Source organism: Pezoporus flaviventris, unplaced genomic scaffold, assembly GCF_033815535.1.
Source record: "Pezoporus flaviventris isolate CSIRO_AGI_PZ_B2104156 unplaced genomic scaffold, CSIRO_AGI_Pfla_v1 ptg000029l, whole genome shotgun sequence".
Taxonomy (NCBI): Eukaryota; Metazoa; Chordata; class Aves; order Psittaciformes; family Psittacidae; genus Pezoporus; species Pezoporus flaviventris.
In genome coordinates this window covers 11526112-11735786 of record NW_026892577.1, presented here as the reverse complement: position 1 = coordinate 11735786, position 209675 = coordinate 11526112, and the positions used below count along the sequence as shown (strand labels likewise).

Genomic DNA, 209675 nt, shown 5'->3' with positions numbered 1-209675 from the left:
TGCATCCAGCTCTTGCTCACGCACATCCAGCTCTGGGAGGATCTCTGGCCCTTGGGATGGGAAGGAGAGGCAGCACAGGGCAACCTCAGCTCTTCACTGGCACCCTGAGCAGCCTTTTCTCTCACAGCCTCTGAGCCTTGAAGCCTCCTCCCAGCACCAGAGAGCCTGTCACCCCCTGCAACCTCCAGGGCTCTGAGGGAGCTGAGAACTTTCTGGCTCAACCCACACATGGGAGTGTCAGAGGCTGCAGGGGTTAGGGTTAGGGCTAATGGCTGCCCCCCACTCCCTGCCAGGCTGTGAGCAGGAGGAGCACTGACAGCCAGGCACAATCCTGGGGCACCCCTGCAGCCACACCAGCCCCCAGCCTTAGGGCCCTCTGGGACTGCACCTTAGGTGCAGAGGAGTCTCTGCTTGCTCTGCTCTGACTGTAAAGCAGGCAGACAACCTGGGGAGGGCAGAGAAATGCCACTGTGGCCTGGGACCCCACTGAGCTGTGGGCACTGGGCATTGCACTGAAATACCAGGCAATAAATGAGCCATGTTCCAGGGCCAAGCATCACCTCAGGTGCCTCACTGCATCCCAGTCCCCAGTCCCAGAGAGCTCAGTGCCACCCCATCCTCATGTGGGCATCCCTCTGATTTATTGCTTCAGAGCAAATGCTTACTGAGTGCTTTTGGCAGAGAAAAGCCCTGGGGAGCTGCAGCAGGCACGCAGAGGCAAGGAGGGAATTGCCCAACTGCTGCAGCGTGTCAGGGGCACCCAGAGCACCCAGAGCCCTGGGTCTCTCCCCTACCCCCGTCCAGGGGACACACTCAGCCCATGGTCTGGGTCTGTGGAGAGCTCAGGGCTAGGATGGATTAGATCTGCTTTGCATTATTGCACCAAACACCTGGGGACTCGGCGCCTCATGACAGTGCTGTATAATGTGGGGAAGCAGCTCGTGGTGCGGGCTGGTGCTGCCGGCGGCTCACAGGCAGGGAGAAGATTGCAGGCTGGTTGTGAAGGGGGAAGCTGAGATCTCTTGCTTCCCGTTTTCCTGCATATCTACAGTGAATAGGCGCAGAAGGCTGCACTTGTGTTCCAGGAATCAATACTGCTCCAGGAATGGCCTGGGTGCTCCTCCCTGCACTCCCTTGGGAGCCTGCCCTTCTCCCTGAGCTACCGCTGTTGCCTCCTTTGAGTTATTGTCTTGAATTCCAGCACTCTCAGCAGGACCATGCAGCAGCGTGGTGTGGCTGGTGACAACCCTGGGACTGGGGATCTTGCTAACCCGAATAGCCTGGCTCCTTCAGGAGATGCAAGGGAATAAGCAAGAGAGACCCTCTGGGTAAGATCCAGGTTTTATCCTGAGTCAAGGTAACGCCGGTTGGCACCGTGTCACAGCCTGCTCCATCGTGACCTATCCTGCCGTGGTCCCTAAGAGGTACCAGGGCACAGTGGCCAGCTCCGGAAAGCGGAGATGCTGCCAGGAGGCTGTTTCTGCCTGGCAGACAGTGCTCAGGGATGCTGCAACTGGAAGCAGCTCCAGATCTTGCCCAGTGCTGGCCATGGCAGTGCCACTGCATCAGGTGACAACTGCTGCTTCATGGGAAGGAATCTGGAAGCTTTCAATAGGCCGTGATTGAATTGATTCATCAATGGGATCTACTTGGAGCTGATCAGTCTTTCATGAGCCCTGGCAGAGGAGGCAGAGCTGGGCAGGCTGGGCATGTCCCTGCCTCCATGAAGTTGCATGGCTCCTCTGAAGCAGCTGGCTGCCCTGAGTGTGTACTGACCCCAAGGGTCCTGACAGCCCCAGATGGCTGCCACCAGTACCCCAGTTGTCCCCATAGCCTGTTTGCTCTTCCCCAGACACGGATACTGCCTGGGATGGCTGCAGCAGAGCCTGCTGTCCCTTCCCTGGTGAGACCCCCTAGCCAGGGAGCAGCAGCAAAGTGCTCCTTTCATTGAGGAACCCCATCGCCCCTGGCTCCATTGCAGTACCGCTGCAGGCACTCCTCAAGCCTCCTGTCCCGGGGCAGGGCAGTACCCTGGATAAGATTGGCACTGGTGCATCTCTGTGTCAGCCACAGCTCCAGGATCACAAGGCAGGACAAGTCCAGCCCAACCCATGGGGTGTGGGGGACTGCCCTCACTCCCCTACCCTGCACCCCAGCAAGGGAAAGCAGGGACAACAGGGACCATGAGGCGGGAGACGAGCACGGGCAGATCCGGTTACAGTCAGCACGGGGCAGAGAGATAGGCAGAGAACAGCAATGCAGCAAAAAGGGCTTTTAGTGATAATAAATAATTAACATTTCTAATGATGTCCCGGCGACAGGAAGAGTCCACGCAGGGACCCGGGGGCACTGCACACGGTGACAGGAGCAGCGGGGGAACTTGCATGGACTGGGGAGGCAGTGCAGAGCCCGGGGCTGTGATGGGAGAGACACGCAGGGCTGGGGGTCCCAGGGCAGGAGCTGGGCACCCCTGAGTGGGCAGCACATAAGGCCCAGCCTTTGCACTCTGCTGCTGCCTATGGTGAGGTAAATGCTGTGATGGGAAATCAAACACGCTTCAGGGTTGACCTGCCCTCTGATCAACTGGAGCCATAAGATAATGCTGCTCCAGGGGTTCTGGTGCCTGGTGAGCACCTGAAATAGACCTAGCTGGCAGGAGGAGGGGACATGGGAAGGGTGCTGGGAGGCAGCAGCTCACTGGGGTCTGCTGGGATGGGTGGCAGTCACCACAGCACTGCCAACCCTGGCACAAAATTCCCCAGACTGGGAGCTTTCCAGGCACAGGGAGCAGTGAGCTGGCCTGGGATGCAGGACCAGGGCAGGCAGGGGTTCATGGGCAAGGCAGGTCAGGCACTGCAGGACAGTGACAGGAAGAGGACAGCAGGGAGAACAGGGACCAAGGAAGGAGGCCTCTGAGTGTGGGAGTCCATCGCTGTGAGCCACCACACCATGGGCATTCAGTCATGGGAGAGGGAAAAGCAGTCGTAGGAGGAACAAGGGGAGGCATTTTTGGCAGCGCTGGCAACTTGCTTGTGGCCCTGCATAGGCACCAGGGAACCTGCCTGTGCTGGAGCCAGTCTGGGAGAGGAGCAGGGACACCACAGGGGATGGCAGGGCCCAAGGAACCCATGATGGGAGGACAGCGGCTCATGCCCAGCACTGCGCAGGCTGCAGGGGAACAGAGCACTCACTATAAATACATCAGCGGGGTAAACGCCAGGGAGGAGGAGAAGAGCTATTTCAGCTAAAAGACAATGTTAGCACAGGAGTGACTGGGGATAAGTTATCCATGAATATATTTAGGGTGGAAATTAGACCCCCAGAGCAGGAAGGTCCCAGCACAATCTCTCCAGAGAAGGAAGCAGGGCCGGGCAGGAGCTGGGGTCGATGACTGAGGGATTCTGTAGCAGTGACAGCACGTGCCCACTTCTAGTGTCAAAAAGCAGCAAGGGTGGCTGGTGCAGCCCGCCTGGCTGTGCTGGTGGGTGCAACGAGCAGCAGCATGTAGAGCAGCATGCGTGGTAGGGTGCATGTGCAGCACTGCATGCATTTGTGAGTGCAGATGTGTGTGTGTGCACGGGCTGTGAGCACATTTTGTCAGTGCACTGCATGCTTACACACGTGTGTGCAGACAGGGCAGGTGCACACAGACTATTGCATGTGTGCATGTAGGTGCATGTGAGCGTGCTGGCAGTGTGTGTGTAGCTGTCTCGGCCTTCACAATGCTCTAGAAAGAGGAACAGCCCCAGTGATGTATTCTGGAAGTTAGTGCTTTGAGTCAGCACTGCTGTGCTTACCTGCGCCCAGTTTGTGTTGCGCCATCTGGAATGTGCTGGAGGAGACAGACTGGGAGCTCCATGAATCCAGCTGATCCTGGGCAGGTTCCTGTCCTGCAGAGAGTCCCCCAGCTCACAGAGCAGTGCTGTCCCTGTGAGGGCCATGGGGGTCACCTGGCATTACCACCCCACAGGCTCACCCTGGCTGGCCAGAGCACTTGGCACTGCCAGCTACCAGCCCTGTGCCACACCTCTGCCCATTGCAATGCAAGGAAAGGTCCCCAGCATCCTGCTCCCTTCTATCTAGAGAGATTCCACCTTGGCCTTGGCAGATGAGTCACCAGGCACAAGGATGCAGTTTCAGGGCTGCTGGCTACAGGAGGGTCCCCTCTCCCAGGGGGCTGTGTCAGCGTGGAGTGGGCAAGCACCCCAAGAGCAAGGGCTAGGGAAAGCCAGGACAGCTCTGCTCTGGGGATGGGAAAGGGGGATCCCAGGTGTGCAAGGAGGTGGCTGGAGCTCAGGCTGGCCCCAGCTCAGCTGAAATGCCTCCGGCATTGCTTGCAGCCCTGAGTGGATCACAGCAGCTCCCTTCCCCCCGCAGCGTGTCTGGCTGACGCTCGCTCTAATTTCCTGTGCATTGTCCCCACCACTGCCACTGTCCCCTGCGCATCCCACCGCTTGCCACACCGCACAGGCAGGCTTCCTAAGCCCTGCCTCTCTGCCCGCCAACATCCCCACATGCATCCCAGCTCATTTCACTGGTGCTCTGTGCTCCCTCCACAGCTCCCTGCAGAGACTCATGTTCCACACCAGGGTGCTTTCCATATCATGCTTCACATGCAGGCAGAGGGGTGGGATGGAGACAGCTGGGCCATCATGGGGCACAAAGACTGATTCAGGGCTGTGGCTTATGGCCATGGCAGTTGTGCATGCTGGTGCTCTGGGTGCCCAGAGAAACATCTTATCCCAGTGAGGTGGCAGCATCCATTGGAAGGCAGTGAAGGCCTCCAACAGTTGGCATTCGTGAGCACCTTGCAGCCCCACAAGTGGAAAATCACCCCGCTGGATGTTGGTAGCATGGGCAGGGGGCTGTAGCATGCAAGGCCCTCTCAGCATGTGTGTCCCACATGCACACAGCCTGCCTGTGTCTGCTGGTGAATGTGCATCCACTCAGCCAGGGCTGAGCAAACCCCATGTGCTGGCACACTGGGTTTGAGGCCCCCAGGGAGCCGATGTGCCCAACACAAGTCGCAGTCTTGGCACGCTCAAGCTGGCTTCCTGCTGGCCTTTGTGTTCTGTACCTGCCAGTCGCAGGGAGAGCACGGGGAGCCGGCTTGCAGAGTTTGTGTTGATAATTACCCAGGAGGTTACTAAATCTGGGATGAGCTGATGAGTGAGCAGAGGGGGTGCTTGCTCTGAGCACACACGTGCGTGCAGGGCTGCAGCCAGGTACTGCAGCTGCGGGCCACAGGCAGGCAGAGTGTACCCACAGCTCCGGGTGGCATGAGAACACATAAGCACAGCACTGCACGTATGTGGTGTTCAGATTGGCCTCTTAGAGAGGGGGTCATTAGAAATGAAGTCAAGTGGTACTTGATGGCCACGTGGAACCACCTTTGCGGGAAATCATCACTGTGACTGGAGAGCTCTTGAATACAGCAGGGAGAAAAGAACTGGGAGCAACAGGCAGAAGCTGTAGCCAGACATGTCTGAATGAGAAATAAGAGTTTTGGTAAGGCAGGTGATTAGCCACTTGAAGAAGCCCAAACAGCATGGGCTCCTGCTGTCTTTCAGCATGTCTCTTGCTGTCTCCTGCTGTTTCTCCTGGTCCACGCCCCAGACTCTGTGCTGGGGCACCCACAGACATGCTTCTTTGAGGTGACCTGGTAGCCTTGTGCCCTGCCAGTGCTGACTCTCCCACAGACAAGTTCTGCATCCAGAGACACACGGAGAGTTCTGTGCCCAGTGCCGCAGCAGCCACACATGTCAGGGAAGGTTGCAGGCTAACTGCTGTCCTGCCTCAGGCACCCACTGACTACAAGATTTTGGCCAAGTCAGTACCATGCATGGCCACTGCATGGCCATGGCCACTGTTCAGACTGGCTGCCAGGGCACAGCCACTCCTGGGGTCCCTGCAGAGGTGGGTGACCTGCACAGTGATGGCACAGGCAGGGTACTGAGCCCTAAGGGTGTAGCTAGGTGCTGCAGTATGGGAGATGTCTCCCTCCATTCCCTTCCATGCCCTCAACTGGACAGCTCTGTAAGGCATACCCTCAGTGTGCCCAGACCAGGGCAGGTCCCTGGCTCTGCTCTCCCCATCTCTCCAGCTGCTTTTTCAGCGGGTGTGAGCCGTGCCCTGAGTGCCACCCACCCCGCAGCACCTCTGGGGGTGCAGCTCCTCTCCTGGGGGCGGCAGCTCCCCACCGCCGCTCGGGCTGCCCGGGGAGCGGTGCCCCGCTCACCCCGGAGCCCCACCGTCACTTCCATCCCGGCGGGCTCAGTGCCCGGAGCGGCACCCCACATGAAGTCCCCCACAGCATCCCGGCTCTATGGGAGCAGTAAATCAGGGCGGCGCGGCCCCACCTCCGCGCTCTCCATTGGCAGCGGCGCCCCTCGCCCCGCTCATTGGCGCTGCCGCCACCGCCTAGCGCTACATAAGGCGCCGCTCGGCCGGGCCGCCCTTGTCGGAAGCCGGGAGCGGCAGAGCCGGCAGCGGGGAGGCAGGCGCGGCGGGATGCGGTCCCGCCGCCGCGGGGGGGGCGGGCAGCCCCCCTGGCCCGTGAGTACGGGGCGGGGGGTGCCCGTCCGTGAAGTTTTCCGGGGCTGTGTTCAACTCTGGCGGGGTCACCGGCCCGCGGAGAAGTTGGTGGCGGGCGGAGCGGCACCGCAGCCTGCCCCGCGGCGTGCAGGGGATGCGGGAGGAAGGGGGATGAAGGGACGGGGATGGAAGGATGCTGGGCTGCGAGAGGCTGGGCTCTGGAGGATGGAGCGGTGGCCAGGGCTGTGGGCTGGGACTGGGGAGCGCTGACAGGGCACCGGGGTGGTGGGAAGCAAGGGACAGCTCTTCTTCATAGGGACAGTTGTGCTCGGTCACGACTGAGCCTGTGCAGGGGCTGGGGATGTGGGAAGAGGGGTCCAGCTGTGCATCTGCCTGTGTGGGAAGGGGCTGTCTGGGTGCTGGTGGGTCTGAGCCTCCCAAGGATCTGATGTCTCTCTGGGCTGAGCTCAGAGGCTAAGGTGACTGCTCATCTCCACACTGCATTAGCTGCTGCTGCCTGAGCCCCAGCATACCAGATCTGGTGCTGAGGAGTCCTGCATGGGATGAGCCAGCCAGCAACTGGGGGCTTTGGGCCCATCCCAAGTGTTCATGATGGAATGCATGAACAGACTAGGGGCTGTGAGAGGGGTGTGTGAGGCAGCAGTGCTGAGCCCATGGTAGCAGCAGGAGCAAAGCTCACGGGCTTTGGCCAGAGCAGGGGCACTGCAGGGGCTGGGCTGCTTGGGGCTGAGACACTGTGGAGGAGTCACTGCTGTGTCCCTGGGCAGCCCGGCTGCTGTGGGAGAGGGGCTGTGTGTCTGCGGGATGTCTCCTGCCTGTTCTCTGCCCTGGCAGGCACAGCTGTGGCAGCCTGGGAATGGTAGGAACAGGAATATGGTGTTACTGGGGCATATGCAGCATGATGTTATGGGGTGCTGTGATGTGGCTCTGTTGCTGCTGCTTTGGGGTGCCTTTGGGGTGTGATGAGGCCCCTGCTGCACGATGTCACGCAATGTCACAGCGGCGCTGGAGGTGGCTGCAGCCTGGGGTGGGATGTCACTGCAGTGGTGGAGCATGGTGTCCCTGGGGTGTGCGGTGTGGTGGGCAGCAGGGACACAGTGGCATGCAGGATGGAGCAGCTGTGCAGAGAACCAGCTCCCACCCACCTCATGATGTAGGCCAAGGGCTGGAGATGTGCATGTAGGTGCATGAGGAGCCCTCTGGACAGCATCCCTCCACCTCTAGTGAGGAGTCTGGGTCTACCTGCCCCACAGCTCCCTTCCCAGTCCCGTCTCACCCTTCCCACAAGGCATTGCCAGCCACAGCCATGTGTGAGGATAGATGAGCCCTACATGCTGCATCCCTGCCGTGGGGCCAGCACCCTGTCCTTGACTGCCTGGCTGTACCCTTCCTGGGTGGCCATGGCACCCCTGCCCTGCTCCCATCCTCCAGCTGCCTCTACCCTTGCCTGGCACCTTGGTTTGGTGTCACCAGGCTTAGACGTGCTGAGCAGGCACCCTGGGCTGACCACAGCCCCTGGGGTGACCTTGCCACCAGATGCCACAACACAAACCAGGACATGCTGGGACAAGAAAGATTGAGCTCTTCTTCCCTGCATAGAAGCAGGACCCTATAGCCTCAAACCTCAGGTGGAGATTCGGTGCCATTAGCAGCATGCTGGGAGCTATGAGGCCTTTCCTGTCTGCCAAATAGCCTGAGCTTCCCTTCCCATTCCCAAAATGTCCTGGCTCTGGGCCGTGCATCCCTTCCTCATGGCACCGAGCTCCGGATCACTGGGAAAAGCCTTTTGTCTCCAATCAGGAACATTGTTTCCTCCTGGAAAGGCTCCACCCAACTTGGAGGGATTTTGGGTGCAGCTGGATGGGCTGTGGGGGGCAACCTGGGGAGCAGGCCAAGCCATGGGGAGTGGGAGCTGGAGAAGGGGGGCAGAGCAGAGAAAGCCTTAATTATGTCCTGTGGACAGGGCCCCATCACCTGGCTGGGGATGAAGGGCACTGCTCTGCATAAGCAGGGGTCTGCATGGCAACCTTGCACCTATTTGTCCTCATGTGGGTGGCTCTTCCCCATGCCTTCTTCAGTGGCAAAGACTCCTCTCCCTCACTGCCTTTCACTGGGGAGTGACAGCCAGGGACTGTCCCATCCCTGTGCAACCCAATGGAACCCTAGCCCCATTGCATGCGCCTTGCATGGGGCACTTACAGTGGGATGCAGGGCTCTGGGTGTGTTGGGCAGTGGGACTCAAGGCTTCTTCTGCAGCTGGAGGACAGTCCCTTCCCACCCAGCCAGGTGGGCCTGGAGGGTATTTGGTTGTGGCAGGGGAATTCTGGCCCCTAAAGACCCTTGGGACCATTTCCATCCCCAGGAGAGGCAGCAGCAGGCTGTTCCCCACAGCCTGGTGGGTCTGCAGGATCTAAGCCTTGGGCACCTTCCTGTCTCCAAGACGGACACATGTGGCACCATGCAGCTGTCGCAGCTCCCTGTGCTCGCTGACAGGGCCCACAGCATGGGACCGTTCACCCCTGTCCCCCTTGCCAGTGCTAGGGGGCAGCCCTGCTTAGGGAATGGAGCAGTGTCCCGACCTTGATGGCCGGGTGCACCAGCCGTTCCTCCAGTCTGTGAGTGGGGCAGGCTGGCTTTGCTCCCAGCTGGAGCTCTGGCACGTGGGGCTACAAAGGTTGGTGCTGGGTTCTTCTCCTCTGGAGGGGATTGCCTGGCCTGTGGTGGGGGCTGCCTGTCCTGAGTGCCACCTTCTTTGTCACCTGTGCTACAGCCAGGTCAGAGCCAGCTCCAAACTCTCTGCAGCCTTGCCAGCAGTGCTGGCAGGCACCGTCCTCCGCAGTCCAGGTTAATTGAGCCTCTCTTCCCAGGCTTCTGTTCCTCCCAGCATCTCCATCCCGCAGCCGCACCCCTGTGCAAAAACCTTCCCTGGCCAGGCTGGGAGGAGCTCACCCTGCAGAGACCCTGGGAGAAACTGTGCCTGCAGGGTGGGAAACTGAGGCATGCAGGAGTCACCCGGCAGAGTATCCCCATGTTCTCCCCATGGCTTTCCCCAGCTCTGGACAGGGGAAAAGCTCCCCAGCCTGGCAACTCCTGGCTTCCTCTGGTCCTGCCACAGGAGCAGTGATTGGCATCGTGACTTGCCAGGATCTTGGGTGCCAGCAGCCCCTTGGGGTAGGGCAAGCTGAGGCTGAGCTCAGCTTCATCAGCACCCTGCAGCCCTCTTGCTGCCTTCTCAGTCCCTCCCATGGGCTGGGTTCCCAAGGTCCCACTCCTGCTCAGCCCTGGCTCCCAGCTCATTGGAGTACAGTCTTATTCCAAAGGAGCCCCAAAGGTGAGTTGAACCCAGCAGGGCCCATGCATGGGGATGCCAGAGGTGTGGCAGTGCCCAAAGATCGGGGGGCTGGTGGCGTGGCATAGGCGGGTGACAAGGAGTGGAAAGATACTGTCTCCTATGCAAGGCTGGTGGAGATGCTTGGGCACCGTGGAGCAGGATCTCCTGGATTTGACGGGCTGCAGGTCTCTCCCAGGTGCCCAGGATGCTGGTGCTGTGCCTGCTGTCCCTGGCCTGGCTCAGCGAGGGCTCCCAGCGCAGTGAGCCCATGTTCACGGCCGTCACTCACCGCCTCCTCCCACCTGACTACGACAGCAACCCCACACAGCTCAACTACGGCGTGGCTGTCACTGACCTGGATGCTGACGGTGACTTTGAGATCGTCGTGGCAGGGTGAGTGATGAACCCAGCACCTCGGTGACAGCAGGACCTGGTGGCCTGGTAGGGCCAAGAGCATCTCACTCTTCCGGAGGCATGTGACTGGTTGAGGGTTGTGCTCAAGCATGGAGAGATGGGGGTCTGCATGCACCCACGAATGTGTGCACCCACGCAGGGCGTAGATACCAACTGGGATGCTGCCTGTGCAGGAGGTGTCCCCATTGTGGCTCCAGGTCCCTCTGGCTCAGTATAGCTGCCCAGTGGCTGGGGTCCATCCTGCAGTGTAGAGCATGTGTGTCCCAGGCTGGCTTTGCCCTGCTGACAGGACTCGGTGCTCTCTGGATATCTGGTTAATTGGCTGGAGGGTTTTTATAGCCCTTTATTGGAGTGGTGGCTCGGAAGGGTTCACAGGAGCTGGGGAGGCAGGGAGCTGTGTGCCGCACTGCCTGCGCCCAAGCGGGGCTGGGCTCAGGGCAGCTACTGCCAACAGGTCTGGCCCTAGCAGGGACCATGGTGCAGGCTCTGTGTGTGTGCTGGCACGGCTGTGAGCTATGTGTCTTTGTACACAACACTGTGAACACCCCGAGGGAGGCTTGCACATGCAGGGAGCCCCTCACTCCTACAGATCACATCCATTGGAGCTGTGGGAGCTGAGGGCACCAGAGTGGCGGGCAGAGTCTGACCCTGCTGCTGCTCTAAGCATCACCCTGGAGCAGCAAACCACAGGCAGCACTGGGGAGCCCAGGGCAGCCTGGGCCACCACTCCCAGTTGGGCTGAGCCAAGCAGCTGGATGGGGTTTTATAAGCACCACAGTGCCTGTTGTATAACTTGTTTACCAGTGCACGGGGCAGGAGCAGGCGGGGAGTCAGTGGGGCGCACCATGCTGGGAGGATTTGCCTTGTGTACTACTTTCCGTGCCTTGGGAAAGGGCTGCAAGCCAGAACCTGCACCTCGTCCTTTCCTGCTTGCTGCCCCAACCCCACCTCTGCCCTGGCATTGCCCTGGGGTACCCAGGCTGGGTAGAGAGAGGATGCTTGACATGAGCTGGAGCAAGTCCAGGCTAAGCCCTCTCCATTGGCAGCCAGAAGCCAGCCTCATGTTTGGGTGCTGAGGGCAGCCCAGGGTCCCTGGCCTCCATGGACCACACGGGTCATCATTGTCCCTGTCATGGGGAAACCTGATGTCACATGCCGTGTCTTCCCCCCTCGAGGGGTGGGATGGGGAGTTTCATCCTGTTCCCAAGTCTTGAGTGGGCATCACCCCTGCTCGCACCCTCAGGTACAATGGCCCCAACCTGGTGCTCAAGTACGATAAGCTTCGGGGACGGCTGGTGAACGTGGCGGAGGACGAGCAGGGCTCCCCATACTACGCACTGCGGGACCGGCAGGGCAATGCCATTGGTGTGACAGCCTGTGACATCGATGGGGATGGCCGTGAGGAGATCTACTTCCTCAACACCAACAATGCCTTCTCCGGTGAGCCCTGCCAGCGGCCATGCCCCGAGGCCTGGCATGGGGGGAGCTCCCAGCACAGCTGCCCATGACCTTCTGCATGTGAGGGATGTGTGTGAGCTGGAGTTAATTTCTCAGTTGAGTGGCTCCATTGATTGATGGCAATGCAGATGGATGCTGAGCCTGGCCAGCCACTGAGTCAGCACTTCCAGCTGCCCACCACCCTCCTGGTGGTACCCTGAGTGGGACAGCAGCTTTCCCACCATCCCTGGGGATGCACATCCCCACTGTGCCCTACAGCATCTGTGCCCCTCTGTGCTATGGCTCTCCAGTGCCTGCTGGGCCAAGCCAGGTCTAATCCTACCCTGCTGGTGCTGTCCCAGCTCCTGGGATGCCTTTTTGGGGGAGGTGGCCTGTGTGGTCCAGCCCAGCACCAGGCATCCAGGAGCTCTCTGGGGCAGTGCTCCAGCCCTGTGTCCCTGTCCCACAGCCCTGACCTCCAGGCAGCAGATCCGTCTTCCTGACGCTCCTAATTACCCATGGCCACTGGCACACCAGTCCCTAAATCAGTGCTGCCGTTGGTGCTGTCATGGCAGCACGGCTCACTGCCTGTGCCTGGCACTCAATCGATTTCTTACCTTCCCAGGGATGATCTACAGGGCTGTGCCCTGCTGGGACACATTTTATCTTAATGAGTTGATTCTTCTGTGTGTCTTGTGGCGACCCTTAAGGGTCATGGGGACTCTTGCAGTGGTAGCTCTGTCCTGTGGTGCTGCTGGGGGCTGCAGAGGACGGAGCAGAGGTTTGGGATGCTGTAAGAAGTGGAAAAAAGGTCCTGCTTCTGCAGCCTTCCCTTGCTGCAGGGCATCCTCTTTGGGAGGAGGTGGAACACTGCAGCCCCCTGACCCATGTCCCCCACCTCCCCAGGCATGGCCACCTACACAGACAAGCTCTTCAAGCTCCGCAATGGGCGCTGGGAGGACCTCCTGAGTGATGAGGTGAACCGGGGCGTGGCCAGCCGCTTTGCCGGGCGCTCCGTCGCCTGTGTGGACCGGATGGTGAGCAAGCAGCGCATGGTGGGCAGGTGGCATCTCCATTCCCTTCCCTTCCCACGGCCGTGCCCCTCCAGCCCTTCCTTGTAGGCTCCCAGGGGATCTTTCCCCTCAGCACCAGCCTCATCCCACCCCAAACCGGGGTCGGGGTGCTCCCCAGAATCCCATGCCTGTCAGGGCTGGCAGCCCCCCCAGCTGTGGAGACTGCAGGCGGCTGTCCACACACTTGCTGCCAGCTGATAAACGTGCCTGTCAAGGTGATTTATGTTCCTGTCACCTGCTCTTTCTTCTTCCTCCTCCTCCAGCGGTTTGTTTCCAAATGATTATCACTAAATCAGGGTCCAGCTGCTGCACGGGACAAGGGGTACAGTGGGGATGGGGAAGAGACCTGGCACATCATAGATGCTGGGGCGGGGGGTCAGGGTGCCCTGTGCCTACACCATGAACCTGGGACCACAGAGCTCCTGGAGGCAGTGGGGCACATCCCCACTCCCGGAGTGCTTTCCAGCATAGGCTTTGCAGAGCACGTTCTCAGCACATGGTTGTGGTGCCTGGTTCCATGGAGCTGTGAGAGCATCCAGCCCCCGGCAGGGAGTGTGGTCCCCGTGGAGGTGGGGTTTGGGTGGGTGAGTGCTGAGGAGGTGCCGCCGGCCGCAGGGCTCCGGCAGGTACTCCATCTACATCGCCAACTACGCCAGCGGCAACGTGGGCCCCCACTCGCTGATCGAGATGGATGTGACTGCCAGTGACCCTGCCCGCGGCGTCGTGGTGCTGGTGGACGTGGCGGCGCAGGCTGGCGTCAGCAAATACACAGGTACCGGCTGCTGCGGGGCACGGTGAGCGCGGGGCCCCGTGGCAGGCCGGGCAGCGGGCAGTGCCATGCGTTAGGCTGCCTGACTGCCCCATCTAGTGGCAGCCCCACGGCCAGCGGGAGGGACCAGGTTCACGGCATGCCCGCCTGGGCTGCCCCGTCGCCTGGGCTGATGCCCGAGGGTCTATGGGCACTGGAGTGGGGCAGTGGAGAGCCTGCGCCCGTGCTGCCTGACCGCCGCGGCGGCCGCTACCGTGCCCAGTCTCCCCAGCGGTAAATTGTCACTAATTAGGAGTGTTGTCACCATGGCGATGGCAGTGCTTAGGGTGGGGATGACACAAGCCGCTGCCAGACTCAATTAGCTCCTGATGAGACCGATTAAAGGTGGGAGGTGGGCAAGGAGGGCACTCTGGGTGGACAGCACCGACGGGGTTTGGGAAGCATGAACTCCCCTGGGGAAGGGCACCCACTGTCCCCTCACTCCCGTGCTCCTGTCCCCAGGGGGCCGTGGTCTGGCCGTGGGCCCCATCCTGAGTGACAGCGCCTCTGACATATTCTGTGGTAATGAGAACAGCCCCAACTTCCTCTTCCACAACCGCGGGGATGGAACGTACCGGGATGTGGCAGCTGCTGTGGGTGAGTAGGGGGAGCCGGGGGGAGCAGCCAGGTTTTAGGGACCTCAGAGCAGGGCTGACTGCCTGTCACCCCCTGCATGGGCTGGTTGAGAGCAGGGTGGAGGGGCAGTGCTGGGGACCCAGAGCCCTGCTGACCACTGGGGTGGCTGGGGTGCACGAGGGCATCCAACAGTGCAGGGATGCAGCCCTGCACAGGGAGGACCCATGTGGGGACCGTGGGGCACATCCTGGGAGGTATCCCCGGGAGACAGAGTCAGGAAGGGAGTCCTGTCTCCCCCCCATCCCCTTGCGGCTCCCCAGGGCTGGATGACCCCTACCAGCATGGACGTGGCGTGGCGCTGGCTGACTTCAACCGCGATGGTCGGGTGGACATTGTCCATGGCAACTGGAACGGGCCACACCGCCTCTACCTGCAGACTGGGGCCCCCGGGCGCGTCCGATTCCGGGTGAGGGCCCCCCACTGCCATTGAGCCTCCCTGGCTGGGATGGCTGTCTTCATCCTGATTTGGCTTTGAGCCCAATTCCCAGCGAGAAGGGCACGCAACATCTCACAAAGCGGGACCCAGCATCTCACTCCCTGTGCCCACCACTCATGCAGGACATCGCCACCCCCAAGTTCTCCATGCCGTCCCCTGTCCGCACTGTCATCGCAGCAGACTTTGACAACGACCAGGAGCTGGAGGTTTTCTTCAACAACATTGCTTACCGCGGCTCCTCTGCCAACCGCCTCTTCAGGTAGGAGCCTGGCAGGTACCAGAGGGCTGGGGCAGCGTGCACCCCGCTCTGGGGGGTGAACAGCCCTGGAGGCACAGCCAGGCTCATGGGGCTCCTCTCCAGCAGTGGCATTGCCTGGGCTCTGCTAATAAAGGGTGCCGTGACTGAGCCTTTCCCAGTATCATTACCAGCCACTGTGATCGTGCCCGCAGCAGCCCCTTGGGTCCCCAGCACTGCTGATTAGCAGTTGCATGGAAACTTGCTCCTGGCTCCTGTTAATCACGGGGGTCAATTCCTTGTTGCCACTGTGTGGGACCTCCTTGCCTGGTGTGTGGGGTGGGGGGAAGCTGGTTGTACACCCAGTGCTGGCACATGTGGGTGGGTGGAGGTCAGTAGTGTGGCAGGTTGACCCGGGGGAAGGGGAGTGTCTCCACTGCTGGTGGGATGCAGCAGTGTTTGAAAATGGCATTTCTGCTCTGCAGAAAAGCCAGGCTCGTACGGCATCCCTGTCGCCCCTCCATGGAGCAGGGATGTGAGGTGCCAACGGGCAGGGACCAGTCCTGTTCCCCGTTCACCCTGCATAGCCACTGGGGCTGTCACCTCTCTACCATGCTGCTGCACAAGACAGGCACTTCTTGGGAAGGTGCTGGGGATCATGTGGTCTGGGACTAACACCCTGTCTGTGCTTGGCAGGCTCATCCGCAGGGAGCACTCGGACCCCATCATGGAAGAGCTGAATCCAGGAGATGCGCTGGAGCCCGAGGGACGAGGCACGGGTGGGTCTCTCCAGCCCTGGCAGTGGGGGCCCATGCTGGGGATATGCCACAGGACCACTTCTATGCTCTATGCCTGGGCATGCCACATGCCTGGCTGAGTCACCTGCCTGCTCCCCACCAGCATCCTGTAGCCCCCATCATCCAGGAGCAGCCCCATGCTTTCTCTGTCTGCTCATGCCCAGCTAACAGTGCCATCTCCAGTTGCTCCCCAGGGCTTCACTCTTGGGGGGCTCCTTCCTGGATGCCCACTGTTCAAAGCCAACCTCTGTGTTTGGGAGGGGGTGAGGCAGTCTCTTGTGTCCTACAGCCCCCCATGCACTGCATGTCCCCTTCACTGCCTGGGGAGCCAATCCACCTGAATGCAGAATGCCACACACATAGGGACCCTTACTCCTGCACTGGGGTCTCCCCATCTTCTCTATTGACCTTGCATTGCTGGGAGTGCATATTAGGAAAAATTTCTTCACCACAAGGGTGATCAGATACCAGAAAAGCTTCCCAGAGAAGTGGTGGAGTCACCATTCCTGGAAGCGTTCAAAAAACATGTAGATGAGGCCCTCAGTGACATGGTTTGGTGGTGGAATTGCAGTCCTTGGACTTGATCTTAAAGGTCTTTTCCAACCTAGTTGATTCTATGAATGCTGCTGTCACCTGTGGAGCCCACACCAGCAGAAGGTTGTAATGCTGGGAGATATGGGGCTTGGTCCCAGACATGACATGATCCTGTCTTTGCAGGGGGTGCAGTGACAGATTTTGATGGCGATGGGATGCTGGACCTCATCCTATCCCATGGAGAGTCCACGGCACAGCCGATCTCCATCTTCAAGGGCACCCAGGTGAGTCAAGCAGGGGGTTTTCACATCATCCCCAACCCTTCCACCTCTCCTTGCTCAATGTCCCTGCTCCCTCCTCCCTTGCAGGGCACCAACAACAACTGGCTGCGCGTGATCCCGCGCACCCGCTTCGGGGCCTTTGCGCGGGGGGCCAAGGTGGTGCTGTTCACACGGCGCAGCGGGGCCCACCTACGCATCATCGACGGCGGGTCTGGGTACCTCTGCGAGATGGAGCCCGTGGCGCACTTCGGACTGGGTGAGCAAGGGGCTGCCACCAGCCCCAGCCTTCCACCCTGCTCAGGGGCCAGGTCTGCCGCTGCAGTGCCCTACAGCACGGTAGTCACCTATGACCATTGGTTCATGTGCACCCCTTGGGCTACAGCCCCGTGCATGGGCTGTCAGCATGGGCACCTGGGGCAAGGGCAGGCTTTGTCCCTCCATCCCTACCACCCCCTGGCCTCCTTTCAGCCCCTGCCCGCCCTGGAGACCCCCCCTCTGACGGGCTGCCCGCCTGCAGGGCACGACAAGCCCAGCAGCCTGGAGGTGACCTGGCCGGATGGCCGCGTTGTGTCACGACCAGTGGCCAGCAGTGAAACCAACTCTGTCCTGGAGGTCCCCTACCCCCTGGACACGGAGAAGCCGCTTGTGCCTGCCCCACTCGAGGTGAGGGCCAGCCATGTGTGCAGGGTGGGAGGCGCTGGGGGTAGGAATGAGGGGCTGGGTTCTGCTGGCTCTGTGGCTGCCCAGGGCTGATTCCTCCCCATCCTGGCGGTTTCCACTTCTCCCCAAATGCAGTGCGGGCAGGGATTCTCCCAGCACGAGAATGGACGCTGTGTAGGTGAGTGGCTGCCAGGGGCATAGGCTATAGAGGGGAACTGTGGTGTCACAGGGAGGGGGGAGAGCATGGTGCCGGGAGCATGGCTGGCATGCAGCAGGCATTGTGCTAGAGCATCAAGCAATGGAGGGCAGCAGGGATGTGGCAGGGAGGCAGTGCTATGAGCCTCCTAGGCAGATGCATGGCCTGTGTGACTACATCTAGGGAGGCATCCAGCATGTGCAGGGGGAACTGGAAGGGCCATGGCTGGCAGCCCCAGGCTCCCAGCCCAGCCATCTCACACCAAGGCCCCTCTGCTTGCAGACACAAATGAATGCACCGAGTTTCCCTTTGTTTGCCCCCGGGACAAGCCTGTCTGCATTAACACCTACGGCGCGTACCGCTGCCGCAGCAACAAGCGCTGCGGACGGGGCTTCGAGCCCAATGAGGATGGCACAGCTTGTGTGGGTGAGTGATGGCTGGGACCCTGAATCCCATGCCACTGCAGCCTGGCAAAGTCCATAGGCACCCCTTGGGATGCTGCTGCACCCTTGCCAAAGGCTTGGCTGCACCCTGCAAGCTGCTGGTGGTTGCACAGCCACATCCACCCTGGCTCCCTATCTGTTTGCCCTGTGCCTCCTGCTGAGCTGCCACTGACTCCCCTTCCCTCTTTCTCTCTTGCTCCTTCTCTCCTTCTCTGTGCAGCTCAAGTGGCCTTTTTTGGGGGATACCCCTCCACTGGGAGCTGGCCCAGGCTCCCCCAGAGCGCTCTCCTCCCTCTGGTCCTTGGACTCTGCCTTTGCCTCTATGCACTTTAAGCCCTTCCTGTAACACGCCAGAGCAGCCTTGGCAGAAGGACTGGCCAGCCTCTGCCTGTCTCTCCTTTTCTCTCTCCATGTCGAGCTGCCCTGGAAGTGCCGGCTGTGCCCTACAGGGGTGGCCTGTGGTGGGAGGGGGATGGAGCCCAGCTGTCCCTTTGCACCTTGTTTGGGGATGGAAGCTCCCTTGCCCAGCACTGCCCCTGCCCTGCCGGCACTTCTCGGGCTGGTCGCTTGCTCCGTCGCCTCGATACTGTACCATGTGCCTGCTGGTTTGGCCTGCGACGTGTGTGCTTCGCCTACCCCCTTCTCGGTGATGGGGACCACCTCCCCAGCCCTGGCAGAGGAGGGTCCCCCCGGCCCTGCAGGGGAAGGACCCTTCTGGTCTGTTTTTTAACGTATTGACCCCGCTGTTTGGAGTCTGACCCTGCTCAGTCTTCCAGCCCCTCTCCCAGAGAACCCCCTCAATAAACTATATCCAGTCTATCAACCCTAGCTGCTGAGCTGTGCGGTGCAGGGTTGTGCCCAAGCTTCTGACCATCCTGCTCTGGGGCTTTATGGGGACAGTGCCCTCCCTGTCCTGGTGCCAGGAGCTAGCTCTGCACAGTAGCCCTGGGCAGCTCTGCCCCTGCCCATCCTTGCTTCCAGCCATGGGACTATGGGCACATGTGCAGCACTGGAGGGACCGGGTGCTCACACCCCAACAACAGGACATGCTGCTTTCCCCCTGCATGCTGTAACCCCCTTCTCTTCCCCACCACCAGACATTGACGAGTGTGCCCAGGGCTTGCACAACTGCAGCCAGCTCTGCACCAACACCCCTGGGGCATTTGCCTGCCACTGCCACCTGGGCTTCCACCCCCTTGATCCTGCTGCCAGCCAGTGCCTGGGTGAGTACCTGCAGGCAGCAGGGCCAGCAGCACCCCATGCTGCTACAGGGCACAGCCGTGCTGCTGTAGGAGCAGGGATGCTATTTCTTGGGTGCCCTGTTGTGCTCATAGCCCTCGTCCCAGCCAACCCAAGACACGTGGGACAGAATGGACAGACTGTCCTTACCACAGTAAGGAGGTATCTGCCTCCCAGCAGCCTTGGGGACAAAGGGTGTCAGGACAAGAGCTGCACTGCTGTAGGCACTGGAGAGGCTTTCATGTCCCAGCCTCACCCTGCCCCAGGGCATCCCCTCCATGTCCCCTTGACGAGCCCTGTACCCTTGGCAAACTCTGACCCTCTCCCCTTCTTTCCCAGATGTAGATGAGTGCCAGGCACAGCCTGGCCCCTGCGAACACATCTGCCACAACAGCCACGGCTCCTTCCACTGCCACTGCCGCCATGGCTTCTCCCTGGGTGCGGGTGGGCGCTGCCGGCACAACTAGCCCACCCAGCACAGCCAAGTGCCCCCTGCTCGCCCCCTGCACCATGCCGGCTGCACCCAGTGCCAGCTGAATAAACCCCTTCCTGCACTGGTTTTCCTGCGGGTCACTGGAGCCCACAAATGCTACATGGGTCTCTCCCCACTCCCCCTGTGGACTGCTCCGTCCCTCCTCCTTATTTCCCCCATGCTCACTCTCCTTATGAGGCTCTGTGCACCTTGGTGTGCTGGGGGATGCCCAGCCTGCCTCTGTGCCCCCCAGCATTGCCCCACTCCCCACTCTGACAGGACATGGGGCAGGCACAGTGAGGGATGAAGCCAGGGTTTATTGAGGAAGGTCTCCATGCAGCAGAGCCCCTGTGGGAATGCTAGGGCTAGGGCCACCCCACACATGCTCCATGACAGAGCCAAAGGGAGTCCCGGGGGGGCAGGGTTTTCCCTCCAGGGTCTCAGGAGAGCAGTGCTGCCTCAGTTCATCCCTGCACCCAGGCAGGGACTCTTCTCCTCAGGGTGCTGGATATCACAGGGACCCTCCTATTCCCCACCATCTGACCTTGGCTAATGAATCCCCCCACCTTGCAGCCAACCCCAGGTGCCCCTTGGGGTCCTCACTGCAGGCCAGGCTGAGAACTGGGGTGCTGCAGGTGCATGCAGGATTTGTGGGCAAGGGAAGGCTCAGCAGCAGGAGAGGAAGGGTTCTGGTGGAGCTGTGCTATGCATGAGCCTGGGGCATAATACACAAGGGAAAGGGCCTGCTCAGCACTGTGCATCCCTGCCCTGGGCATGTGGCTTGGAGCTGGGAAGCTTTCTGGGTGCAGCTGGGGATGGCAGTGGGTCAGGCAGGGAGCAGAAGCAAATGCCCAGTGTCATGGGTAGTGCTGAAGGACAGTGCTGGCAAGGACACTGCTACCAGATGGGTGAGGGCCCCCAGCCAGGGCTGGGAGCAGCAATGGGCAGTGTGTGGGGCAGGGCTGGGGTGAATGCATGGCACCCTCATGCAGACAAAGCAGCACCAGGGCTCTGCCAGGCACACGGCATACAGCAGCTGAGCCTCCCCACAGCTCCAAGAGCAGGACACCCCAGGGAGGGGTGCAGCAAGGGCTGACAGTGCCCATGGGCTTAGGGAAAAGTGTGTGTGTCCCCCTTAGCCCTGCCTGGGGTTTTACCAGCCCTGCTGCTCCCTGATGCATGATGCACAGGGCGCTCTTTACGCAGCTGGGCTATCTCCTTCACTTGGGGCAGAGGAAGCAACAGCGAGCACCCGGGGGGCTGCAGCAGCCCTTTGGCACCAGTTTCTCTCAGTGGGAAGCACCTGGGATGCGCCAGCACCAGCCCCTGCCCGCAGTGGGTCTGAGCAGGGGCAGAGCAGCTGTGGGGGACACAGAGCAGACAGGGGTAGGAGCCCCCAGCCTCCCCCTCCCACTTTCCCTGGCTCAGAAGCGGGTGCTCTGGTAGTGCAGCCTGCGGAGCTCGGACAGACCACTGTCCTGGCAGTACGAGTCCCTGCAGGGACCCCCTGCCAGTCACCGGCCCCCTGCCCCACCACCCCCCCCACTGCTGCTGCTGCTGGAGCTGCCACTGCTGGAACTGCCGCTGCTGCACCGGTCCTCGTAGATGGAGATCTCAATCTGGGCCCTGCTAAGGATCATTGGTGAGATAGGCAAGACCGATGGCCCAGCACACACTGCAGTGTCCCCCACCCCTCGCCCTTGTCATCCCCCAGCATCCCGCTGCCCAGAGGATACGACCCTCATGCCACGCTCCAGGGGGTCAGTGAGCAGCAGCCCCCGTGGTGCATAGATCTTCTCGTTCTGGTCCTGGATGTACTTGGAGATCTTCTTCAGGACCTGTCAGCACACGAAGGGACACTCAGGGCCTGCCAGCACCTCTGTCTGCTCTACCCTCCAGCCCCCCAGCTCCCTGTGCCCACCGCCACGCCTGCAGCCGTGCCCGTCCCTGGGACCTCCCCTGGACCTCAGCACCTTCTCGTAGTGCGTCTCCATGCAGAGGAAGATGAAATAGGCAGTGGCACAGGCCAGGCACCCCTCCAGGTAGGAGCTGCCCCCAATCTTCTCTGCCTCAGCATAGAAGCCATTAAGGGTTTTCACTGTTTCCTCAAAGAGTTGCCGCTCGATCTAGAGCACAAACCAGGGTGAAGAGGAGTCTGGTCAGAGGCTGACCCCAGCACTGCCCTGTCCCCATCCCCAAGGGGAATTGGGGAGCTTAAAACACCACCCAGCTGATGCCTCAGCTCCCTGGCCTCTACCCGCCTTCCGCCCTTCACCAGAGCCTCCTGGTTCCCAGCAGCACCCAAGCCCTTGCAGACGGGACAAGACGGCTCTGATTGCATGCACCTAGCAGCATCAGCTGGCCCAGGGCCATACAACAAACATCCTGTGGAGACCCCATGCCCTCAGACCACTCTCCCCACCAAGTCCCAGTAGGGCACCAGCATAGGGCACCCTGCACCCTGTTAGCCTGCCTTGCTCCCTACCCGGCTCTCCAGCTCAGGGGGGAACTTTGTCTGGAACTGGCAGGTGGTCCCATCGCTGTAATCCCTCTGCACAAAGACCTTGGTGGCCAGAGATGCACTGCGCCGCAGCTCCTGCAGGCTGTGAACCTGGGGAGGTCATCAGGGTGAGGCTGGGGGCTGCAGCCATGGGGTGCTAGGCATCCCTGCTGAGGGGCAGCGCCATTCCCCCAGTGTCAGGGGCTGCAGGCTCACACAACCCCAGGCAGGGAGCCTGCAGCACGGGCTGCGTCACGCTGTGAGCACAGCTCAGTCCTGGAGGTGCGAGGCCAGGGGTGAGGGCAGGATGGTGGCAAAGGGAGGATGCCATGGCGGCCCCTCACTTGGAGCATGGGCAAGCACACGTGCTCCCTGCTGGTGCCTGGCCTCGCCTGCACCGGCTGCTGCACGCATGGGTGTGTGTCCTCTGGTGGGCCACGGCCCGGGGAGGGGGCAGCCCCCTGTCCCCAGCACACAGCCCCGCAGCAGCTCCCAGGCAGGAGTGGGAGCGAGCCGGGCAGGAGCAGGGACCGGCAGCGGGGCTGCAGCAACAGCAGCAGCGCGGCGGGCGGCAGGCTGCAGCGGGGCCGCCGCGCAAAAGGGATCGGCAGCCCCGGCGGCAGGCGCTCAGCCCAGCCCCTGCACCCCACGGGGTACTGAGGACCCACGCCGGCCCCCGGGGCAGTTTTGAGCAGCTGGAGGCGGGGAAGCAGGGGCCAGGTTGTGCCAAGGGCGCGTCTCAGACCCCACCCTGTGCTTCCCTTTATCTGACATGGGGCCACCCCCTCCTGTGTGCTCCACACACACTCTGTCCCTGTCAAGAGTCCTACCCACGGCACATGAGAGAGGGACCCTCAACCCCACAGTCCCCCCTTTTCCCGGGATACCCCCCCCAGACCCATCTGCTCCCTCCAGCAAGGGCACCCTTCACACCCTTCACCCACACCGCACCCCCATCCCTCCGGACACCCCACATACACACTGGCCTTCCTGTGCGCACAGACCACGCACCCTCCCAGCCCCACACCACCCCCCAGCGCAGCCCACTCCAACCCCAGCCCCGGCGCTGCGCCCCAGCCCAAGCGCATCCCATGTTGCCCTCTTTCCCCAGTGGCTGCGGGCACGGCAGGGCAGAGCGGTGAGGCTCCGCCGCAGCCCAGCACCGGGAGCGCCCGCTGCCGGGGTGGTCCCCGCCCGCTTGCGGCCGCGCACCCACCTCCGTGGCCATGGCGCGGGGGGGCCCGGGCCGGGCTGGGCTGCGCCGGGGGAACCGGCGCTGTCACCGGGGCCGTGCCGGGCTGCGCGGCGGCACTGGCGCTGTCCGCGGTGCTGCCGTGCCGAGCGGCGGAGGCGGGCCCTGCCGCCCCGTGTGCGCAGCCGCCCGGCCCGCCACGTCCCGCCCCGAGGCGCCGGGGATGGGCGCTCGCCGCTACCGGCACGGAGCGCCTGGAGTACGCGGCCCAGCTGCTTGGGACAGCGGTACCGGGGTCCGGCTCCCCTAGCTGGGAGCTCGAGGAGGGGAACTGCTGCTCTATGTCCCGGGGGTCCGGCCGGCACTGCGGCGACTGAGGCCCGGCTGCCGAGAGGATGCGGCTGTAGGTCCCTTGGGGGAAGTGCTGGGGTAATGGGGGCCCTGGGCGGCCGGGGAGCTGGCCCGGTGGAGACTCGGGAGGCCCGCAGTGGGGCTGTCAGCCAGCCGTGCCAAGAAGCCTCGTCTGAAGCTGTTTGTTTGCAAAGGATTTGCAGCTGGCACTGAGCTCTGGAGCGGGAGCTGCGATTGCAGCGCGGACAGACATCAAAGAGCAGAGCTAACGAATTCCCTGTTATCTCTGCCTATTGACAGCTCAATTAGAGCCAGAGAAATGCCAAACAGGGGGAACAGAGGCTCTCCTGAGAGGGGAAGAAGGGGGGGGTGCTCACAGCTGGGTCCGTGGTGAAGCGGGAGGGATGCAGTGGCTGGGCACAGGGCCCTCATCGTGCGGGAGAGCAGCCAGCCCTTCCCTCAACACCTGGGCTCTGCTGGAGGCAGTGTGGGGCCTGCCAGCATGTCTGCCCAGGATGCTAACACAGCACACAGGGACCCTGATGAACAGCGTTGTCTGACTCCTGCTCCCTGCCCTGAGCACCAGCACAGGCTTCGGGCAGAGCAAACAAAGGCAGAGCCCTGGGGAGGCTGGTGGGCAGCCCCAGTACACTGGAGTGTAGCAGGGTTTGTGACCAAGGGACAAAAGCACACATTCAGGCAGGGATCCAAGTCAGAGGGCTCATCTTCCCACAGATAAAGCTACGGATCCCATCGCTTTCAGAGGAACCTGCTGCTCCCGTGGTTCAGAGCAGCCCTGCCAGCACACAGCACGCAGCAGTGGGGTACACCCTGCCCAGAGAGTGCCACAGGAGCCAAAGGAGTCCCCTTGGGGCAGGGGTGAACTCTCCCGTGTGTACACACGTGCATGCGCACAGATGAAGGTATTGGTGCATACACTGCCTGCCCACACCTGCCTGCACCCCCCACGTGCACCCAGGCACACATCCATGTGCTCACACTCTCGAGCGTGTCCCCGCATGCCCCCAAGCCCAGGCCCTTCATTCCACCTCCTTCCCATGTTGTGTGTCACCAGCACGTCAGGACTCCCTGCCCGCCTGGCAAGGCCCTGCCAGTTGCCATGGCAATGCTGTGCCTAACAGGAGATGAAGTTTGCTCTCCACTCTGCAGCAAGGGGCCAAGAGCAGCCGGGGGTACACTGACATCCTGGCTCTGCCCAGCTGCCCTGCCCTGCTGCCCAAGGCACGGCTCTTCTGTGGCTGCACCAGCTCAGCCCAAGATCCAGACCCTCAGTTCTGGGCTCCTGCTGCCTCACAAGCCATGGACCTGCTGTCTGCATCCCCAGAGCATGTGTCCTTTGGTGGGACATCTTCACCCCACCATGGGCAGCCACCTTCTGCCAGCCACGTGACCCAGGAGCAAGCCTTGCCCAGTGTCAGGAAGGACTTGGACAGCCTGGACCTGGTTCACAACACTCATCACTGCACAGCCCCTGGCCCTTCCTGTGGTGCCTGCAGCATCTCCAGAGCCCACCAGGACCTGACAGCCCCTCCATGCAGTATACACCTTCATGGGCTTTCCAGTTTTAACCAGAGCAGGGACAGACCCTGTTGGTTTCCATGCAGAGTGGACAGGTTGCTGTCTGTGCCACAACATGCCATGCCCATGGACCCACAGAACAGGCATGGGGCATACTTGGGGCCCCTATGGCCAGCCCCACAGAACCAGTGTGCCTGTATCCCTCACACTGAGTCATCCATCCCCAGCAGTGCCCCTGGTCCAGCCCCTGCGCCTGGCTCCCAGGTCAGGACCAGAGGACATCCCCCAAATGTCCCCAGGAGCATAGTGCTGTACCCCATCCCAGCACCCCAACCATCCCTGGAGTCCCAGCATGGTGCCTGAGAGCTATGGAGCCCTGCAACCAGCCCTGGACCGACCCCTGGGGTCCCATCCTCCACCCACTGCATGTCAAGCCCCCTCCCAAGCTTTTCAGTGGCTCTGGCTCCACTTCAAAGGGGCCATGGCAGGGCCAGGTCCTGGCAGCTACTTCACAGGGCATGAGGGGAGCTTTCATTAATGAGAGGGAGCATGAGCTCACCATCCCGGCGAGGACAGCAGTGACATTTGGGAGGCACACAGACAAAGCAGGGCAGGGTGATCAGCTGATAACCTTTCCTGGGAGAAGCCAGGTGTGTACACCAGTATGGGGGGGGCACATCTCCCACACAGGGGGCCTCTGAAAACAGCACTAAGTGCCCCAGCCTGCTCCTTCAACAGGGCAAGGAGAGTGCCCCAAGGTGATTCTGCAGCCTGGGCACCCTGAAGTGCTGAGTGGCACCTGCAGCACTGTCACATCCATCTGTGTCCTTCCCAATTGGTGGTGACAGGACCCCATTGCACCGGGATCCCCATAGGGCAGACCCCAGCAGCCCCCACAGGAATGCGTGGGGGGACACAGCATCCCACAAGCAAAGGGGGATGAGGTTTCAGAGCACAGTGCCAAGGTCCAGCTTTGGCAAAGATGCCAGGTGGGAGCCGAGGCTCTGCAGGGACTGCCCCCACCCGGGAGGGAGCTGTGCTGGGAGCAGACACGGGTGGCTTTTCCCACCGTCCTGGTGGAGGACAGGGGTGAGAGGCGACCCCAAGCGGGATGTGCCCCTTTCCTGCCCCGCTGGGGGCCAGTCCGGGGGGTGCCGGCAGCGAACAGGGGGTCTGTGTGCGGGAGGGGCCGGGACTGTGCCGGGGCTGCCATTCCCCGCAGCTGGGCCGGGAGCGCTGCCAGCCGCATTCCTGGGGCTGCCTCGCCAGCGGGAGCCTGTGTGGGTGCAGGGTGAGTGCACGGACACCGCCGCCCTGCCCGCCCCACAGCCACCACGGACCCGGCAGAGCTCGACCCCATCGAGCCCCTCCCAGTCGTGCCCCAGCTTCCCCCAAGGCTGGGGGCACATCCCTGAGGTCTGTGTCCCTGCATAGCTGGCCCTGGCATGCTGTCCCGTCTCCTCACCGAGGGTCCCTGCTCTGCAGTGGGGGCATACTAAGCCCAGCAGTGATGCAGCCTAGGAGTCCCAGGAGCATGGAATGGGGTTGGAACAGGGAGAACGAAAGGATGGGAGAGACAAGAGGAGGGGGAGGACTGGAGAATGGAAGTCCACCCAGCCCACCCGGGCCCTTGGGATGCATCTCTGCCCGCAGAAACAAGGTTGGCAGTGCACAAAGCTGCAGTGGGAGAGGGAACTGGGACATGATGGAAACAGCCAGCTAGGGCTCTGCTCAACGCCTCATTTCCCAGGAGCCTCCATCTCCCCTGGCTGCCGGGGCAGCACAGATCTGCCCTGGGCTACAGCCAGGCACAGATCCCTGGGGAGGGCCCAAAGTGGCGAGGGGGCACCCCCTGCGGATGTCCTTACCATGCCACCCTGGCTGGCCGTCCCCGAGGTCCACACTGCAGAGGGTGCAGCCCCCATGGTCCTGCTTCCGGCCTCGCTGCTGTGAAAGGTGACACAGGCGGTGACACAGCCAGCTCCCCGGAGTGACAGGCACAAGTGTCAGTCTCCCAGCCGACTGCGCGGATGCAGGATGGGGATGCGGGCACTGGAGCAGCCTGCACAGAAAGGACACAGGGAAAGGTGCCAGCTCCAGCTACCCTCTGACCATCCCCACCCTAAGCATGCACCTCAGACCTACCTCCCCTGGGCCATCCTCGGTGGCAAAGGGTTAAGGAAGCAGTGGGGGTGCAGCAGAAACCCCTCAGAGCAGAGGCACAGTCTCAGCCTGGGGACAAGTATGCCAGGACACATGGCAGGGTGGGAGCAGAGGGTGAACATCCCTCTCCTGGGGCCAGCCCTGCTCCCCCCAGCACGGCCATGCTGCCAGGAGGTGACTCTGGCTCTACTGAAAACATCGTTACAGATGGGGGCGCCAGGCAATCTGGCAGGGAACCCCTCACTCCCCCTCAGACCCCTCACCTTCATCCCTTCATCTGGTGGGGTGCCAGCTGGCACAGGGTGCTCAGCACCCCAGCACCTTCCTGGGACAGACTGTAGCTGCTGGGGGCTGCACAGGGTGGCTGGGGTAGGCTAAGAGCCAGGACCTGGTCCATGGCCAAAAGCATGACAGCAGCAGTGCTGGCAATGCTGTGGGGACAGTGCGGGGACAGAGCAAGGTGTGTTTGGCATCCTGCACACCGGCAGCTCCATCCCACACACGCAGGCTCCCTCTGCCTCCCCCTCTCAGCCTCGCCAGCCCCTTCCCAGCCCAGCTCCCATGGCAATTACACCCTGCCCAAGCCCATCCATCACAGATTAGCTATTTTCTATCGGCATTTATCTCCAGGCAATCTCACTCCTGCCGTGACAGCCTGATGCTTCCAGCACCCTCCTTCCTGCTACCGGGCAGCCCTGATAAAGGGCAGCTCTATCTTATCGTGCTCCCCAGCAGTTACACATTAATGGTGCCATCTCCGGGGCTTGGCTGGGGTGGGATGAGCTCAGCCCACTCCCGGGCTGGCAGCAAGCATCACTGAGCAATGCAGTAATAGGCACTGTGCCCAGCACGGAGGGCATGGGCAAGCTGCAGGCAAGCGCAGGTTGTGTGGGTGAGGTTCCCAGCGCAGTCCCAGTGCAGATGGATCCCACCAGGGTTGGGGGGAGTGCCCCTGCCCCCAGCCCGGGGCAAAGGGCAGCTGCTATCACTGTCTTCACCGGGCTGTTTGCTCTGTCGCCCATTAACAGAGCTGCCTTATCCAGCAGGCAGGGGCCAGAGGTGGCCCAGAGCTCGTTGCCCAGGCAGGGGCATCGATCGCGGGAAGGGGAAGGGGTGCCCCAGATAACCCCTGCAGACAAATGAGTTTCTAATGGGGTCTCAAGCCTTGCACCCCCCGGCCCAGCCCATCTCCAAGGAGATGGGGGAATGCAGCCCCGGCAGGACCCTCACCCCACTCAGGGTCCAGCTCTGTCTGTGCCTGGGGCACCAGCAGAGGCTGGGTGCAAGCCCTTTGCTGGGAGGTGTAACCCCTGCTACACCTGTGCCCAGCAGACCATGGTAATAACCAAGGAATAAGGACCCCCTGCCCATGGCATCTCTTTGTCAGTGATGCCTCACATGGCACCTGGCACATGGGTACCCCAGCTGCTCCCAGTGCTGCAACATGAAGCCTCCAGGGTGACCTGCTTCTCCAGCCCCTGCATCCCAAGCATCCCCAGACCCATACCCCATAGGGTCCAAGAGACAATGGGTGGGGCACAGAGAAGGAACAGGGTCCCTTGCCCTATGCCAGGGCATGCCTCTGGGGTGCCAGGCGGGACAGGGGCAGAGGGGTTGTGGATAACAGGGACACCTTGCACCCACAGCACATCCCCATGAGGCACGCGAGCCCTTCCAGAGGACATCACCCCAGGGGCACACAGAGTCGGGGTGAGCTGAGGGGTTGACTGCAGGGGGTCCCGCGGGGGGGGGGGAATGTGAGGGACACGCAGCGCCTCCTGCCCGAGGAGGGAGGGCTAGGGCCGCTGGGCGGGAGGGCAAGCAGCGGCAGCGGGGTGGCCGTCGGGCAGGCTGGCGTGGGGCCGGGGGGCCAGCCCCGGGGGAGCCCGGCAGCCGGAGCAGATTGGCTGCCGGTGAGGCCTCCCCGGGTTCCTTAGAAAGGGCGGCGAGTGTGGGAGGCGCTAAGGGAGCCGGCAACCACCGACCGCGCTCCCGTCCCGTCCCGGTCCCGCGCGGCAGGCACCGGCGATGCCGCGGGCAGGCGGCCCCCCGGGGGTACCGGGCTCGGCGCTGCTGGCGCTGGCCCTGTGGCTGGCAGGGTCTCCGGGCGGCGGGCAGCACTACGACTACTACGGCTGGCAGCCAGAGAGCCTGCCCCACGGGCGCTTCTACGGGCGGGAGCCGCAGTGCCTCGATATCCCTCCCGACATGCAGCTCTGCCGCGACGTGGGTTACAAGCGCATGCGGCTGCCCAACCTGCTGGAGCATGAGACCATGGCTGAGGTCAAGCAGCAGGCCAGCAGCTGGGTGCCCCTTCTCGCCAAACAGTGCCACACCGACACCCAGCTCTTCCTCTGCTCCCTCTTCGCCCCCGTCTGCCTCGACCGGCCCGTCTACCCCTGCCGCTCCCTCTGCGAGGTGGTGCGTGACTCTTGTGCCCCTGTCATGGAGTCCTATGGCTTCCCCTGGCCCGAGATGCTGCACTGCGGCAAGTTCCCCTCCGACCATGAGCTCTGCATTGCCGTCCAGTTTGGGAACAGCAAGGCCACCCCACCGCCAGGTAAGCAGGAAGGGCACTGTGATGGGATGGGGATGCGTGCAGGGCACCTGCCATGAGCGTGTTCCCATGCAACTGGGGACTCACATGCACCCCCATCCCTGCACCTCTTGAAACAGAGCACTGGGCACAGCAGGGCACACATGGGCACAGTACCACCAGCATTATCTGCTTTAGCTGGGTACCACTTGCTGCACAGGGGATGAAGGCACACAACTGCCTGCACAGAGCTGCACCAGGGTAGGGGAGAGCAGGGTGGCCATGGGAGCAGCTCTGGGGGTGAACAAGGGATGAGGTGGAAGCCACTGGAGGACCCACCACAAAACTGCATCCCTCTCCTCCCGCTCCGTCCCATCCCAGCAGCAATGAGCATCTGCATCCTGCACCTGCAGGTCTCAGCCCCGCGCTGCTGTCAGAGGGTGGCTGTGTCCTCAGGCAGGGGACGGAATATCACCCAAGGACAGCCCAGGGTCATATCAGCCTGAATCAGCCCAATATCACCCAAGGACAGCCCAGGGTCAGGATAAGGGCTGTGACACCCTTCAGGCTGGGGCTCCCCACACTGCTGCTGTGCCCCAAAGTGTCAGCACCAGGATGGTGTCCCTATGCCCTGTTCCCTCCTGGGGGGGGGGGGGGGGGGGTGCTGGGACACTGGCCAGTGAAAGCTCTGTGACCTCTGCATCAGCCCAGCACAGCTGCCTGGGGAGCAGAGGAGCTGCTGGGGCTCCCCAAAATGTCCCTGTGGAGCTGGTCCAGGTGACCGGCTTCAGCAGCAGGGAGCTGTGACAGTGGCTGGTTTCTCACCACAGTGTCCAAGATCTGCACCCAGTGTGAGATGGAGCACAAGGCAGATGGCATGATGGAGCAGATGTGCTCCAGTGACTTTGGTGAGTGCTGGGATCCCCTTCCTCCCCCCCCTACCATAGACAAAGGGCTGGGCTGCCTCCCCCAGTTCTGACAGCCCAGGAAGGGGTTGGCTGGAGGGTGCTGTTGTACAGGGACAGCCTCATGGGAGACCCCCTTGGACCATGTGCGCATGGGATGGGTGCAACACAGAGGACAGCGGGGGGGGGGGGGGGGGGGGAGGATGGTCTTTGGGGTCCTATGCTCAACACCCCCAACAGCCCCTTCCCCTCACTGCACAGTAACTTCCCCAGAGACCCTTCTCCTGGGTCCCACCCCAGGGGCAGGCTGCACCCAGTCCTGCACAGACGCCTGGCCTGGACCCCCCCAGGCAGCATCCTAGTGCCCCGCAGTCTCCCCCCCCCAACCATGCCCCACTGGTGCCACACACAGTGCTAAAGATGCGCATTAAGGAGATGACAGAGGAGAACGGGGAGCGGCGGCTGGTGGCTGCTCAGAAGAAGAAGGTGCTGAAGCTGGGCCCGCTCAAGCGCAAGGACACCAAGAAGATGGTGCTGCACATGAGGAACGCGGGCACCTGCCCCTGCCCGCAGCTCGACAGCCTCAGCGGCAGCTTCCTGGTGATGGGCCGCAAGGTGGGCAGCCGCCTGCTCCTCCTTGCCGTCTACCCCTGGCAGAAGCACAACAAGGAGATGAAATTCGCCGTCAAGTTCATGTTCTCCTACCCGTGCCCCCTCTATCATCCCCTGCTCTATGGGGCTGGGCAGCATTAGGGCTCTGCCCACCCTGCCTTGTCCTAGGACTTCTGCACTGGCCCCATGCTGCACCCCTGGTTGTACCCAAGGGCCCCTGCTCTGCTCCCCTCAGCCCCTTGGCTGTGCCCCGGGACCCTGCTCCATGCCGCAAGGATTCCTACTTGCATATGTGGGAGCCTCAATCCACAGCCAGGAACCCTGCTCCCTCCTGAGGCCCCTGTTCTGCTCCCAGGACCCCTGCCCACAGGCAGGAGCTGAGACTGCACCCAGGGCCCTTGCTCTGCACGCTTGTGAGCCCTGGTTTGCACCACAGACACTTGGCTACTTCCAAACCCCCTGCCAGGAACCCCAGGGGCTCTTGCCTGCACTCAAGATACCTGCTTGGCCCTCTTGGCTGCTCCTGTGGCCCCTGCCCAGCTCCCTGATGACATGCCCCAAAACTCCAGCCCACCAAAGCATCCCATGCCCTCATACTGAGCCCACACCCCAGCCCTGGATTATCCCACCTTCACAGGGACACACTCCAGCTGAGACAGGTCCCTCCTGCTCCACTGTCCCCAGAGACCAAGTGCCTGGAACAGCAGGGCTCCTACCTGGGCTCCCCCACCCTGTCCATCCCACATGGCTCATTGAGCATGTGAGGGGGTCCACTTCCAAGCCCCCCAGACCCCTCCTGCTGCATCCCTCACCCACATCCCTACCAAAACCCAGCCCAGGCACCCCTTGCCCATCCACACCACAGTAAATTATTCCACGTCAGAAAAGCTTGTGTCCTGTGGTTCATGGGCAATCACCTCCTGGGGCTCCCTCGAGGACCCCAGAAAGGATGGGAGGGAGCTCCAGATGCTGCCCACTGAGTGGGGCAGGAGGGTACCCTGGGCACCAGTGCTAGCCCATAGCCCAAGGCTGGGCAGCTCAGCCAAGCCAAGGAATGAGGTTTCCAGTAGTCACAGGCGTTGCTGGGGACTCAGGCATCCTGCCACGTCAGGGAGCCTGGGAGGGTGGCAAGGTGAGAAGGGTGGCGGGGAACACAGATGACAGGGGCATCACTGCTGATGGAGCCCCACAGCCGGATCTGAGGGTTTTCACAGAAGAGTTTTATCCCTCTGTCACCCTAGGGGATAGATCTGTGGGCTGGGAGCTGGAGGTACATGTGAGAAGCCTGGCACTGAACACAGGTGGAGGCAGACCCCAGCCTGGGCAGTCCCTCCCTGGACATCCCACCTGGGTACCACCTGAGAGCCCTGTCTGCTGCCAGACCTCCCACCCACAGCTCCAGCATCCTCCCAAAGGGCTCCCTGGGGCCACAGCCTGCACCAGCAGCACAGGAACCAGGGCATTGCTCACCCTGACCCCTCTGATGGCAGACAGATGCTGTCCCTCAGCTCAGCTCCCTGAGCCCGAGAACAGGGGCTGCCTCTGCCCCTCACCCCAGTCCCACTGCAGCCCTGTTTACCCAGTGCGTTCTCGCATCCAGGGAGTGAGGGAGGCACGAAGGTGGCCACAGGATATTTACCCAAACCTGGCTGCCTCACACTGCGGCTTCACACCAGAACTGGCCCCACTGCAGGGGAGCCTCCAGGGACAAGAGGGGAACTGAGGCTATGGGATGTCTGTGCCCACCCTGACAAGGCCACTGAGCACCTACCCCATGCCAGGGTAATCCCAGCTCCTTCTGTACCCCTTGGGTATGGCCTTGGCCCTACTGGCCACTCCCTCCAGCAGCAAAGGGCACTCACATTCTGCTCCAGGCAGGGGGACATGCCCCTGACCTGCACAGAGCAAGGGACAGAGGACAGCCAGCCCCGACACAGCCTCACACAGAGGCAGGCGGTCATTTTTCCCAATGTGGAAAATAAACAGGGAAAAGCCCAGATGTTGCTAGAAGGTATGTTTAGAGCGAGGCTGCCACAGGGGTAAACATCCTCAATTACGTCATTTTACTGCATAACTTAGAGTGCACAAACAAACCCCATCTCCCACAGCTCAGCTTTATCTGTAGCCCTCTGTATTCCTGTCATTAGCATCTTTCCAGGGAGTGTTCAGACACACACAGATCATCGTGCTCCTCACTCTGTTTTCTCTAGGACAAGTAACTTCTCTCTGCCTTCTACCATCGGCTGTCTGAGCTCTACAGCTCACCACCACCACCCCCTCCACCCCCCACGGACCAGTACTCACCCCACTGCATATAAACCCGCACTGACAAACACAACCCCACAGCTCTCGGGCGCTTCACAGCCCCCTCCACACCATTACAGCTGTTCCACTGCTGCCCCAGTAACTGCTGGGCTCTCTACATGCCAGCTCCCCTGCACACCCTGGCCTTGGAGCATTCCCAGCAGAACTCTGACACCCTCATCATCACTGCCAAGTCCAGCTTTTCCCCATATTTCCATAGGGCACAGCTTGAGGAAGAGGTTTATGAGCCCACGCCTGAGGGGACAGCTCAGGCTGCCCCATGTGAGCTCCCACACTGGCAGGGAGCTGGTGACTGTCACAGCCTGGTGGGCACTGGCCACTGCCAGCCCAAGAGCTCCGGCCACCCCAGACCCCCCAGCTGGGGGGAGCTGCAGCTGGCTGGCAGGGACCCAGGCCATGGCCATTCCCAGCTGCACAGCAGCCAGGGTCACATTCCTGGGATAGCTGGGAGCGTTGCTGTTCACGCAGGGAAAGGTCACCCTTGTGTGTGCAGGCAGCTGCCCGGACCACCGCCTGGGTAGGGCAGGGGAAGGAGCAGCTGTGGGAGGCAGAGAGGAAACACAACAGCTCCGGCCAGAGCCGAGCTGCTCCCTGGCACAGCCACAGAGGGGCAGCTGCACACAGCACAGAGCAGGGGCAAACAAGGCCACAGCCTGACAGGAGATGGAAACCCCTGTAAGCAATGGGAGCTAGTGGCAGAGACACATTTCTTCTCCATGACCATCTTCCAAGGGCACAGTTGCCAGGGTGACCAAGACAAGAGCCAGCTGAGGGCAAGAGATTTATTGGTCACTGTCTATATACACCTATATATTAATCTGTAGTAGAAAGCAGCAGTCAGTACGTGCACAGAGCAGCAACTTGTGCTTCTTCTGATGCTGCACCTGGAGACGGGGCCACAGTGCCCAGCCAAAACTTACCTTCTTGCCTCCTCTACTCTACAGCCAAACATTGGGGGAGAAAAGATTAAACCTGCAGGCAGTGAGGCCAAGCAGCACAGGAGTAACTAGCAGGAGCTGAGCAGAGCCAGGACCAAAGACCACATCCTAAATGAATGCAGAAATCCAACTTGATCCCTAAAATACAGTCACCTAGCACCGTGCTGGGAAAGGTAGGGACAGAGCCCTGAGGTTATTCTGCCCCACTTAGGACCAAAAGTGGGAAGGATGGCTCCTCCATCACTGAGCCAGGCCACAGGGCCTGACAAGCACGTGGAAGGGCACAGCAAGTGCCAGGGCCTGGAGCAGCTGCCATGGGTCAGTCATGGGGATGGGGCACAGCCTCTCTGCCACAGAGAGGCAGCTGGTGCAGCACATGCTGCGTGGCAAGGAGGTCTGGTCTGCCCCCAGATGGTACAGGCAGGAGTGGACACAGGCAGCCTCTGGCAGGGTGATGCCACGCTGGGAACCAAGTAGCCCGGCATCAGGCAGCGCAGGACTCAGGAGCTGGCTGGCGTTGGTGCAGTCACTTGATGAGCACCTGGTTGCACAGAGCACACACAAACACCGTCTCCCTCTGAGCCTCTGGAGCTGCAAAGGAAAGGAGGTGTCAGAGATGCTCCCCTTCCCCCTCAGGCTTCCCCACTCCCAAGCAACTCTCAGAGCTGCTCCAAGAGCTGGCAAACCATTCACCACTCTGTCCTGAGCCAAGCAGCACTGAACAGGTCCTGTCCCACCAGAGCTGGGGCAAACCCCTGCAGCAGAGAGAGCTCTGCCCTCCTCCACTGTCCACTCACCTGTGGCTCCCATCACAGCCTTGGGAACTTTGAAGGAACAACACCTGGAGCAGAAGCTGTTCCCACAGTTACTGCAGCTCCGCTGTGGAGAGAGATGGGGGTGAGACACTATTCTAAGCCCATTCCCAGCCCTCCTTGGCAAACTTCAGTGCTGGAGCACTGCTAAACAGCATTCCCTGCTGAAGGGGAGTGGGTGCAAGCCCTGAGCCTCAACAGCAACAGCAGAGGAGTCATCTGCCAACACCACCTGTACAAACCACCCAGACCTCATGTGCTGGATCTGCATTCAAGTGTGCTCTAACATCACAGGCAGCCTGTGTCCATCCTGAGAGAGCACAGGCTCCAGGAGGTTTAAGGACACTACATCACTTCCTATGCTGTAATCCTGGAGGGATGCAAGCTCCAGAGTGCCAGCCATTTCAGACCCAGGAGTAAGGGGAGGCAGCAGGAAGACATCAGTGCCAGTCTAGAGGGGACAAGAGATACCCCCTCCCCAGAACTGCCCAGGGGACTGTGTGCCAAGCATCACACCTAGGATTAAGATAAAAGGGGTGGGCTTTGCTCCTCTAATTCCCACAAACAGACCCATGCTCTGCTTCATTGGGAAGCTCTCAAGCCAGAGGAAACAGGTTAAACAGGAGGACAGAGCAAGTGCCTTCTACTACAGTACACACAGGTTTAGCCCGAGGCAGCTTCCAAAGGAACAAATGGATAAAAGACTCCACAGCACAAGGGATCCCTGTCACCCTTAGGCATGCAACAACACCCAGCATTTAGCTGAGGTCATCTGCTGCTGAGCTGTGATTGAGGTCAACCACCTGAGCTGCCAGAGAAAGCCAGGGTGAGCCAGGCACACACAACACCTCTACCCCAGAGGCAGGCAGCAAGCTGGCAGACTCACCCTCTTCTTGAGCACAGAGAAGGTGGCTCCACAGCCAGTGCAGCTCCCTGGAAGAAATGAAGCGGAGATCAGACAGGGCTCTGCTGCCTAGGACCATGAGAGCTACAGGAACACCCATGGCTGTTGTAAAGCCTCAGCTTAGAGGTAATATTGCTGCACCTTCCCATCTTTGCCCCTCCTAGGAAGCCTGGAAATATCCTCCCCATGGAGAAGGGAGGTCACTGAAGGTGTCAACACAGCCTTAGCAGGTACATCCCCACTCTGTCCATTCCCAATGCAGTGGTCACCACTGCAGCATAACCCCTGCAATGCTGAGCTCCCCTGAGCCTTACCAAAGTTGTTGCTGGGGTAGCGCTTGCGCAGGCGCTCGGTAAGGCGCGACACTTTGCTGCGGATCACCTCGTTTTTGCTCATAAAACCGTTGTCTGGGAGGCTGAGGTCAAAATCTGCTGAGCACTGAGAGCTCTCATCATCCTCCTGCAGAGAACAGAACCAGCTGAGAGTGGAGGGGTGGCTGTGAGCATGCTTGTGGGCTGCAGGGTGGCCCAGCCCAGAGATGGGCACCCAACAGGCAGGATGCTCCATATGGCATCCCCACAAGCCACCAGCAAACCAGGCAAAGGCTGCCAGCTGCTCCAGCATGACTTGGCATGGCAGTACTCACCATGACCAGTAGCTGGTTCTCCTTTTCCCGCAGCATGGGATAGAGGAGAGGCAGTACAGACTGAGTCAGAGGCATCCAGCCCCACAGCCACCCTCCTCGAGCACCCAGCTTGCCCACCAAGGCTCTCATCCCTTCCCACCCCAGTGGCCCTACAGGCAGAGCCCAATCCCACCAGCCTCAAACCTCGATAGCATCTTTGAACTCTTCATCAGGCTCTGCCTCCTCCGCCTCCTCCACACTGCCAGGGGTAAGGTCCTGCAAGAGATTCACAGAGTTCATCCTGCTGTACCCCCACCCCTTTCCAAAGGAGGACTCAGACTTCTGCAGTGGGTTCCAGGACAAAGGACCAGCCCCTCATGAGCCCCATGAGAAGAAATGAGTCCCAGAAGGTGAAGTGAGCCCCTGCCTCCCCAGACAGCATCCTCACATGCAGCAAAACAACTGAGCCAAGCCCCCAGTGCAGTTGCCCCAGCAACTCAGGAGGAGCTCACAGGCTTCCATCACCAAAGCTGGCAGCTGGAAGCAGTTTGAGGGTATAGGGACACAGGCACAGTCAGACCAAAAGGTGACCTTCAACTCCCACTCCACAGGGGACAGCCCTGCCCCTAACTCACCTCTGTGCTGGTGGGTGTGGGGGTCTGGTCCAGGGGGGCAGCAGCAGGCAGGGGCTCAGCAGGCTCTGGAATGCTCTCAAGGGGTTTGGCTCCCACACACTGCTCAATCGAGGCCCTGACCTCCAGTATCACTGGTAAGAGGGGAATGCAGCTGGATTGGGGTGGCACTTCCCATCTTCCAGCCCCACTGCACAAAAGCCAGCTGCAAGAGCCAATCTCCAGGGCTCAGTATGGGACAGTGGCATACACAGCCTTCACTTATCAGGTATCCTGAGCCCTCCTCTGCTCACACATCAAAGTTCGGGCAGCAAGAAACTGCCACACTATCTGCCCCAGCTCAGGATAAGGAACAGCAGGGGCCTTAGTCAGAGATCTCACTCCAGCATGTGCTACAGAACAGGGAGCACCTTCAGCTCTCCTCCGCTCTGACAGCGCATTTTCAGGACAGTGTCATACTCTCAGTGCCTATGGCAGTGTATTTCGTGTCCTGCAGAGCAGGGTCAGGATCAAGAGGGATGCCAATGCTCACGTACAAGTTGTGTTGTCAGCCCTAGTTTGCCACAGCATAGAGAAGAGCAGAAAACAGCACCCAGGCCAGGACACACACCAGGAGAGGCTCTCACCTGGCTTCAGAGGGCCTTTCTCCAACCCATCCCACACAGGCCAGCTCCAGGGAAGTCTCTTACCTTGGTAGAACTGGGTGTTGCCCAGGAAAAGGGTGCTGTTGAGGATGGCCAGGACCCAGCAGAGGGGCAGCAGGTAAAGGACACAGACAGTGCCCAGCAGTGCCCCATAAAATCTGAGAAGGAGCAGGAGAACACTGCAGTCAAGACAAGGCAAATCACAGCACAGCACAGGCCCCCCTTCCTTCATCTGGATCTCCACAGCCTCTGTCCAAGTACCAAACACATCAAATGCAGTTCCACAGGCCTGGCTGTGCCTCTCTCCCCACTGACCTCACCACAGGATGCCTGACCCACAGTACTCACTGGGAAGAGACAGTGGGGTTCTCCCAATACAGTACACGGTACACTGCCTCGCAGCTGCAGCACATCCCGCTCAGGAACCCCTCCAGCTGGATCAGGCTGCAAATGAGACCTCAGTCACAAAAAAGCCCCACAAACACACACCCTGGCTCCCCCACACCTCACAGTGGCCAGGCTGGTGTGAACCCAGACCCTCAGAAGCCTTCCTGGCTGCAGGGGCCCCAGAGACTCACAAGCTCTTGACCTGGGCGATGGCCTCCTGCTTTGAGAGCTGCACCTTGCGCAGGTCCTCTCGTCGCACGCTGTGGTACCTCCTGCGCACCAGCTCCGGCTCCGAGGGCTGGGCCCGGCACGTCTCCTGCAGGTAGCCCAGCAGCGCCGGCACAACCACCAGCAGCGCCAGCACCGAGTACCAGGCGGCTGGAAGAGGAGGGACAGCGTCAGCCCGGGGACTCCGGGCAGGGAACCGGCCCTGTCCCCGCACACGCACCTTTGCCGAGGGTCAGCAGGAGGAAGTTGAGGCCGAGGCAGACGAGGAGGGAGCACAGGGGCCGCTGCCACCTGCGGGGAAGACGGAGAGTGAGGGACCTGAGGCCACGGCGACGGTCTCGGTCTCGGCCCAACCCGCACCTACCGGAGGAGGGAGCGCACGCCCTCGGCGGCGTCCCGCAGCGGCTCCAGGTAGAGCTCCAACCGCCGGTAGCTCCGCACCAGCTCCAGCAGGTCGAAAGCAGAGGCTGCGGCCTTGGGCGGCGGTGACGGCAGCTCCAGGGGGGCATCCCCGCCCGCCGCCGCCGCCCCCTCGGGGCTGCCCGCCGCCCCGTCCCGCTCCCCCGCCTGCATGCCGGGATCGCCCTACGCTACCCGCCGCTTCCGCGAGAAGGCCAGATGCGCCATGACGTCAGCCGCGGCGCTCGCACACCGCCAACCAGAAGAGCCGGGATAGAACGCGCGGACAGAAACCCCGCCCCGGCGCGAGAGCAGCGACGGAAGAGGCTCCGGTCCCGGAAGCGGCGGGAGGGGAGGAGAGGGGAGGGGAGGGGAGAGGGAGAGGGAGAGGGAGAGGGAGAGGGAGAGGAGTGCGGCCCGAGCGGGCGCCGGCTTTGGCGGGGACGGTCCCGCGGCTGATCGAGGCCCCAGCCTGGCGCCGATCCGGGGCTGTTCCGGTCCCAGTCTAGGGCTGAGCGCTGCTCCCTGTCTGGGGCTCAGGCCTCGTCCTGATGGGGGTCAGCTCCCGGTCCAGGGCTCAGTCCCAGGCTGGGTCTCGGCATGGCCTGCCCTCAGCCGTGCAGGGAGCTGTGGTTTTGTCCCCGTGGGCTCCATTGCTGGGAACCTCTCTACGGGGAGAGACCAGAGATTGCCCCCACACTGGCACTTGGGAGGGAATGGGAGGTTACCCCCAGGCCCATAAGCGTGGCTGGCAGCTCATCTACTGCCCTTACATGACCCCAGAGTGGCCCAGCCCTGGCTACCCTGGCACTGTTCTGCAGAGCAAGGCATAGCCGCAGGTCCTGCTCCCACCACCGCAGGCACCACAGGCATCCTGCCGGGTGCTTGCAGGAGGGCAGGGCTGCTGACTCCCAGGGGTGCTCTGGGGACCCTGAGCTGCATACTGTGCAAAAGGGGGGAAGCCGTCCCATAATAATCCATGCAACCTTGTTAACCCTATGCCAGTTGTTGGGCTATGAGTACAGCACAGGACATGTTACCTGTGCCGGTGACACCCCATCTGCAGGTAGAGGTACACGGCTCGTCCCCATCGCAAAAGTGCAGCCCAGGGCTGGAGACAGCCCCAGGAGCTGCCCCCCAGCCCACCCCCAGCTCTCCAGGGCCCCAGCAGTGTGGGCACGACTGCCCAGCAGTGCCCCAGCCCTGGAACAGAGAGCCCTTTTAGTCTGGAGTGACAAAGCCCATAGGAACGCAGCTCCATCCTGCCCCCACTGTGTCCCTGCAGCCACACTCAGCGCCTGCACTCAGCACCCATGTGAGGACCAAGCTGTGCCCTGTCTCTGGAGGGGGCAGGGAACAGCCCCTGTCTTCAAGGGGGAAGTTTAAGCTCTCTATCTGGAGGAGTGGCTCAGCACCAGGGATCTTGCCAGTGACCCCAGCGTACACCAGGATGTGTTGACCACGTCCTGGGTTCAGCTGTAACAGTTCTTTTTCTCCTCCTCAGTAGCTGGTGCAGTGCTGTGGTTTGGTTTTAGTCAGAGAACAGCTCTGATAACACCTGTGTTTTAGTTGTTGCTAAGTAATGCTTACCCCAGTTAAGGACTTTCTCAGTCTCATGCTCTGCCAGGGAGGAGGGGCACGGAAAGCCAGGAGGAAGCAGAGACAGAACACCTGACCCAAACTAACCAAAGAGGTATTCCATACCACAGCATGTCATGCCCAGTATATAAACTGGGGGCAGTTACCCTGAAGGCCAGGATCACTGCTGGGGTCGGGTTGGCATTGGTGAGCAACGGTATTGGGCACCACTTGCGTTTGTTGTGTTTTTTCCTTTCCATTTTTAGTTTTATATTTTCTCCCGTTATCGTTTCCCTTATCATTATTATTATTTCCCTTCTCATTAGTAGTAGTAGTTTTGTATTATGCTTTTGTTACTGGACTGTTCTTATCTCAACCCATGGGGTTTACATTCTTTTGATGCTCCTCCCCATCCTGCCTGGAGTGGGGGGAAAAAGGGAAGTGAGCTAGTGGCTGTGTGATGCTGAGTTACCGGCTGGGCTTAAACCAGAGGCTCCAGACAGGAGGCCCTACGGTACAGGGCTACAGAACCAGGGATAATCTCAGCTCAGACCCTGTCCCCAGCAGATCCCAACCCCAGCACAAAGACCCAGACACCTGGTGAGCGCCAGTGATGCTTTATTTGGAAGGTGAATCCATAGGCACTGCGGAGGGGGCTGGAGTGGGGACAGAGCTGGCGTGACAGGCAGGGAAAGGCACTTGTGGTGGCAGAAGCCCTGCTGGACACCTTGGGCAGCATGAGCCAGGGGCTGCACCAGAGCAGACAAGAGGCAGGAGGTGTCAGGGACCGGCCCTGACACAGGGAGGCGACAGAACATTCTGCCCAGGAAAGGGGCAGATGGCCTGGGGGCTGGCAGAGCCCACAGCATGAGCGTGGATCAGCTGGGACAGCCCCTCATGATGGAAGTGGTGACCCAGCACCAACCCCAGACCCTCCCAAGCCCCAGGAGGATCACAGCTGCTGCTCTCCACTCCAGAAAAGGCACCAGGGAGCCCCAGACAACACCCAGAGTGTGGCCAGGGAACCGACTGTAAGGAACACCCATCCCACCGATCTCAACCTATGAAGAGACTGGGGCAGATCATCCCTCACACCAGGAGCAACAGAGAGGACCTGCCCCCAGGCAGGGTGAGGAGGGCTTATGGCAGGGCAGCCTCAGTGTGCTGGTCCTCCAGAAGTTCCCAGTCTCTGGCTGCCCATCACTCCAGCCAACCCCACAGGGCCTCCTCAGGGCTTGGCACCCAGTGGGCTGCGGAGACTGATCCAGGGCTGGGCTGGCCTGCTGCTGGCATCCTCTTCTGTTGCCCAGGGCAGGCCGTGCCCCCACAGTGCCCAGCCCCAGCTCACCCGCAGCCACAGTGCCGGCGGCAGTCCAGTGCTGCCATGCTGCTGTGCTCACCCTGCTCCTCTTCCTCGCCATGGTCTCCAGGCAGTTCAGGGCCCAAAATGGAGCCAGATTGTCCCAAGAGGAGTTTTCTGGAATGATAAACCAAGTGGGGAGCCTGGCAGGGCTGCAGGCCAGTCTTGAGTGCCGCTGGTGAGGCTGTGCCTGTCCTGTTTGGAGCAGCTGGGCCCTGGTGGCTCAGAGCCATGAACCTCACTGCAGGAGGGCAGGGGGAGAGAACGACCCTCTGCCCTGCTCCCTTCAACCCCAGGGGCATCCATCCCCATCCTGGGGCAGTATGAACCCCAGGGCTGGACCAGGCAATGGCCTTGCTCACCCTTCCCCTCACCCCGCAGTGATGGAGGCCGTGCTGTCCTGTGCGGGCTCAGCCCCAAGCAGGACAGTGTGTCGAGGCTCTGGGGTGACAGTGGGTCAGGCTGTGCAGGACCTGGGTGTCTCCACACCCCCCGAGTGCAGAGCAGGATGGGCTGAACCCCGCGGGGCTCTAGGAAGACGGGAGACATGTCCAGGCCAGACAGGAGGAGGGGCCCGGGCTGGGGAAGCCGAGATCAGAGCCTCCATTGGAGAATTGCAGAGGCGCCGTGCAGTTGGGAATGGTGAGAAGGGGCTGCTGGAAGGCTGTATAGGAGGCAGGTCTACCTACCCAATCCCACTACACACCACTGCCCCCTGCCCAGCGCCCCCAGGCCAGTCCCTTCTGCCCCAGGGATAGGTCAGCACCCACCTGAGCATGCAGCATCTGTAAGGCTGGGGGCAGGGGAGTTGGGCAGGGGCCCTGGAGTGCTCCCAGAAACTGGTGTCCTTCTGAAGGACTCTCCACTTGGGTCGTTCCACTTGCAATAGCCAACATCTGTCCAGGGCTGGGAGAGGGGCCTGTGCAGTGGCTGGAGCTCCACATTGTCTTGGTGTGATGCAGGAGAAGCCATGCTTGGGGAAGGCCTCTGTCTGTCCACCCGTCTGTGCAGGAATCTCCGGAGGAAGCACGGTGCAGTCAGCTAGGAGGGGATGGGGCATCAGGGTCACTTTGTCCCAGAGGGGTGCTGCGCTCCATCCGCAGGCGAGGAGAAGGAGAGTGCTGTGGGGTCTCAGATGATGTCGCGCTCATCCCGGCAGCGTCGTGACAGGCAGTAGAGCCCAGAGAAGAGGTACAGGCAGGCGGCGATGCCCCCGCAGACAGAGGCACTCAGGTAGGCACCGTAGAGGCAATGCTGGCTGTAGCCCGGCAGGTTGCAGTAGCTTTTCCGCCCAGCCTTGTAGCCCATTATGCCGGTGGCAGCCGCGTAGAGCCCCACTCCCAGCGCCAGGTCGTGCACCAGGTTGGTGAGGAGCCAGCGGGAGCCCAGCCAGGGCACCAGGGTCCAGCGCCCCAGCAGGCTCAGCCCGAAGAGGGCCAGGGTGAGGAGCCAGACCAGGACGGCGGCGAAGAGTGCGAAGTGGGCCGCCCCCTCGTACTTGTGAGCCGCCACCGTCACCCAGAAGGCAGCGCCCAGCGCCAGCTGCCCGAGACGCAGCAGGCCCAGCGGGCTCCGCAGGTAGGCGCGGTGGAGGCTGAGCGAGCCTCGGGCCAGCGGCCCCGGAGGCGGCGGTACTGCCGGGGGAGCCGGGCGGGCCATGGCGCGGCCCTGCCTGCTCCGGGGCTGCTCGGGCTGGACTCAGGGCTCCGGCAGCGACTTCCTCCGCGGCCGCTGCCAAACATCTGGCGTTTAACGGTCCTCCCCGCGCGGGGCCTCTTTCCTCTCCCCTCCGCTCCTCTCCGCCCCGCCTCCCGCCTGCGGATTCCTCTGCTGCTGCCGTCGGGCGGGAGCTGCCGCGCACCTCCCGTCCCGTCCCGTCCCGTCCCGTCCCGTTGCCGGGGAGGCGGCGGGAAGCGGCGGCCGGGCCGTGGGGAGCGGCACAGGGACCCCGCGCCGCGGCCGGCTCAGGGGCGCGCGCCAGGGCTCCCCTGTACGTCACCCGGGATTCCCTGTCGGTGTGACGTACGCTGGGGCTCCGCCCGGGGGCGGGGCCGCGCCCGCCGTTCCCCCACCCATTGACGTCACTCACGCCACGTGGCCTCGCTCGACGGAGGGGCGGTGCTGCCACGCCCCTCGGTGCCGATTGGCCCTGGCAGCGGGAGGCGGGCGCGGATTGGCGGCGCGGCGGGTGAATGAGTGAAGAGGGGCAGCGGCGGGACCCCGGTAGAGCGGCGCGAAGCGACAACCCCGCGGAGTGGTGTCCGGCCGCCGCCAGGCCTGTGCGAGCGAGGGAAAAGGGGTCACGGCGGGGCACAGAGCCCCGGGCACCGGCGGGGCGGGACCGGACCTGCGTGCGCCGGCCCGAGCCGGGCGCCTCCCGCGTCCCGGAGCGGCCCCGCCCGCGCGGCTGGCCTCCTGCCCGGCGCCGCCGCGCCGCGTCCTTCCTCACCGGGCAGCCGCGTCAGACCCCGGGGGACGCCGGCCGGGAGCGGAGCCTGACGCCGATCCCGCGGCGCCCGCAGCTGCCTCGGCCATGGGCACGCCGGCCTCGGTGGTGAGCGACCCTCCGGGGGGGGCAGCGCCCGCAGCCCGCGGCCGCAAGCGGGCCTCGGCCAACATCTTCCAGGGCGTGGGGCTGCCGGAGCTGCGGAGCCTGTTCCAGAACGGCGGGGCCGAGCGGCCCGAGGAGCGCGCCCGCCTCGTATGGCGGTACGGGGGCCAGCGGCGCATGGCGCGAGCCCTGCGGCGGCTCCGGCGGCGGCAACCGGCACAACCCGGCGGCGGGATGGCGCGGGCCCTGCGGCGCTTCGGCCACCTGCGGTAGGTGCGCACCGGGGCGGCGGGGAACAGGGGCGAGCACAGCGGGGCCGCGCCATTAACAGACGCCCCTTCCCCACAGGATCGCAGAGAAGGAGCCGGAGGTTCCGTGTAGCAGCACCGAGCTGGTGTACTGAGAAGGTGCAGGGCTGCTGGACAACGGGTGCCAGGACCTGTGAGGACACTAAGTGTACGGACAGGCTGCAATGGTTAATAAAAGGTGGACAGTGGTGGCTGCGTGAAGCTGGGCTGGGTCCCACAGTCCCCTCGCCTTTCCCCAGGGTGGCAGGGCCTTGGGCCAGGCTGTTGTACCAGTCCTGATGCAAGGAGACCAGCCCCGACCTGCTCTAGGGTGCTGCAGAGACACACAAGCATCCAGCTGAACGGCAGCTCTGTTATTCAGACGGTTGCATGGTTTAAATACATTACATACATTTCTACAGTGCATTAGAACAATACATTTTGGGTCAGTTGGAGATGCAGCTGGGCCTAGCCAGGAAGCTGGGGTCTTGCTGCTGCCCACCCTGTGCTTGCACAGCTATTGCTGAGCGCCCTCCCTGCACAGGAGCCAAGGGAGCTCTCCCCTCCCAGGCTCAAGCAGCAGATCCCCAACCTGCCTTCATTCTCCCCCAACACTCAAAGATGAGCTAGCAGGACACTGAGCCCCAACCCCAGCTTCCCCTGGCAGCAGGAGAAGCTGCAGCTCAAGGCAAGCAAATGCAGGCAGCAGCCCTGGTACTGTTCATACAACACGAGCTCAGCAGCTTCTGGGGAGTGAGGGGCACAGGGCGTCACCCCCACAGCAGGCCTGTGGGATTGTCAGCACCAGGACAACCAGGAGCACACCTTTTCCCCCTCCCCCATGCTCCCATCACACCTCCCTCCCATGTAGCAGAAAAGCCACGCTGGCCCTTCCCCAGAAGTCCCCTGCCCCTCGAGGGGGCCCTAGGCACAGACAAGGCTGGCACCATGCTGGCTGCACAGCAGCCAGAGAGCTTGCTGGGAGCAGGGGCAAAAGCCAAGCAAGAGCAGCTGTGGAGACCTGGCAGGAGGGATGGACCAGGGCAGCAAAAGGGGAGAAAGTGCTTGCACCCACCCTCAGCCCTCTCCAGCTGTGGAGGGTGGCTCAAAGCTACAGCCCCTCCCAGGACCACATGTTTCTCACAAGGACAAGTCAACACCTCTTTCCCCATAGTTTCTAACTGAACCCAAGCCAGCCCTGTGAGTTGTCCCTCATCCCTTCCCTCCTCGAGCCCCCAGCCAGAGAACAGCCGTTCGTTGTGGTCCCTACTGCGCCAGTGGGCAGCAGGAACTCCCCCTGAGGAAAGCAGCGTGCACAGGGTTGGGGCAGAGGAGGGACAGTGAAGTACAAGCACACCCTCAGGCCAAGGGAGGGGTGGACAACCTGCTACAGGCCTTCCAAGCCCAGCAGCCAGCACGGTGTGAAAGGGGCCAGTGGCTGGTGTGAAGGCCTGGATGGATACTGGTCCAGGCAGCCTGCTCATCCCAGCCCCAAGCAGGGGTGCTCAGAACAGCATGCAGGCCGAGGGAGGGGCAGGGTCCCAGCCACACCACAGCTCCCAGAGGATTCCCACTCCTTCCCCTGGGCTCTGCCCCAGACAGGGCACTGAGCTCCAAACGGAGCTGAGGAGGGACCATGCCCGACCTGCCTGGCTCCTCCAGTTCAGCTGCAGGTTCCTCCAGCCACACTCGACCCAGAAGGTCGAGTCCCAGCCACGGGAGCCAGCAGTGGCTCAGCTCCTCTCGCAATGCCAGTCCGAGGCAGCCAAGCCCTGTCTGTAGCTCCCATGGCTACCACCAGGAGAAGAAAGGCTTCCGACTTTGGAAGCTCTGCGTGTAGGACTCGCTGGCGGTGCGCTGGTGGGAACGCGCCGTTTCCACAATCACAGGCGGCATCTGAACCAGGTGCAGGGGGCTCTTCCCATCCTTCAGCGCTTGAGTCAGGTTCAGGATCTGTGCGGCACAACAGAGCAATGCCTGAGCTGCCCTGATGCAGCAACAGAGAGCATCCACCCCATCACCCTACCTGCCACACCGGCAGGACGAGGCTCTGTGCCTCACCCATCTGCATTCCCTACACACAGCTTACCTGGCCCCTCATGACTGCAATCTGCTTGTGAAACTGTCCCCTGTCAAAGCCAGGGTCTTTCTGCAAGAGAGAGCAGAGAACACAGTGAGATCCACCTGCTGCCTCAAGCCACGCAGGAGATGCCTATTTCCCAAGCAAGCCTCTCCTCTTGTCCCATGGGTTTTCTGCTTCTCCTCACACTGAACCCTCAGCTCCTGGCAGAGGGATAACCTGGCTATACCTCAGCTTATGAACAGTCAGGAGCCTGGCCACATTTCTGTCCTCTGCAGCCTTGACAGGGAGCTTCCCCATACCACCTCAGTTTTTCTTCCTTCCAAGCCATCTTCACCCACTCCCCAAGCTCACCTTGAAGAGCTCATACAGATCTTCCTCCAGGTCCTTGACAAAGTTGGGGTCTGAGATCTTGGGAAGAATCAGGTCCTTGATCTCCTGTGAAAAGGGGATTTTGGCCTGGGGCAACCATGCCCAGTAGAATGGATCTGTGGGAGTAAGCAGGAGACATTAGACCTGGAGAAAGGCAAAGGATGGTGCCACATGCCCCTAGGTGACAGATCACCTGCATCTGGGACACAGGGTCCAGTACCCGCTTTCTACAGCCCCTGCTGAGGCAGAGTCACCTGTGAACCCAGAAGGTTTGCAGAGAGACAGCCCTTCCCCTCTCCTCTCCAGCCCTTAAAGAAGATTCCTGAGCATGGAGTTCCATGGCTCACCAGGGTGCCCTGGCACAGCGTGAGGAACTCACATGCTCTCCAGGAGTCTGGGTGTTTCAAGGGAAAGGCCAAACCGTTGTCTATAGCAGCCAGCTTGATGATGGGCTCCTTCACCACCACCCAGTCACTGTCCTGAAAGGAAAAGGAGCAGGTCACAAGGACCACCCCGCAGCATGAACAGTCCCTCTCCCACTCAGAAACCCAAGCCAGCTGGAAATTCCCATCGCTCCTGCCCAGTAAGAGCCGCTCACCCGCACGCCTGCGCTGTCCAGGGGACAGTCGTACTTGATGAGCCAGTTGTCATTGCCCCGATCTGCAGGGAGATAGAACCAGCTGTGTCAGTGTCAGGGCCTATCTGCACCACACCAGGCAGAAAGTTACTCCTAACCCAGAAGTGAGACACACCAGTTTTAGGCCCAAACTGTACCTCAGAGCCCTGGAGCCTGCTGAAAGCCTGGGAAGCCACATGAACCCCCACACAACCAGTCCTGGAGACTGGAGAGGTCGATGTATCCCCAGCTCACAAAAGAGAGGTCAGCCTGCAAGCCCCAGGGTGCTCCCTCAACCTCTTCCAGCCTGCAGGAACTTGTAAACCCAGCATGAGATGGGATGCAAGGACACAGTCAGGTGCTGGATCTCCAGATGCCCCTGGATCCTCACAGCTGGCAAACTTCCACCCCAGTACAGTGGTGGCTCCAGATCTCCCAGAACACAGGCCAGCAGCCAAAGCATTTCCCAGGAAGGCAGTCACAGCAGCCACATTCTACCCAGAGGCTGCTGCCTGGAGGCAACTGCCAAGTGATGTCAAGAGGAAGTTTGGGTGCTGGGAGGAGATGCCAAGCCCCTGCCTCCATCCCCTTTCTCCACCTGGCAGGACATGAAGGAGCAGTGTCCCAGGCCAGGCAGCATCCCTACCTGTGTTCCTGATGATATAGTCCAGTACCACAAGCCGCTCAAACTGCAGCAGCAGCTGCCGGTTGGTGTTCTCCGGGAGTGGCTCAGCTTCGAACCGCCGCAGCCAGTAGTCAGCATCCTTGTAGCCTTCCACAAAGAGCTGAAAGGAGCCCACCTGAAGAAAGGAGAGGCTGTGTTACAGGAGGCCACAGGGCATGGAGAAGCAGTGACAGACGGGCATGGAGGCCAGTGCCATACCTTGGGTGGCAAACCAATGCGGTTGAAGCGCTGGCCGACTTTCGGCACCTTCTCCAGGGCCAGCCTCTTACCCCGGGACTTCACCCTGTCGATGGCACTGTAGTTAAAGGTCTCGCTGGCCAGATACACCACCTGGGGGGAGAGGAGTCCAGATGTCAGCAAGGGCAATTGTCACTGGTCTGGCTGATAAAGCCAAGACACAGCATTTCCCACTGCTCTGCCCAGAACAAGGATCCCACAGCTTGGCAGTCCCAGTCCAGAGCTCCCAACACACCTGCGAGATCAGCAGTGCCACAAGCCAAGGTGCAAGCAGAACTGTGCAGAAGCACACGAAAGCCTCCCCGAGACAAGAGTTTCATATCCCCTCACCTTTGTGCGGGGAACAATGTTGAGTTCCAGTTTCTGGTCCACCAGGCTGGCACCCGCCTCCGACAGGTAACCCTGGTTGAGGACGAGGCAATCTCTCCCAAAGCAGCATGGGCAGCACAACTTCTGCAGCCACTTGGTCCACTTGGGGTTCAGCTGCCCATAGGGTTCCTCATTCTTGGGCTTGAAGACACCAATGATTTTCTGTGAGGAGGAGAGGGGAGAGCTGACTCAAGGTAGTTGGCAGAGGCAGGACATTCCCCCCATCAAGCCAGCCAACAGTGGGGACACTCAGACTGTGCATTCACCAGGGAAATGACCAGCTCCTGGGACCAGGCAGACCCCCACAGCTCCAACGAGGGACCCTTCCTCAGGCAGTGCCCCATCCGATGAGAGCAGGGTGCTGCCCAAAGACCTTCATACCTGGCTCATGTATCTGGAAAAACCCTCCTTTGTCCCAGAAGATATCAGTGATAATGCTGTTCCCTGGTAAACATCCCAGTGACCTTTGGATGGCTGGGGAGACCTACTGCTCACTCCTGCTCATTATGTCCATGCAGGAGAAGGAGGGGGATATTGGTCCCTGCTCTGTCTCCAAAATCCACTGAACAGAGCTGATCCCAAACTGACTGGAGCAAAAGGGACCAGAACACCTCAGCAAGAGACCTCAGTGCAATCCCAGTCTACCAAGCACCAGAAGCCAGGCAATGGCAGGCAGGAACATTTTGTCCACCAGGAAGAGGAAGGGTTTGAAGGAAGAGGGCCACTTCAGACATCCCCTGATCACATGGAGAAGCCACTTTCCCTGAGCAGGCAGGAAAGCAACCCCCTCATCAGCTACATGTGAAGGCACACAACTGCCAACATGTCCTTGGATATGAGCCTGCAAAAAGCTTGTTGGGAGCTCTGGCAGCACCGGAGCCCTGTGCTCCATAGAGCCAAGTCCAGTAGAGCAAGGCCCAGCCAGCCATGGACAGTATAAAGGTGGAGGCCAGAGGCCTAGCAGCACAGCATCCCCTTCCAGACAGTCCTGTGCCAAGAGCAGCACTGGCAGGCAAAACAGGTCTGCCCTGGCACCAGCAGCAAGGCAGAGGGAGCCAGACCAGCCCAGAGGTAACCACATGCATCAGGGCTGGGGAGGAACATCGTAGCTGGTACAGCTCAGAAGCTGAGAGGAAAGCATACACAAGAGAGAAGTTCTCACCCCACCAGTGGCCTCACCCCTGCCCACAACAACAGCGCACTGCACTCTCTCATGCCAGCAGCAGGGAAGCTCTGGTGACTCTGGGCAGCAGCCACAGAAACCAGCTACGCATCACGTTCACTGACAGCAGGGCAGCCCAGGGACCTGCCAGGTGATATGGCCAGGAGGACAGAGACTTTGGCTCCCCACACACTCCCTCCACCAGCCCTCACCAAGTTCATGTCTCCTATAGCTAGGCAAGCCCCTGTGCTGCTCATCCAGCCCCCACCCCAGAGATGTCACATCTCATATTGGGCAACGGGAAGGAGTAGGAGGGTGGTGGGAGGAAGTGTGCATTGCCCTGGCTCAGCTGGGGCTGCCTGCCACTGCTCTGAGGAGCCAGGCTCCACCCAGAGCAGAAAAACTGGGGCACACCAGAGACCGGGGAGCCCAATCCTGCTCCCCAGGAAGCATCCCAGCACACATGCAGCCAGGAAGTCACAGGAAGCAGCAACAGCTCAAGTAATTGTGTTGGGTGCTGCAGGTCACAAGACAAGCCATCCCGTGCTGCACACACATCCAGTGGGTGGCATGGAGACGGTTGCCATGTAGCTGCCAAGACCTACAGGGGACCAGCTATAATTTGAGGACTTTGCCTTGATTATATCAACCACACAGCCCTAGGGCTGGAGTCACCACGGTCATGAGATGCTGATGCACGGGCCTGGGGCAGCGGGTCACCCTCCTTGGGTACAAGAGCCACAGAAGAGGCTGAAGCAGCGCTCGAGCCCAGCTGCCCCCACTCCTGCTGCTGGTCCCACCACGCTTCTCCCCTGGGCAGCTCCAGCCGCTCCTAGGAGCCCGGCCACGCCGGGGCCGGCACCCGCATCTCCCCTGGGGGCGCCCCTCTCCCAGCCAGCACCGCTCCTCAGCCCGCTGGCCTCGGGGGCCGGCTCACCCCCTGCGGGTCCTTGACGAAGTAGCTGCCACTGGAGCCCTGCGAGATGCGCTCGGGGAAGATGCCGCGCTCGCTGGCCAGCTCGGCGCACCGCACCACCTCCGCGAACTCGGGGTCCTCGGGGAAATCATTGCGCTCCCGCTGCGCCGCCGCCGCCGCCGCCTGGGCCTGAGCCTGCGCTGCCGCTTGGGCCTGCGCCTGGGCCTGCGCCGCCGCCGGGCCCCGCGCCCCTCGCTCCAGCAGCGGCTGCCGCTCTCGGTCGCGGCCTCCGGGGGAGCCGGGAGGGGAAGGCGGCGGTGGGGGAGCGGCGGGCGGGAGGGTGCGCACGGCCGCCCCCGGCAGCCCGTAGTCGGGGGCCTGAGCCCGCTCCGGAGACACCAGCGGGCTCGTCTCGTCCATCGCACCCGCCCGGCCCGGCCTCGCCGCGACACCCGCGCCTGCAGCTTCCGCTCACGTCACCGCGCCCCAGGGGCTGCTCCGCCCCCCGCCACGCCCACACCGGGCGTCACCGTGCTAGCCGCGCCCGCCGCGGGGCCGGCTGCGGCAACGGTACCGGATGGGGCGGGCAGGGAGCCCCCCGCGCTTGGCTCTTGGGGTATGCTGGCCCCACGGCCCCACCGCAGGGGGCCGGCTCCCGTGCCCCACACAAAGATGGCCGCCCGGAGCGACAACGCCCTCCACTGCCCTTCACAAAGATGACGGCAGGGCAGGGCGCTGCCCCTCTGCTGACACGCCCAGAGAGGAGACCGCTTTGCCCCACACAAAGATGGCTGCCGGCAAGGGCGTGCTGCGAAGATGGCCAATGAGCAGCCGCGTTGCTAGAGGTTGCCGTGGAGACAGCCAACGGCGGGCGGGGATGGACGCCGGTGGCGTGGCAACGTCCTGCGGGGCAGGGAGCTGGCAGGGGAGGTGGTCGTGCCACCGCCCCTCGGCGGGACCCCGGTGGGCAGCGGTGCGGGCGGCGAGCGTGTAGCCAGGTGAGCGCGGGTCCCTGCGCGACCGGCCCGTCCGCACCGCCCCTCGGCACTCAGCAGGGCACGGCTGGTCCCGGTGGGGCGTGCGTGCACCGCCCGTGGGTGCACCAGCCCTGGGTGCATGGACACAGCGGGGTGTGGGTGCATCAGCCCTGGGTGCATGGACACAGCGGGGTGTGGGTGCATCAGCCCTGGGTGCATGGACACGGCGGGGTGTGGGTGCATCAGCCCTGGGTGCATGGACAGAGCGGGGTGTGGGTGCATCAGCCCTGGGTGCATGGGGTGTGGGTGCATCAGCTCTGGGTGCATGGACAGAGCGGGGTGTGAGTGCATCAGCTCTGGGTGCATGGGGTGTGGGTGCACCAGCCCTGGGTGGCAATGTGGGCACATGCAGCTGAGCAGCCTGGGTTGCCTAGGGGCAGATTCTGCCCATGCCCTGGATGAAGTCGCCGGTCCAGGCACAGGCCATGCTGGTGGTGGGAGCCCTCCCTTGCCGCAGACATTAACAGCCCCCAGCACCCCCAACCTCTCCTGCTCCTGTCCCCCGTTGGAGGCACCCCCGGAGGCGCTGGGCAGGCTGGGGAGCTGGCGCTGAGCTCCTGATCTCTGCCATCAGCAGGGAGCACTGTTCAGTCGCTGCTCGCCTTGGCTGGGGGCCATTTCTGCTCCGGGCGCAAAGCACTTGCCAGCTCCCTGCTGTGCTCCCAGGTGCCGTGTCCAGCTGGTTAGCGTGGCTCATCACCCATCTCCAGAGACGTGCAGCCGCATGTGAGCAGGGATACCCCCTTTGGAAGTGGTGAGCCCCTTCCCGTCACAGGAGCCGCCGGAGAGGCAGCTCCCAGCCCACCTGCGGGGCTGTCTCCTTGCTGGTGCATTCCCTGTGCACTGGGCAGAGCTGTGCTGTGTGACAGCAGCTCCGGGGGTGTGCAGACCTTCGGGGGCTGCTTGCTGCCAGCAGGGAGGTTTGCAAACCCTGTGGTAGCCAAACAAGTCCCTGGAACCTCTGAGTCCTCTCTCTGCCATCCCTCGTAGGAGGAGTAGCTGCTCCATCCCAGAGGGTGAGCCAGATCTGGATTTAAGCTGCAAGAGAGTAGATTTGGATTAGGTATTAGGTAAAATTCTTTACTGTGAGGGTGCTGAGGCACTGGCACAGGGTGCCCAGAGAAGCTGTGGATTCCCCATCCCTGGCAGTGTTCAAGGCCAAGTTGGATGAGGCTTTGGGCAACCTGGTCTGGTGGAAGGTGTCCCTGCCCATGGCAGGGGGTTGGAACTGGATGAGCTTTAAGGTCCCTTCCAACCCAAACCATTCTATGATCTGCCCATCTTTGACACTGGAGCTGGAAACTGCACAAGCTCTCTGCTCTCTCCCTTGAAGAGCCAGTACCAAGCATAATCTGACAAGCACCAAAATGCCTGTTTCTCCCTGGGACTGTCCCAGCAGAGCTGAGAGCAGCCACTGGCCTGAGCCTGCTGCAGTACAGGACCCTTGGGTCCTGCCAGGGAGCTGTGCTGGATGCATCCAACTCCTGCCACGCTCCTCTGCTGCCACTCGCTCACATTTCACTGGGCTGTGACCCCCATGGGTTCACATCGCCCTGAGCCCTGCCATGGGGCAGACAGCAACCTGAACCCGGCAGCTGGGGTTTCAGAGGCAGGGCAGGGCGGCTGTGTCCTGGGGTCACCTCCTCATCTGTGGTCTGCCCTGCGGCACAAACGCACCTCTCTGCGAGCCGAGGGGATGCAGGGGCTCTGTGTAAGCCGGCGTTCTCCCCCTGCCCAGCTGCCACCCTCCGCACCTCTCCCTGCCAGCTCTTGCCCTGCGCTGCTGGAGGCTGTCACCATGACCCTCACCAAAGGCTCCTTCACCTACTCCAACGGGGAGGAGTACCGCGGCGAGTGGAAGGAAGGTGAGACGGGGCAGGAGGGGATGGTGCTGCCTGGGCTGGGGGCCAAGCAGCCCCTATGTCCTTGCCCAGCACCACACTGGGGCAGGTCCTGCTTCCATCCATCCTGCACTGCCCATTTCTGCCCTCGCCCCAGGTCGCAGGCACGGTGTTGGGCAGCTGACATTTGCTGATGGCACCGCTTACGTGGGGCATTTTGAGAACGGGCTGTTCCACGGCTGCGGCGTGCTCACCTTCTCTGACGGCTCCAGGTAAGCCCTGCGTACACCCCTGTGGGCATCCGCCCTTGCCACGGGGAGCTGCTGCCTCAGGGGCAACTCTCACACAGGTACGAGGGGGAGTTCGTGCAGGGCAAGTTCAACGGCGTCGGCGTCTTCACCCGCTGCGACAACATGACTTTTGAGGGCGAGTTCAAAGGCGGGCGGGTGTATGGCTTCGGTGAGTGCCCAGCTCAGCATGGCCCCATCCAGCATCTCCCATTCTGTCCCTCTGGCCCCAGTGGGTGCTCTCTGCCCCTTCACTCCCAGCCCTTCCTTCCCTTCCCCAGGTCTCCTGACCTTCCCCGATGGCTCCCACGGCGTGCCCCGCAATGAGGGCTTCTTTGAGAACAACAAGCTGCTGCGGCGGGAGAAGTGCCCGGCTGTCATCCAGAGGGCCCAGGGTGCCTCCAAGTCTGCCCACAACCTGACAGCATGACGGTGCCCCCCATCCCCTCCCACTGCAGAGGGACCCCCAGACTGGGCATCGGCTGGCCCTGCCGTCCCCAGAGCAGGGATGTGGCACTGCTGGGTGCCCCCTTGCCCTCTGTCTCTACCAAGCCCCCCTGCCGAACCCCCGTGGCTAGAGGGAGACCCCTCCACCCAAGTGCCCCAGGGCAGCCATGGTGCCTTCTCTCTCTGGCTATAGCCCTGGCACCTGCTGGAGCAGCACGGGACAGGGTGGCTAGGGCTCGGCTCCTCTGCCCCCAGGAAGACTGTGGAGCATGGGGCTGCTGGCCTGCTGCAGAGGATGGAGCAGGGGTGTAGGGCTGAGCCCTGACCCCACTGCCAGGGTGCCTTGGCTGGGAGCTGCTGGCTGGACCACGTGCTCACAGAGAGGCAGCTCCTGGTCCACTTCACTACCCTGGTTTTGAGGCAGGGTGGGCACCATGTGGCCTGTGCCTGTTCTAGGTGGCCACTTGCCTGGGCAGGGTGACATGGTGCCCCAAAGGACCCGGGGGTCCTGCTCTTGGGGCCAGGCGACGGGCTGTCCCCCATTCATCCCTGTGCCTTGGGTACATCTGCAGCAGTATCCCCAAGAGGGAGGATCGGGGAACACCCAGCCTGGCCATGTCTGCTGCACACTGGGTGTGAGGAAGGAGCAGGGTCCAACAGAGCCTGGGTTGAGGGGCATGAACAGGCCTGGTGTAGGGTGCCAGGGCTGGAGCAGGGCTGGGCAGGGCGGGTGGAGATAGGGGCATGGCGAAGGGGCAGGCAGGGTGGGCAGGGAGCATGCAGCTCCCCATCTTGCTGCCTGCATGCATCCTCCATCTCCCCCTGCATGCTCACCCTTGCCCCAGTGTGGTCTGGCCATGGTGCAGGGGTCCCGGCAGCCCTCGTAGCCCGCTGCTGGGCTGCAGGGGCCCTGCCTTCCCTGCCAGTCTCTGCCCACATCGGTCCCGTGCCTTGCCGTGACCCTGCCTTGTGCTGCTGCCTGCTCAGGCCTCAGCTGAGTAAACCATGTTGCCAAACGCGCAGGCTGCGTCCTCTTTGCTGGGAGCAGGGGCTGGGGTGGGGGGCTGCTTGCATGGGCAGGACAGCACACACAGATACGGGGCAGCAGGTTTATTCCTGGCTCATGGTGCAAGGATCCATCCCTTCCCAGGTGGGGATGGTGGGACCCTGAGGACTGGCAGGTGTGCAAGGGTGGCCAGAGGGTGCTGGGTGTCCCCCCTCTACCCACCCTGCCCAGCAGGAAGGAGTGACATGGGTGGCTTTCTCTTGGCCATGTCCCAGTGTCCCCACCACATCCCCAGCTCCTGGGGTCCCTGGCTCGTGCGCCTTCTCAGCGCAGGAAGGGGCAGGGGTTACCCCTCACAACCAGCCATTTGCACTGAAGGTACCCCTCAGCTCCTCAACCTGAGGGGGGCTCAGCGGAGCCAGGGGTGCGCGGCAGGGACCCCCGTAGTAGCCAAACCACTCCATGGCCTTCTTCAGCCCTGGGATCCCAAATCGCCGGGTGACCTGCGGGAGGGAGGGTGCAGGGGCTGGCTGGCACTCTTGGGACAGGGCAACGTGCTCATGGGTCCTGCTCCTGCTGACCCTGCTCCTTGCTCGCTATCACTCCTGCTCTCCCCATGGGGGTCTGCAAGGCTGGGGAGCATCCCTGTGGCACGGGCAGGCTCTTTGCAGCAGGCATGGGCCACATGTAGTGGGGTGGAGGACCTTGGGAGGAGTAGCTTTTCTCATCATTTTCTATAAATAGCCAACAAGACTCCCACAGGGGTCAGGTAGGTGCCTGCTGCCAGTGGACATGCTGTTCCTGGCATGGCAGGGCTGGCATTTCCCACCACGCCACATCCAGCATGCCTTGGCATGCCAACTGGGTGCTGTCCCCCCAGACCCCAGCCCCAGGGACCTCCATCATTTTCTGCCCCCGGGCTATGCCATATCCTGGCACTCCTCAGCATCCTGACTGCTCACCGCTGTGTTGGGCTCAATGAGCCTGTGTTGCAGCTCACGGGCCTCCTGCCAGTGGCCCTCGCGGCACAGGCGGTCAAGCTGGCACAGCGGGGCCCCCAGGACATTGGCGAGGGCGCAGACCCCCCCAGAGGCACCTGGGGACATCAGGGTACATTAGCAGTCAGCTTGGCATGCCATGCCAGCCAGCACTGACCTGCCATAGCTGCCCACGGCCTGCCTCCCCCTTCCTGCCCGGCTGCCAGACCCCACCAGTGTCCCCGTTGCAGCCCCCTGTGCCCCACACTGGGCAGGGGCAGCAGCACCTACCCAGGGCATAGCTGGCCAGCAGGAAGCCAGCTGATCCTGCCAGCACCTGGAAATCCTCCTGCCGTGTCTTGTGGACCATCAGCCCGATGCGGGTGATCTGGGGAGAGACACGCTGTGCCCTGGGCCAGCATCACCCTCACCCATCACTGCAGGGCTCCTGCTGGCACCCTCAGCTCCCTGTTCCCAGCTTGGGGCCAGGTTTGGTGGCAGCCAGCCCCAGGACAGCCCTGCCCCACTCACATCCCCACCGCTGTCCTTGATCCCAAGGATGTTGGGGTGCTGAGCCAGAGTGACCACAGCCTCCAGGGGTAGGTCCAGGCCGGTGTTGGCAGGGACACTGTAGAGCACCACGGGGATGGGGGATGCGTCGGCAACCTGCAGGCAGCCAGGCCATGCTCAGCGCCTGGGGTGGGCTGGAGATGTGCAGGATACGCTCCCAATCCTGATGCTCCAGCTCATGCTGCTGGCAGGTCCTGGCTCACCTCCGTGTAGTGCTGGACCAGGGCAGCACTGGTCATGGCTCCCCGGTAGTAGCAAGGTGTCACGACCAGCGCCACATCAGCCCCTGCCTCTGCCATGCTGAGGGTCAGCTGGACAGTGGCCTGGGTGGCTGGGGAGGAGGCAGAGAGGTTAGGGCTGCCCTGGGAGGCACACACAGCCCCGCACAGCCCACAGCAGCACTCACATTCGCAGCCCGAACCGGCCAGCAGCAGGCGGTCCCTGGGCAGAGCCCGGCGCGCGCAGCTCACCACCTCCAGCCGCTCCTGGGGTGCCAGGTAGGGGTACTCCCCGTTGGAGCCCAGCACCACCAGCCCTGAGACACAGGTATAGGGAGGGCAGAGCATGCTGTGTGTGCACTCTGTTGAGCACGCTGCCTGCCTGCCTCCATCCCCAGCCACTGCCACATACAGCACTGCTAGCAAGACATTTATTGGTGCCCACAGCCACACTGTGCTGCTCTGCTCCAGGTTGTGGCACACAGACCCCTTCCTTGGGACCCTGCCAGCGCCATGGACACATGAAGGCTTCAAGGGAGCTGGGAATGACGGGTGCTCCTATCACCCTCCCTCCCCTCCTCACTGCTGTGCACCCAGGCAAGGCTCTGCAACCCACAGTGTGCCCTCTCCTGTGTCCGTTCCCACAGCACTGGGCTCACAACCTGATCAGAAGAGGGGAGAACCCCGGGGTACATGCCTGCGACGCCCAGACTGTTACTGCAGCCCCCCTTATCTACCCATCCTCACCAATCAACAGATACGCATCCCATGGCACAGAATCAGCATGGGTGTGCACAGGTGTGCAAGCACACCTATGGGGCAGAGGGTAGATGCAAGCCTACAGCTATGTGTGGAGGGTGTGTGCAAGCATGCACTGGTGCGTGGTAGTGTGCAAGGACACACACGTGTGCCTGGGCATGTGCCATGCAAAGGACCCTAGGTGGGTACCCGAGGAGCTGCCCACTCCAGAGCGAAGTCCAGCTGGAGGCTGAGCATCCTCTGGAAGCCGGCGGGCTGCCCGCACGCTGCCACACAGCCCCTGCCACATGAGCCTGCACAGAGAGGGGCAGCGCTTACCTCGGAAGGGCATGCTGGCGTAGCGGCGCAGGTTCCCCTCCAGCCGGGCATAGTCCACCTCCTGCATGGGTGAGAACGGGGTGGCGAGGGGCGGGAAGATGCCGCCAAGGTCCAGCGTGCGCCCCGGTCCCTGCTGGGTGCTGTGCTGCCGGTGCTGCCCCGGGGCTGTCCAGCGCAGAGCTGCCAGCACAGGACGGAGGGGAGAGGCGAGGCGGGTGCTGAGCGCCATGGTGGCTGGTGCTGCTGCCGGCCCTGCTGAGGGGCTGTTAATGTTTGATTGGGCACGTGAGGGACCCGTAACCCGGATGGGCAGATGACATGGGGGGCGGTACAGGGTGAGCTCAAGATGCTCTCACCCACTCCAGGGGCTGGCCACAGGAGCTCAGCACCCTGCCGGGTGAGCCCTGGCTACCCCAGCTCTGCTTTCCCTTCTGCTTGCCAGTCCCGGCAGCCATCCCTCTGCAACCTATGGGGCTGGGCTGCAGAGCCGGGGGGGAATCAGACACTGCAGGAGTCCAGGGGCTGTGGGCAGGGTTTCCCTGCCCTGGGTGTTGGTGTGGGGCCTCCTGTAAATGAGAGAGCAGGAGTGTTTCTACATTGGGAGCCCTGAGCACCGCACTTGGCATGAGTGACCCAGCCTGCAAAGGGATCACTGTGTCCACCTGGAGATGGTGCCAGCAGAGAAGGCAGGAGATCAGGCAGTCATCCAGCCTCATGGAGTGGCTGCCCGGCAGGGGGTATGACTGCTGCTCTCTGGTGCAGTGCCAGCCTCCATCACAGTGTAGACCCATCCTGTGCTTCCCAGGATGTAGCGCTCCTCGCTGAGCTTGCCCAAGTGAGACTTTGAACCACTGTGAGCAAGCAGGGCTTCCTGCAGCAAGGAATCGCACCATTGAACCAATTGTGTCCTGGCCCCATGTTGTCCTTGTCCTAGGAGACAGGGCACTTACATGCTGCTGGATAAGCAGCTCCCCAGTAACCCAGCTTCCCCAGCCCCATGGAGACAAACGCTGCTCTTTGCTGGCTTTTATTGACACGGACAAGTCTCGGCTGGATCCTGCTCCTTGGAGCCCAGCCCGGTCCCTGGTCCCTGCCTGGCGCTGTCAGGCAGGAACCTCCATCCCATCCTGTGGCTGCTCCTTGGTCTCTAGTGCCTGGCGTGTGTCCACCTGCCACTGCTGCACCAGGTCCGTTGGGGTCTTGCCAGCCTGCGGAGCAGGCAGAGAGACGCTGGAGTCAGGGTGGTGTGACATGGTGGGGCAGCAAACAGCCCTGGTGCTGGTTCCCTGCTCACCTGGTTCTTAGCCATCATGTCAGCCCCGTGCAGGAGCAGCATTTTGATGATCTTGTAGCGGCTGAGCCGTGTGGCGTCGTGCAGCGCCGTGTCGCCTTCCTGAGAGAGATGTAGCCTGGCTGGGGATCGTGGTCCAGCACCAGGGACACCCTGCCTAGTCCCAGCCCCAGCACACCCACCTCCCCATGAGGACAGGGAGGAGGATGGTGCTAGCCCTGGCTGCGGCTGCCAGCACCCCAGGGGGAGGATGTGTGTGTCCAGACGTGCCCCACTGGTGCTGGCAGCTCCTGGAGGGGTCAGCCAAGGGAGGAGGGATCAGTGTTGCCCCCTTAGTGCTGGCTGCATGGCTGCAGCACTTACCCTGTCTGGGGAATTGATGTCTACCCCACAGTGGATGAGGTGCTCCACGATGTCAGGGTGCCCGGTCCGGGTGGCCACGTGGAGGGGGGTGCTGAGCAGCTTGAGAAGGGAAGAAGATGGACACCAGAGAGGATCAGCACCCACCCCTGCTAACCCAACACTTCATTCCCCAGAGCATGCCCGTACCCCTGGCACAGCCCTGCGCACCTTGTCCTTCAAGTTGAGGTCTGCCCCGCGGTCCTGCAGCAGCTTCACAGCGTCCAGGTGCCCACCCCGGCAGGCCCAGTGCACAGCGGTGCAGTCCAGCTGGGTGCACAGAGCCATGGTGAGGGATACCCCCACCCTGTGCCTGTGCCCCCCACCCAGCCGGTCCCTGTGTCAGGGCTGAGTCCTGTGAGACCCCTGCCGACCACCACTTCGGGACAGAGGACCCCACCCCTGCCGTTTCTCTGGCTGTGCCAAGTCCGGAGGCTTAAACCATCCCAGAGCCAGGGGCAGGATCCCCCTCACCCGGTCCCTGAAGTCAACAGTGGCCCCGCTGTCCAGCAGCTTCTGCAGGATGTCCGTGTGTCCCTCCAGCGAGGAGCGGTGCAGGGCCGTGCGGTGGAACTGCGGGGACGAGGCACCGCGTTGGTGATGGATCCATCCTCCCCGGCCCACCCCAGCCATGCCCCAAAAGCCCCATCCCACCCTGCCACAGGGGGGCACAGTGTGGGGTGGCCGGTGGCCCATAGGGAATACTACCTCATCACACGTGTTGGGGGAGCCACCGTCTGCCAGGAACTTCTCGATGATGTGCATCTTGCCCTGGACTGCGGCTCGCAGGAAGGTCTCTGGCTCCACGGGACCCTCCTGGCAAAGGGACAGGCTCAGGGCTGGGGCACCGTGCGGGCACAGGAGAGGGGACACCTCGGGGGAGGTGGCCATCTGGCAGGGTGACCCGGGAGCTGGCCCTTGGGCGCTCCAGCCCCGAACCCCGTAGCCACCCTCCCATCCCCCGGGACCCCCTGACCTACGATCTCTAAGGACTCCGGCGGCGGGGGGGGCTCGGGTGTGGCCGCCCGCTCCTCCCGGCGCTGCCGGCGCTGCTTGCGGAGCTCGATGAGGCGCTGGATGCTGCCCACATCAATGATCTCCCGCCGCAGGTCCACTGAGCTCTTCCGCACCCGCTCCTGGCCCTGCAGAGGACCCACAGTTTGCCTTCATTGTGCCCAGGCATCCACACCCCCCCCCCCCCGGGCCCAAACCCTGCCCCCCTCACCTTTATGGCCTCGAGGCCCCGGTTCCTGGGGCCATGGCGTTTCTCCTCCTCCAGCTCAGGGGTGTTCATCCGCTCCACAGCTGGTAGCTCCCGCGCGCCATCGCATTTGTGCTGCTGCATGGGCATGGAGGTGCTGCATGGTCCTGGCTGTGCACGGGGCAGCCCCACCACCTCTGTCCTCAGCCCACCAGTGGAGGTGGCTCTGGGCACAGCTACTGCTTGCTACTGAGGTCTAAAGGATGCCCAGAAGCCTTTGGGTTTGTGCTACTTGGCAAGCTGGGCACCTGCCTGGTTCTCAGCTCTGCCCCACAGGCAAGAGCTCTTGGGATGGGAACCTGCAGCCCCTGAGAGCCCTTGCCCACTTTGCTGCACCCCACAGGATGGCAGGGTCAGTGCCAGCCTCCTCACCTCTGAGTCCCTAAGGATGGACACAGCAAAAGGTGGGTCTCTGCCACAGCCCAGGCAGGTCCCCCTGCCCTATGGACCCACCTTCTCCTTCTCCTCTTCCTCCTCCTCTGCCAGCTTCTGCTCGATGAGCTCCTTGGCCCGTTGCACTTCCAGCTCCATGTCTGCCAGCAGTGCACAGCCCTGTGTGGGATGCAGCCTCTGCTCCTCACCCCCACAGGCAGAGAACCCCCAGCCCTGGTTCCCAGCAGCTCCGCTGGCCACGACGCTTTATGCCTCCGGCCCCTCCGTTCCACAGCCCAAGATCACCAACAGCTGTGGCTGCTCCACATGACTGGGGCAGCTTTGCCATGAGCTCACCCTCCTGCTTTCTGGTGGCCCTGGCTCACCTCCACAGCCCTGAACCCTCTTAAAGAGACCCAGTGCACCCCCATCCCACTGCCAGGGACCCCCGTGGTGGCTGCAGGGAGCTGGGGTGCACACAGCCCACAGCAGGCAGACAGAGATACTCAGTGGAGCAGGGACACAGTATGCGGTTGCAACATGGGTCCTGTGTCTGGGCAGCCAGGATGCTCCCCATGGCTCCCATCACCACACAACCTGATGCTGCAGCACCCACCTGCATCACTTGAGGCTCCCTGGCATCTGGGCAGGGAGTTGCTGCCCACCCCAGAGGGAGGCAAAGGGGCCCCCTCAAACATCCCAGCCAGCAGACAGCACATGTGCCAGGAGCCACAGCCGCTCTGCTGTGCAGGTTTGGAGGATGACCTCAGGTGTGGAACGTTCCGAGCAGCCCTGCCAGGGTCCTGGTGCTTGCCCAGCCTCCCTTGCCACACAAGGGCAGCCTGGCAGCAGGACCAGCCTCACGTGGGGCCGGCAGGCAGAGCCGGCAGCTATTCCCGGCAGTGAGGACATTGTTCAGCTCCCCTGGGCTTTGCTCTCCTCTGTAAGATGAGGCCGGTGCTGCCCTGTGCAGGAACAGTTAATGCGCTGGGCACAGCCCCCAGCACAAGACCTGCATGAATGACAAATGGGGACACATCACTGTCACCCTTCTGGGTAGTTCCCAGGGCCACCCTTGGGAGCCCTGACCCATTGGTGCCACAGCCTCCAGCTGCAGAAAGGCACCGTTTTCATCAGGACAGGCAATGGTGGCCACAAAGGTGGTCTTGGGACCATCCCCCTTCATGGACTGGCCCCAGGGCAGACACAGGCTGAAACCTCCAGAGGGGAAGCACTGAGAGGAAGGGGATGGTCCCACACCAGCAACCAGCCAGGATGGCAAAGGGATAAGGCTGGCAGTACTGGGAAAGGGCCCAGGCAGGCAAAGAGCTGGGGCTGGCAGGATGGGGTGAGGGTGGCCCAGGGAGATGGGGTGCCTGGGCTCTCCTTGTGCCCATCCTGACATGCAAGCAGATGCAGATGAGGCACAGGGACCTCCCACGGCTGCAGGTGACAGCCCCCCACACCTGCCCCGGGGGCCAGAGGAAGGATGAAAAGGCTTTATTGATAAATACAGACTATGTACAGAGGGGAGACATCTCCACACAGCCCAGCACCCCGGGGCCTCCTGGCCAGGGTAAGCTGAAGCCCAGCAGGTCACAGCCTCTCCCCACCAGCACAGCACAGCACAGCCCAGCCCAGTAGTAGGGCCCTGGCCGTGCTGACCACCCCAGACACATTTGGTCTCAAACCTCCTGCAGCAAACACAGTGCATGCCCATACCCCCAGCCAAGAGGGACCACCATGGTGGCACAGCCCCATGGAGACCTTCCTGGGGAGGGGGGTCACCCGAGTGGGGGGCGGTCACCCGAGTGGGGGGCAGGGTCTGCCCCAGCTCGGGCAGGGCTGAGACATGGCCTGGGGCATCCCCAGTGGTGCCGCTGCCCCCAGCTCCCTGCCCTCGCCCCACAACCAGTGTGGGGTAGCTCAGTTCCTGGGTGGCAGGGGCTGGTTGACGATCACTTGCACAACAAAATCCTTCTGGATCTTGGTCTCCTGCAGCCGTGTGCGGTCGGTGAGCAGCTTGCCTGAGAAGAACCAGCGCTGCCAGGCCATGTCGATGCCCTCCTGTGCCTGCAGCTGCTTCTTCAGCTGCCCGATGGTGTCGCCCATGCTGGCACTGAGCCGCAGGTCCTTGCCCGTGGACAGCCGCACCTTGAGGGCGAACTCCCGCCGGGCATTGGGCTGGGGCTCAGCCGGCTCTGATGCCTCCTCCTCGCTCCGCTCCAGGATCAGGTTGACAGGAGGTGACAGGCAGTAGACAGGCAGCTGGTATCGGTTGCCCAGCTCATCGTAGCACTCCGTCAGGGACCCTGTGGATGGCAGGGGACATGCTGTGGGTTGGCATCCCCATGGACCACCCCAGCGGGGACAGGGCCACCCCAGGGAGTGGGGCAGAGCTCCCCTTGGCTGAGCTGAGCTGCATGGATGGCTGTTGGGAACCCCTCTCCTCCCCCATGTGGGACCCCCATGTGCCCAGATATAGGGCACTCAGGAAACACACCCCACCCCACTGGTGTCATCCCTCACCGTGGGGCAGGGTGATGCTGGCTCCATCGAGGATGGCCTGAGCCAGGCTGTGGTCGTTGGCCTCCACGGCGTAGGCAGCTGCCTTCAGAGCATCCCAGATCTCCTTGCGGCCCTCGAAGGCAGGTGCCGTGTCCCAGAACTCGTCCCGTTTGCTGCGCAGCTGCCCATCCGTCATGGGGTAGTCGCTTTTCCACTTGGGACACTCCTTCTTCAGGGGCTCATTGCGGCCTGGAGAGGGGAGGATACTCAGCCAAGGGATGAAGCTCCCCACTTGGGCCCTGAGCCCCCACCTCCCCATTCCTACAGGTTCCTGGGGACCCCTTGCACCATGCACAGCAGTGTCCAAGGGGGTGCCCTGCCCAGCACAGCTAGGGGGACTCAGCTAGAGCTAGCTCTAGCCCTGCCCAATGTCCTACTGACCCCATAGCAGCTGCCCCCCAAAGTGACATCACTTGTCCCCAGGAGGGACAAGGGCTCTTGCCCATATGCCTGGAGGAGCAGCACCTGCCCTGTGGGGTGGCCACAAGGCCTCAGGGCCCTCTGAGGCAGAGCAGTATTTATAGCTTGGGGAATTAGCCAGGGAATAAGCTGGCGAGTCAGAATGGGAAGGGGATTACGGGGGCTGAGCTGCAGCCCTGGCAGGATGGGGAGGGCAGGACTCCACCATCCTCTCTGACCATCCTGGGATGGCAGGGACAAGCTGAGGGCAAGAGGACAGGCACACAGTGTCCAGGACACTGTGGGGCAGAGAGCTGCCAGCCCACAGCAGCCACAGCAATGGGTCAGACTGAGCTGGCGCCCCATGAAACAGCCCCCAACCATGTCCTCAGTGACCTGCAGCAGGCAGCACCACCTGGGACACCACCAGGTCTGGGACACCCCCATGCCAGTCCCACCACTCCCTGCTCTCCTACACCAGGCTGCAGCTTGGGAACAGCCCCATCCCATTGGCCCCACGGCTGGGCCGGAAGCATGGGGGAGGAAGGAGCTGTTGTCACTCCCAGCTGAGCTGGGGACAATGAGTGGCAACAGCTCCTTCCTGCCACCCCTCTCCCTGGGGCAGCCAGGCAGCCTGCTGGGACAGGACACAGGGAATGCAGAGCCCCAGCTGGGCAGGAAGGATGCCTGTGCCCGCACTGTGACCTGCCAGGCAAGACAATGCTGGGGACAGCCACGACTGCCAGCTGCAGCCTCAGCCATGTTCCCCAAACAGCTTTTCTTGGGCAAGTGTGTGGTGACACAAGGCACTACATGACCTTTGTTTTGTACCAGCCCTGTCCCACCCCATCCAAGGCCACTGGAGCCAGCACAACACCTGCTTTCCCACTGAGCCATTCTAGAGCTGGACACAACATGTAGCATCTACACCAGGGATCCGCATGGGAACTCAGCTATTCCTGGGCTGGATGCTGAGCATCCCTGACAGGCAGCATCCTGCCCGCATCCTGGAGGATGGCAGGTCTCAAACAAGGTCTCAGAGAGGGCATCCGGCTGCAGCCTGCGCTGCCGATTCAGCAGTCACGGTGCCGGGCAGGAAGGATTTGCAGCACTGCAGGACAGAGCAAGGTCGGAAGCAGCACCTGCCCTGGAAGGGCAGGGGAGCAGCCATGGACAGCCTCAAGGACACAGCCAGGACCACATCTCATGCTGCTGTGGCCACTGGGCTGGTGCACACATCCCTGCAGCCAGGACTGTTATACACAGCAGGACTCATGACCAGCACCATGTCCCCGGCTCCATCATCAGCAAAGGGAAGAGGCTGGCCCAGGGCTTGGCCACAGGAGGACACAGGGAGGGGTTGCGGCTGCCCTACGTAGGCAGGTGTGCCAGGCAGCCGTGCCCAGGTAGGCAGGGACTTAAGCCTCGTCTATTTATTGCTGCCACCCAGTTGGGCCCTGCAGCCTCTAATCACCTCCTGTTGCTCTATTCCTGGCCCCTTGTGCAACTCTCCACAGCAGCAACACTGGACAGGTCTGGCCGCTCGCTGCACCTGGACTCAAGCCAACAGGATCTGGCTGGCAGCCTGCCTGCCTCCTGCCTGCAGCACCCTGCCTGAGGCTCAGCCCCTCCATGGGGACCCCAAGGCAGGATGATGTGCCCTGGAACTTGCTCCCTGCCTGGATGGAGCCCAGGGGAGAGCTGGGCAGTCTCAGCCAGCGGGTGCTGGAGGCTAGCTCAGCCCCAAGGGAGGCATGAGCCAGATAGCACATGACAGCGCTTCCAGCAGTGCTGACTAGTCCCCTCCTGGGCCAGACAAGGCTGGGATGCTGCATGCCACAGGCATCCCCTGCTCCTCCCGCTTTGGCAAGCTGGCCATCCTGGGGACAAGCAGCAAGACCCCCCTGTCTGGGGCCACAGCAAGCCCCAGCCAGGCACACAGGCTACTTCAGCAGGGTCCCCGCAGCAGCAGAGGCTTCCCACCAACAGCTGGTCCTTGCATGCTGGTTCTTGCCAGTCCTGGGCAGTGTCCCTGTACTGTGGGAGAGGGCAGCTGCAGCCTTGCTTCATCCTCCACCACCCACTGACCGGCTCCTGTGGGCTGGGGGCATCATGCAAGCAAGGGCAGGAGCCAGCCTGGACACCCTGGCACCAGGGAAGGGACATGCTGCAAGAAAGCTGCCGGGAGCACAGGGGCACCAGGAGGGCACCGTGATCCATCCCAGGAGAGCCTGGCAGGGAGTGAGTACTGGCGATTGAGACACAGGCTCTTTAGCCAGCTGTCACCTGGCACAGGAGGGGAGCACACAGATCCAGACGCTGGGATCTGATATCCCCAGCCACAGCAGCCCCAAGTTACAAGGCAATGGCCCCCAACTCCCCACTGACCTGAGTGAACAGTCTGCTATGGATCCCAGGACTGACTGACACCCACAGGACAGCACCTGCGTCCCTGGGGACCAGGGCATGCTGGGATGGAGGGCTGCAGCTCCACAGAAAGCCATCAACCTGACTCGGGGCAGCAGGGCATCCCCGGGATGGACTGGCACACACGGAGCCCCGCACGGTGGGGATGGCTGTCCACGGGCAGCGGGCATAGGCAGACCCGGCAACCACCGCACCTCGGACGTGTTAAGGGAGCTTCGGGCTCCATCCCACGGGAAAACCTCCCCCCCTCCCGCCTGCGTCTCAGCTGCGGGCGAGGGCCGGGGCGCCCCGTCCCCGGGCACACGCTTCCTGCTCCTCCTCTCCCACCGCCTACCACCGCTTTGCCATAAACACGGTAATTACCAGCTGTGATTGCACCGGACGGGGAGGCGGGCGAGGGGAAGAAAGGTATGATTCACCCCGCCAGCCCACGTCCCCTCCGCCGGCAGGTAGCCGTGCCCGCCCCCCAACCCCCGTGGCCTCCGGGGACCCTCCATGGCAGCGTTACCGGGGAGGTGCCTCATGGCACCCGGGTATTCGGCTGACCGGTAAGCGTGGGGAGCCGCGGGGCTGGTGCCTCTCCATACCTCCGCTCCCTGCCCGCCCCACGGGACCCAGTACCTCCCGAAACCCCAGGGCAGCATGAACGGCGGTGTGCCCGCCGGCAACAGCCCGGTGTACGGGCGGCACCGGCCCCGGGCAGGCTGGGACCCAGCAGTCCGCGGGACTCGGCGTACCGGAGGACACCACCTAGCCCAAACCGGGGGCACCCACCCCCCACCCCCCGGGACACGCCCTCCCGGAGAGGAGCCGGGGACCGGCAAGGCTGGGCAGGACGCGCTGTGCACCCCAGCCGTGACCCTGCAAACCCCCGGGGAACCAGGACGGAAGCCGGGACGGGACCTGAGGTGCCTGCCCGCTCCCGGGGCCGCGAACCAGACCGGAACCCCCGGTGCCGGGGGTCCCCCCGGGGGCACAGAACGGCTCCCAGGGTTGTACACTGGGCAGCCCTCAGCGCACCCACAGACTGCACCCCTCCGGTGACACAGTACCCCCCCCCCCCCCCCGCACCCACCACGCAGACGGTTATTTACCCGGGACCCTTGTGACCCCACGAGTGCGCCGGCTAGCCGGGCCCCGCTCACCTGCTCGCTTGCGGGTGTTGCCAGCGGCGGGCCGCTCCCGGCGCTGCCGCCCCACGCAGCCGCCCATGGCTGGGGCTGGACGGCGGCGGCGCTCGGCATGGGGCCGGGCCGACTCCGCGCTGCAGCCCCGACAGCGGGGCCCGGCTCTGAGCGCCGGGGCCGCCCCGCCCCGCGCCGCCAGGTGCGCATGTGACCGCCCGCGCCGGCACCGCCCACGGGCGTGCTCCTGCTCCCGCCGCACTTTTCTGTCCCCTGCGGCTCGCCGTACCGCCTCTCCGCGTGCCTGTGCCCGTTCCCCCCGGACCAGGGCCTGGCGCATGCGCACAGGGCGGAGCCGGCTCCGCTGCTTGAGGCGTGCGGTGTCATGGCGGCGGCCGAGGCCCAGGCGGGGGCTACGGCGCTCGCAGCCTCTGTGCAGGACTTCGTGACCGGGCAGCAGGACGGCCGCGCCGCTGAGGTGGCGGCAGGTACCGGGGCGGAGCCGGGCTTGGGCGCGGCGGGGGTGCGGCGGGGCGGGTCCTGCGAGCGTGGGGTTGGACTGTGGGGCAGGGCTTAGGGAGCGCAACGGGCCTGGCTGTGGGTGTGGGATGGAGCGCGGTGGTAGCTGTGGGGCTGGAGCGTGCGGTTGTGAGCCAGGTCATGGGGAAGGGGTGGGGCCTGCAGCGGTGAGCTGGGCATTGAGAGGATACGGACTATGGGGCAAGCGTGGGGCAGCAGCCAGGGTGAGGGCTGTAGGGAACGAGGATGAGGAGGTGAAGGCAGAGTTAAGGGGTCTGTGAGGTGGATCAGGGTTTTAGATGGCTGGTCTAGAGCATGGGGTGGGATTGAAGGTGTTGGGTCAACTGGTGGTGTCAGGGTCTGGAATCCCCTGGAACAGGGAATTGAGGTGCTAGGGAGGGGGATGTGGTGTGAGATGTGTGAGTTGAGAGAAGCACAAGGCTGCAGGCCCAGCACTGAGGGTTTGGGGTGCAGTGGAAGCCACTGGCTGTGGCTGTCTGGGGGGTGGGTGTGTATCAGTGAAGGCACCACTGGGAAGGGAGCTCCTGTCCTTGCTGAGATGCTGTGGGGGGTGATTGGTTTCACTGGTCCCTGTTTCTGGGACCCAGGTCTCTGACTGCCCCCGCTGTGGTTTCTTCTTTCTTGTCAAGGCTTGAGGCAGTTACTTTCCTTGGGTAATTTGTGTTTCTGCTTTGGGGTGGTGGTTTGGTGACTTTGTTACATTAGGGAATTTGCAGTTTCAGGAATGTGACCTTCCAAGGATAAGGTGCTGTGTTTGTGTTTCTAGGCAGTAGCTTCAGTGTGTTTGGAAAGGACTTGAGAGAGCAGAGAAGGAGTATATAGTTTGCGTTACTGAAAGAGGTAGCTTATAGACATTTCCCAAGGCTGATGGATTGTGAACTGATCCATGGTAGCTTGGTGAGGAGATGAGCTGGCAGAACAGCTGGCAGAACAGGAGGGTAACCCAGTGGCCCATGTGAAGAAAATGCCAAGGAAATGTGGAGGAATTCACTAAACCTGGTGACATTCAGGATCTTGCAAGAGTCGCACAAAGCTTCCAACATATTTGGAATAGACAGGGGAATGGTAACCTTACAACTGCTGTTGTCATCTGTGGTCATGTTATAGAAGTGCCCAGAGAAAGCTTTGTCTTCAGAGACTCAAAGGGAAAAGTTGCTGCTGTTGCCCCCAGCTCAGCTCTCATCAGCTGCTGGTGCTTATGACAAACCCACCTTGACAAGGGAGGAGCCAGCGAGTCTCCTTCGCCGCTCTGACCCTGCACAGAATCACACATCACAAAGTATTAAATTACATCACGTAGCCCTGAGCGAAAGGGGAGGTTTCTAACCTTGTGGCCGTTGTGCAATTGTTGGAAGAAACACACTGAGCTGCTCCCATGTGTTGCTGAGCGCTAAATTGAGAGTGACTTGGCAAGGGGAAGAAAGGGCTCGGTGCTGTCACAGGCAGCTGGGCTGCACGGGTCAGTGGGTGGCAGGAGGAGGCTGAACTCAGTTTTGTCATAAGATGAGGAGAAGATAGTGCTGGTACAGAAATCCATCACACGCTCCCTGTATTTTGAGGGTGTGGGGGAGACAGGAATGGAAAGCTTACAAAAGTGATTAATGTCTAGAAGAACACCGTGTGAAACGGGGACAGACGTGTGGGGAAAGGGAGCAGATTGATTTGAGTAATAATGCAGCAGCGGGTAAATGGCTTGTTTCTGTTTAGCCTCTGGGGTTGCAGGAACACCAGAACAGGAAGGCAGCTCCTCTTGCTGAAGGAGTGCTGGGATTCAAGGTGTGTAATTAACCTTGGGGATGTGCTGCTGCTGCCAGATGTGGAGGCAGAAGTTTCACGGGCTCACTGCTGTGCTGATGAAGCAGTTCCAATTACACTGTGCTGGCGCTTTAGCGGTGGCCAGCAGGGCTCTGCCTCTGAGCAGGAGGCAGAGCTCACAGGTCCTGCTTCAGGGCTGGTGTGGTCACCCCATGTGAGGTGAAGGGGCCTCCAACCACAGGGAGCATCAGTAGCTGATTGTGGTCTGATCACTGCACTTCAGCTCTTTCCTGTTGATTAGGAAACCAGCAGCTCTGCATAGATGCTGCTTTCAGTCTCTGAAACCCAGAGGCAGAGTGCTTGGCTGCAGGGACATTGCTTTTCTCGGACCTGCTCCACAGTGGTTCAGAGGCACAAGGGCTTCTCATGAGCTTGCAGATGTCGGGAGGCTGAGTGTGAAGGGGCTGTATGAGCTCCCCTGGCAGCACTCTCTGCCTTGTGTCAGTGCACAGCATCCACTCGCTGTTGCACTGCTCTGCAAGAGATTTTTCCAGCAGGTTACAGCTATCGCTCAAGGCAGTACCTGGTGACTCTGCAGCTTCCTGGGCTCCTCTGCTTCCTCACTGCTCCCCTTATCTGTTCTGTCCCACAGTCCAGGCTCCCTCTCCCTGCTGTGCCAAGCGGGATTGGAAGCTCTATCTCTGGAGTTACGGCTGCCTGCTGTCAGAAAACACTCTCATCTCTTCTCCCATCCCTAGAGACCGCGCTCTGATGAGCAGCACGACTTAATCCTGGAATTAGCTGCTTAGGAAGAGCCAGTAAATGCTTGCAACAGCAGGAGACACCAGCTGAGACAAGGCCTGGGAAAGCCCCAAATGAAACCTTTAGGCTTCTGAGGGAGTGGATGCTCTTGTCAGTCATGTAGGCAAGACTTCAGCAGGGCAGAGGGATGAACAGGGCTATTCAGAGTGTCCAGAAGTGCTCCTGGGCAAAGACAGTGCATCTCAGTGACTGGAAAGTGCTGGGTTTTGTGGAGGACAGCTGTTTTGTTCAGGCAAAGAATGAGGGGTGCTGCTTGTTTCCAGTAATGTTACTTGCTACCTGAGCTGCAGGTTAGGGATCCGAACCTAAAGGCAGGCCTGTGCCTTCCACCCCCATGTCTGACCACACACAGAGCTGTCATACTGGGAAGGTATCATATTGGTGGTGGGTGGCAGGAACGGGGACCCTTCTGCCGAGGCTCTTGCAGGATGCAGCAGGTCCTTACCAAACCTCCTGAGGAGTGACTCTTCCCCCAGTTAAGCTGCAAGATTCTTGAGGCAGGAGGTGAGTGAGGCAACCTGGTGAGGTGTCTGAGTCAGAGCTGGAAATAGACTCCTCGTCTTTCTCTGACCACAGAGCTGCCTTTCTCCCATTCTTCCATATTGGAGGGAGTTTGTGCAGGTCTTGCTCAGCATAGCAGGGAGGTGGTGGAGCCAACCTGGGAAACTGGGTGATCCTGACTGTTTGTTCGCGCAGTTCTCCCTCAGGAAGCACCTGGGCAGCAGCTCTCTGTCTCCTCCTGGCTTGCTCATGTTAGGGTATTTGCACGTGTTGGTCATGGATGCAGCCAGGCTGTGTGGAGCTGGTAGAGGCTCTCAGCTCTGATCTAGCTGAGGTAGATCTTGGTCCCTCATGTGTTTGCAGGCAGGGCTGGAGGCAGCTGCACCAGCCAAGTGCTCAGTGAGGTGCTGGACAGCCTTTCCCACTGTGGTGCTGCTGGGAATCTTCCTGGAATGGTCTCCAGCGCTGTGCCTGAATGAGGGTCTGGGAGTCTCTTTGGTTCACTCTCTCTACCTCTTTTCTTCAGGGTTGAAAGATGGAAGCTGGACTGTGCTGCAGCTTATAGAAGCCCTGGGGTAAGAAAAGCCTTTTACACGTTGTACATCGCATAAGGGCCTTGCAAGGGAAGATTCCTTGCAAGGAAGGTCAGTGAGAAGGGAAAGCATACTAGTCCAGGATGAGCTAGTTTCAGTGCTGGCAGACACGCTGCAGCATGCAGGCCTGCAAGGATGTTGTCTGCTCACAGCATGGGGTCTAAGCAGTGCTTTGCCTCCCAGGGCTTGGGAGCTATTTGGGAAAGAACAAGGCTGGAGCAGCTCTCCCAGAACCAAGGTGTTGTGGCAGCAGCAAGCTGTCGGGCACTTCTTAGCTGGGACTGTCCCTGAGCACACAGCTGCACATCACCGTGTCACCAGTTGGCTGGCGCTCAGCTTTTTGCTTCTGTCTGTGCACTGTGGTGGCCTGGGACTTGGGGAGGCTTGTTTCTCCCAAGCTGGGGGCTGGCTTTGCCTCATTGTAAGAGGCTTTGCCCTTTTTTCGCCCTTGTGATCTCAGGAGCCTGAATTTCAGGTGCAGAGCATGGTGCGAGAGCAATTTCTTTGGTCTGACTTGAAAGCTTGGAGTTATTGCTGCATGGCTCTGGGTGCATGTGTGCAGCAGAATCAGGGGCAGAGGAGTCTGCTCCCACCCTGCTGGCAGGTCAGGCAGGACTGGGCCACCACCCCCTGTCCAGAGAGCAGTACCTCTTTGTTTTTATAATGTGTCTGCTCAGGATGTGCTTCCTGCTTGAATATTCCTGCTCACAACAGACCTCTTGTGCTTTCTCCCCATGGGCTAGGTTTTGCCTGGAGAACACAGATCCTCGGATGCGAGGCCGAGGCATGCAGCTGCTGTCGCAAGTCCTGCTCCAGTGTTACTCCCTGCTCCAGGAGAAGGAAGGTAAGGGCTGCTCTGGGCCCTCGAGTCTCTGCTGGCAGGTTGAGGCAAAGCCTGTGCTGCTCAGGTGGCTGTCCTGCAGTTGGCAAAGGGATTGATCTAGCCCAATGACAACTTCATGCATGTCTCTCGAGTCAAAGTTCAGGGAGGGCACGGGGCCTCACACTGCAGCCCTTTTTCCACTCTCCTCACACAATTCAGGTCTGTCCCTGCAGACACCAAAGCCCTAGGTATGGCTCTGTGGGTACTGCATACCCAGGCATGCTCAGCACCATGTGGGACACCTTGAGGATGCATCTGTATGTCAAAATCCTTCGGTGGTGGTGATTGAATGAAGGAAAACCATTGTTCACAAAGCTAGTCATGTTGCAGCCCTGAGGCCTGCCCAAGTTAAATCTGAAGGAACCCTGGGGCCTGAGAAGGAGAAGAGATCAGTGTAAAGGTGAGAGTGGAGTAGAGGATTGGTGTGCATAGTGGAAGGTGCCCTGCTAATGGAAGCAAAAAGAAGGTTTGGCTGTGTTAAGTGCCCCATAGCAACTGGCTGGCAGTAGGGGAAGCCAGTGGGAGCCTTGCTGATGGGTAGCTGAACCTGTGCTGATGGGTAGCTGAACCAGGCTGCCAAGGCAGGGGGGCTCAGCTAATAAGAGGTGGAGAAAGAGAAGGATGGAAGTGCTTATCCCTTGGGATTTGGTGCTCTGTAAGTCTCAGACTGGTACTAGGCAAGAGCAGCTGTGCAGAGGACAGACTCTGCTGGTGTAGCTGGAGTCAGATGTGATGGCTGTGTGGGGACTGAGGTGCTCTGGAGGTGGGGAGGTTCAGTGGGGATACCTGGCAGAGTCAGGGCACCTGAGCACTCGCAGCAAACTGGATTTAGAGCCAAGTCACCAGGAGCTCTGGAGGAAGGTGAGCAGAACCAGCTCCTCGGAGGGCAAGGGTAGCTGCTATAACACCCACATCTGGCCCCATCTCCCTTCGTGTTCTTGCTCACGCAGCTCATTTCCCAAGCACTGCGTCAGGTTGCCTCCTGGGGGTGTGAGTTTCTGCACAGCTGTGGGCACAGGATGCTGCCAGCTGGCTCTTCCAGTCTGCTTCCTGCTGCCGCTCCCGAGGGCTGGGGCGTGCAGGCGCCCATGGCCGTGACTCAGGGTCCGAGAACGTGCTGTGGAGCCGGAGCTGCTGCTCCAGCCCTGTGCCGCACCCCATGACATCCTCTAGCTTCCGCTAAGCCCATGTCTGCCCTGTTGCTGCTGTTGTCTGCACCTGCATGTTGGGACAGGCCAAGGCAAATGCCTTGGGTAGCTCCAGCACCTCTGCAGTTGCCAGAGGCAGGTGCTGCCCTGTTGCGGTCAGACATGGGTTGCTCTCGAGGGGAGGGTGAAGGTGTTGGAGCCAGGTGGGTGCACCCACAGTGGCATTTCTCCTCATTCACCAGTGCAGGATGTGCTCGCTCTTATTCTGGCAGCTGCTTTTGGCAGAGCTGGGCCTGGAGCCCAGCAGCTATATTTCCTGGGACTGACACATGTTGATGTCGCTTTCTGACAGTGCTGCATCTGGTCCTGTTCTATGAGAACCGGCTGCAAGATCATCACCTTGTGATTCCCTCGGTGCTCCAGGGACTCCGAGCACTGGTGAGCTCCCTCCCTCAGCCCACAGTGCTGGGATGTGTTGCAGGATGGTGCCAGAGAGGTGCAACACATGGATACAGGTTGAGCAGTGCCTGGCTAGGCTGTTAGCTCCTGTCTGGTGGCATTGCCCTGTCTCCTCCATGCTCCTGCTGTGCCCTTTGCAGTGGGGCAGCAGAGGGAAGACTTGATTTCCTGCCCCATGCTGATATTGGGGCAAGGATTTCTTAGCTACCCTGGGGAGCAGCAGAAATAATAAGCCCCTTGTCCTGACCTGTCTGTGGGGGTAGTGAGCTCTCCCTGTAAGAGAAGATCCTGTAGGTACTTAGAATACAGAGGCAGGAGCTCTGTTACATGGTTACCATCATGGCTTTCTACTCCTGCTCTTCTTTTCCTGTCCCCAGAGCATGTGTGAGGTGCTGTCCCCAGGGCTAGCGGTGTCTGTGCTCAAAGCCATCTTCCAGGAGGTACATGTGCAGGTGAGCAATGTGATTTCCTGTCCTTCTATCCCTGCTCCCTGGGTGTCTGGGTATGGCCTGCCAGCCTTGGGGACTGTGCACACTCAGTAGCAGTGCAGTGTAGTGCATCATTCAGTGCAGTGCTTCTGCAGAGCTTAGAGACAGCATGGCTCACTGCAGAGCAAGAGGCAGACAGCAGCTAAGCATCCTGTTTGGCCCTTGTTCTCTCTTCTCTCAGCCTTGAGGGAATTATTTCCTTTGCTCTATTCTACAGGCTGTATTTAAGAGCCTTCAGGCCCTAGATTCTCCTCCAGTTTGTTTACACTGGCAGGGCCTTGGGCAACGTGTGTGGCTCTGATGTTATTGTGGTGGTGCATTCATGCAGTGATGGACACAGTCATGCTCACATGCCATTGAATAGGCATGTGCACACTTTGCATGGGATAAATGGGATTTGCATGCCAGGAAGCAGCAGCTGGGCTACTGGAGGTCCTGCCCTCTTCTCAAGGGCATGTGCTGCCCTGGGGTGGTGGGTGGTGCTGTTGCTTTGTGCAGCAGTGTTCTGATTGCTCTGCTCTTCCCTGCAGTCCCTGCTGCAGCTGGACCGCCACACAGTCTACAGCATCATCACCAACTTCATGGGCACCAGGGAGGAAGGTGAGGGGCAGGTGACAGTGCCACTCTGGGGCTGTCCAAGCTGGGAGAAGGGTTTGCTTTTGCCTTCTCTGAGGGCTCTGTGGCCTGGCTGGAGTAAACTGGAGGGGCAGGGGAAACTGGGCTGATTTCATGCCATGTTGGTGGGGTCTGGTATCCTGCACCTGCTTATGCTCCTTCTTTCTACAGAGCTGAAGGGCCTTGGTGCTGACTTCACCTTCGGCTTCATCCAGGTGATGGATGGGGAGAAGGATCCCCGCAATCTGCTGGTGGCTTTCCAGATTGTGCGTGATCTCATTGCCAAGAACTATGCCCTGGGTGAGCCTGTGCCAGCTGTGCAGAGCTGACTGGGACACATGTCACTTTTCAGTGAGCTGTTGGGTGGCTCTTGGTTCTGACCAGGCCTGGGGTGGTCCCTAACATACTTCAGGAACTGCAGAGCCTGCCTATGGTGGGTGCTGGGCATAGCTGCTGTGCATATTTAGCCCAACATCTCTGCTTACTCAGTCTCTTCTCCCTGCAGGTCCCTTTGTGGAGGAGCTGTTTGAAGTTACATCCTGTTACTTCCCCATTGATTTTACTCCAGTGAGTGAGTCTGCCCTGTGCCACAGCCTGTTCCTTCTGGTGTTTTCTCAGGGGCCTGTGTCCCTGAGGATGGGCAAGAGTCTTGACTGGGCAGTATTGGCTGCTAGCTGTGGTACCCAGGCTGACAGGCTGGTGCCAAGCTGGCTGCAGTGACTTCCACTGCCCCTGCTTTGCTGAAGACGAGGTGATGCGGCCTCAGCTGATGGTGGGGTTGGGAGGTTTCCTGACCTTCTGTCTGCTTCCTTTCCAGCCTCCTAATGATCCACACGGCATCCAGAGGGAAGACCTGATCCTGAGCCTTCGGGCTGTGCTGGCCTCCACACCCCAATTTGCTGAGGTAGAAAGCTCCCAGGGGGTTCTTGGCCACCCCATTGCTCCCTGAGCACAGGCTGCATTTCCTAGAGCTGCAGCTCCTGCTGTGGCTCTGTGGGATGGGAACAGTTGGGACCAGGAGCATGCAATAGTACAGCCTTGTCTCCTGCTGGGCTGGGCATGGGGAGGGTGCAGGAGCTGCCTCTTGTTGGGTATGCTTCCACCTCTGCTCTCCTGGCAGAGGCTGAGCTTGCAGCCCTGCAGGGCCATGGACAATGTGGTGCAAAGGGTGGGCTGAGTCAAAGTGCCTCTCTCTGCAGTTCCTTCTCCCTCTGCTCATTGAGAAGATGGACTCAGACCTGCAAAGTGCCAAGCTTGATGCCCTGCAGACTCTGGTAAGGAGAAATCCTTTACCTTCAGCCCACAGTTGGCCTGTGGCAGCTGCAGCAGCTGCCAGCCACCTCTGAGCCCTTGGCCCTGCCAGAGACTCTCCCTTGCAGAGCTACAATTTCCAGTTTGGCCTGCGTCACCTTTCCCTCTTTTTCTGTCACTTAAGTAGTTTGTGCAGTTCAGCATGAGCTTGCCAGGCTGGGCAGTGTCTCTGCTCTGTGTCCTCCCTGTACTGGCTTCTCTTTGATGCCTTCTCCTGACTCCCTCTTGCAGACTGCCTGCTGTGCCATCTACGGGCAGAAGGAGCTGCAGGAATTCCTCCCCAGCCTTTGGTCATCCCTGCGCAGGGAGGTGAGTAGTGCAGGGCCCTAGCAAGTCTCCACCAGAACTGGGCTCCTGCTGAGCAGTTCACAGCCAGACCAGGCAGGCCCCATGTTTCCCAGCAGCCCCAACCTGTGGCCTTGGACAGCCCCACCTGAAAAGTTGGGGGGACAGGCCAGTCCCCTCAGCATGTCCCTGGGGCTTGGATATGCTACACTGTCCAAGTGAGGCAAGAGCCTGGGCCCTTCAGCCTGCATCGGGAGCATGAAGCCTGTGGTTGGGGTCAGTGTGGAGCTCATCCTGTGGCCTCTCTGCAGGTGTTCCAGACAGCGAGTGAGAAGGTGGAGGCTGAGAGCCTGACTGCCCTGCATGCCCTCGCTGCCTGCCTGTCCCGCTCCGTGCTCAGCTCTGATACTGAGGATCTGCTGGATTCCTTCCTCAGCAGCATCCTGCAAGGTAAGCTAGCAGAGACATCTACCCTGCTCCTAACAGCCAGGCCTGCAAGCATCCTCCTAGCTAGAGGTCTGCGCTCTTTTTCTATTTGAAGCCTCTTTCTTCTTTTTATAGCACTTACAGCTATTGTTAGCTTCTCCAAGGTGATTTGCTGCAGGAAGGGAGGAGAAGGGGGCACAGTAGGAAATGCCTGTTGGATTGAGTTGCTTCCCTCTCTACTGGGACTGGGGCATCTAGGGCTGTGCTGTTCACTGCTGGGGAAAGCAGCTCTGTTGGGGAGGCTGTGCTGCAGCTGAGAGCTGCGCCCTGGCAGCACGTCCCAGCTATCGGTTGTGTCCCTGCACACGAGTCAGAGGAGCTGTGCTGGTGCAGCTCACACCCAGCCTATCTCAGATTGCAGGCACCATCTGTGTGAGCCTGACATGAAGCTTGTGTGGCCAAGTGCCAAGCTCCTGCAGGCAGCAGCAGGCGCCTCCCTGCGCGCCTGCCACCACGTCACCCGCAGCGTTCTGCCCCTGCTGCTGGAGCAGTACACCAAGCACCCACAGGTGAGGGGCACCCCAGCTCACAGAGCAGGGCCCAGTGCAGGGCTTGGTGAGAGCAGGGTGTCAGATGGGCACCCTTCCACGGCTGCCGGTGGGGATCCCCTGGGAGCCTGCTGGCCTTTCAAGCACCAGACTGAGGCATGGCTCTGTCCCAGCAGTGACTGTGATCTGGGTTACACCTTTGTCTCCCTGCAGAGCAGCCAGAGGAGGACAATCCTGGAAATGCTGCTGGGCTTCTTGGAGCTGCAGCAGAAATGGGGACATGTGGAAGAAGGTGAGGCTGGCTGGTCCGTTTGGGGGCATCTGTGTCCCTGGGGGCTGCTGGCTCTGACCTCACCTTCCCAGATGCTGGTAGAGAAGGAAGGGTCACCGACCTGACTGCATGTGCAACCTCTGCCATGTCCCGGGGACCCTGCATGGTTGGGTGTCAGCTGGCAGGTCCCCAGAAAGGGTCTGTCAGGTGCTGTGGTGGTGGCTGTGCAGTGGCAGCCAGGTGCAGGCAGTGACTCCATATCTCTCCTTCTCTCTCTAGAGGAGAGCACTCTGCTGTCACTCCAGGCCCCTGTTTGCTCTGTGGTGTTCTCAGCACTGACGGACCCCAGTGTGCAGCTGCAGCTGGTTGGGATCAGGGCACTGACTGTCCTGGGCTCTCTGCAAGGTTGGTGCCTTGTTTCCCTTGCGGAGGCAGAGGGAGGTGTCACCCTGTGCTGGGACACGTGGTGCTGCGTGGCTGCTGGGATGTCCTTGCCTGCTGTACAAGAGCAGTGGCAGCACTTTCTACCCAGGCCATGAGCTCCAGGGTCACTTGGTCTCTCTCTTGCCTGTTTGTGCTGGGCACCTTGTACCTCTGAAACCTGGCATATTGCTGCTAACCTGGCCAAGGGGCAGTGATGCTGGTCAGAACACAAGCATCTTTTCCTTTGGCTGAAGGCAGGATTCCTCTTGTTCCAGGCTTCCTGTCTCCCTCCGACCTGGAGCTGGTTGTGGATCACCTCATTCGTCTTGCTCTGTGTGAGGAGGATTCCCAGAGCAGGTGAGGGGTGGGCTGGCACCACGGCAGTCACCCATGCTCTGGGGAGAGGAACAAAGCCTGGGGAAGGCACAGGAACTGTCTGAACTAAAAAAACATGTTGGGTGTAAGAGCAAAGGGATAAACCAGGTGATTTATGGGCTGGAAATTAAAAAGTCTGAGCCTGTCAAAGCAAGGAGTTCTGTTCTACCTGCCAGTAGGGCAGGAAAAGGCAGATTGCTGAGAAATGGGTTTCTGGATGCACCTTCTGGCCCAGATCTGTGCAGCTGGTGTACAAGCAGTACTCACATCACCCCTCTTAACTCCCTTCCCCCTGGCAGTGAAGCAGCAATGGAGGCAATAGGATCTCTGGCCCCCATCTACCCAAAGGTTTTCTCTGGACGCATGGTACCCAGGCTTGAAGAGGAGCTGCAGTCAGGTAGGGCTTGGGAAGGAAACCTGTCCCATCCCAATTCAGCTCCTGCCAGGCAGTGGGGCTGTGCTGTATGGCATAGGTTGGTGGCTCTCCTTGGGGGATTCTCAGCACAGGGACTGTGGTGCCTGGTGCTGACAACCAGCCTGTGCAGGTGGGATCACCCTTGTGGGGAGGAGCTGCCCAGCCCCAGAGCAGGCAGAGTGCCTTGACTAGCTCTGTGTGCTGCTTCACCCCGTACACACTTGCAGGGTCTGGGCCTTGGGTGAGGGGGTCTGGCGTCACCCCCCTGACTGTGTTTCCTCTTCAGAGTGCGAGGAGGAGAGCTCCCGTGACCGTTGCTCTGTGCGGCAGCGCTGCCTGCAGGCCCTGGCTGCTGTGTCCACACACACCAGCATCGTGAGGGAGACTGTCCCTGTCCTGCTGCAGCACCTCCGGAAGGTGCAGAGAGGTAACACAGGCGCAGTGGACAGCTCCAGAGCTGCCTCTGTTACTGGTGATGGCTGGGAGAGGGGGAATGGCAGCGGTGCTGGGTGTGAATCCCATTGGAGGAGGGAGGGCTGCATTGCCACGGCATCCCGGCGCGGAGCAGGGCTGTTTGATGGGACAGTGCCTGTGTCCCGCAGGGAGCGAGGCCGGGAGCGCACAAGACATCATCTCCGTGTGCCAGAGCCTGCACCGCGTGGCAGTGCAGTGCCAGCAGGACGCCGGGAGCTGCTGGTTCTACCACCAGACGGTGGTGCCCTGCCTGCTGGCCATGGCCGTGCAGGCTGCCATGCAAGGTAGGAGCGGGCCGGGAGCAGGCGGCTGCTGCTGCCGCCCTCCGGCAGCTGCGGGCACTGCGGGCTGCGGTTGGGAGCTGTTCCTGGCGCTGTTCCTGACCCTGCTTTCTGACCGCTGCCTGCAGAGAGCACCCACCCGCCGCTGGGCAAGGTACTGCTGCAGGAAGAGGTGCTGGCTGCCATGGTCCCAGTCATCAGCGCTGCCACCACTCACCTGAGCCCTGAGTGAGTGACGCTGGGTGGGAAGCTGGATACTCCATCGTGGGGAGGAGGCAGGCTGTGTCCCCTTCTGTCTGTGCAGGGAGACCCTGTGCCTCCTAGGAGGTACATGGGAACTCTGGAAACCCTCCCAGAGCAGCACACTGCAATGTCTCCTTTCTCCTAGGCTGGCTGCCCAGAGCGTGTCTCACGTGGTGCCCCTCTTCTTGAATGGAGAGGTCTCTTTCCTGCCCCAGAACAGTTTTCCCTGCTCCTTCCAGCCCTTCCAGGTGTGTCGGGTGCTTGTGGCTGGAGTGCTGGAACAGGGGCAGGGAATGAAGATACCAGCACAGGTTGGCAGCAGGGACCCTGATGACATGGGCATTGCTCTTCCCTTGCAGGATGGAGAGTGCTTGGAGGCACAGAGACGCCTGGTCGCCCTCCTCATGGCCTTTGTCTGCTCCTTGCCCCGCAATGTAAGTTGGCAGGAACAGGGTGAAGAGGGACTTGGCCGAGTGTCCTCCTGCCTTGGGACCACAGCAAGCTCTACAGGCAGAAGAAGGGAAGAGCTGCAGCTCCAGGCTGTAACACACTCCGTTTCATTTCCAGGTGGCAATTCCTCAGCAGGAATGGCTGCTCCGGGAACTGCTGGCGCTGAGCTGCTCCTGCAACTGCCCCTTCACTGCCACCACAGCTGCCAAGTGCTTTGCGGGGCTAGTGAACAAGCACCCTGCAGGTAAGGAGCTAGGGAGGATGCCATGGGTCCCTGCCCACCACTGGTAGTATAGTAGCTCAGCCTGTCCCTTCCGTGTCCCCAGGGCAGCAGCTGGATGAGATCCTGCAGCTTGCAGTGAACAGGATAGAGCCTGGCCTGGTGGAGGGGCTGCACCGGACGCAGGCTCTCACCCTGCTGCTGTGGGTAAGGCCTGCCCTGTGTGAAGAGGGGCAGAGATGTGGGATGGGGGAATGAGGGGCCGGCCTGGTGCTGAATCTGCTCTGCCTGCATAGGTGACCAAAGCCCTGGTGCTGCGCTACCACCCCCTGAGCTCCCACCTGACAGATAAGGTAGGCAGCGGTGGGGCTGGGTGCTGCCCAGGAGTCTGCCTGCTCCCCATGGGGCTGGCTGGGACCCCCAGCAGCAGGACCACCTCTCAGGGCTCTCTCCCTCGCAGTTGCTGGGCCTGCTGAGCGACACAGAGCTGGGCCCTGCTGCAGCCGATGGCTTCTCCCTGCTGATGGCCGAGTCCCCGGATGTGCTGCACAAGGGCTGCCACGCAGACGTGCGCATCATGTTCCGACAGCGCTTCTTCACTGACAACGTCCCCAAGCTGGTGCAGGGCTTCCACGGGGCTGGCCCCGGTGAGCGGCCACCCCCAGCCCGGCCTGTGACCCCAGGGGACTGGAGCTGGCGTCCCCTTCTTCCCCTGGCTGCCTGTAACCGTCTCTGCTCTCCACAGACGTGAAGGCCAATTACCTGAAGGGCCTGTCCCATGTGCTCAACCATCTCCCTAAGCCTGTGCTGGTGACAGAGCTGCCCATGGTGAGAGGTAGCAGCAGGTACTGTGGCAGCACACAGTGCATGGCTGGGAGTCACTCATCTCTTCTGTGTTCTCTCCCCCTGCAGCTGCTTTCCCTCCTCCTCGAGGCCTTATCCTGCTCAGACCGTGTGGTGCAGCTTTCTACACTGAGCTGCCTCCAGCCACTGCTGCTTGAAGCTCCCCAGATCATGAGCCTGCATGTTGACACACTGGTCACTAAATTCCTCAGCCTCACCTCCAGCCCCACCATGGTATGTGGTCCTTCTCCTTCCCCCTGATGCCCCTCTCCTCTGCCCCTTTCACTGCCCTCACCCCTGTTTGTTCTAGGCTGTCCGCATCGCCGCCCTGCGCTGTGCCCATGCGCTTACCAGCCTGCCCACAATAGTGGTAAGTGCTCCTGCAGCAGTGTGGTGCCTGCTCCTGAATGTAGAGGGGCAAGGGGGTCCCAAATCTCTGCCCAGAGGGCAGCCAGCACCTAGCTCTCTCATTAAGAGCCCTTTCTGTCCTACAGCTGCTCCCATACAAGGCTCGAGTTATCCGGGCACTGGCCAAGCCTTTGGATGACAAGAAGAGGCTGGTGCGGAAGGAGGCAGTGGCAGCACGGGGGGAATGGTGAGTGCATGTGGCTGGAGCTGCTGGGACACTGGCATGTTTGAGACATGGCTGATGGCACTGTCTCTGTCCCTGCAGGTTCCTGCTGGGCAGCCCAGGCAGGTGAATGCCCTGAATCCCCTCCCTGTGCTGATCGACGATCTGACCAGCCCCCTGATACCCCACCATACCATGGACCCTTGGAGCCCAGTTACTGCCCCATGGGCCAGGGCTGGAGCCTGGAAGCCGGCAGGCAGGACCCTCACTGCGACACCTTCTCAGCACGCCCAGCGGGCAAGGAGCTGTGCCACTTGTGACTTACCCACCTTCTGCTGCAGCATGGACAGTGACAGACAGACTGGCCATGTGTGAGTGGAGAGGGCAGGCCTGTGCACACGTGTGCGGTGTGTGGCAGCCCACACACCAGAGGAATAAATATCTCCATTTTGGTAATGCTGTGGGGGGTTCCCATGCAGCCTAGGCTGGCACCTCAGTGCTCTTCTATGGGGTAAAGGTGCTGCTTTTTCCACACTGGGGAACTGGAGGGAGGAGGGGTCCTTCTCTTCCCTTATCCCCAGAATTCTGTGCCTCCCACCAGGGAAGAGAGCCAGGCTTCCTTTAAAAATCCAGTATTTATTGAATGGTCTTAAAAAGACTCCTGGGGAGTGCTCAGGACCAGGGGTGCATCCTCCATGCCCAGCCCTGCCAGAGAGCTGAGCTCTGTCGTGTGCTGGCCTGTACCTGTGCTCTGAGGGCAGCTCCCTCAGCTGGAGCAGGCAGCAGCAGCCCTGCCGCCTTTCCCGGGCTGCCTGCAGCCTCCAGGGAGGCCCGAGAGCAGCGTCTTTGCACCAGCATTGTCCAGTGTTTGCTGTGGCTCCTTTGAGCAATGTGTGCTAGCACCCACCTTCCACCTGGTGCTCGGATCCAAGGGAGCTGCAGTGGCTGAGCGGGTCCCCTGTATGCTCCCCTGCCTGCGGGGAGGGACATCCACAGCACCCAGGCCTCAGATGGACAGGAGCGGAGCACGCTGCTTGGCCACACAGGGAGGCAGGTCCCAGCTCAGGCCTGTCCCGTGGGGCAGGTGAGGAGAGGGCAGCAGGACACGGGTGAGCCAGTGCCTGTCAGGAGAAGAGACCAAAACAAGTGTTGGTGCTTCTCAGCTCTGCAAAGCCAAGCCAGGGCTGTGAGCCCTGGCCCTGAGTTGCAGTGCTGACTGAGCTCCTCAGCCACAACTCCCTGGGCAAAATGGTGCTGGGTACACCAGAGCTTGCCAAGGGGCAGGAGTGAGGAGCCATAGGGCAGCTGATGCCCAGGTCCTCCATGCTTTGCACAGCCCAGAGCAGCACACAGCATGGGATGTTCACTGTCCTGCTCTGCCCAAGCAGAGCCCTGGTGTCCCGGTACCCCCACATGATGCTGAGCCACCACCCTCCCAGGCAGGGACTTCCCTGTATCTTTACCTTGGCACGTCCACACCCAGAAACACCTTCCAGTTATCCCAGCTGCCATAACTGTAGGGGTTCCTGAAGAGCTGCAGGCCAAGGAGTCACACATCAGGTCTGGCTGCGGCCTGGCCACCCCCCTGCTCTGCAGGCTGTGCTCACCTTGCCCTTTTTCTGCAGCCTCTGCCTCTCCTTCTTGTTGATGTGCCGCTCGATGCTGGTTTCCCCACGGGTGATGAGAGCAGCGTGCCACAGCGTCAGGGCACCCAAGGCCAACGCCACTGAGCTGGGGATGGCAAGGGACAGCGGGCTGCACACAAGCTTCCCCTCCCTGGTGCCACAGGGCTGAGGCTGCCTCCCTGCACCCACAACTGCATAAGTGGGTCAGCACATCTACACCCCTGTGGGAGAGCCAAAATCCCTCCTTCTCAGTGGCCCAAGAGCTGGCAGGGCAAGGAGGTTGGTGCAAGAGCTCCAGGGAGGCAGAGGGTGAGCAGTGTCATGGGGCAGGGGGCTGCACGCTGCTTCCCCCCACACTTTGCCCAGGGGCCCCTTACCTGCATAGGACCCAGACATAGACCACGCTCTTGTGGAAAGCTCGCTGGCGGAAGGAGAAGGTGGGTGGTGGGGTCTGGTAGTATGTCTGAAAAAGGATCAGAGAGAGAGGAGCTACCCAGACTGCTTTGCAGCTTGAAGCCAGATGGGAACTGCACCACCCCTCCCGGACACAGAGCTTGGCCAGCTGGAACCAAACACAACAGCCAGGGTGATGGGGAGGCAGCCCGAGACAGGCATGAGACACATGAAAGCTGGCACACCAGTGAGAAGCAGGGGGCTGGAGGTAAAGGGCAGGGACACCACACCAGATGCTCAGGGTGAGATGTATGCACTACTGCAGCTTCCCCAGGGCAGCAGGGCCTGAGCAGTGCATGCCAAGCAGCTGCCACCAGTCAAAGCCCCCGGGAGCTGGGTGCACAGGGAAGCAGAGCTCAAGCTGCTGGAGGCAGTGCCTGTAGCAGAGCTGCCCGACCAGCCCCAGCTCTCTGACACACGAGGTAAGCTCAGGGGCTGGTTCTGGCTGCAGGGTGCTCACTCAGAGCAGGGCCCCAAGCAGGACCCAACCAGCAGGGCAGCTCTGCTCCATGCTGTTTGCAGCATCTGTGGGGCTGGGATGTCCCACCTGGTTGACAGCCACCTGCAGTCTCTCCTTCTCAAGCAGTTTCATTCTCTAGGGGGTGGAAAACAGGACACCCGTTACGTGTCTCAGAGGAGGGGCCTTTCCCCCTCACCCGCCACAGGACCAGGGCAGCTGGGGGCCTCACAGGAGGAAGGAGAGAGGAAACAACACGGCCAGGCCTGGCCAGCCCTGTGCTGCAAGCTCAGCCTGGGCAGCCCCGGTGCATGGCAGGGTGAGGGCTGGGGGCTGCTGGCTCACCTCAATGGCTGCATAGGCATCCCGGAACATCCCCCAGCCACTGATGCTGCAGTAGATGCAGCCCATGGTCATGAACAGGCAAAAGGAGAAGAAGTAGCGGTGGTTGTAGTGTCCCACACAGTTGTTCAGCCAGGCTGCCTCTGGCATTAAGGGTATGTAACTGTGACATGGGTCCAAATCCACCCCAGGGACCAGGGTCGTTCTGGGCCCAGCCCCCAGCATCCTTCCCTGTGCTGGCTGACTCAGGAGAGGTGCAGGACAGGGAGAGAAGGGGGAAGCAGGGTCAGCTCCCCTAGGAGAGTGCCATGGGTTAGTACTGTGAAAGGATACGGCAGTGGTGGTCCATCTTCAGCACACACCTGGGAGGGAGGAGAGTAGCACCAGTGTCAGCACAAGCACTGTGTTTGGGAAGGGCCAGGCAGCACCCAGCCCTGCAGGCTGTGTGAGAGATGAGGCAAGAAGCCAGCAGAGCAGAGGGGAGGGGGCCCCCATCTCTCAGTGTGGCAGGGGGAAGGAGAGGGGTCCCAGAGGCTGCCCTGAGTGCTGTGTTGGGCCCTACCTGTTGCAGATGCTGCAGTGGTGGGTGCGAGCAGGCTTGGGAGCAATGCATTTCCTGCAGATGGAGACGCCGGTGAGATCATCCTTGGCCTGTGCACAGGTCAGAAGAGATTTGTGCACCCAAGCCCTGCAACCATCCCATTTTCCCTGCTCTTCACCTCCCCTGTGACCGCACCACCACCTCCTCACCCAGCCTGGCTGCTCCTATCCGTATGCAGCCTGCAACAACACCAGGCTGGTTTAGCTGTTCCCAGTGAATGTCTGTAGCTGTGCCCAACCAGGAGAGGCTGCACTGCTGGCTGGTGTCTCACCTGCGGTGGATGCCCAGGTGAGGTGGTGATGGCCATGTAGTAGTGGAAGATGATCATGATGAGGTTCCAGTGTCCATAGGCGAGGTGCCAGCAGATCCAGGCAGGGGTGTAGGTCTGCAGGATGAGGGGCAGGAGGCAGATGTACACGATGGCCACGACGGAGCTCGTCAGCCCGATCACCAGTGCCACAAACACCTGTGTGAATGGGGCCTGTTGTCACCACAGTGTGCAGTGTCTGTTCCCTGCTGCCATGGGGAGAGGCACCGGCAGGATGCAGCCACAGGAAACCAATCAAAACAACACACTGAGGTCCCACTTCCTTCCTGCCTAGGGCACAGGCAGCCCTGAGGCCCAGATGCCCCAGCATCACGCTCATCCCAGTCCCCAGAGCCCGGTGAGGGTACTCACCACGCCGAACCACCGGGTGACATGGTCCACCAGCCAGTAGATGGGCTCAAAGAGGGAGTCAAGCACCACATCGCCATTGGTGAAGGAGTTGTAGAGCAGGGAGCGGAGGCAGAGGTGCCCGTAGCGCCAGAGCTGCTCCGCCTGCCGCACCAGCGTGCACCGCCGCCGCCGGCCCAGCCGCAGGCACCGGAGCAGGAGGCGCATTGCCGCTGCAAACACGCGCTGCCGGCTCCTCATCCCTGCCGCACCACACCTGCGGGGACAGCTCAGCGTGAGCAGGCCCTCCTGCCCCTCCAGGATGTGCTGGTGGCAGCCACACAGCACAGCAGGGGCCTGTCCTTCACTCGGCACAAGGATGCAGAGCAGGGGGAGCTGAGCCCGGGCTCCTGGAGACTGTGAGGCTGCTGCGGCTGGGACACCTCTGCTCTGTGCACGGAGCAGGGGGCACAGGCCCCTCGGTGTCTGGGCTCAGGTGTTCTCTGGTCTCATCTCATGTTTCCCAGCGGGGAGGGGGCCGGGGCAGCGACACGGAGAGTCTGACTCAGGGGAAACCAGAGAAGGCACCAGAGCATCCATGATGCTGGGCCAGTTCCAGGGATGATCCCAGACCCAGCCCTTCCCAACAGGTCAGGAATGGGGGAACCCGAACAAGATGCATGTGGAAAAGCTGGACCAATATTACTCTATCTCTCCCAGTCCCCCTCCTCATCACCAAAAAGCAAGGCCAGTATGCTGTTCCACAACCTCTGGATCAACCTGCAGAGGCCACCCTGCCCCACTGAGAGTCCCAGTGCCTTCTCCTTCCTCATCCACCTTGGACCATGTACCAGCAAAGGGCAGCTCCAGGCCAAGGCGATGCTCTGCAGTGCTCCCCTGTCTGTAGAGCCCCTCGTCCCACCCAAGAGCTGCACTGGGAATGAGGAAGAACCTGATCCAGCCCATAAGCAGGGAAAGTGATCCGCAGGGCCGGGGCCCCCAGGCCTCCGGGCAGGCACTGCCCATCAATATTAAGCAGTGAGGCTGCCCCGGGGTCCTGCCAAGGCACGTTCTGAACCTGGGCCAAGTGTTCACCTCGGCACAGTGCCAGGCAGTGCTGCCACACCACGGAGTCCTCTCAGCGGGGATCAGCTCCCTGTGCTGCCATATCCACTGCACAGGGAGCAGCAGCAAGGGTCAAGGCAAGAGCTGCAACATCCCGATGGGCTGTCCAAAGGAGCGAAGGGCTCCTCTCTGCCCTGCCAGACACACGTGGGGCTGACCCAAGGCTGGGAGCAGCCGGACACAAGGGCACCAGACCCAGCAGCCCACCCCAGGTCACAGAAATGGCTCCTGCCCAGGTTTCCTGTGCCCTGGTAAGGGAGAGGTGGGATATGCAAACCCCAGTGCCACCCCGTTCCCCACGTTTCCCCTTGACTCTGGAACACATCAGGTGAAAAGCAGAGCAACAACTTCCTGCTGTGCCGCCTTTGGGTGGCACATGTCCCTGTGCTGTCAGTGTGACAGCAGAAAGTGCTGCAGCAGCAGCAGATCCCTCCAAACAGAGCAGCTCCCTGCCCCTCGGACAGCTTCCTCCCCTACAACAGCTGCTGAGCAGAGAGCCCACAGAGGAGGAAACCAGCCCCAGGGCAGGACCCGGCTCTGTTCCCAGGCACCTGCCTGCAGACAGCAGCACAGCCGCAGGTGTGAGGCTCCAGCAGAGCCAGACACCCTCCCTAGCCCAGTGAGCCCTGGGGGCTCCAGCCCTCGGCCCTCCCCACATCCCAGTGGGGCACTGAGCAACCACCAGCATAACCAAGACCACAGCCCGGGAGGGAGGGAAACCTCAGATTCGGCCCTACCGCAGGCACTGCTCCTGCCAGAGCCACGCAACCCAGTGGCACCCTCCTGTGGCACCCTCCTGCGGCACCCAGCATCCGCAGCACAGAGGTAAAGCCGCTCTGTGGCACCCAACCCCATCACGCAAAGGCTGCCTACACCAACAGCACAAACCCTCAGCCACACTGCATCCAGCCCCACAACACCCGGATCCAGTGCCCCGCAGCACTCCGGCCCTTCCAGACCTACAGCATCCCCGGGGCGACAGATCCCACCCCTGCGGTGCCTGCCGGCCCGCCCAGCCCCCTGCAGGCCCGGTCCCCGCCCGGTCCCACCGCCCCGGAGCAGACCTGCCGCCCGCCGCCCGCCGCCCGCCGCCTCCATGCCCGCCGCCCGCCGCTCCACGGCCCCACGGGCAGCGCCCGCTGACCCGCGCACTGCGCCTGCGCGCCGAGCATGCCGGAACGCGGCAGCAGCCGGCGCTGGCATACAACTCCCAGCGGGCAGCGCGGTCACGGGTAGGGAAGGACCAATAGCTGCGCCGCTTAGATCGCAGTATTGACTCCGAGGACCAATAGGGTGAGGGTTTTCTCCAGGTGCGCTCCCGGACGCGAATATGGATACTCCGGAGCGGCTCTGTGTCCCCGGTGAGTGCGGGTGAGGAGACGGGGGCCTGGAGCTGCGGGGTGCCCAGGCCGGGGTGGCCCGGGGGAGGAGTATGGAGAGGCCGAGGCTGTGGGGAGGGGGTTGCCCCCCCCGGGGCAGCGCTGCCCCGCCGCGTTGGGCTGGCCGGGAGCGGGCATGGGCGGTGCGGGGCCTGGGCCGCCGGCGCGGGAGGTTCCCTGGCAGTGTGGGCTCGCCCCTTAGGCGAGCGGCTGTGCAGCGCGGAGGAGGCCACGGCTGGCAGCGGGACCTACACCCGGCACGGATTCATCTTCTCCTCGCTGGCTGGGTGTGTGGAGAAGACGAGCGAGGAGAACGGGGTGAGCACGGAGCGGCGCATGGAGCTCGGCCCCGGAGCCGGCTGCTGGGCACTGAGACCGCGCGGCCCCTTCCCATTGGGCTCCGATGGGATTTGGCCCGTGCCTGCCGTTATCCTGTGCCCCAAGCTAACCCTTGTGTCCACTGCCCTGCAGCTGCCCGTTGTGTCTGTGGTGAGAGACAGTGACCCCCAGCTCCTGCCCGACGTAGGAGTCGTGGTGACATGCAAGGTAGGGTGACAGAGTGCACTGTGGTGGCAAACTGCAGTCTTTGTTCACACGTTTGGGGTGAGATGAGGAGCCCCTCACCTCGTCAGAACCCTTTGCAGGAACCCCAGCAGGGCAGAGGGAGCCTGCTGGCACCATTGGGTCCCTTACTGTCAAAGGAGCCAGATATTGGCATGGGGGGGACACCTCCCTCGCAATGGTGCCTGCCTGAGGTGGGCTGAAGGGAAGTTTTCCTTTGCTCTCCCTTCCACAGCTTTCTGTATGGAGGGCAGTGCCTGGGACAGCTTGGAGAAAGGGTGGCACTGACCAGGCATTAGTTTGCCTATGGTGGGAGAGGGACTGGGATCACAGTAGGTCTCTGCCTTATTCACGTGTCTTGAGTTGAACAAGTATCGTCTTCCTCACTGGGCATCCTACCTCCACTGCTTGTTTGGTCACGAGGAGGAGGCAGAGTGAGACATGCGCTCCCCACATACAGGCCTGTCCTGCCTGCACCCTGCCCTTTCCCTGTTCCCCTGCTCTCCAGGGTGAGAGCAGGCTTTTGCTGGCACTGATTCCCATTTTCCTCCTGGCAGGTTTGCAGCATTAACTCTCGCTTTGCCAAGGTGCACATCCTGTACATCGGCTCCACACCACTGAAATCCATCTTCCGGGGGACCATACGGTAGGGAGAGGGATGGTTCCTCATGAGATGGGGTCCAAGTGTCCCATCCTTAGGGAGGGGGAAGGCTTTTCTGGGCAGTGCAGCAGCTGCCCTGGCAGGATCTTTGCCCTGAGCACTGGGCAGGAATCCAAGGTGTCCTGGGAGCACCCAGGGAGGCCTGGGCAGCTCCTGCTGCAGGCTGCAGAGTTGTCTTCACTTGCTGCCACTCAGATCCCTCTGTTTCCTTTTTCAGGAAAGAAGATATTCGAGCCACAGAGAAAGATAAGGTCAGTGAGGTGCTGCCTGTGGCTGTGCTGCTGCGGCTGCCCTGCTTTCTGCTGGTGGGGGGCACCTGTCCTGCTGCTGACAAGCACCCTGACACACTGAGCCTTTCTGCCTGCTCTCTCCCGTGCAGGTGGAAGTGTACAAGAGTTTCCGCCCTGGTGACATAGTCCTGGCCAAAGTCGTATCCTTTCCTCTTACTGCCAGGGACAGGGGGTTTGGAATCTCCTCTGGGGGGCCTTTCCCTTAACCCGTGTCTGACCAGATCTCGCTGGGGGACTCACAGTCCAACTACCTCCTGACCACAGCAGAGAATGAGCTGGGTGTGGTGGCAGCACGCAGCGATGCAGGTAGGGATATGGCAGTGCTGCTTCCTGTCTGCCTTTCCTTTCCTCCTCCCTTTCCACGTGGAGGAGCATGATTTCAGGAAGCGGAACCCTGACATGTGGCATCTCAGGGATGCAGATGGTGCCCATCAGCTGGTGTGAGATGCAGTGCCCACGGACACACACCAAGGAATTCCGTAAGGTGGCCCGCGTGCAGCCTGAGTTCCTGCAGACCTAGCAGCCGCGAGGGGACCTGCGGGATGAGGGGCTGTAGGGCCAGAGCAGCCCCGGCCCAGGGAGGTGCACCAGCCAGGCCCTTGCTGGCAGAATCAATTTTCAGATAATAAATATTTTTTGAGAGCTCTGTGCTCTGACCCCTTACAGCCCAGAGGTGTGGCTGGGGCTGCCAGAGGCTGCTCCGGCACTCATAGGGGAGCTGCTATGGGACAGCTTTCACAGTACCATGCCATGAAGATGCACGTGTTCCCAGCCCAGTGGTGCTGCTGCAGTGATGTGAACAACCCAGAGCTCTGGGCATTCACTTCACCAGGTTTCCACACACAGGGAGCAGCTCTCCTCCCTGCCCTACCCCAATAACTGGTGCGGGGCAGCTGTGCTCAGCCCAGGGCCCTGCGTATCCTCCTGCCCGTTGCCTCTGGGTGTGGCCTAAAACCACAGCATGAGGGCTGGGTGTCACCCTCGGGCGGGATTGCGGAGCTGAGCTTGGCTCCCAGCTGCTGCCTCACACACACGTGGTGCTGGACAGGGAGGGAGCCGCACCCACCCGGGCACAGCAATGCTCAGACTCCCCGTTATTGCGCATTACTCCTTTATTGAAGTGGAACAAGACAGCTGTTAACGTTGGACAGTTACAGCCCCCCCCCCCCCCGCCCCGTGGCCCCAGGCTTGTGGCATGGGCAGAGGGGGAGGCCACAGCAACAGGGCCACGTACACGCAGGTGAGGTGGGGACAGTGACATCTGCTTCACTAGCAGGACTGGGATGGGCTTCAGCTGGGGGAAGTATGTGGTGGGCACGAACCTCCGGGCGACAGGCTCCCTTGCCCTTGTCCAGAGGCAATAAGTTAAAGCAGGGGCTGGCAGGGCTACGTCCAGGGTCACAAGTACCACTTGCACCAAAACACAATCCCTTCAGCATCCACACATCCCAGTCCCAAACCCACAAGGGGATGGGGTCCCCACTTTGGTTGCTGCCTGCGCTGTGCTCACCCCACTGCTCCCAGGATGACTAAACCAAGCAACAGTAACCAGGGGACAAGAGCTGCCAGGAAGCAAAGCAGAGGAGCCTGGCACAGCAAGGGATCGCTCAGCACGTCCCCCTGCAGACAGGGCCCGAGGGCTGGGATCTTGGCAAGGAAAGATGTGTGGCTGCTGCCTGATAGAGCCAGCACTCCCTTTCACACAGCCCTCCACACACAGCCCCTCACCCCGAGCTGTCTGCAGAGGGGAGCCTGGTCCCGAGGGAATAGGGCTAATCCTGGGGAGCTGCTCCAGTTCTGCAGCTCCAAGTTCCTACAGCTGTGGGGGGTGTGCACAGAGGGGAGGAGGGGGCGGGGGCCTCTACTACTTAATAGCCTGCTGCCTGCTCTCACTTCTTGACCTTGCCCTGAGCAGCAACGGCCTCCATGGCCTTGCGCACTGTCTCCTCATCCCCCAGGAACTGCATGGGCTTGACAGGTTTCAGGTTCTTGTCCAGCTCATAGACAATGGGGATGCCAGTGGGCAGGTTCAGCTCCATGATGGCCTCTTCTGACATACCTGCAAACACAGATGGGCTGTTACTTGTGGCCCTGCTCGCACCAGGGGAGACCCTCGTGATACCCCTGCAGGGCTGATGTACCTTCCAGGTGCTTGACAATCCCACGCAGGCTGTTGCCATGGGCAGCAATAAGGACTCGCTTGCCCTCTTTGATCTGCGGGACGATTTCCTCATTCCAGAAAGGCAGAGCCCGGGCAATGGTGTCCTTCAAGCTCTCACATGTTGGCAGCTGGTCCTCTGTCAGGTCAGCATAGCGACGGTCCTGGGGAAAAAGCCACGATCATGCAGCAGCCCAGTGCACCCAAGCAGTGTGGGAAGGCAGTGGCAAGGCCTTTGTCCCTCCCCTAAATTCTCCACCTGAGCACCCACTAGACAGGCTTGGAAGCAAAGAAGCATGTTAGCAGCCTGAGGCTGCAATCAGGGCTGAGCCCCTCCCAGGGAAAGCCACATGTCGCTTGCTCTGGGCAAAGACACCAGAATAAACCTCCATGCACAGGTCATGGGAATAATCATTAACAGAGATATCATCCTTTCTGGTTTGAATCTGTCTGTGCAATGCCCAGGGGTTCAACTCCCCTGGGAAGGAGTGGGACGAACAGCCCAAAGCCAATGAGCATCATGCACAACCACCTGGCTGCTGCAACAGAGACAGAGGAGACTTTGTGGAGGAAGCCACATCACCCTGCAGGGGCCTAATGTGGCTTTTAGGAGCTTCCAGCAAGGCGGACTAAGAGCAGTGGGTCTTACCTTGGAGATGGTGCTGTAGAAGGGGTGATCGGACTGCATGGGAGGTGGAGGGATGTCATACGAGCGCCTCCAGATCTTCACCTGTGCCTCACCGTGCTTCGCCGCCGTCTCAGCCTTGTTCAATCCCGTGAGAGCCCCGTAGTGCCTCTCATTCAGGCGCCAGGTTCGGATAACGGGTAACCACATCTGATCGATGGCATCCAGGACGGTCCAGAGAGTGCGGATGGCCCGTTTCTGCACCGAGGTGAAGCAGATGTCGAACTCATAGCCGGCATCTGGAACAAGAAGGAACGGGGCGGGGGGGGGCGACACCGGGGAGGTTAGAGCCGGGCCTTACGCAACCAGCGAGGTGCCGAGCATGGCAGCCGCACCGCGCGGCTACCGGGCACGGGTGGCAGGGACGTGACCGGTAACGGAGAACCGCCCCCCCCGCCCCGTTACCTGATACTCCCCCTTCGGTACTAAAGTCCCGCCCCAGCACCAGAGAACACCCCCCCGGCATCGGAGGACCCCAAACCCTCCTCACGAGGCCCGAGGCGGCCGCACATCCCCACCCCTTAATCCACACATCACCCCCCCACACCCTCCCTCTTCCCCCGGTCACCGGTACCTCGGAGGGCCTCGCCGCCGCGCCGCGCCTCTTGCTGCCCGGCGGGGCTGAGATCGGCATCGTACCAGCCGCTGAAGCGGTTCTCCAGGTTCCACGCGCTCTCCCCGTGGCGGACGAGGACGAGGCGATAGGCGGCCATGGCGGAGCAGCGGCGAGGCGGGAGACAGGGGCGGGCTGATCGGTGTGCGCGCGCTCTCGCTCCCTCTCTCCTCACGCCGCTGCAGCGCGCGACCGACGCAGCCGGCCCAGCCCCGCCTCCTCCCCGAGCGGCGCATGCGCGAAGCTGGCGGTCAGGGGGAATCGCACGTAGCGTATGGCGGGGCCGCGAAGGGCGGTGCGACCTTCAGGGCGTGACGTCACCGCGCCATAGGGCGTACCCGGGAGCTCTCCGCGGCAGCTCCGGCAGGCTGCGGTACCCGGTGCGAAACGGTGTCACACCGGGGCACGTATCCGAGCCCTGACCCGCCTGACCGAGCTTCGCTTTCCTGGTCCCCCGCCTCAGTGGGAGGTGCCTGGTGCTGAGGGCAGCCGTGCCCTTACTCAAGATGGCGGCGGGCGCCGGAAGCGGAAGGGGATGTGTGCGTGGCGCGGCCGCACGTGGAGCCGGGTGCAGCATGGCGCGGGGTGGGCGTCTCCGGTCGGGTGCCGCCGCCAAGCTGAAGCGGTGGCGGAAGGGCCACAGCAGCGACAGCAACCCCGAAACGCGCCAGCACCGCCTGGCCGCCCGCAGTCGCTTCTGCAGCCGGCCCGCGGGTGAGCGCAGGCGCCGGGCGGGGAGCGGGGGCCCGCCTTCCCGGCGGGAGTGCAGGGACGCCTGGGGGGTGCGGGACGAGCCTTTAAGTCCGTGGTTCCCCATATCTGGGGTTGGGGTAGGAGGGACCAGGGCTGATCCCCGAGCTACAGCCTCAGGAGGCGGAGGCAGCAGACCGGGGAGGGGAACCGAGCCCACGGCGTTAACGAGCATGGCCTTGTTGCCTTCACCCCGACACCGGGCCGTGGAGTGAAACGGCACGGCATGCAGCGGTGCCTGTCGTTCTGCCAGGGCCCAGTGAGGGTCCTGCTCGCAGCTGGGATATGTGCTGTCCTGGCAGTGTGACCCTCCTCATGGCGGGAGCGATTCAGCTTCCAAAAACATTCTGCTGATACAGAAATGTGTCTTGTGGCATGCGCTGTCCTCTTGCAGCTGGTTGCAAGCTGGTGTGTGGGTCCCAGAGGGATGTGAAGTATATGCTATGGCTGTTTGGTTGCCAGGGTTCCAGGTAGAAGAAGATGAATGGGGCAGAATACAAGAGGCACCTCAGTGTTAAAGCCTTGGTATGGCAGGGCATGTTTGTGCAGACATAATGCTCTCCTTCATCAGAGAAGGTGGCTGGACTGTGCCCTGGCTTGTTTATATAGGAATGAGGAGCTCTCTCTAGTTATTGTGCTTTCTGCCATCAGGAGGAAGCAGCATCAGTGTCCCATACCCTGGAGATGAGCTCCAGCCAAGTGGGTCTGGCTGATGGGGGTTTTGGGGTGAACAGTGGAACAAGACAGCTTTGTTTTTCTGAATGCACCTCTTCCCCCGGCAGAGAAAAGTAACCTGACAGTGGATGCGGTGAAGCTGCACAATGAGCTGCAGTCGGGGTCCCTGCGTTTGGAGAGGACAAGTGGCAGTGCCCAGCTCCGTATGGAGGAGGATGGTGCTGCAGAAGCTGCGACAGAGAAGTCCTCTGGCACCTTCCTGAGCGGGTTGAGCGACTGCACCAACGCCACCTTCAGCAAGGTGCAGCGCTTCTGGGAATCTAACTCTGCTGCTCACAAAGAGGTATGGGCAGGAGCAGGGCTGGGGCAGGGGGGTCTGGTGGAGATGGCCCCCCAGGTGTGAGGCTGTGGGCACTAACTTGCTCTCTTTGCTGCTTGTAGATCTGCGCTGTGCTGGCAGCAGTGACAGAGGTGATCCGCTCGCGGGGAGGGAAGGAGACTGAGACAGAGTACTTTGCTGCACTGGTGAGTGGTGGCTGTGAGGAGGTGTGAGCAGAGCTGCTGTTGGCAGCGTGCGTGGGCTCTCAGTAGGGTTAGTGGAGGAAGGTGCTGTGCTCCTAGTTGAGGTCCTCCAGCAGAGATGCTTTTGGGCTGCTCCTGGGTTTTATTCCCCACTCCACAAGAGTTGGGGAAAGGCTGGCCTGGTATGAAGTCCTGCTCCCCCCTCACTCACCCGTTCCCTGTTCCCAGATGACCACGCTGGAGGTGGTGGAGTCCCCTGAGTCAATGGCTGCTGTTGCATACCTGCTTAACCTTGTCCTGAAGCGGTGAGTGGCTGACAAAGGAGTGGTGAGAGCTGCCTGGCCCCAGCATGGCAGAGGGCCTTGCGCAGTCCCTCCTCCCCAGGCTGGGGAAGGCACCCAACAGGGGCTGGCTGGGGATGCAATTCCCCGTGACTGCCACCAGCTGTCCCGCTCCACCCCACTCGTGCTCCTTTCTTCCGGCAGGGTCCCAAGCCCTGTGCTTATAAAAAAGTTCTCAGATGCCTCAAAAACCTTCATGGGTATCATGTCCTCGCAGGCCTGCAGCAGCTCCACCTCTGCCCTGCGATGGGTGAGTAGCCAAGCGGCAGCCAGCTGTGCCAGCTCTGCCCAGAGCTGTGGTTGAGGCTGCTGCTGTGGGGTGGTGCTGATGCTCGGCTTGAAGCTGTTGCAATGACAAGAAGGGTCTCTCTGGGATGTTGCTAATGCCTCTGCTGCTCCCTTGTCACAGGTCCTCTCTTGCCTGGCCACACTGCTGCGGAAGCAGGACTTGGCAGCCTGGAGCTACCCTGTCACCCTCCAGGTCTATCACGGCTTGCTGAGCTTCTGTGTTCACACCAAGCCCAAGGTGAGTGCGCAGTGCCTCTGGCAAGGGGTGACACTGCCTTTGGGACTCATTTCTGAGGCTGGCTGTGCCCCTGTGTTCTGTGGCTTCTACCCCCATGGGCTCTCCTTCCCCAGGTGCGGAAAGCAGCGCAGTATGGCGTGTGCTCTGTTCTGAGGGGCAGCGAGTTTATGTTTGGGGACGTAGCTCCTGAGCATCACCCTGCAGCACCATCCACCGCCAAGTTCTGCGTGCAGGAGATTGAAAAATCTGGAGGTGTGGGGTGCTGGGGCAAGGGGTCTGCAGCTGAAGGGGGGGGGGGTGTGGCTGTGGGAAAATAAGGACTTGAAGGGAAGAGATATGGGTGCAGTACCCTGGGATTACTGGGGAGGGTATGAGATGCCTCTGGGGCACCTAATATAATCTGGGGGGTCCCCAGCCATTTGTGTGTTGCTCTGCTCTTCCCAGAAGTTGGGGAGTGTTCATCACAGCTCTCTGGGTCACAGGCAGGGCTTTGCCATGGGGTGGTGCCACAGGCTCAGACATTGCTCTGCTCCCACAGGCACCAAGGAGGCGACCACCACACTGCATGTCCTCGCCCTCCTGCGGGACCTGCTACCCTGCTTCCCTGCAGCCGTGGTGAAGACCTGCTGTGAGACCTTGCTCCGAGTCATGACCCTCAGCCACGTGGTGAGTGTCCCCATGACAGGGATGGCAAGGGGACAGCCCCTTTACCTCTCAGCTGCACCCTGGAAGGGCTCAAACCTGTTTGGGTGCTGGCTGGGAGCCTGGAAATGCAGGATGCAAGACATGGAGGAGCCTGGGGTAACTGGTGCTTGCTGGTTTGCCTGCTGTGGAAGAGAGAGGCTGACAGGGTTTGAACTAGATGATATTAGGGTCTTTTCCAGCCTTAACCCTATGAGGGAGCACAGTCACAGCAGTGTTTGGCATCCCGGAACAGAGCCTGCTCTGGGGTCGGGGGCGTAAAGCAGAGCTCCCCCCTTCCTGACACCGTGTCCTTTGCAGCTGGTGACGGCGTGTGCCATGCAAGCCTTCCACAGCCTCTTCAGTGCCCAGGCCAGCGTGGCCTGCCTGCCGGCTGAGCTCAACGCCCAGATCATCACTGTGAGTGGGGGCTGGCAGTGCGGGCAGGGATGGCCATGGCAGTGCTGTGACACCCACCTGCCCTCCCTCTGCTTTCCCAGGCCCTCTATGACTACGTGCCCAGCACAAGTGACCTGCAGCCGCTGCTGACCTGGCTGTCCACCATGGAGCGGGGACACGTCAACCTGGGCAGGTGGGTGCAGGGGCACGGCAGGGCAGGGAAGGGGCAGCTGTTTGGTGTCTCACCTGCCTGGTCTCTCCTCTGCAGGCTGCAGAAGGACCTGTGCTGGGCTCACCTGCCTCGGCTCTTCTCTGCCGCCATGAACTGCTTCCTCTCCCCACACTCCCAGGTGGTGGCGGCAGCAGCGCGGACCCTGGAGGTACCACACACGGGTTCCTCTCTGTCTGGCTGCTCTGGGCCTTGTGGAGGCTCTCCCCAGCGGTTTGGGGTTTTTGGGGGAGTTCTGTGCTCCTCTGTGCCTGCCAGGCTGGGGAATCTGTGGCCCACTGCTGCCCCATTTTCCCTGTTTGCCTTTGCAGACCCTTCTGAGTGAGTGTGTTGCTCCACACATGGAGGACCTGGGCACTGTTTCTGCATCTGCTCCAGCCCCTGCTGCCTACCTGTGCAAGATGTTCAAGTGAGGAGTGGTGGCATGGGAGAGGCTGTCCCCATGAGTCTTTCTGAGCTCTGAGTCACCCTGCCTGGTCTCTGATGGGGGCTGGCAAGCATGGTGGGCACCCTGGTCATGCAGTGTCAGTCTCTGCCAGTGTGATCATCTCCTCTCTCCTCAGATCAGTGGAGGAAGGCCTGACATACCGCTTCCATGCAGCATGGGCTGAGGTGCTGCGGGTGCTGGAGATCTTCTTTGGGACATGTGGGAAGCAGTGCCACCCCATCATGAAGAAGGTGAGGCAGGCTGGGAGGTCACAGACTCACCCATGGAGGCAGGGTGGGTGGCTGCATTGTCCTCTCCAGCTGTGGAGCAGGGCCATCCCAGGGCCCACTGTGCAGCTCTGGGACCAGCACAGGAACAGGCAGGGAAGCTGGCATCCCTGGGCGGGCATAGTGAGAAACACGTGCCAGAGCTGCCTCTGTGGCTCATCTGTGACCGTCCTGCCCTGTCCCCACAGTGTCTCCAGTCTCTGTGTGACCTGCGTCTCTCCCCACACTTCCCCTACACTGCCGAAGTGGACCAGGCAGTGGGGGCTGCTGTGAGCACCATGGGCCCTGAGGTAGTGCTGGAAGCTGTGCCCCTGGACATCGATGGCAAAGAGTGAGTACAGCGATTTTGCTGTAATGTGGTCATGAGGCAGTGATTTTGCAGCCTGTTGTAACCAGCCTGTTGCAGCCTGAATGTAACCATTCCCATTCAGTCCCCATGCAGTGCTGGAGGTGTTTGGCTGTGCCGAGCCTACCTGTGCCCAGCCTTGAGGCTGGGTAGAGGTGCCCTGTGCTCAGGGACTCATGCCAGCAGTGTCCTTCACTCCCCTGACCTGCCCTTCTCTCCCCAGGTTGACGCTGGATTTCCCCCGCAGCTGGCTCCTGCCAGTGCTGCGAGACTATGTGCAGGGTGCACGGCTCGGCTTCTTCACCAGCTACTTCTTGCCCTTGGCAGCTGCACTGAAAAGCAGAGGTGAGACGGGTGGCATAGTGGGGGTCCCAGCGGGTGCAGTCCTGCAGCCCCAGGGTTTTCCATGGGACCTCCCTTCCATACCCTGAGATGGAGTGGGGCTTTGCCACCTCTGCTGCTCTAGCCATCTCCCCCTTCTCTTCTGCAGCCCTGGAGTTTACCCAGGCTGGGAAGAGCATGGAGGCTAAGATCTACGACACGCTGCAGTGGCAGGTAACAAGAAGCACCCAGGAGCCCTGCTGTAGTGTACCCATGGTGCCAAGCTTGGGAATGGGTGACTTGGGCAGAGGGTGCCACCCTCCCCTCTTTTCCCTTGCCTTCCAGGTCTGGACCCTGCTGCCCGGCTTCTGCACCCACCCCACGGATGTGCTGGAGGCCTTCAAGGGTCTGGCCCGCACCCTGGGCATGGCCATCAGCGAGCGCCCGGACCTCCGCCCCACTGTGTGCCAGGCCTTGCGCACCCTCATCCACAAAGGCTGCGGGACAGGTCGGGGAGACAGACCCTTGTGATGGGTCCTTATCCCCTGCGGTGACCTGGAGAGGGGAGATGCTGATCCATCCCGTCCCCCGTCATCCTCTCTCTAGATGCAGAGCGGGCAGAAGTGGGTCGCTTTGCCAAAAATTTCCTGCCCATCCTGTTCAATGTGTACAGCCAGCCCGAGGAGGATGGGGGCAGCAATGCTCAGCACCGCTCTGTGCTGGACACTGTCCGTGCTTACCTGACCATCACTGACCCCCAGGTGAGGGGGCAGCAGGGCAGGCTGTGCCGGCTCGGGCCAGCATCTCCTACCCAGACGGAGTCTGATGGGGCTATGGTGGGTGCCTGACTGGAGAGGACAAAAGGAGGTTGAGCAGAGAGCAGCCCATTCTGCCCTTGTGGGGAGGGAGCCCTTCCCAGCCAGAAATTCTTTACTGTGAGAGTGGGTGAGGAACTGGAACAGGCTGCTTAAGGAAGGTGTGAATGCTCTATCCCTGGCAGTGTTCAAGGACAGGTTGGACGCAGCCTGGTCTAGCAGAAAGTATCCCTGCCCATGGCATGGGGTTGGAGCTAGATGATCTTAAGATCCTTCCCAACCCAAACCACTGATTCTATGATTTCCCAATCCTGCAGCCGTATCTGGTGCATCATGCACGAGCCCTTTGTGAATTTGTTCCAACTCTTTTTTGGACCTGCTGGTGCTTCTGGTTTCTAGAAAGTCCTGTGGCAAGGCATTTGGATTGCAAACTCTTGTAAAAGCACTCCCTTTGGCTAACTCTGATCCTGCTGTGTGCCTGCCCTGCAGATGGTGTGTGGGTTCCTGCAGAAAGCCAGCCTGAAGCTGACCAGTCCTGAGAGCTCTGAGTTTGCCAGGTAACACCCAGGTGCTGGTGCTAATGGTAAAGCTGCCTGGTGAGCAGCACTAGGGCACTTGTGCTGTCTGTCCTGTGTGGGATCTGCCACTCCTGTGCATCCGATGAGACCTGCAGCCATTGTCCCACCTTGGTCAGGCAGTGTCAGTGATGCTGCAGTTACCCACTTGTGTGTCCTTCTCTATTGCAGACTCTCCATCCTGGACCTGGTGGTAGCAATGGCACCCTATACTGATGAACAGTCCCTGGACTCCCTGTACCACACCATCCAGCCTTCCCTCCAGGTAAGTCAGCCCCAGGGGGTGCAGAGGGGTACTTCCAGCTTGCTGCCAGCTTGGACCCCCGCTCTGCAGGGCTGAGCAGGTGCTATAAGGGATGGGTTTCTGCTGTGTGGCCTGGGCTGCTTTGGGTAGCCAGACACTATGGTGAGGGGCTGCCGTAACATATTGGCTGTCCCTGCAGAGCAAAGAGCGCAGCGTGCAGAAGAAGGCATACCGCGTGCTGGAGGAGGTGTGTGCTGCTCCCCATGATCCCTGCCAGGCCTTCGTCCGCTCCCACCTGCAGGAGCTGCAGGCCGCGCTGCTGGACTCACTCAAGAGTGCGGTGTCCCCGGCCAAGAGGGTGAGAGCAGTGGTGGAGCTCAGCCGCAAGGGGGGGGATTGGGCTGCAGAGTGTGTGACCCTGCGGGTACCAGTGCTGGGCTGTTTCTTTCCCCAGCCCCGCCTGAAGTGCCTGTTGCACATCGTGAAGCAGCTCTCTGCAGAGCATGAGCCCTTCATCACAGCCCTGGTCCCAGAGGTGAGCGTGGTCCCTGGGTTCTGCCTGTTGATTGTAGCCACAGGAGTGGCAGCAGTGATGCGATGTGCCTGTGTGCCTCCAGGTCATCCTGTGCACCAAGGAGGTGTCAGTGGGGGCACGTAAGAACGCCTTTGTGCTGCTTGTGGAGATGGGGCATGCCTTCATCCGCTTTGGGCCCACCCCCCAAGGTGAGCTCCTGCTCTGCTTGCTCAGCCACATGGCTGGGGGGGGATCAGACCCACTGAATTTCAGCCCCGCACCCTGCTGAAACAGGCCAGGGATGCTGCTGGTTAGGGGGTGAACAAGGGCCTGAGTCGTTCTTCTCTTGCAGAGGGCTTGGAGCGGTTCCTGCTCCTGGTGTACGTGGGGCTCACAGGCTCAGTCACTATGATCAGCTGCACGGTGCTGGCGCTGACCCGCTTGTTCTTCGAGTTCAAAGGTGAGCAGGAGCTGGAGGGCTGGAGGACAGGGACAGCACGGGTGAGGCAAAGCCCTCCAGCAAAGGGCTGGAGATGCTAGGATAAGGCTGTGGTTGATCCCTGCTGTGGTTGCAGATCACCTGGAGCTGAGGGTGGTGGAGCAGCTCCTGCAGAACATCTGCCTGCTGCTGGCCTCCCGCACGCGGGACGTGGTGAAGGCAGCCCTGGGCTTCCTCAAGGTCACACTGCTGCTGGTGGACAGCAAGCTGCTGGCCAAGCATGTCCAGGGAATGGTGAGATCCCGTGCGGGGTACCCCAGGGAGGGTGGTGGGGCAGAGCTGCATCTGCCTTGGGCAGCCAGGAGCATCTCCAGCTGCACCTTGATCTCTGGGGCTGAGACAACAAAGGGGAGGTTCCTCTGCTAATGCTGGTATGGACCTGCCAGAGAACCTTCATGAACCAGCCGGCCAGGCAGGGAGACCTCCCTATGGCCCTGCCTGGGGTAGGCATGGGGAGGAGACAGCAGGGTATGCAAGGTGGTCATGCAGGGGAAGGGTCAGAGACTGGGTGCCCAGGGCAGGGGTGCTGTGGTCATGAGGGTCTCTGTGCTGGCAGCTGGAGGCCGTGGGGAACCTTTCTGATGACATGAGACGCCACTTCCGAATGAAGCTGCGGAACCTCCTCACCAAGTTCATCCGCAAATTTGGGTGAGCCGGGGGTTGCTGGGACAGCAGGGGAGCAGCCTGGGAAGTGGTGCAGGAGAAGGTGAGCACTGACTACTCTCTGTGCACTCCTCAGCTTTGAGCTGGTGAAGGGGCTGCTGCCGGCTGAGTTCCATAAGGTTCTGGTGAACCTCCGCAAGGCAGAAGCCCGGAACCGCAAGCAGCGTGCACTGAGGCGGGCGGCTGCAAGTACAGATGAAGAGGAGGCACCACTAGCACAGCCCAGAGGAGAGAGGTGAATATGAGCATGGGGTGAAGAAGGAGCAGCCCCCCCGCAGGGCTTTGTGCTGGATCTCCTCAGCTGGTGCCTCTAGCTAGGGATGCTGGAGACATCTCCAGGGCTGCTGTGCGTTGTGGAGCAGGCTAGGGTCTGCAACCCTGGGCTTGCTATGTTTCCATCATCCTTCCTGTCTTTTGACCAGCATGGAGGAGATCCTGGCTGACTCGGAGGACGAGGAGGAGGAGCTAGAGGAAGGGAAGTGGGGCAAGGAGGGGAGGAAGCAAGTACGGCAGAAGGGCCAGGCCTGGCTGAAGGAAGGGGAAGAGGATGAGCCCCTCAACTTCCTGGATCCCAATGTGTCCCAGCGGGTGCTGGGTGAGGATCGGAGCTTAGGATGTGGCTGGGGTGGGGGGGATGGTGGGGACTGCTGGGGTGCACAGAGGCAATGGGGGTATGATTGCCCTGGGGGTGGGTCCTTCCCCAGGCCCTGACCCATTTCTCTGTGAGCAGCCACCAAGCCAGGCCTCAAGCAGGCCAGAGGAGTGAGCCACGACTTCCAAGTGTCTAAGGACGGGCGCCTGATCATCCATGACGAGGAGGAGGAGATGGATGATGAAGCCAAAGGTACTGCCTGGGCTGGCAGGGGTCATGTAAGGCTTGCTCTGGTACTCCAGGTGGTTTTCTTCTTGCCATCTCTATGTGTGTGGAAGGGGCGGGAGCTGGTATAGCCCTATGTCACTCCCAGTGGCTCTCCTCTGAGCCACTGCCACCCAGGGAGGCACCTCCATCACCAGCAGGGTGTAGGAGGGGACACGGCCACCAAATGCTAGTTTGGCAGGAGCACCCTGCTCTTGCAGCCTGATCCAGGGACTGGCACAGCACTGGGGCTGTCCTGAACCCGCATCCTGCATTGACCCTCTTGTCCTGTACCGTAGGAGCAGACGAGGAGATGGCAGATGTGCTGCAAGACGTGGGTCTGCGCAGTGTGAGTATGGGGCTTGAGGTCCTGAGGTGATGTTGGGGAACTTGGCCGTGACAAGCCCTTGCATGTGCCATGGCAGCTGCAGCTCTGTCCGAGGCTAGTGGGGACACTGGGCAAGCATCAGCTGCCTGGAGGGGTGTGGGAGACTGGCTGGGGACAGGGACATGCACAGGCAGCCTGGAAGGTCTCTGGGCCCCCATGGGAGGTCAAGGGCCCATGGGAGGTCAGAACTGTGAGGGCAAATGAGCTGCAGGGTCCTGCTGCCACCTTCTGCAGAAGAAAAGCCAGAAGCGTCGGTTCAGAGAGGAGCCAGATGATGAGCCTGAGGCTGGGTCCTACCCTCAGTACAAAGGTAGGTACAAAGCCTGTGTCTTCTCTGGGTCTCCCAGGGGCCAGAACCTCATCCCCATTGTGCTGGGCTGCTCCAGGACAGCTGGAGCAGAGACCTTTGGTGTGGAAAATGACTGCCCTTCTCTGCTGTCCTCACACGCAAGAGCTGGAGGCAGCTGCGCTGCTCCCGCAGCCTGGGACTGGGAAGGGGAAGCCCTGGGACCCCCTTCCAACACGCATTCCCTGTTTTCCAGCTGGAGGCTCTGGGATCCACCGGCAGCTGAACAAGGAGCCAGCCTTCGGTGCAGAGTACAGATCCAAGGTGAGAGGTGCTGGGGACTACAGGGTTGCAGAGGGAAGGAGGTTGCTGGGACAGGAAGCACTGTTTGTTGCTGGGGACCTGGTCCAGTAGCACCAAGGCTGGAGAGGATCTCTGCTGCAAGAGGAGTTGCCAAACACTCAGTGCCTGTGAATGTTCCCAGCCCCTCTTGGAGTCCCTGTCCTGCCCTTGCCTTGGCCAGTTTATGTTCACTGCTCAAAGCAGGTGTCTGTAGCATCATGTGTGTGGGAAACTGGCTTCCAGAGCCATGTGCTCATCTGGCACCCCACTACAGCATAGTCTTTGGGATGGCTGGGTGACAGGGTTGCACCAGAAAGGGTCACATGCATCTCGCCTCATGCTGCATCTTCTCCCATATCACTGTCTCCCACAGAAAGGTAAAGGAGACGTGAAGAAGAAAGGACAGCTCGACCCCTATGCCTACATCCCCCTCAACAGATCTAAACTCAACAGAAGGTGAGGCTAGCAGGAAAGATGCAGGGTCAGGAATGAGGCCAAAACCTGGGTTTGATCCTGCTTTCTGTTGTCATGGGGGGTGGTTTTGTGGGTCTGGGAGCTCCCTGCCAGCCTCTGCACTGCTCGTTGTGGGACTTGGAGCATCCCTGTGCATTAGATGTGCCCAGTGCCTGCACTAACCCAGCCTCCCACCCCTTCCTCCCTCCAGGAAGCGTGCGAAGATGCAGGGCCAGTTCAAGGGCCTGATGAAGGGAGCACAGCGCGGGGCCAAAGCCGGCCGCAGGAGCCGTCTGAGGGCACAGCGCTCCTGAGGAGACTCCGGTGCTCAGCCTGCACTACCCTAGGTTGGACAATGCCCTGTGGCCTCTGGGCACTGGAGGATGGGGGCTTCCTGAGTGGAGCAGTGAGGACTCCTCTGCGGAAGGTGGCCTGCGGCTGAGACTGCCTGAGAAGCCAGCCCGGTTGTGTTACGAACTCATGTCCCAGGCCCTGCCCTCCCGTGCCTGGAGGAAGGCGTGTGTGTGTGTGTGAAGGCAAGTGATGTGTAACAGCCTATATTGATAAATACGTACTGTTCCTATCCAGCCCGGATTCCTGCTCTCCTCTTGAAAGCCGCGCGTACTTCGCACATCTGTGCTGTGCTGCTGCCCCAGTGCAGCAGGGCTGGAGCCCTCTCCCCTGCGTGGGGCTTGCCTGGGAGCTGCCAGGAACAACGCTGTGGCACAGTGAGGCAGTGCCTGTGTCCCGTGCACCCCTGGCACACATGCAGTTGGGTTGAGTTGTGGAGTTGTCCAAAGAAAAAAGCTGGAGATGGTGAAGTCCTTTGCTTACAACCAGCTTTCTTATACAAACTCCCTCTTGGCAGGATTTTCTGGCCTGCACCATGGGCCAGGGGATCTGTGCCATGGGGGGGGAGTGCCTGCTATTTGGCTCCCACTGGTTTCTGTCTTGTCTCAGCTTTTCGTGTATCAGCCATGCCTGGTTGTGGGGCAGGAACAGCTCACTGTAATGTTCTTCAAATTGGCCAGAAAACTGCTACTGTAAACCTCTGTGTCGTGCCCTTTACCTTACCTGTGAGAGCTGGGAGAAGCCCTTTCATGTGTTCTGACCACCACCTGCCAGGTAGACGTGAGCAGTGCAAATAATCCTGAACCTTTTTAGGTTCAGGGTAGCCTGAGCATCTGGTTTTGCCCAGATACTACAATGAGCCCAAAAGGTGGTGTTTGGCCAAAGTATGCTGGAGAGAATGGAGCAGGAAAGGTAGTGGATATGGGTCCCATTGCTCACCCTGCAAAGAACATGTATTTGTGAATGTAGCTGGCTTTCCCTTCTGTGCTAAAAAGCCTTAAGTCTTTTGTTAGCTACTGTGGTAGCTTACATGCTGGAATTGCAACGCTTCTCAGTCTCCTAATAAGCTAAAGGGATTGTGGTTGTTCGCTTCTTACTGTAGGCTTCTTCCTGAAAGCTGTAGATCCAGTTTTGTGGCTCTTTTATGAGCTTTCTGTTTCGTTTTTTTTTTTTTTTTCCAAGATCCTTTTAAAAGCTTTGAGGTGGAGGAGGAGCTCTTGTACTGGTATTGGTCCTGCCTTGGCAGGAGCACTGTCACTTTCCTGCCTCCCTGCCTGAGGCTCTCACTTGGACCCTTAACCCTGTGGCCATGTTGAGGTGCTGCTGCTCTAGTCCTGCCCACAGCCTGGCTTACGGGACAGGCACCTCCAGCAGCACCATGTTCAGTCAGCAGGAGCTACATCCATCTTCCTCTGCTGCCTGCAGCCTTGGCATGATGCCCTCCCTCTGCTGAGCGCAGGACAGAGGGAGAAGGCAGCAGTCACCTTTGAGCCCCCAACACCTGTAGCATGTGGCTCCAGGCCCACCAGAGCTATGTCTTCCTGCCTTCTCTTCTTTCTTTGGAGACAGCGCCTGGAATGCTGTAGCTGATTCATTTAAAAGCTGCAGATTACTCACTGTATTCTTTGTTTGCATGTTGTTGCATGCCTGTGTGCAACAGAAGAGTTTCATTAGCACAGAGGATGCTGATTGCTTGAGCTGGTGGCCAGAGCACAGATTCTTCTGCAGCAACAACTTGTTAATCAGCTAATTAACAATGTAACGCAATAGGAACCCTTGGAGAGGAGACATTATCCTGCCCAGGAGGCTGGCTGCAAGTCAAGCTTGCTCCCCGCTGGCAGCTGCCTGTGACAGGGGTTAGACCTGCATCTCTGGGGGCTCTGCTGTGGGGCAGGGTGAGGGGTGATGTGGGTCCTGCCTCCTGCAGATGCCAGCTACAAATAGCAGTTACCCATAGAGGAGCACAGGATGGGGGCATGGAGCGAAGCTTGGCTTTTGCTGCTCACTGTGGGAGGTGGCTGGGGGTTATTTCTTCACTCGGCATGCTGTTAAGGCATGCACCTCCTGCCTGCAGGCTGTAGCGGGGTTGAGTGCACCACTGTTCAATTATCTTGGGCAGGAAATGGTCACTAAGTGCTCTTTCTCATACAGATACCACTTGCCGAAGGGGGTATCTCCACATTGTGGGCTGGAGGTGCACCAGGCACGCTGGAGGGGAGGCTGCCAGGACCAACCGGCTGTGCCTGGCACCGGCTGGGTGCCCCCTGGAATGTCGGGGACAGCTGCAAATGCCCACCTGGAGCCTTAGGGCTTAAGAGCAGGAGGAAAAGGAAAACATTATCCTTCCCTTACCCAGGTTGTGTCCACTGTGGCGTGACCCTGAGAGGGACATTCACAGCCCATGGGGCTATGCCCATACAGCATCCAGAGGACCATTGCCTACTTGGAGCACCTTGCAGTGCCTTTGGTGCTCCCCAAAGGAAGTCAATCAAGGACATGCCAGGTTCCCCTCAGCATGTTGATCTACAGTTTCACTTCATTCTAAAGGGTTTCCTGTGTTGTCTTGGTGGCCACCTGGACACGGTGTGAGGCAAGTGTGCAGGGCCCCAGGGCCCTGGCTGGGGCAAGGCTGCTGCTTCCACCCACAAAGAGAAAACAAGGACATAAACCTGTGTTGCAGGTGTCTCTGCTCCGCTAATTTCTCCCTGATGATGAGTGAAGATCATTCACAGGGAGATGGGAGCTGGGCTTCATGGCATAACTCATGTTTCCTGGAGCACCTCGGTTTCTGCGGGCTCAGGCAGCCCTTGCTGCATCAGTTACGTGTGAGCTGCATTTCTGAAGTTTCCTTGAAACAAAAACATTGCAATTTGTGGTTTTATGCTGAATACTGAGGCCTGGGCAGTGAGGTGTGCACAGCACTGATAATAGTGCCATAAGAACTTCCACTGCTCTGGGCTGGAGCTGTTCACAGGACCACTGCTCATGTGTGTTGGTCATCCCGGTTGTCCCCTCTCCCCGGGCACAGTCCCTCAGCTCTCAGGGCCCGCCGCCGCACCGGGCCCGGCTGAGTCCGCCCGGCCTACAACTCCCAGCAGGCCGCGCGCGGGGGTGGGCGGCTGTTTTCCCCCCGCTGCGCTCGCGGATCGGCAGTTGCGCATTCAAACCAGCCAATGGCGAAGCGCCGGCACCGGCTGTAGCTAATGGCGATGCGCCTCCCGGGCGGGGCGGGGCCGAGGGGGTGGTGCGGAGGGCCAATGGGGAGGCGGAGCGGCAGGTATGAGATGGCGGCGGGAGCACCGGCGACTGGCGGGCGGTGCGGCGGCAGGTAGGTAGCGGGCACCGTGGGACCGGCCAAGGCCTCGCACCCTCCCGGGGCGGCGGGGCTTCTTCTCTGATCCCTCGTTGTGTTGTGTTGTGTTCTGTTCTGTTGTGTTGTGGGTGGCGGCTCGACCCGCTGCGGGCACCCGCACCGCCCGTCACCAGCATTCCGCTGGCGGGCAGGGGCCGGCCGGTGCCCCTCGGCCCGCCCATTGCGGTGCTTTTCCGGCCTGCCACCTCTGCTGCTGTGCGGCTGCCGCTCCGCCGGCCCCGACCTCGACCCCTTATGGGGTCTGTCTCTGCCCGGCAGTCCGGGCGGCCCCCAGCGCTCTGCCGTGCACCGGGCAGCGCCTTGGGACCGAGACTGCTCGGTGTGGGAGCCCGTAGACACCCCCGTGCTGTTTTGCCGCATCTCGGTGCTGCGGTTCCGTTGTCCCCGTGGGTCCCGCGGCCGGGGCGCGCTCCCTGCAGTGTCCCGGTGCTGCATTGCAGGGGAAATGCCGCCCGCTCCTCCTGCGACGGGAGAGACCCTGCTCCAAACCAGCCGCCCTCGGGTTCCCCTTAACCCTGCGCCCGAGCTGGCGAGATGAGGAGCCGCATTTCCCCTCTGCACCGGCCGCTGCTGCCTGCAGAGGTACGGGCTGTGCTGTGCGGGGCTGGCTTCTCTCGCTGCAGCCGCAAAGCGAGTCCTAGCGCTGAGCTCTTGGCAGTTGCGAGGTTTGGTAGGGTGATGGCACTATATAGACTTGCTTCGCATCTAGCCCTCGTTCTCCCTCGCTTTGTCCACTCTACACGCGTTATTCTTGCTTTCTAAATACACATGTGATGTCAGCTTCACATAAGTCATCTTTAGCATATACTCTTGCATGCATACCCATTCTGTAACTGTTGCCAGTGAAATAGTGAAGACTATGAGCACCTCACTGCTTCAATGTTGTCAAATGACTGCTAGAAGGCTGTAATGTCTCTTTACCTTTCCTCTCCCTGCATATCTAGTGTGGAGCTGCAAAGTGAGCATCCTGTAGACTCGAAAAATGAATACAGCTGAGTGCTGATGCTACATATCTGTCCTGGTTCACAGTGGTGCTGTCCTGTCCTCTGCTGAGGAGGAGCCGTCTTGATGGCACTTGCTGTGCTTATCCAGAGGCACTGCTGTGGTCCCTGGGCTGGGGCAGAGCATTGCTCAGGATGGAGGGATGAAGAGATGGTGCTCAGTGTGGCATGTTTGACTAGGGAGTACCTAAAATGCTGGACCTGGTAAAGGGATAATTATGCTTTGTGCAGCTGATACAACACTTGTAGAAAGTATTTTAAATGTGACCTGGATCAGTCCAATTTATTTATTATATGCTGACAATTGTCCTCAGGATGTAATCCTGCAGCTCTTTATGTCCCCCCACAAATTACTGTGTTAAAGTTAAGCCTTAAGTACAAGCTTTAGTCCAATGCTACCTGTCACCCATAGGTAGCACTAGCAAGTCGATGTCTTGCTTTGCAGGTCTGTCACCACAAAGATATTTTTTTTTTTTAAATACATGCAGTTATATTTTTAAGTATGCTTCATGACTGTGCATTTGCCCCTGTTTCTTCTCGTCTGGAGAGAAGTGCAAGTTAGCTAGTAAAGCTTGCATGCTGCACGTGTGGTCTTACAGCGTGTTGGCTTAAAGACTGGAAATCAAAGCTGGTTGTCTTAACCTCCCTACCAAATGTTACTGAACATGATAAAAGATGATTTGTGTGGGTCTCTCTCCTGTTTTTGGTCTCTCTAACCTCTGCCTCGCTCTCCATAACTGAGAATGATTGCAGTGTGTCTGAGTGCTCAATTGCAAAAGAGAAACATCTGTCTGGTTAATGAATGCATTTAACATTCAATTTGAGCAGTGCCTAAATGCCTTGCCCGGCACTCAGTGCTCGTGTCAGCCATTTGATATGGCAGGGGTGGACTGAGTGGAAGGGAAAAAGCTATGGGCCTAGAAGGAAGGATGAACTGGAAAAAGGCATGAGGCATTTTGCTAAAGTGGCTTGCTTTAGTAAGTGATGGAGTGTCACTGCATAACTGGACATCAAGGGCTCACATCATAAACAGGCGATCAAAGGAGCACAACTGCCACCTGTGTTTTACTGGAAATAGGAAATATTTGCTGTAAACATGACTTAATGGCAAAAAGCGACTTGCTGAGGGTCATGCAGGAAATATGGTTGATTTCAGAGTTAAAGGCAAGCCTGAACACACGGCTACTTTTCTCTGAAGATAGCCTGGAGCCCACAACAATCTTATTCAAGCATTCCCTTTTTCATAGCCCTCACTAAAATCTTTGAGACCTGGACTTGCCTTTAACCCCCTGCTTAGTCCAAGCCCTGTCAGGCACACATCCAGATCCAAACTCAAGGCTGTGTTGCATTTGCAGTATTTTTGTATGTTTGCATGTAACACTCTGTCCCGTTCTCATCCAGTGCCTGGGATGGGCTTGGACAACAGGATCCTTGTTCTGCTACACTTCAGTTTATTGTCTGTTTGCATGCAGGGGGAGCACTGCTTGCCCACATAGCCCAGAGCAGTGTCTGGGACTCCCTGCCAGGCTAGTCATTGACTTGCTGCTGTGTGCACATTTATATGGACATGAAAATGTCACTGGGCTTCGTTAATGCCCCTTTAAGGATGCCTGGGCACTCAGTTCAGCCTGAAACTGAGCGCAGAGTGCTGGACACTGCGCTAGGAGATTGAATTCCTCGTCTTAAAGGTTAACAGTCTCCAGTGCGTGGTAGTTAAATAAATGGCATGAACAGATGGGAAGGAGATAGGGCAGCATGGAAATGTTGGCTAGCATCTAATGGTTGCACTGAAGTCACGCTCCTCTTGGAAATACTGTTCCACTGTATGCTGGGTTAGGCTCTTGGTCACAGCTGGGTCCTTGTATTTTCCACTTGTTTCAGAGTTAGCTTTTTCTGTAGGATCTCCTTTTCACTTTTCTTTAGCTGAAGCCTTTCCCTTGGCCTGTGTTCTGCTGGGTTCAGGCATGGACCTGCTGTGCTGCTTTTGTGCAGGCTTTCACCAAACCTGTGCTGTGATCTGGGGAATGACACCATAAGTTCCTGTGTTCCCAAGTTGCAGGGGTCTTGGAGCCAGCATGGGTAGAGAAATGGGAGGAACCATGGCTCCATGGTGTGCTAAATCTGTCCGACCCTTTGTTTCAGAGCTTCACAGGTCTGGTGAGTTCCTGGCCTCTCATCTGGGTAATGCATTACACTCACTGTTGTGTCTGACAAGCAGTGGGGCCTCTTCTCCGAGGGCCTGCTCCCTGGCTCTTGGCCTTTCTCACCTCTACACACGGTAATTGCAATTGAACTATCTCGAGTTTCCTCATAATTTTTGTCAGGAGCTGTAGATAGCAGGGAATGTGATAAGCTGCTTAAATAATTGCCTGCCAGCTGGCTGACGAGAACTTCTAATGTGTTTGCTTTTGGCCTATAAAGCTCTAATAATTTGGACTCTGGCCAAAATATCCTTTCTTCTTGAGTGGTAATGTGGCAGCTCTGATTTTCAGAGGCAGGAAGTTCTCAGGGGAGCCAGCATTAGTTTCCCTTTTTGTTTTTTCTAGAGCTCAGACTCAAGGTTGAAACGTAGCTTTATGGTTTGGGAGTTCCATATGGGCATTCCTACAGCCCTGCTCGCGAGCTGTCAGATAGCAGGAGACAAGCGTGTGACGGCTGCCTGTGCCTTGGAGAGTGGGAAGCCTTTTAGGAAACGTCCTTCACAAGGTCTCAGGGGTGCCTGCAGCTCCCCTCTCGTACAGAGGCCACTCGGCACCCTCCTGCGCAGCGGTCGGAGCAGCACATCAATGCATCCCTGCTCACCAGGCTCTGCAGTGAAACTGGGTGAATCCAGACAGAGGTGACCTGTCAAGTGGGATGGGAAGTGAAGCTGCTTCTGATCAGTATGGGAGAGTTGCACAAAGTGACAGTATAGGTTACTGTCATAGGAATTTTGTTATCTGTGTGCAATGTTCCAGTTTTTGACATGCTAGCCTGCCCAAATCCCCTTCAAAAGCACTAAGCCCCCATTCTGCTTGCTTTGGTGAGTTAATTGTGCTGCTTTGTACGTCCCTGTCTGTCTGGTGCTGCATGCTGTGCTGCTCTGCGGCTGGCCCAGCCTGTTTATCTGTGTGCTTCAGCAGCCCTGACCAGATGTCACCAGCTTATTTCAATGCTGGCATGCATCCAGGTGTGCCTCATTGCAATTCCAGCTTGTGAGAGTTTACACATCTGGAACATGGGATGTGGCCTCTGACATACTCGGTGGTGTCTGCAGAGGATTGCTGATGAGAAAGGATTTGATGTGCTCTCATCCTTTGTAAACACTACCATGCTACAAAATACAGATGCAGGCATGCAGCTTGCCCACTGCACCTCCAGAGCCAAGGAGCGCTGTGGAATTACAGGAGTGTAATGAACAAAAACAAGAGCTGTGGCTTCCTGAGTCCTTTGTCTGTATTTGCCAGGCTGCGACCACAGAACCTTACTCAACTGTAGTTGGGAGCTGGCTGTGGGTCTTGACCCAGGTCTTGGCATCACCTTGGTCCACTAAAATCAGCAGCAGTCAAGTGACCCTGTGAGTGTTGCAGCACTGGCGTTGTGATGCTTTGTTCAAGTACTGACAGTTGATGGTGGGATGGGATTCCCAAATGCATTCTAGACGCCAGTTGGTGCTACCAATTTTGGGTGATTACCATCCTGTGGGAGGGCTGGAGGAAAACATCCTTTCTGCCTTGCTGGATTGCTCAGAGTTCCCGCAGTAGTTACTGCAATAGGTTGCTAATTTTGCTGTGCTAATGTTGCGATTGCTCAGTTTTTCATGCTAGAAGTAAACTTGATTGCTGTGAGGCTCCTCTTTATAGATGGTAATTCTGCTCTGACCTGAGCACTGGCTTGGAGCCACAAGATTGAGAAGCATCTACACGATGTACCTTTGCTAGTGTCTAAAATGCATTTTTGCTGCCTCTGGCCTCGTATCTTCAAGTGTAAGGGTGACAATCAGAGGTGGATGCAGCAATTTCTGAATTCTAGAGGCCAAGGAGGTAAAGGTAGGCCTGGGCCATGCCTCTTATTGGCTTCCAGGGCACTCAAAATGGGGAAGTAAAGAGGTTAAAGACATTTTAATATGAGAGTAAACGAATACTTTCATTGTTGGCAACTGGAAAGTACCCATTGGCACACTTTGGGGATACAACAGACGTGCATGGACCTTGCAGTCCTTCCAGGTAAGGAACAAAAGTGGGAGGAAACTTCCTACCTAGGATAGGAATAAAGTCGAAGAGTGGTCAGTTGGTGAGAGTCCATGGACAGATGTTCAATAAAGAATTTTAGATTACACAAGACAGATGTTAGGGTCCATGGGAAGAAGAGGTGTCTTTGTAGTTTGTTATACTTGTAGCCAAAGGTCCTGGTGGATAATTCTCTAGTGCATGGGGAGAAAAGGCCTAAAATACTTGTCCTAGACATGGGACATAGTATTCAGCTACCACCTGGCCCCACAGAGTACCTCAAATCTATGGTACGTTATTCACAATGGCTTAAATTAGTAAAATAAAGCAAAGCCAAATTCATTGTTTTGTCATGATTAGAACTATATGACTAGGGGAGGGAAAACACATAAATTGTTTCTGTACAGACAAGCTCAAGGCCCTGGTGACCTCCCAGAGGAGAGGCAGCATTCCTGCCCAGCGTGTTCTGGGTGGTGGGAAGCGACTACAGAGTTTCCTCAGGCTGCGACCCTCCCACCCTGCTGCAGGGGTCCGGATGCAGCCACATGGTGCCCTGTGGTGCTGCCTGGCTCCTCCAGCACTGCTGGACTGTTGTCTCTGCCTCGCCAGTGCCTGGAGCTCAGCTCTTACATCCTCAGCCCCATGTCCCAGCTGTCCCTGCCTGATAGCTTTCAAACCATCTCCTTTGTGCTCAGTCCCATGTTGCCCCTCGTGCAGAAGCTGGATTTCTTCTAAATGTCTGCAGTGTGACCTGATTATTTTACCCGGCCTTCCTCTCCCTCCTTTTTAATAGTGTCTACAGAAAAGCTGGCAGAGGTTGGTTATATCAGTCATGCTGACTGATAGTGCTGGCTCTTCTCTTGGGATTCCTCCTTTTCTGTCCCTCCAGCATTCATTTCAGATTTAGCTATCAGCCCTCTAAAGACCGGGGTATTGCCTTTGTTCTGTGTTTGTACAGCATGGAGCACAGTGGAGTCCCCAGCTGTGACCAAGGTTCCCAATGCCACAGTGATAAAAGTGAATAGATCAGCAACGAGAAGAGGCAGCTGCTGCCATTTAAAAAGATTCAGTTTTGGTGCTGATTTCAGTGAAATTGGATCTAAGGCTCCTCTTCTATTGCTGTTCCCAGTAGGGATTTATATTAAAATAAAGACACAAACTTTAGACTGCATTGAAAGTCATGAAAATTGGAGTAGCACTGCTGTTTAATACTGTTAGACTGTGTTAACCTGATGCTAAGGCATATATATGAGCTTGCTAGATCCTTAATGTAAAATTGGTGGGTTTCTGGCAGTAGCTGTGTTCCTGCATTTTTACAGAGCCTTGGGTAGGAGGCTGAGCCCGCCGCACAGCGTGGGATCGTCCAAAGCTGTGCTGCTGGTGCTGGGAAGAAGACTTGGTGAGGAGCACCGCAGTGAACATACGGTTCCTCTCTGAGGTGCCTCTTAGCACTAGAACGCATCTGGATGCTCGGATGTTGTGGGGATGGCTGATTGAAGTACTGCTTTGATGACTTTAAAATATTCCAGTGGCTATTATGAAAGAGATTGCAAAAGAATTCACTGAGGTCAAAGCTGAGAAATTTCATGCTGAAATGGAAATTTCTTGATGCTTCACATATATCAGGCTGTCTTGCTACTGCATTTCCCTCTGACACTGGCAATATCTTGCATTTTCTTCCAAAGCACACTTCCTACCTGACCCCTCCAACCCTTTTATCTTCCCAGATAGGTCCGTCTCCAGGTTCACACCGCAGATGTGTAGCTGGTGTTGCCGCGGTCTGCTTTGAGTCCTTTACTGAGACAGAATTTGAATTCGTAGGTTGCAGCAGTGACTGGGATATCCAATTTACCCGCTGTCTAAAAGACGGCCTGGTGTTACATTAGTTCCAGATTGTCCAGCACAGGCTGCCATCGCATAATAGCAGCTTTCTTCCCCAGCTCCTTGCTGTTTAAATTGCATATTATTATCTGTTTCCCATAGCCAAAAGGCTGAATCACTCCATGTCAGCTTTTAAATGGGAAGAAAGCAAAGCAAAATTTAAAAAGGCAGTGTTATGTAGTATGTTGTACTTGTATGAAGTCTAGAGACAGTAGGCAGGGATCAGCATCCACTGTGCTGTGTGCTGTGTACTCATCACAAAAGGACTCTGCCCCTAAAGACCTTATGAGTATAACCCTAGGCAAAAATTGCTGCATGTTTTTCTTAACATTTTTCAGAGGCAAATCAGTCATCTTATGAAGAGCTGCTATGCCAAATCTGAGGCCTGAATGTGATCTTTGTTACGCTACCTTACAAGAATGTCAGTCTGAAGTACAGTCCTCAAAGCAACCTCAGCTGTGGAGTCGCTTCTAATGTCTCTGCAGTCCATTCCCATTAGACTTCTTTAAAACATATTATTTTTTTAATCTGGGAAATAATTTGTCTTCTAGTCCTTTTTAGTTAAAATGATTCCACATAATTCCACTATGGTTCTTTCATCTCTTTGCAAAATCTGGGATGGCTCCTATCTGGCTCTGGAAATATTGTCTTCAGACATCCTTATTAATTGATTCCTTACTCTGGCACGAGATAGGAAATGATGCTACTTCTCTCTCTCTGGGGAAATAGGAGCCTGCTCACATCTGTCCCATCTCTCTTTGTGCTTAGCCAGGCAAAGAATTGCTCATGTTTTGTGTTCTTTAGCACTGCCCGCTTATCTCCCTGCTCTCAGTATTTGGTAGCAGCCTGGCTTTTTCTTGTAGACTAAAGATTGGTTATTACAGAGGGAGATTTTCTTCTATTATCTGCCTTATTTTCAAAAGCTCTTTAATCCTTTCGTGAGTTTTACAGCAAAACTAGTCTACTGTGGTGTGTCTGAAGTGTTAGCTCCTCAGCGATGACATACAAGTGTGCAAAATTGCACCGGAGATGGATCTTGCCCACTGAATTAGATACATCAGGTTCATCTGAAATCTGCAGTTTCCAGTTTTTCCACTTTCTCAGCTAAACAAACACAGCCCCCTTTTCCTTTTTGACTGATTATGTTCTCCTTAGGCTGTATTTCATGTTGCTTGAACCTGTTTCTGCCTTCACGTGGGTGGAGTTAGAACAATACAAAATCTGTAAAAGCCACTAAAACAGTTAGGTCTCACCTATCTGAATGCAAGCTTGCTGCCACGTGAGCTAATCTGCCTGTTTGCACAGCTCTTGCACCACAGGGTCAATCACCAGGTTTTGCCAGTTAAAGTCTTATTTTTGTCCTAGTTTCCAAGGCATTTCCCTGGCCTGGATCTAGTTACTTTAGGGATTAATTGATTCATCATGATTTTGACCTCCTGCACCATCCACTCCCCATGAAATGATGGGGCTGTCATGCCTGAAGCAAGAACGTTGTGTGTGACAGACAGCTTTCTTTGTGACTTGGCTGGGATCACAGGCTTCGCCTTCTGAAAGATACCAGAATGGCAGGAATCTCAGCACAATATAGGACCCGTTTTTTTTTTAATCTGCTGTCTTAATCACAACCCTCTTAGTACAAGATTTCATTATTCTTTGGGATTTGATTTTATTCATGGGATCAGAGAGGAAGCCATTTATTCCTTTATTTTATCGTCTTTTTGACATGTCATAAAGCAGTCTGAGATCGCAGCATATAGAAAAATATAACTGTGTAATTGCACGCAAAACCAAAAAAAACCAACAAGAAATCCCTCAATACACCATTGTCTCCCCTTTGCTGCTGATATATAAACTGTGAGTGTAGGTAGAGTACATCCATCTTCCTTTTTTTAACATGAAAACAGCAGATGGGGCACATGGCTTTTTCTGAAGGTTGTAGTGTGTGCAGCAGTGAGGATTGGCAGGGTTATTGTGTGTTAAGCCAGTGGGAGCTTTATCTTTGCTCAGAAATAGTGGTTTGCTTCACATTTCCATTTTGATTAGCAATAATGATACAAAGGCAAATTTTCTATGCGAGGAAGAGCTGCTAATAAAGTGACCTTTCAAAATTAAGTAGCTCATTGAAGTGCCATACCACAATAAGTGTATACAAGGCTGGTCCCAGCTGCGGCAGGCAGGGAAACTGGATGGGAATCTAGAGAAACGTGGAACGGGAAGCCTGAAGTGGATGAACAGCACATGGTGGCACAGTAATGGTAGCAAAGAGCAATGGTGCTGTTCCCAGCTGTGGAGGGGGTGATCTACACGCTTTGTCTTTGAAAGGATCTAAAAGAATGCAAGGCAGGGGCAGAGAGTGTTTCTAGGAAGGTTTCTGGCCATGGGGTTGTGCAGTTAAGGGACTCCGCTATCGTCCTGACAGTGCCGTAACATCAGTTGTGCTTGGGTGCTGTTGGGAATGTGTTTGTGTGGCTTTACTCATGGTAAACACAGTGTAGCTTTGGAGCTATTTTGTGGATTCCTCTTGGATACAGGTGGAGAGCACGTAATACCACACTGCTCCTAATTCAGAACCCTGGTTTCTATGTAGGAATTATTTGCCGTTAAACTCCAGCTACGCAGCCTTTGGCAAGGGACATGAATCAATTTGTCCAGCTTTTCTTTTCTGTTTTGTCTCTGTGTGAAGGCTGATGCCCAGTGTGTGCCAAGGGGGCCTTTCAGACCCAATAATGCGCCCTTGTGTCTCGTAGCATGCGTGGAATTTGCATAGGCTGTGCTGGGACAGGCAGGTTTCTTTTGTTGCTGGAAACAAGGAGCAAGTTCTTTTCCCTGTCTCTGCTTCCTAATGCCTCTCCAAAAGCTCTCAGCACTCATGTAAGAAATTTACTTTTTATCTATTTATTTCTGAATTAAATGTTGTTAAACTTTCTGTGGCTCATACCAGGGGCTGTGCAGAGGAGTCATGTCAGTCTGTTCTAGTTGATGAAATTGCTTCATTTCTGTTCTCTGAATCTAGATATCTAATTGTCATAGAGAGCAGATAATCTGTAATGCTTGATGTAACTGCTGCAAAGTATTTGCATATCTTCTCTGTGGGGAAACAAAACTGCTAGTGAGTGAATAACAGTGCACGGATCATTGCAGGCAGGGTCACTGGGCCTATACACTTGCTATTAACCCTTCTCAGGATCTGTATTGCCACAGGATGAGTTGTCATGGGTTTCAGGACGAGGGCTTGCTCCGCATTATGGGCAGAGCCGGCACTTGTTTGTGCATTGTAGCCCTGTGCAATGAAACACAAATACTATCAGATCGATTGGCAGTTGCTTTTTTGGCAGCCGATACCGAGCTGTTGCTTTCGGTCTTGATTTATTGCAGGTAACGAACTGCCGAAAACCAGGCTGGGAGGTGCTCAGGAAAACGTGGCCCCCATTTGGAGCCAGCAGCACGCTTGCTGGGCTGCTCTGCGCCACGCAGATGGGAGCCTTTAAGAGCTCCCCATAATTTCAGATGACCTGGCAGGCTGCCTTGCAATCTGCCTCCCAGACCTCCCTCCTCACTGTCCTCTTGAAGGAGCCTTTGACATCATGGGGAGCAGTGGCAAGAGGAGAGGGTTTTTGTATGGATCCTCACAATGCAAGCATTGCTGAGAGCTGGGTTTCCTCTGATTTCAGCAAATCTGAAATCTCCTTGTGGAGACCGAGTCACAGCTTTCATTCTCTTACTCTGATCACGCGTTCGGGAAGTCACACCAAGAAGTTCTTCAGGTCAAAGAGGTACAGCAGTAGCTCAGATAACTGTTGGGCTCACAGATATGGCGTGGAGGCAGGCTGGAGTTCAGGTGACCTGTCAGTACATGCTTTGATGTCCTCCCATTCATCAGTTACTTTTGATTTACATCAGAACAATAAGTTACTGAGATCTCTGAACTAGTGGCTGAAGTGCTCTGTTGCTTGAACCAAAGAATGTAAGGTCCAGTGGGTTGCAAATGCTTTTGGTGTCAGATGTGCTGAGCAGTGAGTACAGATGCCCAGTGTGGTCTGAATACAGTGATGTGGCCTCCACCCCTCAGCAGACGAGAGGCAGGTCAAGGTGCTCTGGTGTTATGTGGGAAAGCTTTGGAAGGAAAGCCTTTGGCAGGTAATCAGCAGAGCATGTTCTTTCTTTTCACTCCTAAGGGACTTATGTGGTCGGGGGGGCATTTCTGTTACCTATATTCAGTTAAAGCTCATAGCTAAGGAGGGATGTTGGAATGGTGGAAAGCAAATGATTAAAGGGCTGGGGAATGTCACACAGTGAAAGCATGCAGCGTGTGTAAGCTGGGTGGGTAGGCAGCCTCCACCCAGAGCCCTGGAAGAACTGGCATACAGTACTTTATAGTATGGCACCAGGGCAGTAGCTTGTGACTGGAGAATAATGACACTAATCCTCACATTTAAGTAAAAGAGGGACAGGAGAAGCAAGCTGGGCAACTCTAGCCTGTAAGCTAGGCTTCAGAAGTGTGCAAGTGTTTGAAACAGTGGTGGGAAAATGGTGAGGGAAGACCTAGAGGTAGATGAAAATTGGGATAAGCTTCAAGTGTGAGCATTAAAAGTGCTGATCAACCTGAGATATCTCTTTGATAATCTCTTTATTTTGATTCTAGACATGATAAATACAGCTTACCTAACCTCTGGTAAGGCTAAGTATCTGTTACAGATAACACTCAGTAGAGCGGTGTCTCAGACACATCCTTTTTCCCATGCCACATGAGAAATGGAAAAAGCAAGCACCAGTAGAGAATGCCTGCTTCAGGACAGCCTGAAGAAGAGACAAGAACCGGCTGAGCCAGAAAGAGATGTTTTAGGAAAAGGGCTACTAGGGGTTCTCAAAGACTGTGTAGCTTGTGCTAATACTGATGAGTCCATGCTCATTCTGCGGTTGGGAGTGCATAGCTGGGCAGTTATTGTAGGTGGCTGGAAGCAGTAACCAAACTGTAGGCAGTTTGTCACCTGGGAGGGCTTGACCACATCCCTAGAAGAACTGTGGGTCAGCGTTATTGCATGTATGATCTTAAAGTTCCAGGGCATGTGAACTACCTCTGTGTTGATAGGAAGGTAGGGATAATGGAATGGCAATGGGAACTGAGGAGTATAAACTGTCCATGAAAAAATTTAAATTGGGATTTAGGCTTTTAGGACACTGGGAGTGAATTTCTGGGGAGGAAGGAAGAAAGAGCCAAACTTATTTATGACTGGGAGTGGTAAGTTAATGTAAAGTATTGGGTGTCATCAGCCTGAGCTGGCAGGATACAGATGCAGTGAAAGTTCTACTTGGGCATTGCCATGTGTTGCGTATGGTACCATCACACTACGGAGTGCTAGTCTTGGGCTGTGTTGTACAGGCAGGCCAGAAATGTTTTTGCTCCAAAGGGAAATGTAAGTGCACTGCACTGAACTCTCACTAAAGACAGACAGTACTGTTGGTGTTGACTGGTGGCTCCTGTGTCAGCAGATGTCTCCTTCAGGGCAGACCAGCTGGCTGTAAAAATCAATGTAATGAGGAGTTACTGTGGGTTTTTTTCTCCTTCCCTCTTTTCCAGTGATGCCATCTGCAGTTTTGTCATCTGCAATGATTCCTCCCTCCGCAGCCAGCCCATCATCTTCAACCCTGACTTCTTTGTGGAAAAGCTGCGCCATGAAAAACCAGAGGTGTTCACAGAGCTTGTTGTCAGCAATATTACCAGGCTCATTGACTTGCCTGGGGCAGAGCTTGCCCAGCTAATGGGAGAGGAAGACCCAAAGCTGCCTGGGGCAAACAGCACAGCCTCTGGATTTTTTCGTTCTCTGATGTCTCTGAAGCGAAAGGGTGAGTATGGCATGATGCCTGGTGCCCACATTTAGGGTGATGCTGGCTGTCATCATCTGTTACACGTAGTTTACAAAACTTCCAGTGTAGGCCTGTTGTTCTGTGTTTGTGTTGAATGCTAAATACTATAGGGCTTTAATCTCTGGGAATGGTACCTCTGGAAAGGAGCAAATGGCCAGGAAGTTCACCCTGGAAATGTCCTGCCACTTCTAGAGTACCCTCCTCCTGGGGGTTATTGCTGTGGTTTCTGACAGGCTGGCCTTGATGGTGTGCTCAGTGCACTGCATGCCACCAAGATACAGCTTTGATCCCTGAGTGTTTCTGGTCTGGCTTGGATAGCACTGAGCTGGAGAGGGGTGCCTAAACAAGTTGCAGGTTCTTCCAACACACACCAAGATGTCCTTATCTTTCTGCTTGTCTATGGGAGTCCATACTCTGTTTTCCTTAGATCATCAGCTTTCTTTGTGACAGAATATCAGTAAAGGCTGAGAGCATCAGGTTCTATGAAGAACAATAACACCCTGGTTTTCCAGGCCACTGACTTCGCTCAATGCCCGATGTTTCCTTCAGTTGCTGTCCCAGATCTCTGGAAGGTCTTGTCTGAGCAGCTCAAAAATCTGTAAGCATCTCCCATTCAAATGCCAGTGCCACTCTGATCCACATCCCAATCCAGTGAGTCAGTATCAAAGCTCTGCAGATTGACACTGTTCAAGCCCAGAGTCAGCCCTGAAAGATGACATATTTCTCTTTCACTCTGAGGCAAAATTCAGCTGGAGTTTTCTTCTGGTAAACAGACTATTCGTATCTTCTCTTTCAAGTTCAGCTCTCTTGGTTATGAAACATTAGCCCTAGGCCTCTTCTCAGAAGTCTGAGATTTGCTTTTTAGCACAGTTGTGTTCAGATCTTCTCTTCAATGGCTGGCATTTGTCACTGGTTTGCTGTATATAAAAGGCTGTTATAGGTGTCTGCATGCCTTCTTCCACCTCTGTCCACACTCAAGGGGAGCCTGGTTCTCCTGGTAATTTCAGTTAAACCTTCTCACTCATCTAGACAGAAACTGCCTCCATCTGGGCACCTCTCACATCCCTCATCAGCTCTGGTTTCCTAGCTAGACTGGCTGTCTGCTGGCAGAGAAGCTGTGGGTAGCTGCCTTCAGATGTTGGCAGCCTGAGGTTGAACACTTCTAATTAGTCTTCCCCTTCCTTTGAGCAATTTTGCTGTTGTGAGTACCTCTGAGAAGGGAGCTATCACTATGCCCCTAGTATGGCTTTTTTTTTTATTCAACTTTTATATAGTTTCTCTTAAGTGTTTCTCATTCAACCAAACCTATTCCTCCACTGTGTTTCATAAGGACAAGCTCTGCAGCCCCACTGCTCAGGCTGAATTTTCTGGTGATAACTTCAGCCCCCCACTCCTGGCTCAACCAGTAGGAACCTGGTAGATACACTCACCCTGGGCTGGACAGCACTGCAGGGGAAAATACAGTACAGCAGGTGAAGTCCTTTAACACCCTTAGGCGAGAATTATTCAGTATTGCCTTGCTGCTCCATAATAACAGGTCTTTATGCTGCCCTCAAACTGAAGATAGGCTGTGCTCATACCTGGTAGTGCCTTCTGCCTCTGTTCTCAGAGAGTAGCAGGACACTTTTCACTTGACAAACAGAAATGAACCAAGTTGAAAGTGTTCTCCTGGTGTGTATGGAAACTTCCATGTGTTTATCAAAACTCTTCTAGCAGAGGCCTGTGAGCCTTCTCTAGCTCGTGTTTTTAAATTATCTGTACTTTCCTGGAGCACTGCTCTTATCAGACCTGACATCTCCTGCTAACTCTCTTCCCCAAGAGCTCCGCTTTTCCCCATTCAGCTGTCTCCATGGCCATGTGTCTCACTACAGCTAGGGTGAGCAGATGTTTCCAAGTCTGCTGGCTGCGCTCCCGGGCTGCAATGGCAGTGTCTCCCTGCATTGACAGGCACTGTCTGTGAACTCCTTGGCTGAACTCTGAGAAAAAGAAGTTTGTGCCTGCAGAGAAAATCAGTTTCATGTACTGTGTGTTTTATCTTGGAGCCATCATTTGTTTTCCTTCGTGTTAGAGACCAGCTAGAACAAACAGGTTTTATTTCTTCAAAGCCAGAGGCCGAGGACCATAGAGCTCAGAACTGATCAAACTGCAAATACTTACAACTTCTTTGAGCATCAGGAAACTCAATCTCATGCTGCTTCTTAGTTTCAGAAGCAATCATACAATAACATCTAAGCCTTCCATAACTCAACATCCATTCTCCAAACACAGCTTTCAAGTTTCTTTGAGAATCTAATTCTCATTCAGATATCAACTTCTGACTTCAAAGGTAAATATAATTTGCCAGGCCCTGCATGTCTCAAGATGTTGTATTTTTCCTCTTCTCTTCCTGGCCACTATTGATTCTACCTATTGAATGTCTAATGAGTTCAGTTTTCTTCAAGGATGAGAATCTTTTGCCAGCTGTTCTACCTCTTCCCACTCAGGCCTTTCAATCTTATGTGTGTGTGGATCAAGAGGTCACATCACCCTCCTTTCTCCTGCAAGACTGAAGCATGCTTGTTATCAGAGGGAGGTCAGAACGTTCTTGATTTAACAGAATGCTGAAGTTCCTGGTGGCTTCCCATGTATTTCAGAAGTCCTAGAAGAAAGCAGAACATTCTTCAGGTGGAATAAATTTAGTTGCACAGGAAGGCTGCTGAAGAAGTGCGCAGGGTTAACCAGGTCTTTCCACATGCTGTGAGCATCAGCACCACAGAACAGTATCGTCTGTAGTACAACAGACCAAAAGCTAGTAAAATCAAAACATACTATGGGGGGGAAAGGCAAGAGGAAGCTTGTGCGGGACATAATTTTTATCAGACCAGCCAATGCACTGTTTGGGTTGATGGACTATCAGTTGTAACAGTAAGAAGGGAAATATTCAGCCACAGAAAGCTGGGGTGCAGATGCCCAACTTGCCCACAGAAGTGGCCCATGCTCCTGTCAGCCTCATCATGGAAGAAGGGAGGAATAGTCTCTTCTTAAATCTGTTGGCTCTTTGAAGCTTTAGTGCAAGGGCAGGACAAAGCAGCTCTGTGCCTGGTTCCAGTCCTCAGTCCCAGTCAGCATGGTGTGTTATCATCTATCTTGTTATTATTAACAGCATCTTGTCTCTAGCTGCAGTTGAAATCTACATGCATCTGAGGGAAAAAGACGTGCTCAGGGCTCTGGTTGCTGCCAGTGAAGCCCTTGGGAGTTGCCTCAGTGTTCTGAGGGACAGAGTGTGCTGGCTGTGTGTATGTGATGGAAAAAGCCATTCACCAGCAAGACTGCATTTATTAGCAATATTGATAACCACTGTCTTCCTGGGAAGCCCCCTCTCTGATCAGGAATGTTTTTCTGCATTGGTTCAATGAGTGCCTTTCAATTAGATGGGCTTCTCACCTAATGTTTCCTCCTATGCAAGGATCTCCTTCCTTTCAGCTCAGTTGCTTCCATCTTCTTTTGGGGCTGTACCCTCTGTTATTCACTGGAGTTCTGGAGCTGGCAGCTCCTGCCCATCTGTAACAGCCACATGAGATGAAAGCAAACTCCAGGAGTGAGAGGAGCTGTCAGTGTTCCATATGGAGAAGGGCCCAGCTCATTGTTTTGCTACTGTCCTTTCTTTTTTTTTTTTTTTTAAATAGTTCTCCCTTGTTCAGCCCTTGTACTTTACCGTACTCAGGCCAGGGCAGCTGACATGCAAGAGAGATTCACTGGGATCGGGGAATTCCAGGGATTAGCCATCCCTGAAAAGAAGGTCAGTGTGAGCCAGTCAGATCATGTCTGCTTTCTCCAGTAGTGTTTGTTCTGCTCTCCCATAGACTCATAGCTGCACCTCTTCTTTTTGCTTCACTCCATGTCAAGCCAGTGAGGATTAATCTGGACTTGGCTTCCCAGCTGCAGAATGTGACAATGCAGTAGACACCCAGGCAGTCCAGGCTGTCACATCTGCCCTTCCCACTTCGGTCTTTCCATAAGGTTCAGGCTTGCAGATGATTAGCCCTTTAAAACTGAAGCATTTGTTCTGGTGTTGTTTTCTTTTCAGGGGCTATACAATGTTTGCTTTAGCTGATAAAAAAACTGTAATTAAGCTGAGGTAAGAAGCACAATGATGAAGTCCTTGTAAGTACAGCATGGTGAGATTGACTTATTTTGGAGTGCTTGTGATATCTCACATCTGTCGGAGTCCTTGTGACCACCACCCTTGGCGTTTCGGGCACTGGCCTTTGCATGCTGAGATCCTGTTCTTTGGGGACCACTCACCTCTGTGGCTGTTGGGTTCTGAGTTGCTGAATACATTTGTTATCTTCTGTTCTGCAGAGAAAGGGGTGGTGTTTGGCTCACCGCTGACAGAAGAAGGCATTGCACAGGTTTCCCAGCTAATTGAGTATCTGCACAAAAGTAAGTGACTCTGTCTTGCTGTCTCCCTATCCCAAGGGGTATTTGTCCTGCCCACCTCAGGTGTCTGATGCAGAGAGACTGAAAAGCTCTGAGCTCTCCAGCAGCAGGAGTCTGAGGCTGTGTGTGACTGCTCCCCAGAGTTGCCGAGCAAATATGTTAATATCTTTCCCTCTGTGCATGGACTTTTTCTACTGATGGAGCCAGCTTGAAGTCATGTCTCTGAATGCAGGTCATTGAGGTTTGTTTGTCAAGCTCTGGAAAGGGGATGGAGCTGCTTTGGTGAGAAGATGGGAATCAGCCTCTTGTTAATCAGTGGCCTTTTTTCTCCTCTATGCCAAGCAGATCTAAGAGCAGAAGGCTTGTTTCGGGTGCCAGGCAACAGCATCAGGCAACAGATCCTAAAGGATGCTCTGAACAGTGGTACAGATATTGACCTGGATTCTGGGGAGTTTCATTCCAATGATGTCGCCACCCTGCTCAAGGTGTTCCTGGGTGAATTACCAGAGCCACTGCTCACACACAAGCACTTCCATGCCCACCTCAAAATTGCAGGTGAGCGATCAGCAAGAGGCAGACATGAGCAGAGGGAATTGAACTAACCTCCTCAAAAGCTGGTAATGCTACAGAGCTGCACAGTAGGTTGTGAAGTGTAATCCTTAAAGGCAGAGTAAGAATGAATCTTCCTGCCACCTCAGCCTAATGGTGAAAAGACTGGAGCTGAAAATCCTAAGAAATCAGACAGATTGTCTAGCCCAGTCTTCCCCCGCCAGCAGTAAACAGACACCTACAGGAGTGGAGCCCACATTGGTAACCTGGATCTTCATCTGTTTTAAGCCTGAGGTGTCTCCTGAGCAAGGTGTGGTTTCTGTGTACATAATAGCTGTTACTGAACTACCTTATCTGAACTTCTCCATTTTGCCTTTAACCCATCACAGCTCTTAGCAACTGTGTTGTCCTCTGGAAGGAGTACCACATATTAACACATCAGCTTAGGAACTGGGGGGGGAGAGAACTGTTGTCATGGGTTCAGGACAGCAGTGAAGGTGTTTGTAGATGTGAATATGAAGAGGGAAGGGTAAACATTGCAGTAGGCTTGCTGTTAGGGAATGTAATGTGTGTCCATGTTCTGCCTTGTGATTTGGCAGACCTGACGCTGTTTGATGAGAAGGGCAATAAGACCAGCACTCCAGACAAAGAGCGCCAAATTGAAGCCCTCCAGCTGCTGTTTCTGATCCTTCCTGCACCCAACCGCAGTCTGCTCAAACTGCTGTTGGACTTGCTCTACCAGACCGCCAAGAAGCAGGACAAGAACAAGATGTCTGCTCACAATCTTGCCCTCATGTTTGCACCCCACATCCTTTGGCCCAGAAATGTGAGCAATGCCACAGTGTGTGTGGGTAGGATGTTGCAAAGTAGAAGGCAGAGTCTTGGCAGGCTTATAGGGGAAGAACCAAGATGGGAAGATTAAGTACTGATACAGTGGTGTGAGGGTTGGGGAGGGTGCGATGGTGAGCTGGAGCTTCCTGGCAGGACTCAGTCCCAGCATTCAGTCCAGACCTGCTGTATGTTTTGTTTGCAACTGATGCTTCATCTTTTTCAGTACAATTGAAAGCACAGCACAGTCCTACTTCTTTTAAGTCTAACTCCAGAGAAACCTTGCAGATCTCTCTTGTGCTGCTTGTGAACTGTTTGGCCTCAGAGCAGTCTAGTTCTCCTCCTTCCAGAGCAGCTTTGGCTCTGTGAGCTCTGGTTATTGATGTGCTCTGAGTCCTGCCTGCCTACCTCCTCCAGAGCAGGCCTTCTGCTGAGGCACTGTGTGTCTATGTCCCAGAAGCAGCAAGGGCAGCAGAGACCCTTCCTCCTCCCCTTCTAACTGCTGTGCCTTTGGCTGTCTCCCCTTGCCAGGTGACAGCAAATGACCTTCAGGAGAATATTACCAAGCTAAACAATGGAGTGACCTTCATGATCAAACACTCTCAAAAGCTCTTCAAGGTAAGTGTGCCTCTGGGGTCTCGCTTTCCCTGGCCCTTCAGCAGGAAACTGAATGCCCCCTGTCCAGACAGATCCCAGGTGTCAAGTGTATCTTCTGGGTGTTGTCTTCTACAATAGGAGGAGGAGGACTTCTACAAGAAACTGCTCCTTTAGTTTGCAGGGAGGAGGTCTTTGCTGGGTAGGCAGCCCAGGAGATGGACGACATCCCAGGGGTGGCTTTGCCTGGCAGGTCAGCAGCACGGTGTAGTGTAACACCCCCCTCTGCTGGACACCCAGCACGTGCTGCCCGCCTGGGAAATGGGGCTCCTGGGGGCACGGAGCCACTCAGGTCCCCTCGGGATCAGGCAGGATAAGGAAACTGAAGGGACTTCTCCTGGGTCAGTGCTGCCAAGAGCTGAATGCTTCATGCAGTAGGTCATTTTGTTGTGGCCTCCTCAACCTACTGCTGTTACAGGGACCCCTGCAGTCTTGGGCCCCTGTCTAGCTCAGAGCAGGGGGCTGTGGCTGCACAGTCAGAAGCGTGAGGCTTTCTGCAGGTTCTCCCAAGGAAGTGTTTCTGCAACAGGCAGTGTCATGACTTCTCGGGACCTTCCTTGTACTGTAGGCATCTGCATTTTGCAGAGTCCTCCCATAGGAAGTTCCTTTCTGCCCTCTTTCTCAGGCTCCTCTTTGGCTAGCTCAGAGCTGGGAGAATTGCTTGGAGAAAGTTCCTGTGAAACCCTGCTCTTACTCTGTGTTGCGCTTGTGCTGGTTGCCTGCATCAAGGGAACTGTGAACAGGGACTGCACTGAGCACATGAAATGCCATTGCTTTGTCTGCCCTGAATGGCTGAGTCCTAATGGAAATGGTGTGTGTGTATGGTTGAAGTGCTGCTCTTGCTGGAGCCAACACATACTAAACATACTTCTCTCATCATCACAGGCCCCAGCATACATCAGGGAGTGTGCCAGGCTGCACTATCTGGGATCCAGAGCCCACACATCAAAGGTAAGGCCAGCAAATGCAGCACCTGCCCTCCATGAAGGCAGAGGCTGTAGTACTATGAATGGATTCTTGCGAGTGAAAGAAGCTGAAAACAAACCAAGTCATTAAAGATTCTCAGAGAGCAGGAGCGAGGGAACCATATGGTGCGGTAGTGCAGGTGGCTGCATTAGGGAAATTGGGCAGAGTTGAAGCATCTGTTAATCAAAAGCACAGGGAAAGCAAGCTACCAGCCCCTGTTTAGCAGCAAACCTGCTCTCTGTGCCCAGTACATGCAGCACCTGCTCCTTCATGGGGTTATGCCTTCCAAACAGACCTGCTGCAGTGGCCAGGCTGCTTGGAAGTGGGGCTGGGATAAAGGCTTCTTGCTGCCACTGGGACCAATTTGCCTGCGCTGCCAGCAAATGCTTCCTTGCCTCATATAGCTCCAGAAGAGGGAAGATGAATTGCAAGGAGCTGCACTGACCCTTCTCAAGCCTGGAAGGGCTTCTGCAGCTGGCATCTGTGAGGGGAGGAAAGAAACAATGGGGTCACCTTTGCATTGCTGTCACCTCTCCCTGGCACAGGGCCTGCTGGTGCAGTGCTGCTGCAGAGGGGTAGGGAAAACACAGCTCTGTGCATTCACTGGGGTTGAGTCAGCTCATGAGACTCTTCCCAGCCTGGCTCAGATGGGTGGCTCACTTGGATTAAAGCATGGCAAACAACTGCTGTCTCCGCTTTCCCAGGACGACCTGGATTTGCTGACATCTCCTGGCTCCAAGGAGCTGCAGCCCCTCAAGTCTCAGAAGCGAAGCCGGCTGGACACTTGCCATCAGGAGGAGACCCAGCAGCGCACGGAGGAGGCACTGAAGGAGCTCTTCCGTCATGTCAACAATATGCCTGACTCTGCAAAGAAGAAGAAGCTTATCCGGCAGGTAGTGTGGGGATGAAAGATGTCTTTGGGGCGTGCTTGTCAGCACAATCCTGGGCACAAAGCTAAAGGCAGGGCCTTGATAGCTGCTCCTGATCCTGGGCAGGCTGGGAAGGTGGCTCTGTGCTGTGTAGGGGGCAAAGCTGTAAGAAAGCAGGGGAGGAGGCTGCGTGTCCTGGATGTGGCTCACCATGGAGCTTGCTGCATCAAGCTGTGCTTTGAGCAATCTGTTTTCCAAGCCAGGGACTTTCCAGTCAGCAGCTCTGCAGTCCTGATTGTGGCCTTGTTGAGCATCTTCCCTCAGAAAAGTCTTGTCCCTTCTTGCCTGTAGCAGGTGGGCAGACTTGTCTCCTCTCAGTCCCATGAGCATTTCCAACCAACCTGCTGCTCCAGAGACTGGTTGATATGGTCAGCACCAGCTCTGGTTGACAGTCTCCAGCTGCTGCCCACCCCCCTTTCTGCTCCAATACCTGCTGCTTTTGGCTAATCTGGTAGCCAGCATAACGCATCCTCACACCCAAGCTCCCTGTAACCCTGGGTTGGAGATGTTGCCTTCCTCCGCTTTCTTCTCCCTGCAGCAGTGAACTGCTTCTCCCTTTTGGAGTGCCAAAGAGGCAAACTGAGTTCTAGGCAGAGGGCAACAGGTAGAGCAACTGTATAACTGTGCTAACATACTGCCCTCATGTTTCTTCCTAGTTTAATAAGCATCCTACAGCTCTGACTCCTGGCTCTGAAGTACCTACATCCCCAGCACCACGACGTACCCGCTCGCGCTCCTTCAGCGGCCTCATTAAGGTAAAGGCATCCTCTGACCTGTGCTCTCTTCTGTGAGTTTCTGATATTGCTCTCTGCTTCTGCCTTCCCCTGGCTTGAATGAGATTCTCAAAGTGTAGGGACTGTTCAGAGTATTGGCTGCCAAGGAACACAGATCCACTGGGGACAGAAAAGGCAGCACAGTGACAATAAACCCTTGTTAGTATAAAGCATAATCATGTATGAAACACATGGCTGTAGGATCTATGCATCTTTTTGAAGGACTGGTTGCTTCCCAAGATGAGATGAGGACTGGTGGGAAGCTGGTCATGTAGTCTAGCATGTTAGTACACTGTAGGCTGCCCCACAAGCAGCATGTACCTGGTTATCACAGACTGGGCTCCTGGCCAGGCCTCAGGTCGGCTCCCAAACCCTTTACAATTAGCTGGCTCAGCAGAGTGGCACAGTGTTTCAGATGGTTCTGCTCCATGGTTTTTGTCCCAGCTTGGCTTCCTTTTTTCTTTCCCAGCATCCAACTGCTTACCAGCAATGCATCCTGCTCCTTCCCTTTGCTTTTCACTTTGCACTCTAAGCACTAGCCAACAGCCCTCTCTTCTTATGGCAGCGAAAAGTTTTGGGAACCCCGGTTATCCTGGAGAGGAAGAGCAGGGATACCACACCAGAGCCTGAGCGAGTCAGCAAAGAGAATGTGCATCTGGTAAGAGCTGCCCCCAGCACTGTTAAAGCTGCTGGCGGGGAAGTGTGTGAGGGGTGTTTGAGTGCAGTTTGGGCACTCATTTCAGTGATCCCTGGGGACCTGCTTGCTGTTCTCTGCCCAAGAGAAGGTTTCCAAGTTTATGCTGTGCAATCTTGGTTTTGGGAAACTGCTGTGAAAGCAGAGCAGATGGCAAGAGCAGCATCGGGACAGGGGTGGCAGCCCTGGGCCTCCACTCCAGTGTTGCCCCTGTGTTTGTGCTCCTGCCCTGGGGACCAACAGTGGATTTAAGTGATAGCTGCTCTCTGGTGGTACAGGCTGTGGATGCCACTTCATTCCCCAGCTCTTTACTCTTGTTCCCTTCTCTTGTTCAGTTACAGAAATGTGGATCTCCTGCTCACATGTCCCAAGCAAAGCTGAAAACTTTGGAGGGCAGAAGAGAGGTGAGACTTATTTCTTCCTGTAGGGAGCTTGGCCTGATGGGCTCCGATGCCTGCAGAGATGACAGAGCGCATGTAAGGCTCTGTAATAACTGCTGTCCCCTGATTTGTAGCAGTCTGCTCCATGCCGAGCTGCAGGCAGCTGGCAATGCTGGAAGCCAAGGCTTGACGGGTTTCACCTAAGCAGGTGTGTACAGCCCTCCTACCTATGAGCTAGCATGGTGGCTGTCACAGGAAGCAGAGGGAAGCTGGCAATACAGTGCAGTGCTATAACAGCCTGTCAGGGTGGCAGCAGGACAAGAATTTGGTGCAGCCCAAGACCACCTGCTTTATTGGTCCCTGTCTGCTCACTGTTTCTTGTCTAGTGTCCTGATTTGGTAAAAGGTGTGGGATGGACTCCAGGGAGGGAATCCTTGCAGGGAGAGGACAGCATGTTAACCTGTTCTTGTGCAGTATTGTATGTCTCGAGCATTCCATTGCTCTAATTCTTTGCTCTAGGAATCCTGCAGACGCATGCGAACCCGCCTGCTTTCCAAGGATTCATCATCCCTCTGACTCGCCTCCTGCCAAGGCATGGGTGGGGAATGCCCAGCCTCACAAGCTGTGAATCATGTGCTGCATGGAGAGGGGAGTGCTGCAGGCTCATGGCAACCTTCCCCAGCATGGCAGCGCTCTTGAAACTGGACCTTTGCAAAGACTGCAGAGACTTGTTTCTTCGTGTATATAAATTGTATTTCATCCTACTATGGGGCAAACCACTATCTAACCAAAACTTGTGCAGCATGTCTGACCTGCTGGCTCTGGGAGGAGCGGGAGTGCTTGCTTACAAGGAGAGCTTTCCGCATTGCGGGGCCCTGTGTGCACTCCCAGCTTTCTCTGCAATGTTGCTAGGCTGTGATTTTCTTGCTTTTCTGCTGAGTTTTCAATGCATTGGCTTGTTTTTGCTTCTCGCCCTGCTCTGTTAGCAGTGAGAATGATGGACTCCAAACTTCATCCACATCCTGACACCTTACCCCCAGGCCTCCTCTGGAGCCGTGCCCTCCTCTGCTCCCTCTGGGCTCTCTCTGCCCTGCGGTCCCTGTAGGGCTGGAGTGCACAAACGGTACAGAGCACAGGATGGGCATGGGAGGAGAGGCTTTGGGTGCCATCATTTCAGTTGGGGTCAGGGGAAAACAACTGCCCCAATAAACTTATCCCTCTGATTTAGCTTGAGCTGGAGGCAGCTCTTGCTCACTGCCTGCATGTTTCCATGGCACAGCTGTGCCTGATGAGCAAGGACTGTCTCTGCTTTGTGTTTGCTCTGGGAGGCTAAGCTGAGCGGGGCAGGAGGCTGGCAAAGGCTGTCTGGGGCAGATCAGTTCAGCCACTGGAAGCTGGGATGTCTGGGGCAGGCAGTCTTGTGCTGTGTCTAGCATAGGAACAACATGAGCAGTATGAGAGGCAAGACAGGACTCCAGCCACTTGTGATCAGCTGCTGCAAATGGTGCCAAAGGCTTTGGCTTAAGATATCTGAATGACTGGTCAGGCAACTAGATGATTAGCTAGTCATTAAACTGGGGGAAGGGCTGGGTCTGGATTCAGCTCTTTGGGCTGAGTTACAGAAATGAGATGAAACCATCTAGATACAGGATAAACCCTCATCACAGCTGGCTGGTGTCAGCGGTCTTGTTAAGCTAAAGTGCTCCAATAAGCCAATCTTGCCAAGTACCTGTCTGCAAGCACTCTTGGGTAGGAAACACAGAGGGTCACTACTGTGAAATAAAGATTTAATCAGCTGGGGAACCATCTAAACACTTCTCAGCCCTTCTCAATGAAGCAAATAATCTCTGGAATCCAATTATAATTGTCTTCTAATCTTTAAGAACCAGCAGGAGTTAGAGCTCTGTCCTTGACAGCTTTCAGAGACAACTGGTGGCAGGAGGTGTGAAGACTGTGATGTGAGCAGGGAGTTCAGTCCGACAGGCTAGAGCTGTCAAAACAGGGCATTAGAACCCTGTGCAGCTTCGCTGGAATTTGTCACATTTTTACCATGATTTTAGGGGTTTTGAGCTACAAAGCATGTTCCTCATGCTGCTCTGTCCAAAGGGATGTTCCTGGTACTTTACCAGGGGTGACTGTCCCCAGCCTGACCCCAAATTGGAGGAGCTGCCTCGAAAATGTAGAGGGTAGTGGGACTGTAGATGTGTGAGATGGGAGTAGCTGGTGTTAGGAGCCTCTGTGGCAGCAAAGAGTGAGCTGGTTCTTCAGGAACTGGGCAGGCAAGGATGCTGTGAGGAAGGGCAGAGGCTGTTTGCTGTGGTAGTAGTATGTGCTTTTTGGATGTGTCTGTAATCATTCCCTCAGGAGGCTGAAGCTGTCTATGTGCTCCTCAAAGGGCACCATGTGTGTTGCTGACTGCACTTCTACCCTGCCCCTGCAGTCCATTGTTGGTGGAGACCTGGGGATCTCTGCTTTGCCTCTGAACAAAGATGAAGCAGAACTGAAGGTTGAGCAGCAGCACAGGGGGAGCTGAGTCTGGTCTTGCCACCTCTGCTCTTACTTGCATCAGGGGTAGCTGCTGGGGGAAGTATTTGCTCATCCTATCCCTCCTCTCCCCATTTCCCCTAGCTTACTTGAGCATGTACCTCTTTATGGGTGTCTGCTTGCAAGGCAGTCTTGCTGTTAAGACTAAATACACTGCTCCATATGGATAAGAGGAGCATCGCTCTTCTATCCCCATACTGGCTGTAGCTCAGGGACTCTGGCTTTTGGCACAGCTGAAATCTGAAGAAGAAAAATTATCTATGGGGCATCAGCCTGGTGTTCTGCATGTCTCAGATGCCTCCCCTGCTAAAGGGGTGCATGCAGTGTCCAGACAGCTGTCCCAGGAGGGGTTTGGTACCCTGGGCTTCAGCCCATGGTGGTGTGCGCCTAATGCTGAGGCGGGGGGGGTGGCTAACAGATTTGGCCTCCAGGACCCTTGGCTGTTGCAGCCCCAATGTGCTCACGCTGTCTCAGGCACAGAGAAGTTTTAGTCATGCCTGAATGTGTCTCATTTGTCTGCCCTGTGCAGTGACTCACAAGGATGTTTCCTCCCAGAGCAGCCACTAACTGTTCCCAGAGCCTGTCATTTCCAAAGGTTTTTTAATCTTTGTCCTTATTTATGTATGCTATGTATGTACTGTTTCAGACTGCTGCCTTTCTGTGTGTTCATGTGAAAACCCCATATTAAATGCTTTTATTTTTAGTGGGTTTGTTCAGTGGCTTAAGCAGTTTCAATGAGACAACAAGAACTTTGTAGTGCATCCACCTTGAAAAGGAAGGAAATGCCTGCTTAGAACCCCAGAGCTCCTACCTTTAGGTGCAGGGGTGTTTGGTGATCTGTTGCCCACCTGCTGGGATGGCACTGGCTGGGATGGCACTCGCCTCCCATGGTACTAGAGCTTGTTCCCTCTGAGACCTTAAGGATGTCCAGACAGGCTGTCTTTCCCTCGGAGGTATGAAGTTGGACCTCTTCTTTTCCTGTCTTCCCCCTGCTGTCATCCAGGGTGACAGGAAATCAGATTTACAAAGAACACTTTATATAAATAATGGATCAAATGAATACATCTTTCTCTGTAGAACCATTCTTCTCTCGCCCCTCTCGGCTGCTGAGGGAGGATGATTTCTGCTTGCATTTTCTTCTCCTTCTTAATAATGGCATCTCAGATTTTATGCAGATTATTTCTCTGTGAAGTTCTTCCACGTTTGAAATGCCCTGGGCTTGCCTGCCATGGCTCAGACAGTCATTAACATCCTCCCCATGCAATTGAAAAACAAGCAGGAGAAGCAAGCGGCACGATACGTTTGAAACCAGCGCTGCCTTCCTGCAGGGTGAGCTTCACGCGGGCCCTGTTTTCCTCCAGGGCTGCAGTTAGGTGTCATGGGATTGCTGCAACTCATCTCCCAGAGCCTTCGGAGCAGGAGGGGATGTGCCTTTGTGCACTTAAAAGTGGGCATGGAGTCTAGAGGGACATTTCTGTTCTTGAAGATGTTGAACAAAGGAATGCAAAAACTCACAATAGCTATTTTGAATACTGCAAACCCAAATATCACCTCTGTGATGAGCTGTGAATCAAAGTGACAGCTTTATATGGCTTACATAATTTAAAAAATGAATAGTTTTCAGACCCTGGAGCCCCAATCCAAGCACTTACACTTGGCTGCAAGAGAAAGGGCAGCAGTCACTGGGACCAAACACTGGGTGAAGGTACTTGGAGTGGGATCGCTCAGCTTTCAGTGTTTGCTTTGGCCTGCTGGTATTCCTGCACAGCAGTGGCGTTGCAAAGCAAACAAGCAGTGCTCATCCTTCATTTCATTAAACAGTTTTTATCTCAAATTGCACAGCACAGGCTTGCAAATAAGTTCTGCAGAGTGTCACTGCTCTCTCTACAGCAATTTTTGCAAGTTGTCTTGATTTTTTTTTTTTTAACTGTTCTGCTCTGGTTCCGAGTTGAAATAAGATGTGTTTTCTCTCTTGAATTACCATGTGTGGCTGGGAGCTGTCATGCTGCTGCTGCATCTCACTGCCTAGGGCAACAGTGGAGACAAAAAACACAAGTGCTGCTAGCGCTAGATGTTGGCATCAGCCAGGCCAGTTATCAGGCTTTACAATCTCATTGGCTTGGATTAACTAATATTTTTTCATGGAGTGAATAAATTACCATGTTTAGTTCTGTTTGCTCATCCCCCCACGGAGGGTTTTGTGCTGAAGCTCATCAGTTGTGCAGGCACGTAGATGCCAAGATCTCCGTGCTGGGTCCCGCACTGACCTTCCTCTTCTGCTGTGGACCAGGGTGTGATCTCTGCTGGCAGCAGCTCTCCAGCCCTGTCCTGCTTCAGCCCAGCTTTGTTCCTGGGACATGCCCATGCCTGAAGAATGCGATGGGGTTGTTTCTGGGCTCCTGTGTCTTGATGCAAGGAGAAGCTGTCCCCAGCCATACACGATAGGGTGAGATTCAGATACTTCCCAGCACTGGCCTTTGAGGTGCTGATTTCAGTCTGGGTTGGGGGGAACAGAGCTTTCCTTTCCTTGCTGAGCCCCAGCTGGAGCAGGCATTACTGATCATCCTTCCCCAGTCCCACCTCTCCTTGATTAAGCAGGGCTCCCCTCCCAAGCTAAACCAGGGTCCCCTGCCTTGCAGCAAACAAACCCACCACCCAGCCCTCCCATGGCATGCCTTATATGACATTTTAAACCCACCTTCTTTTGCACCGAAGAGGAGAACTGGGTCCCACTCTGCTTCTGGCTGAAGCTGCTGGGTCTGAGAACTGGAATGGATGGAGGTGCAAACCTGCCTCGGTCACCATGGCTGTGTATAACTGGGTGCATGCACAGGTCTATGAAGGGTGGGGGGGAGGGTGTCTCCGTTGGCCTGAGGTTTGTTTCTTCCAACCTTTTTGCCTACAAAGCCTGAGCCTCACCCCCCGAGGGAGCAGGGTGTCAGCGACCTCTTGCACAAAAGCCTCTGGCTCCATTGTGCCTCGCCAAGGCCGTTCTGCAGCAACAGCGCAAGAGGGGGCTGGCAGCACACGCTGCGGGATGGGACCCCGTGCCCACCCTGCAGCACTGGGGGCCCCCGGGCCAGATGTGCCTGCGGGATGCCTGGCTCTTCCTTCCTGCCTGCATGGGGATGTGCATGGGGGATGAAGCGCAGTAGGAGGCTGGGTCTTTAGGTAAGGTAACAAGAGCATAAAACACAGAGAAGGGTGAGGGAAGAGGCTGGGGTGGGATTTTCTCTTACAATGGACAAAAATCAGCTCTGCAGGTGGCCCCTAGCATGGCTGTCTAGCTCTAGTGAGAGTGTCTGCCCACATCTGGTGCTGAGCAGAGCTGTCATAAGGCAAGCTAAACCCTTTCCTTCTCCTCTTCAAGTTATTTTTGTTGCTGGTATCCTGCCATCCTTCAGAGCCAGACCCTGGTAGCCAGTCACTTGGTCTCATGCCTTTGGAGCTGCTGCTCCTTCTTGCAGTATGAGCACCCTGAAAGTACCTCCTTTACAATGTGGGAATTGGGTGATGGAGGCAAAGTGTGGCTGGCACCAGCTCTCCCATCCCACATTGCACAGAATCTGACTTTCTTCCAGCCCGTAGTAGCTTGTAAGGCTGGAGGAGGAGGAGTGAGGATGTGGAGACACACGCTCACAACTGTGGGACTGGCAAGGCGCAGACAGGCCGCCCGCGCCTGCGGAAGCACAGTGAGCCTAAGCGGGCACACAGCTCATTGATTGCATCCCAGCGTGGGACTGGCTGCCAGCTAGCTCCGTAAATATAGAGCAGAGGCAAGCCTGTCTGCTCCCAGCGCATCTTCATTAACAAAATCAGGACGGAGCTGCTGCCTCACACATCCACCAGGCTGAGGCACTTCTCATTTCTCAGGTTAGATGTCTTCCCAGCTCAGGGATGTCAGTGCAGTGGGGACTGCAATAAGTGGAAGGGGTTGGTGGGAGCAAGCCCTGTTCCTCTAACAACAAAGCCCGGTGTCTCTAGCTTACCCCATAGCCAAGGTCATCAGCTGAATCCTGAAAGCCCACCTGCTCCTGTTGGGAGGCATGGTTTTATGTTGGAGGAGCTGCAGTTTACAGCACCGCAGAGAAATACGTTGGATGTGCTTGGCAACAGCAAATGGGAAGTTAGTCTATTAAACAGTAAATTATCCCTCCAATGCATCTTCATTGAGGAGGGTTAATGAGCGGCTCCAGGCAGAGCGAGCAGGGAAGAGCGCGTGTGTACACACAGCACGGATGTGGAACAATCGCTACATCTGGGGACCCTGAGTCCCTGATCCCACGCTGCACCAACAATTGCTGGTTCCCATGTTCCCATGTGTTCCCATGTGTGAGGCGCTTTGCAAACACCTCCTCGCCTGTGGTTTATTCAAACCAGCTTGTGCTGCGCTGCAGAGCTCCCCGGTGGTTGGTGTGTCCAGCCGGGAACAGCATCTCCCCATCTGCGTCCAGGCTGCTCGGCACAAATGTTTTCTCTGTGGCGTAGAGCCGGTTTTGGGAACTGAGGGTGCTTGGCCCCTCTACTGAGCTGCACCATGAAGGAGGGATCTGGTGCCTTGCGGGCTGTTCCCCTCCTGCTGTTCTGCAAGTGTTCAAGGCAGCAGGACAAGGTAGGCTTTCCCTGCTTGGATGGTCCCTGCTGCATGAAGCATGGGAGCATCTGCATCCCCCACATCATCCTGGAGGACCTGATGGGTGCTGTTCCCTTCACTTGGTCCCAGTGGTGAGGTCCCAGGCAGTGGAGCTGCCTGCTCTCCTGCAGTCAGTGGGGCCATGTTCACAGGGTGATGCTGGCATAGGATGATGCTGGCCAGGTTCACAGGGTGATGCTGGCAGTTCTTAAGGGTGATGCTGGCAGTGCTCACAGGGTGATGCTGGCCACATTCACAGGGTGATGCTGCCAGCGTTTGCAGGGTGATGCTGGCAGTGTCTGCAGGGCAATGTTGGTGGTGTCTAGAGGGTGATGCTAGCGGTGTTCACAGGACAACACCGGCAGCGTTCGCAGGGTGATGCTGGCCATGTTTGCAGGGTGATGTGTTTGCTGTTTGCCAGCAAGGTAGGGCTTTGTCCCTGAAGAGATGCCAAAAAGAGTGCATCGCAGCCCTGCCTGCTGCTGCTGCTGCTAACCAGGTGAGATTTACTGTGATCCCAGCGCCCTGGCTGCCTGCAGCTGTCCATAATAGACCCATCAAGGGCATTGTCACGCTGCACAAGCGCAACAGGTGCCCTGACAGGGCCGACACGCTGGCCCGCTCTCACACAATGCCTCGCTCTCCAAAGCCAAGCGTGTCCGGCGGAACAAAGGCAGCCTGGCCTCCCAGCATGGGCCATGTGTGACAGATGTGGCCCCGGCCAGCACAGGGGCAGCTGTGCTCAGGGGGACACTGGGCAGCCAGAGGTCACAGCCACTGTGCTCTGGGCACATCCCCACATGGGTCTTGTGGCTACTGCTCCCAAACCACGTGTGTTTCAGTGATGCTGCTGGTGGGAGGAAGGGTTTGAAGAACTGCCAGGTGCAAGGAGAGCCAGATCCTGCAGTGCTCCTCAGCAGGGAAGCTGGAGCAGGCACCGTGCAAGCATGCTTGTATTGGGTTTGTGTGGCAAGGTTTTGGTGGTGTGAGGGCTGCAGGAGTGGCTTCTGTGAGATGCTGGAAGTGTCCTTTGTGTTTGATGGAGACAATGCCAGCTGGCTGAACCTACCACTGGCCAAGCCCAAGACCATCAGAAATGGTAGTAGCATCTCTGGGATAACATATTTAAGTGGGGAATACTGCACCATGGCAGCCAAAGAGAAGAGTGGGAATATGTGAGAGAAGCAGCCCTGCAGACCCCAAGGTCAGTGCAGAAGGAGGGGAGGAGGTGCTCCAGGAGCCAGAGCAGAGGTTCTTCTGCAGCCCATGGTTTAGCCCATGGTGAGGCAGCTGTGCACCTGCAGCCCAGGGAGGTCCATGGTGCAGCAGATTCCAGCTGCAGCCCAGGGAGAACCCCATGCCAGGGCAGGGGGATGCCCGAAGGAGGCTGTGACCCTGTGGGAAGCCCAAGCTGGAGCAGCTCCTGGCAGGACCTGTGGCCCCATGGAGAGAGGAGCCTGTGCTGGAGCAGGTTTGCTGCAGGACTTGTGACCCCATGGGGGACCCACACTGGAGCAGTCTGTTCCTGAAGGATGCACCCCGTGGAAGGGACCCACACTGGAGCAGTCTGTTCCTGAAGGATGCACCCCGTGGAAGGGACCCACACTGGAGCAGGAATGCTGGAAGGTGCTGTCAGTGTGATTTTCTAGTGTGAGATGTCCCTTCCCATTGCAGGGGTTGGAACTAGATGATCGTAACTTCCTTTCGAACCCAGTTTCTTCTATGACTCTACGATGAGCCACTGCCAGCTCTGATAGGGACCCAGCACCAGCCTAGAGAGGTAATAGGAATGGGCTGTGGCTCATCCTGGATTGGGGGAAATGCCTGGATGCTGCCCAGGGGCCTTGGCTTCAAACTGGCAGCATTTTTTGTTTGAAGTTTTGTAGCTGCTTCGCATCTCTTTGCACGACAGGTCTGGCACGTACCCTGGAATCCTTCCCCGGATCTTCCCATGAAAAATCCTCTCCTACAAGAAAAGCTTCTGCTTCATTTTAACCAAACCCAGAGCCCATCAGACGATCCAGATGGTCTCTCTCTATATCAAACAGTTTGGCCCAAATCCCGGTGGCAGACGGCAGGACCAGGCCTCCCCTGATATAGGAAAGTTTGGGGGTATTTTTCTCCCTGCTCCTCATCCATATTCAGAGGCACCCTGGGCCTTTCCAGGGCAGCTGTTGCTCTCTGGAGCCCACACTATCCCGTAGTTGACTTGGGATGACTCAGATGAGCCAGGGCAGAGGTATGGGAGCAGGGTCTCAGCGCACAACCTGCCACCCCATGCTGCTGTCCTGCCCCACTGGGCTCACTCAGCCCTCGCTGTGTTGACAGCCCTGGAAGGGGGTTGCTTGTGCAACCAGAGCAGTGGTAGAGGGCTTGGCTGTGGCCAACAGCCGAGCCCTGCGCGATGCTCCATGGAGCTGGCTGCATGGCACATGATGGCAAGAAGCTCCCATAGGAGAGCAGGAGTTGAGGTTCCTGAAGGACAAATTGTGGATGTTGGCCTGAAATGGGGTTTTCAGCCCTTCACTCCTGCTGGAACTGGGACAGGCAATGGTGGCCTCCAGGCAGGCCCCCGCTGGCCACTCGCTTTGCCAAGCCCCCAGCCCTGGCTGTAAGGTGACAGGGTGTTGCTGCAGCTGGACACAGAGAGGGAGGGAGCATGTTTATTCTGCAGATCACAAGAACTTGCCCGGGGCAAATGCCTGCAAAGGAAAGAAACAAGATCACTCCTTCTGCTCCTGCCTTCCTGCCAGCACCAGAGGTAAAGGGCAGGTTAGGAAGACCCAGCTCTGCTCTGCTGGCCAAGGGGTAATGGGGAGCATGAGAGGGAAGAGAATCACATCACAGTCATAGCATTCAGCTTTGTGGAACACCAAGCCAGTAGAAAACAATCTTCACACCCCCGAAATTCAGCCATGGTCTGTCACAGGGCCCCTTTGGGTGCTATTGCCACCAGGGTCCCTGGGAGCCCCAGGGATAGCTGCAGGGCCACCTCTGCTGAAGCTGTGCCAGGGAGCAGTCGGCTCCCAGAGTCCTGGGAAGCAGCTCATCTTCCTCGCTGTCAGGACTGCTGGGTAGCAACGAGGAACAAACCCCTTTCATCCATCTCAGGCACAGCTTCCTCCCGGGACAGGGGCCAGAGGAAGGAGATGTCACAAAAATGCAGACAGATGATGGGAGCCTGCATTGGGGATGGGAAAGGGCTGCTGATCCAGGCCAAGCTGGTGCAGTCCTGTGTGTGTGTCTGTGTGTGAGGTGTCCCTCACCGGAGCAGCACCCCATGCAGTCACCTCCCTCTCACCCTGGTTTAGGAGCCTGTGGAGCTCCATAGGCTGATGGCATTGATTTAGGAGGCACTCCTGTCCCTGGGACCTTCCACTGTTCCTGCAAGTACCCCTCTGGCTGGGGAAATGAGAGTGCAGTGGGGTGTCTGTGCTCACACACCTCCTCCAGCTGCCAGAGCGATGTGGCAGGCTCCCACCTCCCCTCCTTCCATAGGAAGGATGTCCTCCAAGGAGGACATCTGCAGCAATTGCTGCCAGCAGTCGGGGCTCTGCTGGGCATCCTGAAATGCTGTTGCTTTCCTTAAAGACTCAGCTCTTGGAGGCATGGGGTTACAAGTGTTTCAGGCGCCATAATAAAGCAGGTGACCAGCCCTTCTGGTTACACCACCCTGCTTTGCATTTGCAGACCTCAGGGAAGAAAATGGAAGGTAATACAATGAATGCAATGCTCACGTTTCTGAGATGTCAACCGTTTGAAGCCAAGCTCACGAGGTTTCTTGGCTTTCCTTTTTTTTGCACTGAAATAGGTGTATTTTGCCTTTCTTCCTGGCGGATTGGCCACAAAGATACTTGAGTTACTTTATTTCTGAAGACATTCCTTGGAGCGGGAAAGGACACAGCTTGTGCACAGCCAGGGCTTTAAGATTTGCTGTCTGCGCAGGGGGCGAAGAGCAGAGTGGAGATGTGTGCACAAGTTCCCCCTGCGTGCTGGGGTCATGGCCACAAGTACCACCCTGGCTGACAAGTGCCAGCCTGCCGTGTGGTCCCCACACCTCTCCTGCGCTCTGGACGATGGGGAAGGGGCTCTGAACTGCCGGGTGGAGACAGACCACGGGCGCCTGGGGCACCCCGGCGGATGCAAAAGCTTTTGGCACCTCAGAGGAGAGGTGGGAATGCTCTGTCTGCCGCCGCACGGTTCCCAGGCTGTTTCTCTGGTCTCTGCAAGTCCCTCTGCCCGCACGCTACCCGCTACCCGCTGCACCCTGCAGCCACCTCACAGGGGGATCGGCTGCCCCCGGGCCAACCGCGCTGTCCTGGGAGGGGGAACACCGAGCCGGAGCCCACCTCGCTGCACGGCCGGGGCGGTGCTGAGCCCCGACGGCTCCGGGGGTGCCGCTGCGCTGCCCGGCCAGCACCGCTCCTACCGCCGGCGTCGGGGGTGCGGGGAGGGGCGGTGGCGGCGGCGGGGGGGCCCGTCGGGGCGGGCAGGGCGGAGGGAGGAGCCAGCGCGGAGGCTGTGCCTGGGCTGCGGGATGGGGCGGCAGTGAGAGCGGGCGGGTGTGCGCCGACGGGGCTCTCCCCCCGCAGCCGAGCTGAGCCGTGCCGAGCCGCGCTAAGCCGTGCCGTGCCCAGCCCCGCTCCGCTCTCCGGTGATGCGCTGCGGCCCCTCCGCCTAACCCGCTGCCCGCTGCCATGGCGGCCCCGGCCCCCGGGGTCCCGGCGGGGGTCCCGGCGGGGCTGCGGGCCGCTGCCTGGCTGCTGGCGTGCGCCGCGCTGTGCCGGGGCCGTGTCGCCGCTTGCCCGCCGCTCTGCGCCTGCAGCGGCACCACGGTGGACTGCCACGGTACGGCCCTGCGCGCCGTGCCCAAGAGCATCCCCCGCGGCACCGAGCGCCTGTGAGTACCGCGGCGCTTTGTCCGGCCCGGCGGAGCGGGAGCGGCCGCGGCGGGGGGGGGGGGGGGGGTGTGTGTGCGGGAGACCGGCGGGGCGCTAGGGCCGGGGGCTTGTCTTGGGGGTGCCTGCAAGTGCCCAACGCGGGGATGCGTGTGTAAGAGCCCGTCGGGAGCGTGTGCAGGAGCCCGTCAATGGGGTGCATGTGCTAAGAGTCCGTCCGTGGGGTGTGTGTGCAACAGACTGCCCGGAGGGGGTTGTGCAAATGCCCGTGGGGCCAAGTGTGAACCCGTGCCCAAAAGCGGCATGTGCAAGAATGTGGTGGGGTGAGTACATGTGTGACGTCCCGTTGAGTGGGGGGACTGTGTGTATGTAAAAGTGCTTGTCCAGGGGATGGGTGTGTAAGAGCCGGTTGGGTAAGGGTATGAGCATCATCCCCTCCATGAGGAGAGTGCAATAGCCCGTCGAGGTGGGGAGCAGTGTGTGCGTGCAAGAGCCCACTGGGCAGGATATGTGTGCAGCCCTTCATCTGTGGGAGGGGTGTGCAAGGGGTCCGGCATGTGCAAGAGCCTGATGTGCTAGTGTGTGTGCGAGCATGTGGAGTGGGGTTGGAATTAGACTTGTGTTCGAGGGGCTGCCTGGAATGGGTTGCAGTGTGCAGCTGCATGTCCCATGGTGGGTGTGTGGCTGTGACTGGTCATGGGGTACATACAGTGCCAGAGAGATTTCCTAAGGGTTCCAGCCACCCCAAGCCCCTGCCAATGCTGGGCACCCCTTTGTTCCCGGGAAGCCTTCCTGGGAGTGCTGCACATGGTGCTAGGATCAGGCCCCATTCCTCCATGCTCCCCTTGGGATCCCCCCAGTGTGAGCAGCCTCCAGCCGTGCACGCAACTCACTCAGCCCTGCCCGTCCCCTGTGCTGGCACCTCACTGCTCATCAAAGCCGCTGCCCCATTCCCCCTGTGCTGGGGGTCTCCCTGGGTTCCTTGGTTGGACCCCATAAGGACAGCTTCTCCCATAGTCGTGGTTCAGCCATCTGCAGGGGTCCTGTGGCTCCTACTGGGCTCCCCAAGCAGGGGGATACCCCTTTGATGATGCGCCCTGCTGAGCAGGTCCCCACGCTCGGGGACTGCAGCGGGTCCTGTTCTGGGGAGAGGGGCATGAGCTGGATGTGTCCAAGCTGCTGCTGGCAGCAGGTTCCCAGTGTGTGGGTGCCCCCAGTCCTGGCAGGAGAGCAAGGATGTCCCCAGCCTCTCCCCTCTGCTTGCAGCTGGAGCCTGGTGGCACAGTAACCCCCAGCTCCAGCTGTGGGGCCAGGCTAGCCTGAAATCCCCCTTGCAGGACAGGGAAGCATTGGGATGCCTCCTTCTTGGGCAGCAGAGCTGCAGGATGCATCCCGGGACAGCCACACACACAGTGCTGTGCTGCCTCCTGTTACTATAGCGTGATGTGCCCTTTGCCTGCAGCTGGGGAGAGACCCCGCAGGCAGGGACTGCAGGCAGCCTGGCAGCACCCAACCTGGCATGCTGGGAGCTCTGTGGGACACCGCTTCAGTGGAGTTTTTTCTTCTCCCACCATGATTATCCTCATACAAATGATTATCACACAGCCCAGCAACCTGCCTGATGCAAGCTGCAGTCCCATAGAGCTGGTTTATGAGCTCTGAGAGGGGATCCCCGTTTCCTCTGTTCCCAGGGCAGGACATAGCCTGCACGAGTCCTTTCTGCCCCTCGGGGAGCTCGGTGGGCTCTGCAGCAACGCCTTTCCATGCTCCATGGGGGATCATGGGCAGTGAGCTCCATCCTCTGTCCACCGGGCTGGTGCTCAGCACCGCTCAGACAAGATGATGCTGGAGTAGGCTGATGGAGGACACTCTTGGGTGGGCACCTTGCTCCTGCCCTACAGGGCATTTCTCCCCTTCTGGCAGCGAGTCCTGCTTGCTGCCGCCTGTTCTGCCTCCACTGACCTGGCCCTCCATGTCCGTCACTGCTCAGAGACGTGGGGTTTTCTGTATTCATGCAGCTGCCGATGCCGGATCTGCTGGCTGGGTTGGGCCAGACGTGCTGCTCTCTCGTGGGTGTTGTCTGCTGGATAACTACTTCCCGCTGTGTTGCACGCCCTTGCAGGTGCTTGAGGGTGTCTGTGCAGAGCAGGTCTATCTCCAAGCAGTGAATTCCTGCTGTAACAGCTCGTAAGCGAGTTCACATTCCCTGTAAAGAGGCTGCAACCTCGCAGGCTCCAGCTTCTCACCGCTTGATGGAGCAGGGTCAGCTAGCAACCACAGGGGAGCCTGCAGCAGGCTCTGTGCTCCAGACTCGCTGTCTCCGAGGACTGGCTTGCTTTGGGAAGCCAGAAACCTCTCGGTGGTGCTCTCCGCTACCTGTCTCTTTTCCCAAGCCCTGGGTTGTGCAGTGTGAGCAATGCCGACCTCACCATGTGCCGATGAGCAGTGCTGTCCTTCCTGTCACCTTTCCTGCCTGTTGCATGCCAGCAGCCTTGAGGGGCACCCAGCATGGTGTTTGGAGGCTCCAGGCTTTCTCCAGCCTATCTGCGCCCCATGGTAGCATGGGTTGAACCCCTGGTCAGGGCACTGCTGCTGCCTCAGGCACACGTGCTGGCACTGCCAAAGTCACCACGGGGACTCAGCAGCATTCTGTGACAAGGTCTGAGCTCCATCACTTTTGAAATACACCCTTTTCCTTGGAAGAAGAGGAATTATTTGCCTTGCAGAGTCACTGCAACTTTGGGGAATCATGGGCTGGGGGGAAAATGTCTTTTCTTCTGCTTGAAGGTTTCCCCTGTGATGCCTCCCCAGTGCCATGCTGTTGGTGGGGAGAGACATGGCTGGAGTTATGTCTGGGATGGAGCATGGGTGGTGGCTGCATGGGGGGACACTAGACCCTCTTTCCTTGCACCAGGGCACAGCACATTGCTCTCTAAGTGCCTTCTAATCTGCAACCCCACCTCTGCCTGGATCAGGCACTGAGTGGAGAGGCTTATGCTACAGCAAGGCAGGAAGCAGCAAAATCTCTGGGAGCTTTGAAGGGCTGCCTGTGCTCCTGCCTACATCGCTGGCAAGCGCGATAGAGCAGGTCCTGGAGGCATCGTAGGCAGGACGGGATGATAATCCTCCAGCATTACAGTGTTATCTGCTCCCTGGAGCCCCTTTGGTCTCAGCCGCTGGAGGAGAGCTGTGGGAGAGGGACATGGTTCCGTTCCCTGTTTGCTGGCTTTTCTGTCGTTCTTTCTTTGAAAGCGCCTCTGAAGAGCAGACTGCCCTGTCAGGGGGTTCCTCTCCCCTACCAGCAGGATCAGTGCAAATTTGCTGCTGCCAAATGGCTGCTTCCAGCCCAGGTCTTTGCTCATGGGGGATGAATAGAGCCTGATGGTGTTGCACTTGCTCCTGCTTTTGAAGTTTTCAGCTGGTAGCTGAGAATTGCCCCACTCACCCCTTTTGTCCCCTCTCTGATGGGTTGAACATCCCTCCATCTCACTGTTGACTGTGCCCCTCTCCCCCATGTGGGGGGCAGTGGAGCTGGGTTTTGGGGGTCCCCACCGCCGCATCCCCCTTTGCTCTCTCTTCTCCCTCCCAAGGTCTCTGGCCTCAGCATTGCGTGGGGCTCCCATTTGCCTTGTTCCACCAACTTGGGGGTTGCTTGTGCTGAGAAGGGCCCTGTCCAGACTGCAGCCAGCTCTGCCAGCTCTGCTGTCTCTGCCATCTGCATTGGCACAGAGAAGGGATGCTGAGCTCCAGCCTTTGAGTAGAGGAGTGCGATGCTGTGGCAGCCGCACTTCGAAGCATGCTTGTGTGCTGCCCAACCATCCCCTGCCCAAAGCGAGCTCCTGGTTAGAGTGTGTCTAATTCACGCACCCACATCTCCCTCCAGCCGGTTAATCACAGTGTCTGGCAGCAGCAAGGAGGGTGCATCGCAGCAGCACTCGTGTGTTTGACACCAGTTGTTGGGCTGTGTCTCCTTGGGGACTTCTGGGAATGTTAATTCTTAGGAAGCACCTTGAAGGGGGTCAACCTCTCCCTTTTCTGGGTGCCTGGGCAAGTTTCTGGTGTTGCAGATGAAGGAGCTGGTTGCAGAGGCAGCAAGGGAGAGCGCAGGCTCTGCAGAGCTCTGAGGCAGGATGCAGGGTGCAGGACCAATGTCCATCCAGGGTAGCACCTGGCTTGTCCTGCTGACCTTGGCTCTCAGGAGAGCCAGTGCAGGGCACGGGCAGGATGCAGGCTGGATGGGAAAGGCAGCCCTCTCGTAGCCCACTGCGGTGGCTTCCTTGGGAGCCTTCCTGGACAGAGGAAATTTGCAATTCTATTCCAATTTCTCCCTTCAGCTACGTCCAAGGCAGATGCTGTCTATATATCACCATGGTAACGCTGCGTTCTTGCTCTCCATGGAATTGCATGCTGGAAAAATATTAGTTTAAAAAACTATGTCGTGTTTGTATTGACTGGAGCTGAAGCTGATAACGGAGGATCTATTGTCCCCTGGTTGGGAAAAGTCACCAGTAACAGGCAATAAAGCCCGTTGGATTGGCCTCTGGTGACCACTTCTCACCCCGCGCAGCAATTGCTTCCCTATAAACCCTTCCCTGGCTCTGTTTTATTGAGCCCTTTAAAATAGATATTTTTGCCTTAAATGTGCTGCCACTTTGCTCCTCTGGGGTGATGCATCATGCTGTCGGCAATTCCTTGCTGCTGAGGTGAGAGCGAGGAGGGGGATTTGTTCCTGGCTGTAACTGTGGGTCTCTGGTGTGCACCTTCAAGTGTAGTCACTGCTATGCCCAGAGCCTGCAGCCACAGGGTGAGCTGGACACAGCAGCAGTGGTGCTGGTTCAGGGTAGCACCCTGGTACACACGGGCACAGAAACCATCTAGCTGAATCCTTACAGGATATACATTTGCTTTGAGTTTCATGCTTCCCTACTTCATTGTTTCCTACTGAACCTCCAGCCAGCAGAAGAGACAAGGCAGCTACAAAATGCAAAGGATGCTCGAGAGACCAGCACAAGGAACCAGAGCCTGCAGCATGGGGAACAGAAGGGATTTGGGTGCCACCAAGGCCATGTGGTCATGAAAAGGGTGTTTAGTGCAGGGAAAGGTTTATGAACCCATGACCCCACACTGAGAGGGGCTTCTCCTTCATCCTTGGTCCAGCTTGCTCTCCTGGGTGGGTGAGATGAGCTCTGGAGCAGGACATGTGCATGTATAGGAGGGTGAGGTGGGCAACTAAGGAGCCTGTCTTTGTCTCGCATCCGAGTCCTTCATGGTTCCCTGCCCACTTCCGAGGTACTTAGTGCTGTGGATGCATCCTCTTTATCTTTATTGCTACCAAAATAACCTTCCATAAAACCTGACAGACAGGGAGAGATTTTTGTGCATGTTTAGTGGAAGGCAATAAAAACCAGTTGTGTGTTAGCAAATGGCCCTGTCCCAGGGGATGTCAGACCCAGAACCCTGGCAAGCTTCCAGTGTGAGCAGCTCCAAGGCTGGCCCCTGTCCCCACACAGGGGACAGCCAGGGAGGGCTGCAGTGGTGGGAGCAGTGAGCAGAAGTTTTCCTGCTGTACAGACAGGCTCCAGTTAGCAATGTGGACAGTGAGAGGTGATGCTTTGCAGCCTGGTCACTAGGATTGTGGCACTGTTGGAAGCAGGAAGGGAACGAGGTGGGATGAAGGGACCTCTCTATGGTGATTAGTGCAGGGTCTGTCCTCTCGGGACCATCTCAGGCTTTCCTGCCACATAGAAGCTCTGAAGCTGTGTTGAGTATCTGCTTTCCTGGCATGCATTTTGGATGCACTTGCTGCTCAAAATAGCAGAGCGAGTGTCCTATGGGGGAGAGAGGCTGCTAGGAGGAGGAAGATCAGAAAAAAGGGAAGATTAATTTTTCAAGCAATGGAGCCAAGGAGCAGCTCTGGGCACCAGGAGTGGGAGAGATGCAAGTTCCTGGCCCTGGATAATTCTCAGCAGGAAGAAGCCTCAGCTCCAAAATGGGATGCTTCAGTGGTCTGGGGTTGAGCAGGCACCTGTAACCAAGCAGTTTGGGTGCGCTTGTCCTCCTATCCCTGCTCTGAGCTTCTCCAGGAGGGATGAGCAGAGGGAGTTTGCTGAGCAAGGTGCAGGTGAATTGGAGCTCGATCTGCCCAGTGGCAGGGTGAAGCCACTGGGAAGCAGAGGAGCCACGGGAGCAGAAATACTTCTCACCAGGCTACCAGCACAACACAAAAAGCCAAATGTGGGGGGTATCAGGCAAATCTGTTCCTTTGTCTGAGCCTCAGTTTCCCCTTTTATGAAACAGAACCAACTGCTGCCTCTCCTCAGTCACACCGCAGCTCAGGGAGTGTATTATTTTTAACCTGAAGGTGACACACCGCGATGCTGTGTGCATGTAAAGCATTCCCTGACTGTGAGTGGCTGATGACTGTGGTATCAAAACCCCAGAGAGAAGTTAGGAAGAGCAGAAAGCCTTACGGACCCACACCGTCAATGCTGTGCTTTGTGGTCTCCCCTTTGGCTAAGAGCAGTTATTCTGAGATAAGCCCAAACAGCTGCTTTTGGAGCTCTCCCCTTTTGGGCACACCACCCTGCAGGCATTTAGTAGGGGGGTGCTGGCAAGGTGTTCACTCTGGGGTGCAAGGCACGCTTAAAGGGACTTTGCTGAATCCTCTGGGCACCTTTGCTCTTCCTTGAGGGGTCTGATCAGGGCAGGGATGGGAAGGAAAAGGAGAAGGTGCTGAGCCCCTTGTGCAGCAGTGTCAGCCCAGTGTGGGTACTCAGTGCCCCTTCCCTGAGCAGCAGCACCCCTGTACCCCCCCTTGGAGGGGATGGAATTAGCACCCAGATGTGCCCCCAGGGGCTGCAGGGATGCAGTGGGCATCGCCGATACTGGTACTGGAGGGGACCAGCTTTCCTGGGGAGGGGCAGAGCTCTGCCCTGCCTTTCACTGCTCGGGCAGCTCTGTGAGCCCGTGCTGGGGCTTGGTTACATTCAAGCAGCCGTGTGGAATCTTGAGAAGACTTGAAAAATGCAATAAAAGCATAGGATGAGAGGTTGCAGCTGTTCTGTCCCCCAAGTGCTGAGCACAGGGGTCAGTCCGGGCTCTGAGCCTGGTCCATGTTTCCATTAGCAGTCTGTGTGACGGGACATGAGCTGCTCATGACATTTGCAGATGCAAGCCAGGCTGGGATAGATGCAGAAGGGCTGGGGGACAGCTGTGATTTCAAATTGGGTTTGGCAAAGAGGGGGAATGGGCTGACAAAAAGGATGCTGTTGCCTGGGAACTCAAGGGAGGTCTTTGGTAGGAGGGGATCACCAACAGCACAGATGTGAGATGGGAGCACAAACTGAGCAGGTCCTGCCCCTGAGAAGCCCCTCAGAAGAGTTCTGCCCTGGGAGATGGGGCTTGCTGGGGGGAACAGGGGTGGAAGAGGGACCTGTGTGGGCAAGGGAGCAGCCTGGTCTATGCAACATGGTGTCTTGGGCAGGCAGGGATGGGGTTCATTTGCAGCAAGAGGGGTTCAGGACAGAGTTCTGGAAATGGTCTTGAGGCAGGAGCAGTGACATGCTGGAATAAGGCATGGGAAGCATCAGGCCCTGTCCCTGAAGGAGCCATGTATGCATCTGTCAGGATTGATGGAGGGCTGCAGAGATACTGCTGTGGGGTGTGTGACCTTGCAACCTTCATTTCTTCGCTTCTCTGATCATTATCTGGCACTGCTGGCTCCAGCTGGGGTCAGGCCTCTGGGATGTAAGATACAGAGCCACTGGGAGGGGAGATGTGCCCCTAGGGACCCCTGCTCTGAGCCAAGGGCAGGAACAGCAAAGCAGTGGGGACTGTGGAGGGAGGGACACGTCACATCAACGATGCAACTGCCAGCCTCAGCAGGGACAAGGACTGTAGCAGTCCTTGACTTGGGGTCTGCAGGAGCATGGCTGGCTGCAGGCATTATGGGCACAGACCTCCTCTTTACCTCTGCAGTCACCACCACTCTGTGCTGGTAGGGCTGGGACAAGTGGACATTTCTCCACGTGGGGGTACAAATGCAGGGTTTCACTCTGCCTTCTTAAAAGTGGGACTCCGGGGAGCACAGCAGTTGGGATTTCTGCCTCAATGGGAGAGCAGAGCTGAGCTGAGCACAAGGCCAGGAGTCACGTGTGTGCCAGATAGCTGATGCTTTTGCAACAGAGTGTGGATAGTGGGATTGCGCTGTCTGCTCCTTCCCGTTCCTGCTCCTGATAAATCAGTGCCCAGGGAAACACCACACATGTTGGCTGTATTTAATAAATTACTTCTCAGCATTTGCACTCTCTGAGGTTGTTACTGAGTTAGCGTAGCTCCAAACCCTGCAAAGGGAAAAGGCGCATCAGGCCCCCCCTCCGGAATGGAATAAGCCATTCAAAGCTAGAAACCAAATATAAACCCAGACTATGCAAATCCAGTCTAACGAACTCCGCTGCAGCACAGACATCCCATCTGGGAGTGGGATGATTCACAAGCAACGTAGCAAAGGGACTGCTTGTTTTAATGACTTTCCTCTTCCCAGGAAGAAGTGGGAGGGGGGCTGAAAAACCTGAAAACTTGAAGGTTGCAAATGAAAATCCTCTGCCTCTCCAGCACAGGATGAGGTTTGGATGAACATGAAGATGCTTTCTGGTATTAAATCCCATGGATTAACGGCGAAAGAGCATCCCCTGCATCTCTGCTTTCAAATCACAGTCCAGAAATGCAACCAATCTGCCAGGCAGCTCCCCAGACACATCAGTCCTTATCAAAGCTCTGCTGCGTGGGGCAGGGCAGGGTGTTTCGCTTCACTAGGAAAGGGCACAGAGGAAGCGAGTGAGCAGCTGAGCAATGGGGGTCTGGCTTTCTGGGCACAGCAGACTGTAATTTATCACCATGAGGAACTGAGCGGGTTTAGAGGGGAAAAAACGGCACGAAGTTAAATAGCAGTGTTGCCTCGGCATCCTTACAAATAAGCTTTACCTGCTGTTCATTCCCATCTTGGTTGCAAAGGCCATCATTTACCCGAACAAAGGCAAGGGGGGATGCTGAGAGCGGTTGTCAGGGAGCATGCAGGGCTGGTTCCTGAGCGAGCAGGGCTGTGAAGGGGCCCTGGAAGACTGCCCTGCTCAGGGATAGCCATCAGCCCCAGAGCTGGAGCACCATGAGGCTGCTCAGTGAGCATGCAGGGAGCAGAGGTTGTGGTGGGTTCTCATGTCCCTTTTCAGCACATTCTGCTTGTGCCTCCTTGTGCTGGAAAGGCTTTATAAAATGCTTTATCCCAGAAGGTGCCTGGGAGGTGTGGAGGGACTGTCTGTGTCCAGTCCGTGGCTCTCAGGTGTTTCTGCAGATCTCCACGCTGCTCTGCCTGTGCTCTGCCTCTGGCAGGAGCTCTGGGATGCTGGTGCTCCAAGCACCCCAGGGGTGTCCGAGCCCGCCTTGGGCTTTGCAGGCTGAAGTGTAAATATTGGCTTTCATATGGAGCAGTTTTTAAATCAAGCCTCTCTGCTGTCTCCAGTATTCGAGGTTTCCTAACTCCTAATTTTCACTTACGTGTTGCAGCCAAGCTGGTGTTAGATACGTCTAAAAGAAGGTGACATGGGAGTCCTGCCGGGGACCTTCCCTTACCAGGAGCTCTCAGATGGGTGCCATTACCTCCAGCATGGCCTAGGGAGCTTCCAGGCAATCTGCTTTGGCAGGGACCCCTTAGGACATTTGAAGAAAACCACTCCTGAAGCTGGGGTTTCTCCCTGCCCTTAGCTGACCCCAGGGCTGTGGTCCATCAGGACACATCTGTATGTGTCGAGCCACCCCTCCTGCAGTGACAGATGTCCCTACAATGCCCCAGTGCCTCGTGCCTGGAACTTACAGCCTGGTTGTGGGTTTTGCTCTCCAGGAGAGGGGCAGGACTGAGCCCCACGGGGTGCAACCTTGCGGGATGGAGCCCCAGTTCTGAGAGCCAGATGTGCATGCTGTGCGCTGCTGTATGGGAGCTGGGCGAGCTGTGGGGCTGCAGAGCCCGAGTGTGCGTTTCAGTTTAATCGGCGGGGCTGGGGAACCTCTATTCATTCCCCGCTTGCATTCATCTGTGTCCTAGTAACGTGCTCTCCCAACCTCCTTCCCAACACAGGCACACACGGCTGGATAATGGCAGGAGCCCGGCAATCTCAGGCGCTGAATAGCGGTGTAATTACGAGGCTATAATGGCGAGCTGGAACTCATTAGCCATTATCAGCCATTTCAGCAGGACAATGGCAGCACCCTGGGGTGCACGGCTGCGCTGGCTGTACCCGGCACGCTGCTCAGTGGCTCTGAGGCCAGCCCAATGCTGACCCTGACCCCTTGCTTGGCCGCAGAGCCCGGTGGAGGGAGGCTGGCTCTGGATGGGAACGATGGATTTTGTATTCAGTCCCTCGTGTGAGTCGGGCATTCCTGCTCCCCTGACCCGCTGGGAGGTTAAAGAGCCCTTGGTGCTGGGGTCCTGCCCAGGCACCACAATCTGCTCTGGGCTAACACTGCCTGCCTCTCCCCTTCCCTGGCTCCAGCACCTTGTTCTTCCCTTGATTGCCTCCTCCTCCTCTTTAGTTTATTTGGTTTCCTCTTTATTTCTGTGTCCGCATTCAGTGCAGTCTGCAGCGTGGGAGCCCTCCCCAGGCTGTGCATTCGTGTGGGCATCCTCCATCCCCAGCACATGCCGTGGGCAGATCAGCCTCATGGCAAGGAGCAAACACTGCCGAGGAGGAAGGTTCTCTCCTGCTGTAGGGTGCTGCGCAGGAACTGCAAGTCTGCAGACTGTGGGTCCCGGGGCTCAGTCCCACTGTTCATACAGTGCTCACAGCCCAAATGTAGAAAGGCACTGCAGAGCCAAGACTGTAAAGTGCAAATCTCTGCAGCTCCCACTCAATGTATTTTAAAGCAGGATAATCCCAGCAGGGGCATTTTTGAGACTGTGATGTGGAGAGACAGGGAGATGCAGCCTGCAGGCTGGGAGCAGAGCCCCTGCCACATGTGGGTCCAGCAGTGGGGCACTCCTTGCCATGGGTAGGTGTAGGCACCCCAGGTGCTGCTTTTTTCCCTATTTTCACCAGTGAGGTGAGCAAGCTAGGGCAGCATCTCCCGTATGGCTGGAGTACCTGTGCCCCCTGTGCTAACCCAGTGCTTCTGCGTGAAAGAGATGCCAGGAGGAGCAGCTTGTCCTGTGCAAGTGTCTCTTGGAAGGTGAAACTGGAAGTGTGGCTTATTCTCCAGGCAGAAGGTGTGAGATGACTGCACACTGAACCAGGCATAATTGTGGGTGACTTGCAGCTGGGTGTTTGCAGGGACCTTGCTTTTCTCTGGGACAGTGGTTTGCTTTCTTATTACCCCTGCCCTCTCTGAGCCACTCTGCATTTTGGATGGCCCTAATGGGTGTTTGCTGCATTTCCAGAGTGCAGTGAAGTGCATCCAGCCAGACGGCTGCTGGCGTCACTGGGCTGCTTATTGCATTGCGAAGAGTTCTGGGGCTTCTGTCCCAAGGGAGGCATCGAGCACGGGGACAGGGAGATGGGGGATCTGGGCAGTCCCTGTGCCTTGCTGCTTTGTGGTCCATGAAAGATGCCAGCTGACGCACTTCTGGTCAGCCAGACTTCTGTGTGCCCAGTAAGAATGAGGGTCCCCTCCAGAGGTAGGAGGCAGCCTTGCCATCCTGGTGAGGGGCACAGAAATGCACCAGTTGCTGCTGTTGTTTGTCCCTGTCTGCCCTTTCTGTGGGACAGGCTCTTACTGGGGAGCCCCAGTGCCTGGACACCTCCTGAGCTCTTCCTTGCTGATCTCTGCCTCTTCTCTCCGCAGGGAGCTCAATGGCAACAACATCACACGGATCAACAAGAACGACTTTGCTGGGCTGAAGCAGCTCCGCGTCCTGTGAGTTCCTGGCAAGGGGATGTCTGCTGTGACCCAGGCGGGGACTGTGCTCACCTTGTGGCCTCTCCTGGGGCTGGTAGAGATAATGCTGAGCCCTTTGCTGGGCATTTGCCAGCAGGGCTGGAAGGCATCCGCATTGGGCTGAGCATGGTGGGATTCCACACAGGAGGGAGTGGGGAGAGAGGGGCTGGGTTGTGTTGAGGAGAAGGTGGGAGCGAAGCGGCCCTGGGTGCAGAGGGGCGCTGGGGATACTGCCAGTGAGATGGAGTTGCTGAGATTCACCTTCTGTAAAGCTGACCCCTCTTTTCCACAGGCAGCTGATGGAAAACCAGATCAGCACGGTGGAGCGTGGGGCATTTGATGACATGAAGGAGCTGGAGCGGCTGTGAGTGCAGGGCATGGAGGCGGGTTGGTGAGGGGCCACCAGGCTTAGCTGCAGAGAGCATCCTTTCCTTAAGCCATAAAGTATTGGTGCTGTCTGACTTCAAACAGCTCCTCTGCTGCGTTACAGTGGTATTTTAGTGTGGGAAGCAAACCCATTTCTGTGGGTCTTAAAAGTCCTTTCTGATGTTTTTGAGGTGAGGGGCAGGTTAAACACAAATCACTCTTGCTGTTACCAGCTGTGTCCTGTGTGTTACTGAGGGAGCCATAAGTTCCAGTCCAGTACTCAGTAAAACAGCTCAGCAGTTTAAAAACCCTGAGCAAATATGAGGAGCTGAGTGAGCAGCAGGTTAACAGCGCAGTTAAGCAGAAATCAGCAGTTAACAGCTTGGAGTCCTGTCTTCATGTAATTACAACATTGTGAGGAAGTCTATTAATGCCCCATTGGTTGCCCCAGTGCTGTGAGCAGGACAGGGGTGTCCTTGCCAGGTGGGATGCTCTGCTCTAATGGTCCCTCTGGCTGAGCCAAAGGTCCCAGCTGTGCCCGGAGCTGCTGGCTGGGTTGCAGACAGGGTGACTGCCTTGCCCCCAGAACCCTGACCTCTTCTTCCTTCTCTGCAGACGGCTGAACCGCAATCAGCTGCACACCCTGCCTGAGCTCCTCTTCCAGAACAACCAGGCACTGTCAAGGCTGTGAGTACCCCCTGTGCCGGTGGGGCTCCCCTGCGGGCTTTCTTGCGGGGCTGCTGTGGGGTTTGGAGGGGCACTGACATCCCTGCTTCCAGGGATGGTGGTTACTGGTGTCTTGTCCCAGTGAGCGCCTGGTGTGTGGCAGGGGAATGCATCCTGTTTCTGAGCAACATGCAGCATAGTAGGGCATCAGCTTGCCTTGTGGAAGACCTGAGATGGGTGCTGTTACAGGCCGTGTTGAATGTCTTTGCAGTGTGTAGAGATGCGGAAGATGGTGGGCGCAGTTTGGGCTGGGGCGAGCATCACCAAGCTGGGCTGTGCCTGCACAGTGCCAGTTGCAGAGGTGCTGCGAGCCCTGCAGCCTCCTCTCTGCATGCAGATCACAGGCTGTGGAGCGGGGTGCCCTTACACCCTAGATTGGGTTTTCCTGAAAGGAGGGTGAAGGAGGATGTCCCCAGGGGGTCACATCCTGCCCAAAAAACTCCTCAGGGCACACAGAGCCCCAAAGCCCTGCTCAAGAGTTGCCCTTCTACTGGTGTCTGGGGCAGCCTGGGGAAGGAGGGGGAAGCCCTGCCCAAGGCTGATCCAGCACCTCGTGTCTGCTACTCCCTCCCTAGCTGTCCCCATCGCTGCCTGTCCCTCTGCACCCATAAAAACATGCCCAGGGACTGTCTTTTGTTGTGCAAGCAGCAGCTCTGCAGACTCCTCTGCTCCTCCTCCCTCCATGAAGCAGCAAGCTGCCTGGGGTGGGCTGCAGGGGTTTTGATAAATACTCTTTTCTGTGTTGGCTTTCCCTTTCCTGGGGCTGCTTCACATGGGCAGCAGTGCCATTGGCAGTGCCAGCATTGTTCAAACTGCAGGACCTCCTCCTAACAAAGCATTTACTGGCTCTCAGCTATGTCAGGCACCATGCACGGTGGGAATGGGGCTGTGAGTAAGAAAGGTGCATTTAAATGGGTGAGAGAACTGGGGCTGTTTAGTCTGAGGAAGAGAAGGGTCATGGGGGACCTTATGACTCTCTACAACTACCTGCAAGGAGGTTGTAGTGAGGTGGGGTTCGTCTCTTCTGCCATGTAACAAGTGGTAGGACAAGAGGTAACGGGCTCGAGCTGCACCAGGGGAGATTAGGTTGGATGTTAGGAACAATTTCTTCACCAAAAGGGTGATCAGGTACTGACACAGGCTGCCCAGGGCAGTGGTGGCATCACCATCCCTGGAAGTGTTCAAAAACCATGTACATGAGGCCCTTAGTGACATGGTTTAGTGATAGACTTGGCAGTGCTGGGATAAGGGTTGGACTTTGTGGTCTTAAGTGTCTTTTCCAACCTAGTTGATTCTGTGATTCTATGAAATTTGGGCTGGATGCTCCCCATTGCTCTGAGAAGACGCTTGCACCCTGTGGCTGATTCACAGTGCATAGGAGCAGGGCAGCTGTGGCTGAGATATTAGCTCTCCGCTTACAGCATCTTGTATCTCCATGTCTCAGCTGTGAGATGAGGATGCCAGATCCCTGCTGGGGCAGGGTATGAGTGGGTGAAATAACTGAATGGGCTGAGACATTGCCAGGACAGGCATGGCCATGTTGGGGCCAGTCAGCCCTGCTTGCACCTGCAGGCTGTGGCTGAGCTATTTTGCTCAGCAGCAATTCTGTTTAATTCCAGCAGTGCCAGGGAGTTGGTCCTGGCGTCCGGCTGGAGGTGATGTAATGAAGGGTTAAAACACAGCGGGTTTGCCAGCATGGGATGTGTGAAATGGTGGACCTCTGCCAGAGATGGGCCTAGGTAATGGCAGCTGATAGCGCAGGCGTTCAATTAATTATCAAACGGCATTTGTTGAGCTCAGCTGTGCTGCATCCTGGCGCCAGCAAGGGCCCATCCTCCTCCAGCGCCCGCTGCAGAACAAAAACACGGTGGGGAGAATTATTTCACAAACATTAATGTTTCCCTTTCAATCTTCTCTAGGTTTGAATACCAGGCTCTTTCTAAAAGCAAACCCCACGGTTCACTGGGGAGATGCAGGCGGGCAGCCCCCCAGGCGGGCTGTGTGGTGTGCCCCTCCACGGGCTGTGAAAAGGTGTGCAGGGCACCATATGTACTGCTGTGGGTGAGGAGGGGTGTGCAAGATGCTCCTTGTAGCCACCCCATATTCAGGTGTGGTTTAGCCTCTGCCTGTTGTTTTGCTGTTGCTTCTCGCATCATGGTGGTTGTTTTGAGCCTATTTCCTCCTGACCTGCCTTGAAGCTGTTTTCTGCCCATCTCTGCTGTGGCAAACTCCACTTGGACACCAGCACCAGGGTTTTTTCTTGTGCAGTGTGGGGCTGTGTCTGTGGTGCCATGTAGTGCGAGATTTGGTGGGCACTCAGAGTAGAGAGTCCCTGCAATGAGCCGTGGGAAGCTGTGGGACTGGGGACACACTGAGACACTCACCATCTTTCCCTGCAGCACGTTACCCACATGGCACCTGTGGTATTGAGGGCAGAGGCGGGTGCTGCATTTGGGCAGCAGTCTTATATGTTGGAGGACTTGCAGCTCCCTCTCCTCACAGCTGCCTGTTGCTGAGGTGTTTGAGGATGGTTTTGGGGGACAATGGGGCAGGGGGTGCCCAGGGCAGAGCTTGTCTAGACACACTGTCATGCTGGCTTAGCAGGAAGGTGCGATTTGGACCGGTGCTAGTCCAGATAGTGTAGGAGGTCATAAGGACACTCTTAAATTGCTGCAAACCTGGCTCAGGCTACAGTGATACGAGTCAGTGGGGAGTAGGTTTAAGCTAAGTTGAAATCAGCTTGCCTTGAACTGAAACCAGAGCCTCTCCACCAGGCTTTGCACTTATTTAACTGCTGAAATGGATCTGGGGTGGCCCCATCGCTTGGCTCCCCTTCCCTGCCCCAGAGGCAGGCTGGGACCTGTGCTGGTCATGAAGAGTGCTCTTAGCAGCACTGTGCCCTTGCAAATCCTGGTCTCCAGACTGTTTCCAGCAAGCGGTGCCTGTGCATGCTTCCCCTTGCCCTGCCTGCTGTGGCCACCCGCAGGATGCTCCTCTTGCTCCCAGGGTATGTCCTAGGTCCTTGTCCTCACACCCTGGTACTGGGAGATCTCAAATCAACAGAAACTGGCTGAACAAGTCAGGCTGAGATCTGTGTAGCTGGGAAATGAGGCTGGCAGATGGGTGGCAGCTGAAGGAGAAAGCCAGGGGTGGATGCAGGAACCAGTGGGGGTTGCTTAGATGGGTACCCGGGTTCTGCCTTCTTCTAGGCTTAGTCTTGATGCATCTTTAGCAACACAGCAGCAGTATGACAGCAGGTTAAGGCAGGTCTATTGAATGTGGGGTATGGGATACCAATAGAGCTGTTTTCCACTGTACCTTGAGCCTCATAGAAATACCTTGGAAGCATCAGACCTTGGGCTTGGGTAGGGATGGAGAGCTTTTTGTCCGCCGCCCGGGTCTGAGTGTCAAAGCCTAATCCACAGTGGTGGTGCTTTGTGGTCTCCCAGCCTGACTGCAATTAGTTACTCGGATCTTGGCTATAAAGAGCATTTGTGCATCAGTATAATGGAAAGGGCTGGAGTTAAACCTGATCCGTCAGGGCTTAAATAAACTGGGAAATGTCAGGAAAGGGCCAATGGAAAGCAAACCTCAAATGAGAGGGCATGGGGGAGGTGAGACGCCTTGAGAGGAATGTTTTCCCCTTGTTATTTGGGAATATTGACCTGACGCCTGCCCGGAGACCATCTCAGGCTGAGGTGGGGGGTGTGTGTGTGTGTGGAGGGGTGGTGTGTGTGTGCCAGTGCCTCAGCAATCAGGCAGAGGGACTCTCCACATGGTCTCCTTTATTTATATCCACGGATAACTCATTAAGCAGCCCCGGTGGCTGGAAATGGTGCTGATCTGAGGTTTCACTGCAGAGCGCCTGACCCCAGTGACCCCATCTCAAAATGGGCTTAATTAAACTGTCAGCACTGGACAGAAGAACAAAGCGCCATGGGCCAGGAGGGGCCAGGGTCCCCCAGCAGCTCGCTGGGGAAGAGCACATCTCCTGTGAGGTGGAGAGCTGGTACAAAATGGATCTTTCCTTCATCGAGAATTACCCAGGCAAGAAGGTGACTTCTGCTATTGCACTGCCCAGCGCTGGTCCCTGGTGCCCCACAGCCGTGCGCATCTCAGCTCTGCACAGGGTTCCCAGTGCAGCCCTGCAACACGCTGGGAGCCAACGGGGTGCTGGCAGACCTTGCTTCAGCATCTCTCCCAGGCTGGCAGGAGTTGTCTTTTCCCTTGGGAGCGGGGCATCCAAACCTTTGAGTTTCTCTCTGCTCCCTTGGAAGGGACAAGGAAGGATGGGAGAGGACTTTTGTAGCCCTGTCTCACTTCTCTCCCTCAAAAACCTCCCCCTGAAGCTGTTTCTAAGCCCTTTTGGGTGTCCTGGGTGGGGAATGCGAGGAGGAGAGAGGGGGCTGAGGTGGCCATAGCAGCAGGGTGAGAACAGAAATGCTGCGGGTGCATCATCGGGGAGGCAAAGACGTGGGTTTCGGAAATGTGCTAAAGGGAGCCAGGATGACTATAAATAAATGGTTTGCTTCAAGGGAAGCGGAGCTGGTGTGAGGGGAGAGAGGAGTGGTGGGTGCTTGGCTGCGGGGAGCTCTGGGGAGGTGTTCCCACAGGGGAGCAGCGATCCTGGCTGGATGTATCCCCCCGGGAGTAGCCACACAGGTTTCCCTCATTGCTGCAGCTGCTCCACGCTCGGTGGAGTGGGAAGCTGAGAGAGGATGAGCAGAGAGTGGGGAAAAAAGGTCTTGTCTCCAGAAACAGAAAGATTTAGGACATAGGCCACGGTCTGTTGATTCCTGTCGGACCTACGCCAGCAAAAATTGTGGAGGAGACAGTTCTGCACCAGAGCTGGCGGCCAGGCCCGGGGGAAGGGCCGGCGGTGCTGCTCTCCTGCCTGTAAGGGCAGGGGCTCCCTGGAAACAGCATTAACATCTCAATCAGGACCGGTGGCTTTCTGAGCCCGGGACATGTGAAATGCTGTAGGAGCAGGGGGGATTGTCACGCTCCTGCGAGGTGGCCGGAGCCTGCAGAGGGGTAGCAATGCTCTACACTTCCTTCTGTCTGGGAGCTGAGACTGAGACCAGGGGCTGATACACCCCACTCCGGACCAGGGGTATTTAAAGATCTGGTGATGAGGGAGTTCAGAGCTGAGCTGCAGAGAGCACTGCAGCTGCCTGGGCGGGGAAGGTTGCCTTATGATGAGCTCTGGGACTGGTTCCTCTCACCATCCCTGCATCTGGCTAAACCGAGCCCTAATTGCCTTTGGAAAAGCAGGCAGAGAAAAATGGAGCGCTGCTAAATAACTTGAGAAAATGCAAATGACATCCTTCAAGAAGGAGCAGGCCACAACCACGCAGGAGGAAGCTGTGAGCTGAGTAGTAGCAAAACAGGGTGACAAGTGAAAAAGGAGCTGTCAGAGAAAGGAATAACAAAACAGGCCCTGCTTGGATGGGGCTGGCTGCGTGTGGGAGGTGTTACTTGCGAGACTGTACCAGTGACCGTTCCTTTTGGCACTGCACTGGGAAAAACCCCAGATAGGAAAGGGAGAGATGGAGAAATGTCAGGACAAAACCCGTGTGCTCGGTGGTGGCTGGGTATAGCAGTGGAGCAGCCCATGGTGGCGGGTGGCTGTGCTGGTGTCAGGTGGGGAGGTGTGGGTGCGGGGGGGATGCTGCAGGGGGATGCGGGTACTGCAGCTCTGCTTCCCTCCCATCAGAGTGACTTGCCAGCCTGAGCCCTGGTTTTGATCAGCAAGGGGTTTTGGTGTCTTCCTGCGTGTTGGCTCCCTGGGAATGCTGCCGCAGTGGTGGGCTGGCTCTGGCTGCGCGCCGGCTCTCCTGTGCCAGGCACCCTCCCCGTCCTCCCACGGCAATAGCTCCTGTTGGGGCTTTGGCTGAGGTTTGCTACCTCCAGCGAGGTTCTGCAGCCGGCACCTGCAGCCGCTGCGTGGGAAAGGACCTGCTGGCACCGCGTTGTGTTTTCATCTTTCCGTGCTGGAGCAGGGTCACTCCGGATCCCCAGGCGTGCGGCCCTTTGCTCTCTGCACAGATGTGTATATGCTGGTGGCCCTGTGCAGAGCTCCATGGTCCAAGAGTTGGAGCAGAGAGCAGCTCCCCCAGAAGCTAACTTCCCTGCTTCCACTTCCCCAGCATCCCACGTTTCTGTCCCAGCTGCCCCCTCTGGCAGAGTCCCACTCCCCTTGCTGGGCAAGGGCCAAGTGTCCCTGCTGTCACAGTGCCCACATTTTGGCCGTTGTCCCCTTGACTCCTGGTGCTGTACCCCCTCGCGCTCCCCAACAAAGCTCCTTCTGTTAGGGACAGAGCAGGGCTAGGGGGGCCAGGCTGGGACATGTCCCCCCGAATACCAATCAGGAGGGGGAGCATGGTAGCTGAGGGGGGGACCTGTGGGGTCTGCATGCTGCAGGACACCCCCCACCAGCCAGGGGGATGGAGAGGGGGAAGAGAGGCCTCGCCACAGCCCCCAGGAACAAAGAGTCAGTGTGGCTCGTGACAGCTCTACGGAAACACAGGGAAACAAATGTGCCACTAATAGGTGGGGAGGTTACCTAGGAAAAGATGCTGCCAGGCAGGCGGGCAGCCAGCCCCCTTCCCAGCGGGCTGGCAGGAGGCAAGGGGCTGAGGCTGGCACCCCCAAACTCAGAGGGGACATAGAGAGCTGCAATGGGGCCAAGGTGAGGCAGGTTTGCATGCCCATGTCTGTGGGGACAGCATCCTTATGAGCACAGCAAGGACATCTCTGGGTTTTTGTGTGGTGTGTCCCTGCTGGGAAGCAGCAGTGCTGTGCAGGGAGCTGCTGGCTGGCTGCATGCTCTCCCCCTTCTTCCTCTACAGCTAATGTGCCACAGACCTCAGCTTTCTTTGGGGGGGCCAAGAAGACTCCGTGGGGGATCCTGATTGCAGCCAAACCTCAAAGCCTCACGAATTAAACACTTGTTTAAGATCTTTTTATATTTAAGTGCTTCCATAAGCTTTTGGGGACCTGACTCGCAGTCTCTGGAGGCACAGGAGTGCCAGGGCGAGGGTTGCTGCCATGCCTCAACTTGCTGCTGAGCATCCCCCCTTTTGCTTCCCATCAGCCTGGGCCCCCTCCCACCGGGGTGATGAAGCAGACACTGCACAGGGGTGCCCCAGCCCCTAGCTCCATCCTGTGCCATTGTCCCGCCGGTGAGCTGCCAGGACCAGGCATTGCCAGCCGGCTGCCTGGAGATAATCTGTCCCCTCCCTCCATGCACCCTGTTGTGCTCCTGACCCGAGGCTGGCTCTGGCTTTCTGGGTGTTGAGCTGCATCCAAGGTTTCCGTGGCAATGAGTGGGGTCGATCCCCACTCCCGGGGTTCTCTCCTTGCGCCACCAGCTCTGCTGGGTGCACCCTCAGTCTTGGGTTGAGTGCAGGCTTGGATTTGGCTTTTGTAATGTTATTAAAGCAAAGGGGTCTGGGTCTGCAGTGAGATGCAGCTCCCAGCCCCCTGCCCCCTCTAGCAAAGTGGCCCCCCTCCACGTGGCATCGTGCGGAGCTTCCCTGCCCAAGTGATCCCTGCCACACTGGCAAACGGGAATCTACAACTGACAGGAAAGAGTGATGGAAAATCATGTTGTCCTAATGCTGGGCAGCAGTACTAATTACACAGCTATTAAAACACAGGAGAATTACTTATTCCCTCCCCGCCTCACAGCTCATTGCCTGCATTGTGCCACATTCACCCCTTGGTTACCTCTGGTCCCCTGAAAGAGTTAAAAGAGCACTCAGAAAAGCCGATCCCTTTGTCCTTATATTTTGAGAGCAGAATAAAGGCATTTTCTCCCTCCTGTTTTCACAGCTCAGATGGCAGAATGGTTCAAAGTACTATTAAAGAATAGTGAGCAGAATTAGCCTTTGATAATTTGACTTTCAGGATGTGGAAGACAGAAGTCTTATGCCGTGGTTTTAGGGTGAGTTGTAACTTGGTACTCCAGCATGTAAATCCCACAGGCGTGTTAATGTACACAGCCAGGTAATTAACCTGTGTTTTCTGCTTGATTCTCCTGCGGGTGGATGCTGGATCCCCTCTTCCATGCTGCTGGGACTGCCATGAAAACGAGCGGTCAGCAGTTTCCAGCACTGCTTCCAACAGCTGCCTGCAAGGGTTTCTGTCCGTGTCTGCTCTCTGCTGCTCCGGAGGGGCCTGTGGTGCTGTCAGCATCACTGCTGGACCATGCAGCCCTATGCTAGCAGCTCTGCTTGGTGGGCACTGGCATCTTGCCCAAGCAGGCTGCCTGGGGCAGTGGGATGCTTTACCCCCTGCAGGTCATTTTCCCTGTGCTAAGGTGCTGTAAAGACCAAAGGTGTGAGTGTGAGTGGGGAAGATGCCCGTGGGGGGTTCCTGGTGGGGCAGGGCTTGTAGGCATTTCCAAGGGGAAGCTGTCCCCTGCCCACAGTGATAGGCTGGGAGCATCCTGCTTTGAAGAGCCCACTTCCCCATGTGCGCCAATCGGTGTCCGTGTGCAAAGAAACCCGGACAGCAGTGTGAGGGGGGTGGGTGTGGGGATGTGGGGATTCATTTCGCAGATTCTCATCTATGTTAAATTAATTATCATCTCAGCTTATCCTCACTTAACCAGTGAGACACAGACGTCTGTGGTTGGGACCCCCACTGCCCTGCAGAGCTAAGCAGCATATGGATTAGGGGGTCTTACCAGCTGCCCCTCCTGACCCCTCCATGGTTGTTGCACCCCCCTTTGCCCCCAGAGGCTTTGGTCCCTATTTGTGTCTGTATTTCTCTTCAGGACAGGAAAAGCTGGATTAATTTTTACTGCTCCCAAGGGAGCTGTTGGTAATCGAAGACATCTTGCTGTCTTGTTTTCTGTAAACTAGGAGGCAGGAAAAGACAGGGATGGTTTAAAATGGTTTCCTTGCCTCCCTCCTGTCTGGTCCTCACCTCCCCTCTGATGGGAGATGGCATTTGGAGCAAAACTGCTTGGAGAGAAAATCACTCAGACTTTTTCCAGGCCTTAGGGCTGGAAGAGAGAGATTTCTCTGGGAAGTGCAGGTGGGAAGAGTTTGACCGTCCTCTTGAGTGTTTGGGAAACAGTAATTTTGGGATCCTATGAGGAGGAGAGTATTAAACATGGAAAGCACAGGAACAGCACCCCAAAGTGCCTATCACCCCAGAGCTGAGAAGTCCTCCATCCCCAGACCCCCCTCCTACAACAAAACTATGGACCCAGGAGCCCTATTCCTGTATCGCCCCAGCTTTCCCATCCCCATATAGCGCTCAAAGGAGCTTTTGTCTGCCTCCAAGCCCCACAGGTGGGGGGGCTCTTCATCCCCCCTCCCTTACCCCTGAGCTGGGATGCTTTTTCCCAGGGGCCACTGTTAGCCCATGACTATGCGATGCAGGCTTGTGGGTCGCCTTGGCAACGGGGGCCTGGGGATGCAGGTTGGGGGTTGGTCCCATAGTGGGACCCTTATGGGATGTTTGCTCAGGGGCTGGTCCACGGCAAACACAGTGGAGATGCAGGATCTGTCCATGCATGGTACCTGGCATCATGATTTCATCCCAGGGATGCTCCACTGTGGCTCCTCTCCACTGCACAGAAACACTATTACTGCCCAGCAAGTACCCCCAGTTCTGTTAACTACTAATCATAGGGATGAAGTGTAGAGGGGCTGGGAATCTGTGCTTGTGGGGTGAACAGGAGTAAGCAAGCAAGGAGCAAGCAGGGGACCTGGCTGCATTCCCGGGACTCAGCGGCATTTCCAGCTCTTGCTGTCTGACCGGAGGCATTTCCACCTCCTGGCGTTGCCATCCCGCTCTGGCTCGCTTGTTCTCTTCCCCATGGACACAGCGGGTTGCTCATTCCTGCATCCTACGATTTCACAGCATCCCCGCAGCCGGGTGCTAATGAGATTAGACCCAAGCTTTAAGATGTCTCTCTCTATCCTTTGCCATCCAATTACACAGCCCGCATGGTATCTGATTGCCTGCGAGAGGGGAGGACTGGGGCTGGCTGGGATGGGAGAATGCAGCTGGTCTTTCTGGGTATCAGCCCCGCCGTGCCGAGTGGTTTTCTTTCTTTTCTTTTCTTTCTTCCTTCCTTTTCTCTCTTTTTTTCTACTCCCCCCTTGGCTTTGAGCTGCTTCGTTTGGCTTTTTCATTGCTTCTCGACGTGGCGGCTGGGCAGAATTTGTTTAAATTAACTGCTTGAATGGCAGTGTTTGTGTGTGTTGGTGGGGGGGAGCTCAGACAGCACCAGAATGGATGAGGGGGGATTAAAGGAGCCTAATGGGTTCCAGATGGGCATCCCGGACTGGGAAACACCCCCACAACCCCAGCTCAAGACGGGGGCCACTGGCAAGGAGCTCAGGGCTGGGAATCGGGATGCTACAGTGGGCAGCTCCCTGGTCTACTGCAGCAGAGCGGCTGCTGCTGCCACAGGAGGCACCTTCCCTGGCTGGCTTGGAGCTCTGGGGTGCAGCAAGCTCCGCTGTCCCCACTGTGGTCTCTGGGGACAACCACTGTGTTTGAGTCCAGCTTTTGGAGGTGCCTCAGCTGCATCGTTAGCTGACATTGCAGACACAGCCTGCCACAGTAGCACCACCAGAGTGGCAGTTTCTCCTCAGCAGTCTTGGTTGCAGTGTGAGGAATGATAATAGTCAGTCTCTGATGCCCTCCCCCTGGGCTCTAGGGTAGCTTGGGGTGCTCGCTCAGTCCAGTGTCCCCACTGCTGCAGACATCAGGGTCTCTTTTCTTACTTACAGATGGAAAACTGAGTCCCAGAGTCAGGAGCTTTTCCCGGTTGCATTTTCCAGTTCTGTAGGGATTAAAGACATGGGGACAGCCCTCCCTGGCTCTCCAAGGGCTGTGCCCCCATTGATGGTCAGATTTCTCCCCCAGACCTTCTGTATGGCGCTAAAGCTACATGTTTGCAGCCTCTCCTGTGGCAGTGCCTAGCTTGGAAGCATGTCAGCCCCAGGCGAGATGAAGCGTGCAGGAGTGAAGGGCTGCTGGGGAGTGGCGCTGCTGGCAGGGACCACAGGGTCATTGCTTTTGAGTTTTATTGGTGGCAGAGAGCAGGAGAGGGAATGAGCTGTGAGCTGGCCAGCTGCTGGGAATATCACCCATGCTGGATAGGATGGTTCATCATTTCACAGGGGATTTACACTTAGGGGAGTGGGCTGCGGAAAAGCCGATCAGGTTTAATGTGAGTGAGCATCGAGTAGTACGCTTTGCTACTAAAGCTTGAAAAGCCCTGTTCCCAGCGGGAGCAAGCCCTCTTGCCCTGCAATGGCTTTTTGCGAAGGCAGCTGTTTGCTCCAGCTTGTCTGGCTTCATCCAAGCGGATGGCCAAGCTGCAGGATGAGGACAGACCAGGACAGGAGACCCACAGCAGTGCTCCCAACCCAGGGCACTCCAGGCAGGGTGGCAGGGGTGTGTGTCTGGTGGTTGGGAAGCACTGGCCAGCCTCCCTCACCCACTGACCCTTGGCTGACGCTGCCACACACCCCACCCCCCCCCCGGCCCATCCTTGGCCTCGCATCCCCCTGCCCCAGCTCTCGTTTCCTTCCACAAATATTGAGAAAATAAACAAAGCAGCTGCAAGGGGATGTCCCTGCGTCCCTCTGCACGCAGCCGCCTCCCCGGGGAGCCGCGCAGGTGCTGACCCTGCATTCCTCAGCCCGAGGGTTAACCGGAGAGAAAGCAAATATTGGCTTCCCTGGGGGCTGCCCCAGGCTGTGGCCAGGGAAGCCTCTTGGCTGAGGAAAAGGGCTCGTGGGGCAGGCAGGTCTCCATCCCTGGCAGGGGCTGTTGCACATCTGGCTCTTCACCCTGGTAGCACAAGGTCCCCACCATGGTCTGAGCCTGCTCCTTGGGGCCAGAAGTGTCCTTGCATGGCAGGGACAGGAGAAGCCATGTGGGTGACAAGCTGGAGGGTCAGCCTGTGCCAGGCAGTGGCTGTGGTGGGCTGGGGGCATGGAGGTGTGCTGCCAAGGCTCCCCCTCTACCTGTCGCTGCATCTATACCAGGGGTGCATTTCTGTGCCTTGAGGAAATGAGGGCATGTGGCTGGAAAGGACTCATGGCCACCGCACCCATGTACAGTGCAGTGCCGATGGCAAGAGCCAGTGCTGCCACCTCCTGCTGTCACTGCCTGCCCCTCTTGGCTGGGCTCCTCACTGTGTGTGTGGTTTTGTGGCCCAGGAGCTGCTCCATGAAGTGTGGGACCTGTGTTGATGCAGGAGCCTTTTCAGGCATCCTTCTCCCTGGGGCAGAGTCTGACCTCAGCAGGGTCCAGCAAAGCGCAGCCTCCCTCTCCCCCATCCTTTAACTCCCTCCATCCTGGTCTTGTCTCTTAGCAACTGCCCCCAGCCAGGACCTGGGCTCTGTAGGGAGGGATGTGACACTTTCTATGCATCAGTCACTTTGCCACCTCTGGAGTGACACGAGGCCGTTAACCCCTGTGGCACTGGTTGGGCTCAGGCACAGTGAGCGATGGCAGAGCATCCCTGCGACGCCTTCGCTTGGGTAGCAGCCGGCTGCTCTGCCTCCAGCTTGACACCGATCCGCACTACAACAACGATCTGGGCTGCAATCAGGGAGGAATTAAAGGATAATTAATGCCAATCCACATGGAAAATTGCTCTCGTCAAACAAACCTGATATCATTTTTTTTGATGAGCTGACAAATTGGGTTGATAAGTAGCGACTGCGCTGACATGATATACTGAGACTTCTGCAAGTCATTTTACTCTTGCCTGGAGGATATTGCGATGAAAGCATTAATATTCCGCAAAAATCAGTGTAGCATTTCCGACAGTGTGCTTCATTGGTAGACTTCCTGGGGGAATTGGCAGCAGTCACCTTTCTGTCAGGGTGCAGTGGGGGTCTGATGATGGTGAACTGATGCTCACCATCTCTGCAGAGTTACGGTGGTCTTGAGATCTCTGGTGGCAATACCTTTTGCCAACCATCCCATGAGTCTCCTGGGATCTCATTGCCTCCTCCTTCTGCCCCATGCCAGCTGAGGGTGTGTGGTGTGCTGGGCAATGAAGGTGGTGTAGCCAGGGAAGAAACTAACTGCACCATCATAGAGCTTGGTCTGGGAGGAAACATGAGCTGATTGGTGAAAGGGGCAGGGCTGGTGCTGCTGGCAGGATACTGGTCCAGTGGGATGCTCTTCCTGGAGCACCTGTGCTGGAAAACATCCTCGTGCAAGGTCATGCAGCTGGGGAAAATTAATGTAGGTCACAGCTACAAGATGGGGAGCAGTGCCTGGGGATGCGGTTACACTGTAAAGGACTTAGCAGCCGTCGTGGCAGCCTGCTCTTGGATGCGGGCTTCCAGCGCTGCAGCTAGGGAGTGATGGATGAGCAGAGCACCTCTGGGCTTTGGGGAAGGGTTGCTCTTTTGGGGGGCAGCGGGGAAGTTTCCACTGAGCATCATTTCTGCTTTGGGGCTCATGGTTTAGAGAGATACTGGGAAATTAAAAAGTGCTCAGAGAGGAAGTGTGGGATAATTGGAGGTCTGGAAAACCTACCTCCCAGTGAAAAGAATTAAAAAGCTCGGCCTATTTAGTATATGCAAGAGGAAGTTAGGAGGGGTTTGTATCCCCATCTCTGCACACCTGTGTGGGGAGAAGTCTGATTGCAGGCACCTTGTTAATTTTGTCAAAAAAGAAGTAAAAGAGAAGCATCAGAAAATCATTCAGTATCTGGAGGCTGAGACCAGAGAAATCCAGACTAGAATGAAATTTGGCTTTTTCTCCACGAAGAGCAATTAACCATTGAACACTCAGATGGGAAGAGGTGAACTGGATGTCCTTTACAGATGCAGAGGGGACCGTGTTTCTTTTCCCAATGGTGAAAATGGGAAGGGACGGGGATAGAGAGGAATCCCAGGGAGAGCTGTATCTGGGCTGGGTGTGCAGAGGTGTCCCAATGATAAAGTGTCTTCTAGGTGATGGATGGCACCTCATCTGCTGCCCTCTCTGGGCACTGGGGACATCAATCCAGCAACTCCATCCCAGGCCAGAACCTTAATGGCTCACAAAGCCCCTAAGCATCCCTGCTCTGCAGGGCTGGCTGAGCAAAGGCTCTTCTCTCTCTGGGTTGATGCAAGGTGATGCCTGAGCAGGCATGTCTGCTGTTGGGGACAGGGCTGCTGGGGAGGTGGGGGGCTCCCAGGCTGCCCCCGGTGCTCTCAGCTGGGCTGGGGGAGATGGAGATCTGCTGGCGCCAGTCTTCCCACGCTCTCCCATGGGGAATGCTCAGGCGTGGCCTTCCCGACCCCTGCGCTGCAATCAAGTCTGAGCATCTTTAGTGGAGCTATATTTTACTGGTGCAGTAAAAGGGAAAGACAGCTTTGCTTTAATTTTATAAGCTAGAGTACCTTGCCTGGTTAGGAACTGGCTGAGCTTTGCAAGGGCTCTGGCTTGGAGTTCATTGGGCAAATAGTGGTGGGGGTTGAAGTTGCTATCTCTCCCCTGTGCTGCTCCCTTGCTCATCACAATTGCTCTTCTTCCAGTACCGCCATCTCTCAAAGCCAGGCAGGATTTGCTCCTCTCCTGTTCCCATCCTTTGCCGGGAGACATCAGCAGTGACCATAACAGGAAGGCCAAAAGGGAGTGCTCCCTGGTTGTCCAGCCACAGAGTTTTCCTGGCTGCTGGTCTCCCAAGATCGTGCCTGGGACAGTGAAAAGGCAAAAGCTGGCTGCAGCTGGGGATGTGGCTCTGAGCAAGTCCCACCCTGGCTGCACATTTGGATTCAGCTCCTGCAGAGTGGCAGGATGCTGTGGGGAGCCATTGGTGTCCCTTGAGCAGGGCAGAGTGTGCAGATGCCCCTGTCCCGTTGCAGGCTGCTGACCCCTGATCCCCAGGTTGTAGGAATGTCTTTACAAGCTCTGGGAATCATTGTGCTCCTGTCCTTGCAGCCTGCCGCTGCTCGGCCTGGGTTTTGTGCTCTTGCTTCTTGTTTTTCTCCAGCCCCTTTCACAAAGACACCTATTCTCCCCCTGCGCCCCGGGGATTTACACAGAAAGCTCACCCTCAACACGGCAAAAGAAAGGCGCGGGCGGCCCGGGAGAGGAAGCTCACACAAAATGCGGTGTGTGGTTCTTTGTGTCCCCTTTGTAATTCCTATGCACAATGAACTGCCCCGGCCACCCACCAGCCTTGGGGTACCCCCAGGTGCCCCGTCCTTCCCTGCCACACCAGGTGGCAGCAGGCAGAGCTGGGGATGCTCCTCACTGGGCAGCCAAGAGCGCAGCCTTTGTGCTTGGGAAAGGGGAAATTTGGGCAGGAGGGAGATCACCACGTTCCAGCAGCAGCAGAAAGCCCCCTCGCAGAGCACTGAGGAGGTCCCTCCGGCTGAGCACTTCCATCAGCCCCGCTCTGACGGCTTTTAACATGCTAATGACCCTCTCAAGAGCAGGAGCAGCTCTGTGTAAAACCCATGTTCAGGCCTCGGTCATGGACATTTGCTCGGAGACAGAGTGTTAAATATTTATCCTCCCCCCTTCCCCCCCCAGCTCCACAGGCATTAACAATAGCGATCCCAACCAGCCCCTTCCCCCTCGCCGGGAACATGTGGCTCCTGGACCATGACAGCGAACGTTATCGTTTGTACCTGTGAATTATTGATAAGGTATAAGATAGTTCTTGCAGTGAAAAAATAATGAGGGGGAGAGGCTGTTTGCAGCCTGGTGGGGTGGGTGCTGCTGCTAACCCTCTTCTGCGGGGGCAATATGGGCAGTGGGACCCCATTCCTGCTGGGCCACATCCACCATCTGACCGTGCTGGCCCTTAGCAGCATGCAGCCGGCACCGTGCTGCCTTGGTGCATAGTGGCTCTGCCCTTGGCATGAGTCTGGCTGGTGCCTGCCTTCCCAGGGGAGGTGGGGAGCTGCTGTCCCTCCTCAGCCCCATGCTGCGGCAGCCACCCCTTCACTGGGGGATGCTCGCTCGGGCAGCTGCCTGCAGGTCATGGAGGTGACAGGGATGTCCCATCTCTGTGGGTCGGCTGCCCACCCTGCGGTGCCTTGGTGGGGAAGGGGCAGGTACGGATGAGCCCTGCAGACACCATGGCTCCAGTGAGCAGATGGGGTTTTGCCTGGAGAGCCTCTCAGCTGGGAGGGCTGGGGGCTCGGGATGTCTCCAGGGGCTGGAGGAGGGAGAGTGCTCCTCAGTCCTTGGGTTTATGGCCACTGATGCGCGCTGTCCCAGTGCCCTAATCTGTCCCTGGAAAAAGGGAGATGAGGCTGTGGAGTGCCTGGAAAGCAGGTGGTGTTCCTGGAATGGTGTCTGTTCTCTGGCTTAGAGCTGAATTCAGTGCATCCGTCCCCTGAGTTATGGAGGTGAGAGCCTGCGTCAGAGATCCCCTTGGTCTCTGGTGGGTCTTGCTCTAGCAAGGCTCTGGAGTCTAACCTTCTGCTGGCACTGGGATGACCACACACACTAGCCAGGTCAGCCGGGACCTGGTCAAGACAAGCCTTGAAATCCTCTGAGGACAGAGGGTAGATTTAGCTTAGACATTAGGAAGAAGTTCTTCCCTGTGGGGGTGCTGAGGTGCTGGCAGAGGGTGCCCAGAGAAGCTGTGGTTGCCCCATCCCTGTCAGTATTAAAGGCCAGGTTGGATGTGTCTTTGAGCAACTTGGTCTGGTGGAAGGTGCCCCTGCTCATGACAGGGGGGTTGGAACTGGATGGTCTCTAAGATCCCTTGCAACCCAGATCAGGCTGTGATTCTATGCCATACAGGAGGGTGCAGATGGCTCGGGGAGATCTTGTCATCAGTGGAATGGGCAGTCTGATTAAAATCAGGGTACTTCCTTAAAGCCAGTTCAAAGCCTGGCTTTGATGTACTTAGACTCTCAATCCTGCTCTTCCTCACTGCTAATGATGTGGGAAGAGCATTAGTAGGAGAGAGGGCATTAGTGTGCAGAGCTTGGCCTGATCTGGAGCTACACATCTGTGTCCCTGGGCTGGGTGATGGGGCACCAGCGCACTGAATCCAGCCATGGGACAGTGAAGGCCTGGGGGGAGCATGGCTGGGATGAGGCTCCCTCCTCCCTTGCACAGAGCCCTTGCTGCACCCCACAGCACCAATCCTGCCCAGGAAAGGGCTGCCCAGACCTGCCATGCTCCAACATCAGGTGTTGCTTTCCCAGGTTGTGTCTGAATGCAGTGTTCTGGACTCCAGGGATGCAGGACGTGCTGTTATTACTGACAATGCAGGAATGCCTGGGAGGCACAACAGCCCCTGCCCATCACTTGCTGCAGGCTGGGCCATGGCAGGGAGCCACCCAGGCAACACTGCTCCCTGCATCCTGCCCTATTAGTGGCTCCCTATGGAGCCTGGAGGGACTGTGTGTCCCCCTCTGCTGCTCCCCAGGGTGTTGCATTTCCAAGTATACTGGTGTAAGGGTGGGTGAGAAAGGATACTGCTGGGTCAAAGGCTTGAAAGTGAGAATTGAGTGATTAAGAGAGCCCTTGGTCTGCTGGTGCTCCAGCATCAGGAAGTGTTATTCCGAAGTACAAGCTACAGCATGGGAGCCATAGTGAGGAAGGAGCTGCTTACAGCTCCTTGCTCCTGGTGCAGCAGAGCATCCCTGAGCTGGTGATTGATCCCTCATCTCCCTGCTCACCCTCCCACTCCCTGACTTGTCTCCAGTTGTGCAGCAAATACAGGGCAGACCACTTGGATGTCAACTTTGAAGTGTGAATTTCAAACACTCCCTCTATCCTCATCCCCTCTGCAGTGTCTGACAGGAGGCAGAGGCAGTGGCAGGAGCACCAGGCACATGAAACAGCCCTGTTCAAAGCCCAGTTCCCACTTGCAAGCTGAGTTAAGTTTGCAGGCAATTACCCAGTGGTGTTCCCTGCCTTCCCTCCCAGCCTTTTCCTTTGCAAACTGCCTGCTCTCTGGCTTTGCTTTTAGAAGAGCCTGGCACCAGAGCAGATACAGCTGCATCAGGCTGGGCTCACGCCTGCAGGTTACAGTGGGGATGCTGCAGCCCTCCTGTGCCCCATCCTGTGGTCCCCATGTGCCTGTGTTGAGGATCAAGGCACAGAAGCTTTCTGTGCAGGGGCAAAGCATGGCAGCAGTTTGGCCTCATTCAGAGCTGACACAGGAGGATAAGGCCAAACCCAAGCCCTTTTCTTTCCAGCTACCTTGTGACCAGTGATTCGGAGGAAACTCCCTTGCCTCACCAGAGGGGTGCAATGAGGAGGGCTCACCCCGTGCTGGATCCCATGGTCCTGCAGGATGCTCATGTGCTCAGCTGGGGCTGTCTGTGTGCAGGGGGAATGCGGCTCCCTTCCCCTTGTGAGGCAGAGGCAAGACAGTGTGTGTGAACTTGACTTCACAAGACATCAAATGCGCTGCAGTCGGATGGAAATTGGTTCTCGGAGCTCCTTTCTTCTGGCACTGAGCAGCTCCCCGCTCCCGCTCCCCCCTTGGCGGGTGGATGGGCTGATGATAGGAGGAAGCGCCTGCTCCCCTCCGAGCCATGATGCCTGGGATCTCATCTCCAGGCTCGCTGACAATTTGCATTAATGTTTACTTAACTAACCAGGAGCCCTCTTACATCCCACCCGCCTCGGCGGGGGAAGTTGCACAGCTTGTGGGGGCAGCAGGACCATCAGAGGCATTTCTGGGCTGCCTCCCTTGTGCTCCAGGAATCTTCAGCCCTCAGAAACAAACCCTTGTTGCCAGAAGAATGGGCCCTTCTCCCAGCTCACTCAAAAAGATGTCCCAGATTCTTGCCCAGCCAGGGCCCTGCGTTGTCCCTGGGCAGGATTTCAGTGGGCGAGTGGGCTAATTTGCAGCATTTTACATATGTAATATGTTGACATGAATGCTTTTAAATCCCTATGATATTTAATTAGGAGGCAGCTTTTGGTGTATTAGGCGGGAATGAGACTCTCTAATTAGTTATTGGTGATTTCATAGCCGTGAAGGTAATTAAGTTAAGTAAAAGCTGGAGGCAAGCTCCCATGCACGCATCCGCCCCATGTTGGAGCTGCTCTGGGATGCAGCGGGGTCAATGCCAGTTGTCTGGCCTCAGAGCAGTGTTTACCCGTCCCGGGCTGCTGTGAGGGACAGCCATTCCCCATGACAGGGACCGTGCCCAACCTGCAGTCCTGTCTGGAGCAGAGCATCTCCCACCGTGGTCAGGACATGTTCTCCAGCCACCTCCCTTGGGGCTGACATGTTCTTGAGCCTGTGATGTGTTTGTCTCCTGAACCTGGTATTTTTAAACTCAAACTGGAGCTGGGATCTGGCAAAATATGAATCATTCAAGAGATGCAAGAGTGGGCAGAGTCCTGGGCAGACTGGGGTGTATTTATAGCCCACAAGTGTTGGAATTTGACTGTTTCTTAGGGAAAAAAAAAGAGGTTTTCAGATCTGGCCATGCTGAGAGCCCTGCTACCAGCTCTGCAGGGCCTTAAAGATACAGGTTTATGGTAGCATGGAATGGAGGACAAGGGCCAGGCTGTGCTACACAGCCCCTGCTCGCCTCTCCCATTGCAGAGGACCACGCTTGGGGCCCGACCCCTGCCCTGTGCCCACGCTGTTTGCTCAAGGGCACTGACATGGGCACATGCATTCGACTGGGGGTTGTGGAAGCAGCTGTGGCTTGGGGTAGCAATGCCTGGAGCTGGCCATTGCAGGACACTCCATGCCACTATCATTGCTACCACTGGGGGTAGCAACACCAGCAACATGGGTGGCTCTGGGGGCACCAGCACCCAAAGCTGCTCCTGTACCCTAGCCATGCTGCCATGTCCTTGCACCAATGCCAGCGACAGATGGCACATATCCCTCCCCAGGCTGCTCTGTGTTCTGCTGCATCCCATGTTGGGTTCCAGCCCCAGTGAGAGATGGGGCTTACAGGCCACCCACCTCCCTCCGAGAGGGCTCATATCTGCCTGGCTGTGCTGGCATGGGTCTCTCCCCCTTTGTGGGGTTTGCAGGCAGAACCCCACTGTTCAGGAGATTTCATTCCCCCTTTAATCTTGGCAGTTGGAAGCCAGGGAGCCGATAATGATGCAGGAGTGTAAATGTCAGCAGGAAACCAGCTTCAATCAGAACTGTTAAAAATAAACCTGCCAGGCCTGCTCTGGCAGGGGCAATCAGCCTCCGCAGCTCCTCTCTCCGGGTCCTAGAGCACGAGCTGCAGCCATGCCGAGCCGCACCAGGCCGCTGGAGCAGCTGTGCTGGATGCTGGCTGCAGTGCTGGCAGACCCAGCCCCAGCCAGCAGCTCCACTGGGGCTGGGAAGAACAAGCCCTGAGCCAGGCAGGGTGCAGGGCTCTTCCCTTAGCAGGAATCCCCACCGCAATCCCATCTGGGCTTGGGCTAAGTTTGAATTGGAAGAGTGTAGCATGGGAGAGGGGCATGGATGAGAGCTGCTTCTGCTTCCATAGGGATCGCTGTGAGCTGTGTGCTCTGGTGTAGCATGGGTGATGGTGGTGAGATGCTCAGCCTTCTGTGAAAAGCCTGTGGCTGTAGCTACCTCTTGGGACATGCACAGCTTACCCCTTCCCTGCTCTGCCGGGCTGTGGCAGGAGATGCAGACATGCAGATAACACAGCCCCTGGGTATTCAGGCACATCCACAGGCTCTTGGGGTCTCAAAGCTGGTGTCCCCACCTCAAATGAGATGCACTTGTAGCAGAGACAGGAGCTATGTTGTTAACCTCAAAGACAATTATGCTCGGGGCAGCTTGCAAAAGGATGTGGGGCTGCTCCACCCCTTTGAGCCTTAACATAGTCTGAAGGACTGTGTGAGACCAGGTGCCCATAGCTCAGGACTGGGTCTCCCTGACCTATGCCTTGTGGTCAGGCACTGGTGCCAGGCTCACTGCTCCTCTGAGGCTCCACTGGGGAGAGGCAGGAGGAGCACCCAGATGTGCCTCTGACAACTCGTTTCTGCCTCCCCGAAACAAGGAGGAGCTGTAGATCCCCATCACAGTCAGTGGGCAGCAGTGCTGTATGGCCGGGGGCTGCAGCCACACTAACTGCCTGCAGGCAGAGGCTTCCCCATGATGTGGTTTTGTATTAGGGATTCTTCACAGAACCTGTCTGTGCAGAGCAGCCCTGCGGGCTGGTGCAGCTCCCTGTCCCCTATGGCATGGCCATAGATGGGTACTGCTCCCCCAGACCCTCTCGAGATCAATGCCACTGGGGCAGGGATAGCCACAGCCTGAGCCAAGGCTAGTGGCAGGGCTTTGCTGCTCTGCCAGCAGCTTTTATCCTGGCTTTGATGTGTGCCACATGGGATGGAGTCTCTTTATCTGCCTGTTGGGCTTTTCCTGCTCTGTGCCCCTGTGCTCAGTTCCCATGCTCGGGCACTCTCACAACCTCACGATTGCTCTGCCCTGTTTCCCACCCTCGTTTCCCATTGGACCCTCTTCCTATCAGGGCTGTTTCCTCCCAGCCCTGTGTAAAATCACATCTCTTTCCAGATGCTGGGCTGGATTTGAGCTGTTCCCCTGGCTCCACCTTGGTTGCCAATGGGGGCTGATGTTTTTCACCCCACAATGCGTCTCTCACCTCGCACCCCAACCCCAGCTCTGTGGTCGCTCCCAGGTGCTTTCAGGAAGCCAGGCTATCAGATGAGTTTTGCCCCTCTTAGTGCTGGGTCTGTGAGGAGCCTGAAGGACCCTTTGCTATACCAGGGCATCTCGCCAAGTAATTCCAGCTGGGTCTTACAAGGTTCAGCATCAGTTTCAAAGCATCCTCCAGGCCAGAAGGAGTTTGCTTTAGCCCTTTCCAAAGCTTGGACCAGGGTTTAGAGTTGTTATCCCAGGAGGTGCAAAGCTGAGGATCAGATTCACAGATCTGCTGCATCCCAGATCTGCAGCATCGCTCCTTGGCTTGCCAGCCTGTGCCAGATCTGGGACAGCCGGGACGCAATTCTCAGCTTGGCTCAGCCTCATTCACACCTCGGAGGAATCCAGGAGGGCCGGCAGGGCTGGCTTCACACTTATTAGCAATTAAAAGCCTCAGAGCCTGGGAGTCCATTGGCTCTGAGCTCACCAGTGCCGCAGACCCAGGGGCTGAGCCTGCTAACAAGAGCTGCAGCCAGCTCCCCACAGGGCTCAGGGCTGGCCCAACAGAAGTGCTATTTGCTTTTTCATTTACACCTTGGATGGGTGTTGCAGCCTGGAGTTCAGGGTGTCTTCTTGGGCGTGAACTGCCAGGCAGGGAGCACACGCTGTGTGCTGGAGGGTGCGAGGCTTCATGGCATTCAGAGTTGGAGCCTGGCACCTCTCCTGGCATGGCACAGCATCTCACCCAGCAGTGCTTTCTGTGCATAGGATTGTGTGGGGTGAAGGAGGACTGACCCTGTCCTAAACTTCCTGGGGCTGTGTATGAGGATCTCATTGTGGCACACTGCTGTCTGCTGGAGGTAGAGCCATGCGTGGTCCAGCAAATCCCCACCACCACTCCCTAGCTCTCTCTGTCCCAAGACCTGGAGCTGCTAGGCTGTGGTACCCTGATTTGCTGGGTGGCCTGGGATGTGCTTTGTCCTTGAGCACTGGGATGCTCTGCTGTGGGTAGTGGTTGCCCTCTGCAATCAGAAAGCAGTGGGGCAGTGAACCATGGGGGAGGCTGGTGGGGCTGGGGAGCCTGCCATGCAGCCCTGGGGAAAGGGACGGCACTGCGCCTTTGTTTTGCAGCACATCAGGAACATGCAGGGAATGAGCTGGGGGATGCAAATGTGAAGCAGGTAGGTACGCAGGCTGGAGGGTAGCATGGGAGCTGGAGAGGTGGTTTGGTGAAGGGTTTTGTGGGGATTTGCCTTTACTAGACAGTGAGACATAAAAGGAGGGAGGAGAACAAGCAGCTGAACACCAGAGTGGAGGGGGCTTGGAGATGGTAAACATGGATGGAGAGAAACAGTGATGGGGACACCGGCTGGGTGCCTCCCGGAGGCTGTGAGCCAGGCAGGTGCTTCTTGTAAAACCCAGTGTCCAGCCAGACACTTGCTGGGACAAGTGTCCATCCTTGTCCCAGGAGGGGACAAGGCCTCATCCAGAGGTCGGTGGAAGCTGGGGAACACACATCAGCAGCACAGGAGGAACCTTGGCAGGTTGTGTTCTCCCGGCTGTGCTGCAGGGCACTCTCCTGCCCACCCCAGCCTCTGCCAGACCACGGAGCACCAGGCACAGAGGGTGTTGCGGCTCTCCTGCAGAGCTTCAGGATGCTGGGGAGCCGGTGGCCATGCCTTAGCCTCCCGTTCCCGCAGATAATGAGGTTGCAGGAACAAAGGGACAGTGTGGGGAGGGGGCGGTGACAGGCACACAAGGTTTGCAGCTTGTTATTTCACTTGTGTTTCCATTAAAGCTGCTGCTTTTAACTTGTTTCAATCTCTGAAGAGGCTCCAGAGTGGGTGGCAGATGCTTTACTCCCCCTCCCTCCTCTCTTTTCCTTGGCTATCTCCCCTTGTTCCCATAGCATCACCTTCCCACTGAGTCCCGCGGCTCTGGCTGTGCAGCGCAGCCCACGCTGAAGCCGCTCCTTGTCGGAGCTGGATGGGATCCATGGGATCCACCACACAGGCGCTGCCCTGCGCAGGGCTGCTCGGCAAAGCCTGGCTTGCAATGCCTTCCCTGCGCTCATCATCCTGCTTGTGATGGATGTTGCATGTCCCCAGCTCTCCTCATGCCCAAAGATGAGGGGCTGGTGTCACCCACCATGCAGGCATACATGTGCCCCGGCATCCCTAGTGCACCCATTCAGCATATGGAAGCACTGTGGTGATACAAGCCACTAGCGCTCGGGTAAGGACAGTGGCCCAGGTCATGGTGTGGGGCAGCAATGTCCCTTTGAAGCTGCTGAGATTTATGTGTGCCCTGAAATGTTCTGCTAAATCAGCATCACCGCCCTGGGGCTGGGATTCTTCTCACTAACTGTTGCCATGAGCATATGTTGCATTTTACACATGCTCTGCTCGGCTGTCCAAGCAACAAAATCCTCCAGCTTTAATGTTTTGGGAAGCATCTGCATCTCCCAGGAGGGAAGGGACCGGGGCCAGAGCCTGGGGTCAGCACAGCACTTTGGGAAGCCTTTCCTGGCAGGGGAGCAGTGTGAAACATTGCTCCTTGATCTGGCAGTGCTCAGCTTCACTCTTCTCTGTTTGTACATGGTGGCAGAATTTGATTTGGCTCGTGTCACCGAGGTTTGCGGTCTGAGATGCTCAGCACAACATGATGTCTAGCAGCGTGTTGCCTTGCTCCCATAAAGCATTGTTTTGTATGTATGTATGGGCCTGGCAAGGATGAGCTCTGATCCATCGGTTTCACAGGTGCTGTGATAACAAGATTTGATTATTTATTGCTGCTTGGACAACAATATTGGGTCTTGGTGGATGTGACCTGGTGTGTCATCCTGCCCACCAAGACGTCCTGAGGACTCTGGTCTCTTTGGAAGGACTGTCCGAGGGCCAGGAGTCTCATCACCCCACCAAGGGTTGTGTGTGAGCAGGTGATGGACATGACGCGGCTCTTGCACAGGGTTAGGGACCCCCAGGGCCAGGCAGCCTGTGTGACTCAGAGCACAGACCCTGCAACATGCAGGTGGAGACATGAGCTCTGCTTTCCAGCTGGACGGGGGTAGAGGCACTCATGAAAGTGCATATAAAGGACAAACTCCCCATGCCACTCAGCAGCAACCAGACCTGCAAGGGGCAGGAGGGGCCAGCGGTGGCTTTCAGGCTGCTGTGGTGGCTAGAAGAAGGATACCTGGATCTCTTCATCTCCAGGACTCCCTGCCTTTGCACAGCCCTTCACTGTGCCACAGAGATGTCTCCTGTGCTGAATACAGATTGCTGCCACCATCCTTGCCCCCTCTGGCTATTCCATCCCTGCTCTGTGCACCCTTGTCCTCAGTACCCATCAAGGCTGCCTGTGTCGGGAGGCAATTTCTGTGGCTGCAGGTTGCGGTCTCCCACAGCACGCTGCAGGCTGCAGCACCCGGAGCCAGGAGGATAATGAGATCTTAATAGTCCAATTATACCCCATCGATTTACTCAGCACGTAATTGTTGGCGGCTGGGGCTGCCTGATGAAGCGCTCGCTCGGCTGCCAGTGGGGAGGGCTGCGCCGCACCGCCCAGCCTCGGATGCTCCTTGCATCAACCAGCTGCTCCTCCTTGAACGGGGGGCTACAGGAGCAGCCCCCCTCCTCGACTCGCTGGCCTCACAGCCCAGAAGGGGCAGGGACAAGAGTGGCAGGCAGGGATTGGAGTGGGACCCCTGGCACCCTGCCCTGGTGGGGGGCTGACCGCGGGTTGACATCCCCCCTGCTGCTCTGGGAGCAGAAGGATTGCGCGTCTCTGCCTGCCACTAAAACAGGCTGACAGGAGAAGTGACTCCCGGTGGGTGACCGTTCCTGCTGGCTGAGCAGGGCTGAGCCATCAGCCGTGTCTGGCAGCCTGCACCAGGCAGTGTGGTGGCTACCAGAGGTGTGCTCAGCTGGGCTCCTGGCAGCAGAAGCCAGCTCTCAAGCATCCACCTGCAGGTGTTCCTTGCTGCAGCATGGCACTGCAGGTGCATCTCTGTGCTTTTCTTCTACTAATTTCCATTTTGAGCTTGTTGTGGCTGGGAGTCCCGTGGACTAACAATGCCTCATTTGGAGGAGTCTCTCTTAGCTGTGATTTTAAGCCTCCTGTTGTGATATTGCTGGTCATCCCTTGTTCTGGTGTGAAAAGCAGTTAATAATGTTCCCTTTCCCCATCACTGCACTTCTTTGGACTCTGTCCCATCTTGTCCCATTCCCTTTCTGGCCCTTATGAAGTGCCATTTTCACGATCTCACAATCTCTTTCCTGAGTGGCAGTGGCTCACACTGAGCCTGCCATGCTACACCCTGGCTTGTTTGCACCATCAGGTTCTGATGATGCACCTTGTCCTGCACAAACACCATCAGCCCCAGGGGCTGGGGTCACAATAAGTAGCAGACAGCAGCAGGCAGAGCGCAGGCTTCCCATGACATTGGGGATGGGGTGGGAGGTCTGTCCATCCCCCTTGGCCAGGATGGAGCTGTGCTGGCAGCTGGGCCAGTGGAGCCCATTAAAAATCAAACAGCCTGATGTAACGCTGGGTGCATGCTGTGGGAGCCTGAACCTGACACAGGGCCCTCTCACACTAGGGCTGGGGACCAGAGCAGGTGACACAGTGGATAAAACCCTGCCACGTTACCTTTGGCTTCCTGCTAATGCTGCAGCAGGGAAGCTATCCCCAACTTCCAGCAAGCAGCTGCCCTCCAGGACACTTCTCCTTGGGAGCTGAGTCCTTGCAGCATTAGGGACTTGTGTTCATCACCTCGAGTGGCTTCTGCGGCTGGAACACATGGGTGACTTGTTTCCCCCGCTGTGGGTGCTGAAGTAAATAGGTGCAGCTGCTCCTTCTCTCTGGTGACAGACAGGAGTGCAAAACCCCCATGGGGGCTCTGGGCTGTTGGCTACTAATGTGAGTGCTGATTAGTTCTATTGATCTGCATAATGCAAGAGTCTTTCTGTCCCTTCACACCCACCCTTGACAACTGTCAGGTGGTGGTATGAGCAGCCGTGCTGGGGCTGCCCCATCTCTGCCCGTCTGTCTGCCCTGGGCAGGCTGTGCTGGGACAAACAGCATGCGTGGGGCCACCTGAGGGACACCAGGCTGCTTAAGAGCTGATGGTGCCATTCTCCTTGCTGGCTAGTCCTTGGCAGGCCCTTTGGCTTGGGGAACTAATGGCTGCACCCTGACGTAGCCTCCTCTGGCACAGCACCAGTGAGGTGAGGCTGACATCTGGGAAGCACCTACCCCAGCCCAAAACACTGGCGCTGGGCTGAGTGGCTTTGGTTGTGAGGGCAGCTACCTTGACTGCTCGAGAGCTGGTGGATGGTTTCTGTGGCTGAGCTGGTGTCTGAATGACTGGTGCTGGTGGAGCAGAGCTGGGCCATAAGCAGGGGCCTGTCATACAGTTTCATCACATCAGCTGGCAGCAGCTGAAGGGTTAATGCCTTTGACCTGATACAGAGTCTGGGAGACCCCTGGATGCTGTAATGAGATTCCAGCATGGAAGCTGGAGAGGAATCGGAAGAGGCGAGCAGCCTGCTGCGGGTCACCCCCCTGGAGCCAGCAGCCAGTCCTGGGCATGCGGGTCCCTACGGAGTTGTCTCCACAACCCTCACCGGCGCTCTGGGACAGGACACGGGCGGCAGCTTTGGCCTGGATGTGGCCGCCGCGGTAGCCGCTGCCAAGCCGTGCTTCCCGGCGAGGGGAACGCCGTGCCGGAGGGCTGCCAGGCCGCCCCAGCGCTCTTGGCAGCCGGCGGGGGGCTCGGAGGATGCGGGGCCAGCGCCGCTGGGAAGCAATTACCTCCCCGCTGCGTCCGGCCCTAATCCCCTCGCACGGCGCGAGGAGCCTGCTCGCCAAACAAGGCTCAATCAGGTTAAAGTGTGAAGTCAGGATTAGCCGAAAGAATGAGAGCGTGGTAATAGCCCCGGCGTCCCCGCCTGGCCGCCGCAGCCCCGCTGCGGCCCCCTCCTTCCCGCCCGCCCTCCGGCCCGCCGGGCTCTTGCCGGGGAGATTAAGGCTGCCGGGGTTTGTTTGCCTGAGTGGGCTCCCCACTGGGAAGCGATGTCGAACAGTTTTGCTCGGGTGCCCCGCTAAGTGCCGGGCAGGGCGGCGCAGTGGGGGGTTGGCTCCCGCTGCAGAGCCCCTGCCAGCCCCGGGGAAGCCGTGTCCGTGCGCCTGGCTCCTAGCCGAGGCTCCCCGGGTACCGGGGCGGGGGGCAGGAGAGCCAGCACCGGGGGTATCTCCTGACCCGCTGCAGGTCGTGCATCAGCAAACATCATGCTTGCAGCGGGAGACGAGATCTGAGCAGGGAAGTCTCCAAAACCCCAACGCTTGACTACTGCTGCCCAGCTAGGGAGGGAATTGTGTGGACATAGCCTGGCCATAAGGCTTTTGGGGGACATGGAAGGAAAAGTGGGCACCATCCTCCCCATTGCACAGCCATGGGCTAGAGCTGGACTGCTAATTAGCAAGCACATGCTGGGTCAGAAACCCCTGTGGGAGGTGAGCCTGGGGATAGCAGTGTCCCCTATCACCTCTTCATCCCTTATCATCCTCCCCTCTTTGCAAGCCCAGGAGTATCAGAGCTGTCTGCACCCTGTCTTGTGGGGGGAGAAACTCCAGCTGCATAGCTGCATGGTCCCTGTTGCAGAGGGATAGGGCAGTGGATATGTGGATACACTGGCTGCTTGAATGTCTCCTGGATTCAATAGCCAGAAACTGTTAAACTTGGAGCTTTAGGAAAATTCCTGGAAGAGAATCAAGAAAAGGCGGAAAGGGCGGCTGTGACAACAGGACAAGGGCTGCTTTCCTTTCCCCTCCTCTGTCTGTGCCCATCCGTTGACTGGTCCTCAGCAGAGCTGTTGGACCTGTTAGTACTTGTGGTCACTGCTGCAAGCTGGCACTCTGCATGCGATGGCAGTGACTCGCTTGTACTTGGCAGGGTGTGAGGTGGCACCGGCGCAGCAGCCGAGGGTGCTACAAGCTGCATGTGGAGCGAGGAGAAGCCGTGCCATCTGCTGTTTCTTCCGTGCCAAAGTGTAAAGCAAACATAGCTGGGAGCTATGAAACACCAGGAGGGAAGGGGCCGTGCCTTCTTCCAACGCCGGGGCAAGGATCCTGCAGGCAAAGCATGTGTTTTGTCCTGGTATTGTCAGCTGTGTAACCATGCCGGTGATGTAAGCCCAGTGCCAGGCCCTCTCTGAAACCCTCACATCCAGCGTCTGTCCCTCTTGGCGTCGGTACCCCCAATGGCAGCACTTCATCAGTGGCTGTCACAAAAAGCTGTGAAGGGGAGAAGCCTCGCAAAGTCAGTTGCAACCTCCTAGCAGCGTTTGCCTCGCGAGCTGTAAGTGAGCAGCTTGCAGACAGACGCCTGGGTTTACTCCCCGGGCGCAATGGGACTCCCATGTGCTGCGAGTGGAGAAACACGAGCGACGTTTCCATGAGGGAACCAAACAAGCTGCAGGCAGGGGCTGCCTGGGCAGGCAACAGTGGAGCTGAGAGGGGGGTGCAGAGCGCCAAAGTCTGGTGGGTGCTCCCATACTTAGCTCCATTGAGACTGGTTTAATGTTGGAGAGCAGGCAGCTAAGAGGGAGTGCAATGCATTGCTAGGAAGAGTGGTGAAATTCATCTGGAGTTTTCCAAAGGGTTTTCTAGGGGCTTCCTTCTACTAGGACCCAAAAGGGAAAAGGAGTTTTGGGGCAATGCTACGTTTTTCTGGAAGGTCAGTGCAATTCCTGGGGGTCCCTGGGCTCATTGCGACTCCAGCAGAGGATGAGAAGGTGTTTGCTGGTGTTTTCCTCTGGAGAGTGCAAGGCGACCTCAATCCCTTTGGGCAGAGCAGGCAGAGCGGTCAGAGCAGGCAGCGCAAGCAGAGTGGGTAGTGCAGGCAGAGCGGTCAGAGCAGGCAGCGCAAGCAGAGTGGGTAGTGCAGGCAGAGCGGTCAGAGCAGGCAGCGCAAGCAGAGTGGGTAGTGCAGGCAGAGCGGTCAGAGCAGGCAGCGCAAGCAGGACTGGCAGCGTGGTCCGAGCAGCGCGGTCAATGCTGGCAGCGCAGGCAGCGCGGTCCGGGCAGCCTGGCAGTGCCGCCGCGCGGGTAGCGGGGAAACTGCGGCTGCTGCGCTCCCGGGAGCGCGGTCCCCTCCAGGGGCGGCATCTCCCTTCCTCTGCCCCAGCAATGGTGCTTTAGCGGCCGGGTTTGGGTACCCAGGAACGACGCAGAGCCATGCACCAGCCCCTGCCCGCTGCATACGGCGCTGGAGCGATGGGAGCTATGTGGGAGCTCCTTGGTGACTGGGCAAGCCCACTGTCCTTGGGTTTTCCTTCTCATGCATCTGTGCATGCAATGCTGGTGCTTCCCTCTGGGAACATTACCCCGTTGTGGCAGTGAAGCTTTTGGCTGGGGTGAAGTCCTGATTTGGAGACCTTTAGGTCATTTGCAAGCAGCTTGTTGGATATACTGAGACCGTTTTCTGGAGCAAATGAGGGCATGGAGGGTAGATGCTGTGCCTCCATCCTGACCCAGCACAACTGCCCAGGGATATCAATAGTGTACAGGCTTTGTGGTGAAGCAGAGCTGGTGAGCACTGAGTGTGAAATGCTGGCATCTGGTGATACCCCAAGCCACCTCTCAGGCTGAGATGATTGCTATCTGTGCTTAGTCTTTGTGGGATGCCCTTGTCCTGCTCCTCACTCACCCATGGATTTGCTGCATTGGACAAAATGCTGTTTCATGCCTCAGTTTCCCTGTGCCCGGGGGGAGCTGTGGGCTGTGCTGGCATGGGGCAGTGGGCATGCAATGCAAGTACCCCCTGAGCTTGGAGGAGCTCTTGGCCCTTGGACTGGGAGAAAAAATGGTTGCATGGGAGACATGGGGCACAAATCGGGGCACCCCAAGGATGAGGTGACTTAAGCCAGTCTATCCAGACCTTACTTGAAATAAGATTATTGATCTTCATGGTCATTAAAAGCCAGCCCAAGCATGGTGGAGGATCTGACCCACTGCCAGCCCTGCAGCACAGAGCCTGTGTTGGCCCGGCGTGCCCCGGCATTGCAGAGCAGGTAATTACACAGACAGTGCCGTGTAGTGATGAAGTAATTAATGACCCTATTATTTGTGCCCTCTGAAGTGCAGGGCAGGCTCCATGGGAATGCCTGCTGGAGCCGCTAAGTGTAATTACCAGTTAATCAGCAGGGCCCTGTAATTACAGCAGTCAGAGGGTATTTAAGTACAGAGGGTTCTCCCGGATCTGTGCCCTGCTGCTCTGCTTCTCAGAGCTGGGGACAGCAGTTCCTGGGGACCCCTGGCCACTTGAGGCCACCATGGATGGAGTCGGCCTTGCCTCAGGCCAGCCAGCAGGGCAATGGGCAACCAAGGACCTGAGGCCAAATTACAGTTTCCCAGAGCCCCAGGGGGATCACTGAGTGCTGGGGCATGCCGCTGCCTGTGGACACCCTGGTCCCGAGGGGCATCGTGCTTTGCAGGCGCTGATCATATTCGTCTCTGTGTCCTTTTTCTGCAGGGACCTGAGTGAGAACTTCATCCAGGCCATCCCCAGGAAAGCTTTCCGCGGGGCCACCGACCTCAAGAACCTGTGAGTCCTGACAGGGATGGGCACAAGGGAGTTTGGGATCAGGTCCAGTGGCAGGAAGCATCAGGAGCCACTGGTCACTCTCTGCCTGGGCTGTCACAGTAATGCTCCCTCTGTCTTCCTCCTTCAGGCAACTGGACAAGAACCAGATCAGCTGCATTGAGGATGGGGCTTTCCGTGCCCTGCGGGGTCTGGAGGTCCTGTAAGTGGCCAAGAGCTGGCTGGAGCCTCCAGCATGCAAGCCCCATGTGGGGTGAGGGTGTCCCTGGGTGCTCCCCACTCACAAGACACTGCAGGCACGCTCCCATTTATGGCCTGGCCACCCTGACCTGTCCCCCTTTGCTTTCCTGCAGGACCCTGAATAACAACAATATCACTTCCATCCCTGTGTCCAGCTTCAACCACATGCCCAAGCTGCGGACATTGTGAGTGATAGGGCCGTGGGGGTAGCAGGAACCCCCTGGGCTGGAGTAGGATGTCCCCAGCTCTGCTACTAGTGCTGGCAGCATCCATGGGGAGGGGGTGGAGATGACGCTCCTGCAGTGTATCCCCAAGCACTACCAATCTAGGTGGCCTTGGGAACTGGCACAGATGCTCTCAGGCTCCTCTGTGTCCTCAGTGTACCTTTGTGCTGAGCCAGGCTGGGGCAGCTGGAGGGCAGTGGGGTGTTCAGGAGCTCTCCTGGTTTCACTGACTGCCCTGTCCACCCGCAGTCGCCTGCACTCCAACCACCTCTTCTGTGACTGCCACCTGGCCTGGCTCTCACAGTGGCTGCGCCAGCGCCCCACCATCGGGCTCTTTACCCAATGTGCTGCTCCAGCCCAGCTCCGTGGTCTCAACGTGGCCGAGATACAGAAGAACGAGTTCAGCTGCTCCGGTGAGGGGGACGGGAGGCAGTGGGTACCAGGGCAGGGACACGGACTGGGGGGACAAAGCCAATCCCATTGCTGCAGCCCACCTCCACTCTGCCGCATGCCCCAGCTCAGAGCCTGAATGTATGCTTTGGGCTTGGCTCGGGTCAGCACTGTTGCTGGTGTGGGGACACCATGGGGACACCACGGGGACACCACGGGGACACCACCACCCTACCAGTGTGACAAAAGGTGCATCAGCCAGTGCCTTTCACATGGGGTTGGGGTGCACCAGGACTGTGCACCCATTCAAAGGTGCTATGAGCTGTCCCAGCACTTCGAGCTGTTACCAGGCTTCATTCCTTGGGGTGCTGCCACCCATCCACCTGTCCCAGCTCTTTTCAATTCCCATGCTGGTTGCTTTCCCAAAGGACAAACAGACTCTGCACGTGCCCAGCTCTGCAGCTTGTCCTCTGGCTCCTGCCCGGCCATGTGCACCTGCAGCAACGGCATCGTGGATTGTCGGGGCAAGGGGCTGACAGCCATCCCTGCCAACCTGCCTGAGACCATGACAGAGATGTGAGTATGTCACCACACCATCATTACTGGCTATGGGTGGCTGAAGGCAGTGGGGACACGGGGGCAAACCCCACACTCAGCCACCCTGCGGGGCAGCAGGCCTTTCCTGCCCTTCTCCCATGCTGCCCAGGTTTAGCCCTGGATTTAACTGCATTAAAAATGTAAATAGAGAAATAATCTCCTTAGGGGAATCCAATTATGGTGCAAAGCCCCTGCTGGGATGGCATGCAGGGCACTTGCAGGGTATCAGGTGCCCCCAGACCCAGGGTGCTGGGAGGGAGGAGGTGCTCCCCACACCCCAGCCACCACAGTCCCCCCATCCATGGCACCCCTCTCTGATGGAGAAAGCCCAGATCACAGGCTGTAAGTTGTCCCTGGGGTGAATGGTAACACCCTGGTAGGGTAACTTACTGCAGGCTTGTGGCTCTTGCAGCTCTCCAGCTCTGTCAGTGGGGTGCTGTGATTCAACCAGCCCTACAGCCCTCATCTGTCCCCCTTCTCTTTGCAGACGCCTGGAGCTCAATGGAATCAAGTCCATTCCCCCAGGTGCCTTCTCCCCCTACAAGAAGCTGAGGAGGATGTAAGTGTGCAGCCCTTGCCAATTCACCCTGAACCCCAACACCCTTCACGCCCCTGCCGTGAGCCCACAGGCCCTCACTATAATGGGCTTGCGGCACTTGGTGCGACATGAGTGCCCCACGTGGCAGCACTGGGATGGGGCCTTGGATGCCCTCAGCTCTCTATATTGGGTGCAAGGGGTGGATCCCTGGGCCCAGCAGGACGGTGGGGGCATGGGACAAAGAAGAGGGGACCAGGCCACATTCTCCTTTTGGTTTTCAGAGACCTGAGCAACAATCAGATCTCAGAGATCGCCCCTGATGCCTTCCAAGGACTGCGCTCGCTGAACTCCCTGTAAGTGCTCCGAACCAGGGTGTGTTGGGTGGTGTGGGGTGGATGTGACATGCCCTGAATCATGCCCCACACCACTCCCCCTCATGTCTCTCACACCAGTCTCTCTCTCCCAGGGTGCTGTATGGCAACAAGATCACAGACCTCCCCAAGGGTGTCTTCGGGGGACTTTTTGCCCTGCAGCTGCTGTAAGGCGCTGGTGGCTGGGTGGGATGCTCTTTGGGGACACCAGAAAGCAAGTGAGGTCTCCAGAGCCCATGGTGCAGTGAAGAGGGTCCTCAGGATCACCTTTCTCCGTGCCAGGCTCCTCAATGCCAACAAGATCAACTGTGTGCGAGCAGATGCCTTCCAGGACCTGCAGAACCTCTCACTGCTCTCACTCTATGACAACAAGATCCAGAGCCTGGCCAAGGGCACTTTCACCTCCCTGCGGGCCATCCAGACCCTGTGAGTACCCACACCAGCTCTAATGCCTGGGCAGGCGGGAGCATGGAGGGAAGCATCTCTCTTGGGTAGCCAGAGCTGGAGCTGGTGGTCACCCACTGTCTGTGGTGCAGGCACCTGGCCCAGAACCCCTTCATCTGTGACTGCAACCTGAAGTGGCTGGCAGACTTCCTCCGTGCCAACCCCGTTGAGACCAGTGGTGCCCGCTGTGCCAGCCCCCGGCGCCTGGCCAACAAGCGCATCGGCCAGATCAAGAGCAAGAAGTTTCGCTGCTCGGGTGAGGGCCATCCCTGTGCTGTGCTCAGCCCTGCCCCAGCCCCATGTCCATGTGCTCAGGGTGATGATGTGCTTTTCATTCCACAGCCAAAGAGCAGTATTTCATCCCAGGTAAGAGGAGGGTATGCATGGGTGTGTGCATGGTGCCCTTTCGGCCAGGCTGCCTGGGGGATGGTTGTGCCGGAGCCCCACAGTCTGGCCCGGCGCTGCATTTCCCATCATTTTTGGCTGCTGAGTTCCCAGGTGCTGCAGTAACAAAACTGCTGGGTAGCAGGACATGTTCCACCATCAGCCCTTGTGCTGTTATCCAGGTGGGCACAGAGGTGTCCGTGCGGTCCAGCTCTGATTGCAGGAGAGGAGAGGGTGGTGGATAACACAGCACCCTGTGTACCCGGGACAAATGCCCCTGCAGATAAGGTGTTTGGGGCATGGAGAGGAGTAATTTGTGCATAGCCCTGGGATGAGGGCAGCTGGGGAGGAGCTCGAGACCAGCTGGCGTGTGGCAGGAGCAGGGAGGGGGGGGCAGGCACAGCCCTGCTGCCTCTGCTCTTGGGACCACACGCTGCCCTCCCCGGTGCGCAGGGACGGAGGATTACCAGCTGAACAGTGAGTGCAACAGCGATGTGATCTGCCCCCCGAAGTGCCGCTGCGAATCCAGCGTGGTCGAGTGCTCCAACCTGAAGCTCACCAAGATCCCAGAGCGCATCCCACAGTCCACAGCTGAGCTGTAAGAGCCTCCTCCCTTCCACCCTGCTTTCCCTCCTGCAGCCAGAACATCACCAGTGCTGGGGTTTGGTTCAGGGTTGGTCGGTGCCATGCCCTTTGCAGCAACCTCCTGAGCTCTTTTCCCTGCTGCCCACCCCAGGCGCCTGAACAACAATGAAATCTCTGTCCTGGAGGCCACTGGCATCTTCAAGAAACTCCCACATCTGAAGAAAATGTGAGTATCAGGCAGGCACAGCTCCGTCAGGAGTGCCTGGGGGCTGGGAGGGCACATGGGGTCCTGACACCAGGGCAGCCTCAAGAGTGAACCTGGGGGCATGTACCAACCCAAGGGTCACCTGAGGAATTTGCCATCATGGGGTGCTCAGTGGGACCTGGGGGAGGCAGGTTTCAGGTTGAGGTTGGGGCAGAGCCCCCTGTCCCAGCCTGCTTTCCCCTGTCCACAGCAACCTCAGCAACAACAAGGTGTCGGAAATTGAGGATGGGGCGTTTGAGGGGGCATCCTCCGTCAGTGAGCTGCACCTCACCGTCAACCAGCTGGAGTCTGTGCGGAGCGGCATGTTCAGGGGCCTGGATGGGCTGAGGACCCTGTGAGTGCCCCTTTCTGCATGGGGACAGGGGTGGGGACATCCCTGCTCCTTCCTCCTCTGCCCTGCCTGTGATCCTGGGCTGGTGCTGTCTGCATCACTGCTGGGCCAGCTCGGGAGTGCCTTACCCATCCACTGGCTGTATCCAGAGCTGGGGGGGAGGTTTCTGCTATTCAGGGCCTGGCTCAGCAGCAAGGTGGGCACAGCCCAGGCACTGCTGAGGTGGGTTCCCCCATGGTGTCTGCGTGGGTCATTAGGTGCCTTTGTCCCCTTCCCTCCTCAGGATGCTGAGGAACAACCGCATCAGCTGCATCCACAATGACAGCTTCACAGGGCTGCGCAACGTCCGCCTGCTCTCCCTGTACGACAACCAGATCAGCACCATCACACCGGGCGCCTTCGACACGCTGCAGTCTCTGTCCACGCTGTAAGTCTCAGGCCTCAGCAGGGATGCTCCCAGGCTGTCCCCATCACATTGGGGGTGGCGGCAGGGGGAACCCTTGCCCAGTGGCTGCTCAGGTGATGCCCTCACGCTCCCTCTTGTGCAGGAACCTGCTCGCCAACCCCTTCAACTGCAACTGCCAGCTGGCCTGGCTGGGGGACTGGCTGCGCAAGAGGAAGATCGTGACGGGGAACCCGCGGTGCCAAAACCCTGACTTCCTCCGGCAGATCCCACTCCAGGACGTGGCTTTCCCCGACTTCAGGTGTGAGGAAGGTAACTCACGGGCCCCGCGGCGCCGGGGGTGAGAGGGGATCAGGCTGCTTGCCCCAGGCTGGCACTATGGTCTGCTTGTCCCAGCATCATCCTTGCTTCTGGGATGTTCAGCAGTGTCCTGTAACAAGCCAGTAGCTCAGAGGGAACCATCAGCTCATTAATGCTTTCCCCTGATGATGCACGTATTTCCCTTCCTGGTACCCAGCCCTTAGGGCTGCATTCAAATCCCCACAAGCTGCTCTCAAGCTGGGAGAGGAGTTTGCACCCACTGCACCTTATGGCCCTTGTACGTAGGCAGGTCTGTGCTGGCAAATGCTGTGCCCTGGATGCTGGCAGGAGCAGGTGTATAGGCAAAGCCCACCAAAATTCCTCCCGCTTCTTCCCTTCCCAGCTCCACATGATGGAGCTGGGCAGATGGAGCAGGCGGGGAATGTGCCTGTTGAGAGAAAAGACTTCTTTTAAAAGTTTTTTTAATTTAGAACAGCTTTTGAGCCCTCTGTAAAATATTTACAAACACATCATCGTTTCTTCTGCTTTCCCTCCTCCACCACGTCAAACACTGAAGGGTGCATCCTGCGCCTTTCCCAACAGTGCGAGATAGCATACGGCTGTTCTGGGGATGCCTCTCCCTTGGGAAGGGCGAGCAATTCTGGCTCCTCCGGCTGCTCCGTGCAACCCCTGCTGCCTCTGGGAGAAGGGGGAAGGAGGTTATTTCAGGAGGACTGGCAGGGCTGAGCCGCTTCTCGTGCGCCCTCCTCTCTGCTACCCCTGGGACTGTGTTTTTGCTTGAAAATGGTGAAAATCAGAGCAGCCTGGAGCTGTCTGATTGCATCCATCTGAGTGGGGCGGGCAGTTTCTGGGAACAGGAGCGATTCATGAGCTGCTGACTCTCAGCTGGCCTGAGGCTGTTGCCCACAGCACCCTGCTTTGGGGGCAAGGGGATATGGTTGGCATGGGAGAGGAGCAGTCTTAGATGAGGACAAGGCATCGAGTCCAGCCTCATGTGATGCCCAAGGTGACTTTGTGGCTCTCTGTGCCCGGTGCAGGTCAGGAGGAGACGAGCTGCATCCCCCGTCCGCAGTGCCCGCAGGAGTGCACGTGCCTCGACACCGTTGTCCGCTGCAGCAACAAGCACCTCAAGGCCCTGCCCAAGGGGATCCCCAAGAACGTCACGGAGCTGTAAGTGGTGGCCGAGTGCCCAGGCTCTGCCTCAGACTTTGCAGCTCTGGGTGAGGGGGGCTCTGCTGAGGGGTTGTGCAGGTGTTGGGGCAAAGATGCCCCACAGCTCTCTCCCACAGCACCATCCCAGCCTGGCAGTGACCCCCACCCAGCCAAGGGACCCTCTCCAGCCCCAACCCCAGCAAGGGGCTCAGTGAGAGCCTCTGCTGACTCAGGGATACTAATGGTGATATGCAAGGGGTTGTCACAGCAGCTGGGTCCCTGCTCTTTGGCATCTTTGGGAGGGGGCAGCTGTGGTCCCCATGCAGCCCTGCAGTCCCAATCAGCCTGCCATCAGCAACAGGGACAGGGCCACCCTGCCTCTGCCAGCTCCCCAGCCCTGCTGTGCCATCACCTCTCACCAAGGCTGCAGGGATACTCCCGGCTGGTCCAGCTCCGAGCACACAGGCAATGGAATGTGGCTTACCTGGGTGTCAGGGAGATACCCAAACAGCCATGCCAGCTCTGGATTAGCAGTAATGCCCATTGCTGTGAAAGGGGCTCTGCTCCTCTCTGGAATGGGGGACAGCAGCAAGTCCTGTGTGCAGGTAGTGCAGGCACTGGTTGTGCACACGCATGTGTATAGCAGCGCCTCACACTCCTGCGCTGTCTCACACACCCCTCCTCTCTCTGCATCCTCCGCTGTCTCACACGTGCCTTGGGACTGGTTTCTGCTGCCCACACTCACACTGGATGTGTAAGCACAGCACATGGCTGGCTGTGCTCACACACGTGGGCTGCTTGGAGGCTGTCCTGGGGATCAGTACACAGAGCTCTCAAGTGTGCCTGTGTGCTCTCACACTACCTGCCCTGCAGCCCAGGGGTCTCCTGAGAGCCCCAGGCCATGCATGCTGGGAGAGAAATGATGCTGGAGATGCTCTTTGCAGCCCATAAGAAGGTGCACAGGAGAATCGGGGGCAGAGGGAGGGACCTCTGGCTTCTCGGCCACCTTGAGGTGCTTTTGTTCTCTCTTGCAGCTACCTGGATGGAAATCAGTTTACTCAGGTCCCGGGGCAGCTCTCTACCTTCAAGTACCTGCAGCTTGTGTAAGTAGGCAGGAGCAGGAGGCCAGGCAGGCAGCTGGTCCCACTGCTAGCAGTGGTGGGCAAGGACAGAGGCTGTCCCCATGATGCGTGATCCTGGGGAAGGACCTGGCAGTGTGCAGGGACCCCTGACATCCCTCTGCATCCCTGCTGTGCACTGAGAAACAGTTGACTGCAGCGATGCTCAGCCCCTGGGTGCTCACAGCTTCTGGTGGCAGTGGGCAGGGGGACAGTGGCATTCCTGCCATCACCCTGTGTGACAGCCCTGCTGCTCTCTTGGAGGCTGTGCTGCTGTTTGCATCCCATCGCAGCTGGGAGCACAGGGGAGCACCGAGGGGGGAGACAGGGCTCAGCTTCCTCCAAGCCCTGAAGTTTCTGTTTTACAGTGACCTGAGCAACAACAAGATCAGCTCCCTGAGCAACTCCTCCTTCACCAACATGAGCCAGCTCACCACCCTGTAAGTGCAGTCCCTGTGGTGTGCCACAGAACTGAGCTGGGGGGGGCTGTTCCTAGGGGACCCCAAAGACTGCGGGGTGCTGGGGACTCCAGGGTCTCCCCTCTCCATGTGGGTGAAGCTATAGTTTGAGCTGACGCAAAGGGAACATGCAACCAAGGGTGGGCTTCTTACAGCACACACGGAGGTGCCCCCAGCACTGTGCTGCCTCCTTCTTGCCTTCTACAGGATCCTCAGCTACAACTCCCTGCAGTGCATCCCTCCGCTGGCCTTTGAGGGCCTCCGCTCCCTCCGGCTGCTGTAAGTACCTGCCCGTAGCCCTGCTCGCAGCCCCTGCTGCTGCCTGTGTCCACGTGCCCCCTGTGCTTGCTCAGAGCTGAGTGCAGGCAGGCAGGGTACAGGCTGCAGGAGGAGCAAGGGGAGAAGACTCAGCCTCTCAGATCACTTGATGCCTTTGCAGCAGTGACAGAGTGGTGGGGTCCAGCTCTGCCACCCATGCCTGGACCCACGGGGTGGTGGCAGCCCTGCTGGTCACAGTCCTTGCTGCCCACCCTGGAACTATGGGCATTACAGGACCCTCTGTTCTCTGCAGGTCTCTCCATGGCAATGACATCTCCAGCCTCCCCGAGGGCATCTTTGCAGATGTCACCTCCCTGTCCCACCTGTGAGTATCTCCTGCTCTCCAGGTGCAGGGCTGGATGCATGTTCAGGAGACCTTTAAAAATCATGGGGCTATGCCCAGATTCTCTGGGGGCTGAGCTGCCTCCTCTGCTCTTCTCTGGGCTGGTAGCTGGGACAGTGTTGGTGGGGCACTGATGTGCTCTGGCCCCAGGTCCAGGTGTGCAGCTGAGCCTCCCAGTGCTGCTGGTCTTTGATGGAAGTGGTGTGGGGTCCCACCAGGTCCCCAGGGTCCCTTAACATGCAGGTGAAGCCATGCAAGATGCTGGCACAACCATGGGTTGGCAAGGGCTGCTCTGACCTGGGCCAGCATGTTGCTAACCTCCTGCCAGGGTCCTTCCCTGCAGCAGCCCCAAATCTCTCACCAAGCACCCTCCTCCCTCCTCTTTGAGGGAACCTGTACCGCAGGAGCACAGCCCCATACCCATCACCCAGAGCAGGGATTTCACTTTGTTCAGGATGACTTTTCAGTCCCTTCCCTGTTCCTGCTAAGTGGTTCCTACCCACCCTCCGGTGGCTGGTCCTGCTCCTGGCATCCTGGGGCTTTCAGGCTGTTCCTCCAGCCTGCAGAGAGCATCTTGATTTCCAGTCCTGGCCTCCCTGTTTTTTGGGAGCAGCCCTGCTTCTTCTGGTCTCCCCTGGCTCTTCACTGGTGTTCTTGCTGCAGTGCAGTGCTGCGGGTTCCCACAGAACTGAGCTGTGTCACCAGCCGGCGCTGTTGGTGCTGTAGGAACAGGCTTGTAAGCCCCAGCAGAGCTGCTGTCCCTACTGCCTGCCTCCCTGCCTGCCGTGTCCTTCCTTCATCACACATATCAGTCTAATGGTCCTCCACCGCTGCTGGCCTTTGCAGAGAAGGAGTGTGCAAAATGGCATTGAACCCCTCAGCCTCACACAGCACCTGCTGCTCCCTGCCCTGCTCTGCTGTGGAACAGGGCAACCCTGCTCTCTTGGAGCAAATCCTTGCTCTCCCCTAATGCTGTCCCCATGAGCTCTGGCTCTGACTTTGCTGCTTGTCCCCAGCAGCCTGCCCCGGTGCCCCTGCCCTGCACTGCGCAGCAGAGCCGAGGCTGTCCTCAGCTCCCGTGCAATGGGTCGACGTTTCTGCACAGCCTCAAGCCCAGGCAGCTTTGCCCAAGTGCTGGAGAGGGACTCATGAGGATTTCTATGTGGGCAGTGGAGGAGAGCTCCAGCACAGAGCATTGGGGCCCCCATCACATGGCAGCCCAGCCAAGTGACGGAGTTGTGCCCAGTCCCAAGGTCTCCAAGCCTCATTCCCTCTGCGGGGCAGCGGATGCAGTTTTGTCCTTCCTCCCCCCGCAGAGCCATTGGAGCCAACCCCCTGTACTGCAGCTGCAACCTGCGCTGGCTCTCCAGCTGGGTCAAGACGGGGTACAAGGAGCCAGGCATCGCCCGCTGCGCAGGGCCCCCTGAAATGGAAGGCAAGCTGCTGCTCACCACCCCTGCCAAGAAGTTTGAGTGCCAAGGTGCGAGGTGTCTGTGTTGTCCATCTGTCCATCCTCAGGCAGGGCAGCAGGTGCCATGGGGAGCCGGGCTATCTCCTGCTTGGTGCCTGATGTTCTGTGAGTGTGGGGGACTCCAGCATTTAACCTGTTGAGCTGCCTTGAGGAGGGGGCAGACCAAGAGGCTTGTCCCCTTACCTGGCCAGTGGCACACCCCTGGGTGACTGAACACGTGGCTGTCCCCAGGTCCTTGGTGGGGCAGGCTCTGCTCCCAGCTGTGCCTGGAGCTCTGACCCTGTGTTGGTACCCACAAACGGGCACCCCTCCATCACTCTCTCTACTATATCCCTGGCTATCCCTGTGCCTCCTGTCCCACAGGCCCACCTGCCCTGAGCATCCAGGCCAAGTGCAACCCCTGCCTCTCCAGCCCCTGTCAGAACCAGGGCACCTGCCACAATGACCCCCTTGGTTTCTACCGCTGCGCCTGCCCCAGCGGCTACAAGGTACCATGGTCCCTGGGGGTCCCCAGTGCAGAGGAACATGTCCCTGCAGAGGGGAAAGGAGCAGTGAGGGCTGCCCCTGGGGCTCACTGCCTGCAGGACTGTCCACCCTCCCTGCACACCACAGTGTGACACTGAGTGTGATGGGGCAGGGAGAGCTGGGCACGGTGCTGTGCCACTCTCCTCGCTCCCACCTCTCCATCCCTCCCCAGGGCAGGGACTGCGAGGTGGCACTGAGCGTCTGCTCCTCCAACCCCTGCCTCAATGGGGGGACCTGCCAGCCTCAGGACGGGGAAGGAGCCGGCTTCAGGTGAGTGCTGAATGGGAACCCAGGAAAGACGGGTGTTTGGGCAGCAGCTGGGATCCCCAGCATCCCTCAGAGATGATGTTTAGTGCTTCCCTCGCCTTCTATGTGCTCCCTTAGGCATATAGCTGGGCTATTGCATTCATGTGGTAGCTCCAGCCCAGGCTCCTGCTCTCTGCAGCCCTGCCTATGCCTCCTGCCAGCACAGCACTAACAAGGCTGAGCACTGGCTCTGCTTCCCTATGTCCCCCAGCCCTGCAGTGCTGAGGGCATGGGGGAGAGAGCAGGTCCTACCACCACAGAAGGCATGAGGAGGGATAGCACAGTGGGATTTGGGGCTGGGATGTGGCAGCTGCAGCAGGGTTAACTGTTGGATGGGGCAGGACGTGGCCCGGGGTCACTGCTGTTCCCTGCAGGGCTGCCATGCCCTTGCACAACCCTCGCTACCCTGAACTCTTCAGGCCATTCCAGGAACCAGGACACAATTAGTAGCTGAAAATAGCTGTCAGGATAGGGTGAGGAGGTGGGCTGCGCAGCCACTACCCTCCCCAGCGCTGAGTGTCCTCTCAGCCTGTTGTCGTGGCAACTCAGCATCCTCGCAGCCCGCTGCGGCTGCCACCCTCCCTGCTCCCGCTGTGCTGCTTGTTTCACAGGAACCATCCCAAAATGCTCCATTTCCCACCCCATGACACCTCCCTGTGCCCCATGCAGGTGCCTGTGCCCAGCGGGCTTTGAGGGTCCGAACTGCCATGCCACCAGCGACCCCTGCAAGGAGCACATCTGTGAGAATGGGGGCTCCTGCGTGCCCACTGCCACCAACTACACCTGCCTGTGCCCTGCCCACTACACAGGTACCTGGAATGAGGGCTAAGCATCCCCAAACCTCGCAGGCCTGGCAGGGGTATGTGCCCACTGCTTCTCCCTTCCCACCAACGAGGGCTAATAGCTCCTCTGCCTGCTGTCCCGGTGCCCATCACCATGGCCTCTAGGCCCAGTTTTCATACATCCAACTGAGCCCCCACACCCTGGGATGCCCTTGGTGCCTGACTCAGGCAGGAGCTGCCTGTGGCCACAGGCCACAGCCATAGAGCCCCACGACCATGAACAACTCGGGCAAGTGCCTGTGGTAATGTGAGCTCCTGAGCATCCTTGGTGTCCCTATTTCTACCCTGCAGGGGATTTCTGTGAGCATTCACTGGATTTCTGCTCAGCTGAGCTCAGTCCGTGCCAGCACGGCTCTACCTGTGTCTCCACAAGCCAGGGGCCTAGGTGAGCTCCCCCTCCCCAGACTGCTTTGTCCCAGCTGCCTGGTGGGGGAGATTTGGTTTTGGGGGGCTGCAGCTCACAGGCTGGGAAGGGGTTATGGGGAGGGGGATGCCAGGAGGAGCAGGTACCCACCAGCATGGGGGAGAAGGAAGGGGCAGCAGTGAGCCCCCCTCCTGCCCCAGGTGTGAATGTGTGCCTGGCTACGTGGGGAGCAACTGCAGCGAGGACTTCGATGACTGCCAGGACCACCGGTGCCAGAACAACGCCCAGTGCCTGGACGAGGTTAACGGCTACTCCTGCCTCTGCACCGAGGGCTACAGGTACCACTGGGAAGATGTGGGACACTGGGGATAGCGGGGATGGTTACATGGCACTATGCAGGAGGAACCAACCCTGGCTACCATGTCCGTCCATCCATCCATCCATCCATCCATCCATCCATCCATCCATCCATCCATCCATCCATCCAGTGCAAGAGGAAGGATTGGGTCTGGAGGTGTGGGTCTTCAGGGATGAAGGCTGGGGGAAACCAGCATCCCTGGGGAGGGACCCAAGGGCAGCACTCAGCATCCCAGCATCCCTCAGATGCCACTGGCTGGAGAGCCTCCCTGAGGACCCAAATCAAGGGAGTGCTGTTAGAGCCCCATAGGGCGCTCTCCAAGCCCCATGCTTAGCAGCACCCTTGGCCCCACAGCGGCCAGCTCTGCGAGATGCCGCCCCATGCTGCCAGCCAGCCCAGCCTCTGTGAGCGAGCCGAGTGCCAGAATGGGGCTCTGTGCGTGGAGCGGGGTACCCGTGCCCTCTGCCAGTGCCTGCCCGGCTTCGGTGGCCCCAAGTGTGAGAAACTGCTGAGCGTCAACTTTGTGGACCGCGACACGTACCTGCAGTTCACTGACCTGCAGGACTGGCCCCGGGCCAATATCACCCTGCAGGTGAGGGCTGAGGGGGCATGGGGACACCGGGGGGGGGGGGGGGGGGGTGGCAATGGGGGTGCTGCCCCAGGGATGTGGGCTCCCACCTCTCCCCTGACAGGTCTCCACGGCTGAAGGCAACGGCATCCTGCTGTACAATGGCGACAGCGACCACATGGCTGTGGAGCTGTACCAGGGACACGTCAGGGTCAGCTATGACCCCGGCACCCACCCCAGCTCAGCCATCTACAGGTACCTGCCACTCCTTCCCCACCCACGGGGGATCACCACCCCCACTGCACAGGCTTGGGGCGTGTCCCCAGTGACCCAGCTGTCTCCACCAGTGCTGAGACTATCAACGACGGGCAGTTCCACACCGTGGAGCTGGTGACCTTCGACCAGATGGTGAACCTCTCCATCGATGGTGGCAGCCCCATGACCATGGACAACTCGGGCAAGCACTACACACTGAACAGCGAGGCTCCCCTCTATGTGGGAGGTAGGACAGGGGCCAGAGGGGCGACCGGGTGATGTGGAGAGGTGGTGGTGGGGACACGGGGGACACCCGTGTGTGCTGACGGTCCTGCTCTCCCCAGGGATGCCTGTGGATGTCAACTCGGCTGCCTTCCGCCTCTGGCAGCTCCTCAATGGCACCAGCTTCCACGGGTGCATCCGCAACCTCTACATCAACAACGAGCTGCAGGACTTCACCAAGACGCGGATGACGCCAGGGGTGGTGCCGGGCTGCGAGCCCTGCCGCAAGCTCTACTGCCTGCATGGCATCTGCCAGCCCACCGGCGCCCAGGGCCCCGTCTGCCACTGCGAGCCTGGCTGGGACGGGCCCCACTGCGATCAGCCCCATGGCGGCCCCTGCCAGGGGCACAAGTGAGTGACCCCGCTCCGTTGGCTACCCTACAGCAATAGTCTTGTCCCATTGGCTGCCCTGCAGTGACCCATCTGCTCCATTGGCTGTCCTGAGGCTATGATGCTGCCCCATTGGCTGTCCAACAGTAATGGTCCTGAGCCATTTGCTGCCCAGTGTGACTCACCTGCCCCATTGGATGTCTGACTGCCCCACCACAACTGCCCTGTTCCATTGGCTGCCCCGCCACAACAACCTCACTCAGCTAGCTCATTGTCTGACCCTTCCTCATTGGCTGCCCCACCACAACTGCCCCACTCCGTTGGTCTTTCCCCATTGCCTGCCTTGTCATTAATTGCTCTTCACTGTCCGCCTCTCATCCTTGCTCTCTCCGTTGGCTGTCCCTCCTCACCGCCTGCCCAGCTCACCCCTCCTACTGGCTGTCCACTGCAGTCCCCTGGGACTGGCTTGTCCTGGTGGTGCCATGCGGTGGCAATGCCACTTCACTGAGTGGTGTGGTGCCACGCCAGACCCATGGCACGATGGCTGTGCCATACCAGTGCCGTGCTGGTCCTATGTGCAGTGCCGTGCCGGTGCCATGCTGGCAGCTGCCTGATGATGCTGGGTGTCCACAGGTGTGTGCATGGGCTGTGCCTGCCCCTCGACGCCCTCTCCTACACCTGCCAGTGCCACGAGGGCTACCAGGGCACCCTCTGCAACCAGCCCACTGAGCCGCCTGACCCCTGCCACCGCCAGCCCTGTGCCCATGGCCACTGCCGCCTCACCCCAGGCGGCCAGCCCACCTGCGACTGCCATGACGGCTACACCGGAGCCCTCTGTGACCAAGGTAGGAGCCGGGGAGGTGGGTGCCCAGGGCAGGGGCAGCCCCATGCTGGGATGCCAGTCTGAGCATCGCTGTCCCACAGAGCCGGAGTGCCGCGGGGAGCCGGTGCGGGACTACCACCAGGTGCAGCGGGGCTATGCCATCTGCCAGACAACGCGGCCGGTGGCCTGGGTGGAATGCCGAGGGACGTGCGGGGGCCCCAGCGCCGGCTGCTGCACCGGCCTGCGGCTCCGGCGCAGGAAATACGCCTTCGAGTGCAGCAACGGCGCAACCTTCGTGGAAGAGGTGGAGAAGCCCAGCAAGTGCGGCTGCAGCCAGTGCCTGTGAGCAGCCACCGGCCCTGGCGAGCTGGGGGCCAGCGGGGAGCCCTCCCAAGAGCCAAGGACCTCGCTTTGCCCTGTGGCCATAATGCTGCTGGCTGGGTGTTCCTGGACTGCACCAGAGGAGCCCGGCGGAGGGCAGAGCTGTTGCATCTTGAGGGTTGGGATAAAAGGAAAAAGAAAAGGAAAAAGAAAACCCACAAAACAAATGTGTAGATAGAGAATTTTTTAAGAACTGCAGCTACACAGACGTGTGGATACCGGGTGGCCACTGCCCAGCTGCCCCCGTCGACTCCATGCGGCACTTGGCCTATTCCCCAGTGCAGCCCCACAGCCACAGAGGGCAGCGTCTGCATCCCCTGGTGTGTCCCCTCCCTGGCAGCCCCATCCCCTGTGTCCAGACCAGTGAGCCGGGGTCTTTTCCAACACCCAGGGCTGGAGCAGAGGGGTCTGAAATGGCAGAGCTTCATGGGCTGTGGCTGGCAGAGGGCTGTGCAGCGTAGCTGACACCCTGTGGTCCTGTGAACCTGGAGCGCTGCTTCACATCCTCTCCTCTGGCAGCCCTGGACTCCCTGCTGAGGATCTGCCATTGCCCTGATGGCAGCAGCAGTGAGTACTCAAATGTCAGCAGTTCCACTGCCACAGGCTGACCCACTGGTGGCACCCCAGGCTGTGCGCTTGCCAGCGAGGCTCCAGGGTGCTTGGGCACAGCTCCAGCCCATTGTGGTGGCACAGGTGCCATGGGGCAGAACCAGGGTGGTCCCAAGAACACTGTGTGGGTCACAGGCAGTGGTGTGCAGATTTCTGTGGGGGTCCCGGCACCAGCCCTGCCACTGTGCCATTAAGATGGAGGGAGGCTCCAAGCACCATCAGCCCAGCTGAGTGGCTTTGCTCAGAGGTATGGGGCAGCACAGAAACCCCTTTCCTCCAGGCTTAACCCTGTGGAATGGTTTCTGCCACTGGACAATGGTGCCCCATGTCCCTCTGGCCCAGCCAGCCAGGGTATGATAGCTGGGGTGCGGGTTTGCCATGCCCATCACCAGTGCCCATCACTGGGACCTCAGCCTCGTGGGTGCCAGGGCTGCCTGAAGAGGCTGAAGATGCTCAAGCCTGGAGCTGACGCTGCTGCCATGACAGATCCCACCAGCTCCTGGACACGGGTGCGGATGCTCAGGCAGCTCCTCTTCAAAGTCAGCAGTGCTGGTGGACGCACTGTGGGACCAGGCCCAGCACCACTGCCAGTGCAGCACAAGGGACCCCATGGCGGGGTACTGCATGCACCCTCCATAGCAGCATCGCTTCTCTGCCTGTGGGGGCCAAGGATGGTGAGTGCCAGACCTGGGACACTGCACGCAGCTGGACAGTGCATCACCATGTCACTGGGATGGACAAACTCACCCCAGGGCTGCAGCACCAGGTCTCTCCAGCACACTGCTGCAGCGCATTGGCTTCAGGTCTGCACCGCCAGCTGTGAACAGGCTCTGGGCATCTCCACTGCACGCATCCAGCTCTGCGGGTGCCATCACCATCCCTGCTCACCAACAGCATCCAGGACGTTCCCACCACCATGGGGATATGTTTCTGCCATCAACGCCCTCTCCACAGGAGCCCCCTCTGCTGCACAGAGGAGCCAGGACGTGTCTCATTCTGCCCATGGCCCAGCTGGGGCTTGGTTGTGTTGTGTTTCTGTTCTTGCTGTACGCTAACCGCTAAAGTATCTCTTTATACAGAATACTTACAGATTCTAATATATATTTGTATTTCATTTTGTTATAGTATTTTTATATGTTCGGGGTCAACAAATGATGTTTTCTTTTTGTTTACAGATGCTACTGGGCAGGAAAATGACGGTGGCTTTATTTGGCCTGTGGGGTTTGTGTGTGTCACTGTTGAAGACGCTGGTTTGTACTAGGCTGGCAAGGGAGGAATGAGCATCCTTCCGCTGGCAGAGGCTGTATTGTTTTAGGAGATGTTTGGTATTGTCTATGTTGTCTTCCATGTGAACATGACATTTATTCATTCAGAGGCTTGGCCTCTTCTTTCCTGGAGAAAGGTGGTAGCTGGTGCTGGGGAGCTGCTGGGCATATGAGGAGGTGGCACAGGCTGGGGAGTGTTGGTCCTACCATGGGTGATGGAGCAGTCCTGGCCACCTCTTTGGGCCAGAGAATTGCCCACACAGAATCATGGAATCACCTAGGTTGGAAAAGACCTTCAAGATCATCAAGTCCAACCATCACCCCAGGACTGCCAAGACAACCACTAAACCATGTTACTACATGGTGCAGGGATGTGCATCCTGGGCTGAGGGCTCATCGCTGGAGAGAGCTGGGGTTATCCATTCAATGCCTTGCAAAAGGAGCCATTACTCCCTGGGTCATGAGTGGGGCAGCATGAGAAACCTCAGGGCTGGGTGCCTGCTGCCATGATGGAGTGGCTGTGGGGGACACGGGGCACCTACAACTCTTTGGGATGAGGGAGAGGGATCCTGGGCAGGTCCCCAGGAGCACCGAGCAGTTGCACTGTTTATCCCACAAATCCGTGGTGGAAAACAGCACCACCAGCTCAGACACCAGCATGGGAGCACTCAAATCCCACCTAGCATTTATATCTGCCCTCCAGAGAGGGGGGTCCCCCACTTCGTACGCTCGCTCACCTTGGCCCTTCCTCAGTTATCACACCAAACACATGTCGATATCAAAGAAACGTTTAATAAGCTGCAATAAAATATGGACCTTTAGAAAGCTCATAGGGTGAATATCAACAGTGGAGGAAGAAAAGAAAACAAGGTGGTGGGAATCCTTGAGGAGTTCAGATCTGAGTCAGGGACCTTTTACCTGGAACAAGAACACAACTTCTTCCATAGGCTAGGATGAAATAAAAGACAGGAGCACAGAGTTCACAAAATGTCAACATTTAGAGAGTCGATACATATTCAAAGTTCAAATGACCCAGCTCTTATAGCTATACATATTGATTTAAAGCAACTTAATATAACTTTATTTTCTTTTTATATATACACTTTCAAAGGTTCGTCAGGTGAGGTATGTAAACATTATCTAATGGAAACCCCTCTCCACATTTCCAACCGAGAATTCACAGCAGACAGTTCATTTTCCCAACTCGCCATGCACTACTTCCTGCTCCTCAAAGCACCCGGGAATGCCGTCCCAAGGCACAGCCACCGGCTCCCATTTCCCACCGCTGGTCTGTACAGTTCACATTGCTTAGGCTCAAACATACAGTACCGGACAGGAGGACTTTTCAGCTCAGTGTCTAAAATTCATACAGAAACAAACAGAGAAACAAAACTCTCCCGGGGAAGCAGACACAGATGAATGAAACACATTTGCCATCAGGGTGGAGATAACAGTTAAACAGTGAGTGTCTCGAGTAAAAGAATCATTGGGGTGTTGTTGCCTTTTTTCCTTTGCTTTCTGCTTTGTTTTCACACACCTGCTCCAAGGGCAAAGGAAGCATGGGGATGGTTAGAGGTCCTGCAGGGCCAGCACCCAACAGCACCCCATGCCACCCGCCAAAGTCAGAGACCTGTCACCATAAAAGCAGCAATGACCCCGCTGATGCTTCCCCACACAGCAAACAGCTCCAGGCAAAAAAAAGGGGTTTAAAAAAACCAAAGAAGAAAACTCCAAACCCACTTAGGAAAACCAGGCAAATGACCCCAAACCACACAGAAGGAGAATTCAAATTGCAGCATGGCAAGCACACGACCTTCTGGAGCCAGCACTGGGACTGTAACGGTGACAGTAGTGCACTCCCTTGGGTCACCTGTACCCACAGGAATCACAGGAGCTCCGAAGGCAGCTGCTCCCTGCAGGAAATTCACTAACAGGAGTTTGCTAACGGGACCTACCTACCCTCCCCTGGCTGTTTGGGGTGGGGGTTCCTTGGGGGTGAGGTAGCCCCCACCTCCTGCATCAGTGGGGATCCCTAAGCCAAGAATCCCCACGTATGCCGTGCTGGACCGAGCCCCCGCCAGGAGCGGGGTTATTCCCACCCGGCCCTGAGCCCCTGCCATTGAAACAGACATTATTACTACAAATCTTATTGCTTGCAGTGCCCCCCACCCCGGGGAACAGCTACGGGAGCAAACTGCTTCCCCAGGGACCATGGCCATCGACCAGGCTTGACATCATCAAAATGAGATGAAGAGAAAGAGTTAATGCTTCAACCTTGACGTGACATTAAAAACCACCACCACCACCCACCCCAACCCATCCCGTCCCCCCCCCCCACGCAGTAGCCAGCCCTTTGGTTGCGGCACACTGGGCAGTACAGCCCCACCAACCAACACACCAGTCAGAACAAGAACCTGTGGAAAGCCCATGAAATAAATATCTTTAAAAAACTATTTACAATATTAGATCTGTGAGCATGAAGTGAGAGAAAAATGCTTTTTCCTGCCCCAAGAAAAGCTTAAAAAGTAGGTTAGCATCCTGCCGCCTAGCACAACACTATCTTACATGGCACCTACACATAATATATATTCACATTTCATTTTAAAATTAGGTACTCTTACAAACAGACTTAGAAAACATTGGCTAGCAACGCAGCCCGAGGGACCCATGCCACGAACGCCGGCCGGCTGCATCCCAGCTCCTCCGGCTGCCCCCAAGCTGCCAACGTGCCCTGAATCGAAACCACCAGCTGCCCCCCCACTGCCCTTCAGGGAGAGGGTGGAAGTGCTCGTGAAGGAGAGGGCTTGTCCGCGGGGATGGGAGGAGGAAGGATGGGGACTGTGATTTCTGCTAAGCCTAGGGGTGAGCTTAATACAAACAAGAACTCCTGAGAACATCTTAGAACAGATGGATTCATTTCACAACCACCAAGCTAAAGGATGGGCCGAACGGATGCTACGACACATGGGGGAGAGGTGGGGATGGTGTGGGGACATCGTAGCTTCGTGGTTTGCTCACAAAACCTATCATTACAGGGAAAGCTGCAGAGGCCTTCACGGGCAGGGTGAGCCTGCCTCTGCCTTGCTCCTGGGACATCTGGGTGTACAGCCCAGGAATGTGGACCCGAGGATGCCTTGGCTGGGGCTCAGCCCTCTTCCCCTGGCACAACCGCTGGCAGTAGAAAGGTGGGAGCACATCCCTGCTGCCCCAAGGCACTGCCATGCCTATAGGAGGCTGGGAAACACGGCTTTCCCAGTGGCCTTCAACTG

General features: G+C 58.1%; 18 protein-coding genes across 32 annotated transcripts; 9 read left to right on the top strand and 9 right to left on the bottom strand.

The window, feature by feature from the left end:
• The first annotated feature begins 6425 nt into the window (after positions 1-6425).
• CRTAC1 (cartilage acidic protein 1) lies at positions 6426-19614 on the top strand. Of its 6 annotated transcripts, none has more exons than XM_061458972.1 (16): positions 6426-6555; positions 10083-10279; positions 11544-11740; positions 12644-12774; positions 13426-13582; positions 14081-14215; positions 14515-14660; positions 14813-14949; positions 15622-15704; positions 16440-16540; positions 16625-16793; positions 17055-17200; positions 17333-17375; positions 17676-17819; positions 18934-19059; positions 19415-19613. In XM_061458972.1, the coding sequence occupies exons 1-16, from the start codon at positions 6511-6513 to the stop codon at positions 19540-19542; spliced, it is 2085 nt and encodes a 694-aa protein (XP_061314956.1). In that variant the 5' UTR covers positions 6426-6510; the 3' UTR covers positions 19543-19613. The 6 variants fall into 6 exon arrangements, with proteins under 6 accessions (XP_061314956.1, XP_061314960.1, XP_061314958.1 ...); XM_061458973.1 differs by having other exon boundaries at positions 6457-6555; positions 10072-10279; positions 19415-19614; XM_061458976.1 differs by lacking the exon at positions 17333-17375 and having other exon boundaries at positions 19415-19552.
• Positions 19615-19844: 230 nt separating this feature from the next.
• On the bottom strand, positions 19845-23413 carry GOLGA7B (golgin A7 family member B). The gene is made up of 5 exons (XM_061458979.1): positions 23264-23413; positions 22033-22158; positions 21521-21673; positions 21284-21385; positions 19845-21166 (listed from the first exon to the last, which is right to left on the bottom strand). The coding sequence occupies exons 1-5, from the start codon at positions 23273-23275 to the stop codon at positions 21062-21064; spliced, it is 498 nt and encodes a 165-aa protein (XP_061314963.1). The 5' UTR covers positions 23276-23413; the 3' UTR covers positions 19845-21061.
• Positions 23414-29240: 5827 nt separating this feature from the next.
• Positions 29241-32232, top strand: SFRP5 (secreted frizzled related protein 5). The gene is made up of 3 exons (XM_061458971.1): positions 29241-29852; positions 30659-30736; positions 31146-32232. The coding sequence occupies exons 1-3, from the start codon at positions 29321-29323 to the stop codon at positions 31484-31486; spliced, it is 951 nt and encodes a 316-aa protein (XP_061314955.1). The 5' UTR covers positions 29241-29320; the 3' UTR covers positions 31487-32232.
• Positions 32233-34438: 2206 nt separating this feature from the next.
• Positions 34439-39413, bottom strand: ZFYVE27 (zinc finger FYVE-type containing 27). Its single transcript, XM_061458970.1, has 11 exons — positions 39205-39413; positions 39061-39131; positions 38804-38990; positions 38574-38669; positions 38271-38383; positions 37585-37715; positions 37154-37225; positions 36639-36783; positions 36307-36353; positions 35406-35487; positions 34439-35199 (listed from the first exon to the last, which is right to left on the bottom strand). The coding sequence occupies exons 1-11, from the start codon at positions 39411-39413 to the stop codon at positions 35135-35137; spliced, it is 1218 nt and encodes a 405-aa protein (XP_061314954.1). The 3' UTR covers positions 34439-35134.
• A 2005-nt stretch (positions 39414-41418) lies between these two features.
• On the bottom strand, positions 41419-43991 carry MARVELD1 (MARVEL domain containing 1). Its single transcript, XM_061458969.1, has one exon. It carries the CDS (start codon positions 43834-43836, stop codon positions 43309-43311), a length of 528 nt encoding a protein of 175 aa, XP_061314953.1. The 5' UTR covers positions 43837-43991; the 3' UTR covers positions 41419-43308.
• Positions 43992-44607: 616 nt separating this feature from the next.
• On the top strand, positions 44608-45224 carry AVPI1 (arginine vasopressin induced 1). Its single transcript, XM_061458968.1, has 2 exons — positions 44608-44997; positions 45077-45224. Exons 1-2 carry the CDS (start codon positions 44711-44713, stop codon positions 45129-45131), a joined length of 342 nt encoding a protein of 113 aa, XP_061314952.1. The 5' UTR covers positions 44608-44710; the 3' UTR covers positions 45132-45224.
• Positions 45225-45368: 144 nt separating this feature from the next.
• PI4K2A (phosphatidylinositol 4-kinase type 2 alpha) lies at positions 45369-51972 on the bottom strand. Its single transcript, XM_061458967.1, has 9 exons — positions 51474-51972; positions 49336-49536; positions 48967-49098; positions 48730-48883; positions 48066-48127; positions 47847-47946; positions 47450-47583; positions 47105-47164; positions 45369-46968 (listed from the first exon to the last, which is right to left on the bottom strand). The coding sequence occupies exons 1-9, from the start codon at positions 51870-51872 to the stop codon at positions 46807-46809; spliced, it is 1404 nt and encodes a 467-aa protein (XP_061314951.1). The 5' UTR covers positions 51873-51972; the 3' UTR covers positions 45369-46806.
• Positions 51973-52333: 361 nt separating this feature from the next.
• On the top strand, positions 52334-55519 carry MORN4 (MORN repeat containing 4). Of its 3 annotated transcripts, none has more exons than XM_061458965.1 (5): positions 52334-52450; positions 54228-54354; positions 54488-54602; positions 54680-54789; positions 54899-55519. In XM_061458965.1, exons 2-5 carry the CDS (start codon positions 54288-54290, stop codon positions 55045-55047), a joined length of 441 nt encoding a protein of 146 aa, XP_061314949.1. In that variant the 5' UTR covers positions 52334-52450; positions 54228-54287; the 3' UTR covers positions 55048-55519. The 3 variants fall into 3 exon arrangements, with proteins under 3 accessions (XP_061314949.1, XP_061314948.1, XP_061314947.1); XM_061458964.1 differs by having other exon boundaries at positions 52339-52450; positions 54257-54354; XM_061458963.1 differs by lacking the exon at positions 52334-52450 and having other exon boundaries at positions 53772-54354.
• A 643-nt stretch (positions 55520-56162) lies between these two features.
• On the bottom strand, positions 56163-59197 carry HOGA1 (4-hydroxy-2-oxoglutarate aldolase 1). 2 transcript variants are annotated; one of them, XM_061458961.1, is made up of 7 exons: positions 58913-59197; positions 58024-58152; positions 57821-57948; positions 57579-57713; positions 57339-57435; positions 57033-57166; positions 56163-56573 (listed from the first exon to the last, which is right to left on the bottom strand). In XM_061458961.1, exons 1-7 carry the CDS (start codon positions 59139-59141, stop codon positions 56424-56426), a joined length of 1002 nt encoding a protein of 333 aa, XP_061314945.1. In that variant the 5' UTR covers positions 59142-59197; the 3' UTR covers positions 56163-56423. The 2 variants fall into 2 exon arrangements, with proteins under 2 accessions (XP_061314945.1, XP_061314946.1); XM_061458962.1 differs by lacking the exon at positions 58024-58152.
• Positions 59198-59923: 726 nt separating this feature from the next.
• On the bottom strand, positions 59924-63171 carry ANKRD2 (ankyrin repeat domain 2). The gene is made up of 10 exons (XM_061459020.1): positions 62848-63171; positions 62317-62396; positions 61828-61941; positions 61583-61744; positions 61311-61418; positions 61077-61175; positions 60774-60872; positions 60567-60665; positions 60207-60305; positions 59924-60120 (listed from the first exon to the last, which is right to left on the bottom strand). Exons 1-10 carry the CDS (start codon positions 62855-62857, stop codon positions 60016-60018), a joined length of 975 nt encoding a protein of 324 aa, XP_061315004.1. The 5' UTR covers positions 62858-63171; the 3' UTR covers positions 59924-60015.
• Positions 63172-64065: 894 nt separating this feature from the next.
• UBTD1 (ubiquitin domain containing 1) lies at positions 64066-68961 on the bottom strand. Its single transcript, XM_061459021.1, has 3 exons — positions 68775-68961; positions 64765-64992; positions 64066-64547 (listed from the first exon to the last, which is right to left on the bottom strand). The coding sequence occupies exons 1-3, from the start codon at positions 68839-68841 to the stop codon at positions 64162-64164; spliced, it is 681 nt and encodes a 226-aa protein (XP_061315005.1). The 5' UTR covers positions 68842-68961; the 3' UTR covers positions 64066-64161.
• Positions 68962-69115: 154 nt separating this feature from the next.
• Positions 69116-84149, top strand: MMS19 (MMS19 homolog, cytosolic iron-sulfur assembly component). Of its 4 annotated transcripts, none has more exons than XM_061459012.1 (31): positions 69116-69241; positions 72898-72946; positions 73708-73808; positions 75348-75433; positions 75832-75906; positions 76473-76542; positions 76729-76857; positions 77063-77124; positions 77375-77461; positions 77757-77831; positions 78100-78177; positions 78465-78603; positions 78994-79148; positions 79341-79419; positions 79678-79803; positions 80097-80178; positions 80496-80593; positions 80898-81038; positions 81214-81369; positions 81495-81594; positions 81755-81857; positions 81969-82043; positions 82177-82303; positions 82386-82486; positions 82576-82632; positions 82740-82926; positions 83025-83107; positions 83192-83356; positions 83433-83492; positions 83617-83717; positions 83796-84149. In XM_061459012.1, exons 1-31 carry the CDS (start codon positions 69139-69141, stop codon positions 83821-83823), a joined length of 3078 nt encoding a protein of 1025 aa, XP_061314996.1. In that variant the 5' UTR covers positions 69116-69138; the 3' UTR covers positions 83824-84149. The 4 variants fall into 4 exon arrangements, with proteins under 4 accessions (XP_061314996.1, XP_061314997.1, XP_061314998.1 ...); XM_061459014.1 differs by having other exon boundaries at positions 69139-69231; XM_061459015.1 differs by lacking the exon at positions 72898-72946 and having other exon boundaries at positions 69159-69241.
• A 160-nt stretch (positions 84150-84309) lies between these two features.
• ZDHHC16 (zinc finger DHHC-type palmitoyltransferase 16) lies at positions 84310-90109 on the bottom strand. 2 transcript variants are annotated; one of them, XM_061459018.1, is made up of 11 exons: positions 90016-90109; positions 87851-88103; positions 87443-87637; positions 87133-87221; positions 86904-86932; positions 86574-86707; positions 86319-86366; positions 85696-85781; positions 85301-85424; positions 85157-85227; positions 84310-84814 (listed from the first exon to the last, which is right to left on the bottom strand). In XM_061459018.1, the coding sequence occupies exons 2-11, from the start codon at positions 88085-88087 to the stop codon at positions 84700-84702; spliced, it is 1128 nt and encodes a 375-aa protein (XP_061315002.1). In that variant the 5' UTR covers positions 88088-88103; positions 90016-90109; the 3' UTR covers positions 84310-84699. The 2 variants fall into 2 exon arrangements, with proteins under 2 accessions (XP_061315002.1, XP_061315003.1); XM_061459019.1 differs by lacking the exon at positions 86319-86366.
• EXOSC1 (exosome component 1) lies at positions 88580-92441 on the top strand. The gene is made up of 9 exons (XM_061459558.1): positions 88580-88673; positions 89909-90183; positions 90262-90648; positions 90802-90876; positions 91449-91537; positions 91770-91803; positions 91932-91982; positions 92064-92148; positions 92256-92441. The coding sequence occupies exons 1-9, from the start codon at positions 88580-88582 to the stop codon at positions 92360-92362; spliced, it is 1197 nt and encodes a 398-aa protein (XP_061315542.1). The 3' UTR covers positions 92363-92441.
• A 495-nt stretch (positions 92442-92936) lies between these two features.
• On the bottom strand, positions 92937-95521 carry PGAM1 (phosphoglycerate mutase 1). Its single transcript, XM_061458960.1, has 4 exons — positions 95260-95521; positions 94650-94924; positions 93984-94164; positions 92937-93901 (listed from the first exon to the last, which is right to left on the bottom strand). The coding sequence occupies exons 1-4, from the start codon at positions 95396-95398 to the stop codon at positions 93732-93734; spliced, it is 765 nt and encodes a 254-aa protein (XP_061314944.1). The 5' UTR covers positions 95399-95521; the 3' UTR covers positions 92937-93731.
• A 249-nt stretch (positions 95522-95770) lies between these two features.
• Positions 95771-107933, top strand: RRP12 (ribosomal RNA processing 12 homolog). Its single transcript, XM_061458959.1, has 34 exons — positions 95771-96012; positions 96831-97066; positions 97165-97248; positions 97474-97550; positions 97731-97836; positions 97996-98112; positions 98226-98364; positions 98651-98778; positions 99115-99213; positions 99294-99385; positions 99461-99572; positions 99733-99830; positions 99985-100099; positions 100324-100466; positions 100705-100826; positions 100972-101036; positions 101148-101310; positions 101409-101563; positions 102107-102174; positions 102364-102457; positions 102636-102794; positions 102891-102971; positions 103054-103159; positions 103303-103410; positions 103526-103683; positions 104006-104097; positions 104189-104347; positions 104535-104707; positions 104843-104956; positions 105268-105317; positions 105591-105666; positions 105899-105966; positions 106358-106440; positions 106649-107933. Exons 1-34 carry the CDS (start codon positions 95805-95807, stop codon positions 106749-106751), a joined length of 3951 nt encoding a protein of 1316 aa, XP_061314943.1. The 5' UTR covers positions 95771-95804; the 3' UTR covers positions 106752-107933.
• Positions 107934-110019: 2086 nt separating this feature from the next.
• ARHGAP19 (Rho GTPase activating protein 19) lies at positions 110020-134072 on the top strand. Of its 3 annotated transcripts, none has more exons than XM_061458955.1 (12): positions 110020-110116; positions 122830-123095; positions 127458-127538; positions 127881-128090; positions 128684-128910; positions 129444-129530; positions 130452-130517; positions 131237-131425; positions 132118-132216; positions 132800-132892; positions 133264-133332; positions 133828-134072. In XM_061458955.1, the coding sequence occupies exons 1-12, from the start codon at positions 110046-110048 to the stop codon at positions 133882-133884; spliced, it is 1515 nt and encodes a 504-aa protein (XP_061314939.1). In that variant the 5' UTR covers positions 110020-110045; the 3' UTR covers positions 133885-134072. The 3 variants fall into 3 exon arrangements, with proteins under 3 accessions (XP_061314939.1, XP_061314941.1, XP_061314940.1); XM_061458956.1 differs by lacking the exon at positions 110020-110116 and adding an exon at positions 119046-120122; XM_061458957.1 differs by lacking the exons at positions 133264-133332; positions 133828-134072 and having other exon boundaries at positions 132704-132839.
• Positions 134073-145020: 10948 nt separating this feature from the next.
• SLIT1 (slit guidance ligand 1) lies at positions 145021-205504 on the top strand. The gene is made up of 37 exons (XM_061459011.1): positions 145021-145385; positions 157213-157284; positions 157598-157669; positions 158287-158358; positions 189477-189548; positions 189676-189747; positions 189899-189970; positions 190259-190422; positions 190828-190975; positions 191484-191555; positions 191816-191887; positions 192001-192072; positions 192188-192331; positions 192442-192605; positions 192692-192715; positions 193187-193331; positions 193470-193544; positions 193774-193917; positions 194198-194341; positions 194463-194629; positions 195676-195808; positions 196825-196893; positions 197277-197348; positions 197574-197645; positions 197938-198009; positions 199344-199507; positions 199862-199986; positions 200196-200293; positions 200999-201138; positions 201463-201556; positions 201736-201873; positions 202248-202485; positions 202586-202716; positions 202809-202963; positions 203061-203349; positions 203962-204173; positions 204253-205504. Exons 1-37 carry the CDS (start codon positions 145183-145185, stop codon positions 204495-204497), a joined length of 4617 nt encoding a protein of 1538 aa, XP_061314995.1. The 5' UTR covers positions 145021-145182; the 3' UTR covers positions 204498-205504.
• Positions 205505-209675: the final 4171 nt, after the last annotated feature.

Excerpts from the sequence above, each read along its gene's own strand:
- CRTAC1 (XM_061458972.1), top strand. The coding sequence starts at position 6,511 with ATGCGGTCCCGCCGCCGCGGGGGGGGCGGGCAGCCCCCCTGGCCC. Across the intron at positions 6,556-10,082 it reads GCGGGCAGCCCCCCTGGCCC|GTGCCCAGGATGCTGGTGCT; the intron begins GTGAGTACGGGG and ends GGTCTCTCCCAG. Across the intron at positions 16,541-16,624 it reads CCATCTTCAAGGGCACCCAG|GGCACCAACAACAACTGGCT; the intron begins GTGAGTCAAGCA and ends CCTCCCTTGCAG.
- GOLGA7B (XM_061458979.1), bottom strand. Across the intron at positions 21,386-21,520 it reads TGGAGACGCACTACGAGAAG|GTCCTGAAGAAGATCTCCAA; the intron begins GTGCTGAGGTCC and ends GTGTGCTGACAG. Across the intron at positions 21,167-21,283 it reads TGGAGCGTGGCATGAGGGTC|ATTGAGATCTCCATCTACGA; the intron begins GTATCCTCTGGG and ends AGCAGGGCCCAG.
- SFRP5 (XM_061458971.1), top strand. The coding sequence starts at position 29,321 with ATGCCGCGGGCAGGCGGCCCCCCGGGGGTACCGGGCTCGGCGCTGCTG. Across the intron at positions 29,853-30,658 it reads CAAGGCCACCCCACCGCCAG|TGTCCAAGATCTGCACCCAG; the intron begins GTAAGCAGGAAG and ends TTCTCACCACAG. Across the intron at positions 30,737-31,145 it reads GATGTGCTCCAGTGACTTTG|TGCTAAAGATGCGCATTAAG; the intron begins GTGAGTGCTGGG and ends TGCCACACACAG.
- ZFYVE27 (XM_061458970.1), bottom strand. The coding sequence starts at position 39,413 with ATGCAGGCGGGGGAGCGGGACGGGGCGGCGGGCAGCCCCGAGGGGGCG. Across the intron at positions 39,132-39,204 it reads GGCGTGCGCTCCCTCCTCCG|GTGGCAGCGGCCCCTGTGCT; the intron begins GTAGGTGCGGGT and ends TCTTCCCCGCAG. Across the intron at positions 36,354-36,638 it reads CTACCCCAGCAACAACTTTG|GGAGCTGCACTGGCTGTGGA; the intron begins GTAAGGCTCAGG and ends CATTTCTTCCAG.
- MARVELD1 (XM_061458969.1), bottom strand. The coding sequence starts at position 43,836 with ATGGCCCGCCCGGCTCCCCCGGCAGTACCGCCGCCTCCGGGGCCGCTG.
- AVPI1 (XM_061458968.1), top strand. The coding sequence starts at position 44,711 with ATGGGCACGCCGGCCTCGGTGGTGAGCGACCCTCCGGGGGGGGCAGCG. Across the intron at positions 44,998-45,076 it reads CGGCGCTTCGGCCACCTGCG|GATCGCAGAGAAGGAGCCGG; the intron begins GTAGGTGCGCAC and ends CCTTCCCCACAG.
- PI4K2A (XM_061458967.1), bottom strand. The coding sequence starts at position 51,872 with ATGGACGAGACGAGCCCGCTGGTGTCTCCGGAGCGGGCTCAGGCCCCC. Across the intron at positions 47,947-48,065 it reads TGGACAGCGCAGGCGTGCGG|GACAGTGACTGGGTGGTGGT; the intron begins GTGAGCGGCTCT and ends TTTTCCTTTCAG. Across the intron at positions 47,584-47,846 it reads CCCAGACTCCTGGAGAGCAT|ATCCATTCTACTGGGCATGG; the intron begins GTGAGTTCCTCA and ends TTACTCCCACAG.
- MORN4 (XM_061458963.1), top strand. The coding sequence starts at position 53,961 with ATGCATCCAACTCCTGCCACGCTCCTCTGCTGCCACTCGCTCACATTT. Across the intron at positions 54,603-54,679 it reads ACCTTCTCTGACGGCTCCAG|GTACGAGGGGGAGTTCGTGC; the intron begins GTAAGCCCTGCG and ends ACTCTCACACAG. Across the intron at positions 54,790-54,898 it reads CGGGCGGGTGTATGGCTTCG|GTCTCCTGACCTTCCCCGAT; the intron begins GTGAGTGCCCAG and ends TCCCTTCCCCAG.
- HOGA1 (XM_061458961.1), bottom strand. The coding sequence starts at position 59,141 with ATGGCGCTCAGCACCCGCCTCGCCTCTCCCCTCCGTCCTGTGCTGGCA. Across the intron at positions 58,153-58,912 it reads CGCCAGCATGCCCTTCCGAG|GGCTGGTGGTGCTGGGCTCC; the intron begins GTAAGCGCTGCC and ends CCTGTGTCTCAG. Across the intron at positions 56,574-57,032 it reads TCATTGAGCCCAACACAGCG|GTCACCCGGCGATTTGGGAT; the intron begins GTGAGCAGTCAG and ends TCCCTCCCGCAG.
- ANKRD2 (XM_061459020.1), bottom strand. Across the intron at positions 61,942-62,316 it reads AGGAAGAGGAGAAGGAGAAG|CAGCACAAATGCGATGGCGC; the intron begins GTGGGTCCATAG and ends ATGCCCATGCAG. Across the intron at positions 60,306-60,566 it reads ACATCAATTCCCCAGACAGG|GAAGGCGACACGGCGCTGCA; the intron begins GTAAGTGCTGCA and ends CATCTCTCTCAG.
- UBTD1 (XM_061459021.1), bottom strand. The coding sequence starts at position 68,841 with ATGGGCGGCTGCGTGGGGCGGCAGCGCCGGGAGCGGCCCGCCGCTGGC. Across the intron at positions 64,993-68,774 it reads CAACACCCGCAAGCGAGCAG|GCCGCAATGAGCCCCTGAAG; the intron begins GTGAGCGGGGCC and ends TCCCCTCTCCAG. Across the intron at positions 64,548-64,764 it reads CAGCATCACCCTGCCCCACG|GGTCCCTGACGGAGTGCTAC; the intron begins GTGAGGGATGAC and ends TGCCATCCACAG.
- MMS19 (XM_061459012.1), top strand. The coding sequence starts at position 69,139 with ATGGCGGCGGCCGAGGCCCAGGCGGGGGCTACGGCGCTCGCAGCCTCT. Across the intron at positions 82,633-82,739 it reads GCTCCCACCTGACAGATAAG|TTGCTGGGCCTGCTGAGCGA; the intron begins GTAGGCAGCGGT and ends TCTCCCTCGCAG. Across the intron at positions 83,108-83,191 it reads TGGTGACAGAGCTGCCCATG|CTGCTTTCCCTCCTCCTCGA; the intron begins GTGAGAGGTAGC and ends CTCCCCCTGCAG.
- ZDHHC16 (XM_061459018.1), bottom strand. The coding sequence starts at position 88,087 with ATGAGGAGCCGGCAGCGCGTGTTTGCAGCGGCAATGCGCCTCCTGCTC. Across the intron at positions 87,638-87,850 it reads TCACCCGGTGGTTCGGCGTG|GTGTTTGTGGCACTGGTGAT; the intron begins GTGAGTACCCTC and ends CCATTCACACAG. Across the intron at positions 86,708-86,903 it reads GAAGATGGACCACCACTGCC|CCTGGCTGAACAACTGTGTG; the intron begins GTATCCTTTCAC and ends TGCCAGAGGCAG.
- EXOSC1 (XM_061459558.1), top strand. The coding sequence starts at position 88,580 with ATGCTGTTCCACAACCTCTGGATCAACCTGCAGAGGCCACCCTGCCCC. Across the intron at positions 88,674-89,908 it reads CCTCATCCACCTTGGACCAT|ACCTACAGCATCCCCGGGGC; the intron begins GTACCAGCAAAG and ends CGGCCCTTCCAG. Across the intron at positions 91,538-91,769 it reads ATCTTCCGGGGGACCATACG|GAAAGAAGATATTCGAGCCA; the intron begins GTAGGGAGAGGG and ends TTCCTTTTTCAG.
- PGAM1 (XM_061458960.1), bottom strand. The coding sequence starts at position 95,398 with ATGGCCGCCTATCGCCTCGTCCTCGTCCGCCACGGGGAGAGCGCGTGG. Across the intron at positions 94,925-95,259 it reads CGGCGGCGAGGCCCTCCGAG|ATGCCGGCTATGAGTTCGAC; the intron begins GTACCGGTGACC and ends TTCTTGTTCCAG. Across the intron at positions 94,165-94,649 it reads TCTACAGCACCATCTCCAAG|GACCGTCGCTATGCTGACCT; the intron begins GTAAGACCCACT and ends CTTTTTCCCCAG.
- RRP12 (XM_061458959.1), top strand. The coding sequence starts at position 95,805 with ATGGCGGCGGGCGCCGGAAGCGGAAGGGGATGTGTGCGTGGCGCGGCC. Across the intron at positions 100,467-100,704 it reads CTGGACATCGATGGCAAAGA|GTTGACGCTGGATTTCCCCC; the intron begins GTGAGTACAGCG and ends TTCTCTCCCCAG. Across the intron at positions 105,318-105,590 it reads AAGACGTGGGTCTGCGCAGT|AAGAAAAGCCAGAAGCGTCG; the intron begins GTGAGTATGGGG and ends CACCTTCTGCAG.
- ARHGAP19 (XM_061458955.1), top strand. The coding sequence starts at position 110,046 with ATGGGGAGGCGGAGCGGCAGGTATGAGATGGCGGCGGGAGCACCGGCG. Across the intron at positions 128,091-128,683 it reads TGCCCACCTCAAAATTGCAG|ACCTGACGCTGTTTGATGAG; the intron begins GTGAGCGATCAG and ends GTGATTTGGCAG. Across the intron at positions 131,426-132,117 it reads AGAAGAAGCTTATCCGGCAG|TTTAATAAGCATCCTACAGC; the intron begins GTAGTGTGGGGA and ends GTTTCTTCCTAG.
- SLIT1 (XM_061459011.1), top strand. The coding sequence starts at position 145,183 with ATGGCGGCCCCGGCCCCCGGGGTCCCGGCGGGGGTCCCGGCGGGGCTG. Across the intron at positions 157,670-158,286 it reads ATGAAGGAGCTGGAGCGGCT|ACGGCTGAACCGCAATCAGC; the intron begins GTGAGTGCAGGG and ends CCTTCTCTGCAG. Across the intron at positions 189,748-189,898 it reads CTGCGGGGTCTGGAGGTCCT|GACCCTGAATAACAACAATA; the intron begins GTAAGTGGCCAA and ends GCTTTCCTGCAG.